General features: G+C 37.5%; 24 protein-coding genes and 3 long non-coding RNA genes across 43 annotated transcripts; 14 read left to right on the forward strand and 13 right to left on the reverse strand.

Moving 5' to 3' along the window:
• Positions 1–20,747: 20,747 nt before the first annotated feature.
• Positions 20,748–23,436, forward strand: LOC137583669 (uncharacterized). The gene is made up of 2 exons (XR_011033429.1): positions 20,748–20,852; positions 23,029–23,436. It is a non-coding gene; the product is annotated as an uncharacterized lncRNA (long non-coding RNA).
• A 248-nt stretch (positions 23,437–23,684) lies between these two features.
• LOC137583709 (uncharacterized) lies at positions 23,685–24,662 on the forward strand. Its single transcript, XR_011033433.1, has 3 exons — positions 23,685–23,824; positions 23,882–23,986; positions 24,444–24,662. It is a non-coding gene; the product is annotated as an uncharacterized lncRNA (long non-coding RNA).
• Positions 24,663–25,399: 737 nt separating this feature from the next.
• LOC137583555 (nuclear transcription factor Y subunit beta) lies at positions 25,400–26,250 on the reverse strand. The gene is made up of 2 exons (XM_068298629.1): positions 26,234–26,250; positions 25,400–26,165 (listed from the first exon to the last, which is right to left on the reverse strand). The coding sequence occupies exon 2, from the start codon at positions 26,001–26,003 to the stop codon at positions 25,509–25,511; it is 495 nt and encodes a 164-aa protein (XP_068154730.1). The 5' UTR covers positions 26,004–26,165; positions 26,234–26,250; the 3' UTR covers positions 25,400–25,508.
• A 2,314-nt stretch (positions 26,251–28,564) lies between these two features.
• LOC137583560 (mucin-17) lies at positions 28,565–46,985 on the reverse strand. Of its 9 annotated transcripts, none has more exons than XM_068298642.1 (7): positions 46,919–46,985; positions 46,552–46,625; positions 31,037–31,342; positions 29,706–30,513; positions 29,491–29,634; positions 29,194–29,403; positions 28,565–29,057 (listed from the first exon to the last, which is right to left on the reverse strand). In XM_068298642.1, the coding sequence occupies exons 3-7, from the start codon at positions 31,037–31,039 to the stop codon at positions 28,885–28,887; spliced, it is 1,338 nt and encodes a 445-aa protein (XP_068154743.1). In that variant the 5' UTR covers positions 31,040–31,342; positions 46,552–46,625; positions 46,919–46,985; the 3' UTR covers positions 28,565–28,884. The 9 variants fall into 9 exon arrangements, with proteins under 9 accessions (XP_068154743.1, XP_068154744.1, XP_068154746.1 ...); XM_068298643.1 differs by lacking the exon at positions 46,919–46,985 and adding an exon at positions 46,837–46,865; XM_068298645.1 differs by lacking the exon at positions 46,919–46,985 and having other exon boundaries at positions 31,037–31,328; positions 46,552–46,611.
• A 2,193-nt stretch (positions 46,986–49,178) lies between these two features.
• Positions 49,179–50,012, forward strand: LOC137583663 (transmembrane protein 242). The gene is made up of 3 exons (XM_068298752.1): positions 49,179–49,333; positions 49,395–49,636; positions 49,693–50,012. Exons 1-3 carry the CDS (start codon positions 49,258–49,260, stop codon positions 49,822–49,824), a joined length of 450 nt encoding a protein of 149 aa, XP_068154853.1. The 5' UTR covers positions 49,179–49,257; the 3' UTR covers positions 49,825–50,012.
• A 1,780-nt stretch (positions 50,013–51,792) lies between these two features.
• On the forward strand, positions 51,793–54,445 carry LOC137583664 (transcription factor grauzone-like). Its single transcript, XM_068298753.1, has 4 exons — positions 51,793–52,011; positions 52,080–53,104; positions 53,174–53,558; positions 53,671–54,445. Exons 1-4 carry the CDS (start codon positions 51,913–51,915, stop codon positions 53,935–53,937), a joined length of 1,776 nt encoding a protein of 591 aa, XP_068154854.1. The 5' UTR covers positions 51,793–51,912; the 3' UTR covers positions 53,938–54,445.
• On the reverse strand, positions 53,968–54,731 carry e(y)2 (enhancer of yellow 2). Its single transcript, XM_068298756.1, is given in 3 exon segments — positions 53,968–54,143; positions 54,146–54,388; positions 54,455–54,731. Coding segments are annotated over 2 exon segments (357 nt in total). The 5' UTR covers positions 54,387–54,388; positions 54,455–54,731; the 3' UTR covers positions 53,968–54,027.
• On the forward strand, positions 54,590–56,923 carry LOC137583667 (transcription factor grauzone). Its single transcript, XM_068298755.1, has 4 exons — positions 54,590–54,806; positions 54,868–55,481; positions 55,557–55,754; positions 55,822–56,923. Exons 1-4 carry the CDS (start codon positions 54,708–54,710, stop codon positions 56,393–56,395), a joined length of 1,485 nt encoding a protein of 494 aa, XP_068154856.1. The 5' UTR covers positions 54,590–54,707; the 3' UTR covers positions 56,396–56,923.
• A 3,777-nt stretch (positions 56,924–60,700) lies between these two features.
• Positions 60,701–64,698, forward strand: ari-1 (E3 ubiquitin-protein ligase ariadne-1). The gene is made up of 8 exons (XM_068298754.1): positions 60,701–60,753; positions 61,182–61,225; positions 61,297–61,583; positions 62,392–62,556; positions 62,631–62,687; positions 62,768–63,541; positions 63,618–63,844; positions 63,915–64,698. The coding sequence occupies exons 3-8, from the start codon at positions 61,365–61,367 to the stop codon at positions 63,994–63,996; spliced, it is 1,524 nt and encodes a 507-aa protein (XP_068154855.1). The 5' UTR covers positions 60,701–60,753; positions 61,182–61,225; positions 61,297–61,364; the 3' UTR covers positions 63,997–64,698.
• Positions 64,699–68,142: 3,444 nt separating this feature from the next.
• LOC137583384 (synaptic vesicle glycoprotein 2B) lies at positions 68,143–78,613 on the reverse strand. Its single transcript, XM_068298364.1, is given in 5 exon segments — positions 68,143–69,940; positions 70,776–71,151; positions 71,154–71,591; positions 71,664–71,877; positions 78,415–78,613. Coding segments are annotated over 4 exon segments (1,998 nt in total). The 5' UTR covers positions 71,701–71,877; positions 78,415–78,613; the 3' UTR covers positions 68,143–68,793.
• Positions 78,614–91,145: 12,532 nt separating this feature from the next.
• Positions 91,146–92,893, forward strand: RpL17 (ribosomal protein L17). Its single transcript, XM_068298332.1, has 3 exons — positions 91,146–91,207; positions 91,450–91,541; positions 92,329–92,893. The coding sequence occupies exons 2-3, from the start codon at positions 91,461–91,463 to the stop codon at positions 92,806–92,808; spliced, it is 561 nt and encodes a 186-aa protein (XP_068154433.1). The 5' UTR covers positions 91,146–91,207; positions 91,450–91,460; the 3' UTR covers positions 92,809–92,893.
• A 2,736-nt stretch (positions 92,894–95,629) lies between these two features.
• Positions 95,630–104,011, forward strand: LOC137583537 (putative metabolite transport protein HI_1104). Its single transcript, XM_068298609.1, is given in 4 exon segments — positions 95,630–95,989; positions 102,155–102,769; positions 102,771–103,500; positions 103,563–104,011. Coding segments are annotated over 3 exon segments (1,629 nt in total). The 5' UTR covers positions 95,630–95,989; positions 102,155–102,160; the 3' UTR covers positions 103,853–104,011.
• On the reverse strand, positions 103,977–106,448 carry LOC137583538 (uncharacterized). Of its 4 annotated transcripts, none has more exons than XR_011033421.1 (4): positions 106,328–106,448; positions 105,777–105,951; positions 105,428–105,673; positions 103,977–105,354 (listed from the first exon to the last, which is right to left on the reverse strand). It is a non-coding gene; the product is annotated as an uncharacterized lncRNA (long non-coding RNA). The 4 variants fall into 4 exon arrangements; XR_011033420.1 differs by having other exon boundaries at positions 103,977–105,059; positions 105,137–105,673; XR_011033419.1 differs by having other exon boundaries at positions 103,977–105,673.
• A 496-nt stretch (positions 106,449–106,944) lies between these two features.
• Positions 106,945–125,167, forward strand: sov (small ovary). Its single transcript, XM_068298726.1, is given in 10 exon segments — positions 106,945–107,095; positions 114,411–114,676; positions 114,745–114,817; positions 114,882–115,262; positions 115,802–119,988; positions 119,991–121,696; positions 121,871–123,022; positions 123,093–123,721; positions 123,807–124,282; positions 124,284–125,167. Coding segments are annotated over 9 exon segments (9,480 nt in total). The 5' UTR covers positions 106,945–107,095; positions 114,411–114,458; the 3' UTR covers positions 124,942–125,167.
• A 41-nt stretch (positions 125,168–125,208) lies between these two features.
• Positions 125,209–125,700, reverse strand: LOC137583638 (uncharacterized). Its single transcript, XM_068298727.1, has one exon. The coding sequence runs from the start codon at positions 125,698–125,700 to the stop codon at positions 125,209–125,211; it is 492 nt and encodes a 163-aa protein (XP_068154828.1).
• Positions 125,701–126,081: 381 nt separating this feature from the next.
• Positions 126,082–128,015, reverse strand: LOC137583429 (uncharacterized). Of its 2 annotated transcripts, XM_068298461.1 has the most exons (4): positions 127,923–128,015; positions 127,722–127,828; positions 127,220–127,617; positions 126,082–127,152 (listed from the first exon to the last, which is right to left on the reverse strand). In XM_068298461.1, the coding sequence occupies exons 3-4, from the start codon at positions 127,605–127,607 to the stop codon at positions 126,173–126,175; spliced, it is 1,368 nt and encodes a 455-aa protein (XP_068154562.1). In that variant the 5' UTR covers positions 127,608–127,617; positions 127,722–127,828; positions 127,923–128,015; the 3' UTR covers positions 126,082–126,172. The 2 variants fall into 2 exon arrangements, with proteins under 2 accessions (XP_068154562.1, XP_068154561.1); XM_068298460.1 differs by lacking the exon at positions 127,923–128,015 and having other exon boundaries at positions 127,722–127,894.
• A 191-nt stretch (positions 128,016–128,206) lies between these two features.
• Positions 128,207–135,044, forward strand: Polr2A (RNA polymerase II subunit RpII215). Of its 2 annotated transcripts, XM_068298770.1 has the most exons (5): positions 128,207–128,301; positions 128,402–128,642; positions 129,026–131,269; positions 131,345–133,589; positions 133,673–135,044. In XM_068298770.1, the coding sequence occupies exons 2-5, from the start codon at positions 128,562–128,564 to the stop codon at positions 134,773–134,775; spliced, it is 5,673 nt and encodes a 1,890-aa protein (XP_068154871.1). In that variant the 5' UTR covers positions 128,207–128,301; positions 128,402–128,561; the 3' UTR covers positions 134,776–135,044. The 2 variants fall into 2 exon arrangements, with proteins under 2 accessions (XP_068154871.1, XP_068154872.1); XM_068298771.1 differs by lacking the exon at positions 128,207–128,301 and having other exon boundaries at positions 128,400–128,642.
• On the reverse strand, positions 134,890–136,017 carry PGRP-SA (Peptidoglycan recognition protein SA). Its single transcript, XM_068298772.1, has 3 exons — positions 135,704–136,017; positions 135,520–135,638; positions 134,890–135,452 (listed from the first exon to the last, which is right to left on the reverse strand). The coding sequence occupies exons 1-3, from the start codon at positions 135,988–135,990 to the stop codon at positions 135,262–135,264; spliced, it is 597 nt and encodes a 198-aa protein (XP_068154873.1). The 5' UTR covers positions 135,991–136,017; the 3' UTR covers positions 134,890–135,261.
• A 2,057-nt stretch (positions 136,018–138,074) lies between these two features.
• Positions 138,075–149,564, forward strand: LOC137583639 (uncharacterized). The gene is made up of 7 exons (XM_068298729.1): positions 138,075–138,193; positions 138,640–139,079; positions 139,134–139,959; positions 140,327–140,422; positions 148,508–148,679; positions 148,747–149,185; positions 149,254–149,564. Exons 1-7 carry the CDS (start codon positions 138,075–138,077, stop codon positions 149,562–149,564), a joined length of 2,403 nt encoding a protein of 800 aa, XP_068154830.1.
• Positions 149,565–151,467: 1,903 nt separating this feature from the next.
• Positions 151,468–171,962, reverse strand: LOC137583355 (myb-like protein K). Of its 4 annotated transcripts, XM_068298313.1 has the most exons (4): positions 171,636–171,962; positions 159,402–159,481; positions 155,651–159,323; positions 154,789–154,929 (listed from the first exon to the last, which is right to left on the reverse strand). In XM_068298313.1, the coding sequence occupies exon 3, from the start codon at positions 159,126–159,128 to the stop codon at positions 155,655–155,657; it is 3,474 nt and encodes a 1,157-aa protein (XP_068154414.1). In that variant the 5' UTR covers positions 159,129–159,323; positions 159,402–159,481; positions 171,636–171,962; the 3' UTR covers positions 154,789–154,929; positions 155,651–155,654. The 4 variants fall into 4 exon arrangements, with proteins under 4 accessions (XP_068154416.1, XP_068154418.1, XP_068154415.1 ...); XM_068298315.1 differs by lacking the exons at positions 159,402–159,481; positions 171,636–171,962 and adding an exon at positions 151,468–153,741 and having other exon boundaries at positions 154,605–154,929; positions 155,651–155,792; XM_068298317.1 differs by lacking the exons at positions 155,651–159,323; positions 159,402–159,481; positions 171,636–171,962 and adding exons at positions 151,468–153,741; positions 155,331–155,350 and having other exon boundaries at positions 154,605–154,929.
• Positions 171,963–172,603: 641 nt separating this feature from the next.
• SMC3 (structural maintenance of chromosomes 3) lies at positions 172,604–177,351 on the reverse strand. Its single transcript, XM_068298536.1, has 5 exons — positions 177,249–177,351; positions 177,069–177,183; positions 176,868–177,007; positions 173,667–176,789; positions 172,604–173,598 (listed from the first exon to the last, which is right to left on the reverse strand). The coding sequence occupies exons 1-5, from the start codon at positions 177,261–177,263 to the stop codon at positions 173,386–173,388; spliced, it is 3,606 nt and encodes a 1,201-aa protein (XP_068154637.1). The 5' UTR covers positions 177,264–177,351; the 3' UTR covers positions 172,604–173,385.
• Positions 177,352–177,500: 149 nt separating this feature from the next.
• On the forward strand, positions 177,501–179,831 carry Hinfp (Histone H4 transcription factor). Its single transcript, XM_068298344.1, has 3 exons — positions 177,501–178,306; positions 178,403–178,716; positions 178,792–179,831. Exons 1-3 carry the CDS (start codon positions 177,652–177,654, stop codon positions 179,203–179,205), a joined length of 1,383 nt encoding a protein of 460 aa, XP_068154445.1. The 5' UTR covers positions 177,501–177,651; the 3' UTR covers positions 179,206–179,831.
• Positions 179,832–180,220: 389 nt separating this feature from the next.
• Positions 180,221–181,002, reverse strand: RpL36 (ribosomal protein L36). Its single transcript, XM_068298432.1, has 3 exons — positions 180,882–181,002; positions 180,661–180,783; positions 180,221–180,594 (listed from the first exon to the last, which is right to left on the reverse strand). Exons 2-3 carry the CDS (start codon positions 180,781–180,783, stop codon positions 180,370–180,372), a joined length of 348 nt encoding a protein of 115 aa, XP_068154533.1. The 5' UTR covers positions 180,882–181,002; the 3' UTR covers positions 180,221–180,369.
• Positions 181,003–181,350: 348 nt separating this feature from the next.
• On the forward strand, positions 181,351–190,162 carry spoon (spoonbill). Its single transcript, XM_068298766.1, has 5 exons — positions 181,351–181,656; positions 184,975–186,201; positions 186,557–186,947; positions 187,015–187,148; positions 187,489–190,162. The coding sequence occupies exons 2-5, from the start codon at positions 184,996–184,998 to the stop codon at positions 187,555–187,557; spliced, it is 1,800 nt and encodes a 599-aa protein (XP_068154867.1). The 5' UTR covers positions 181,351–181,656; positions 184,975–184,995; the 3' UTR covers positions 187,558–190,162.
• An 8,203-nt stretch (positions 190,163–198,365) lies between these two features.
• Positions 198,366–205,543, forward strand: NAAT1 (Nutrient Amino Acid Transporter 1). The gene is made up of 8 exons (XM_068298415.1): positions 198,366–198,858; positions 202,888–203,080; positions 203,153–203,546; positions 203,613–203,987; positions 204,055–204,421; positions 204,489–204,588; positions 204,656–204,832; positions 204,891–205,543. The coding sequence occupies exons 1-8, from the start codon at positions 198,796–198,798 to the stop codon at positions 205,160–205,162; spliced, it is 1,941 nt and encodes a 646-aa protein (XP_068154516.1). The 5' UTR covers positions 198,366–198,795; the 3' UTR covers positions 205,163–205,543.
• Positions 205,544–207,603: 2,060 nt separating this feature from the next.
• LOC137583597 (nose resistant to fluoxetine protein 6-like) lies at positions 207,604–210,102 on the reverse strand. Its single transcript, XM_068298683.1, has 9 exons — positions 209,953–210,102; positions 209,529–209,889; positions 209,394–209,467; positions 209,125–209,327; positions 208,946–209,058; positions 208,667–208,883; positions 208,430–208,602; positions 207,918–208,374; positions 207,604–207,862 (listed from the first exon to the last, which is right to left on the reverse strand). Exons 1-9 carry the CDS (start codon positions 209,957–209,959, stop codon positions 207,686–207,688), a joined length of 1,782 nt encoding a protein of 593 aa, XP_068154784.1. The 5' UTR covers positions 209,960–210,102; the 3' UTR covers positions 207,604–207,685.
• A 3,828-nt stretch (positions 210,103–213,930) lies between these two features.
• Positions 213,931–216,646, reverse strand: LOC137583524 (nose resistant to fluoxetine protein 6-like). The gene is made up of 9 exons (XM_068298588.1): positions 216,349–216,646; positions 215,925–216,288; positions 215,789–215,862; positions 215,516–215,718; positions 215,342–215,454; positions 215,063–215,279; positions 214,821–214,993; positions 214,300–214,756; positions 213,931–214,245 (listed from the first exon to the last, which is right to left on the reverse strand). The coding sequence occupies exons 1-9, from the start codon at positions 216,638–216,640 to the stop codon at positions 213,997–213,999; spliced, it is 2,142 nt and encodes a 713-aa protein (XP_068154689.1). The 5' UTR covers positions 216,641–216,646; the 3' UTR covers positions 213,931–213,996.
• Positions 216,647–219,851: the final 3,205 nt, after the last annotated feature.

Genomic DNA, 219,851 nt, shown 5'->3' on the forward strand with positions numbered 1-219,851 from the left:
GAGAAAGGGATAGTGGGAGAGAGAAGGAGAGAGGCAGCTTAATACCGCCTTGTGTAGTAGTAGTATATGTAGTATATGGCTTGGCTATTAAATTTCCAGTTCAATGATTAACGAAATTTATGTTTCGGCTTATGTGTGTGTGTGTGTGTTTGTGAGTGTGAGTGAAAGTGAGTATGGGTTGGTATGTGTGCGTGTAAGTGCGTGACGGTTTCAAGGTAGTATTAAGCTAAGGATGCCCTGTTGCCGCCTGCTCCCTGCCGCCCATCCGTTTTGCCCCTACATACATATGAGGCAAGGCAACAAATTTTGCCTTGAGGCTGCCGCGCGGCATTATGAGACGACACCATATCGCAATCGCCAAGCGCGCGCGAGACGTGTCGGTGGCTCATTAAATATGTATGTCTTGTACTATAGAACAGCTGCTGCCAGCCTGCCAGTCTGCCATCCAGCCAGCCAGCCAGCCGGCAGGCAAAGCTAACGCCAACGCCTCAGCCATTCAATTAAGGCGCATTTTGTTGCCTTCACTAATCTGTTTGAAATATTGACCATGCGCCAAATGGTGTCAGGCCCAAAAACAAAAAAAGGAGAGAAAAAAAATTAAACAGAAAATGGAACGTCTAAGCAAAACGTCTATGTGGACGGCAAATTGAAAGTGAAAGGCATAAGCCAACGTGTTCAGGGATGCAAAATAATGAAGTTGAAGCGCAATTAATTTGAAGTTGCATACTGCCTAACCTGGTCAAAGTAGTGCTAACGGCAGAAGTTTAGTCCGTATGACGGAACAGTCCCAACACGCACACACACCCAAGGGGAGGGAGAGAGATAGGGGAAAGGAAAACTGCATAGTAAACCAGTTCATTGAAGGTAAAGCAAAGTTAGAGTGAACCTAAAATGAAAAATTCCCTACTCCAGGTGGAAAATGAACTTGCTCTAATAATATAATACGAAGGCGTAACTAAAAAACACGATTTTAAGTTAAGATAATCTAGAAACTAGAAAATAACTATCATGCAAATCCAATTAAAAAGAAAATATGAATCGAAATTCATACAATTTGATAAGCCAGCAGAATTACTTGACTTTTGGTTTTTTATCTTCTTCTTTGTGACTTTTTTTTTTTTTGTTTGCCTTTAATCTGGATATTTTCTATTTTGCCCAGTCAGCACTTGGAAGCAAGCCGAACGCATCAACGGCAATATCAACCTGAACCTGGACAGAGGCTAACCCGCTCAAATCTCGGCCATGGACCGCCTTTGCACCACCTCAACTTGCAGCCTAACGTCACCATCACCATCATCATCATCATCAGCAGCATCATCATCATCATTATCATCATCTCGAATGATGGTGCCTTTGGCCAGTAGTCGACTTACTTTGCTCAATGGCAAAAAGAATTTTCTTGGCAGTAAGTCTGTTGTTTTTGTTGTCGTTTCCTCTGCCTCTGGACTGTGCATTGTGTGTGTATGTGTGTGTGTGCTTTTAGTCCGTGGGGAACTGGGACTTCATATACACGAGTATATAACATCTGTATATATAAATACATATACATATATAGTTATGTAGGTATAGGTATGTGAATTTGTCTAGATGGGTTTTTATATACATACATAGAAAGCCGTTTTTCTATGTCAGTTGCATTTTTGTGATACGCCTCAGTTACATTTTGGTGTGTGTGTGTGTGTGTGTGAGTAAGAGTGTGGGAATGGGAATAACAATGGGGTGGGAGTTGCTCCTCTGACCCTGTCGACAAACCGAATTCGTTGTCGTACTAGCGCGATAGGAAAAGCTTTTTTCAATTGTTTCCGTTTCGAGGTCATGACAAATGCATTCGTTTCTCTTTATTTTCCATCTTTTCCACAATGTTTTTCCCCGCTCTTGCTCTTTCCACCTCTCTATCTGCCTCTCTCTCCCTCTCTTTTTTTCACTCGCTCACTCTTTATGGTTTTTTATGGTTGTGCAGATTTTTCGGAGCAAACAAGCGACAGGCGGCAATGAACTATTCCAACATTCCTTCTCCTCCTCTTATTCGTACCCCCCCCTTCACCACCTCTTCGCCAAAACTCTCGCACATCCCTCCCCCAGCTCATGTAAGCTGTATGTCATTTTTGCGTTTAATGTCGAGACCTCAATAAAAATTGCTTACCTTATGCGGGGGAGCAAGAGATAACAACGCATCAGAGTAGATGAAAGAGGAGGTGTGGAGAATGCGGAATGACAAGCAAAAACCTGCAACAACAACAAGAAATTATTACAAAAACAAAACGTAAAAATAAGAGTTGACACAACTGATGCTCTTTTTTTGTGTCAGAAGACTACGTTATCTGCTGTTCCACAGAAAGCAGCCCCAAAAAGCAGGCAACAGTTCTTTAACCAGTATGGCGGCACTTAATGCGACAATGCCCAAATAAGTAGGCAATTAATTGCGTTTTATTGCATTAATGCGAAACTGGGAATTAGAAAAACCAACTTAACACATAAAGAAGAATGTGTAAAAAAAATGGTAAAACTCATTAAGAGGAAACTCATTTGGCCCGCTGGAAAATCAATTGCAAATAAATTAAAATCCTCTCAATTTAGATCAATAAACTAAGTGTTGTAAATGAGTTTAATTTAGTACTAGATACTCCACAACAAAAGGTAGCTAGAACCATTTGGATACTACTTTAGAGATGCGATTAATGAACGGTTGTTAAATAGCCACGCGTAGAGAAAGAACTCAAGCCCACACCTTAAGAATTGAAAGATCAACAGAGGTCCAAGAGCAACTTAAACAGACAGATTAACTAAGTGGAGCAAAAGCAGAAATCTTATTTTCCACACTTTTGCCCACGCAACATGGTTGGTCAATGAAGATTATACGGTACACACACACACACACACACATACATATATCAAAAGTGGACCAAAATTCGAATGAGATTTGAATGGTTTCAGATTCATTCAGATGTGAGCCATTAATCTTTTCCAACTCAAGTCATTTGCAAGTTCCCACTCAAAGTGCATATGCCCCATAACTTTGCTGATTCGTTGAGGTGCCGCTGGCCCCTTTAACAAAATCAGGCGATGATGGCAACAGTGCTGGGAAAAACAATAACAACAACAACAACAACAACTGCTACGACTACGGCATCGTCGTCATCATTCTTCTTCTTATTGTTGTTGACGTCCTTATCCTCGTCCTGCTGCTTGTCGCCGACGATGACGACTGTTGCAAAGTGCTTTGACTTTGGTGCTTCTTTTGCCGCTGCTGCTGCTGCGTCTGAAAAACGGGTGGTTGCCACTGGTTCCTGGTAGTCATAAAAAATGTAGTTTATATTCAAAATAAATGAGGTTGACTTTATTTACGCGCTTATGCTTTTTATGCGCTTTGCAACAAATAAGAAAACAAACACAAAAACGAACAAGAAACGCGCGTGCAAAAAACACACAACAAAAAAAACAATGCAAAGCCAAGAAGCAAAGGAGACATTGCTACCGGTTTCTACTCTCTTTCTTGATTTTCTGCTTGCTTTCCCTTTTCTCTGTTTTGTTTTGTTTCGTCTCTGTCTGCCGTCGACTGCTGCAACAGAAACCATCGAAATGCCTAAGGTAAGGAAGGGCTCAGGTGTGATATGATGGCTTCGGTGTGGGCTGCTTATTCGGATAGGAGAAGGTGGCGCACATGGAGGGTGCACGTTGTAAATATTTCTGGCCCAAAACGGTTAGCGTAATGTTTGTAAGTGATTTGGCGGCAGCATTGTTACATTTCGTGCACTGCAAAAAAAAAAGATGACCATGGAAATTACTAAAAGGATTGTGCACGCAAGGAATTTCAAACTACACATCTAGTTTGGATAACTTTCTGATTTCCAATTGGTTGCACTTTGCAATACACACTGCAAACAAACATTCGACATTGATTTAGTAGTTTTCTTCTCGTTTTGTTAGACACTTGTTTATCTCGCTTGAATATTTTCAGCTCAATAACTTGGCCATCAACAGATTTACAATTAACCTTTTTAGACAAATTGCTAACTTGTGTTATTGAGGGACCGACGATTTTCCTCGTTATAACCGGAAGACGTACTAACCGGAGGCACTTTCATATAAGTTTGTATTGGCACCAACCAATCACTCATCGCTTTAATCGGACGGACGTTATAGGTAGAGTCATTATAACCGGATCCTATTGTATATGGCTTGAATCGCACTTGCATTGTTATAATTTTATTTTACTGTTAATTTTCCTATAAAAAGATTTAATATTTGTCCTAAATCCTACAGATAACCAAAATATTTTATTAAAATAATACTAATAAAAAACGATTAATCTTAAAACCTATTTTACTGTTCTCAAGAATGTCGTTCTGTGCAGTTAAATAATTGGCAGAAATAAAAATGTTTGAATGGTTTCTGCACATTCCGGTCTTTTGGAAAAACGCAGACTTCTAGTGTTATATTGAAATTGGCTTTGAGTCATAAGAAAAAAGAAACTATTATCAAAACACACAAATGATGGTCCTCACTCTAATTCTGATGGCGCCCTAGGGTATGCACATAAAAAAAAGATGCAAGCTTTCGTTTCATGTGGTTGGAATTCCCAATCAGTTTTGGCGTTAAATATGGATTCTTTAGTTCAGTCTATTGATGATACATAAAAGTTGGTGCTTCTTGAAATAGCTATAAAAATAACCTTCTCATCTTATGTGCTGCCTATGTTTTAAAATCTTATACTTATATTCATAAGATTCATTTACCTCTTACCGGCTTAAAACGAGTCAAAATCTAGAGAACAATTATCAGGCATCTTTTGTTTTTCATCTTGATCATAAGCTTTGACTTTTAAATATTCAAGCTTATATGTTTTGGGAAAAGTTCAAATTGAAGAGTTGGTTATACAATTTGAAAGGCATGTTAACTGAATTCGGCATTTTAAACTCCTTTCTATTATCTATCATCTATTAATATATTAAGAGTAAAATTATGTGATGACTAAGAAAAAGGATGGCATACATTTGGGTATTTGCGTGACTTCCGCCTTATCTGGCAGAAATATTCCAAAGAAACTTACAAACAAAACTGATTAAGGATATAGAGTACAGTGGATAGGTGTTGATCGAATTATTGGTTAGATTTTCTCTCAGTGCATGGGTTTTTAGTGCTTGGGCACGCAAATCAAGGGGCTTTCTATGATAATTATTTTTGTGTGTTCAATGGTAAAGGACGAAATCTACGTATGTATGTATGTACATATATGGATGTAGCAACCTGATTCTAGCCCACCGCAGAGAGCTTAGCCACGCCTACCGTCCCGCCCAAGCATGGACCAGCCTGCACAATAATTTGTATAGTTGGGAAATTCTGTTCACATTGTTTTGAACGCATTGTTGATGTTGTTGTTGTTGTTGTGTGTTCATGTTGCTGTTGCTAAGCGAACGACCGAATGGCGGGAAAACTTTTTGCCTTTGCTTTTCCTCTGCATTTTCTTTTTTTTGTTTTGTTTTTGTTTTGGTTTTAGATTTCGCTTTATTTGCGTTAGGTTTTTATGCTTTTTTGGTTATATTTCGAAAATTAATAGCGGGTAAAATGTGTAACATTTTGTCATTGTCCAGCCAGTGAATAGAGGAAATGCAAAGCCGAGGAGGAGAAGCAGAAGCAGTAGCAGGAGCAGCAGCAGGAACAGGATTCAGTGCTGGAGTAGAGGGAACTGTGGTGAAAGGAGTCCTGGTCCTTCACCGGACGCATTTGTTTATGATTAAACCGAGCTTGTTGTGGAGGCGGTTTGTTTAGTTTTTGCGGTGGGCGTGGCCTGCAGATAATGTTTCTTTCCCCCTCACTCTCCTCTCTTTCTCTCTCTCTCTCGCTATCTTTATCTGTGTATACATTTATATGTATGTATGTTTGTTTTTGTTTTTTTGCTACTTTTTCGGTTTTTGTGTGTTGTTGGCAAAATGTATCAATGGGGTTAACTCGGTTTTCAGCTAGAATGATTCGGATTCAGATTTGGTTTCTGATTTCGTTCCCAATGTGTGGGAGTAATTTCCCCTCCTTCCAACTCACCGCGCTTTAGTACACATAATACAATTAGCAATTTGACTATAGATGATGGCAGGTTCAGTGGAGGACATACATACATACATATGTACATACTGTGTGGATGATATATGTATGGTGGGTAAAGGGGGGGAAGATTTAATGTTGAATGGAATAATGGTTTTGTTCGGCTTGAGGTTGGTCTGATGGCTCGAACAGAGAGGCTGATGATGATGATGATGATGATGATGATGGTGGAAAAGCTTCATCAATCATTTAGTTACAGAGTTTAGTCCTAGTTAAATTGAATTGAACTAATGCATAAATTGAAAGTTGTTTGATCAAATTAAAGAAACAATAATTGATTCAATTAACCGCCACATGAAACCTAATTGCATAATTATTCAAGCAATTAAGTATTAAGAGGATTAAGGTCAAAGGAACTCTTGAAATAACTAATTTAGAATGAACTTAATCGGGATAATCCCTGCCAAGTCTCAATGCGAAATCACAAATTCAAATGACTTTGGTTCTTATCTCTTAACTATGAGTGTTTTTTTTTTTTTAACAATTGCAATTATTAATATTTAATTCACTTGTTTCAATGTTCAATCAACTAAATTGCCACTCAATTATTGCAATAATCAATTATCAATTTGAGGCTTCGATCAATCAACATTAATCGCCATCAATTGTCCATATTTCAACAAAACTCACAATTGAAAATTAGTGCAACAATCAATCAAAAAACTTTGAAAGGAACACAACACAAAAAAAAAAAACAAAAGTACTCCATCCCCTCCCTCTATGGCCTTCACAGACCAACAGTTTGGGCAAGCAAATCAATTAGTCAGTCCGCCCAACCACGCCTCCTGTATCAACATGATTGTCATCTATTTCAATCAAGGGTCCTCCCGAGTCGCATCAGGCCAAGAACCAGCCTAAGCCGCTTGACCTCAAAATGCAGAAAAATCCCCCCACCCGAAAAAAAAAAATAGAAGAAAATAAACTAAAAGAGAACGCAATTCTAAAGTTATGGGAAGAAACCCAATCTGCTCGATTAGACATATAAACCATAAGCCGTAAAACGTAGAGCCATAGCCATGGCCGTAAACCTTTAAGCGTAAGCCATAACCCAGTTTCAATTGAACGCATTTTCACATGCCATTGCACGGAATTTGAACAGCTCCAGCTCCAGCCACCGCCAACACCAACACCCTCAACAGCCCGCACCACCCAATCTGCAGCTCTTTCTAGCATTTAAACATGCATGTGTCCATGTGAGAAGCAAAACAACTCGATTTATGTGATGTGGCCAAGAGATGATGACGACAGGCAGTGAAAGCTGATCTGAAGGTCGTTCGTTTCTATTTTATGCCAACTTGGCTTATTATTTTCTCTCAAAGTCGGTGTGTGTGTGTGTGTGTGGCCAATTTGACTGACTGGCCAAGGCAATAAGCAAACGAAATTGAAATCAAACACAGGCACGCACCATCAAAAACCATCATCATGGACATCATGACAATCATCATCATGCTCGTGTATAGTATATCCATGCGTATGAATCCTAACTGCCCTACACCATCTGATTCCATCCCATCCTAACACTCTCCTTCCGTAGTACGTGTGTATGTTCGTGTCAAATCTTTACGAGGCGACTTTAATTGCCGGGGCCAGCAGCAATCAAAGAGGCCACGAAAAAGCGCCATCAAATCGTGTGGAAAACTCGCGTGTCTCAACTCGCTTAAAATCACCTTAATCGTTGAATGTTCGTGGGAGGATGAGAGAAAGAGAGAGAGAGAGACTGCGAAAGAGAAAGAGCACACTTCTGACGATGATGATGATGGCGACGGATGGCGAATGGCGGATGGCATTGCCAAAGTGTTAAGTGTGTTGCCAATGTGTTAACAAATGTGCAACATATTTTTTGTTGAGTTTATGCGCGAGCAAATATTCCTTATTTGCACATCCTGAAAATTGAATTATAAAATAATCCTTGATGCATTTTCCTTTAATAGAGATTGAACAACAAGAAAGCTTCATCAAACAAATTGTTAGTAAATTATTCATGAAAATAGTTAACCAACTTATTGATTGTCTGTGAGGATTGATTGATTGTTTTGAGGAAGATTCCACATCCTTGTAATTTCACAAAGCCAAAATATTTAATACAGCATTAAATAAAATTCATTAACAAAGATCAATTTAAATTTATTTCCTAAATGACTTAGGTTTTTAGTTTGACTCAAGGGTTATTCAAATAAAGAGTTTGAGGCAACCTACGCATGGCAGGAGTGGAGATGTGGTGAAGGTAGGTGGAACATTTTGCATTGCTGTTGACTGATTATGGGGCCAGCTTATGGTCAGATGATTTGATGATAACAAATTGACGCATAAACATACATATCTCTTCATCACTCAGAGCCCAAAGAAACCCCTTCAAACTCCTCTCGATTTCTCTCAGTGTGTTGTGCATGTATTTGTCTATGTGTGTGTGTGCGTGTGTACAAGCGTGTGTAAGCTGCACTTTGTAAAAGTGTTTTGCCCATTTACGAGCCAGCGAACAGCAGCAACATCGTCGTCGTCGTTGTCGTCGACGTCGACGTCATCAGACTCGGCACTTGCGCTGATTTTTATGCCATGTTGTTTGATGTTGACACGCCCCCTGCCAACTGCCACAGCCCCCGTGCCTTTCCCCAGCATGCCATACCTTAACGCCCTTTTTTGTCGACTGCTGCTAGATGTTGCTTTGTCAATCAGCAAACTTATGTGGATGCATGTGCTATGTATGTGTGTGTGTGTGCGTGTATGGGGGCGTGGCTGTTGCCCATTTTTACAAGTGTTGTTTGTGCCGTTGTTGCAACATTTCAACAGAATATGCAGACACAGCAGCAAATGCAGCTAGCATCTCCTCCCCCCCTTACCAGCTATTCTACCAGCTCAACCTTTGCTCACATTTTCTGCCCTTCTCCCTTGGAAGATATATGTTGACAGCTTGGAAAAATATGAGCAGCATTTTGCTAGTGCCAGCCAAATGTGTTGAAAAATTGAAAAATATTTCGCCATCGATGCGCTAAAATATGGTCTATACGGGTCCATAGTCGCCCCCGCGCTCCCTTTGGTATACTTCTTTGCCCCCATTCCACTTAGCAATTTCTTTAGCGAAAGCAAATCGCGTTGCAAACGATTTTCTATGCCGAAAGTTTGTTTTCCATGTTGGCTAACTGCCAGAAGCTAGAACGGAACGGAATAACAGGAGGAGCTGGTGCAGGGAGCAGGAGCAGGAGCAGGAAATGGGCAGCATGTTTTTAAAGGCCCTTTCCTAGTTCCCTTCTCCCTTCGTCCTCTCCCTCTCCCTCTCCACATCCCTATCCCTTTCCTTCTCATTCTCGAACTGGTTCTGTTTATGTCTTGTTGCTTGCTTTGTTATTTTTACTGGACGACCAGGACGATATGACAGCAGGACGGCAGAACGAAGAAGAACGGGGAGTAACTAGGGGCAAAGCGCGGCTTTTACTTTGATTAACTGACGAGCGGCAGGCAATTGGCACAATTGAAGTAGACGAAACAGGACGCAAAGCCCCAAGTCCTGTTCTACAGTTGTTGCCAGGCATCATTGTTGATTTAGGATAACGCAAGCGAAAAGGTTAACAAATTTATCTCTTTTGCCACAAAAAAAAAAAAAAAAAAAGAAAGGAAAAAATGGCAAAACAACAGAAGCAACAACATGAAAATAAAAGGAAACGCAAAAGATGAGCAGCTGAAAATATTTTTCCATCTTCGTGTTACGCACAAAAGAATCAGAGTGGAAAATCTGGAAAATAAACTTTAAGCATACTCTTTATAGATTTTCATTTTATATATATACACTTACATAGTTAGCAACTAAGTTTAACCATTACTATCAGTTCCTTCTCATTCTCTTCCGATTTGCCCTTTGTCAAGTTCAAGTTGCCATCGTCCCCCATTAACCTCCTGTAAATAATGAAAAATCTCATACTAAACCTTGGCGCACTTCTGGCTCTAAGTACATACTTGTAGTATATGGTACAAGTATAACACAAAACCAAACCAAACCAAAATAAAAATAAAAAAAAAACACACACACAAACGAAACCAAAGAGCCAAGTCAATTTGGTATCTATGACAAAGTCTCTATACCCTTTTTTTCCACTCAGTAGATTTGAGAACAAAAACATTTCATGTTAATCTAGTAATGTCTTTTATGGAAAGCCAATAATATCAAATTACACTGTTATCCACATAAATAGAATACCCCCCATAATGTGTGACAATAAAAATTCTTCTTAAATCATGATAGTCAATCTATTAGAATTGAATTCTTCTGTTCTGAAATTAAAAGACGTTTTCCTTGCTTTTGATTGTGTCCTAAAATGGTTATACCCCTTTCACCGAGAGCATACAAAAAAGCGAAAAAGAAAAAATCCAACAACTTGTTAACTTTGCTTTTTATTTTTGGCAAATGGTTAAGGATGAGGCCGAAACTGGCTGAAACTGAGAATGAGGAAAACAAGAGGTTTAAAAGTAGAGAGGGTATATGAGGTTTACTGGCAGCTAGCAATCTGGGCACCAGCTGTTGCAGCCCATATGAAAATGATGCTAAGGGCCTTGTCCTTACCAACTCGACCCCAACCAATCCCGACACCATTCCCAAGCCAACCTCTTGCTGTTGCTGTTTCTGTTGCTTTTGCTGCTTCTGCTTTTGCCTCTGGTTTATTTATGGCTCAAACCAAAACGGCGCCATGGTCGGTTTGTCTGAAAATGGGAAGCATGGGAGGTGCTGCTCCCGTAGATAGAGCAAGTGTTATGCGGGGGGACGAGAGATGGGAGGTAGATATAAAATTTGGCGTCGCCAAAGCTTGATTAGGATACGTAGACAAGGCTGGCGGCTTTACATTTCAATTGAATGGAATTTAATGCATCCATACATATATATATATATATATATATATTAATGTTTATATGGTATATTGGAATTTTGTACATTATCTATATCAAGGGACATTGGCACACTGGTTTCAGTTAATGCAAATAGCTAAAAAGACTAAAAGACAAGTTTAAATTCAATTTTTAAATTCAGAGACCATTAACAAGTGAAAGTTTATGGAATTGATTAAACAGCGTTCTATGTATTTTAATTCTTAACCATTGAACATATCTAAATGATAGTTGGATAACTGAAAAATTAAATCAAGCAAATTTAAATGAATGCGGCTTAAAATGAGTTTGACCAATGTTTTTGGGTTTGAAATTCATCGTTTGACTGGTTTCCGGGGATTTTGGGGCCACTTTGAGCCAAACCGTAGAATAATCTATTTTAAATTACACATTATTAACATTTTTCACAGTGCCGTGTAAAATTGTTTGGCAACGTTTCTGTTTACTTTTTGTATGTGTTTATATTTTGGGCCAAAAATTAAAATTCATTCGAATTTGCCCTCGACGCTGAAAAGTAGGCAACCAAAAACAGAAAGTGAACTCAGCAGGCACCTACCTACATACCTGCCCACCTATCGGCCCTCATCATGACTTTGTTTATAAATATTTAAGTGCTTAAAGCAAATGTTGAGACCTAAGACACAGCTTAAGCTAACAAAAGCTGCTGACCAAGCCCAAAATGCCAAGGTCCTTCCGCCACTCGCCTCCCTCCCTTCCCCAGCACCAACAGCGATGCTAAGAACTTTTCTGGGTTTTTTGGGGCTTAATACATTTTGGAAAAGGGGAAAATTTAAGTTATAATCTCATGCAGCTTTTGGCTCATTATCAATAGGGATTTAATGACTGGCTGACTTTCTTTGTAATGGGTATAATTTACATGCATAGCTTCCTGCTCATCAAATCCCCACCCCACCCAACCTCCCTCTGCTTAATACAAACACAAAGACACACACAAACACACATTGTATCCTCTATTAGCTATTGTCAATTGGTGGGTCCAGTTAATTAGTAAATAGTGGCCAATACATGAATAAAATGAATGGGCCAACTTAGTAACCAAATCACAAATCATGGCTTCTACACAAAATGAAACTAGTTAACCATTCAAATCACACACACACAGACATTTACAGACATATGCAAGGACTCTCCCTATCTTTCTCTCTCGGGAATGGGGATCATTCTATAACAAATTGGAGTTAAAAACATGTTCATTAAAATACAAATACATAAGTAATAAATACAAATAAACATCGAACAATATTTGAAAAAGTTTGTTTTTTGTTTTTACAGTATAAATTAATTAATTTACAGAATATATTAATCAATTTTATAAATCTAAGATTCCTTTATCGTCTTACAGGTTTATTAAGTTTCTTATATGTATTTTCCTTCTTTCCTTCCCTTCTCGTGTTAAGTAAGACATAGACAAAATTGTGATTTTAATTTACGGTATTTTTCATGCTCAAAAATATATTCAAAGTTAAGTAAATTTCATGTCATTTAGACTTTTTACTTATTGCCCCCCATGGACAGCTTTCAACGAAAACAAGCAATAAAAAGATTTAGCTTTTAAACGTCAACAAAGTTAATTTTGGTAAATTGTCTACTATTCGACTGTAAACACCTTGATTAAAAACAATTTCATCTTGTTTTGTTTGTATTCGAATGCATTTCCAATGTTCAAATGTTCCAAATGTTCTAAACTCGAGTATATTATGATATTTAAGCAATTCTATTTGCTCATTCAAATGCATTTATGTGAGACTCTTGTATTAAGTGAATGGAAGATGACCGCAGTTCAACCCATAGCAGGTATCAATTGAAGGCAGTTCCAAGTTGGCTTTACTCAGCTCTCCCTTTTCCGTGAAATAGCGTTGGGGGATATATCATTCATTCGTAGTTTAGACCACGACTTTGCGATTAAAAATTTGTGGTATGCAGTTTATATTAGGTTTTCCATAAACATATTAAAAATTTTTGAAAAAATGTGCTAAGTTGTGCAAAGAAAGATGAGTGCTTTTTGCCTAAATGCAGCTGTAGAACCTATCCTAACCTAGTGGATACCACTGTATATAGCTAGTTCAGTTGCCTTTGATCGTTTGTATTGTCTCAATGTATTATTGTTAGGATGATTTTTATGGTCATTATCAGGATCATTTTCATCTCTGCATACCATTTTGATAAACGGTTTATTGTGACCTTTGTTGACATTGTATTTAGTCATGGACTCATATCCACAGTTCTAAGTGGTTTTTGATTATTTTCATTGTCTTTCATTTACGGGGCTGGAAACCCTCAAAACTCGTTTTTAAACCAATATATTTTTCTTTTAGAACGAATTTCCATTTCATTCTATACAAAACTTATAAACTCTCTACATTATTATAAGCTATTTTTACATCTAACCATCTAATTGTTCCAATTAAAAAATACCAAATAATGGAAAAATATTAAGTTTTATGCTCAAACAAGTTTTGGCAGATTGTTAAAGTTTTTCGTTTAAACTTAAATGTAATGAGACCATAATGACCATATGCAAACAATAACCGAAATAACCTTAACGATGTTTTGGTGCCGATGGGAAGAAAAACTCGTATTTAAGCATATTTTCCCTTCAATTATCCGTAGGCAAATTGAATTTTTCATTTTGGCCAAATTATGATGGCCATAAGCAAATTCACAGCTTCAAGCTTGGCTAAGGAAATTTCGCCTAAGCTTTGCCAAAAAGTCTATGCTAGTGAGTGAAAGTGACAGACAGAGACAGGAACAAAGAAATTGAAAGAGAGAGAGAGAGAGAGGAAAAGTTGATAAAAGTGAATGATAGAAAGAGAGATAGATGGAAAAGTTGCTTGGTCGTCATCTGTTCACTAATTGCAACATTTTTCGACTGAACTTGTCTGGGGGTGGGATAAAAGTATGTGTGTATGAATGGATATTCTTCTATATCGCATTCCCCCTGCCACCAATAGTCTCCCATGCCTCGTTTCATAGTTTCATTCAGCTTATACAATACTTTTGGGTTCAACTCGTCGTTGGCGTCGTCGTCATCGTCGTCGTCGTTGTGTCATGTGCAGAAATTGCTGCTTATTAATGTCAGAAATTTCTAATTGCAATTGCTGCATACAAATTGCTAGTAAAATCTCCACCAAAACTAACATTTCTCCCTCTCGCCCCATTCCTGACCATGGTCTGCCACAATTCTATAGTCAACAGTGAAATATTTGCACTAATTTCGAACAATAAATTTTGATTATTTGTGTGTGGGTGTATGCATGTATGTGTGGGTGGGAGTGTGGAGGGGAAAATACTGCAAAGCCCGCTCACTTTTTGAGGCTTACCCCAAAAATATGGTACGGTGCTCAAGTGAGGGATGGCAAAGTTGGGACATAAGTAAAGTTTGCATAAAATTTTGAAGCCTGGCATCGCCTTAAAGCCAAACCGAAAATGGGTTTGAGTTTGAATTTTCATTTTCAGTTCTGGACTTTTCTGCCTTGCAGCAACAACAAAAATTTTCCCCATTTTCATACTCTGTAAGCCATGCAGCATGTTAAGGGTGAGCATACTTTCAATAGTCGTTGGTCTCTCAAACATATTTTATGCTCGTTGGAATAGGTTTAATTTCATCTCGTGATCTTCTTAAAACAGTCAAAGAACGCATCGATTACTCCTGCCAGAGTACAATTGAGTATTTATCAATTTGTTCAAGGGTAAAATATATTTTGTATTGCGGCCAGGGTATATCAATATTCTGTACACTCAAATATCCAACACTTTGTCTTTTTTCGCACTCAGCAACCATAATCAAGCTAAGAAAGAATAAAAAGAGAAGTAAAGCCAAACCAAAATTTGCATATTTTTACACAATTCAATGGTATGTAGAGGGGGTAAGGAGTGGAGTGGACAGTCAAGGCAAAGGCATGGCCGGGGAAGGGTAGGACAGGAGGGATAGGCAAAGCAAGGCATAGCCAGAATGAGGTACAGGATAATCAAGCGGAAGAGCCGGCTTTTGGTTTGGCAGGCTTCGAGTTGAGGAGAAGATGATGCTTATGCTTCAGATTTATTACAGTTTCGGCAGTGGAAAGACAATTAAACAGGGTCACCTTCTTCCTTTTTGCTTTTTTTTCCGTTAGCCTTAAACAAGAAGTCCACTTTCTTCTTCCACTCGGCATTCTCTTTACCCAATCTGAACGGATATAATATAAAACCCATAACAACAGAGCCAAACAGAAAAGTTTACTTATACACATGCATGCAGCACACACACACACACACACACACACAGCAGACATAAACACACATGAACACTCAGTCCATTCACTTATACAGAGACGCATTTGCCTGTAACCAGAACCCAATTTTGTGGCTGTTGCCAATGTCCGACAATGGACAATCGGACACCGGACTCAATTCTCTATGGATAGAGAAGGTAGAGGGTGCTGCCTGAAGCCGGGGAACAGTGCGGGGGAGGCGGCCAGTGGGATGTATGAGCGGGCTGTTGGCTGTACGAGCGGATGGGTCATCTGAGATACAAATACAGTATACCAAAATTGGCAATTTTGCATAATATTATAAATATTATATGGATTTTGGCAAAATAGTTTTTTTCACACAACAAGCAAACAAACAGAACAGCACTGAACAGAAAAGGCAAACAATTGCTTGTCATGGACTGCGGAATGGTGGGGACGTCAAAGTATCTACATACATGTATAGATACACATACATACATATATGTAGATGGCTTTTACCATGGGAAAATTGTGGCATAAACAATTGTGGCGAAGAGTGTTAAAAGTGTCTCGCAAAAATTTATGAACACATTTTTTTAATCAATTGAAAAATGAAACAGAAAGAAAACAAAGGATTATGGTTTTGAATTAATTTGAATTAATGTAGTAAATGGAAAATGGAAAGAATCTACTCCAATCAATAGCTTCACCCAACAGTCATAAAAACCTAGCTAACTAAAGAAAATCCAAGAAACTTTTCAAAGCTAACAAAGTCAACATGGCGAATGAGTAATATTTGTTACTTGATTTACATTTACATATATCAGATTTCGAGGAATAACTTCAAACCCAATTTGTCGTATAAGTAATATTATAAAGTGAAGATTTAAGAAGTTTCTGCAAGTCCATAAAATTAAAAAACCAAATTGAAATTAATTTAAAAATTATGTAAAATCAGGTAGTGACTTTTCTGAATTGCTATCGTTCGTTTATTTGGTGAGTGTATTTATATACCCAGCCTGAAATCGTCCGAGCATTTGGAATCTATGAATTAATTACTGTCAGTTTTGTAAGCACTGATGAAACTGTCCTTGCTTTTTGGTTAGTTTTGTAGGCACTGATGGAAATCTATTTTCCCTATTAGTTAGACTTAAGTTGGCTAGAATCTGGCTTGATGGCTTAGTGGGTAGACTTCAATAAGACCATAAACAAATTGTCTATTTTTTATACGGTTCAATCATATTAGTAATCGTATTAAACACAATATTGTAGTAACTTTTTATACAAGTGATTAACTACTTACTTTGAGATTCGAGTAAGTGATAATATTTCTGCCTTCTAGTGCTTACTTTGCAGCTTACTTTTACCCAATAGTAACCTGTTTTGTAATCGATTACTTTATAGCGTAGTTTTTTTTGGGCTAGGAAACAGGCGAACCATACAAAGGTTTTATGGAGAAATGGAAACTGCTTACAAAGTAAGACACATGTAAGCTATTACTCCATTAAAAAATTCCGACTGGGTACATTTATATGGGCATGTTTTCTGTATGTGTTTTAGTCACAGTTTATCACTGAAATGTCATCAGTTGGTGTTCCATTGGAAGGCTTAAAAAGCAATTAAAAAATGTATATACAATATTTACTCATTGACACCCAATCAATTAACAAAATAAAAAAAAAAAACCGCTGAAAAAAGAGAAACAAAATTAATCCCAGACTTAAGGACTTAAGCCACCTAACGATGGCTTCCTCGTGCACAAGCTCGTGACATGTCGTGATGCCCATGGTGCATAACTATTGTGCGACCAGAGCCCAAAAAGGACATGTTCAAGTCCTCTCGCTTTCCCTTTCATGCGCTCCCCTTCATTCTTTTGGTTGTTGGTTGCATTTTTACCTGTTCCCCTCAATACATATTTTTGTGCATTGGCTCCTGGTAAACTTTTTTTTTTATTTTTGCTTTTCGTTTTTTGTTGTTACTATTGTTGCTTACTTATATTTAACAATTCCTCGCATATAGAAAGAGGATATGAGAGTCAGAGCGACAGAGAGAGAGAAAGAGAGAATGAGAGTGAGTGAGAGACGAATGGAAAGGTTGGATGGATTTTGGGTTTTTTGGACGTTTTCATCGACGTTTCATTTCGTTTTGTTTCGTTTCGTTACGTTTGTTCAGTTCAGTTTAAGTTCTGTTCTGTTTTTACTGTTTGCCTGTCAGTAGGTAAAAATTCCAATAAATAATTGAAATGGCTGTGTGTTATAGCAGCAACCCCAACCCCCCATCCAGCCTTCCCTATATCTCAAACTGCCAACCATATTCACTACTTGGCTTGCCCCTCAGCGTATGCTATGCTTTCCTCTGCTTTTGTCTGTCTTTTGTTTGCCTGTTTGTCTGTCTGTTGTTTTTGTATCTTTTGCAACGAAGATCCATGGCAGGCAGAAAGAGATAGAGCTACAAAGAGAGAGAGAGAGAGAGAGATAGAGAGGCAGATAGGAGGATAGCGAGACAAAGGCGGGCACGACATAAGCTTTTGGCATTTTTATTACAACTGCACCAATAACACCCTCAACTGCCTCCCACAATTGCCGCATTCACATTATTTTTTTTACGTTCAATATTTTTGTGCATGCAAATAACCACAAAAGAAATAAATATTCTACAAATAATTTGTGTATGCCAAACAATTTTTGTAACTTTATTAACTGTCTTTTTTTGTACCTAAATCAATATACACGTATTTAAACCACTGCAAAAATTTGGAAAAAGTTCAAACAAATTAAATGAAGCCACAGTTACTGTTGAAGCCAAATTTTCTATTGGTATGCTAGACAAAAAGTTGTTGGCCTGGAAACTCTTCAAAACGGATTTTGTTATCAAAAGAAACTTTCCATAAATTTCCACAATTTCAAAAGTTATGCCAAAAAATAAATATTCTTGGAAATTTTTTCCAATACGCCAAACAGAGCTATGTTATATTTCAATACATTCACAAGAAGGCTAACTATCAAAAGACGGCTATTAAATTAAATTAATAACTTGCCTCTTAAAAGTGCTCAGAGACAGAAAACAACAAGGTTATTGGAATGAGTTAGTCTATAAATCATGTACATATATACCCAGTGAAAAATCGTCTAAGCACATTGTATTAGCTCTTCCGGTCTGGGATGGGGTTGGACGGATGCGCGGACAGACAGACTGACATGGCTACTTGAACTTGTCTCGTCGTACTGATCAACAATATGAATACTTTAAATAGTCGGAGATGCTTCCTTCTATGCGTTGCACACTTCTGACCAAATATATAAAGGTATGACAAACTGCGGTAAGGGCGAAATTCGACCCAACCTTCTGGTTTTTCCAACATATTAGAACAAGTTTTTCAAGTATATTTGTAGTGTAAATTCATCTTCTAAATACGCAATAATAATATGATATAATGAACGATTAACCGATTGCATAGTAAGGATAAACAAAACTTATTGGACAGTCAAGGAGTATTCTAGTCTGGAAGTAACGACATATCTCCGCCGACATATCTTCGCCGTTAGAAAAACGACATATCTCCGCGCAGATCACCTGCGGAGATATGTATGTCGTTGTAAAAAGACATATCTCCGCCGTTAAAAATGCGACATATCTCCGCCACAAAAATGTACTGGGCGGAGATATGTCGTCGGAGATATGTACATATGTCGCTATGCCCCTTGAAAACTGAAACACAAAAACTCTAGTTTCGATTATTTTTTTACTTTCAAACAAATAAATAATAAAACTCCGAAGGCGCTACGTATTTGTGCATAAAAATTGTAGCATCTGGCAACACTATCTCAAAATTTGACAGTTATTTAGCCGGAAACAGCTACTTTTAGGTAAAGTCCCCCTAAAAATAACAATAGGAAATATTTGGTAAATATTTACTTAAGCTACTCGAGATTTCAGTGTTGAAAAGTGGAAAAATCGACTAAAGTGTTGGCAAACGCTATTTTTCATGTGGCGCGTTGTTTGACCGCCCTGGGAGCCAAATATTTTATCCCAATTCATAAATTCGAATATTGTATTCTGAACTATATTTGTTCTATAAAATCAAGAAATATTGTAAACTCAACAATATTTTCGTTTGGTGAAATTCGAGTCTCCAAAATTCGTCATCTGGCAACAATATCTCAAAATTTAACCGCTTTTTTCAGCCGTAAACAGCAACTTTTATTAAATTTTTAAACCTATTGAAAACAAATACAAAATTGTAGTTTCTAAGATTGTTTCAAAATGCCCAGAGTTTTTATTAGTATACTAAGTTTGCTAGCAATATGGAAGTCATGGTCCTAAGTGGTACCGATGCGCTGTTTTTTTAACGTTGTACCAGTGCATCTATATAAGAAGTCCTACTAAAGTACTTTAGTACAAAATGTGTAAAAAAAAAAAACCCGAATACTACTATTTATCAAAAACCAAACACAACTTGGGTTTTAACTCAAACAAAAGCATAAAACATAATTTTGGTTCATTCGCATGCGACATATCAGATTCTAGTGAAGGGTATAGCAAAGTCGTGCTACCATTTTATGTATAAACCATTCCTTACTGCTGTAATCCATGTGCAGAAAACAAAGTAATTCGAGGTAATTTAACTTATTTTTCCCCCCCCCTTCAAATGTTGACTTGATGCTGGGTGATGCTGTGCACCTGCAGGACAAACACTTTGTGCTTTATCTACAAATGCTGCTGCTACTGCGGCTGCTGCTGGTGTTGCTGTGGCGTTTTTGTTTGTATTGGTGCTGCTGCTGCTGTCACAGTGGCATAAACTGCAGAGTTTTTGGGGTTTGCCGCTGCGTGATTTATCAACAAAGAGCAACGAGAAAAAGGCGAATGGTAAAGTGAACGAAAACGAAAAATCCCCAACAAGCATAGAACGTTTCATAACGACAATATTTTTGATAGTCATGACCCCAAAAATTGCATTGAAAAAAATGAAGAGCCATAAAATTGCTTGACTCTTGGGTTGCGTTTGCGTTTTTAGTGCATAAGTTTCAGACTGGCAAATGATAAGTCGAAATGAAGCGCAAAGACAGCGCGAAAGGCAATGGCAAGTCGTTGATTTATGATGTCAGGGGAAAGTTTGTTAAAGTTTTTATTTTCCTTTTGCCTTATTCCCCCATTCTGGTGTCTAAAACTTGCAGTTTAGCGCCTTGCCAAGTGATAAACTGCAATGACTTTGAACTTTGCTTTTGCCTTGCTTCGAATTGCTTATTAGATTGTATTTAATGGTTTAGGTTTTCATCAAAGATCCAAGATGTCTATTTATTATCGAGAGATCGACGCAATGGTCCTATCTAAATAAAAACAATATCATTAGCACTAGTTCTTGGTTCGTATTACCATTCAATGTAAAGATACTGCAAAGGGATACTGTCTTTGCCTTCCTATGCAATGTATCGATAGTAGCACCATCGATAAGCCTATCGATAAGCCTATCGAGAAAATAACTATTTACCACCATCGACAGACCTATCGAGATAATAACTTTATATCAATAATTTGTCACCTTTACGATGAATGACTGGCACAAAATAAAAATTGGCTCAAGTACCAACTACAGGGTCTTTGAGTATAGAATTGTAAAAAAAAAATCTTTTAAGAAATCCGAATTGCCAGGTAAGTAAGAGCTATTGATGATTGACGAGTGCCATTTGGTCCACAACAAGAAGCCCAATAACGATGCAATAAGGGAAACCTACATACATACATACATACATATAGTTTGTATGGGCAGCAGCTCCATAATTTTAGACTTCATTGCTTCACAAGAGAAATAAATTTATGGGGAAACTAAGTCAACCTCACCGCATCGTGTTTGTTCACTAGAAATCTCATTAATTTAGTCATCTCGTTGGCATTTAATTTTTTTCCACGTTTTCTTTGGTTTCCACGTTTTCTTTTTAGCTCCTTGTTGTTGTTGCTTGCCTTCCCCACGATTCGTAGCCAATTCTCAAATGAGGCGGCACAGAGGACAAAGTTAACGATGAGTACTCGCACTAGCACTCGCATTCGCACTCAACGTTGTACTTTGGGGACCTTTTTTTTCTTATGCCACATTCCGGCAAACACATTCCGCTGCCCAAAAGGGGAGCAGAAGGTACTAAAAGACTGGTGGAGTTCAATGCACTCCCACTTGAAGTCCCATTCTCTAGTCATTCGCATCGAATTCTTGGACCTCTTAGACGACACGGAAGCCTCGAGCCGCACCACCCTTTGTGTGTGTGTGTGTGTGTGTGCCGCGTAGTGGCTTAGTGTTCCGCTTGACTGCGCTTTTTGGGTTCGCTACGCTCACACACACACACACACACCTTTCTATGTATGTGTGTGCGTAGTGCCTACATAGATTGCAATGTCGCCTTCTGCCTCGTTTATGGCCAGGCTGTCAAATTAATTGGCTTTTCCGGCTCCGGCATTTGGTATCGTCGTGTCGCTTGACAACTCATTTCCTCCCCGACTAGCTCTCTGTCCCTCTCTATCTCTCTTTCTCTCTCTCTCTGTTCTATTTCTCAGAACATTTCGCACGTAATGCAACGAGGCATGCCATTTGAATTTGCCGGCAAAACTTTCTGTTGAAATTCGGTCAAGCTTGATCAGAATAAATACAACAAAAAAAGAAAAAGGTCGAAAATTAAAACTCCAAGCTCGTGTAAGAAGATTCCCATCCTTGTTCTTGATTTCGATTCCTCACTTCACACTTGCTTTGATCACGCACTGGCAGCAATCTCTACCTCTCTCAGTTTCGGTGCCAAGTACTATGCATATTTTAACCTAAAGTACTTCAGTTCTTCTTTTTATAGAATTCCCACCTTAGGCTACGTTTTGATTGCCCCCTGACCAAGTTAAACGAAAAGGATTTGAGTGAGTTTTTCAAAATAAGGAACAAGTGAGCGCTTGTCCTAAAGTGACCACACTCAAAACGTTCGTCCCAAAATAGCAGCCCCTGATTTCTCCTCTTTTTGGTACACATATTCAGAAGAGGTACAAATACAAATACCTGGAAGGGCGCAGATTTCAGAAATTAACCATAAAATACTATATGTTGAATCAAACGTATCTTACTTTAAAATCAGTTATAAACATCTGATGGATTTCAGTTCACGAATTAGCCTTCTAACAAGTAATATCTAACCGTATATTATTATTTAGTGATACATTTTTGCAATTCAATTTATTGACAGATAAATTCTGAAATTCTCTTCAAATACCGTTACATTAAGCTCAACTTGAAATAAGCTTGCAAATATATCGTAAATCGTGTTTGATCTAAAAACAGACTAAAGCATTAACCGTTTCGATCTAAACCGTAACGATCTAAATTGTTTTGGGATATTTATAACCATAATATAAATTTACAGTTGCAAAGTTGTTTTATCGTAAAAGGATATACTGAAATCCCAAATTTCCTTTGAGGACATTTCTTTTTTCGAGGATATCTTGTACAATCTTTTAGGGAAATTTTTGTGTCCTTAGGTTAAATGTGAAATAACTTTATGGTAAAGCATAGACACAAAGCAAGGGTCGTAGGAAATTAACTAGGACAACAAACGGAATAACTTTCGAAAGCTTACTCACTGCCGCCATCTGTAAGGACTCTTCCACTAGCGATGCCAACATCCCCACGATGCTTACTCTTTTTGTTAAAACCATTAGAAATGCAGAAAGTAGCCTTTCCTCACAAAGTCTTTAATCTAAGTATTATGAAGTAAGCGTTTCAAACTGAGTCATCGTATGTAAAAATTCATTTGATTTTGATAATTTATCAATTTTTTTCTGCTTTTCTAATTTCCTTTAGATAACGAAAAAGAATTTAAAGCAATGGCCGACAAAAAGGAAATTCCCAATGCATATCGATTTAACAATAACTTCGTTCCAGCTTCTGAGACAAATTCATCAACATATCCAACCGATATTCATTTATTCAATATGCTGGCTAGGCAACTTCAGGTTCAACTTAGGAACAAAGAAAATGTAATGGCAAGCAAGACGGATGAAGAGGAGGAGGAGGAGACTCTGGACTATATTGAAGATGATGATGAAGATATGTCCGAAGACATTTAAATATCCTAGGGTGGAGATCTCTAAAGAGCAGGAGCTAATGCAACCAATTGACCTAAAGAAGCTAGCCAAGCGCTAGAAAAACAAACATAGGCTAAAGTAAATTAAGCTCTTGCAAATAAAAAAAACGACTGTTTACCATTTAGTTTGACTGGTTTCCCTTTTTTGTCTTTTCAAAAGGATTCCAAGTGATTTTTGGTTATGTTAAACAGAAGCATTTCTTATTGATTCATTTTCCGCATTGTGCACTCTCCAAGTACTTAAAGATTAACTTGAATTCCATTGACATTCATGTCACTTGTCAAAGTTATAAGGAAAAATAAGTTGCCCAGCTTACGTCTGGACATTCTTTGTTATAAGATAACTAGTTATATTATTTAAGTTTCTCTGTAGTAAGAAAAAACTCACTTAAATTAGTTTGACCTGAACTTACCCGAATTTATCGAAAGATTTCTTTAAAACTTATTTGACTAAATTTGAACATTGCTTATTAAGTACAATGAAATTACTTTAGTCTTAAAGGTCAATACTAGGTAAGATTTGTTTATATTGTTATAAAACATGTATAAACATTAATAATTAATTATTAGATTCACTTCTTTTGAGCGGAATCACAGTCGAAGAAAAAAACAACGAAACCCCAAAGAGTAGGCAACAGTTTTGAATCAAGAACAGACAAACCAAGCAATCATCAGGTAACCTTCAATGCCTGTGTATGTAAATGTATGTATGTGTGTGTGAGTGGGTGGGTGGAAACTTCCGCCGTTTGTGTTGGCCTTGCCCAAAGGCCGAGACAGAATCAGGGCTAAGCGGCTGTTAGATAATATTTTCCGTTTTTAACTCTGACAATTGTCGAGCCGCCTGCTTTTGTCTGCATTTGGCCGGAAACGGAAACGGTACACACATGCGCGCACACACACAAACAGCCGATGACTACATATATGCCATAATATACACATTCATACATACATATGTATATAGACATTGATACCAAAAAAAGTCATTTGAAATACACTTTTTATTGGCAATGGAAAAAATTACATCTACTATTAGTTCTGAGATAGAAGAAGGTTTGTTGTAATTGAATTGATTCATTTCGATTTAGCGTTTCCAATCCTTTAATATCGCTAATTTAATGCTTCTTTATTCAAGCCAACGTCTTAAGGCGTAAAATCCTCGACGAGTGAAATATTTATGAAGTGTGAAGATGCAGAGAAAGGAAGCGGCATGCGGCAAATGGAGACAAAATGAGGCTGTGGCAAAAAAAAAAAAAAAACGAAACTTTTTCAATTATAAACGCTTTGTGAGATAAGCAAAGACAGCAACAGCAACAAGGACAACAAAATTAAATTGTCTCCTGACCACAAAAAAAGAAAGACAAAAGGAAAAAATGGGAAACCCAAAACTTAAGCAGATGACGCCACTCAAGTGGCAACTGGCGGCATTTGCTTGATGATATTTAATTGAATAATATTGTTTACCATTTAAGACAATCTTCATACAGACCCCTTTGCCTGCAAAGTCTTATTAAGTCGGCAAGTGGGATTGCTCGAAAATTCTTAATGCAGAACTTTATGATGAGAGCAAAGCAAGAAAATTGTTAGTTAGTTAGTACCAAGAAGTTTACTATGTAGGTAAATATAGAGCAAAATTCTAGTTGGTTAACCAACCATTTCAACACACACACATAAATATGTATGTACATATATACCATTGTTGCCAAGTTAAATTTATATGTAAGATGGATATCAGAAGGCGATAAAATGGAAAAGTAAATAAAGTTGAGCACTCTCTCTCTATCCCTTATCCAGGAGCTTTTAAAGTGCTCTGTCATTCAGAGGTCACATTAGATGCAGGACACTAACCCCATCAGCTCACCCTCCACATCCCCATACTCACACACACACACGGACACATGCATTGCAATAAATAGCATAATGCCGGGGCAACAAATCAGACAGCTAGAGGATATAGAGACCGATATCAGGATGTAAGGACAACGACATTAAATTGGCATATCACGTAGCATTTGTTACACTGTGAAATGTAAACAAAATGCACACATACATATATGTATCCCTATGTATGTATAATAAAACAAACTCGTATGAAACTTGAAAAGCATAAATTTATTAAACGCCTCTTCAATCCAGCCAGCAGACACTATGATTATAAAAAAAAAAAAAAAAAATTTAACTCGCGTGGGAAAAGGTCCTCTTAGTCTCCAACTTCCATACATTTTTGCTCTTGCTTATTGAGTTTCGTTTTGAGTATGTTTTCCAGTTTTACACAGAATTCAGATTTGGCTATGCCCGTGCTTAAATAGACCTCTGACTTTTTCTGCTGTTGCTGTTGCTTTTGCTGCTGACGGTCCAGCTTGACCTGCTGCTGCTGCTTCCTTTTTTGTGCGGCCTTGGATACCTGGTCAGTGACAATTGTTGTCCCCAATGATCCGCTAGGATTCGCTGACAAATCGGTTTCAGATCTTGGCATTTTGCTGGCACCACGGATATAATTGTAGCCAGGCAACCAGCGACGTAGCCAACGATCCAATCGACAGACAAAGTTCATTTTGGAGCTGCTTGTCGAGCGCAGATCATCATCCTCCTCCTCCTGTTGCTGTTGTTGTTGTTGATCCTGCTGCTTTTGATTGTTGTCCTGGACGTTTTTCTGCTGCTGCTGCTGCTGCTGTCCGACGATTTGGTTAGCCATTCTGTTTTTGTTTTCGGTTGTGTGTTTCTCTTTTCTTTTTCTTTTTTATTTGTTATTTGGCTGCTGCTGCTGTTTGGGTTGAGGGGGCTCTCTAATTTTGTATGCAAATCTACAAATGGCTTAGGAAATGATTTCTTTTTTTCTGATTTTTCATCGAACGCTCTGTGTTGAAATGTTGCAAAATAATAAAACCTCTACATATGAAAAGATTATGAATTTCCGATACTAACTAGGCAAGGCAACTTAGATCGTAAATGAAAACTGTTTCTCAACCTTCAAAACAATTCATGACTATTTGATTTTCGTGAATTGATTTTAATCAAACTTTATTTAATAATAATTCCAACAAAGGAAAGACTGGAATGCTTCTAGTGATTTATGTTTGATTATGCCTTCCACACACATTAATACATATATCAATTTATATCATATACACACACACACACACGCACACATAAATATATCAGCAATATATCAATCAAGCAAGCACACAAAAAGAGAAAGAGAAAGGGAACTAAGATGATATTGATTTTCTATCCTCATTAAAATTAATTAGAAATAATGACCGCAAATAAATGCAGACTTCATATTAACAATCAAATAACAATAACATCAACAAAGAAACAACAAAAATATGAAAAAGAAAAAAAAAAAAACCAAAAAAGGAAAAGCATCAATGAAAAGCTTTTACAAATTGGCAAAAAATTTAAAGTTGAAATTCCCCATTGCCATTTCCATGCTTTTTGGTCTCGATTGTTAATCAGTCAAAATCCAAACAATAATTATAAAACTGAGGGGGCAAAAAAAAAAAAAGAAAACCAAACGAAAACGAAACTCAAACAGCACTCAAAATGCCTCCAGGGGGGAGGTGGCTGGGTGGGCACCAAGAGGCTTTGTTGTGCTTAGAAGCCACTCAGCAGCCGCTTGATTGTGTGACAAATTGACAGTCATGACAACAGCAGAAGTGCCCGGACAACTGAAGGTCTAAAGGATGAAGGATGCAGAGTGAAGAGCTAAAGGAACATAAATGAAAGCAAAGAAGGCGGCGCCACTTGAAACAATCAATGTGATTGCTGGCGGAATTTTTACAGAGATTCGAAAAATTCTCTAAGCAGATTGAAATTGCGAAATAGATTATTTGCCACAACTTCACTTCAGGGAGGACCTCTTAGCCAACTGTCCACACATTGGAATATACATACATATAAAAATGTTATATATTATTTGACATTTTTAAAAAGTCTTATAAAAAAACTCATTTAAAATATATGTATTTTCATTTTGATTTTATTTCAAATTACAACTAAAGCCACATTTAACGAAAGGACAAAAGGACAATGAGACAAATGGCAAAATAAGAGAGGCAGAGTGTGGGTGGAGAGGGAACAGGATTGGGTCGAACCCTTGACAAAGCGCTAAGCACCGCAAAACCAAGTTGCCAACAACATTGCCAGCTCGTTAAGACCCCACTGGACGACAGTAGTAGCAACCGCTCTTCAAGTGTCTAACTGTCTCTCTGCCAGTCTGTCTGTCTGTCTGTTCGTCAGTGTATTACAATCCCTTTTTGTCACTGCCCCTTGCTTGCTTGCTTTTCTATCTGTCACCCTATCTTCTCAACCCATCATAATTTAAGTGCGTGTGTGTGTGTAGTCGGCACACACTTGAGTTGCGTCGTTTACATGACCATTAATGTAACTTTGTGCCTACGCAGCTTTAACCAAGTTGTACATTCTAGTACCCCCATGTTTTGGCTGCTGACCACAGAAGGATGAACAAATGGTAAAATGACTGCAAAAAGGATTCCCCGATGAGTGGGCGGTGTGGGGCGGTTGCTTCCTGTTTGTTGCCTTTGTTTATTTGCTCTGCTCTTCCTTTAAGCATGACTGACCGACAACACACACAAAATGTTGCCTACTTTTTTGGGCCTAATGACTCTTCTCTCGGCCAACAAACACACCGAACGAAGCGAAGAGACACAGACACACAATTATAATGTTAATTTAGAAACAGCAACACGAACATATTCATAAAATTAAATTAATTGCCGACATTTTCACCACACTTTTAAGTCCTTTTTTTTTTTTTTGCTGCATTACGCAACCAAAATATGGTGTTTAGGCACTTAAACACATTTCGGTCCCGCAAATTGTCTTTTAAAATGTTTAATGTGGAAAAGTGGACAGAAAAATACTCTTGGTACTTGAAATTTAAGAAACAAAATACAAACACAGAATTTTTAGTATTTAGAATTTCATATTTAAATTTATTAGCAATTTGTTTCTTTTTGTGGTGTTTTGTATTCAAAAACGAAAACGAAAAAAAAAAACGAAGAACAGAAAAAGAAACAATTTGAGCAAATATTTGTTTAATTAAAATAATTACTTTTTCATTGCGTGAGATTCTAAAATTCTAGGAGAGTCAAACACATTTACAGAGATAGAGACGAGGCGCATTTTAATGATATGTTTGAAAATAGATTTTTAATTTGCTTTGTTTGTTTTATTATTATATTATTATAATTATTAAATTAAATTAATTTGGTGTAATTCTCTCTATATATATATATTTATTTATTTATAAGTATATTTTGTAATTTTAATGCTTGTATTTGTATATAGTCAAAGTCCGTATTATAATTAATTAGTAAAGATTTGATTTTTGATTTCTAGTTTGATTTAAGTTTTTTGTAAATTTTTGCTTTAAGATGAATATTTTAAAAGTTTTTAAGAAATCTAAGTAATATTATGTATTATAATTATGTGGTATGCATTAATACTGATAAAGTACTCGTACGTTATTTGTTAAATTGTTTTTGCTTTCATTAGATTCATTTTTTGATTAATTCAATGCGTTTTTGTTTTGTGCTCAATTGGAATAGCCTTCAATCATAGCTAAGGGAAATCGCTGACTTGGGTGTAGGCAACGGCGATGTGGTGTTTTCCTCCTCATCATCATTCTCCTGGGAGTCTTCCGGCTCGCCCAATGCATGAACAAACTCATAGAAATCAATGCGACCATCACCATCCACATCCACCTCTTTGATCATATCCTCGACTAAAGTCAGAGAGCAGGAAATGACACACCAATGAAAATCATCAGAAAGGAATCAGGGATAAAAACAAACAGGGATTGTCAAAGACACATAGCAACAGAAAAATGGAAGAGGATTAAATTTTTGTTGTCTACTCACTGTCCTCCTCATCCAGATCCTCGCCGAGGCACTGCAGGACAGCTCTCAAATCGGAGGCAGTTATATAGCCACGATTGTGCTTATCAAATACACGAAAGGCATCACGTAGTTCACGCTCTTCCTGGTCGGCCGAGGACAGACCCGATTTATCCTCGTAAGTCATATTCGAAAGTATGTCTACAAATTCCTCGAAACTAACATTTCCGTCCCCTAGAGTTGGACGAGACGAAGAGAGAATGTAAGTGACAGATAAAGACAGAGAGAGTTTTGGAATCAATTATCACCACCCATACCCACCATCCACATCAATCTCCTGAAGCATCTCCTGAAGCTCCTCGACACGAGCAAATTGTCCTAGCGAACGCATAACTGTGCCCAATTCCTCCTTGGTTATGCAGCCGTCGCCATCCTTATCAAATAGGCGAAAGGCCTCACGGAACTCTAAAAAAAGAGCATACACAGAGATATGAGCACACTTACATACATGCAGTCTAATTAGTTTAGAGATTCACCTCTCATCTGCCCCTTTGAAATGCATCGACGTTTATCCATGGCATCTGTGGCTTCCGATTCATTTCCTGTCTCATTATTGCCTCGTTTGGAGAATTGTCGTGTTTTCGTTTTGCGTTTATTACGCAAATTTCCCACACTTAACTTTGACTTGGAACGACCATCCGGGGCATATGGCCTGGCAGATTCGTCATAGACATCAGCCTCCAGCTGCTCATCATTTTCATTTTCATCGTCCTCGTCGTCGTCGTCATCCTCTTCATCGTCCTCGTCGTCATCATAGTCATATGCCTCGCCGTCATCATCTTCTTTATTATCCCGATAGAATACCTGCTCATTGAGCAAATTCCTTTGTGCGTAACTGACCCGTGTAACCCTAGATGCTGGTCCACCGTTTACTTGTTCGCCATCCACATCGACATTCTCATCAGCATCATCATCACCGCAAGAGCTGGAGTCATCTGTTTCCGCATCGGATGTGGCACGACCAGTAGTAGTAGTAGTTCGTTGTTGTTGTTGATGTTGTTGCTTTTGCTTTTGTTTTCGTTGCTGCTGGTGTTGCGGTTGCTGTGTGGTCACTTTTTTGCGTTGTCTTTGACGTCGCTGCAACTGAAGCGACTTTGTTGCCTTCTGCTCAATTGTGTGTTGCTGCTGCTGCTGCTGCTGAGTCTCCGTCTCCTCCATCTCCTTTTCTTCATCTTCTGCTGGCGCTGACCCCAAAGTTTCACCATCCTCCATGGTTCCTGATGTTGTCTGCTGCTGTTGCTGCTCCTCGTCGGGTTCATCGCCACTAACTGCCGCGTTTCTCGTCTGCAACATTGGCAAAAGCAATAGAAAAGTAAGTCCAAACTGTTTATTCAAATGAAATTAATAAAAAGCTACATTTTAGTTTGCTATTTAGTAATTTTATAGCTCATACGCCATGTTGGACAACAAACGAATCAATCACGTGCATGATTTAAAGTGAAACCCTGTATAAAACAAAACAATCGGTTCTTTATGATAAAAGTCACTATGAGAGCTACACTCAAGGCCAGATTAATAGATGTGAGCCTCAGGAGGGCTCCTGAGAACTTAGAAAACCGATTCTGAAAGATTTGTGGTACTATCGTACTTTACGCGGTTAACCCGGAAATTTGCCATAATACTGGGTCTTCTCTAGATATCATTAAGAAATTTGAATGAAATAGATAATTTTTTGCAAAGGGTTTACTTTAATTTTCAAACATGATAATATTAAAAAAGATTGTTTAGTTGAAATTTTTTTGTAGATAAAAGTTAAGATATTTTAGTTCTTTGAAATGGTATGAAAATGTTAAAAAGAAAAACTTACCATTAGCTGCCTTAATTCACGGGCAATTGTTGAACCAGTTAAAAATTTATTAACTGCCGTAAAAAGCCGTTTTCCTTCCAATGTGGCGGCCTTTTGTTTGCTTCAGCAATTCGCGTTTGAGACTTAAAGTATTAAAACCCAACGGCCGACTGAATTGGTTGCCGTTTCTCCGTTCCTCTTTGTGTGTGTTTTATTTTTAATGTTGGTTTAAATTTGCCTTTTTACTTTTTGTTTTTGTTGCTTTTCGCTGCGTCCTGCTGCCTGAATATTCAAATTTTCTAATTGGCCATTGCTGCTGATGCCAACCTAAAACAGAGAGATAAAGACAAACACAGAGAGGAAGGGGGAGAGCGAGTATATATAGAGGGTGGTCCAGAGAATTAGAGAAATGTTAATTAAGCAATTTCACATTGCAATGCAATTGGAATTGGCCGCTTGTGTGCATGCAATTGATGTATGCGTGTATGTATGTATGCATGGAATGGGATTGTTCGAAATGGAAAGGGATAGCAGATGGAAGTCGAATGAATTGGCACGTTTCTAATTTCAGACTAACGACCGACCTATCGACCCACCTACCGACCCCTAACTTGACCATGGATCACTCACACACCACAGGTTAATAATGAGGCGGCACGGCCACTAATGAGCCGTTTCGATTTCATCAAATCTTGCTACAGAAGGATGAGAACAAGAACAAAGGCGGCCGGGGGGCGTCAGATGCACGGAAGTGAATCAATCAAAAGACGCATGTAATTACATATAGTCAGCGCATTCATGTACAATTGGCTGTGCATTTCATAATTAAATGACTAAACAATTTAAAGTGGCTCAAAGCTTACACAAAACTAACTAATAACTGACTATTAATACAAATTTGTTATTTATTCGGTTGATTGTGTTTGTTGTACGATTCGTTTGAACCTAAATATGGTCCCTGTTGAAATTTCTCAAACAGACAGTACCAAGATTGAGTCTTTTCCTTTGTAAAGAGCAATACAGAATTTGGGTTTTAAATTTTATAGCAGATTTTTGACTTTTACGTTTTTGGCCATCACCACAAGCAACTGGGAGTATGTTGCACATAAAAATCCTTGTTGTTGTGGTCTTTAGAGGATTCTCCCTTTTGGGTTTGACAAGTAAGAAGAATTCCATGTATAAATACGTATGTAAATTGAGGCCGCCCAAGCCTCCATTTTGATGTATCTTCTTCTTTAGTTCCGATCGCATGGGAGGGGTCAAGAGGACTTTGAAAAAAACCTTGTCCCCTTTATATTTGCTTTCATTGCTACTGAATGATGGATTCTTGAACTTGAACATCAAACACGGATTGTGGAAGAGCAGACGTTCTATGATCTCGTCCAGCGGAAAGCCCTTCATTAAATTGTCCTCTGTAGAGAAGCTTTTGGAACTTTTACTGCTCTGCAGGCTGGTGTTTCCCTCCAACTTGGCCACTGCCTGGGCCACCTGACCATCTCCGTGTGTGACTTCCTTGCTGGTTTGTTTCTCCAAGTGATTGTCCTTCTCAGGTTTTGCTGGTTTTTGCATTGCTTCGTATTTTTCAATGAGTGCCCTGACCCGGGAATTCAATTCCTTGGAACAAACTGTGTTTTTGGCCATTGTGAATTTTGATAAAAAAAATTTTAAAAATAATCCAAAAAAAAAAAAAAAAAATCCAAAATCTAAATCCAAATTTTTGTGTCTGTGACCTACTCAAATCGAAACGATTGAAATACTAACTGAAGGCAACTGAGTAAAGGCAAAGTACTTCATATCTTGGGTTACTATGATCTAAAATTTCAAAGAAAAGGTATATAAAATAATAAAAAAAAACTTAAAAACGACAAAACCCTATAACATGGCATAAAACGCGGGTTGGTCATGAGGCATTAGGATTTTAGATTGAGAAGAGAAAAGTCAAGATTTTCAATGTAGTAAGTAAATATCAGTTCGATATTTATCGATGGCACCAGTTTTGATCCGTCTTCACAACTGAATCGAGTGTAAGTTTCAATAAATTTCCTTTCACTTGCTCGTGGGCGACTTTAAGAAAATGTGGTCGACGAGCAGGTGAAGAAAATGTTCACTTGTGTTTTTTCGATTGAACATTTTTACCTTACATTTATCCGATTATCACCTTGGGCGGTCAAAGAGAAGTGAAAAGTAAATGGCTAGGACATGGCCTCTCAGGACCGTATATCCTTTTTATCCACTGCCCTTTAAATTGCATTTCAATTGCTTGTGTGTGTGTGTGTGTGTGAATTTTTAGCATATTTCATTTCGCAGCCGCAGGACACTGAACAGAGACTGGGACAGCGACTACAGGAAGGAAGGAAGCCTACATGCTGCTGATGCCTGGGAAAACTGTTGCAAAGCCACCGCAGAATAAATGACCAAAAGGAAGTGCCACCAACACCAAGCAAAAACACCGAGCAAGGACACTGCCAGTGTGAAAGGAGTGAGTGAATAAGAGGGAGAGAGAGAAAGAGAGGAGGAGAAACGGAGCTAAAGTGTGAGGGGATGCAGCATATTTTTAAACTGCAGCCAAGTAATTTCAGTTTTTTAAATTTCTCCACAAAACTCGCCATCATCTTTTTTTCCTCTTTAGACCACATTCTCATTTGCATTCTAAGCACAAAAAAATTCCCACCAAGTGAAAGCGAAAAAGAAAAATGAAATTCTCCTTGAAATTTCCAAACATTTTTATTTTTCACATTCTTTTTTTTTTGTACTCCGGAAAGTTTTGTGACATGAAATAAATGAAGACACAAAAAACTCCAAGTGAGCTTACCTCCCTTACTGCCCTTCCGCCACGCATACCCGGGCCATCAAGCTCCTCCCCCAACCGCCACCAATCCGCCCCTTGTCAATGTATGTGCTTTAACAAATGCGCTTTGCATAACTTTGTCAACGTTAGTTTGCTTCTTTATTAGCCGGAAGTTCCAATTTGTAGACACGAAGCGCGGGGAGATGGAAGCAAAACTTTTCAATGAGTAGGCCATGGGTGGTCTTGGGTATATCACCCACTTTCCACTGCCATCCCCACATACATACTTCCCCCTCACCAAGTAAGTAATCAACATTTGATAAATGAAATGCACAGTATATTCACTACACGCGCTGCTAATAGGCAAAGTTTTTAATAGATTCTGCTGTGCATGTGCATGTGTGTGTGTGTGTGTGTGTGTGTGTGTGTGTGTGTGTGTGTGGGGTATATCCTTTGAGGATTGTGAACGAGAATTGGAAAGAGGAGCGAGCATAAACTACTCCGAAATCAAGTTTGAAAGAACATTTCAAATTTCAGATAGATTTTAATTGTACTTAAGGATAACTCTGATACAATATCAATATGAGAACAAGCATGGGCATTGCTAAAAACTCTTACTATTAGAATTGCAAAAAGAATTACTCCTAATCAACTGGAATCCAGATTAGCTAACTAATCTGATTTAGTACTGAACATGAAATGAAAGAAATCTGTCTAGGCAGACATCGTTTGAAACATTCCTTTGGATGGTCTTAGCCCTTTAGATACCTTTTCCAAAAGGCTTTTCGACTGATGACTGCATATTGCCTACATTTGGGGGCAAACACCCAACACATTCCTAAATTCCCTTATTTGCTATGAAACATTTAGCGAATACACTTTTTACACTATTTTATCTAATGTCCTTTTGACTATTTGAAATAGATCCAACTGCTTACTAAATATGGGGAATTACTAAACAAAACTTTTGTTGATAATAAATTTAGCCCAAGTCAATTTCCAATTCTAAAATGACGAGGCTATAACTTTTTGATTGTAAACAAAATTAAATTTTTAAGTGCCATTCATTTGTGGGAAGTGTTATTCAAAAATTTGTGGTAAATGCACAATTTCCCCCCCAGCTTTTTCGACTTTTCCTCTTCTGTTTTTATTGTTCAGTTGTGACTTTATGTTTTGCGGTTGAGGGAAGATTCAGTGTAGGAAAGGTGCCCCAAGGGGTGGCAATGGGCGTGTTGGACCGCAGACTCAATAAATCAATTTGCAGTTTTTGGTTATCTTTTTTTTTTTATTCCTTTTTTCATTGGTGTCCGTTGTGCTCAGCTGTTGGAGTCGTTTCCATAAAACTCAAACTGAAATACAAATATTAAGCGAATAACAAAAAAAAAAAACATATGCGAGAAGAGAAAAGTTTACGCATTTCAAGCGCATAAATCACACAAACGAATGAGCAAACAAACAAACAAACAAACGAATGGACAGACAGACAGACAGACAGAGAAACCAACAAATTGAGGTGCCTGTCCTCCAATAACACCCACGTCCATCCTCACGAAAGAAAAAAAACTTATGCGGGGCGGAGCTATGTATATATATATGTATGTCCTTTGACACGCCCACATTGACGGGCTTTCTGCAGCATTGCAACACGTAAATGTTTTTGTTTTTGCTGCCGCTGCTGATGATGTTTTCGGTTAGTAATAAAATTTTAACAACTCAAACGAAAAGCAAATAAAATTTACAGATATCGAAAACGGCACACACACACATACTCCCAGAGGGTACAGTCACGCTGCCTCCAAGCTAACAGGATACCACGTGTTTCGGGGGGCGTGAGTCCTGTGTGCATAAACAAGTATGTATAGGTACGTGATACGTATACCATTGAAACTATTCCTATATGAATAATAAATAAAAGTCGAAAGCTTTCATAGAGTTGTGATAACCAAAGGATTCATGTGGTCCAAAGACAAACTGGATTGAAGATCCATTCTCGCCTGAAGAAAAGTCCTCCCACCACCTTATGTGCATACAATTTTAATAATAAGTATCCTAACCCGTTTTTGTTTTCGATTCGAAATCGAAACTGATATCTGCTCTCCCTTTCGTTTTCAAATAAATTTGCCAAATTTATACATTTTTAATAGAAATAACTGAAAGAAATGCCTCATTTACAACTTAATTTATTGAAGATCATTGATTATGTAACAATGTTAAACCGCTAAAGGAAGTATTTCTCAGAAATTACTTGAAAAACCTATCAGGATAAAATTTAGGCACATCAAATTGAAGAAGTATTTGTGAAGAATTAACCAAATTATGAACTTTGATCATATCTAAAAATTATTCATAAATAATATTTTCATTCACGATCCGGAAATATTTAAAGCTATTGTATTTCTGGCCACTTTAAATGGCAAAACTACTGAATTTTTTAAATTTTTTCAATTATTTTAAAGTAAAATTCTCTTAAACTGTTTGGATCTCCCGGTTTTATAAACCTCAATTGGGTTTTAAAGCAGTTTTCAAATTTGTATCCAGCTGATTGGAAGTTGCTTGGCAAGCAGAAAATATCAATCACATGAAACTTTAAGCTTTAAAGGTTTTGTATGTGGTTAAGAAAGAGAAGTTACCAAGAAAAATTTCAATATTGGATTGCAATTTTTGGGTCTTATTCGGTGAAGAAATTAAGTGAACCCTTTAGAAAATGACACTATTAACCCTTTCTGCTTAATATCGAAAAAAAAGAGAATTCTCTTGTTAAAGTTTAGCTTCGACTATCGATTCCATTAATCCAGAGTAGTATATATTCACTTGTAAGTCACCAAAATAGGACAACTCACTTTTCTATCACTCACTTGTTCACTCACCGAATCCCTACTTCTACGACTCACTAAGATCCCTAGAAAACAATTGGATGAGTGCTATGCGGAACTGAACAAGTAAATGAACTTGTGAGCCTATTAAAAAGGATGTCGGTAAACTTGTTTATCTAAATGAGTCGTTTTGCAGAGCCTGACGCAAAAGCAAAATTAAAACTTGCATATTCGTATACATATATTTCCAGAAATAAGTATGCATATTTACATAAAACCGTGCTAAATGAATTTCATATTCATTCAGTTGATGGGAATGTATGTATGTGCATGGCTTGTGGTCGGGATAATGGAAGGAATGCAAAGGGATTTAGTAATTACAAAAGCTGCGGTCAGTTTAGCATACTCATTAAAGGGTAAAATATTTGCAAAATGTGAAATGGGTGTGCAAAATGAATGTGTGTGGTTAATGACGTTCCCTTTGTTGACTACTCATATATAGGATGTCACCTGTTTGCGACACACTCTCAGTTTGTGTGTGTGTGTATCTGACCCTCATTCAATTGCATTAAAATTTCAAATAAAATCTAACAAAAGAAATGTGCATTTTGTTCAACTCAATTGGCAATGCATTGGGGAACAGAACGGAATGCCAACTAACTATTCTGTGGACTTTCAAACAATTAGTTTGGCCCAAAAGGCCAAAGGAGAAAATGAAAAGTTTGAAGTAAACTTTTTTGCCTTCTTAGAGAGGGAGAACATGGCAAAAACTTTGTGATGACTTCGATTGAACATGGCAATCAGTTGAGAAAACATTCTGAAGCTGAGGGGCTTTGGGATATGACCGAGTGACTAAATATCAAGAGTTCCTTACTTTCTTTTTTTTCTTTCTTTTTGTTATTTCTTAAAGCCTCTACTTACATATAAAGGTCTCTAAACAAACTGATACAGAAAATACATGTTCAAAAAGTTTTTAAAGGAAAGTTCAAATTCAAATTTTTCCTTTATTTCATTTTCAAGGCAAGTAACAAAATTATAATAGAGTATTTCATATTTTTGGTACACTCTCTAGATTCGAGAAGTATAAAAGGAACTTGTTGTTTAAACAGTTTGGTATTCAAAAATCTACGACTAAATGACTTAAAATTTAATTAGATGAAAAAGATGAAAAACTGTGCTGGGTAGCTATGCTGTCTGTATCGTTAGAGGAGGTCAGCAATTTGGTCCAAAATCTCCGGACTCTTGTAAAAGAAAAAGAGTAAAAAAATATATATATATAAGATGAAATAAAGAAATGAAACAAAAAGCAATAAATAAACTATCTTTTATGAACTGGAGTCCCAAGACTAGTAATCAATCAACTCACAATGTTCTCCGATGAAATGGCATTGTTGCACATTTGGTTTAAAATATTATGACTGGAAGCAGTTGAAGAGAACATGGCATCAATTACACCGAAGCTTTCATTGGCGTTACCTGTGTTGGTGGGATCTTCATCTTCATTTGGCATCCCATCATTATTGCCATATGGCTCCTGAATTGGAGAAGTTTCCGGCATAGGTGCCATTAATAAAAGAGGTGGCTCTGTCATCATGGGCACGGACATATAAAAGGGATCTGTCGACAGTTCTAGGTCCTGTGCAGTTGACATAGACATTTGCCAGTCTGATGGCTGGAATAGAGTATACTCCTCAGGAATTGGTGCAACTATTGGTTGAGGATTTGCAACGCAAGTTCTTGGGGGCAGAGCCATTGGCAGTTGCCCTATTGGAGCTATTGGCAGTTGCCCTTTTGGAGTCAGTGGCTGTTCCACTTTTGGAGCCACGGGCAAAGTCAACGTCTGTGGGATTGCTTGGACTGTCATCGGAGTTGTAACTAACGGTAGTTCTGCTGGCATATTCGCAGTACAGGGGCACTTCATTAGTTTATATGAAGTAAAAGTGTTTGTTGTTGATGTTACGGACGCAGCCGAAGTCGCAATTGAAACCATTGGCAATTGAGCGTTGGGAATACAAGATGTAGCTGGTAACTTGTTTGCCTTTGCTTTTTTCTTCATTTGTTTTTTCAACTTCCGCTGACTGCGTTTGTCCAAAGAAGCTGTAGATGCTGCCTGATCCTTTTCTAGATTAGTTTTCGGTGGCAAACTGGAGTCTTTTAATGGAACAGCAACTGGCGGCCCAGTTACCGTTGCGGTTGGCACAGAACTCGTCTTCTTTTTTTCCTGAATTTTTGTGCGTTTTTCGGAAGATAATCCAGTAGATAGTTGAGACATCGAACCACTGGATGTTGATGGTGAATATGTTTGCAATGCCATCGATGGAGTGATGGACTCATCGTCTGACTTCAAATCGCCTATATTGGCCCTTGACACTAAAGCCTTTGTGGTTTTGGATTTCTTTTTGAATTTCGATGTATTTGGTAAATGGCGCTTTGCACCACCAAACGAGGCCGTCGGCGGTGTAGGATCAAGTGTCATCAGTTGATTCGGAGATGCTAGAGCCTCTTCTGGGCGCACAAGCAACTTCTGTTTTCTAGATTTCCGCTGAACGGTCCTTTCGGGAGGCTTCTGTGGGAACTGCATCTCATCTTCACTCGAAGATGTAATTGGGGGCTCTACAGAAGCCCTTTTCATTTTCAACTTAGATTGAATGCTTGACTTACGTGCCTTGAGAGGACCTATTGGATCCATAGTAGAAGTTGTAGCTGGAGAGTACCCACCAATTGTTCCAAAATTAGTAAAAGGGTGCTCCTTAGAAGTACATGTAGAAATGGGAAGCTGCTTGCCAACACCGTTAGTTACCGATGGCATTGCCGATTTTTGTGTAATCTTTGGTATAGTCACTGCTTCAATCTTAGGTGTAACTTTAGTTGAATTGGTCATCAAAGTTTTCGAATTTAGATGGCGTTGTTTCACACTGGATGCAGATGGCATCGTTGAACGAGTTTCTTCCGGCTCAGTTACTACTGTAGCAAAGTGCTGCCAAGGTTTAAGTTTATATGGCATGCGGCTCTCGGGAATTGATCCGGATTTTGGCACACTTATTTGGGAACGCACAGTCTTTGACTTTGCTGTCTCCATAACATTACGTTCTTCCGGCTCCGGTTTTATTGGAGCAATATTCTGCGGTAGTATGGGTTTAAATGGAATACGTTTCTCGGAAGCTGATCCCAATACTGGCACTCCAACGGGACGTTCTGTTTTCATTACATTTGGCACAGAAAACTTTGTTGGCCCCTTTTCAACACTGCTTCGCTTCGACGAAGACTTTGGAATTGCTCCTTGGTGCTGCACCTTTGAAGATATCGAGTCAATTTTCTGTGGCTGTAGTTCGCAATACTGTCCTTGGAATGTTTTTAGGTAGAAGGTCTTCTTGGACGCTGAGACCAAGAGTGGTATCAAGGGTGGAGGCGGCCCTGATGCGCCTTCTATCACAATGGGCATCAGCTCACCGTCAACTGGCTCCATCACAATCACTGTTCCCATTTCTACTGCTGTCTCAAAATCTGTCATGGGTCCCTGATCTTCCATAATTATCTCTCTTTGATCCATTGTTGGTCTTGTATGTTCTTTAGATTCGTTTAAATTCTTTTGAACTAAACCACTCCATATATGTATATGTGTGGATAGCTTTGAAATGTCAGAATGACTACTCGGGCGCAATTTGAAAAAACTGAAAAACGAACAAAACAAAAATCATACAAATTAAAAAAAGTTAATAAAAAAAAATGCAATTTGCCACAAATAAAAATAAAACGCACAGGTAGATATATGTACATATAACATTCTTTTTATGTTTAAGCAGACTCATTAGGGGGACTAGGGGACTTAAACACATCTCTTATTTATAAATAAATTACACTCCAAACTAAACAAAACGACAAATTAAGTGCGGCTATGGGAGATGTGGGACAGGACAGTGACAAGACAACCATCGGGCATTAACACACACTCAACCCACCGAAAAGCATCCGACCCAAAACCCACCCACTGACGGGTGGCGAGCTCAAAGCACTTTCTGAAACAAAGGACAAGGGCAAAGGCAAACGAAAATAAAAGGACAAAAACGAAAACTAAACGAAAATCTACCAAAACAGAAACAAAAACAGACACACACACACACACACACAACAGCAACAAATAGATGTAAAAACAGTGAATAAGGAACCCAAAAATGTACGCGACTATATATGTATGTATGTACATATGTTTTGTATGAATGTAATATGTATTTCGTCCTTATGCGGATGATGTGCCTTTACATATGTCAACTGTCTGTATCCTTTTATTGTTACACAAGCCTTTTATTTCACTTGTTTTTCTTGCTTTTTTGACGTCATCGTCAAAGTCGTACGCGTCTTGGTCTTGGTTTTGGTCCTCCTCGTCCTTTACATCGTTGGCGGTGGCGTTTAGCACTTTTAACCCTCCAGAGTTGGTTTTTGGCCAGTGCCTGTGCCTGTGCCTTTGCCTTTCCCCAACTCACACGCAACTCAAAGAAAGGCATCTCAGAATTTACATATTCAAACCAACCAGCAGACGCGTTTTTGGTGTGCTTCATCTATTTTACGTATTCATCGCTTATATTTACATGCGTTTTATTTCCGTCTGCTCGTTATCTCTGTGTGAGTTTTGTTACATATTCAAAGGCCGACACAAAAAATACATACATACATACATTGGCCTTCTCCTGTGACTGCCCTGCCCACCACCCTCTCTAGCTGTTTAGCCGTGCCCACCCCCGTTTCAAGTTTACTACATCCTCCACATCTTCATTCGCAACAGGACCGTATTCCTTTTTTTTTTTTTGTTTGTTTTTGTCTTTTGGTGGGTGGCTGACATTTTCCCCCTCTTATTTCTCTGTTGGCCAACAATTCAACTGTTGCCCTTTATTATTGTAGGTTTTTGGGGAGCAAGTGAGTTCCTGGTTGCATGCCACAACATGGGCGTAGTATTGTCCTTTTGCTTAATTGGTCCTAAGGCCTAAATTAGAATCAATCTGCAATTGAACTCTTTTGTTTTACAATAACTCTCTCTTCAAAGGATTGTGATTATAATATATTTTAAAGTCCTTTTCCCATACATATCTAAGCCACTGTCTGTGCATAAGGCTAATAAGTACACACACAGGACTTTTTACTGTGTCCTAGCCGTAGGTATCTGTGTTAGTGTTAAAAACCAACATATATACATATTTCTGATGTGATTGCTTAGGAAGATGTTGGGATGAGAATGGAGATAAATGTGGACCTCACCAAAAATTCACTCTTCCCAAAGAAATACAAAAAATCTCTTGGTAATACAGAGAAAAAAGGAAAGGAAATGAGGGATACAATGCGGAAATCAATAATTAATGCACAGGCACACACAAATCGAGAGCAAACTCTACGGGAATTCCAATTGCTATGAAATGGGGCGTGACTAAAAAGGATGGGTTTACTTTCACCTTTAATAAATGCAATGAGTGTGACGTGTTACATTTACACAAATTTTTTTTAGGTCAGTTCAATGCGTTCCCCGGTACCTTGTCTCCCTACGCAAACGCTGGCCATAGGCACGTGAGACCAGATTGAAGGACTCCAGATAACGATCCATGCACTGTGCGATACACGACTGCTCTGATCCAACTAGCTCAGAGCCCGGCTTATTGATGCACGTGTGAAAGCATTTATTTGTTATTTTGGCCAACATATCGGAGGCGTTAGCCAAAGCAATCTGTTGACGCATTTGATTCAGTTCCTCCTCACATTGGCCAACATTGTTGTTCATTTTTGGTTCTGGGTCCTAAACTGATTTTACTTTGTAAGTGTAAGTAAACCAAAGCAAATTAACTAAAATAATGTCTAAAAAAAATTTGACAATGAAATCAAGAGTAAAGTAATGAAAGGAAAACAAACACAAATTTCTTATGCATGCAAATCCCAAAGTGCACTTTGTTTCATCTCTTTCTACAGCTGCTTCTGTCTCTCTCTCTCGTTCCCTCTCGCAATCAAGTGACTAGTGGTCTCTTTTTCTTTCAAGTTGGTTGCCAAAAATTACTCCTTAAGTAAAAATATATTTATATTTATATGTTTAATCAATATTAATATAAAATAATTTGATTTCAAATGTTGAAAAAGAAAACTTTTGACAAAAATTGTGAAAGGGTATTAAAATATCGACTAGTTCAGACTTAGTGCTTTTCATTTATTTTTTTTTTTTTATAAAATATATGACAAGAAATTTCCATTTCACTAACAACAACTGACAATTTGACTTGGCTTGACTTTTTGATTTGGCTTTAACCTTGATTTGACTTGAGTTTTTTTTTCTGGAGAGGGGTGGGTTTTGGTGCCGCATTGGCATCGAATTTTCCATCGCCCATCTTGGCGTTAGGATTTCTAGTTTAGAATCAAATTTAGCCAATTTAATCGTTGCCTCCTATCATAGCCTCATATCAGTCTGTCGATAATCTTGATCAATAAATTTTCTACAAGTATGAAGAGGAGAGGGGGGTCAATTAATTTTCCCAAAGATGATGATGAACATTTTTGTTGTCACATCCAAGGAGCCCAGCCCATAATATCCTCTATGCAAAAACGAAAAAACCAAAAAACGAGGATGGCTTGGGAAAGCATAATTGCTGGGATGCTGGGGCATAATGCGAGGGAGGCTATACAAATTTTGGGATTGGCCCAAAGATAATGATTATTTATTACCAAATTTTCTCGGAAAACTGCACATGAGATGGCATTTTCCCCAACAAAAAAGGCAAGGACTTGAGTAAATGTTAAATCTTTCTAACCAAATAGAAATTTCAAGGAATTTCAACAAAAACAATTCAAAGATGAAACATGAGAAACGGCACAGAATGTGTAATATAAAATAAGTGTAAGAAGTGTGTACTTAGTTTGTCCCTTTAACTATTTTCTTCTGCCTAATCTTTGAGTAGATTTTCTTTCTACTTTTTCTTGTCTACAATTTAAACTTGGGTTTTTTTTTTCATTCTGTTAATCAAATCTAATCCAGTTTTATAATAGTATTATTTAAATTTTGTCAACTTGCATATTCAGTGTACACACACACGCACACACACACACACACACACACACACGCTGCATAAGCGTCCTACGGGGGGTTTAAGGAAGCGTTGGAGAAAATGCAAAAATTCCCTTCATTTTGCCTGCTGCCCTTCCTTCCATTCCTTTTGCCCAAATGTTGCCTGTGTGAAAATGCAATTTAAATCATGAGAAATATAATTTTCATTTAATGAATTGGATCATGTAAGGCGACGATGCATTCCATGTGTGTGAAAGTATTTCACATGAATGACTCCCAGGCAGGGAAAAAAGAGAGACAGCGACAGAGATTGAGAGAGAGAGAGACAGAGATATAGAATAAAAGAGTGAGTGAGATAGACTTGAAGATGGAAGTAAAAGAGCAACAAAGTGGAAAAGTTAACACGAAAAAGGGGGAAAAAAAGGCTTCACTACTCCTTGAAAACTTCTTGATGTGTAAATGACATTTAATAGTTTTACGTGCAAAGCAATGGCGAAGGGGGGCCAAAGATGGAGGGAGTGGGGCAGAAATGTAGATTTTCTTCATAATCCCCGGACACATGAAGTCAAGTCAAGGACGTTTGACTGTGAGCGAGAAATGCAATTGCAATCAACATGGGCATGTGCCTAATCCCTAGCCCATGCCCATGCCCAGAGGCAAGCCATTGGCTTGCGGGTTATGCAATAAGCTGTTAGCCATTAACTGCCTCCCCCTGTGTGCCTCGTCAAGACCAGGTGAGATACTTCCGAAATTGCCTGAGCACACAAACTGCACAACAATGACACTGAAAACGGGCAACGACAGCAGGAAAGAAAGAGCCAGAGCCACAGCTAGAGCAATAGAGGCAAAGCGTCGAAGAAAGGATGCGAAGGATGCGCAGGGATAACGCTTGATGGTTGGCCTTGCTTGTCCGTGCTCATGTCCCCAGATACACCCACACCCTCATCTCTTCCACCTTTTTCCGACATTTCGCACAATGTTTCATGTTGTGGGCCAACAATAACCCAACAGTGAAACGACTATGAGAAATATCCAAAAGAAAATAAAAAAAAAAAATACCAACCAGCCAAGAGACGAGAACAGAGACACAAAATATTTTTTGGGCCACCCGCCACCCAAACACACACAGACATACACTAAGTGTAGTCCTAGAGTGACAGTAGGACAGGAAGAAACCTTGGATTTGGGTTAACGGAGCATGTGTCTGGTAGAATAGATATATATATTAATGCATACATATGGAATAAGAGTCTTCAAAAACCCAAAAGAAGCGGCCAATATCTGTCCGGATCCAACTTAAGTTCTATCCCTGATCAAAGCATTTTGACTCATAGATCCATATCCCTATTCGGAATAAATCTTCCTTTAATGGAATATTGAAATGCAAATTTGTGAATCGATTGCATAACTTTTGCATTCTACGTTTTGTGATAAGAGAAACACTAGCAACAAATAGAAACACTTAACAACAAAATGAAAATATTAGAAACATTAATCAAGCGCCAAATGGCCTGTGAAAGTGAGAAAAATATGACAAATGATTGACCACGCCAGCACTGCAGTGAGGCGGAGAGGGTGCTAGGGAAGCTGCCACAACAACTTGTCTAAAAATTATCTAGCTTGCCTTGTCGATTCCCCTTTTTCTATTGCTCTCTTTATCTATTTTCTTTTCTTTTCAGGTAGTTTACCCATTTTCAATCCAGCAACCACACACACACACGCGAGCGCGTCCCACCTCAACAGCAACCTGCAAGCATAACAATCTGAAATTGTTTTTCCTTCCTTCCTTCCGTTCGTCCTTCCGCCCTTTTCCACTCCTTCACCAGCTTTTTGGCAGCTTTTGTTTTTCAACTCCCATGCAAAAGACGCGTTGGGGAAAAAAGCCAAGTCAAACCAAACAAAAACACAATTTCCGCTAAATTTGTGAATGTATTTGATTATGACTTAAAAAGAGGTGGAACCTGAGGGTGAGATAAGACGAGGAAAATGAATGGATGATGCTAACCCAGGAAACGCTTGAAACTTTTCCATTTTGGAAAATTATTTAATTTGTTTGCGCATTTCAGTATGAAAAACTTGAATACGCTTTTTGTTTCACTTTCGGTGAATTCTATGAAATCTTTTTTAGCAAATCAAATAACGTCAGGCAAGTAAAGCCTTACTTTCTGAGAACGCGAAACGGAAGAGTATGGAGAATAGGATAGATAGGTTCCTTATGCTTCCACCATAATGTAATTTTTAAAACTGCATCAAGGTTTTTAACAAAAAAATTACAATAATTTTATTACAACGAACGCTTCCCTCACATCTTTGCACTCTCAAGAGTATGCTATACATTTTTTATAAGTTAATCATTTGCCGCTTTGGTCACTCTTATAAAGAAATCTTTTTGACAGGCAATTAAGATTTTCCTTCTTTGTTCTTTTTATGCCGGTGAGGCTTTTTTTCATTTTTAATTAGCTCTCTCTCTCTCTGTCTTCCCTGGCCTTTTATTACATTTACGGCTTTAGCTTTTCCCCCGAAAAACTTCTTGCTCCCTTTAAGTTTTTGGTTATGGCACGACGAATAGTCGACAACCTCGTGGTATTCATTTTTTTTTTTTTTTTTTTTTTCATTTCATATGAAAAAAAATTTGCAAGAATTGATTTGATTATTCATGAGTGTTAAAAAATCGGACAAAATGTGAAAATTACATTGGCATATTGAAAAATGCACTTTTATTTACTTAGTTTTCTTTAATTAGAATATGGAAATGGTTCCGAGAATTTGCATTTTTTAATTAAATTGCCTCGAAACATAACCTCAAAGCCCAGCACAAAAAAAAAAGAAGAGCGGAAACATAAAAAAGTGCAACACGTGACAAAATGCACGTTTTTTTGGCGAAAAAGTTGGTCTTGCTTACCGTTTTTGACTGCTCGCCACGTGCTCTTCCTGTTCACTAAAATTCCAGATTTTTGCCAAAAAAAAAGATGCCTTCTAAAAAACGAAATGAAACAAATACATAGTTAAATAAAAGTAAAATCAAAGTTAAACAAATAAAAATAGCGGTAAAACAATGCAATTTTGTAGTCTCAGCGGTCTTTTTTTAATTTTTGTTTCCTGAGATTTATAATTTTTTACAGTTTGTCACATTCACCATCACAAAAACATCTACAAAAAAAAAATTTAATAACTACAATATTAATACATTTTTACGAATTTCTTAATTTTTCTCGCTTTATATGTTTTTTTTTTCACGAAACGCGTTGAAAGATCCGCTTGTAACTTACACCATCACATCACGAAAACATCTACGAAATGGACCACGACACGCTTTGCTTGAAAGCCCAAGCAACTGAAAAAGAGACAAAATCCAAAAGTGTTACCAGCTCCTAAAAAACTGGCCACCCAGCAATCATTTACAATTTACAATCAATAAAATGTTACCCAATAAGCTTTTTTTAATTTAAAATTATTGATGATTGCAAATTGCAAATTTGAAATTTTTGAAACTGGCTTGTTAGGCAACTTTCAATGGTAAAATTAATAATTAATTAAGTGTTTCTAAAATCATCGTACTAACAATTAATACTGAGGGCCAAATTCAGTAACTTTTTGCCATTCACTACATTTGAAATAGCAATAGATGAATACAGAAGGGTTTCTTTTTATTACAACCTGTTCGGAAATGTGGAATAGAATACAATGGCGACTTTGTTTTTATTCTTTTTCTAGACATATTTAGGTATTATTTTTGGACTTTGTTTTCACAAAAATGTTGTAGTTTGATTCTAGGTCCCTTTAAATGTTTTTAAAAATTGTGATTGCAAATTTCTATTCAATATATTTAAATACAATTAATATCCAATTTACTACGATTTTTTTGATAGTTTGAATATGTTTCTCGAACTCAAAAAACTATTGAATAGTTTATATATTTGTTAAATATCACTTTATTTAATCAAAAGAAAATGTCAAAACGTTTTGGCTGTGTTGGAAAAATATATAAAAAAAAAGTTTAACTGCGAAATGAATTGCTAAACGACCACCCGGCTAAAAGTATGCTATACAATCTTCAAATTCAAGATTGGCGGCACCGAGCACGACATTCACTTCGACAATGTCGATAACGATAAGTAGTCGGTATTTGCTCCGATAATTTATTTGAATTTTGTGCGCGCCGGGGTATCTAACAGAAAATCTGAACTCGGCCTTCATTTGTGAACCATGTCTCTTTCCACATAGGCAAAGAGACACATGCTCCACTTGCTACCGCCTACACACCAATAACAAATAGACGAACATTAAATTTTTCATTCAAAATATTATTGGAAAAACTATTTTTTAATACCTTGGTCCACTTGGAGAAATCTGTAAGCATACACTTATAGTAATAATTTATATAATTTATCTGAAAATATATAATAAAGAAAAGCTAAAAAAGAGGCAGAGATTTCCTGTATCTTTAAAATGGCACTGACCGATCATGATAGATACCTGCTACGAAAACGTCTCTTTCATGAAATTCGTGGTCATTCATTGGATGATACATCAAATTCTAATGTTGGCGAATCGGATGAGGCACGCCAGGATGCCCAAAGTCATATCTATTCGATTCCCATCTATGATGAGAAGGCCTTGACGGCACTGAAACTCACAGCAGCCACAATGATAGATGACCTCAAAAAGGATACAAGAAAGGAGCCAAAACAGGAGCTTAAATTGATTCATCAGGAGTTTAAGCAGCAACTGCAGGATGCTCAGCAGACAAAAAGTGCAGCAAAAAACAACGATGCCCGCCCGAATTCATTAAATACAAAGAGTTCCTCATCCAAGCAACGTCGCCAACGTCGGGAAAGCAATGAATGTTGCTCGGCCTTTCCCCTGTAAATTGTCCTAGGGCTATTACGATTGCTACGATCGTACGTATTGCTTACGATGCGGCCTTGTCGATGGCCGGCTGTGGCATTTGGACCGGGCTAATAGCCGCTGGTACCGGCTCCCTGGGCGTGGTTAGCATGCGCAAAACTCAGACAGCATTTTTGGCTCTAAGTTTGGTTTGCATAGCCAGCAGCACATTGGCTTTGGCCATTTCGGGAGTGGGATTGTCGCGTGACTTCAATCGTCTGGCCGAGCAGCAACAGCCAGAGCAACAGCAGCAACAGGTGAGCGTTAATTAGCCACATAGCTGTATGGCTTTGTTTTTTAATTAATATTGAACGTTTTCCCCTTCACAGTTGGAACTCATCAGTGGAAATAGTGAGGTTTCTGCTGCCTGTGGTTTAACATTCGCATTATTTCTACATTTTGTGGTCAGCATTGTTTCAGTTTATCGCTGTGCCTTGCAAATAGGTACCAAGTAAGTAGTAATTTTAATTAATTTTCATGAAACAATTAAATTTATTTTTCTGAATGCAAGTTCTTTTTAAAATTTGAAATCGATAGGTTTGCTCCAGAATGTCGATAACGATAGATTTTGCTCCGAAATGTCGATTTTTATCGATAACGATATGTTTGTTGCGGAATGTCGTAATGCAACGTAACGCAACACGTAATACGTAACACAAAATTATGGCAACAAAAATAATAATAAAAAAAAAAGAGAAGAAATAGATTGTTTTGCCAAAAGATGAATGAGCCAGCCGCCAGCGCTGCCAAGCTGGATGCTGTAGCGGCCGAAAAGAAGCGGAAATTTAATATTCAAGGTGTGACTTGCGGATTGTTTTTATTGCGAATGAATTTATGTATATTTTGGTTCTGTTTCAGCTGCTGCCTTCTTGGGTTTAGTTGGCGGTGTTTCGGCACTATTTGGATTTTCTAGGACGTTATCAATAGCCAAGAAATCGGATAGTAAGGTGCTACAACAGCAGGGCACTCGTCAGGGCCTTATACTGATGGATGAGGGCTCGGCCCTAGCTCTCAGAGCCTTAGGCTGGGGTTCCTTATATGCAATTATGGGTACTGGAGCCTTTTGCTATGGCTTTTGGAAACTGAGCGGAGCCAGAGATGTAAGTATGTGAGGAAATATAATGCTATTTTTATGTAACGTTCACTTGTTTCACAGTTTGAAGAATTTCGACAAAAAATGGGTCATGCCTTGCCTCGTCTATCTAAAGATGAGCCGCCACAAAGTCGAACAGAGTTTGATGGCTTGACAGATTTAATGAAATACTTAGCAGCTTGGGCCAAGGAATAAAGTAAACAAACTAACAAATTTGGAGACTGTAGAAAAAAACTGTTACATATTTACAAAGGATTTTTATTTAAATTTAAAACAACAATGTAATCTAAAACTTATTGCTTCTTAACCATGTCGACCGGACAAATTGATGGCTGTGGCCTGCGATTTTCTATTATTCAATACATTTTGACAATGTTGCAGTAGATTATCTCTTATTATTTCGACATTTCCTGTTTTAATAGTGAAAAGGTTTGCTTCATTCATAAATAATAGAGAGGATCTTATGAAATTTTGCAAATTTGGTCCACTGTTTAAATATAATAAATGCTCATTGTTAAGCTGTATAGTGCCTTCTGGGTCTTTCTTAGTGCGTCCATTTCTGGATGTATTCACTACAAAATCAATCCATTTGAGTTGCTCCTTTCTCACCCTGTCCTCGTATATAGCCAATTCATCACTCAGCGATGGTAAATCTGAAGTAACTAAATAAGAGGATGAGTGGAAATGTGTATAGAGATGTATTATAATGACAACTTTACTAACATTCCGCAATATTGATATTAAAGAGGCTCTTGGTGTCACTGTGGCCCGGCTTTAGTGTCTGCTCCAACTGAGCGGTCACATTATGTAGATCAACGTCAGACACATTGTCGCAGGAGCGATCATTTAAGTCCACGCTTGTATTACCATCCTTATCATGGTTCCTTCCAGCTAATGCTTCGCTACCAAGGCTTCTGCGAATTATTAATTTAATGGAGTCAACCGCCTTGGCTTCCGCGTCCATTTCGGTTTGAAAAGAATGGACAAATAAATGTTGCCACTTGAGAGTGCTGCCACTATCGCGCTTCGTTTTAGCTATTTTAATTATTTGGCTGGAAATAGCTAATGTAAATATTTCACTCTTAAATTTATTTATTAATTTTTAATATTCAAACGTTTATGTTATATTCTTGCAGGGTTAGATATTTGTTCATTTGACATTTCTCCTAAAATCTAGAAGGCACTGTTTTAGGACAACTTATAAATTATTTGTTAATAAATCTGAATTTCAATGGATGAACAAAATAAAAGGAGAAAATAGTCTAAATTCAAGTTTGGTTTTGTTTGGTTTACAATTTAGGCTCCCCTCTCTGAAAATATGCTGCTCTATGAAAGTATTATACGTTTGTTCTACCTGGTGGTGGGATGTCTATATCCAGCTTTCGCATCATTTAAAATCTTGAACGGCAATGATAATAACAAAGATACCTCAAGGTCTATTGAAATTCAACGCAAATGGCTTTCTTATTGGATCGTTTATGGGATTTACATAACAATTGACTTCCTCCTCCAAAAGCTTGAAGCAATTATTCCCATTCCTTTCTTAATGGAGCTCAAACTTATATTTCTTTGTTGGCTCTTGCCTTCAATCGGTGGCGGACATAAATTGATCTATGATGAATTTATCTATTCCTTCCTAAAGCAAAATGAGAATTCAATTGATCAAGCCATAGTTCGAGCTTCAAAAACAGGAAGTCAACTGTTGGCCAAATTTCTGAATTCAGTTTTCAACCATTTGTTTACGGTAGGAGAAAGTTTTTTGAGCCTAATTCGACGAAACCAACACACGGAGATAGGTCATCTCCGCTTAACCCCAAGCGTAGAGGTGATTATAAGTGAAATACTAGCTAAACGTCGGGACAACAATAAAAAGGCATCCTCACCCGGTCAGAGTAAATTTGATTTATTTCAAGATGCAGACAATGATAAAATTTCCCAGCATATCAAGGAGCAAGACTATACGGACTCTGACAGTTTATTGGTCTATAAAGCAACGAAACCACCACCAAATCCCCCACCAAAACCAAAAAAGAAGCAGCCGAGCGACACTGTCGTTCCCTTATCTTTGGATGGAATTATACATGAGCGTGGAATTGCTAGTGAAATTGAAGTGACCAAATGATGTACCCCAATGATGTACACATACATACATATCTACATATGACGACAAAAACCGCTAAAAATTTACTACATCTGGCCACCTTACAAGGGTTAGAGTGCAGAACAGCTGCTCCTTGTGTTGATGAAATTGAAATTTGAAATTTTAGATAAAAATAATTCTGAATGAATGAAATGATATGCCGTCTTTGCCTGGAGGAGGGCCAAGATGGACTCTCCATATATGAGCTGGCTAAGTTCATTGAAGAGCATCTCCACCTCAAGGTGAGATTAAAATATTAGCTTCTAAAACTTTTTTTTTGTTACAAAATGTTTAAATTTATTGTATTTAGATGGAAGAGAACGATGAGGATCTTGTAAACCAGATGTTATGCCAGAGATGTTGGCAACAGATTAAAGATTTTCAGGAATTTTGCCTTATGGTAGACGAGAGGCAAAGAAACATTGCAATTAAAGTGGAACAAGATGATGAGCAGATGGGCCCAGAACCTGCTCTGGTTGTGTGGAATATGGAAGATGAAGTTGAGCAGGAGGACTTTAAATATATGTTATGCGAGCCAGAAAATGATGCCCTTAACGATGATCCAGGAGCAGCACCAATTGCAACAACAATTGCAGAAGAGCAACCAGATGAATCTTTGGATGTAAAGCCAAAACGGAGAAAGAGACGTCATGAGGAAGCTAAAGAGCCTTCTTTACCTCAAAGACAAACCAGACAGAGAGGCCGAGAAGCAGCAGCAGAAGCAAAGAAACAAGAACAACCAACTCCTCCGAATGCAGCATCTACTTCAAAAGGTAGATTGGTTAAGCGTTTGAGTATCAAAGAAATCGGCAAAAAGTGTCAGAAGAACCGGGTAGTAGTGGCCAAAAAGGTAGTAACTCCTCCGAACTCAGAGTCACCAGACCCGGCATCTATTTCCGAAGATCGTTTAGCCAAACGATTAAATATCAAGGAAATGGATGAGTATATAGCCGCTAATGTACATCTAGATTGCTGTCTATGTGGGGCATCCTTAACTGATTTCATCGATCTCAAGCGCCATTTTCGATCAGCGCACCAGTGTACGGGTTATGTAAAATGTTGCAATAATCGTTATAAGAAGCGAACTCTTTATGTGGACCATTTGCACTATCACAAGGACCCCCAATATTTTAGCTGCCAACCGTGCCAGAAAAGTTTTCTCAATCGCAATAGCCACGATATGCATATGTTAAGATTTCATTCCAAACAGCAGGAGCTAGTGCATCAATGTGGCATTTGTGAGGCGAAATTTGCAAAGAAATATCTTTTAACCATGCATCTCAAGGGTCACAAGGGACTAGAACGTCCGGAGGAATGCGAAACATGTGGCAAGAGGTGGGTCTACAATCAGCCTCCAATCACACTTATGTACATTGTTAATACTCCTTTTGTCTTAATTTTTAGCTTCCGTACTAAATTTGAACTCGCTGCCCATGTAAAGCGAATGCATGATTCTGATTTCACTCCAGTTATTTGTGACATTTGCGGCACTCACTTTCGTTGCAAGGCAAATTTTCTTATTCACAAAAAATCTCTACATCCCGAGGGACCTGTCGATGAAGTGCAATGCAAATTGTGCGGCCGTTGGTTAAGAGACGAACGAAGTATGCGAAAACATTTAGCCCGTCATGATGATCGAGATGGAGATACCAAATATCGTTGTACCCTGTGCCAGGTGGAGAAATCATCGCGTGTGGCTTTAAGCAGTCATATGAGATATCATCATTCGGAGAAGAAGCACAAATGCAATTTGTGTGGAAAGGAATTCAAGCTACCTAGAGCATTAGCGGTAAGCAGTACGATTGAGTAAATTAACCACATAATTTAGTCTCGATTGTTTAAGGATGCATTAACCTTATCCTTTCATATTGCCATATATCTAACGATGATTTCTTCTTTAGGAGCACATGGCCACCCATACGGGCATTGATTTGTATTCGTGTCCCTTCTGCCCGAGGACCTTCAAATCGCATGCCAATATGCACAATCACAAAAAGAAAATGCATCCAAATGAGTGGGTGAGAAAATATTCACAGCCAAGCAACAAATCCAGCCTAAATGCGAATTTAGACCTAGCAGCTACTGATGCAGGGGAAATAACAACTCCAGATACCATGCAAGAAACAGTCCTTTACGACTCCTGTCCTCCTCCCCCTAACACCGGCTAATTGAAATGCATTTTTTTCTCAATAGTTTCGTTAAGCTATTCATTTTTGTTTTTTTTTTTTTTTTCATATTCTCTTACATTTCAATTATTCTTAATTATCTTCTGCACCATTTTCATCATCATCGTCTTCAACATCATCGTGATCATCAGTACCTTCTGTTTCGTTTTCTGTGAGAATTGTTCGAATTTTCATAAGCAATTCTTTTTCACTGCATCCGGTACCAAAGTGCGGGCCTTAGGTGTCACCTCGGTGATGAGTTGCTCTAGTGTTAAACTACTATTACTTGTAACTGCTCCAGCAACTGCCTTCTCCATCAATATATTCCTACAAAGCAGACGCACTTCATCACGCCAACCGCATTCGGTTAGGCGATTGCACAATAAATCCTTGATTTTGGAACGATCCCCGGTCAATACAGTGTACTGGTCCACTGTATTGGAAACAGTCATGGCTGGCATCGGGGCAAAAATAGATTAATAAAGAAATATTCTCACTTTTATAAACAAAATTTACTAACTTGTTTTCTTTTATTTTAGTGGCGGCGTTTGTCAGTGATGTTCTGCTTTAGCCATAGTGCTATTATGTCGGCTAGATTTCTTTTACTTGAATTTTTAGCTGTTTTCGAGCCAAATTGATTATCACTTGTTTTTTTTTTTTTTTTTTGTAATCCATTGGGCAACGCTGTGAGACTTGAAAAGTATCGAAATCAGCTGTGGTTTTTCTATTGATACTTTTGAATCTTGAAATTCTGAAAATATTTGGATAAATGAATGGCGGAAAAGGTTTGCCGACTTTGTTTGGAGGTAGGCATTATGGAGGACGTCAAAGTTGAACTAGTTAAATTTATAGAAGAGCATTTCAAACTGAAGGTAAACACTAAGTTTTCATTAAAATAATTCTTTTAATCGAATGGCCTGTTTTTGTTTATAGATGGAGAACAGCCAAGTCGATCCCTTACAGCAATTTATATGTCATAGCTGCTGGAAACAGGTTGAAAATTTTCAAAGTTTTTGTCTCATGGTAGAAGAGAAGCAAAAATTGTATCAAAAGCAACTACAACTAAAAGAGGAACGACTGGAAATTAATCCTGAATCGGAATCGGAGTCACTATTCGAACCTCAAATTGATGTGGAACCTTTGGCTAATATTAATGAAGTCAATATAATTGACAATGAAACTAACCCAAAAAAGAAGAAGAACAAGAAGAAGTCCAGCCCAGTAGGGGCGTTACGATTTAACCTTCGATTCCGTCCAACAAAAGTAAAGGATAAGCCGATTGCCAAGCGTAAACCAGCCCCAGATCCAGATGGAAATCCACATTCGAATCACGAAATCGACCTTCTAATATCTACTTATGGACGGCTCGAATGTGTTTTGTGCGTGGAATCGCCGCCTCCATCTCTGACCAGCTTTTCTGATCTAAAGCGGCATTATCGATCACAACATCAGTGCGACGGATATGTGGAATGTTGCCATAAGCGATATAAAAAGAGATCGCTTTATGTAGATCATCTTCGTATGCACAAGGATCCCGATTATTTTAGGTTGGTGCCCAATAAAACTGATGGAACCAGCAAAAGTTTGTTAACTGTGTTTCTTTTCCTTTTATATTTTTTTAGATGCAAAACATGCGGCAAACAATTGGTCAGTCGCATCAGCTATGATGTTCATATGCTGCGATTTCATTCTAAGGAGGAATCTTTAAAATTTGCCTGCAGTCAATGTACAAAACGTTTTAGCAAACGCTTTCTATTGGAAATACATTCTCGTGTTCATCGCAGTGACAAGACGGATCAATGTGTACATTGCCATAGATAGTAAGTTCATTGAGACGAGTTTAAATCTAAGATTGTTTTTCTATATCACATTAATGCCACTTGACAGCTTTGGCTCTTCTGTCGCTTTGCGCTCACATATTCGCCGCTTTCATGATCCAAACTTTGTGCCCTTCATATGTGAATCGTGCGGCTCCGAGTTTAAGACAAAACAAAATTTAGAGGTACACAAACGTACGGTTCATCTAGAGGGACCGCAATTACCCGAGGTTCAATGTGAAGTTTGCCAGAAATGGCTACGAGACGAGAACAGTCTGCGGAAGCATATGTACATGCATGTGGATGCTGCTTCCTCCAAGATCTATAAATGCGAACAATGTGGCCAGGAGAAAGACTCCCGTGTTAAATTAGCTGCCCACATCCGGTATCATCATCCCAAAGAGTATCACAAGTGTTCGGTATGTGACAAACAGTTCAAGAATGTGCGAGGAAGGGATGAGCATATGGCTACCCACACGGGACGGGATCTCTATGAATGTGCGTTCTGCGATCGCACTTTTAAAAATTCGGGCAATATGCATAAGCATCGGAGGCAAATGCATGTCAGCGAATTGGAAGCACTGCAGCAACAGAAGACAATGCGGCCCAGCAAGCGGAATGCTATGACGAAGCAGGAAAATTAGACTTAAAATCCTTTTAGGCGAAATAATTTTCTAATCTTACACAATAATGTTAAAAACAAACTTACATATATTACCTATGTATGTATGTATGTACAGTGGCATATTGAGATAAAGCTGAATTTTCCAAGTCTATTTAATTTTTATCCGATTTTAACTAACAATACCTCATTCGACGGGATTTACTGTCGTTCGTAATTCAAGTGTAGTTAAACTATAGAATGAATTAGGAAGACCAACTGGAGGCAACTTAAATATGACCAACTCAACATTATAAAATAACACATCAAAACTTTTCATTAATACTATTATATAAAAATCGAATGAAATCGAAAGTTAAGGTTAAAAAATATGTATATGTCTCAAACTTTTTGCCGCCACTGTATGTAGCTATTTGAAGGAATATCTTTAGTTCGTTATATGTTTAACCGATTCTATATTTTTCCATTCTCAGTCGAACCAACAAGGCAATAAATCAGATATTTGGTAAAAATTAAATACATCAAACCCACTGTGGGATATTTAAAAGCATTTGCAGACAAGTTTGGCTATGATTGTTTTAAAGCAAAGGGCATAGAATAATATCTGAGAATTTTCGTCGGTTTTGGATTCGGGAACTTCAATGCAGATAACAGTGCTGTAGTTTTTTTCTCTTGAATACCCCTACTGACCAAGTTATCGATTTCGATTTGTCATCAGTAACATTACAAATTTACTACTTGGTAGAGTCTTTCTCGCTCTTTATTCGACTCTTCTGTACGATGGACGTACTCTTTTGTTCGATGTTCGACTCCTTTGCCAGATGTTGGTACTATTTTCCACTATTTTTACTCTTTTCTTCGTAGTGAGTACTCTTTTGGGACTCTTTAGCATGAACTGCTCTCTTTTGTTGCATCTTGGATGCTCCATAGAGCTGGAAAAGCATCGATAGTGCTGGCCAAACATCGATGTTTTTTAAAAATACCAAACCATCGATGTTATTTCCAGCTCTACTTCCTGCAGATTCTTTCACCGCGTTGGCATAGTAAGTACATACGTTCGTCCGCTTCAAAAAGTTTTCCTTTTATTTTATTTCCGACAAAATTTATGAACTTTAATAATAATTGAGTATAAAAAAACAGAATGAAAGAGAAGCAAACAAAGTTAAACACAAAATATTATTTTATTGCAATAGAAAGAATGTGTACAAATTTTTCAATCAAAGCCCGCCATTTTGTTAAGCATGCACACGCACACACTTAAATAGTTTCGATTAGATTTTCGGTTTACAAAAGAGTAAACAATTTTCTTTACTTTCAAACCTTTTTTTTAAATTCCTTCGAAACAAAAGGAACAGTCTCTCCCAGGACCTAAGTACAGTTGCAAAGAATAATGGTAAGTATGAAAAAAAAGGAGGAAAACGCTAAAACACAATTTTACTCCTGCATCTGTATTTATATGTATACACATGCATACATACATGCATATGCTGGTAAAATGGTGGTAGTGTGACCCATGTATTAATAAATTTGTCTGACATTTTGTCTCTTTCTTTTCTGATTTTCAGTGCTAAGTGAACAGTAAAGTGAGTGCGGAGTGGCGATCTGTCTCTTGCTCTCTCTGCTGTATGCGTGTGTTTGCAGAGCCTACTAACACGTCGAATTTTGAAATTAGCTTTAATTTATATACATTTTTTATTTCTTTCTCTTAGGAAACGGCGCCCCAACAACGGTAAAAATGTGGTTAATTAAAAAATAAGCTTTCGAATTCGGTCAATATTGAACCGTTCTCCGAAGCAAAATTAAGAAAAAAAAAAAAAATGACCGATTTAATGTAGAATTTTTATTATGGATCTTCTGACCCTCGGGTCTTAAGACATAGTAAATTTTTCAAAAAGCATACATACAAAAAAAAAAAAAAAAAAAAGAAAGCAAAAATGTAATTTTTAAAGTGCATGAAAGAATCGTGCGTTTAAAAATAAAATTGATGCCGAAAGCTAGTGTAATGTTTTACAAGCCTAAATGAAAAAAAAGAAAAAGACATAAAAAGGCATGTAAAATGTTGCACAAAAAAAAAAAAAAGTGGTTAACGTTTTACGCGCCTTAACAAATCCCTCTACGTTTATAATTTGTCTAAATTTCATATGACTCTTATTGAAATAGTTATACGAATTTTAGAAACACAGAAATAAGTGAGATGACTGTACCAAGAAAGCGTGTGGTCTCTTTCGCTTTGGCGGGAATGTTATTTATGAACTAGAGTGAGACGACACTATACACAACAGAATATGACTCATTTTTTATTAACATACATACATATGTATGTGTGCGTATCTAAGTAAAAATAAAATAAAACAAAATATGTGGAAAAAATTACAAAATATTTGTTTATTTTGATGAAATTGGAGTGACCATCTCAATTTTGGGCTATATGTTTCACAGCTTTTTGAAGTGCCATAATTTAAGCCAAGGGGCTGTGGGCTACACATTAAATAAATCAATCACTAAGGATTTGTTAAATATGTACATCTGCCAAATACATATAATCGTAATGACGTTCACACGAACACAAATCCGTGATTACCAGGGCTAATTTACTAAATTTGGTTTTTGAACTTATTCATGAGGTCTTAATGGAAACACATACATATTCCATATGGCATTGGCTGTGTTATTCTTGCAGTCTCTGCTACCTACAAATCACACCTAATGAAATGTAAAAAATTGTCTTTTTTTTAAGTGCCATTTGTGGTTTGATAAATTTCTGGCATTTCCTTTCTCTAAAAGTTATCGAAATCGGTGTGTCACCACTAGGGAACAAATGGTCACACTGCCGCATTTTCCTGCAGATTATTTCACCGCTTTGACATAGTAAGTACGTTTGCTCGCTCTTTAAAGTTTTTTCCCCCCAAATTTTATTTAATTTGGTCACAAAAGTAATTAATTGATTAAATGCAAAGAAATTATAAGAGTTAAAAATACATCCGTAATAGGTTTAAATTTTTTTACGGCTTCAAAAAGTTGGTGTTTAAAATTTTCACTCGAAGCCCGCCATTTTGTTAAGCATGCACACACACACTAAAAACTTCGTCGATTAGATTTCAGTTTACACAACAATAACAGATATTTTCGTTTATAACTTTTACAATTCCTTCAAAGCAAAGAAAAAGTCTTTCTCAGGACGCTTAAGTACAGTTTTAAAGAGTTTTGGTAAGTAACATCAAATCGCCCAAACAATTTTACACATATATGTATGTACATATGTGTGTACATATATTTGTGAATTGGTGGTGGTGACCTATTAATAAATTTGGCTAACATTTTGTCTCTTTCGTTTTCATTTTAGAGTTTGTGCTAAGTGAACAGTAAAGTGAGTGCAGTGTGGCGATCTGTCTCTTTCTCTCTCTGTTGTGCTTGTGTGTGTTAGCGGAGACTACTAGACTCGTCGAATTTTGATAGCAGCTTCAATTTTCATTAATATTCTATTTCTTTATTTTAGGAAACGGCGCCGTATTAACGGGTAAAATGGTGGTTTAAATAATAAGCTTTAGACTTCGGTCAATATTACTTTTGAACCGTTTTCCGAAGCAGAATAAAAAGAAACCGATCTGGCTTAGAATTTTTTTTTTATGAATCTTCTGACCCTCTGGTCTTAAGATATATAAAAAGAATCTTCGAAAACATGCAAAAAAAAAATGAAAAAAAAAAGGAAATGTATAATTTTTAAAGTGCACGAAAGAATCGTGCGTTTAAAAATAAAATTGATGCCAAAAGTAGTGTACCGTTTTACAAGCCTAAAAAAAGAAAAAAAAAAAAAAATAAATAAAAAGGCATGTAAAATGTTGCACAAAAAAAAAAAAAAATGGTTAACGTTTTACGCGCCTTAACAAATCACGTTTTACGCGCCTTAACAAATCTGTTTAAAGAATAAATTTTTTTTTAAAATTCGTATAACTTATTGAAATAGTTTTACGAATTTTAGGAACATGAAAACAAACGAGAGAGATATATAACCGATGGCGATCTCTTTCCCTTTTGTGTGAAACATATTTACAAATATATAGGTGTATATGTAAAGTAGTATCTATGCTGTTATGTAAAATGGAGAAACATATTAAACGTTTATTTATAAAAGAAAAATTGTCTTTGAAATTATTTATTGCCTGAATTTTTAAAAATGCCGTTAGTTAAAGTTTTGTGTGGTACATTTTCGTCGGCCAGAGTGGCCATTAGCTGTTCGGGTGTGGTGAGAAAGTTGCTTTGTCGTTTCGCGTTACGTTGTAACGTAGGTGGAACCTGAACAAAGTTTCGCAACACTATTGCAAAGTTGCCAAGACCACGATTCTCAACACTTCTGAAAATATTTACGCTGCAATTGTTCGAGTCAGTGTTACTATTTTGTCAAAAATAAAAATATTATAATGTTTAGCATAATCAAATAATAATAGACACAATATTTTTTTATAACTGTTGACTCGCGCGCGTGTGTATGTTAAACCAAAAATGAATCATTTCTATTTGCGTACATAATATTCTCCTACACACACATGAACATGCATACAAAGTAAAAAGCTGTCCCTTCGTTTTACAACACTTCAGCTGTCTCTGAATGTTTGCGAGAATGAGCAAAAGAGAATAATAATTAGTGTGTCACATTTGCAAAATGTTCAACTTTTCTATTTTTGGCCTGAGAAAATGAGTACAAATTCGTTAAAATTAATTAAAAGCTGTTAAGTTTTCTTTTCCTTTATTGATTTCATAAAATTGCTTTTGTTAAACATTGCACTTTATCCACATTTCGTCGCTTGCAGGTTGTTGGTCACACTAAAAATAATAAAAGACATATGTACATATGGTAACAAACAAAAATATGTTAACATAACAAAAAAAACAGAAACAAGGTTTTAGTGGGTTTTTTTTTTGTAGTTGTGCAAAATTCGCAGTATCAAAAAAATTTAACACCATCACAGCATCAAATTAATTATCCCATTGCCATGGACTCGGATAATGATCAAGATTTCTGTGACAATGTCGATTCGGGCAATGTCTCATCAGGCGACGATGGCGACGATGATTTTGCCATGGAAGTGGATATGCCCAGTTCAACTGAACGCCAATTGGAAACGGACGATTACCAATATAAGGTGCTAACAACGGATGAGATAGTTCAACATCAGCGCGAGATAATTGATGAGGTTAATCTGTTGTTAAAGGTACGAGCAAATTTCTCAATTTTTAACTACTGACTATGTGTGTGTGTGTGTGAGTGTTTGTATAAATAAGTGTGTGAGTGTGTATATATACGTTTGCTGTTGTTGGTGAGGGGCTGGGGGGTAGTTGCAGAAGTAGAAAAAACAACAAAAATTGTGAAGGTCATTTGCAGTTGGTAAAACAAAAGATAGAAGACCTAACGGAGTAGAGGAAGGTGGAGGGATGTCCTCTTGTTTACGATAGAAAGGGAAAGGACAAGGAGGTAATGTTTAGCACTTATCCTTATTATACGCAAACATGGAAGTACATATGAAAAAGAGGCACATTGTACTATTTGTTTAATAACAAAGGGAACTAGGGTGCCAAATTTACATTACCTACATTAACGGAAGAAAACTAAAGAATAATTAATGTTGAATTTGTTAATATTTACGCACATTTAGTTGCAAACATCCAAATTTTCAATACTTTTCTATTTAATAAGACTACAATTTTTACATTGAGTAGTCTAATTCTGTTAGAATATACAAAGTTTTTTTTTTTATAAACATTAAGAGTGCCTATACATACATATGTACATATGTATGTACATATATAAATGTAGATGTATGTATGTATGTATGTATATAGAATGCATTGGCAAAACTGATGTCTGTTCATCATCATCATAGAAATCTGGCATTGATCCCGTTAACAATAAAATGCCAAGGCTAATTGGGATTGCCCCATCGACAACGGCAATTTCCTTCATCATTCTCACTAATTCTTCATTATGCGTCTTTTCTTTTTGTTACGCTTTGCATTTTGCAGCTATCCACGCCTATAACCCGAATACTGCTGAATCATTTCAAATGGGATAAAGAAAAGTTACTGGAGAAATATTTCGATGAGAGTGACGATAACACCGAGGAGTTCTTCAAATGCGCACATGTCATAAATCCCTTCAATAAACCAACCGAAGCGGTTAGACAAAGGGTAAGTGCTCGATTAAATACTAAACATTTTAAAAGGTTCGAAATAATTAATTGATTCTTTTCATCTATATATAGACCACAAGAAGCCAGTGTGAAGAATGCGAAATATGCTTCTCATTGCTCCCGCCAGATGTAAGTTGATTTCAATTTTGAATTAGAATAACGTATTAAATTGAAATAATATAATAATCTGTGTTTCTATGACACGACAGTCAATGACCGGATTGGAGTGCGGGCATCGTTTCTGCCTAAGCTGCTGGCGCGAGTATCTAACAACGAAAATCGTTACAGAGGGTCTCGGCCAGACAATTTCGTGCGCCGCGCACGGCTGTGATATCTTGGTGGATGATGTGACCGTTACCAAGCTGGTGCCCGATGCTCGTGTTAAAGTCAAATATCAGCAATTGATCACCAATAGCTTTGTGGAATGCAATCAGTTGTTGCGCTGGTGTCCATCGGTTGACTGCACCTATGCGGTAAAGGTTCCATACGCTGAGCCCCGACGCGTTCATTGCAAATGCGGTCATGTTTTTTGCTTTGCCTGCGGCGAGAATTGGCACGATCCAGTCAAATGCCGTTGGCTAAAGAAATGGATCAAAAAGTGCGATGATGATTCAGAGACATCAAACTGGATTGCGGCAAATACCAAAGAGTGTCCCAAATGTAGTGTGACCATTGAGAAAGATGGTGGCTGCAATCATATGGTGTGCAAGAATCAAAATTGTAAGCACGACTTCTGCTGGGTGTGCTTAGGTTCATGGGAGCCTCATGGCTCGTCATGGTACAATTGCAATCGCTATGATGAGGATGAAGCGAAGGCGGCTCGTGATGCTCAAGAGAAACTTAGATCATCGCTGGCCAGATATTTACATTACTATAATCGCTATATGAACCATATGCTCTCGATGAAATTTGAAAATAAATTATATGCATCGGTTAAGCAAAAAATGGAGGAAATGCAACAGCACAATATGTCCTGGATTGAGGTAACATTAACGTGACACGAATCGATTAATAATAACACAATGTATTGTTATCTAATTTCTAATTCTATATTTATAGGTGCAATTCCTGAAGAAGGCTGTCGATATACTTTGCCAATGTCGCCAGACTTTAATGTATACATACGTCTTTGCGTATTATTTGAAAAAGAACAATCAATCCATGATATTTGAAGATAATCAAAAGGATTTAGAATCGGCAACAGAAACGTTGTCAGAATATTTGGAACGTGATATTACATCGGAAAATTTGGCTGATATTAAGCAGAAAGTGCAAGATAAATACAGGTGAATATCCAAATAAACCGAAATTTTACATTTACTTGAGTACTTCATGTTGTTAATTATTTCTGTGCAGGTATTGTGAAAAACGTTGCACAGTTTTGCTCAAGCATGTGCACGAAGGCTATGATACTGATTGGTGGGACTACACAGAATGACGAGAGTCGTGGTTGGATAATTAAAGAACATTAAGCATAAAATGAAATTTTCGAAAGTAAAGTTGAGAATGAGAAATTCTGAAACAGAAAAAGATGATTAGGCAAACGATACACACACACACACACAACACAACACAACACATATTCACATGGAAGAAAAACAAATCTTAAAAATATACAATAAAATTATATATATATATACATATATGTATATATATAATGTGTATATATATATATATATATATATATGTATATACACATATGTATATATATCTATATAAATAATGCGTATGCAAGAAATTAATTTTTTTTTTTTTCGTCTTCATACACCAAAATACGAGATCGAAAACAAGAGAAGATCACAGCAAAAGTAGAATAGAATGAGATGACGAACAAGTGCAGCAAAGAGCAGTGCAAGCAGTCACAACGGATCAGCAAAAACAAAAACAAAAAAAGCAACAGCAGCAGCAGCAACAACAACAACAACATAGAACATAATATTACAGTTACTTATTTGATGTTAATCTAAATGTTAAAGAAAAAAACAAAAACAAAAGTGTAATTGAAAGCAAATTTTAAATCACAATCCAATCATAAGTGCGAGAAAACTAAAAAGAAGTAAAAGAAAAAAATACAACCTAAAGCCAAGCAAATCAATAGACATTAAGACAGAACTTTCACAAATCAGTTCATAACCCAAAAGGAAGAAAAAAAAAACAAAAAAATCAACCTCACTCCCGCTATGCCATTTTTAAACCATACATTTATATTTGTATTTATGTATTGAAAAAGTTAAAACAAAAAAAAAAAAAAACCGATTAAAATAATTTACACAATGTGCGGTGCATAATTCAAATCTTAAGAACCGAGGCTTTTCCAAATGACATCAAAATAGATACAAAAGGCCAACTCAGAATATTGTTGTAGGCACATAGAATTTATAATTTTGAATTCCATGGAGGATTCCCTCAGAGCAAAAACAAAAAAGAATAATTTGATTCCAGGAGATCTCTATTAAACAGTGTGTTCGATCTGAGTTTTAGCCGGTAAATTTCAAGTGCAATAATTAGTACGACAAAATTAGTGAATAATAAATCTGCAAGTAAAAAGCAAAAAAAAATTGAAATGAATTTGTAAACTTCTGAATTATAATAATTAGCTTGATCAGTTGCTTTATATGCGGAAAAGCTATAGGGCTTAACAAAACTGCAAATGAAAAGCACTCTCTGATATTTGATTGGATCTACAAATCAAAGCCCGACAATTTGTTCAAATTTTTCGACCACTCATTCATAGAAAGAAAAAAATGTTTTTGTTTAATTGCTTTTTGTTTCTTGGGGCTTTTATTTTTGCACATTTAAATATTATAAAAGAAAATAATATCTATAATATTTATTCATTGAAGACCAAAACCGTATAAGAAATTGAATAACACAAATTAGAAATATGTAAGAAAATCAAGATAAAAATGGAACAATTCTCTCCCTCTGTTTCCATCACCCTCTATCTTCCCTCGCTCTAAGCAGCACAAACAAACAAACAAATCAATCAATATATAGTAGAATGTGTCTCCCATTCAAAACGTGGATCCGTGCCAAAACGAATTTCGGTTTCGTTTCAGTTCTGTAAAGGGTGCTTTAAACTTTAAACGGTTTTTACAATGGCTGTCAGCTTGATTCGGTTTCGATACAATATATAGTACATATGTATTTGTACCGGTATGCATCATACCGGTACGTACTGTTGTTTGTTATACTGACATCAAACCAAACACTGTTGAAAAATTCAGTAAATTGAGGGGGTTTTGGGGGTATTAATTGAAAATAGTTAAGCCGTCTGTGTTGGTGTGTGTGTGTTTTTTTTTTTTTTTTTTTGTTTACGAAGCCGAAGTTTGTATCTAAACGGATCCGTGCCTCAAAAGCTTAACGGTAAATCGATGTACATAGAAATATATACATACATACATATGTATGCAATCTTTATGGTGGTTCGGTGACCAGATCCCCAGATCTTATTTTCCGGCAGCATATTCACCACAGTTTGCGGCATTCTCTATACGATAGAAAGAAAAGCTAATACAAGAAATAAACATTATATCCAATTAAAAAGGAAAATAAATTGCTGTAAAAAGTTTAAACAGATTGTTCAAATTGAAACAAAAAATGAGATATATTCACATATACATGCATACATACATATATGTATATACAGGTATATTAAAAATTAAAAAAGATCAAATAAAAATGATAATATATATGTATATACATACATACATACATATGTATGTACATATACATATGTATATAGACAAAACATGTGAAAAAAAGCTGTAAAAAAAATTATAAAGAACTATGTATGTATAATTAAAGATGAAAAATGTTGCAAAAAATTAGTGAAAATAATAAAAAAAAAAAAAAAGAAAAAAAACAAATTAAATAATTACAAAAACACAATTTGTTACTTATTGCATACTTATGGGATCATTTTGAGAGTCAATCAATCAAGCAACCTAATCTATTCCAACTAATTTCAGTTACGAGTTAAAAGTACTACAAACTTTTTATGAACTCAATCAATAGAGAGATCTGAGTTTCTTTCATGGAGCACGCGACTGATCAATTTTTTATTTGCCCATTTAATCTCATAGCGGACAGAAATGAAAATCCAAATATTGCCGAAAAGGCAAACAGTTGAAGAAAGAGACAGAGAAGAGAGAGATGAGTGCTGCTAATTTAATAGATACATTTCAGGAAGATTCAACAATAAATATTTATACCCTTGCATACGGGGTATATTCATTTTGGCCAACATGTCATCAAGTTGGCAAATCTCATCTAACTTGGTCGGAACCATATTTAATATGTGTTTTTATTTTTTACTCTGCTTCTTGAGTCCCCATTCAAGGCGAAAGTGTATTCCGATTTCGGCATGGTTCCAACTTAGGTGCTCTGACTTATAAATACATCAATTAGTTTTGCATTCTGAGGGTGTGTTTACACGTGGGTGCCTCCTTGACTTGGCTGAACTCTATAAAAATAAAAATAACAATGTCAATAAGCAATGCAAACTGAATGCTCCATGTAAGAGTATTTGGGATAGTTAGATCTCACCGTGTGTGTGTCTCACCTTTGGCCAATTAAAGATATAGACGGCAAGATATTATGTTTTCTTAAACTAACCAAAAGGGGCCAAGCTTTGAGTTCCCTACATTGGTTGGGACATGTGTACTTATATCCAAACGAACGACTTTAAGAAACGCAAAGAATTGCAAAAGACACGATTGCGATACTTAAATTTTGGTCGGAATTCCGAAGAGAAAGAAGGTAATTGCAAGAATTTGGAATAAACTTCATCATCGTGCATCCTTTATAAGTCTACATAGCCAATTCGGTGGCTCTCAATCTCATAGTCTCCAACATCTAGGTATTCAAACAGACGGACAGACCGACAAACGGTTAGACAAGGCACATCGACTCAGCTGTCTATGCTTATCAAGGGAATATATACTTACTTTATGGGGTCGGAAAAGGTTTCTTCTGCCTGCTATAGACTTCAACACCAACAAGATCAAATTTTTTGGTAAATATTTCCAAAAGCTTTTCGGTTACACGACAAATAAATGTCTCATACGGTGGGCTTCCATGCAGTCCAAAAACTTTCATCAAGAAAACGAAACTCTCATATATTTCAGATCTTAAACTTGATGTACATAAGTAAGTAGATATTAAAAAAAAGACATTTGTTCGTTTTTCTTTTTGCATCGTTTATTATTATTAATTTTTTGTTTTTCTTTTTTCATACTTTGTATAGCATATAACTTGTTCTGTTCTTGGGTTTTCTTGTTTCATATATAACTAAAATTTACAAAAAAAATTTAATTCTTTAATTGTTATTTGTATGTAATTCTCTTCCTGTGCTTGGGGCCCTACATAAAAAGGAAAGACAAAACAAAAATTTAAGACGAAAAAGAAATAATAATAAAATAGAAAACAAATAATGACACATAACAATTAATAATCATAATAAAAAGAGGAATATAAGTATGTATGTATATATTATATATATACATATATACATATATATATATATATTTATATATATAGAATAGGTATACATAGTAATAAAATAGATGTATGTGTATAACAATTTGTGTGTTGAATTTATAATTATTTATTATGTAGTATATATAACAACTCTAAATCTGGAACAGCAAAAGTATGTTTTCTATGTATACTCGATTTTGATGGGTTGAGTGGGTGGTTGGGTGTTGGGTGTTGGAGGTGACAAGTTAGGGTTAGAGGAAACGGGGTGGGTCATTAGGAAGAATACAGGGATTGGGGGGGCTGTTACAAAGATTTCAGCAGCCGGCGCCGGCGCTTGCCACAAAATGAACTTACAATTACTATCGATCTATATATATATATATTTATATTTGGTTATATATGTAAGTATGTAGCTAAATACATATACATCATGTACGTATGTATGATGTATGTATGTATGTATTAAATTTGAATTGAAGGGTTTCATAAATTCCTTTACAATCGAATCAAGGGCAAACAAAAGGAGAAAGAACAAAAAAATAAACAAAAAAAAAAAAAAAATACAGAAGAAATTATTAAGGCTAAAGTTAAATAATTACTGACAAATCCACACACACACACGCACACAAACACTACACAGAGAATATCGAACTTGATCCGAGATCCGATCACTGTGCAGTTGCATAACATGTGTGGAATGGATAGATATATGCCTTTGCTTTCTGCTAAGTAGTTAATGTTCCCGATCTCCTGCTTAATTCAGCTCCTTTCGCGTGGTATTGGGCAAGAGGAGACACATCAGACCTCCACCAATTAGTAGACCCGACACAATGAATGTTGGCGACGGGCAATAGTTATCCAATAGCTGGGCAATCACAATGTTACCAATGATGCCACCCAAACGTGCTGCCACCATGGAGATGGCCACACCAGTGGCTCTCAGTTTGGTCGGGAATACCTCTGTGATCAGACAATCAAGAGCGGCATTTGCCGCTGAAATTGCTCCGCTGAAGATGGCCGAAACGATCAGATTCTGTAGGGAACTGCGCACAAAGTACATCAATGCTGAACAGATGCCAGCCGTCAGGGTGCCGGCAATTAGGAAGAACTTCCTGCCCAACAGATCCATGCCCAATATGGCCAATAAATTGGCTGGTAGAGCCGAAGCCAATGAAATCAGCGACTCCATAAACACGGATGATGGTATGTCCGATGAGCAGGTGCCATTGCCCACATTCTCCTTGGCAATGCTCACCACATAGTCCGTTACAGTGCATACGCCAGCCGACTCGCCTGGGAAGGCCTTCTCGTATTCCTCGAATCGATTGAAGAGCTCAGGGAACCACATCAACAGACCATAATAGCCAATATGGAATGTAAAGTTAATCGTAATCGAAACAATGGTGAAACGTAATATTGGTGACTTGAATAGCGCGCGACTGTGGTCAACCATGCCGCTGATCATACGCGAATATTTGCCCTGAACACTGCTGTTTGAGGCCTCGTTTTGTAGCTTCTCATCGACCTCCAGATCATAGACCATATACTCATTGGGACTCTTTTTCGTGTTGGTCACAAAGATGCCACGGAATATGGCCAGGGCCTTATCCTTTTTGCCTCGGGTCAATAGGAATTTCGGTGATTCGGGCAAATAGAAGAGCAGGAACCCCACCAAAAATGATGGTGTCGAGCAGACCAACAGAAAGATGCGCCACGAATTGTATGTGAAGTAAGGTGTAATAAAACCAATTGTTGTCGGTATTATAAGCCAGGCTAACCCAGCCACAAATAGATTGCCAAATGTCCAGAAGGCAGCCATAAAACTCAACATTGAGCCACGTTTTGCTTTCGGTTGAAATTCAGCAAAATATGACCAGATGACGGGACCACTTCCGCCCAGACTGTAACGAGAACATAGAGAAATACAGACAAGAAATGAAAATCAAAGTATTTAAAACCGCAAAAAGGACTTAAATATGCCCCCTGAAGTATGCAATGGGTTGCCATACATTTGGTATGGCTCCCAGTTCATATTTTCATTGATCATCGCTCACAGGAAATACGTAAAGATCTTGAATCATTTTAAAAAGCAAACTGCATACTTTAGGGCGTATATTTTTCAAATTTCCCACTGTATGAATATTTATATCCAATAGCAATTAGCCTATTAGGCAAACAGCTCCAACTTGCTAGTAGGGCCAAGGTGATTATCAATTAGCAATCGATTGGCAAAAAAAATAAATAAATATGAGTAATAACAAAATTATGGGCAAATAGTAATTGGAACGAAGGTGAGAAAAAGAGGGAATGAGCCCAGAATGAGTCAATGAGTTTTCCCCCAAAAATATTGATCGAAGTAACAACAACACACACTTTTCCATAGCTCTCCTTCGAGAACGAGAAGAAGGTAAAGAAGGGCTGTGGTTGAGTTATTTTCGTTACATCGAGTCAAGTCGAGTTGGAAGCATTTTTTAATTAGCATAAACAGTCACGACTTTTGTTGTTGTTATATATTGGCATGGGCGAAAAAGAAGAAAAAAAAAAGTTAATTGAATTAACACCTACAAAATACGATCGAAAAAAGAAGCAAAAAAAAAACCGATCCATGTGCGGTACGCGGTGTGTCACTGCATCAACAACAACATTTCGAAATGTCTATTCAGACATGGCAAATCGGCCTAGTCAGGTATTGATGGGGGGGGAGAGGGGGTTCTTAGTTTAGTTTTTGGTACTTACGCTGCGCCATTCAGGAATCGGAAGAACATAAAGAATGCATAGGACTGCGAAAATGACGAGGCCACAATGCAGAATGCATTCATAAATGAGATGACAATCAAGACTTTCTTCCGTCCAAAACTATCGGCAATGCTGCCCCAGAAATAGGCACCCACCATCATTCCGATGAAAATGATGGAATTGAGCCATCCCTTGGTCTCCGTATTCAAATCCAGATCACATTCAGCCGATGGCAAGATGAATGACATTGAGATGACATCCATTTCCTCTGATGTACTGACCAGGCCACAAATGGCCAGCAGTATATAATGGAATTTGCCATAACCGCATAGCTCGATGGCCCTTTCAAAATTGGCCACTATGGGTCGTGTGGGTACGGCCAAGGAGCCAGACTTTTACTTCTGCCCTTGCCCTTGCCTTTACCCTTGCCCACATGGCCGTGTCCGTGGCCGTGCCCATCGTCTTCATCATCACTATCGGAGCCGCCGCCGCCATCGACACCACCAGCAGCAGCACCGCCCAGCGCTCGCTCTACGTCCTGATGCTTGCCATTGGAGTTCGGGGAATTCGTGGAATTCACCGAATTCGGTACAGTTTCCGCCTCGTAGCCTCTATTATCGGCTGCAAAATGATATTCCGGCTGCTTCGATGATTGGCCCAAGGAATACGGCTGAATGATTGCCCGATTGTCAATGTGCTGCTGCTGCTGCTGCTGCTGTTGCTGCTGCTGCGAGTTAACAACGTTGTTGGTCCCTGAAGTTGGGTTGATCTGAGTATTGTAGTTGGTTGGTTGTAGGCCAGCTTCTACATTATAGGCTACAGAAAGAGCATAACGGAACATCAACAACTGCAATCGATACACTGCGATCGATAAGTTTCAATACTTACATTCGCTTTTACCCTTTGCAGAATCACCTTCTACCATTCTATAGTTCAAGGTTTTTTTGGCTCTTTGTGCGCTTAGGCAAACAAAAGAAGAAAACGATCGATGAGGAAATTGAATTGGGGATATTAACACCAGGTGAGTTTCCTAGCTGGAGATGAGCTTAGGACACAAACACAAAAATAGGTGAACAGTTAAGTTGAAAACTTTTTTTGTCAACTGCAAAGAGAAAGAAACACAAATATAAAAATTTTTAATCGATTAACAAAATGGCTTCAAATGGCTTCTGATTGATCAATCTATCTCACAAAAAATCCAATAATATTATATGTTTGTTTGTATGTGTATGTACATAAGAAATTTGCACACAATTATTTTGTTTGTCAATATTTGCATTGAATGAACTATTTGAGAGTACAACTTGAAGAGTCTAAACACGATTGATATATCCATCATCCAGCATCTTCATCAGGAAACGTGTCACGATTTCCATTCCAACTAGTTGGCCGTCGGGATTATTACAGGTAATTACTCTGATCTAATCCAAAAGTGAGTGAATTAAATTTGAAAATTAAAGAAGCTAACATCGGCTATGCCGAAGTTTGTATACCTTTGCAGTCCTTGGTAATAATAATTTTACATGTTCAAAATTTGTTTTCTGCAACTCAATTCATCAATATACAAACAAAACAATTTTACTCTCATATTATCACATACATATGTAAATTTCATAGCATACTCGATTTTTATGAAAATGTTTCTTCTAGTTCTTCTAGAGCTATATTATATAGTGGTCCGATCCTTATGGTTTTCATACTTTATTTTTCCCGGGTAATAAACACCCACGAAAAAAAATTTCAGCCCGATAGCTTTTAAGACGGCTGAGTAAAACGCGTACGCACAGACGGACGGACAGACTGACAGACGGACATGGCTATATCGACTCAGCTTCTCACGCTGATCAAGAATATGTATACTTTATGGGGTCGGAAACGTCTCCTTCTGTGCGTTACAAACATCTAATCAATTTTATAATACCCTCTGCAAGGGTATAAAAATGTAAACAGAAATGTATATGAACACATATTATTCATTAGACTCCCCGAAAAAAAATGCAATCGTTACGCATTGTTAGTGCGTTAATTGATAGTAGATCGTCGAGGTATTGGATAATTCTGTGATTTAACAGTGAGTCAAATTTCAATTACACTGGTCAAAAATCTAGCAAAGTTTGTTTTCTAAAAGCCTTAAAAAAATGTCATGTTGTTTGATGATTTCGTTATATGTAAATATTTCCAGATTTATATGCAGATCCTTTGCCCTCAGTTTGAGTGCAGATTTGCATTGCCTATCGAGTAATCGAATATACCTAATAATCGAATAGAAAATGGAGTCAGCTGTCTAACAAAAGGATTTATCTACAAGTGTAGCCAATATGATTGAGAAGTTTTGTAAAATCGTTTACAACATTTTGTATTATTTGTTAATTTAAGGGATAATTGAAATAATTTTTAACGGCTATATTTAAAAACAAAAACGTTTTATCAAGTGATGCAATGGGAAACTAAAAATACAACGACAATTTCTAATTCTCATCCGATATGGAAATGTCCGATTGAAGGAAAACAGGAACACAACAGCAACAACAAGTACATACATACATACATACATACATATGTACATGTGTAAGTAATGGCAAGTTGAGAGAAACGAGTTGAATAGAAGAGTGAAATGGATGACTTTGGCAATTAATTAATTGATTAATTAATTAAGAATTGAAAGCTCGTTGCAAATGCACATTATTATTGCATTATCCGATCGCTTAATTAATATTTCAAACATCTGAACGGACAGACAGAACAAACGCCTACACTTCCGCCACAATTATACATAGCCCTTCACCTGGCCTTGTCTGATCTGCCGATCAAAAGTGAAATATATGTTGTATGTATGTAGCATCAATTGCAACATATTGCAAGTCTATAACTATCGACAAAACCAATTCCAGTTTCTCCTTCCTTGGAATTTATTTTAATGTAAAACTGCGTGTGAGAATACAAGTAATGTATATGATTTACACATTACACATTGCATAGTTTTAACTGACTGCCTGACTGACTGACTGACTTCAATGTCATATTGCTCGGGATCTGGATACAATATACAGTACATACATACATACATACATAAATCTTTTACATACATATGTCTAAGCTTAGTTCACTTTGTTTTGCGTTTCGCCTTTTTGCATATTTATCACAAATTAATTAACACATTAAAATAAGCAAGCTTGTCTTTACTACGTGTGCATATTATCTTTATATCCACACTCATATCTACACATACATATATACATACATATCTATCTGTTAAAATATGTATAACGAATCAAGTTTTATTATACTAAAATGAGAACAATTATAATGCCATTAGTAAAGAAAAGAATTTCAAAATGTAATTCATTTGACAGTTTACATCATTTTAAGGGAAAAAACTATTAGCAATATAAAGTTAACAAATTACAATCATAAATATAATAGTTGAAATGCTAACTATCATAAATATAACAGTTAGTTAGCATTTCAACTATTATATTTATGATTGGAATTTGTTAATATTTATGAGACTTGTTTCATAAATGCTAACTATCATAAATATAATAGTTAGTTAGCATTTATGAAACAAGTCTCCTCTGGGAGGGTGAGGGAGAATAAACACATTTTCAAACAGTTCCAAAAAAAACAAGGTGAAAAAGCGGAAACAAAAGGAAGTGAAATGCTTATGATTGGAACATCTGGAAATTTGAGCATTTTTATTTATGGTTTGTTGTCTCCAAAAAGTTTTGCGGTGTGTCGATAATAACTCTTGATATTTTATGTATTTTACTGATTATTGGATTTACCTGTTTGCCAAAAGAGTTTGGAAAGTTTTTTCGTTTAATCACTTGTTTGCTTTACTTTTTCTTCAACTTGATTTATGTATATTGTACACCTAATGTATATAGTAATATGTAAGTATAAATGGGTTTTTCTTTCCTTACAATGTAAGACTTTGGTTTTGAATTTGTTTTGGATTGTGGCTTTAATTGTCAGCTGCTGCTATTGTGGGGCGACAATGATAATGGCGACTGTTTCTGTTTATGATGAATTTTCGTATTTATTGTGCAAGTTTTCAATTTGCAATTATTGTTACGAAAAGCTGGCGAAAACATCAAAAAACTTTGAGATTCAATCAACAACACTAACGAAATGCATTTGAGGCACAAAAGACAATTGAACAATGGAGATCTTTGCTCGGGACTCGCGACAAAATGCAGTACGAGCACGCGGGACGCACAAGAAAATCACGGATCCAAATCGATTTCGATTGATCAATTATGGCGCGCGGAAACTCTCGGATTCTCGGGGATGCGCAACGGAGAAAAAGCAGAAAAAACAAATGTACAAGACGAAACAAAACAACTTCGTTGCTGTGCGCGAAACGGTGGAAAGCCAAGTATTTGAGAGGCCGTTAAGCGCCCGCTTAAATATACAAAAATGAAAAGAAACAAAAACCAAAAACAACAACTCAGCGAAACGAAATGGAATATGGAACGTGCAAACATAAACCGGGCTTATCAGAAGCACCAGCAGCCACAGCAGCAGCCGCAGCAGCAGATACAACGGAACAATATGGCATTAAAGTGCGAGCTTCGTGCGAAAAGTGAAATGGAAATTATGGTTGCTTTCCAAGGGGGGAAATGGGGGCCGGTAGGGAGAGATATAGAGTAAGAAGCTAGTTTCTTCACATCCAGTTATGTATGGACTTGAGAATTATTTCATTGAATTTGAACCCATTCATCATTGGGATTGCCCAGCGCGTCTAGATCTACCAGATATGCCAGATACCAGATATACTTAGTCCCTTCCCTTGCCCAATCACTGAGTTTATACTCATTGAAATTGTAATTGAATGCAAGTCAATGGAATTAATTGAAACTAAATTGAATGAATGCAAAACCAACGACTATGGCATACTCTCTATACTTCAATTCGATTAAGTCGATCATTATCACAAAAAAGAGTCAAAAAGATCAAAACGGATAATAAAAGTAAATTTCTTTAGGATTTCAAATCGAATTATTAACTATTGATATGCATTACTGGTTTGTTTGCAAAAGTAATTGCAATTACATAGTCGATAAGAGTATTTTGCAAAAAGTTAAAACCCGAAATCAATTAACGGCAACAGGCAGCGGCTTAAGTGTTCAAAAGAATAATGCTTATTGAAAATACATGGGCATTATTAATATTATTATTGTTCATATACACATGTATATATTTATATATATACACATGTATATATTTATATATATGTATATATGTAGATGCTGTTGTCATTGTGCGATTATTATTATTATTATTGATACATTTTAATCGATCGTGTGTACTGACCATGTGACTCAGACTCGGATTCGAACCCGAACCGAACTTGATTAAACCTCAGACTCAGGAGGAGTGATTGAGCGAAGCAAGAGATTACATGTGAGAGAGAGCGAGCTAGAGAGAAAACAGCTGTTATCCCCAAAAAAAAAAAAATGACATATGGTAATTTTAAAGAACTACTCGACTGTAACTATTACGACTAGTATGTATTGTATAATAATACGAGAGGGAATGACAAAAGTGGGAAGAGATCATTAAGTAGGAGCAACCCACAAGTGTCTTGCCAAATGAATTGATCTTTAGCTAATTGCTTAATTGATGCTTTTGGTGCAAATTTACACCCCCTTTTGCAATACTTTGGGGTGTGAATACAAATTATGAATCATTTGTTTCAATTTTGTGACACATTTTGAACAAATTTTGCGCACTATTGGACGTCAAAGCTATTTTCAATTTGTTAATAGCCAAAGTGTGTGTGTGACTTTTTCATGCCCGATATGAGAATCTATAACTATATGTATATAATATGTATGTATGTATGTACCTATACCAACATAGAGACGTGTGAGATCTTACATAAGACCGCATTTTTCTTCTTCATGAAAATGACTTCAGGAAAAGTTTCGAATGTCTGATTACTTTACTATATATGTATATGGAATACAAATGTATGAGAATTATCGCCAAGTGAAACGTGTTCTTTTTTATATTTTCCCTCAACTTGGTTGTTTAAAGTGAACTAATTGTGCTAAAAAATATGAATTTGACAACTTGTCAACATGTCTAATCAAAAAACCAACAAAAAAACAACAACAAAACAAAAGAATTAAAATGAGAACTTTTCAATTATAAAATTGATTGACAATTTAATTATCCGAATTAAATAACTACAAAGAGGCCCAGGTGGACAGGGAGGATAATGAGGAGAGAGTAAGAGAGGCAGAGAGTTTTATATAAGATACAAAAGTTAATGTCAATACAATGGGAAACTATAATTTTGAAAATAAACAAACAACGAAAGATAATGGTTCATGTGCTTGCTAGAAAACCCTTACAATGGTTAATGTCCTTGCTGTCTTTTGTTTTGAACTTCTTTGTTTCTTCATACATACGTACATACATAAGTATGTGTGTAATTGTTTATACACATTAACGCCAAGGGGCGTATATTAATCTATAAACGATAGCAGCAACATTGAGAGGCATCTTCATCGCATTGCGAATACCCTTTAATCTGGAAATCACAAAAGGGTATATTGGGCATACGAAACAAGTGAAAAGTGTTTGTTGTAATGCCACATATTGCAGGGTATTTTTAAGTCGACACTTCGTTTTAGTGCTGGGAATCTTTTCATTTATTGTTATTGGAAAATTTTCAACAATATTCACCCGAAACTCGTTCTAATTGGTTTTTATTAGTTTCAGTTTCGCCTTTTTTTCCCCCTCTCCCTTTCAATTTGTTTGCTTATTGCTTTTTCCTTCGTCCAATGTCTTGCTATTGTTTTTTTTTTGTTGTTGTTGTTGTTGTTCTTTCAATTTCAATTTCAGTTTCGTTGCACATACATTTCCATTAATTGTGTTCCTCCTTCATTTAATTGAAAACAAAAAAAATAAAGAGAAAAAGAATTTCAACATCTCCAATTGGAGGAGCTCGGACTATGACTAATGGACGGACGGCAACTGGAAGATTCAAGATTAATTCTTTCAGTTTCGGTTTCTAATCGGAATGACTCATCTATAGTCTACATAGAATCAACAAACAAACAAACAAATTTCATGCATTGAAATTGACAATTGTTTAATTGAATTTCTGTCATTTTCTAGGATATTTCCTTTTCATTGATTATAACCATTTATTTATAACTTTTAGTCGATATTTCTTGAAACTTGTTGTTGTTGATCATTTCTTTTTTTATAATTCTTATTTTGAGGTTTCGGAAATTTAATTTTAATATTCTTGAAATATGTTAAACAGCTGAAGAGCACGAAAATCGAAAAGAATTTATTATATTTGTTTTTGATTTTGAGCTCAGTTAGCATAATTAATTTATGCATTATTCAACTCTGATCAAAAAATTGAATTTAGGAGGCCGGCGGCGGGGACGGTGGCGGCAAAAAGTTAACAATGAAATCTGGAATAATGCCCTGATATCCGATTATTTATGTCTTACAGGAAGAGTCAACACATCCCAAACTCATCCATATGTATGGATAATTTTTGTTGTTATTGCTTCCCCATTATTAATTAATCCTTATGCGAGGAAGTCAGTTGGATGGATATGTCGCTTTGCCTTTTTTTGGGAGGCAGGAACAGGGAATGGAAGATACGCACCTATAGAGTTTTTTGTTTTGGTTTTTAGGAATGTTAGTTCGGCTGCCTTCTGGACTTTTGGCTAGGAAATGTTCTTGTTTTATGTTGTTGCACGGCGGAATTTAACGGTCGGTTGGTGTCGAAACTCGAAATGGTATCACTAGTGTTGGAGGAGCTCCACGCAGCTCCAAAAGCGCTTGGACAATGCGTTCAAATTGGCGTGGGGGCAACGTTTTTATAATCGGCCCAGAGAGGCGCTCGCTATAGGCGGTTCGTTTGTGTGCGTCCCCCCATGTCCCCCTTCCACTACTTGTTTGTTATATTTCTCAGTGTCTTTGTTTTTTATTTACTTTTTTTTTTTTGGGATGCTGTTGCTCTCTCTTGCACGATCTTTCTCTCACTCTCTTTATCTCTGATTGGGCTGCGTCTCTCTCCCTGTGGCTCCCTCTCTTACTTACGCCACAATCTGATGTCTTCTCCGGGGCTTCTTCTGGGTTGTTGTTTTTGACGGTATCGTCGGAATAGATCATCTCCGTTGCACATATTCAGTAGCCGACAATGATGCTTATCGGAGTCTCCTGTTCTTATCGCTCGCAAAAGTGTCAAGTGAAGGAAAGTGGGGAAGAAGGCTCTTAAATGCCCTTTCGACCAAGCTAGGACTGTAAAATGGGGGGACATTTGCCCCCTAAAGGGAAAATTTGCAATTGGCAGTCCATGAATTCTTTCAATTTTTGGAAACAAATGAAGAAATTTTGGAATTTACAATGTTTAAAGAGACTTCCGATAAGTTGTTGATTTGTTGATAACAATGAATACTTTTCCAGTATATTGCACACTTTAAGGGGCATTGTTCTCCCCTAGATCCGCCTACTAAACGCTCCAGCATTAAGGGTCTTCAAGGGAAAGGCTCTCTGCGGCAATATTTAAGCATGACAGAAATAGAGCTATCCGCCATGTATGTACATATATATACACACTTTTGTATGTATGTATATACTATATATTAAATAATATTGTTCCATGCCTCGTGGGTATTCTTTGCATGTGGCGAAGCGTATTTGCGTGCTCAGCCACATAGCTTTCCACTGATTCGTTTCTCTAGCCCGCATCCTTCTTGCCCATCACTTTTTGGTGGCGGCAAAAGATCTACGTAATTTTTCGTACGATTTCATAAACTCTATTCATCTTTTTTCATAACGAAATACACTTAGAATTGAATAGAAAGATAAAGATAGACGCGCAACGTGACAGTAAAAAAAAAAAGAGAAAGAAAAAAAGAAGCAGACTTGCCCCAAGTTCAATATGATGAACGATTTGGGGGGATTCATGGAACTGTATGAAAAGTCAATATAGTTGCAGTTGAACGAAGATAAGATGATTTCCTTCCCAAAGAGATGATTTTGATGATCTTTTTGATTACAGTTATTTTTGTACTAATTGTTTATACAATAAACCAAACATGTCATTTTTCAGGGATTAACTTGGCTCATTCTTTCAAGTTCAACACTGTTTGCACACACTCTGCCAGTCTGTCTGCCTGTCTGTCTGTCCGACTGACTGACTGACTGTCTGTCTGTTTGTTGTCTCTGTCTTCTCTTACCACCTGTCACCAAGTGATGATGAGATCAGGTAATAATTAACCCCTCGTGACCATTTGGATGGATGGACAGAAGTTGCATCGCTTTTTGTTAGTGTTAATGTGTCCTTTGCACTGACTCTTGGAAAATTTAAACAAACAACAACTGTTTCTTTTGCTATATGTTTGTATGTATTTATTCAAGATATACCATATAATCGCATATAAGTTATATAGGGCTGACGTCAGTGGTGGAGAATTGTGTTTATGAGTAGGTTTTATGATGCTGCAGGTTTTTATATTTTATAGATATACACACATAGTGTCTGTTGATATATTTTTGTGACTTGTGCCACCTTAAGAATTATGGCCCCAAGTTTTCTGTTTTCTGTTTTTATCACAAAAGCTAAACATTGCCGGTTAATCTTTTTGAAAATAAAACGAGACAAGAGACAAGACTGATCAGGAAGAAGATCTTAGCCAAGGTTATGTGTATGTGTATATGTATGTATGTGTAATTTGGCCAAATACAAGTCAAGCTTAGATTACAAATGGAAATTTTGAATTCCTCATTAAATGAAGCAAGTAAGTCGACTCGTCGACTTGGGTATACCATACACCAGGCGAAACAAATATTTCAAATTTCGAAAACCAAATGTATGTCTATTAAATTGTTTTTACATGTTTCATAGTATGTGCTATCTCGCTCACTCTACGAACATACGAGCACTCTAGCGCCGCCACTAGCCAACGGCCAATTCTGGCCTTGTGGACTGCTTTGTAAAATACGTTCATACGCATATTTTGCATGTTTCTAGTCCGATTTCAATAAAATTCGGTAGTTTTGTAGAAATAGATAAGAATAATTAGTCTGCCGAATTTGAATGCGATAGTCAAAAATCTACAGGAGAAAATCGGTTTTTTCTTAAATATGGAGGCGGAAGTGGGCGTGGCAAAATATGAAAATAGATGTACCCTGCGCGCATATTAAGCCAGTGTACATACTAAATTTGGTGACTTTAGCTTTGTTAGTTTTTGAGAAAATCAGTTTTGTTTAATTTGCGGGGGCGGAAGTGGGCGTGGCAAAATTTTTAAATAGCCAATATCTGCGCGTCTATCAAGCTAATCTGCATACCAAATTTGATGTCTCTAGCTGTTATACTTTTTAAGAAAAACAGTTTTATGTGATTCCTGGGGGCGTAAGGGGGCGTGGCAAAAAGTTTGAACAATCAGTTTTTGCGCGCTAACTAAACGGGTATACAAAATAAATTTGATGTCTCTAGCTGTTATACTTTTTAAGAAAAATAGTTTTATGTGATTCCTGGGGGCGTAAGGGGGCGTGGCCGAAATTCCAATTAACTCTGTACGCGTGCATAATACACGAGTATACATACCAAATTTGGTGGCTCTAGCTCTTATAGTCTCCGAGATCTGCGTGTTCATACGGACGGACGGACGGACGGACGGACGGACGGACGGACGGACGGACGGACGGACGGACGGACGGACGGACGGACGGACGGACAGACGGACATGGCTATATCGACTCGGCTGTTCATCCTGATCAAGAATATATATACTTTATAGGGTCGGAGAAGCTTCCTTCTGCCTGTTACATACATTTTGGCGACTTTAATATACCATTTCACCCTATGGGTGTATGGTATAAAAATGAAGAATACTTTTCTTGGGTTTGGGGTTTTTCATTTTAGAACGTTTAGAACGTAATTCACTTTGAAAAAATCAAAATAAGATAAGAAGAGATTGCAAATTCTATTAATATGAAAACTTTTCCAAGAACTAAAGTCCGAAATGTTTATCATCATCATTATACCATATCTGTCTATATTATTTTATAAGTTGTCTTTTTAATTATGATGAGCACAACAAGAGATTAAAATTATGAACAAATTTGGCTACTTCGGCTGACGCACAGAAGTCGTTACAGCTTAAAGTCACGTGAAGAGATAAACATCATTTTGCATCGAGAGATCGTTCCGATTGTATCTGATGATGAAATTGTCAAGTCATTTTGGTATCTAACCGAACTGCGTTTCTCTCTTTCTATCTGCCTTTTATTATTAATCATTGCCATGCTCAATAACAATTAAAAACAAACAAAAAAAAAGAAACGGGGGAAAAATACAATAAGATCTCTGTCAATGGGTTCGTCATCCACATATGTAAGTACATATGTATATACATATGTAGATACATACATACATTTATGTGGAATTACAAATTACAGACCCTGGACCCATTGGGCAAACAGTAGATCGAACCAAAGAACAAGAGAGCCATCGGGTGAGGGTGACGATGGGGAGCAAGTTCCCAACATATTGTTTTTGTATGACTAACTTGCATCGGTTGACTCGGTTGGGCCTTTTTGCTTGGGCTTAAGCAGAAGAAATCAATTCAATGCCCAATTTCAATTCAGAAGCATCTCCTGCTGCAGGGGCAGAGCAGTGTGAACCGGTTAGAACCGATGCTAATCAACCCAGATGAACCTAAAAAGGCAGCGTCGCGATGTCATCAACTCGTTTCGCCATCAAAAGTCGGAAACTTTTTGATGAAGAAAAACAGTTTTGGTAATGTTTTGTTGGTACATACATACATACATATATAAACAAATCTGAAGAAAAACGAAACTTTTTAAAAGAACTAGTTCATTTGCTTATTTAGTTTTAGGTACACTTTCATGGAACCAGTTCATGGCCTTGCAACAATTACATTATTCCATCAGATAGATTTAACTTTATCAACAAAATGTCTGATGGTTCAGTTGGTTCAGGAGATACTTTTAGTTCTAGTTTCTAGTTTGGGAACCAGTTCACTCTTATTTCTTATTAAGACATTTCATTATACAGATGTATAGGGATTATACAGATATCTTTTCATACATACACTCGCGGACAATCGATTAGAGTAACCTGTGGCACTTTTCGATCAACTTTTATATCTTGTAATCAAAGCAAAGCTTTATTCTTAATTGTTTTTGAATTTTCTCGATTGGTGTATGTTTAAAATAATTTCATAATATCAAAACTGCTTTTCAGCCGCTTTAAGGTAATTTATAAGATTTTTTCTAAAAAAGTTTCATCTAGTTCTACTTTGTTCTCATTTTGGGAAATAGTTCATTCCCTTGAAAACGTAAACATAGCAATTGATAGTTTCCATCAATTAAGCCATTTTATCGAACATACATATATCTCTATCTGTACATAGCATCTAATAGATACATACATATGTATCTATGAATAGGGCGAGACTGATTGGTGACAATGCGAGGGACAATCGAGGGACTGAGGGACATAGCTGTCTGTCTGTTTGTCTGCTTGAGTGGGTTTTGATTCGGAATCAAAATCGGTGTATAACAGGTTTGCGGCGCCCAAAGGCTACACCAACAATAAACAACAACAACAACAGCAACAACAACAACAATAACAATAACAACATTATTAAGCAACAATAACTAAATTGTCACATGTCGCTTTCTGTCTCTCGAAATGGCTGGCTGACTGGCGCTTTGTTTTCGCTTTATGTATGTAAATTTTATTTTCATTTTGTCCACCTTCCCCCGCCTATCTCTCTCTCTCTCTCTCCCTCTCTTTTTATTTTTTGCATTTTCATTTACTTTATTTATTTATTTTTTATTTTTTCCCATCTCTTCGCTTGTCTTCTCTTCCCTTCTACAACTGATTTACAATGTTTACAACTCATTTTTGTAAGGTTTATCTTCTTCATGATCATAATGATGATCCAAATAGATCTAAAAATATGCATATGTAACCCTTTGTATTATCTACTTACAGATATTATCTGATACCTGTAATCTTCGTCTATTACATGTAGGTACTTCTGAAATGGCTACTGACAATAGATAACCAGATCGTAACGAGCGACACGAGCCACTTATTAAAATTATTAACTAAGTATTAACTAAGTAACTATGGGATATATCACATATAAATGGGATATAGATAATATTGTAGACAGGCCCTGTAATGGCAATTGCACTTGACTTGCAATGGATAATGACCCTGAATCTTAGCATCTTGATCTGATTGTCATTGGATGGATAGATAAAAGTGTATGTATGTAGGTACAGTCTCCAGGGCCTTTTAGATATACATATGTAAATAAGTCTTTCCATATAGACATTTAAATCTGTGTTAAGCTTTCTTACATTTTTTAAGTCACAATTTTCTCACCTTGCCATTCACCTCTGGAATAAGCCCTTTTTTACTCCAAGAGAATGAGAAAATGATTCGATTTGAAATGGATTTTGAAATGGATTTTATACATGATATTCTATACAATTAGATCAATTATAAACAGTATGCTGAACGAAGTGCTAGAGATATGAGAATTGGCTTATGTTATTTTGCTTTCGTATTCAATTTTCAAACAATTTAATTATGCAGCTAATTGCACAATTACAATAGCTAAGCAGATATACATAAGTATGGGAAGAAACAGGAGGAGGAGGAGAAGGTTATGAACAGATTTAGATAGAGAAGAGTGGAAACAAACCATTTCCATTTCCCCATTACAGCATTCAATAATCAAGTAAATATATATACATATATATAAAACAAAACGACTACATTGAAAATTTATTACAAAGAAGTTAATGCTTTTTCATAAATAATAAGACTTGGGAAAGATTTTGAAATATCACAATTTTCCATTCACCTTTCGGAGTATTGTGAGAAACCAATTCAATTTGGTTCGAACCGATTTCAAATAAAACGGCATGACGAACATAAATATATAACGATGCGTATTGATGGGATAAAAATAAACTATGTATGGATATATATATATATATATAAATATATTATACGTATACATACATACATATATTTATATATGTACATATATCATAGGCAGTGTCTGAAAGGCAATGAATAAGAAGAGAATCAAAAACAACATTGAACTTGTGAAAATTGTTGAAATTTGTTTGTTGACAGACCGAACTAGATCATAAGTACATATAGTATATAGTATAGTAAATATCTAAATGTTTTCTAACGGGGGCGGATTCAGAAAAATTACATATTTCGACATTAAAAGAGAACTTTAGGACCGATTATTCGGCCTTCCATCAACAGGACACGCCTAATATTCGGGATAAAGGTGAGTTGGTTCGCCTATCTCTTATTCGGGTTCACTAACGAAGCATTCTAGATATTTTAGCCCCAATTAGGAAAATGGTGGGCAAATTCAAACTTGGCTAGGATTTCATTAGGATTTTCTTCCATTTGTAATTTTACAAAAACGAACATATTGCCCGTATGCCAGCTCAGTACCTCGAAGATCATCCAGACCCAAGATATGAAACCGTTTCAATATATTCTTTTAATGCATCCAATACACTGATTAATTTTTTTGAAAACAGATCCAGACAAAGTTCAAATTTATCGAGTTTAAAAGTAACTTTAGTATAATAGAAAATTTGAAAGTTAAACAGAACTTTACATTTTGCTGTTCCATAGCCTGGACATTTATTTCTTTACCTTGAACGTGATTGTAAGTTAAATATATTTGAAATATTTTCCTTGAATGTGTTTCTTTGAACCTCAGATATCCTTGGGTTTTACCTGTCATCAACTCTTTAATGAACAATCAATCAATCTCTATCCCTGACACTTTTCGTTCCTTCTCTGTCTCACAATGCACCTTGGACTTGATTGGATGAGATCGTTAAAACACGTGAAATTATTTCCCCAGTGCTTAATTCATTATTAAGTAAATATAGCTGGCTATAGGATTTAAGTCTTTCATATACATTTGTAGGGTATCTTAAAGTTGGTGTCTTTTGTTTTTGCGTTTCATTACTGGGAAATATTTATGCATATAATGTGGTATAATTGGCAAAATGGGGCGTGGTTATAAACAACAACCGTTGTTTATATATTTTATGCAAAACCAACAACAAAAACAACAACAACAACAGCAATAACAATAACCAAACAACCAATTCAAATTGCAATTATCACTAATAATTATAACGATTGGAAGCTGCCCCTCATAAAAATGAGCAATTAAAGAGACAGGTAGAGGAGGCGCAGACAAAAATGAAAACAACAAAGACGAAATCTGTCTGCTTATCGCAAAACTCAACTGGAATAATACCCTTTATCCATTAAAAAAAAAAAGAGAAAGAAAAATCAATTTTTTAGTCTAAATGTACATATTAATAGTCATAGACAAGGCATAGAAAACAATTAAGATTTAATCTAATAAAAATGTAGTCCACTTTCCGATCAGAAATATAGAATTTCAAAGTATTCAAACCCCTTTGTTTTTCCAAAAAGGCTTCTTATGTTTTGAGAAATTTAAGGATACTCTGGATTACGTTATTCCTTGTCATTCCACAGAGCTTTTAGATTGAAAAATCTATGAAGATTAAGATATACACACATACATACATATGTATATGGACATTCTATCTCAATGGCTATATCAGAGATTCACATTGTATATAAATTTGTTTTTCAAAAAATTGGAAAAACGCAGATTTTTCAAAACTAAAAGTTTGTCAGGTTCAAAGAACTCTTTAAAAAATGTTGTCTGGGTGAAAAATTACGTGACACTTAATCAAAAATATTTGGTTTGGGCCATTTTGTCATTAATCACAGTCTGCGGATTTAAAAAAATGTATAATTTTTACTTCCTGAAGGTTCTTTTAAATTGTTTGGAATCCTGTGTCAGACTGTTTTTTTGATCCTTTTTGTTTAAATTGTTACAATATCGTTTATTGCTTACAAATGATGACCCTAGGCAAACATGTTTACTAATTTGCACAGGTCCAGGTCCTGTCAAACAACGGTTTTAGCCAAGGATTATGCTTGGGGCACAATTAAAAATTCGAATTCCTTCAAAATTTATGGATGTTTCCCCAAAACAAGAAATTATTTCGATGAAGTCTTCCTACGTTATAGATAACTGAATGTAGGCTTGTATATACTGCATAGTTTCTATATCTCGGATTCAACCGGATCGGAACACTATATCATATACCTCTAATTCAAAGAGTCAGTGCCTTCTCAATTAGTTTGTTTTTATTTTTTGAGCTGTTGTATTGAAATTTAATATTGGTGAGTTTATTACACCTATGTACATATAAACGACAGTGCCGAATTTGATAAAGATCGGGTGACTATATCATATAGCTCCCAAAAGAACGATCGGTGAAAAACAGTGACTTTGATTAATATCGTTTTTGCCAAGCTAATGTGGGCCGTTCCTTCGTAAGCATTAGACTTTTTATATAAAGTCTTTTTTCTCGTTAACGGATATAGGTTACGAATAAAAACCAAGCCAAAAAGGACCCCCTGAAATGTTTCTAGGGAAGATCAACTGTTTAATGACCTTAGGATGCTGGGAAAAGCATTATTTTGAATTCAGAGGTAAAGAGGTTCATATTGAATTCCTCCTTCCTAAGTCCAAAGGACAAAATTAATTTAATTAGACAAGCTGTGTACTTACTTGAAAGTATGCAAAAGATTTTGAGTGGAATTATATTTGGATATACTTATTTATTTATGATTAAATTGTATTTTGTTTTGCTATTTGGCAATTCACAATTCTTTAGCACATTTCACCTACTTTTCTTTTGTTTTCTTACGATATACACTGAATATACATAAGTATATATAAACAACTACAAAAAGGCGGAAAAAAAAGAATAATAATAATGAAATAGATATAAAACTTTGGTGGATATAAACAAATGCCGTGCAAGCACGTGAAGCACCGAAACGAAACAAAGACGCACCGTAACCGATAATCGGGTGGCTTGCCACTTCAAGTGATCGGTTGAAAATAAATCGTAACGATATGATTTTTATTTACAAGAATCCAGAGGATACATATTCTGAACTGAACTCGACGGAAAATTACCAAATCGGAGAGAGAGCAAAAGAGACAAAGGGTGAGACACTTTCGAAATGAAAAACATTTTTTTTTGAAACTGATTTAATCTCGTTTTATGCGGCTCGACCGACAAGAAATTTTGTATTTTTTCATTGGGCTGGCTATATACATACATACTTTCGATTGTTTATAAAAATTCAAATGTGCTTTGCTGTGCTTTTTGTTTCGGTTTTAAGAACCTTGAAAAACAAAACAAAGTCGAGAACCGAAGAGCGAAAAGTCAAAAAAAAAAAAAAAAAAACGATTTTAAGGAAAGGAAATTCGAAAACGTTTTTATAAACTTCGGCGTTTGGGATATGTGCGGAACTGAAAAAGTATTATTGAGTGAGATATATGTACATACATTGTACATATGGAAGAACTCTTTTCTTCTCTCATCGAACATTTTGTTTACTCTAATTATTTAATATTTAGGTTTGACAATTTTCTAAATGATTTTCATTTTTTATGGTAACTAAATTTGTCCCGTTTTAACCGGTTGAGTCCGATTAACTGCGTCAGAGATGTGGCAGCCAGCCACCCAGCCAGCTAGCCATCCAGTCAGACAAATCCAAAAATAGATCACATACATACAAGAAAATCCGACGATGACAAGTGGCCCAAAGTCGAAGGTGACGCGGAAATCAATTGGTAATTTTGATCGCAAAGTAAATAAATAAATGTGTTTGTCTAGTCTCTCTGAAGAAGGTCATTTTTAGAAGGATAGAGAGAGAGTAAAAAGATGACGGAAGGCGACAATAAGAGAGTGTGGTCATCCATCGCTATCGATGTATGTACATACATATGTACATACTATAGCAAATGTTCCTGTTCTTGTTCCTGTTTTGACTGGATTTATACGGTTCTCAGCCAGATTAGAGTAGAATAACTTTTCACTTTTTGGCCTAGCAAAGGCTTCGCTTTTCCAACAGTCGATCCCAGACTGTTTTTCAAAATTAGGAATCTTTCATCCTTTATGTCTTGGAAAACATTTGTTTGTAAAAAGGAATCGAAATCGTTTTATATTATTTGAAATTTTGGCACTTAATACATACATATTTGGCCCCCAATTTAATAGTCTTTTTTTCTGTTAATATTTTCTTCTGACATTGATGACGCCTTATGAGAATTCGTTTCTATTTCTGTGTCATCCTCTGACGTATTTGAAAATAAAATAATGTACAATATCTATGGGTATAGAGAGGTAAATACTTATGTATATAGATGGATTTAAACAGGTTCGAAGAACTGTGCGATGGTGTTGCTGATCTGACACGTGTCTTGTCACGCTCTATAGACCTATGTACTTCCCCTTGATTGTTGTTGTTGTTGTTGCTGTTGATGATGTTTTCATGTTGTTGTTGTTATTATTCTTTTGATTTGATTAAATATATATATATATTTAAAAAAAAAAAAACAAATATAATAATAGCAATAGAAAATTAGAAAAATTTTCCCACAATTTATATGTAAATTCTTCCTAGAAATAGAAATTATTTATTTCAATACAAATTCATTTCAATAGCCGTACTAGTAAATTATCGATAACGCAATTTGATTCGTAGTCCAGTTCAGTTTGAGTTCAGGGTTGCCAATCCCAATGACACTTTGTAATATATGTATATACATATATATCTAAAAAACATAGCCTATATGTACCTTTAGAACTATATAATTGGTTTGACTTCAATATGTTCACATTGGTTGGACATTTTATGTGCAAGTCATTTAATATTTCGTGTGTTTTTCTTCTTGTTTTCTTTTTTTCTTGTTTATGTTTTACATTAGCTGTTTTATATGTACATATATTAGATTTATATTTAGATTTACATTTAAAACTTTTGTAAATTCCCTTTTTGGATTTTTTCGTAGTATTATTTTCTTTTTTTTTTAGACGTTTTCAGTTTTGTATTTTTTTTTTTTATGGGTTGATTGGAACTTTTTGTTGTCTTATTGTTGCTGTTGATGTTGTTGCAGTTCGCATAGATAAAGTATCAAATGTGGCTAGCATTTAAAAATTGCAATTTTCACGCTCCAATAACTGACGTAAAATTTTCTCATACGGGCTTTGCTTGATTTTTTCCGTTTTGTTCAATTTTATTTTATTTTTTTTTGGCTATTTTATTTTTTTTTTTGTCGATATGTCGGATAATTTCAAATTTCGTGTGTTAATGTCGCGGCTTGAACTTTAAAACTGCGCGCAAAAATTGAAAACGTGAAGCGAACAACAACAACAAAGCGCAAAGCAAGAGAAAGAACGAAAAAAAAATGAAAAAAATAAAATCAAATTCAAATTCAAATATTTCGCATTGTTGCTCAAATTCTCATTCGTAGCTTTTGTTGTTGTATTATGTTTACTACTAAGCGGCTAGGTGCACTGGGCCCCCATCTCCATAGCCGTATAGCCATAGCATCTCCTCTCCATATGCCCTCTTTCCCATAGACATACAATGGGGAGCTCGCTCAATGAGCTTGAGTGTCATCCACTTAGGAAGCGCCAACCACTGAACTCGCCAGCAGCATCAGCAGTAGCAGTGGCAGTAGCAACAGCCCAGGGCAAAGGGGAGGCATTGGGCGGGGCCAGAGGTCAGCATGATGATGATCAGGATGATCATGACGATGATGATGGTGATGATGACGATGATAATGATGATGATGATTATAATACAATGGACCAGATAATACTAGTGATGGTCATGTAAATTAGATTTGATCCCCACCTCCCTCTCGAATAACAAGATCAGCTTAGATTTTCCCTTTTTTTGTTTATGGCCTGAGCGAGACAGAGATATTTATAGGCAAATATTTACATATCAAAAATAATGAAAAGCAAAGTAGACGCAAAAAAAAAAAATCTAAATTTCTCTACCCAAATTGAATTAATTCAATTAATTTGCATTGTAAGTGTATCAAATCAAATCAGAAATTCTGTAATAAAAAATTGTGGGGAAGCAACTGCTATAACTACTAAACGAAACGAATCAACATTAGCTTAAATGACCAAGTGGACGCCACTCGTAAGCAATTTATAGAGGAAAGAATATAAAATGGAAACCCCTTTATTATTGCGACTAGCCGAACATAATCACCCTCGAACCCTTAGGACTATTACTCTACTACTCTCACCCTTAGGACTATTACTCGCACCCTTAGCACTATTACTCGCACCCTTAGGACTATTACCGATTGTCCGTCCACAGTGGCGCCCTCTGCAATGTCGATATTCACCGCAAGGCAACTCTGCATTTATCTATAATCAAGCCTGAGCACCGTTGAACTGTCAAAGGTTCTTTTCCGGTTTCGCTTACGACCAAGGAGGTAGTGATATTTTTTTTCTGTGAAATAATTTATAAACATCGTATTGAAAGTAAACTGTTTATAACACAAAACAAGTGAAATATAAGAGCAAAGATATTGCTCTGTATGGATAATGAAAGATTTCTAAGCGAACTCCAATACAAAAGACTACCAATGCTAGAGAAATCGCCGTGTTCAAATGTTTTTTTTTTTCTGTTTTCCAAAGTTAAAGTGATTCTAATAGTTGCTATGTATTATTGCAGATATATTAACCATGGGCCGTTACTCACGTGAGCCAGATAACGCCACCAAATCGTGCAAGGCGCGCGGACCAAATCTACGTGTGCATTTCAAGGTGAGGATAATAGAACGCCGCCGGTTGTTGTTGTTGCGGAAGTTATGTATATATATGTACATGGATGCTAAATATAATTAGTGGAGGCAGTTTAAAAATCAGTGTCCTCTCCTCGATAACATGAAGAGTTCACTTTTGCAATGCTGCTAGAGGAAACTATGTTGGTCAATATTATCAGCTGAGTGCAGTTCAATCAAAAGACATGACTGCTCTCTTCCTCAAAATTTGTCTACAATTTCCTATTTGTTTCAACTACGGCACGCAAATTAAACCAAAATGATTTCTGTTCCTAAATCATTTGATGGCCAATTGCGTGCCAAAAGCAAAAATCAAAAAGCCCAGTTAAAACAGCGGCCAGCTGCTCTTTCAATGCGCGAGTCTCTACCTGTAGCTGGGTATACGTTTATTCTATATTGCTGGATTAATGTTACGAAGATATAACCTTAAAAGTTTCTATTATAATAGTTAGTTGTAGGGCACAAACAATTATAAGTGGTTGCGTTCTTGTATGCTTTCATTGTTAAAACTTGTGCCCAAAAAGTAAAACTCAGTCACTGCTAAAACAGCGGCGTATTGAGCTTGTTTAATGCTCGCGTCTCTACCTGAGCTATGGCACAAATATTATTATTAGTCAGATTTAAAACAACTAAATTCAGTGAAGAAAAGTAGAAGAATATGGAGAAAGTATTTCAAAGAGTTTGTATATTTTAAAAGTTTGTAACATACATATTTCAACCACCGATGAGGCATGTTATGCATATACTCAAGTACATTTCGTCTTTTGCAGAATACACACGAGACCGCCCAGGCTATTAAGCGTATGCCCCTGCGTCGTGCCCAGCGTTTCCTCAAGGCTGTTGTCGATCAGAAGGAATGCGTTCCATTCCGCCGTTTTAATGGTGGCGTTGGTCGTTGCGCCCAGGCCAAGCAATGGAAGACCACACAGGGTCGTTGGCCCAAGAAATCGGCCGAATTCCTGTTGCAGTTGCTGCGCAACGCAGAGGCCAATGCTGACTACAAGGGACTCGATGTCGATCGTCTAGTTGTCGACCACATCCAGGTGAATCGAGCTCAGTGCCTGCGTCGTCGTACATACCGTGCCCATGGTCGCATCAATCCCTACATGTCATCGCCATGCCACGTTGAGGTCATCCTCACCGAGAAGGAGGAGGTCGTCTCAAAGACAACTGATGATGAGCCGACAAAGAAGAAGCTCTCCAAGAAGAAGCTGCAGCGCCAGAAGGAGAAGATGTTGCGTTCTGAATAAAATTTTTTAATATATTATGTGTTTTGGCGTGTCCTGTGGGGGCCCCAAAGCGCTGATGTGTCAACAAAAAAAAACTAAAACAAAACCATCATCTCTTTTTTTTTTTTTTTAAATATAATTTCCAAAAAGAAAGTTTTTGAAAATGTATACGTTGGGCGAAGAAGGAGATTAGGAGAATAAGGATTAACACAAATGCGACGAGCGTTTTCTTTAAACGCAATAAATGTTATATTTAAATTTGAAAATATTGGTTCTGGAAAGTATCTTTCCTGAAATAAACGTCTCTGCCTATCCTATATTAGTGGTAGCGTTAAAAATTAAACACGAAATCGATACCAACTTTTTCTGCCAAAGCCAATTAGCTAAAAAATTTAAAACGTGCGATTATTCGCAGAGTTCTACATAAAGTGTAGCTGTCTTTTAGGCTGAGCATGAAAAGTAGATAACATACATGGCATACATTAGGCGGCATCCAACGGATATTTTTAATAATTTAAATTTTTCTATTAAACGATTACATTTAAAAAGGCATATAAACTATTTGGTTGGCAATAGCGTTTGTAAAGCCGATTTTTGTACGCTTCAAAATTTAATAACACTAAATATTTTAATAATAAGTGCCCAAGTGGAGTAGAAATCCGCCTAGAGTAAGTACTTTAAATTATGAGGAATGTTTTTTCGGATGCACTTATTTCTATTAATAGTCAACTTTATTAAAATTGTGAATTTGCAAAGGTGCGAAGTTATTTTTACATTGATAAAGTTAGTCATTATTTAAAAACCGTACCCCAAATCGGTACTAATTGACCAGAAAGAGAAGCGAACCTTTGCCAGATCTTTGAACCGGTTGAGGATGTTGCCATATGTTGTACCCCTCTGCCGACCCGCGCCCCCAGCAATAATGTGCGACTTCTTTAAGAATATTTTCAAATACGCTCATTTGTGTATATTTAAGGCATATTCAAAATTTAACGTCATGATTCATGCCAAATAATTCCAGGTGCATTTCCATTAAATTATTTTTTTTCCGTCTAAACTCTGATGGAGTGTGTGTGTGTGTGGCGGGGGTCAAATGTCAGAGAACTGGCAACTGTCGACACGTGGTCCGAAAATTGTTATATACCTTACTTTTTACCAAGGTTTCCGCTTCCACAAAAGGCACTTAACTGGAGCTGCCAACCGATGGTTGCCTTGAAAATCGCTTGCAACTTTGCAACATGACTGTAAGCGTTCAACCAGAACATCGACACCACCGACCAGCCGACCGCCCACGCCAAATGCTCTTGCGCCGCCCTCCACTTCTAATGCCATTTACTGACGTCACAAAAAAGGTTTGGACCCACAAATTAGCATGGAAAATAAAAATCACCCGAAAACACCTGCAAAACAAAAATCTTGTCTTTCAAAAACAAAAATCACCATCAAAACTGGTTTTTCATTGTCTCTGTTACGGGGGCAGTGGGGGATGCTATCTGCAATATTCCCCTCAACCCACCTCTCTCACTCCCAATGAACTCCAAATGAGTCAGATATTCATGCATATCTATGTATGTAAGTATGTGTTGGCCAATTTAACGCACGCACAGACCGGGCTTTCCTTCTACTCCACAAAAAATCCCCCCAAAATTGCAAGTCACTAGCATCTCCCTCTCTTTCTCTCTCTCTCTCTGTTTTTGTAGGTCCTCTGGTTTTTGGTTTCCGTCCTGAGAAAGAACTGGCTTTTTATTTTAATGAATTCCGCGAAAGAAGGAGCCATCATCAAGCCAAAAAGCAAAAGGGGAAAAAGGGAGTTGCTGTTCCTTTTGGCACTCAAAATGTACATACTTACATATGTAAGATGTATGCACATACAAATGTATAGTATGTACATATGTAAGTAAGAACGATCGTTCCCATATTCTGCATGTGTATCTGCTTTTTGGCTTTAGCAACCAAAGAACTGGCTAAAATTCTTGTTTGTTTTGACCAAATCAAGTCGTCGGAATAGCCCTTGATTTGAGAGGGTATTGAAAACAGCTAATCATAGGCCCGATGGTTTTTGAAGTGAGGAACTACCTGCAAACATATCTACATGTACGTACGTATGTAGGTATTTGTACCTATTATTTTGCGTATCTTTTATATACAGACATATATGTAAGTAGATCCAACTGGTTTTCTACGATGAATCGTTTATTGTTTACAATCCGCCTAGGTCGCATCTCTCTCTCTCTCTCTCTGTGATGTATCTCTAGAGACAAATCTGAAAACAAAATTATTAAGATTTATGTGTGTGCGTGTGTGTAGAATTCCGAACCCTTTTTGAAATGGCAAAACAATAATTTACTTTAAATTGGTATGACAAGATCTTTGCACCTGCATATGGTGGACATACATATTTGTCAACCGATATCAAAAAAAAGCCGCAGCGATCCCAAAAACAAAAAAGGAGGCGCGACTCAGCTTCCAATCTCTTTGTTCTGAGCCATGAAAAATATTTTTAGCCAATGCCAATGCCAAGTACAAGAAAAGTTAATAAAAACCCGGGCAAGATAAGGGAACCAGAGAGAAGGAGAGACAGAGATCACAAGTGCAGCCATATGCCTCATCTTTGAGAGGGTATCACCCATATTGTTTGGGGCGAGCGCCCCCACACAAAAGCCACTCCGAAGACGGCAGCGGTTTTGCTCTCAGAGCCAACCGATCGACCGGACTGGGCTCGGCTCGGCTTTCTTTCGTTTTCCGATCTTTTCTTATTGTTTGTGGCGTTGTTTTGAGCGTTCGGTTTCCTTTTTAAGACCATGTTGGATGGAGCCGTGTTTCAGTTCTGTTTGCAAAACCCAGCCGGTTGGTGGTAATTGTGTTGGCTCAATACACAATAGAAAAGAACTCAAAGAAACCTAAAAAGTTTGATTTCTTATTCTTAGTATATCGTGATTGTTTTTTTTTTTTCGTTTTCGTTTTGTTGTCATCGAAGATCGTTGTGTCGTTATCTGATCTCAATGTGTATATATAATTGACATTGGCTAATTGAAACTTGTGAACGAACTACAATATTGACATCCCAAGAGCGGGAATAGTCAATTAAGGAAGGAGAAAAAAAAAACACCAAAAGATAAAAAATAACAACACAAATATATCCAAATTGATTCAAGGGAATCAATATACAAATTCTTTCAGTGTCAGTGTGTAAATTGTTCGAGTAAGTGAAGTGAAAACGTATGAAATAAAAAACTACTTACATTTTATATTTAGACTTTCTAGATCTTTATTTAAAAAATTGTACAATTTTACTGCAAAAGGATAAAGGATAAATTTTAAAAAGAACTTTGTAGGACAACTTAAGGCTATCGAAATTTGTATAAAAGCAAGTCATAAAAGTTAAATCCCTTTAGAAGATCATTAGAAAATATCATAAGTATATTATTTTTAATTTTTTAGTTAGCTTAACAAACTATAAAAGTAGTGGCCAGCTCTAGATTCTGAAAATATTTAAAAATACATATATCACATTAGTAATTTTGCCATATACATAATTGATAAATACATAAATAGTTATTTGTTTGCACTATTCGTAAATATCAATAGTGAAAAAGTGAAACTTCAATTTACCAAACCTTTCAAAACTGACTATTTTCAATATTTACACAATGTTTAGGGTTTGCAAAACAAATTTTGTCAACAAATTAGTTATAAATCAAGTCAGGACAGGAAGAGGAAAAGGGAGAGAGTGATAGAGATCGACAAAGACAAAAACAGAGCAGATGCTTGAGGTGCACAGTATATCTAATCAGGCAGAAAATGATACATACATACCTACCTATATATAAATATATACATATATATATAGATATATTCATGGCTCATGATAAGAACACATCATTTAAGGGGAAAAGCCCAACCAAATTATGAAGATGTGAAACAACCCATTACTGTTTCATTATGAATACCAAATGAATCACAAAAACGTAAAAAACTAAGCCACTCATCGTGGGAAAAAAACATTCGTAGTCCGGAACTTTTTCCACCCTTGTACTAACTCTGGACAAGTCATATTAAGTGAGAAATAAAGCATTTAATATTTACAGACAAAAAAATCAAAACAAGTTAGAAAACGTAACGAGTCATGAGTTTGAAATTTCAAACATTGGTCCCAAAAAAAGTCCCAAAAACATCTGTTATATAAATTATGCATTATCGTAAACGAATTTGCAAGCAACATTTAATTAAAGATTAATTTTCGTATTTAGACAACAACTTTAACTTGTTCTCACATAAAATAAATAAGAGACACAAAAAAATTCAAAATTGAGATGCCAATATCAAGGGTACCCTGTAAACAAGTTCGATTAAAAGCGATTCGAAGAAAAAAAAAACATTTTTTTTATAGGATTATCTCTATATCCGATATAGGTAGATGTCATTGATATCCATTAGTTACTAAGGATAATCGTAATGTCCATAGGGAAACGATTCAGTTCAATAAACTCAATATACCCGATCATTTCCTTAGGGGTTCAAGGTATATTCGAATCAAATATCTCTGCAGGTGGGCGTTACGTTGGCAACAAAGTTGCCAGCCACCTGTTGTTATAGCTCCCTCCCCACCCCCTTTCCACCAAGCCATCTGCTTGGAATAGTCACGAAGATAGTCTCTGTCTCCCTGGATTGTATTCTAATACATATTATTATGGAAAACTAAAAATTCATTAGCAATTGCAAAAGTCAAACTTGAGAGACATTCAATTTGAAAAATTCCATTCTGATTAATTTCTAGAAAAGGTATAGGTAAATACATACATACATATATAAACATATATGTATGTATGTAATAATATGACTATGTAAGAGAAGTGAATGTCACTTTATTCCTGCAAAAGTACTTATTCATCCTTCCAGCTGATTCTTATTTAAAGATCATTACTAATTAAAATTGATTCGGTAATTTCCTATCTCAGTTGAGACAGCAACCAGCTGCATCGGGTAATTATCCAGCTCGACCACGTTCACTCTAATTATGCGTTGTTAATTAGTGTTTAAGATATGTGGTCATATATATCTTCATATAGACATGGGAGAGAGAGAGAGAGAGAGACAGAGAAATCTTTTGATATTTATGAGTAATTTATAAAGTGATGGCAGTACTTAAACTTGAGTAATTACATGATAATTGAAAGAGAAAGGGTATTACATATTGATATTGTATCACATAATCAAGTGACATGGAATATTTTCCAAGTCATTCTTGGAACGTTGGAACGATTCCACAGCTCTTAAGCCACTGACTGACCAGGCTTATACTATTTTGTTATGATATCTTCAAATTGTTCTATCGATAGCGCATCGAAACGCGCGCAATCAACTTGATTTGCATTCGCTATTGTTGACGTAATTACCTGTAATTCGGGTTATACACCCGGTCAAGTTTTTTTTTTTTTTTTTTTTTTTTTAGAATCTCAACCGCATAGGGGCGAGACGAGACAAAATGAGATGAGACGAGACATTTCAATGATGATAGGCAACTTTTAGTATAGTCGCTTAGATTTTGCGGTCTTGTCTTGTTTTGTTTCGTTTAGTAGGTAAATAGTTATACCTTTTAATTTATGCAAAACGTCTACGTCTACGTCTATGGTATAAGCCATTTGATGTCGGGCAATTGATCGATACCGACACGTGGCCACGACTTTCTGAATTTTGTATTTCAAATTCAAATTGAGTGTTTGCTAGCCCAGATGGCCAGATGCCAGTGTGGCCTATAGATAGATCACCTTATTCACAATTGGCGAAACCATTTTTAATGACAGAACAAAAATTTCCCGCTGGACTTTATTGTATTCCCAACTTGTGGGTAGGAAAGAAGAATAAATGTCTGAACATAAATCATTTCAAGGCTTAGTCAGCGGGCCTTAAATTAGTTTTATGACATTACTAGCCTTGCATTACATCCGTCAATATGTTGATATTTATATATACACACACACACACATACATATGCATATGTCTAAGATCGTGATATAAGATCGCATTTACTAGTTCAATGTCAGTTGATGTAGTCGCGCAATCGCAATGGTTGTCAACCGGACCAGTGCGTGACATGATTTAGGTTTCTCTCTAGCTTAATGTGTCTTGAGCTTTCGCTTTCTTCGGCAAGGTCTCAGGTGTACCTCCTAGATGGAATTATCCATGTACATATATGTATGTATGATGTAGCTATGTGGATACTTAAACTTTGTTTTTAGTATATGCACTTTGTGTTCGTGCTAGTACTTTGCCTCATTGAAATCATTGAGCCGTTAAATAATGTTTTTTTTTTTTCTTTTATTGAAACAATAGACCTTAATATGATTATAATACATTAAGTCAAAAATCAATAAAACTTACACAAATAGTTATAGTTTTGAATTTAATTGTCGATCCAAGTTGAATTCATTGCCATAACATTTTGGTAGCTAGCACATATTTTAATACTCTCTTCAAAAATGGATTTAGAATGCAAATTCGTGACAACTTAGCCCAGCCGTTTTCGTTGTTGTTGTTGTTGTTGCATTCACTTGAGAAACGCTTGGCTGACCGCATTATGATCTTGCCCACAAACTACGAGAATGCTATTAAGTATGGGTGTGCCCTGAGATTGGAGTAAACATTTCTAGTGTTAGATATTTATTTGGTTTGATATCTCAAACGGTCATCTTCATGTTGTTGTCAAGCGCTTTGGTAATAGACTTTTTTGGTATTGATTAATTCAATTGCTGGACTTGTCGCCGCCATCTCAACTTTGCCTCGACTTTAGCCGTTGTAACCGCAGTCAAGGCTAACGTGGCTACTTAGCCATTGCTAAGTCAAAAGCTGCAATTATATCAATTGGCTGGGTGTTGAAAGGGGGTGGGTGGGGCAAACTGGCAATATGACACCGCCATCAAGATGCAAATAGACACACAATGCCAAGTGCTGATTGTGAGACTAACAGAAGCCGACATACATAGTATTAGAGACTCCCAGGTGGCGTTATTTCATTTTCAATTTGTCTCTTTTTTTTTTTTTTTTTTTTGTTTAATAAAAACTATGCATAAATGTTTCATAAATTTAACAAATTAACCAGATGTCTCAGCCATAAAAATTCTTAACAATTAGCAGCCATTTAACTAAATGTCTAGGCCTAATTAAAAGATCGCGTGTTAACTGTTCATCTATGTAGAAAGATAATAATATTGTTAAGACATAGACCAAAGTTATTGGTTTTAATTAGTAATGGATTGCTTATGAGTTAGCAACTCCCTTTGTTGAGTGAGTGAACATATTATTCTTTTTTGACTCACTCGTTTGTTTAGTTACTCATTCAATCTTAAGTTCCTTTACTCATTTGCTCACTGACTCATTGTCGGTTGATCCTTTCCTTTGTTTATATTCCCTACTTTTCAGATTGGTGAGCATTATCACAAAATCTTAGCTATTTCCTGTTGTCAGTCAGTCAACCAGTGAACAACTGAGTCAATGACCAAGTGAATGAGTGATCTACCTCATCGAATTGACCACATTGATCCAACTTTGGTTTTAGTGCAATTCTTTGGCCAGTTGTACCTATGTCTCGATTAGTATTTTTAATTGTGCTAAATAAAAAAGCTTGCAGATATGTCACATGTTTGTTTTTAGATTGCAAAAGTGCGAAGTTTATTTACCGGATACATATGTATGTACATATATGAAGTTCAAACTCATTGATACGCATATCTTACAAAAAACTAATTCCATAGTGAAATTGTTAATTAAGATCTCACGTTGCTCCAGGCTTCATGCCAACTTTGAAATCAAAAGTAATAAAAAGCAATTGTTTCATCTTCACACTATAACAAAATACTTATACTCAATGTCAGGGTTATATTAGACCATTTGATTCCGACATAATCTGACATAATGCCCCGTTAAATGTCACTTCATATCGACGACCAGCGGCAAATCTGCATAAGCTGCTACCGATCTAAACACACATCTGACATTGCGTATACGACACGTGTCACACATCGACACAATAGCAAACCAAATGTTGATGTAGATTTCGATTTGGCTTCATCAAAATCAAGGCCAAGATGCTCATTTTTTCGAGAGAATAATAGTATTAGTGTTCTCCATTATTATGAAAATTGCATTTGTCTATCGAAACAAAACTCGGAAATCAAAAACAAATTCATTGTAAAAATTTCAAAAAAAAAAAAAAAATAAATAAAAACATTTTGTATTATTTAATCCAAAAAAATATATTTATGAACATTTAACTGACGGTATCCGCATTCTTGCAAAGAATGGAATATCTGAATTCTACTTTGGACAAAGGCAAATAACATGTCAGTAAATGTTAAAATCAGAATTAGAAAAAAAGCCTGACCTTGACGAGAGTAAACCCAAAAAGCCAAAGCAACCAAAAAAAAAAAAAAATAATAAAAATCCAGCAAAGTGTAAAGACATAGGCAGAAACAGCAAAAATAAATTAACTTGATTGATTAAGGGAAATTCTCGGAGTGTGTGTGTGTGTGCGAGGCTATAGCTGGTTCGCTGGCCTGTCAGTTAGTCAAGACAATGATTATTATAATGTCTGTACATAGTTGGCTTAATGGCGATTTTTTTCTTTTCTTTTCTTTTTTTGTTTTTTGGCGAAAAAGAGATACATACACCAAACACATGTGGTTAAAATATCAGAACCAAAGCAGTTTAAAGGTGATTTCCGCTCTATGCCTTTGCCATTCTCTTTAAAGTTTAAACCGATCGACAAGCGATTTGCCCATTTATAGAGTAATTTGTCTTTTGAGTCGAGTTTATCTTTACCTCAAACATAGATCGTTAAATATATAAGAAAAGCTTTCATAATAATTCATTGAGACTAAATTAGTACCATGTTCTATATCAATAAGTTTAAATAATTGGACATATAGTATGGAGAAATAGTATGGAAAGAATTCTTTGTTCTTCATTCCTGTGATCAGAGAACAAACGAATGACCATTATGGCTTTATTATTATTTTAGTCACGATAACAGAGGAGAACTTTTTGGTCATTTCATTATGCAGGTGTTCGTGTTTGCTGCGATACAATGCGATACACGGGAGGCAAATACGAGCCATTAATTAAGAAATTCTCGCAGATTATTTGTCATTATGTCTCGCCTCAGAGTTGAATATAATTGTTTGGCTTGTTACCCACGTGGGGGCACATCTTTGATTGATTGCATGCAGTTGAATGTAGAACTGATACTCGTACATAGTTTAATTTTCCAAACCACAATTAGTTCGTTTCATTTGTACTGGTTATCTGAATGTTATTGTTGCAATATTGCTCAAATTGATGGTTGTAATTTCTTTTTGGTCTTATTTTCCAGTCCACTATGATACCCATACTGGAGAAGCTGAGCGGCTTTTATAGCAGCTACGTATTGGCTATACTCACCATTGGCTATGTTCTGGGTGAATTGGGACATTATCTGATTGGCGTTACCTCAAAACAGACAGCTATAGAACTGGACTATGGAGATATTTCGTGCCAACAAAATACAAGTATGTTTACACGGGATCAGCTAACCACTCAGTGTTCGGCGGTGGCGAATGAGACCAGTTGTCAAGCCCTGGAATTTAATGGGACCACGTACTGTGAATGGAACTACAATGGTCTGGGCATCGATTACCAGATATTGGCTGGTCCCACATTTATTTTGATCTTTACCATTGCCGGAGTGTTCATGGGCTTTGCGGCCGATAAATATAATCGCGTGAAAATGCTAACCGTTTGCACGGTGATCTTTGGCATTGCGATTATCTTGCAGGGCACTGTGAAGGAATATTGGCAATTGGTTTTGCTTCGGATGGTAATGGCTGCCGGCGAATCGGGCTGCAACCCACTGGCCACTGGCATTATGTCTGACATATTCCCTGAGGATAAGCGTGCTTTGGTAATGGCTATTTTCAATTGGGGTATTTACGGTGGATATGGAATCGCCCTTTCCCGTCGGGCGTTATATTACCAAATTGAATTTTTGGAATTTGGGCTGGCGTGTTTGCTATTTGGGTGCTGGCATTATTACGGTAATCATAGCCGCATTGACAGGAACCACTTTGAAGGAGCCCGAACGCAAGGCCATTGGTGAGGGTGATCGCCAAACGACGGCAAGTGGAAAGCCCATTAGCCTGTGGCAGGTGATCAAAAACCCAGCCATGGTTATGCTGATGATTGCTGCTTCGATACGCCACTGTGGAGGCATGACATTCGCCTATAATGCCGATCTCTACTATAATATCTATTTCCCCGATGTGGATTTGGGTTGGTGGCTGTTCGCTGTCACCATTGGTATTGGTAGCGTGGGTGTTGTAGTTGGTGGCATTGTCTCTGATAAGATTGTTGCCAAAATGGGCATCAGATCAAGAGCTTTTGTCTTGGCCCTCAGTCAGCTGATATCGACGTTACCCGCCTTCGGTTCGGTATACTTTGACCCCCTGTGGGCAATGATTACATTGGGATTGAGCTACTTCTTTGCCGAAATGTGGTTTGGTATTGTTTTTGCCATTGTTGTCGAAATTGTCCCACTACGTGTTCGATCCTCAACAATCGGAGTTTTCCTATTTGTGATGAACAATATCGGAGGAAACTTGCCCATTTTAGTCGATCCAGTGGCAAAATCATTGGGTTATCGTAGTTCACTCATGATCTTCTATGCCGGCTTCTATGGCATCAGTAAGTACATATAATACTTCTTTTATAGCAATCCTTATATAACTAAACCGACTATCTCTTAGGTTCCATTCTGTTCTTCATCACCATGTTTCTGCTTGATGGCAAACCCGCTGAAGCTCCCGAAGAAAATACACAAAAAAGCCATCCGGATAATGTTCTAAATGCTCGTCACATGCACGGACATGATAACTCCGTGTTCACTGTTGATGAGACTCTGCCGCCCCACTCGAATAACGGTCGTCCCTCGCACCTGCCCCAACATCTTCAAATGTCCAGCAATGGTTACGACAAGTCACAACAACAACAAAGTGCCCCAGTGCGTCATAATGGCGCTGAGAGCAGCAGACTGTAGTCCTTTTAGCGTTCGCAATTATTATACATTATTTTTTTTGTTTAGTCTTAAGCGCACATAACTCTTACGGAAAAAATGTGTAATTTGTTGTATACTCATCACGTAAGGCAATAACTAATATGAATCGATATAAAAACAAAAAATTTATTAATAAAGTTACATATTTTGTTTTGTTATTTCTTGAGCTGCGATAAGTATAGCAAACCGCTAGTCTAGTACAGTAGAATCTGGTTACAACGACACAAAGGAACGACGATTTTACGTCATCATATGTGGAAGACTCTTCAATCGAACGAAGAAAAGAAAAAATGTTTCTTTACTCTTTTATGATTGTCATTTTCGCAATAGACTTTAAAATGACACAAATCATTTTTTAATCAAAGCTAAATATGTATATCATATATGTACCTATATAAATATATCATCAGCATTATTTAAACGAGATATGCTTTTCGTTGAGCTCATAAGAGATTCATTAAAATGTGAATGGATAAATGTGTTCAGAATGTCTGCAGCCTCCAAATCGCCATGCCATTCTTAATAAGAATACATACATATATTCTTCCAGTTCCTTCTTTGATATTGGTTTGGAGCCTTTGCCCAATGATATTTCCATTTCGTTTTAAATATCAGTTGAGAATGAGCTGCTGCTAGCGATAAATACATATGCAAGGTTTGTATATTTTGGATTCAGCCGGATCGGATAAAATTTAATATTGGTGAGTTTAATTTACCATTATGTCACTGTACCACATTTGATCAAGATCTTGTTACATTGCTGCAGCCTAAGATAGACCGATCTATTTAGACTTTTTGGATAAAACGCTTTATCACATTGACGGTCACAGGTAAGAGTAACAAAACATCGGCGCAGTCGAAGTTAGAACTGGCCCTCTGGTTTGGCATTACTTTGCTGTATTTTTTGCGGAACGCCTCTATATCCAGTTAAATTGTGAAAAATATCGTCGCAATAAGCGGCTCTTCCAACCAAGCCATCGTCGGGCAGCTGCTTTTAAGATTGTATACTATCCGAATGATATAGTCCAATGGCTGTTATCTAATACTACTTAAATCATTAAAAATAATTTGCACATTTAGTTGAATTATAGATAAATCTAATGACCACAGCCTTCTTAATTGGGACCAACCGGGAAACTTGGCGGTGGCAGCATCATGGTACGACTACAGAAGGAGAGAACACGGGAGTCTTGTTGACGAAGCCGCGTCGATCGGACGTCTTGGGGATAACGCGTTTTAAGATATAATAAATGTATTCAACCTTACCATTAATTAATCGGTATCTTGATTAAGCCAAATGCATAATCGATCATTTTGGATTTTCATACCATGCATCCATAGGGTGAAAAGGTGTATTAAAGTCGCCAGACAGAAGAAAGCTTTTCCGACCCCATAAAGTGTATATATTCTTGATCAGTATCAACAGCCGAGTCGATCTAGCCATGTCCGTCTGTCCGTTCGTATGAACGGCTAGATCTTGGAGACTATAAGAGACAGCGACACCAAATTTGGTACATACCAAACCTCGTGTAGTATGTGAATTTAAATAGTGTTTACCTTTCGTCCCCGTAATTTAAATAAAACTGATTTTCTCAAAAACTAACAAAGTGAAAGTCGCTAAATTTGATACTTAGATACAGTTTAGTATTCGCGCAGATTTTGATTACTTAAAATGTTTGCCACGCCCATTTCCGCCTCCATAATTTAGAAAAAAAACGATTGTCTCCCGGAGTTGGCCGTAGGCTAGTGGCGGTGCTTGAGTGCGAGTGTGTTTGTAACAGTAAGTGAGATATGTAGTTTATGCTATAATGAGACATGTAAAATGTATACATTTGGTCTTCAAAATTTAAAATATTTGTTTCACTGGGTGCATGTTACACCAAAGTCAGCGAGACGACTTACTTACTTCATTCGAAGTACAATTCTGGCTCATTTGGAATAGTCCTTAGTGATAAACCTTCCGGCCCAATCGTCAGTTGGCAACGTATTGATTTTTGTTTATAGATTGCAACATAAGAAAACGACAAGTTTCAAACAAAGTCGCCTTGAAAACTGCTTTAAGGAATTAGTAAAAATCATTCCTGAAACCACAAAAAAAAATTAAATACAAACAGACGACACACCAACTATTAAGTTTAGAAAAAAGGATTTAATATAATTAAAGTAAATATAATCCTGTTAAATAAGCTGGGTCGAATAAGGTGTGACAATTCTTGTTCCATTTTAGTTTTGATAAAATCGGCGTATTTTGTTAATATCTTGACCCATTTAAAAAGTATTCTTGGGTGGGCTTATCTCAACATGTATGTACATAAGTACATACATATGTAAGTATGTATGCACAGTGTAATGTCATGGTAACAGAAGTGGAAAACAATTCTTTGCGAATAAAACTATTAGTAAAGCACAAAAACACGTTACCCAAATTTAATTAAGGGTAAATTAATAAACATTTACCTCCAGGAGCACTGCGTCTGAAACCTTACGTTAAGCTGTCTGGCCTACGCCAAACTAAGCAAGTTATAGCCTCAAAGAACCACAAAACGCGGCGAAACGTCTTCATATGCACACACGCACACATACAGTGAATAGTGTTGCTGTTGCGGATCAGTGTTGCCAGCTCTTTGAGGGCTAATATGGCCAGATCAACAACAGAAATAAGCTAGAAAAGGTTAAATGAAATTTAAAAAGGCCAATTAAATAGCTATGTTAGATTTGAAGTATTTTTTGTGTTTAATATAAATGAAACCACTGGTATTGCTATTAGTTAATCAAATAAAAATGGATTTATTACTTTGTTTACTTCTAAATAAGGAATCCTGCATTTGACGTTGATATACATACACACATTTATTTTCGCTCTCCTTGTCCCGATTCTTTTCATTCAATGCAATTTCGGAAATTGTACGTGGCGTATTTGATGCATAATACCTCTAAAGTCTTTTTCTATATTATATCTACCACAATTATCGATTTTGTCTCCAACAATTTTACACCAAGCAATCGTAAATAAATTCAGATTTGACAACAATATATGTAGCTAAACTGACAGCACTGTCGGCCATACATTGTACAGTTGTTCGTTTCATCATTAAGGCATCGTCCGTCCTGGTGTGAACATCGGTGCTGAAATTTTTATTTATTTTCTTTTTGTAATTCCGTTTGATTCAGTTTCTGTCAATTAATTTCAATAGCTGCAGGCTTTACATTTGAACGTATATTGTGGTGAGTTATTTAGCATTACTTTAGCTCTAAGTTTTTTCGGCAGTTACGCATTGCGGTAATAAATAATATATTCTGCAAATACATATTTATGTGCATGTGTTCGTTTTTTTTTTTTTTTTTTCTCATATGTCACCCGTTTACTTTGCAAATGCTCGTGTGTGTCTGTGTTCGCCTGTATTTATTTTCGTATATGTATGTGTGTGTTTCTTTATGCCCCTCTTCGTCTTTTGTCTTAAGCGGTGTGCAGTGTTGATCAAATATGTGTAGTTAGTGAGAAATAGTTATCTGTCGTCTTGAGCTAAAGGTTCTACGAATTATTTTGGTGAAAGAGTGTCGGTTATTTAACGTGAAACAATATACTGATGCCATGAACGGTGTTTCTTTTTGTATTTTGTAAACTGTACTTACTGAAAATACAACTTCGGCCTGTTCAAGTACGATTGTTTGGCAATAGGCTCGTATTGCCGACTGTGTGCGCGCCGAAGCTAACACGAAGCCCATTTGAGACTGGGAAAAGAGGTGAATTCTCTTGCAGCGTTTCAACTTAACCGTAAAAATTACGGTTCATTAAAAAGCTTTACAAGAGTGCCCGGCACAAAGAGAGCGCTAGAAAAATGAAGATGTATGTGTGCATTTGCATGTGTGCGTTCATTGCTTTAAAGTTTAAACCAGGGGTAGGCACAAAGAGAGCCAGCGCAAACTGTCAGTGTAGGTGTGTATTTTACACTGCGAAAAATGAAAAGTGAATAAAATATGGCTCAATCGCTCAAACCAGCACAATCGATGATCTGCTGCAAGAAAATAAATGAGAAAACAACCCCCAAATTAATTTTTTCATGTGCATTTATCCAACAACGCGACATAGATGCGCTCGAGTCGAAATGCTGCAGCAGACTAATTCTGTTTTTACGCTCTCAAGGGCACTTCGTGTTGACTTCGGCATGCACACAGATGGTAAAACGATCATATGCCGAAGAAAAGTGCCCGCACGGGCTATGGGTGCCTACCTCTGCTTTAAACTGCGCAAAATGAAAATTGACAAAATTTTGCCCCAAATCAAGAAAACGAGTATAGCAGATAATCTGATACAAAGCAAAGATTGAAAAAACAAAGCAGACTAATTCTGTTTTTACTCTCTCAAGTGCACTTCGTGTTGACTTCGGCATGCACACAGATGGTAAAACGATCATATACCGAAGAAAAGTGCCCGCACGGGCTATGGGTGTTACCCCTGAACTAAATCCACCCTCATGCTCTTGATTTTTTGTATGAGGACTTCGGCAGCCGTTCGGTTACGGTTACACGCATACGGGGTGACGAACGTGTTCGTCCCTCGGGGGATATCGTATGCTTGCAATAAGCGCGAGTGAAAGGAATAGTATTCTGAGTGTCTATTGAGGGTGAGCGAGACGGTGATGTGAGTGAGCAAACGTGCACTGAAGTTAAGTGTATACTTCGGTAAGCTTCGGCTTCCGACGAGACCACCTTATGTTATTTCATCATGGCCGGGCTCTGCTTTACAAGATCATTTTGCAATATCTTTCTCCTGCATATGACTTGAGCGCTTGTTATCGTAATTGAGCAAAAATTTTTCACACCACATCAACCATTTGTATTGGCTCTTTTTGTTCCCAACACTGTTGGGATCGGCACCACTCGTTTTCTTGATTGAGGCACGTTTCATTTTGAGCCGTGTAAAGCTAATATGTGCGCACATGCGATAACTTTAACTCCGTTTGTGCCTGGCCCTGGATTACAGTGTAAAGAAACCAGAAGGCCAGGGTTATCTTCGGCGCACCCTTGCAATTTTTTTTCTTTATCTTTCCTTTCCTAACGATTTTATATAAAATGTCTATTGTTCGCGAAAAGACAGGCTTTAAGCTTAGGCTGTATATTAAACTGACAAATATTAATTTTTATAAAAATCGCGTCAAAAGTAACGAGTAAGGTATTGATAAAAGTCTATATATTTTGATATGGGAGCTATATGATATAGTCATTTGATCTTGATTAAATTGGTACAGTTATTAGTAGGTATACGAAATTAATAAATAATTTCTATCCCCTTGCAAAGAGGTTGTATTAATTTTAGTCAGAAGTGTGTAACGCATAGAAGGAATCATCTCCGACCATATAAAGTATAGGTATATATTCTTAATCAGCACGACGAGAGGAGTTCAAGTAGCCATGTCCGTCTGTCTGCATCAACGCGAACTCCTCCAAGACCCTACAGCTACAGGGTTGAAATGAATGTAGACTTGTATATACTGCACAGTTTGTTGTATATCTCACAATCAGACTCAGCCGGATCGGATCACTATATCATATATGTAGCTTCCATACAAACGGCACAGTCACGAACAGTGACTTTTTTCAAAAACTTCGTTATTTTCTGAGCGATTGTCGTGAAATATTGGTGAGTTTATTACACCTATAAGCGACTGTGCCAAATTTTAAGATCCGGTGACTATATCATTAGCTCCCAAACGAACGATATACATTTCTGGGAATTACTGTGCCAAATTCGATCAAGATCGGGTGACTAATATCACATAGTTCCCATAGGAACGATCGGTGGGAAACAGTGAGTTTGATCCATAACTTCGTTATTTGCTATGTTAAGTTAGTAGTTAGTAGTCCTTTCGCTAACATTAGACTTTTTAGATAAAACGTCTTTTCACTTTGACATCTAAAGGTAAGGAAACAGTAACAAATAACCTGCAAGGTTATACAAACGCCGTTAGTGGTCCGATCCGGCTGAATCCGAGGTACAAGATTTAGGTTCGAGATACAACCTGTGTCTACATGCAAAAATTCAGCTCTTTAGCTCTAACGGCCGAGGAGGAATCTGCGTTGATCCGGACGGATATGGCTATATGAACTCGTCTCGTCGAGATGATCAAGAATTTATACACCAAAACTGTTGTACATTTCTTATACCAGCCATGGACGTGCCATACCTCGTGTAATCCTGCTACGATCGGCTATTTGCAAAGACAGAAACCGAGCGAAAGCCGAAGTCATGCTGCAAGAATAAATATTTTCCTTTCATTTCTCAAGCCTCGTATGTATATACAGTTTGGCAAGAAAGTGTTTACACAAGTAAAAATTTCTTAATTTTTCTACTTCAAGATGAAATAAAACAATAAATAGTAAGTTTTTTCAAATTTTTTTGATAAGGTTAGGTAAAGTAAACAATTATCTTCTAAATTAACAAAAAAAAAAACATAATAATGTTTACAATAAAAAAAAACAAGCAAAAACTAGAGAAGGCACAAAAATCCACTGCCAAGAAAGTGTTTACACATCTCTGTTTTCGGTTTCTATTTTGTAGTTAATTCGTATTTTTACCGTTATAATTGAGTTTCTAAAGCGTAGAATCATGAGAGAGACAAATTTCTGCGTAATTTTGTCGTCAGATGGTAAGAAGAAGCATAAGTGCGTCAGTTTTAGACACAATCAAAATGCCGGGCAAACGCATATCTTTTGATATGGCACAATTGATTTTTTATAATCACACTAACGGTAAAACCGTCTCTGAACTAGCTAAAATGTTTTGCATTACAAGAAAGACGGTGTACAATATTTTAAATCGCGCAAAAACAGAGGGAAGGCTAGATGCAAAGCCTACAACTGGGCGGCCCCGTATCATAACACCTAGGGCAGAGCGCATTATGGTTCGAAAGATCAGAGAGAACCCATTTATTTCGACCAGATCCCTTGCTAGTGAGTTGGAGGAAGAGTGTGGCATTATTGTTTCACGTGAAACCGTTCGTCAGGCCATCAAACAACAGGGGTTTTCATCACGTGTTGCCCGCAAAAAACCTTTGTTGTCAGCAGAGAATGTAGAAAAACGGCTAAGTTTCGCCAGGATCTTTGTAGCAGAACCCGAATCCCATTGGGATGATGTCATCTTTTGCGATGAAACAAAAATAATGCTTTACTACAATGATGGACCCAGCAGAGTATGGCGAAAACCCCTTAAAGCCCTAGAAAAGCAGAACATAATACCCACCGTAAAATTTGGCAAATTATCGGTGATGGTTTGGGGGTGCATCTCTAGCAAAGGAGTTGGCCAATTATGTTTTATTGAAAACACGATGGACGCCCATCAATACTTGGACATTTTACGTGAACATTTGGTAGGCAGTGCTAGCCAATTTGGTTTTTATCTCGAACTTTAAGTTCTACCAAGATAATGACCCTAAGCATAAGGCGAACAGTGTGCGGTGCTGGCTGCTTTACAACTGCAAAAAAGTTTTGGATACCCCTGCCCAGAGCCCAGACTTGAACCCAATTGAAAATCTGTGGTCATATCTCAAGAAACGTACCGCCAAGCGTCAGCCAAAGAACAGAAATGACCTTAAATCGGTAATCATAGAGGAGTGGTCCAAAATACCCATTGAATATGTTCAAAATTTGATTAAATCAATGAATAGACGTCTGAATGCAGTTGTAAAAGCCAATGGAGGCCACACAAAATATTAATTGTAGAAATATGTTAAGTAAATTGAAAGAATTTAATGTGTGTAAACACTTTCTTGGCAGTGGATTTTTGTGCCTTCTCTAGTTTTTGCTTGTTTTTTTTTATTGTAAACATTATTATTATGTTTTTTTTTTTTGTTAATTTAGAAGATAATTGTTTACTTTACCTAACCTTATCAAAAAAATTTGAAAAAACTTACTATTTATTGTTTTATTTCATCTTGAAGTAGAAAAATGAAGAAATTTTTACTTGTGTAAACACTTTCTTGCCAAACTGTATGTACGTTTACTGTGCATGTACGTAGAAGTAAAAAGAACATATTAATCGAGTCTGGATTCTACATTAGAGAACGCAGCGTGTCGTTAAGAAAACCTTGTTATGATTGTTCTGGCTCGTTCGCTTAAAGAAATCGATTTGATGATTCGTAAGAATATTGGATAATGACTTCTACAAACACTCGGTTTTAATCTGTGAATTCCGATCATCACATACCTGTACTGATAATGCCCAAGCATACTTCATACGCTCTCTAAACGATTTTTAATTAATAGACAAGTTTTATGGAAATTTAAAGGAATTTTTGACGGGTTGCAAAGTCTACGCGGATGACTTACGTCAGTCGCTATATGAGTTGACATTGTATATTGATCTGGAAGATGTCGGTATTTTGGACTACCTTATATACTATTTGTGGACTCCAGGCACAATTGAACGATAAAGGTTTTGCGAGACTAGTTTCTCTAACAAACGTAAATTCTACGTAATAAGTTATTTATCAAGATAATAAAGTTCATGTTGGTTTATTCTGCTGTTGAATTGCTGATCAGTTCTTTTATACAGAATCAAATCTTGGAAAAAAGATTTTTGGAATTATTGCGTTACGGAAGAGAGTCAGAGGTTATTACTCTGTTATAAAAGTTTGAAGCTGAGTGAAGTCTAATCAAACACACATTTCAATACTTCACGTCGGGCAAAACGGACGTCAACGTGTAAAAACAATCCGGATCTTCGAAGGAGATTGATATACATATTGGGAAGCTAAAACCGAATGAAAACTTGTGTGGTTTGACAAACTGGTAAAGTTTCGATGTTTAAGATCAATTACTCCGCCAAAATGATCCCTCTTTCTAAAACCAAAAACCCTGAAGACGAAAAAAACAACAAGAAAACCAATTACGTTGCAAAAGGGTGGATGATTTGGAATCTTATAATCTGTACACCCAGCTGAAAATTAATAATGTTATATCGATTTTGTAAAAAATACGGTCAAGGAAGTTAAATGAGGAAATGGAATATTGGAAGAATATCAAATTTGGAATACACAGAGAAAATATGAAATGCCGTTTCGCACATAACCGTACTGTATATGCATATATATGTATGTATTCGTTATCCACAATCGTTTCCATTATCCCCGACGGAACTACCTTTCAGTATTGCTTCACCGGGGGGAAACTCCACCTATGTCGGGGTTCGAACTCGAGCACAACAGAATTGTAGTTTTAGTAGGTCTCCATTGAGCCACCGACTAGGTTATATATATGTATGTATGTATGTATGTATATGTATATATTCCCTAAAGGATGCCCGTTCTCTTTTTGAACCTAGTGAAAAAAATTCACCTTGAACCATACATATGTACATACTTATGTACATGTGTGTACATATTAAAATATAATACAATTGTGAACTATACATATACATATGTATGTACATAGTTTGTATGTGTAAGATTTTTCTTTCGGAAACTTTGGGTCACATGAAAATTGTAAAATCGATTCATGCATGAAAATTTGCACAACTATTCATCTGGGACCAAAAAGAAAAGAATAAATAAAGAAGGCGAAAGAGCAACACAGAGAACAATGCGAACCGTACCTACATTTTGTATACGTGGCGATCTTCGAGTTAAAGCGTAACATGGTGAGACCCTCGTAGTTTGTTGAACTACACGCATACACACATACATACATATATACATGGAAATAAAATATATACATACATATGTATGTATGTATACCAAACAGAGTTTGTGTCTTTACAGCAAAAAGAATACACTGAATGACATACAAACATGCATATGTACATATGTATGTATGTATGTAGTAACTATGTATGTATGTATGTATGTGATCTGGGTCGCTGAAGATTTCATTTATGTATTTATGATAAAATTACATAGATAATTAATAAATTGTAACGAATTTAATAATTATTTTTCCTGAGTAAAGGATATTTTCTCGATTGTTTACTGAATATCTAAAAACTTTTTCCAACAAATTAATGTGAATTTCCGACTATCTGGCAACGCCATGGTTGCGTTTAAACAAAACAAACAAAAATTGCAAGCAGCAGCGGGAAACGTGAATTGTTTAATGCAAAATTAGGTTGAATGTTTGTCCAGTTTATAAGATGTTTTAAATGTACATATAGAACGGCGAGTCGAGAAGCTAATGAAGAGCGGGAACTTCTGTTATAGGGCCGTTAGCTGCTGCTATTGTCCGCTCTACAATTGTTTGCATTGTTTTAAACATTTATGTTGTGGTATGTGGTGAGCACTTTTTATTTGGTCAAATATGTACATATGTACCTATGTATTTACATGCATGTGTACATATTAAACTATAATACAATGAGCTTTAATAAAAGCTTTTAGTTCGTGCTTGTGACAGAATACTCTAAGAGAGCCTGTCCCAGGTTTACTGATGAACCGGAATTTTGTATCCTATAGCAGGCGGCGATGTCAATGACTGGATTTCAATATTTCTGTTTAATCGCAATAGAGCTGAACTGGATGTAGTAATATCGTCTAGTCACATTTATTTTCAGTAAATTGAAATGAATCTTTAAGAAAACCGACAATCGCTGGAAAAAAATATGTCGTCGTCTAACTCCACTACCAATACTACCAGTAACGAAGATGATAAGGAAGACGTGGAGATTGTTAGTGTTGATGTAATGGATGTTAGTCAAAAGATACAAGAAATCCGCTCTGATGTGCCCTTCATTAAGGATGTGATGAAAGCACACAGGCTGGCCCTAAACGAATGCCAGTATAAAAAGTTGGAAAAACTGGTGGAAATACTAGGAAACAAGTAAGTAACGAACTATTTGCATTGCTGAATGGTAATAATCAAATGTCTACGTTTTTTTTTTTTTTCAGCGGAAGTGTATCTATGACAGTCGTTAACAAAATTGAAGTTGTCATTGGAAAACTAAAATCGAGATTCAGTTCGGTAGGCAGATTTATCTTTATAATAAAATTGAGTAATTTTTATCCAATCTTTTATTGATTTATAGCTATTGGCTCCTATAGAGACCATTGATATTAGTAATGACAGTGCTGCAAAATCCAAAGCACCAGCCACTACAAAGAATGGGAATTCACCGGATTCATCTACATCTGCAAAAGGTTCTTCTGTTGCGTCGTCCTCATCACAGCCACTTCCGAATGTACAACAACAGCCAGCAACAACAACAATAGATGGTGTAGAATCCATGCAACCATCGTCATCCTCTGAAAAGTCAGCAACAACAGCAAAAGATGCTTCTCAGCCCAAAACAAGTTTTTCTGCGCAAGCACCTGAAGCCCCAAAAGATATAATACGAACACAAAATCCGCATCCTTTTGTATTACCATTAAAAAGCAAACCACTTGAAGCTACTGTGGAAGATCTTGTATTACCATTAAAAAAGCAAACCACTTGAAGCTACTGTGGAAGATCTATTGACTTCTGAACTACCAACAAAACCAACGAAACAACCAAACGAAAAGCTGTCGCATCAATCGACTAGTACCACGGATGCTGTTAACAATAAAAGTGGCGCCAGTAATGATCGTCGAACGAGATCTAGGTCACCTAGCAATTCCATGCGAAGATTCAATCAAACAGATTCAAAAAACAGTCCACATGGAGCTAGTGTGAATGATAAACAAAGAAATAAAACTTCCGTTGAGGGGGCGAAACCAAGTCAAGCGTCCACCAGAACTCCAAATGGGGTGGCCGCCACGAGTGCCACAAGTTGTGGTTTTGTGCGCCGAACTATAGTTCCAAGCGATTACCTTCGAAAAACCAATTCAAGTACTCCCCATGATTCAGTACAAGACAATCAATTTTCAGCTATAGTGAAAGATACATTGCTGACATCGTCAAAAACCAGTGTGGAAGCATCGTCATCGCGTCAACGCTTAAGCATTCCAAATGAGTTGACCTCTAATAATAGCACTGGCTTTGATTTTGTGCGTCGAGCTAAACCTGCAGGCGATTTCACTCGTAGGTCAAATCCCTGTAATCCTGTGCCACCACAAACTAACACGATTGTACCAGATTATGTACGCCGTTCCTATGCAGGACCCGGAAAAGAAGCGAACCCTGGAAATTCTCTCGAAGAGGCACGGAAAAAAGTTGGCTGCTCTTCGAGGAGAAGTACCGTTAGCATCAAACAGTAATGATCCACGCGGAAGAAAGCCAAATTATACATCCAGCTTAGCTGCAGCAACGCAACTACCACAGACCGATATTTCAATAGCTGTGTGGCCCAGAATAGCGGATATACCGAAGGTAGCTGCTGGTGACATTTCCAGCGTGCCCATTCTATCCGTACCATCTCTACCCGTGCCTACTCTACCCGTTCCCGCTCCCGTTCCACCACTGCCCAATAGATCCGTATCCGGACCCATCACAACTGATCGTGCACCATCATTTCATCTAAATTTAAATCAGCGTCAGATATCCAGGGTAGCAGACTCACAGCGAAGTCCACCGTTAGGAGTCCCAGCGATTGTGCAGGGAAATGCGAACTGTGCGACAACTAGGGTGTCCTCAGCGGCTGATGCGCCACATTTAAATGGTAGTAGTGCAAATGCTCCGTCAGAAATAAGGCGTGATCCACGATGGCCTAACAAATATTTCACTGAACCCCGCAATCAGAATAACAATTACAAAAATGAATACAAAAAAATCACGTGGAGTAGCAACGGCCATGGGAATGGACATCTTTTGATTTATAATCAACCACATAGTAAAGTTGGTGCTAACCGAAATGATCAAGTACATACCACTTATCGTGAACACCGCGAAGCTAAAGCTCGAGCTGAGGCAGCGGAGCAACAGCGTCAATTTATGGTGGATCTGAAACAACAGCAGGAGGCTGAAAAGAAACGACAAAGCATGTCAGTTCAAAAGCAGCGTGGACTGGAAGAGATGAAGGAAAAGTCACCTGAAGCGCCAACATCTGCCCCTGTCATAAATTATCATTTAGACATCTCCTATCGAAATTGCGACCAAGTCGGGGCTCCAACCAAAATTACTGATTTTCGTATTCCTAAAAAACCCACAACAGTTCCAGAGCATTCCAAGGACATGCTGAAATCTTCTCAGGGAATTAAGGATAAAACTCGCCTATTGAAGGGCAATGATGTCGCTGGTACCTCAGATAAAAAATCCCAGGCCAAGAATTGGGGGAGCCCAGATACGCATATAAGTAATCTGGAATCTGAGCCTCCGTTAACCTGTAGCTTAACAGAAGAAGTTACTCATAAAGATGTGAATCAAGACAAGAGAAAGCATAAATCTGATAAAAGTGAGAAGACGAAGTCGTCCGATAAGACCAAGAAACATCGAAAGCATCGCTCTACGTCGGAGTCAGGAAAACATGGAAAGCATAGAAAAAAGTCGGGCAAAAAATTGGACTCCCAGGAAAAAGACACGGGGAAGGAGAGTTGTGAGAGCGAAGATAAAGATATAAACAAGAAATTAACAACAAAATTAAAGATAGTTGGTTTAACCGGACCAAGTCCTCAAACCAAAGTGGTTATAAACCCTGATTCCTCTCAAGAAAGTGAAATGAAAGATGGAGAAGAAGAAACTATAGTCAATGGTAACGAAGTGAAAGACCATAAAGCAATTATTTCACGCATAAAAAGGCGAAATACGATAGCTCAAATAGCTATCGACGATGATAAACTATTGACCCAGACAAATGAGAAAGATACTAGTACTCCTGATATCACAACCGGCGAACCACTCACTCAAGTGTTAGAAGTTAAGGACCAACCAATTAAAACACCACAACGAATTAGGAAACGGCGCAATACGATAGCTCCTATTGCAATTGATCGTTTGGGTGATGATCCCCAAAATGAAGTAACTGATAATTGTAGTGTATCAACTCAAAATATCATAACAGGCACACGACGTACTCAAGAGTCGGAAGTTAACGACCAACCATCACCAGCTAAGCCAGCACGCATACTGAAACGGCGCAATACGATGGCTTCCGTTGCTAGTGAACCTTTAGTAGATAAAAGTGAACTATTTAACAAGTACAGTCCGCTTTATGAGGATATGCAAAAGTGTGAAAGTGTCGCAAGTGTTAAGGGCATACAACTTTCTCGAAGTGTAGCCAATTTGTTTGAAAAAACCAGTGATAATTGTAGTGTATCGACGCAGAATATCATAGCCGGCAAACGACGTAAACGTGGTGATGATGTGTCCTTTAATGAGACTTTATTAAGCAGGAATTGTTTTAAAATGGGTCCAATAGCGAAACCGGGTCCGAAAAGTAAAGTGAACAGTAATGAAAATCTTTCCACTGAAGTAACTTTAGCTGAAGATGCTGCTGCTAACGATATTATAAAGAGTCCAGGTAAACGTAAGCGTGGCAGAACTATTACTAAAAGGCCAACTAAAAAACCGTCCCTGGACAATGAAAAGGATTTACCCAATAATACTTCCAATGTGGCGGATGACCAAAAAGATAAACCGGCGACTGATGATGCACCGACAACATCTCAGTCTGCTAAGGTACAACCTCGTAAGCCTCGTCGTCCAAAACGAAATGAACTTGAACAGCTTAATGAAGATATTGCACAAATGTATTGCGCTGAGGAAGTGATGCGGGCCTCAGGACGGCGAACGTGCACACAGCAACCTCTACATCTATTGAATAACAGTGATCCGGACCGGATAAGAAATGTGGCGCGACGTGGGGTACCATATTCAAGGGGTCCACGCTCTGCACTTGATGGTTGCAATCGGGCAAGTTTTTCAATTAAACAATGTCGTATTCGATTGAGGCGTAACTTTGTACAAGAAAAACTCGATAAAATTGCGAACGAAAAGTCTGAGGCTAATGTAGATGAGGAAATTAAGGAATCGTCTAAAAATAAGAGGATATTAAATACAAATCCCGAATGGCATGCCCTTTCATCAGTGATAAACCAATGTGTAGTATGTAATAAACCAATCAAGAAGTATGATTCCGTGCACCATTATATACAGTATCATGGTGAAAATTTTGGTGCACGATTTGCGCCCGGTATGCTTAATGAGTTGCGCATGAATCGTGGGAATCGTCCCGTTTACTGTCTAAAACAAATATCCAGCTCATCCAAGATACGATATCATTATACTTGTCCATTTTGCAAACGTACTGCAGATCTTACGACATCGGATTGGTATGATCATTTAGCCCAGCATACAGGCGAGTTGCGTTATCAGTGTTCGAAATGCCAGAAACAATTTCATCGTCGATATCCCGGTCAGCAGCATTTGAAATCATGTTTTTTGGATGCAAATTTAGTCCACAATGAGAGTTATACAAATCGAGCTCCGATTATTGTATACGTGTGCCTATTGTGTGAATTTGTCCAAAAAAGTCGACAAAATTTGGTAAAACATTTGAAAAATCAGCATGGCATAAACGAGGAAGAAACGGTTGATAAAGTGAGATCAATACTGGAAACGATTAAAATTTATCATTTGGAAGATGTGGTTAAGGCTCCGTCGAAGAATGTTGACTCGGCCAAAGAAAATCAAGGAATCAAGCCCTTGACCATTAAGTTGCCTGTGATTAAAAAAAAGAGTAAGAAGAAACGCAGAATAATGCCTAAAAAACGTTTCCGTCTGATGGCCAAAAAGGCGATAAGGCTTATTAAAGCTGAAACCTCAATAAATGAAAGTAATGAAAATGTGCAGTCAAATAAATCACTGACGGATAGCGAAGATATCAATAATGATACTGCCGTGCCCATGGATGTGCTACAAACTCATCAGGTAATTAATGAGCCACTCCTGGAGGATACAGAGGATATGCCCAATGATGCCTACATGGGTGCATTAAATGGTCGTGAGGATGGGGAGGAACTAATTTTGCCCGATCCGGAACCAATGATGGTCATTGACGAATGCAAACTTGAAGACAAAGAAGATAGTTTACAAGAACCACAACAAAAGACAGATGATGAAATTATATTTTCGGGTCCACATTGTGAAAAACAAGAGTCGTCAAGTCCTCCAAAAAAAATCAAAATTATAGACATTATTGAAATTAATGATAACGGTGAAAGTAATCTCTCTGAAAATAGCAGCGATTGCGATGATAATAATCAAAATAAAAAAAGAATAATGTTAGCTGTAGTAGCAAATCAAAGGAAAAGGAAGAATGGGTTGATTTGGAAAAACATAACAAGCATTCGAAATCGAAGTCCATTTTTGGTAGGTTCAATCGTTTTTGTACACGCCTCAAGAAGAACGGCGAAGGGAATGTGCGAGCAAAATCGGCTAAATGCATTGGCGACAGTTTTGCCAATAAGAGCAACGATTTACCATTAAACGACCACGGCGAGTTAATGCCCAAAATGACCGCTCTAGATCCACCAGCGATGGATACCGCTTTAGACAGGGAAACTATAACGACGGCGCCTCCACCTCTTCTCATGGCTCCGCCTACTCGAGTCGAAAATGTGGGCTTTCGTCGTGGCTCCTATTTTTGTTTCTTCCCGAAATGTACATTTCTCTATTCAAATGAGGTGGAAGGCCTAGAGAATCATTTCGCTTTAGAGCATCCTTCTGTACGTTGGTCTGGAAAATGTTTGGCATGTGGGCAATATCAAGATCAGGCTCCTGCAAGTAATTCGCCGCATTCAAAATGGACTATAGCGCAGGAACTAAGTCATATGGTAGAAAAGCACATGGAAAAACCATCAACATCGTTTGCCAAAGAAAATGAAAACGGGCAATCAGCGGCTCAACCAGTAGAGAGCCAGACCCAATTGTTGCAGCCTCAATTGATGGAGCCTCAATCGTTGAAGCCTCAATCTTTGGAGCCTCAATCGTCGGCGCATCAATCGCTGGAGCCTCAGGCATTGGAACCTCAGCAACCTGCTCCACAACCTCCTGCTGCGCCCAAGCTGCGTGTACGTCGCTTCAGTGGCGATCGTTTGGTTCCTTTAGTGGAAAGGGAAGCAAATATTTCAAAAGTCAATAACAATACCATGCTCAAGGATTTATTAAATTCAAGTCCACGCCCTCCCAATCAACAAACTATTGATTTTCACGCGACTGGCCTGGGTGAATTCTTAACAACAAAGAATCTCTCACAACCAGATCCTGTATTAGTGAATAATCATGCCAGTGGATTGGGTCTATCAATCAACGAAGTATTCAGTTTGGCTCAAAACATTCCTCCTCCGCAACCTACTGGAGATTTTATTGTTACTCAAAGCTGCTTGGGCGAAAATCTAGACGAACGGACACCGGCGCAAATAAATATTGTAATTAAACCTGCAGTCACATCAGTTTCTGCTCCCGTTTCTGTTCCTGGTCTCGGTCCAGCTAGGGTGCCCAGTGGAGTTGTAGCCGATCGCTTCCGTTGCATGGCCCCAAAATGCGGTTTTTGTGCCCATACTGTAATGTGCATACGTGAGCATATGAAATTCCATAGTTTTAGTTTCAGTAGCAATGATTACTTGAAATGCGCCTACTGTCTCCACATTGGTGTCAATGTGAACGACTATGTGCATCACGGAGTCACTGTGCATGGACTTGCTTCTGTTAGGGAATTGGAGTCTGAAGGAGCAGATTCAATAGCTACCACCAATGGCGCAGCTGCTGCTGTTCCTCCGACAATGGAGACGCCGACAGCCTCCTTATCTGTGACAGATCAAATTCGTGAATTATTTAATCAGCGAAATCGGCAATCGTTTTCGTCAACATCAACGTCATCACCGACATTATCTGCAGTTTCCTCAACGTCAACTGGGTCAATAAATGCAACTGTATCTGCAGCTTCCACAATGATTACCGAACTTCTCCATCCTACAGGATATGGTGGTAAGTCAACTTGAAATAAACAAGCAAGTCATAAGATGTCAATTAGTATGTGTCCTGCCGGACGGGTCTACGGATGTCATCTTATTGCTCTTGTTTATAGCCTTATGGACTATTAACTTACAGTTTCTTTTAGATTGTTAGAATTGTCATTAATTCCTTGAATCTTGCTTACAGCGGACAAACTTTATGCTTGTCCCTTCAAAGGATGCAGTGGGTCACTCAATGCTAAAAGCTTCGTCTCTCACATGCGTTATCATTTGGCCATCGCCCACAACCAGGATGCTGATGTAAAATGCAAATATTGCAATATTTGCATGATACCAGCAGAGCTGCTTAATCACTTGCAAAGATTTCATGGACGGCACACTGTATTTTGTGCCATATGCCTGGCAACCACATTGAATCGCCGAATAATGCATACCCATGTCAAGAGTAAGCATGAAGCCAGCTTTTTGCTAGCTAATCGACAATTGCATTTCCTTCCATTGTCCTGCGAAAACGTGGGGGACACCATCGAATTGGCTGCCATCGAGCATCCGTTTGGTAAGAGCCAACTGGAGAATTTCTACCATCGCTTAAATATTGAATGGCAGAACCGACGTCAGAACACCAAAATTACGTACCGTCACTCCGAAGTACGTTTATTACCCAAAATGTCTGTCTTCCCCAATTACTTTAAATGTGGGGATTGCAATAATTTCGAAAGTCGAGAAAGACGAGCATTGCAAATGCATCTCTATACACACAAAGCCAATGAAGTTTCCGAAGCCTATCAATCGGGAAAGGCATCAGTGCCTGACACTCCAACCACTAACCAACAGAAGCCGTCATCTAATTTCGATTCCAATCCCAATCCCACCCCCAATGTTCCTCCAGTCGACACCGTGACACAGCAGAAAAAACAGCTTAATTTGTTTGAAGAACCGCCCAAGCCTGGCGAACAACTGATTGTAATGCCCAAATTAGTATTTGTGCCACCCGAGAAGCTCTATCATTGTGGATCTTCTAAATGTTCGCAGTCAATGTCAACAGAACTGGCGCTACGCCATCACTTGGCCTCGGATCACAGCTATAAGGATGTATTGTCATGCATCCACTGTAAATACAGAATTTGCCACAGATCCACGACTGACACTCTGATCGAACATTTGGAGATGCACAAACAATACGTTTACCAGTGTGGAGGCTGTCCCCTTTATGGCAGCAAACGTGCCCCAATCGATCGTCATATTCGGGAACGACACCAGAATAGTGATGTGGATGTAATAATCTACAAGCGGGATAAAATTGGAACTGCAATGTCTGGCGCTAAATGGTTCAAAACACGTAAGGGATTATCTTGGGCATTGGCCAAGTTGTCTGTTTAATCCACCTAACTTCACCTTCTTTTCTGTAGCCAAGCCTTCCGTTCCGGACTTCATTTGCAATTTGTGTCAGCATGTCCAGCAGACAGAGGCTCAGATGATGGCCCATGTTTGGGCTGTACATAAGAAGCAGTATCAATATTTCTGCAAGTATTGCTCAGATGACTTTATCGATCCTGTATTATTGATCCGTCATCTTCTTATGAGGCATCCGGACAATCCAGTAGAGCCCGTACAGGTCTATCACCGCCTCTCAGTTAAAAATAACAGCACTCTAGGCTTTTATTGCTTGAAATGCAAAGAGGTGACCAACACCAGGCAAAAGATCAGTAGTCATTGCTATACCATACACCAATCTAAGCATCAATTCAAGTGCCCGCATTGTGATTTCGATAATAGCATTGAGCGGAATATTGCTAATCATATGTTTGAAAAGCATCCCTTTTCGTCCGGCCGGGCAATTATTCAATATGAACGTGTAGCCAATTATATACCAGATGAAATCTGCTGGACACATTTAGCAAGAGATTTTGAGTACGAGCCCTCGACCGCCGCCAAGCAACGATTGCAGCAACAGAAGCAACCACAACCCATTATTGTAGATGAAGTTGAGCTAATCTCATCGGATGAAGAGACGCCCATAGAGAACACTGATCATATGGTATGTGGTTTTTTTTTGGTTTCTTATGTAAACTTTCTATTGTTCTACTTTACTACTGCCAATCAAATGTTGGTTTTACTTACAGAAGTCTATAGAATTTGCCTGTTCGTACTGCAATGAAACGAGCAACGATGTCGTCCAATTGCGTTTAGATCATTGGGCCAATACTCATGCTGAGCAGCCCTTCTATTTTCACGTTCAACCGCAGCTCCTCTGTCCCGAATGCAAGAGCTTTCAAGGCAATGCCAAGACATTGCTTCAGGAGCATATAGTCCAAGTGCATGGAATAAGACAAATAGTTGCATGTGATGTGCGGCGACCCGAGGAGTGTGCATATTGCGAATATCGCTATACTAGCTGTAACGATTTGATCCAGCACATAAGCAATATGGGTCATCGTGCCAATGATTTGAAAAATGTTACTGATGATGAACTCGTGGCACTGAGACGCTTCGGAACGGATGGAACAACAACAACACCAAATGAATACTACCAATGTGTCATCTGCAAGGTTATAATGCCCACTTGCCTAGCAATGGGTCAACATGGCCGTATACAACATTCGGATACAGCAAATTTTTTGCTTCCGCCGCCTTACGGAGGAGGTGATATATCATTGCTTTTGTTGCATGTATGCCTCAACAGATGAGAAGCAAACACTACGCCATATGTTGGATCACTTTCCAAAGTACAAGCAATGCCAGTTTTGTCAAGGTCGAGCAGTGCCAAAGCCTGGACTCGATGGCTACATACAGCATCGTGCTGAACATTCATATGCCGATTTAAAAAAGTATTTGATGGAGATACATTATCAATTCCAAAATGGATTAATCATTACCAAAAGTAGTTTAGTCCACACAAAGTTTAACGATGAAAATTTAATGAAAACTTTGGATATGGAACTGATGCGTACTTCAGGGTCTCCATGTCAACCCTTAGCAAAACGCCGCAAGACTGCCTGTACCAATGACAGACTACAAGGAGGTTCTATAATCGAAATAAATGGACCGCCATTAAAGATTTTACCGGGACCGCAAACGACACCGAGAATCGGAAATAGAGCTTTTATGACCTCATTTACCGGAAGGGACACCACATCAGCTCCTTCCACATCATCAGCAGCAGCGGTTCCAATAAACTTACCACCACGCATTCCGAAGCGACGTTTCACGGTTGTGGGTAATAATCTGAATCTATCATTATTATCCAAGGACAAATGAATCCTAGTAGCCATACACTAATTTAACGAGAGAGTTACAAACTTAATCTTAACTGTTTGTTTCTATATTCTGCATCTATGTTTGTTATACAAGAAAAAACCTAAGATAGAACTGAAAACTTATTATTTTTTGTTTTATATATAGTCAGTAGTTCTAGGACTGATTAAATATTGAATAATGATAATGTGAAAAATAATTAAATTGTTAAAAACATGCGATAAACTAATAGTTGTAAAGTGTATTTTTGGCATCTTTACTATGTTTTATTTAGCAAGCACCATTGTACAGATATTGATAACTGGGCACTGATTTTCCTTGACGTTTATGTACACTAGCACACCTCAATTGATTGTGAAACTCACAAGGAGTAGAGAAAGTAATCAATTCACCATTACGTCGCACACAAATGGGTCGATAATACCGAGGGCAGCTATATTCACAAGTCTCTTCATTCTCCGAATCGGCATCGATATTATTACCATTTTTGGCAACAAATTCCCAGTCATCTTCCTCTTCACTGTCGAGATTGCCGTTTGGTGATGAGGAAGAAAAAGATTCATCATGAATCGCTCTATGGATATTATTATGGTCCTGATAATAATCAACATCATCATTATCATCATCAATATCAACGTCACTATGTTCTAAGGGTTCTTCCCAAGACCATTCCTTCTCAATTATAGTGTACTTAGTTTTGACCGCATTAATTTGACTTAAACTTAGGCTCAAAAATAAGGTCACAACTAGCATGAAACGCATTTTGCTTGGCTCAAAGCTGAACTTTAACTGTTTTGGAAAACAGAATTTTAAAATTATACACTCCTTTATAGACTCTAACGATAGCAGACAATAGGCTTAACAGTTGTGCAAATAATTTAAGCCCCTTTTTTTTTTGGGGGGGTTTATAAATATTGTTGTGATAGCAGCTATTGTCTAAATGTCTGACACACGTATGTATCTACGTCGTTTAAGTGTGTTAGCCATGGTGATACACGGTTTACATACATATATACATCCACATTTGTTTGTTTGTTTGTCAACCTGAATCAAGGGCAGGTTAAAATGAGGAGTTGCACTCTAATTGTAAATGATAGAAACAAAATGATATTCACTCAACCATTACAGTCATTCCAATGTGTATCGTGTGTTGTATTTTGTTTATTTTTTGAATACATAACTATTGTGGCATATATGAAGTAATTTTAATAGGTGTACATATACATACATAGTATTAGATCTCATCCATGTATCCTTGCTCGTAGGCATGTCGCACAATATTGAATATCTCTTGATTTGCTGCGTCTCCAGCAATATCAATTGATAACTGATAAAATTCTGGTCCATGCATATTAGTTTCAAATAGATAAGAAAGTTTATCACATTCCGCTTTCTCAGCGAGTAGCCAGGGCAAAAAATGCATACAGATCATTACACCATAAAAGGCATAACGCTTAAAGTGAGATTGAAAACGTTCAAAACTGTAGTTTGATAAATATTGATCCACCTGGTCCTTGGTTAGAGAATTTTCACCTTGATTGCGTTGAAGGACTAGCTCCAACATTTCATACACATTCTTATGGTAATACTTTAAGAGTTGTGGGAAAAACGTTGAACGTTGATCGAACGGAATATTCATGTACATGAAGAAACTTAGATCAAGGGCTATCGTACTAAAACGGAGCTCCTGGAAATCAAGCATTTTTATATTATCGACCTTGCCATCCGGTCCATAGTGGAATAGAACATTATTCCGGTTATAGTCGCCGTGAAGAATGGTACTGAAATAGCTATCCGGTTGAGACTCATCACAGGATTGGGTTCGTATGCGTTCAAGCAATTCAGCCGGTTTGTCTAAATACTTTTCTTTAAGCCGTTTCAAGGCAGCGTCCAATCCCGAATCTTGCTCTATGGATTTTTGACGTTCATAATACTCAAAGAATCGAGCAAAGGCCACACCATGCAACACATCATAGACACCGGGAGGCTGCCCTTCCGCCGTTGTAAACTGCAGAGGTACCACACCCGATTTTAACCGTTCATGCACCTGCGGTTGCAATATGCGTGTGGCATAGCCAAGAGCATGATATTTTCCAACAAGGGCGCACATTGCTTCTAGCTGATCTCGGCGCAGTGCAAGACTCGGTTCGAGTGTATAGCCATCATTTTTCAGATGTTTTAAGGCCAGCACAGATTCACGATCGGTGCTCAGATCTAAAACGATAGCAATGTAAATTGAGGATTACCAATAATTTAGGGCAAACCAATTACGGATACCCACTGTCGAGTACACCAAATTTGGCCAAAAAGGAACGTGGCACAAATTCGGACACGATATCCGTATTCAAATGACTGCTCCGCAGCAGATGCTCATATGCCGGCAATACTTCAGCGTATGCGTATATTTCATTAGCAAATTGGGTGTATGATTTACTAGTCTCACGGAACTCCGGTGAACCCTTCATAAATTTAACCACAAGGGTTTTATTTTCAATTCGCTCATCAAGCTGCAGCTTCAATTCCACTGTGTACAGAGTCGACATGAATCCGATGCCATTGGTGAAATCGACGGTATGAGAAACTACGGTATAGTCTTTGCCAAAGTATTTTAAAATGTCATAAATGACATATTTTTCAATGTAGGCCACTTGTTGCTCCACCGTCGACATTATGCATTACCTAGAGAGAGAAAGAGGATGAGGGAGAGAGAGAGAGAGAGAGAGGGTATAAGAAAGAAAGTTAGCCGGCGGGTGTGTTAATGCGTTTAAGCTGCAACCTCTTACCTTATTCAATTGGCTTTTTTTGTAACTGAAACGCATCGAGTTGATCAACGCTCTTTTATAATCAAATCCCGTAATCAATTCAAATCAAATCTAAAGTACACGTCAGGCTACTATGCAAAGTCATGCACAAATTAACAAACAAACAAAAAAATACAATCAATTCTGCAAGTAAGAAGGGCACCCGACTGGCAAATACCCTACCTGGGCCGAAAGGCCAACAAACGATGCCGAGGGTCCCAACTCTTTTGCTCTTAAACGTATTGATCGATGCTTCCTTTTGGGCTGTTGCATACATCTTGGCGTTTTACACATACTCCTTTAAAGGGTATGAAAACAAAATCAGATAACCGGTAAACATTGATAAGAAATTATTGTTATCGGAGCTTTCTAAGTAGATAACTATCTACATGTCCGATTGGCAGAGGTAGAATATCGGTAAGTCGACAATTGGTATCGATGAGTTTTCCACCTCTATATTAAAGTGGCCAAATAAAAAAAAGCGTTGCATTGCTTGCGTCTCGTTTTGTAAAAAAACGCGGAAAAAAGAGTGAAAATATTTGTGTAAAATTGTTAACGAAACGTATGTTTGTTTACCGTTTGGCAGTTGATGCTAACAGTTTATTAAAAATATTTATTAATTATAAAATTTGTGTATCTTGTTTTATTTCACCATCAAGCAGTTTGGGAGTGATAGTGTGTGGCGCCGTCTCACTCGCGCACCTTAGGAGGAAGCGCGCGTGCAAAAAAAACCTCATTTGTGGCTGACTAAGTGGCTGGCTGGCTGGCTAGTTCCTGTGTGTCGACGACGTCTTCAACGGATATAACGGATTGCAATTCGCAATGAGTACCACAACAGATTCCAAAGCGCCTTTGCGCCAGGTGAAGCGCGTACAGTTTGGCATTTTATCACCCGATGAAATTGTGAGTGCAAAATTTCACTTTGACGCCATATTGAAAATTATAAAATACAAAGAAAATTTAACAAAATATAAAAAAAAAACTCGACGCTAATAACAGAACCCGAACCTCCTAACACCGTATCTTATAATCCTATCTTTTCGGCCATGTAGCTGATGCGTTATATGTATCTATGTAGAAATATTTATATGATAAATATATTTTGACCCATGCAATAACAATTTCATGAAAGGGCGAAATCTATTATCTATTATAGGTATTATTATTTTTATAGACTATATTGTTTGTATTTATTTTATACATATGTGTGCTTTTTCGATTAGATTAAAAAAAAAGATACTTTATATATGGTACATAATTCGTTGTTTTTTACATTCTTTTGACAGCGCCGGATGTCTGTAACCGAGGGCGGTGTGCAATTTGCAGAGACCATGGAGGGCGGTCGTCCCAAATTGGGTGGCCTTATGGATCCTCGCCAGGGTGTAATTGATCGCACTTCTCGTTGTCAGACCTGTGCCGGCAATATGACAGAATGTCCGGGCCATTTTGGTCACATCGATTTGGCCAAACCTGTTTTCCACATTGGATTCATAACGAAAACCATAAAAATCTTACGCTGCGTCTGTTTTTACTGCTCAAAAATGCTTGTCTCGCCGCACAATCCCAAAATCAAGGAAATTGTGATGAAATCAAAGGGACAGCCACGTAAACGCTTGGCCTATGTCTATGATTTATGCAAGGGCAAGACCATTTGCGAGGGCGGTGAAGACATGGACATGACGAAGGAGAATCAACAACCTGATCCAAACAAGAAACCCGGCCATGGCGGTTGTGGAAATTTTCAGCCATCGATACGACGAACTGGACTTGATCTAACAGCCGAATGGAAACAGGTGGCCGAAGCGTCACAAGAGAAAAAGATCATTGTTTCGGCGGAACGTGTTTGGGAGATATTGAAACATATCACCGATGAGGAGTGCTTCATATTGGGCATGGATCCAAAGTATGCTCGACCTGATTGGATGATTGTTACCGTATTACCTGTACCTCCATTGGCCGTTCGTCCGGCTGTTGTTATGTTTGGAGCAGCTAAGAATCAAGATGATTTAACCCATAAATTAGCCGATATTATAAAGGCAAATAATGAACTCCGCAAGAATGAGGCCAGTGGAGCAGCGGCTCATGTGATTCAGGAGAATATCAAAATGCTGCAATTCCATGTCGCCACTCTGGTCGATAACGATATGCCTGGAATGCCTCGGGCTATGCAAAAGTCCGGTAAACCTCTCAAAGCCATCAAAGCACGTTTAAAGGGTAAAGAGGGACGTATTCGAGGTAATCTGATGGGAAAACGTGTGGATTTCTCTGCACGTACAGTCATCACTCCGGATCCCAATTTGCGTATCGATCAGGTTGGCGTCCCACGTTCCATAGCCCAGAACTTAACGTTCCCGGAATTGGTGACTCCCTTTAATATTGATCGAATGCAGGAGCTGGTGCGTCGTGGTAATTCACAATATCCGGGTGCCAAGTATATAGTAAGAGATAATGGTGAACGTATTGATTTGCGTTTTCATCCCAAATCCTCGGACTTGCATCTGCAATGCGGCTACAAAGTGGAGAGACATCTACGTGATGATGATTTGGTTATATTCAATCGTCAGCCCACATTGCACAAAATGAGTATGATGGGGCATCGTGTTAAAGTCTTACCCTGGTCCACATTCCGTATGAATTTGTCTTGTACTTCGCCCTACAATGCCGATTTTGACGGCGATGAAATGAATCTGCATGTCCCTCAGTCGATGGAAACACGTGCCGAGGTCGAAAATATCCACATAACCCCCAGACAGATTATTACCCCACAGGCCAATAAGCCGGTAATGGGTATTGTACAGGATACACTGACTGCAGTTCGTAAAATGACCAAACGTGATGTCTTCATAACCCGTGAGCAAATGATGAACTTGTTGATGTTCCTGCCGACATGGGATGGTAAAATGCCTCAGCCTTGCATTCTTAAGCCAAGACCCATGTGGACGGGCAAGCAGATATTCTCGCTCATTATACCCGGCAATGTCAATATGATACGCACTCATTCTACGCATCCCGATGAGGAGGATGATGGCCCATATAAATGGATATCACCGGGAGATACCAAAGTAATGGTCGAGCATGGTGAACTCATTATGGGTATCTTGTGTAAAAAGACTTTGGGTACATCAGCTGGATCCTTGTTGCATATCTGTTTCCTGGAATTGGGTCACGATATTGCTGGACGATTTTATGGTAACATTCAGACCGTCATTAATAATTGGTTACTCCTCGAGGGTCACAGTATTGGTATTGGTGATACCATTGCTGATCCTCAGACATATAACGAGATCCAAATGGCCATCAAGAAGGCCAAAGACGATGTCATAAACGTTATCCAAAAGGCCCACAATATGGAACTGGATCCCACGCCCGGTAATACCTTGCGTCAGACATTCGAGAATAAGGTGAATCGTATTTTGAACGATGCTCGTGACAAAACTGGTGGTTCAGCCAAGAAGTCCCTCACAGAATACAACAATCTAAAGGCTATGGTGGTGTCCGGATCCAAAGGTTCTAACATTAATATCTCTCAGGTAGATCAGCATTGAATACATATATATTTAGGTGGGTGGAACCTTTTACAAATCATTTTGCTTTGTTTTCTCCAGGTTATTGCTTGTGTGGGCCAACAGAACGTTGAGGGCAAACGTATACCATACGGATTCCGAAAGCGTACTTTACCACATTTCATTAAGGACGATTACGGTCCCGAGTCTCGCGGCTTTGTGGAGAACTCATATCTGGCCGGTCTGACGCCATCCGAATTCTATTTCCATGCCATGGGTGGACGTGAAGGTCTGATTGATACCGCTGTAAAGACAGCCGAAACTGGTTACATCCAACGTCGTCTGATCAAAGCTATGGAGTCGGTTATGGTCAACTATGATGGAACTGTGCGTAACTCTGTGGGTCAGTTGATTCAGTTGCGTTACGGCGAAGATGGGCTTTGCGGTGAATTGGTCGAGTTCCAAAATATGCCCACGGTCAAGCTTTCAAACAAATCATTCGAGAAACGCTTCAAATTCGATTGGACCAATGAACGTTATATGCGCAAAGTTTTCACCGATGAGGTGATCAAAGAGATGACCGACAGCAGTGATGCCATACAAGAATTGGAATCCGAATGGGATCGCCTGGTAGTGGATCGTGACAGTTTGCGTCAAATATTCCCGAATGGTGATTCTAAGGTTGTCTTGCCTTGCAACCTGCAGCGTATGATATGGAATGTGCAGAAGATTTTTCATATAAATAAGCGTCTGCCCACGGATTTGTCGCCCATGCGTGTGATCAAGGGTGTTAGAGGGCTCCTGGAACGTTGTGTCATTGTGACGGGCAATGATCGTATCTCTAAGCAGGCTAATGAGAATGCCACATTGCTATTCCAGTGCCTGGTTAGATCGACGCTTTGCACAAAATACGTGTCCGAAGAGTTTCGTCTTTCGACGGAGGCCTTCGAGTGGTTGATCGGTGAAATCGAGACACGTTTCCAACAGGCTCAGGCCAATCCAGGTGAAATGGTTGGAGCCTTGGCCGCCCAAAGTTTGGGTGAGCCCGCCACACAGATGACATTGAACACTTTCCATTTTGCTGGTGTGTCATCAAAGAACGTAACACTGGGTGTGCCACGTCTCAAGGAGATTATCAATATATCCAAGAAACCAAAGGCTCCTTCTCTAACTGTGTTTCTCACAGGAGGAGCTGCCCGCGATGCTGAGAAGGCTAAGAATGTTTTGTGCCGCTTGGAGCATACCACATTGCGTAAGGTCACTGCCAACACGGCCATTTATTACGATCCTGATCCTCAGCGTACGGTGATATCGGAAGATCAAGAGTTTGTTAATGTCTACTATGAAATGCCAGATTTCGATCCTACTCGCATATCACCATGGCTGCTGCGTATAGAATTGGACCGAAAACGGATGACAGATAAGAAATTAACTATGGAACAGATTGCTGAGAAGATTAATGTCGGATTCGGCGAGGATCTGAATTGTATTTTCAATGACGACAATGCCGACAAATTGGTCCTACGAATTCGTATTATGAATAACGAGGAGAACAAATTCCAGGACGAAGATGAGGCCGTCGATAAGATGGAAGATGATATGTTCTTGCGTTGCATCGAGGCCAATATGTTATCCGATATGACATTGCAGGGTATCGAAGCTATTGGTAAGGTGTATATGCATTTGCCGCAAACCGATAGCAAGAAACGTATCGTTATAACCGAAACGGGAGAGTTCAAGGCAATTGGTGAATGGCTATTGGAAACTGATGGTACATCCATGATGAAAGTTCTATCCGAACGGGATGTGGATCCCATACGTACCTCATCGAACGACATTTGTGAGATATTCCAAGTGCTGGGCATTGAAGCTGTGCGTAAATCGGTTGAAAAGGAAATGAATGCGGTTCTGCAGTTTTATGGTCTTTACGTGAACTATCGGCATTTGGCTCTGCTGTGCGATGTTATGACAGCCAAGGGTCATTTGATGGCCATCACACGTCACGGCATCAATCGACAGGACACTGGTGCTCTGATGAGATGTTCCTTCGAGGAGACGGTTGATGTGCTAATGGACGCTGCCGCTCATGCTGAAACTGATCCTATGCGCGGTGTTTCTGAAAACATTATAATGGGTCAATTGCCCAAAATGGGTACAGGATGCTTCGATCTGCTGCTCGATGCCGAAAAATGTCGATTTGGCATTGAGATACCGAATACACTGGGCAGCGCAATGTTGGGCGGCGCTGCCATGTTTATTGGAGGCGGTTCAACGCCTAGCATGACACCGCCAATGACACCTTGGGTGAACTGTAATACACCGAGGTACTTCTCTCCGCAAGGACATGGTAAGTGACAGCCACTAGATTTTATTGCCGGTTGTTTTCTTAACTCTAATTATCGTTTAATTTCTTTCTTTTCAACTTTACAGCCAGCGCCATGACTCCGGGAGGACCAAGTTTCTCACCGGCTGCAGCCTCAGATGCCTCTGGCATGTCACCCAGTTGGTCACCGGCACATCCAGGATCCTCGCCAAGTTCACCGGGTCCCTCAATGTCACCATATTTCCCCACATCGCCCAGTGTGTCGCCGTCGTATTCACCTACTTCACCAAACTATACAGCCTCTTCACCAAGTGGTGGAGCTTCACCCAATTACTCACCATCGAGTCCGAACTATTCACCGACTTCACCGCTATATGCGGCTACTAGTCCACGTTACGCGTCGACAACGCCCAACTTTAATCTACAATCCACTGGCTATTCGCCCTCATCGTCGGGCTATTCACCAACATCGCCAGTTTACTCGCCCACGTCAAATTTCCAGTCGAGTCCATCGTTTGCCGGCAGTGGCAGTAACATGTACTCACCGGGAAATGCGTATTCGCCGTCCTCGTCAAATTACACACCGAATTCGCCATCTTATTCGCCCACTTCTCCGTCATATTCACCCTCGTCGCCTTCGTACTCGCCGACTTCTCCTTGTTATTCACCCACGTCGCCGTCATATTCGCCAACCTCCCCGAACTATACCCCGGTCACGCCCTCCTATTCGCCGACCTCTCCAAACTATTCGGCATCTCCGCATTATTCACCCGCTTCGCCAGCGTATTCGCAAACCGGCGTCAAATACTCGCCGACTTCACCGACATATTCGCCTCCATCGCCATCGTACGATGGTTCGCCCGGCTCCCCACAATATACACCTGGCTCGCCGCAATATTCCCCCGCTTCGCCCAAATATTCACCCACTTCACCGCTCTATTCGCCAAGCTCGCCGCAGCATTCGCCCTCCAATCAATACAGTCCGACTGGTTCGACATACTCCGCCACAAGTCCACGGTATTCTCCAAATATGTCGATCTATTCACCAAGTAGCACAAAATATTCCCCCACATCGCCAACCTATACGCCAACGGCACGAAATTATTCACCCACATCGCCCATGTACTCCCCGACAGCCCCCTCTCACTATAGTCCCACAAGCCCCGCGTACTCGCCAAGCAGTCCCACATTTGAGGAGAGTGACGATTAAATTTTTAGTAAATTTCTTTGTTTATTTTTTTTCCATTTATTTTTTTCTATCCCAAATATTTTGATTTTCAAATTTTAAGTCAATTTATTCGCCCAAAAAAACACACTTTGAAGATTTTCACACATATATATATATACATATATATTTGAAATATCTCCTTTTTAAATCCAGCAGATATACCATATACAAATATATATATACTAAATTTAAAATGTTATTATCACACACACACATAGAATGTTTTTAAATATTAGTTATTCTAGATCATATATATACATATATATTTTTATGACCACAAATTGCATAAACAATATGAAAAGCAAAAAGATTTTGTAAATTATTGCAAAACCAAAATATATAAAAAAAGACTAAAAAAAAAATAAAAAAATTATGTAAGTTTAACCAACAAAAACAAAAAAAAAAATATACAAGTTGGATCCATAGATGGAAACAAATCTTTGCATATTCTTATTTGATTATTAACATTTATTTTTGTGGATCGGAAACCCAATTGGGCCACCCCTGTATCTCATTATATAGAATCAGTCCCGGGCTCTGGGTGGTAATGACCTGGGAAGCGGCAATTAGAGCGTAATCATTGCTAAGCTCATCCTGTTTAACCCCACAAATCAAGAGTTTTTGGGCAGCTTTCAGAGCTGCAGGCGAGGGAAGTTTATCTAGGAGAAGGAGACAAGTAAAAACAATAACAAGTAATGGTAATTCCAATTGCAGAGATGGACATACTGCTATAGTTTCCAATGAAGGCAATGCCAGTGCCATTGGCGTTATAGCCATATGTGTGGGCTCCACGGACGCCCCATCCGGTGCCTTCATAGACCACACCATCGTTGCCAATGAGAAAACTAAGGGAGCATCAAAATGAATACATATAAAGCTTATCATTTACCACCCCCTTACTCCACCTTACTTGTAGCTTATGTCATTGTAGTTCAATTCGTTCTGTGCATAACTTTGAATATTCTGTAGTATTTCCGCACATTCCAGAAAGCCAGCACACTCGGAGGTAACAGTATGATGGATAACCACAAATCGTATGGGACGCACTTGGTAGTAGAGATCACCGCGCGGAGGCTTGCCCCCCCATTGACTCTTCAATTTGATCTGGGGACAAGATCTGCCATCAGTCGTCGTCGGCCGATAGCTTTGGACCTGAGCGATGACCAGGATCAGCAGGGGCAAATACACCGAGAGCATCTCTTCTATTCTAAAGCTGATTGCGGACTGTCGGCTTTAGTTTTTGTTTATTTCTGTCTTATCACATATTTATTCCCGAAGTGCTTTAGTATTTCATTCGGTTGTTCCCTCATACGATCTCATTGCGATTGGAGTGGGTTGGGTTGGGTACAAAAACTAGTTTCGCATTTCGCAGGGAATCCCATTGGCATTAGCACGAATACTTTTTCTTTTCATTCTCAGAAATCGTTTGTTGTATGGAACTTAACAAAGGCATTTAAATCACAAAGATTTAATGACGTAAAACGGAAATATTCCCAATTGGAGTCCACTAACTTTGGTTTGCAGACCAGTCCCCTGTTAAACTGGTATAAGGGTATTATGAGTTCGGTCAAGGCCGATTTAAATCAAGCGAGAGCTGATGAATCAATTCAAATTGAATTTAAATGAATGACTCTGTGAATAACTCTGGTATATGAATGACAATGAGTGTCAATGCATCGAAATGTTCTAAGGCACTTGAATCATTTGAATTATTTGAATTGTCTTATTTTGGTTGGCACAAATAAGGCTATCTAATAACAAAAAACATGAGTATGTCCCCACTGAGCAGATGGTTTAGACTGTTTCAACCATATAGTAATTTGTATTTGAAAAATAAAAAGATAAATACTAAATACGAATATCAGAATTAAAAGTCGAATGAAATCGAATAATTGTCTTACATTCTCATCATTCAACTCGTTTTGATTCGTTTCACTCTCATTCACTTGCAATCGACTTTAGAAGTCATTCAATTCATTCACTTCGTTTCAAATATTGTTAACTCAAATACAAGTTTATACAGTTTATATAGAAATATATGATCATAGTCTTGATCTATAACAAATGCAGATTCCATTAGGCCATGTTTGGCTTTAGGCTTGGTAAATTTTATTCTAAGACCTTCATGTGGCCATGTATGTTAAAACGTGTGATTAAAGCCTTAACAAATAATGAAATAATTTAATTAATGGTCAGTATTATTGAATTCATAACTCTTAAGTTTTAAAAGGTTACGAAATTATTTATATACCGGGCATTATATATTTCGTCAGTTATAGGATACAGGATAAAGTAATGCATAAGTCGTTGCACAGGATTTGGATTCTGATATTCTCGATTCCTAAGTAACTTAATGGAATAATTGTATTCAGAAAACGAACCGTAAAAATGAACTTCTTAGGTTATTCCGTTTTTCGGCAGGTTCATTTGAACATAGAAAATCTGAATTTTGTATAGAAACTTTTGGTCCTTTGGGCGAGGCTATTTTACGGCACTAGTTTGTACTAAAGTCCTTTTTTCCTTGAACTACGAAAGAACGTGAATTGAATTTCCCGTCGAATGACATATTTTTCATTAAAATCGGATAAAATTTGGATAGATTTTTCTGCCTATCAATAAGGGACATTTTTGTATTTGTTTAGTATGAGAATTTACATTTTTGTCAGTTTTTGAGCAACTGTAAAAATTCATGTATTATTTTCATACTGTTTCTACAGCTCCAATTAAAACTTACAAAATTTAATATTTTAAAGATTCTTTTCTAGAGACTACAAAGTTTAAGAATCCAAATCCAAAAACATTTGAAATTGCTTGTTTAATCAACGTTTTGAATCCCGACAAATTCGAATCGCATTTTTTTTTGGCAGGATCTGCTCTCAGTATTCGCTAAGATTGATATTTGCCATATTTTCCATAAAAAAGTACATATATTTAGTAGATGGTATTAAGGATTAGATGTTTGTTTTGTTAAATTTTAAAAAGAGATCGCAAGAATACACAGATATATGTATGTGTACATATGTATATGGAGATTAAACTAAGGAATACATTTGTATGTGGAAAGGAGCCTATAACTTATCTCATGTGCGTCTTCTTTGGAACCTGTTTAATAACTATGAACAGAAAGGGTGAAGGGAGGGCCAAGGAGCGAAGGAGCGATTGTGAAAACGTCGATTAGACGCTTGAATGGTCGTTGAGCTGAGTCCTGGACCAGGCTAACGGTCGACGCACATGTTCGATTATATTAGCGCCGCAGAAGAGCGACCAAGCAGAACCAGCACATGGTGCTTGTACTGTTGCACCGCACCGCATCGAGGGATTGGCAAGTGAAGGTGGAGTTGATGGTGACTGTGATGGTGGTGGTGGTGGTGGTGGTGGTGGTGGTGGTGATGGTGGCATGGTATGGAGTAGCCGTGTTGGCAGTGGAAGTGTATGGCTTTTTGATGGGGACATTTGTCGATAGTTTCGTATTTTCGTATATTCGTATGTATTTTGAATGTATTTTTTTTGTTTTTCTGTTTGACTGCGCAAGGGTAATGAGAGAGAGGAACCTGAGCAAGCGCAGCAGTATTTCTGCAAAGCTTTGCTGCCGTTCCACTTTTCCACAGTATTCTGTTCCTCAGAGGCATGACATTCTGTAAACAGTTGCTGCTCGAGACGGAACTAAAAAGCGGAGCTACTACAACATTAGGAACAAATTTAGTTTAACATATATACATATATACGTATATATATATTTATTTTTTTTTGCATATTCTGTGTGTGTGTGTGTGTGTGTGTGTGACACGTGAGCGAAATTTGTCGGTGTCGTTTTTGAGGCATGATTGTCAATATGCCTGTCAATAGCGTTGCAACGGTTAGCGGCATTATAACTCAAAATTCAGGCAGCAATAATCCGCAAGGTCAATGTGATTATAGTTTTTTAAAACGAAAATGTGAAATAGAATTGGAACACCACCAGCAGCAGCAGCAGCAACAACAACAGCAAGTGGTGTCAGCTACAACAACGACGACTGCAACAGCAACGGCAACAGCAACAACGACGACAACAGCATCACCCTATGATAATCAGCAAATCGAAACGAATCCTTGGAAGAAACGTCTGGTGGAATATGATACCGGCTCCGGCAACGATTTGGTTGGCTATCACCTTCACCTCGATGCACCAGTTTCACGTGGCGGCTCATCGTCGTCATTTATCAATGACCTCTTCGCCTATGATAATAGTCTATTAGTGCCCAGTGCTTCGTATCCCAGTGCGTCGACTATTGATGATTCAACTGGCGGTGGTGGTGGTGGTGGTGGTGGTGGTGTTGTTGTCGGTGTTGGTGTTGGGACAGAATCCTGGCAAACGGGCGAGCTACTAGAACTCGATCATCGTTATAATTCTGGCCTACAGACATCATCGACATCGTCGTCATCATCGTTAAATGCTTCCCTGCCCGCGTTACCGGTGGCAGCGACGCCAGTAACACCACCACCAATAGCTAGTCAAACCACATCCACTACATCCACCACAAATCCATCGTCGTCGCAAATCCAGGCTCAGGCTTCAAGCCAGAATCAAAGTTTTCTAGTTCCTCAAAAGCAAATGCCCTCGAGTCGGAGGCGCATTTCACTGAATTCGATGGCCACTACCACTAGCAGCGAATCGGAACCGGATTTCGAGGATAAGAATCTATCATGGCTGCTCAATTTTAAGTTCGATGAGTTTCCACATCTGTCGCCGGATGTTGGTCGAGTCCATGGCCATCATCATCATCATCATCCCAATGCCAATGTTACGGATATAACCAGTAATGCCGGCATTACTGGAACTCAACCCAATAGCACATCGCCGTGTAGCTCTAATTCGCCCACATCCGTATCGGTGTCAGCCTCCAGTTGCGGTTCTATGATCGAACAGCAGCAACATCAACGTTCCCGTTCACCCAAAAACTGTTCGAGCTTAGCCCAAAACACTTCTCTAGGATTAGTTGGCGGAGTTAGTAATACTAATGGGGGAGGCTGCGGCGGAGGCGGTGGTGGTGGTGGTGCGGCAGTTGTGGTAACCAATAAAACGGGACGCAAATTTGAGGAACTTGTGATGGAAGTGACCTCAGAACTAGATGGCAACGATATGATTGTGGCTGAGCATGTTGTAGTTGAGGATACCACATCCAAGGCGTAAGTAAAGATTCCCATTGATCTAAAAACTTGACAAGTGATTTCCGAAAAGGATCCACCTAAGAGCACAAAACTAAAGTGCTTAGGACCATGTTTGGAAGAACTAATACTCTGAAGATGGTCAGTCTGTCCATCTAAAAATAAATCTTGCCAAAAAGAATCATTTTACCTACTTTGAATTAACATAATACTATTTATTTTTCTATTCTCATTTTAATATGCTTGCTCTCTCCCTCTCTTTTCCGCTTTCTCGTTCTCGCCACCAAATCGATGCCAACCATCCCCACATGGCCCATCCAATCTGAATACCCCGAAATCACTCCACCCACCCAACGAATACTACGAACTACCACCGCAAAACAAGCAGGCCAAAGAAACCACCGTTTACATACACGGAACTCATCGAATACGCCCTCGAGGATAAGGGTGAACTGACGGTGTCGGGTATATATCAATGGATCTCGTAAGTACACACCACCCACTAAGCCTATTCATTATTCTGGCACCCCAAACGCCAGTTGGCGCCATTTTGATTGTGGACTGACAGCCGGATGCGAATCCATGTAAAATCTTAGGCATTTCTTTGGGCCATTTCAATTGAAATAAAATACCAACAAACGAGTTACAAATGCGGTGGCAAAATGAACATCACAAGTTAATTTATTGCCAGTTTTAGAGGAGCTGTTGTTCTTGTTGTTGTTGATATCGGAAATAGTTGCTAATCCATTCAACAAGTTGAGCCACACACAACTATCTGCAATACGAATTTCACTATAGAATAATCAAGAAACGATTTAAAAATCAAAATCAAAGTGTTAATGCTTAAAATAAAAAAAAAAAACCTGTTGGTCCCTTTTCAGAATTAATTCAGACCACTTTCTCATAGAGAAATATACCCTTCAATCGTTTTAAACACATTGCATTGGGATTGTAATAGGGAAATTAAAGATATGCAGGAGCCAATGAGTGATGGGTATTTTCGAAACCAATTAAGAATTCTCCTTTGGAGCCTTGTAAAGAATGTAATTGCCTGTGCGAAGCGAAATTCGCAAATTGCTGCCCAGAAGTATGCTACAAAAAGTTTATATCTTTTCTTTAATACACGAAAACTAACTAAAAGGGATAAGAATCCTTTGGGCCTTATCGATGTCCTAAATTTACTTACGACTCCTGAGCTAAGTTAATTCTAGAATTCTCTGAGAAGGAGGTTCGTCAAGGACATGCAAATCGTTCACATTATTGGTGCAAAATTTCAAACGATTTCAAATTGAAATGTTTCTTACCCTAATATTATCAAGTTATCTTCTCAAGCGATACAAAAAATGGCAATGAACAGATTTGGTCAATCATTTCTTTATTTTAAGTTAGACTTTTGCCTTTTTACATGCATTTTAAGAACTAAGTTTTCGCTTTAAAATTTCGTGTGATGCTGTTTCAAAATAATATCGATATTCTGCTAACTTATATTTAGGTTTTTTGGTTTGCCACAGGCTACGCTGCATTAATCCTTCACTGAATATGTAGACGACTTTAAATCTTCCTAAATTTCACGGAATCAAAAATGTGCCAAGTTGAGGTTATTTGTAATGACTTCAATTTGGTTTTCAAGTTTTTTGGGGTATATGTATAGACATATGTAACTCATTCACAAAGAAGTAAATGAAATGAATTGAAATTGAATGATGCACCTTTGATGAGCTCTGCTTTCAACCCATTGGAGATACATTTATTTAAATTAGAAGAACATTTTCCAAGCCCAGAAATATATTTGAATTAAGCAAAGAATTAGAGAATAAAACAGAATTTGAAAAGATATCAATATTTGTTAAATTTTATATTCAAAGTAGAGTTAATTGTCTAACCAAGTTTAAATTTACCTAAAAATTAGATCCTTCATTTTTAATACCCTCTCTCTATGTCTGTCTCTCTCTCTTTCTCTACCCAAAGAAAACTTTTAAAGCTCTTAAACTTTTAAATTTTATTAAAATTTGGATTAATTGAAGTCTCTTTCTTGACTTTTCTTTATTCTTTGTGATTTAAAAATCTCAAATTTGTTTCGCTTTGTCAATTTTGATTTCATAACCAGAAAATCCCATAAAGAAATTTGTTTGGCTAATCCTTTTTCCAGGACTTTATTCCTCTATTCCTCCTACAAAAAGTGTAGTGAAAATTTTAACAATTTCTATAAATTAATTGTACTTTGTAACTGTTTTAAATGGCCAGGCCGATATAATTAATCACCAAAAGTTGTTAAGGAAAAAGAATGTTCTTACACTATTCATTGTTTATTGACTGATTAGTCAGTTCTGCAAATCTACGATATAAATTGTTTAATCGAAACTGCAGCCATTTCTCTGTAAACTTCTTATTAAAATCCATTCTGATTGCTTGCAAAGGATTTGAGATGGGTGTGTATAGACATGTATATTTATAGATTTTCCAAATGTCTGCGATATTTTCACAACACATACACATACATACATATACATATATGTACATATATACAAACTTACAGTCATTACCTAGTTTTCATATCCAAAAAGCTCCTTCTCTGTCTCATCAAAAAGTAAAGGAAGAATATCAATTCAACTACAATAATAAAAAACTTTTAACACATTTTTCAAGGTTCATTAATTTGGCCTGGTCCCCATATTCCTTCACACACACACACACACACATATTCCCTTCACCCTTCGAACTGGCTGCACCTGTAGAGGGGAGAGAGGTCGGTGAATGGATGGGTCTATGTCTTTTATAGTAGAATCGTAGAATCAGTGTAAATATTTGAAGCCACAGCTACAAATGTTGCGTGTAAATATCCTATATAAATTTACATGCACATACAAAAACAAAAACTAAAGACCAAAAACAGCCGAGCAACCCTCAACTCTCGTCCTAAACCAAACGTCCTCCCACCCACCTCATCCCTGCCCCTCTGTTAGCCATCAAACTGTTCATTAAATGTAATGAGCCAGCAGGACCCAATCGAACTTTTTCTGCCGTTTTCCTTCTTCTTGGGGAACTTTTCATTAACCATTCACAAATTTACTTTGTGGGTAAATTGAAGGTGGGGAGGATGGCATGGGGTAGAGGGGTTACGCCCATGGTCACGTCCTCGTCTGTTCAAGGCAAAAAAAAACTAAAAAAAATAGCGCCTGCGCCTTGACTTTACCACCAACTTGGGTCACCCACGCGACTTGTGACCCTCGAACCTTCACTTCCTTCTCTCTGTACACCCTGACGAACTACCTGATATGCCATGGCAATTGCCCATGAAATTTATACGCTTCACAATAATTATTAATTGCAGGAGTTGGGGTTTGGCGGGTTCCGAGGGGGTTGTCTTTCCGGCCTTTCTACACCTTTTACATGCATCAATGCATACATCAGGAGCAATTCAGCTTCGGATCAGGTGTTTGACATGCCCATGTCCATGCCCATGCTCATGCCCATGCCCATGCAATTAGATGGATGTGCCTAGGGTCGGGGGCTATTGCATTTTAGACCTCACTGCTAGGTGAATTCAATGTCCCTTCCGGTCAATTTGAATTGCATATTGAGTGTTTATTGGATGCGGATCATGCTCGATTGCACAGGACACTGCAACAGAAGGCGTGCTGAGAGGTGGAGAGGGTGCAAGGCAATTTCATCAAATTATTGTAAATACGTATTGTAGATTGATCTGACAATGAGTTCAAATATTATATATTTTTTCAAATCACATTTTTGAGATAATTTTCTAAATTATTTTCGAGTATGATATGGATCATGTCCTGTATATCCTAAGACAAGTCTTTGTCGATGCGAGTAGGCCCAAAGCTTTCATATATGTAATAAGGAGGTTGTATCATTAGGTATGGGACATATTTCTGGATTTTATAATAAATCGCATTGGGGAATATGAAATTGATGTATCCTCGTTTCACTTGATCTAGTTGTAATTCCCAACCAGTTTTAGCCTTAAGGCTGTAGAGAGGCTTGAATGTTGGGGAATACATTTGCTTTGATTCAAAGGTTATAGAAATTTATGAATATTTTGCCAATTTAAATTTCTACAATTTTTGGGCTTATCACTTTAATCTCATAATATAGCTGAATATTGCATTGGGTGGTGATGGAGGGGGCGTGGTTTAAAAACCCTTTTTCTCTTTTCTTTTTCCATTTAAAAACTTTTTCATTAAATAAATGAAAATCAGTACACACACACACACACACACACACACACATAAAGAAGAAAACTTCCCTTCTGTGGAATGGCCATAAATCCATAAATTTGATTTACAACGCCAACAAGAACATTTTTTTTAGAACAATTTATGCACTGAGTAAAGTAAGTAGAAGCAGTATATTTACATATATATTAATACTTACATACAAACACTCACACACAGAGAGAGAAATATACAAAAATACATATATAAATGAACTCGAAATAAACCGCCAGAAGTAAAGTAGTTGGCTGTTGCCCAGTCTGGGGCTCCTTGCTCCTAGCCGCCATGTCAAAAATTGAATCGCTCCATGCAAGCAAGAAAAGGACAGATAGACAGGGTGAGTGAAACAGAGAGAGGGAGAGAAGAGAGAGAGCGAATCGCAACGAGAGAATCGGTTTGCGTGCCAGGCACACCCTGATACGACCAGCCAACCAACGAACCAGCCAACTAGTCCATCCAGCGACCATTTAGCCTATCAGACAAAATCAAGAACTTTCAAAACGAAGGAGACAGAAACTCAATCATAGACCTCTTGGGCCTCATCAGAGTGGACAGTATGTGCTGCCGTCCAGACCCCCCATAAACATGATTTGTCAGTCAATTAACAAAATTTCAAACTGTTTACGTATTAAGTATTTGCCATATTATCTAATTTTATAATTAAGCAGCTGAAATTTAGTCATGTACCATGGGGAATATAAAATTGGCTTACTTCTAAGGTGAAGCTGGGCTTTCCGCTTTTCGCGTGATCTGTTGTAATTCCCAAACAGTTTTGGCCGGCAAGTAAGGAAGCTGTAGAACAAGTGACAAGAAAGAGAAAATTGAAAACTACTTTTGATTCTAACAACAACAAGGCGAAAGAGTAAGAAATTACTAGAATAGTCCAGAGTTTTTCTGAGTGATTTAATTTACCATATTTTACTATCTATTCCTGTTATTATTAAGTCCATGTTTCAATAGACGGTTACCCATTTATTGAAATTTGATCAAAATCTAAGGACTAGCAATAATTGCTTTAACTTGAAGCATTTGGGCGAACGGGAAAGTTCTCTTCAATGAGATTGTCATATTACATACCTCCATACATGCCGATGTATGTGTCAATTGTAGCAGGTCCTGGCCCATCTACCCAGTATACACGTATGTATGTATGTCTTCAGGGTACATTAGTTATCCTTTGAGAGTAATAGTACTTACAAAGATATATGTAGGATTAGCGTATAGTTGGTCATGATCGTTTCATCGAGTGTTTGATTAATCTATTCAATATGAAAATGTTTTTAAGATAGATATAGATACAGGGTATCTTGAATTCGGTATCTTCAAATTCAAATTAAACATTTTATTGCCATAAAACTGAAACCGAAACTGAAATTCATATCCGACCCACAACTTTACACATACATACATATATGCATATATTATTATAACCATTACAGAGACCGGGACGTAAATGGTGTGGAGAGGAGGGGGCGAGAGGGTGGACTATCGCAAGAGTGGATTGGGGTTGGTGTCTTTAGGATAATGAAGCACCAAAAAAAAAAAAACTGGGGGCATGCCGTGTATTTCGACAATTCATTCCACACAACGTAGAACGAAGTCAGTCATTCAATTCATTGACAATGATGACGACGTTGATAGCGGATATATATGTATGTATATATGTTCTTCCCCCCCCCCCTCTCTCTCTCTCTTCTCCACTCTTCTTCTTCGCCATCCAACCATTCAGCCAGCCAACCACCAACCTATCCCACCCACCAATAGTCCCAGCAGTCCCATTCCCATTGTAAAACAATGTTGACAATTCGACAAGTGCGACAGGCCAGCACGAGAATCGTGAGGGAGGAGTCTAGGGTTCCAGAGGGTTGGGGGAGGGCTATTACACATTTATATACACACACACAGAGACCAACGACATACATACATATATGTATTTATATGAACCTTTAGGCCCATCGATTTGGGTGCTGCATGTGATTAAACCCTCCTAGACATGCAGTTCTACTATAAACTATCGAAAAATTGTATCCATTCAAAAGGCAATATTTTCTGAAAATGTTCAAGTACTTATTTGAAAAAGAAAAACGCTAAGTGGGTGGGTGCTTGTGGTGGTAGTGGTGGTGGTAAACATAGCTTAAAGTTACTGACAATGCCTTAAAATTAGATAAATCAGATAGCCAACCTTGTACCAACCTTCCTACTCGTCTATAAAGGCATTCGCCTAAGTTTTGCCTTCATAAAGCGTATTTGTTTCCCAAACTCCTTTTAAAAAGGATTTCTTCTTAGCAATCTGATGAAAAGAAAGAGGCGTCAATAAATATCAAGTGTTTAGCTTCGATCGAAAAAGAAAAATTATGTTTTACCGTCTTGAATCGAGAGTCGAGAGTAAGCACATAAAGTTAGTTATTGTGTGTGTAAAGTCACCATATGAAGGACGAGTTATCTTGATAACTTTAATAGGCAAATCGAAACACTATCGCTCTAAATATGTTAATACATATATTAAGAATAAATCAACGCATACTCGGACCATCCAGAGAAAAACGGATTCTACCCAGTTACGGAATGGTTTTGGCGGTAAAAAGCTGATATCTATCGGATCAGTTTTAATAACTAATCGTAATTAATCTAATCTTAGATTGTCCTGTTAATAATTCTATCAAAAATTTCCTATAATAGTCGCGGTACTCTGTTCAGGCGTTTGTATCAGTTTTTGACAGATTCGGATTAAGCGAAACTATGTTAAGTCGAAAGAAGAGGCGACACATTGTAGTTCCTTCTCTCTTGCACCCTCATGGTCAAATGGAACGGGACACTTTTTCCCACATGCTAGACGTGGTTATTGATTCCTGAGATGCTATCACGCCAAATCATTAATAATTTTAAACGTCTTAAGTAAAAACCAAACAGTTGAAGTGAAATCTAAACTAAGACTTTTGATGCCTTTTTACCAGACTAAAATCATGATCATTATTTTTGGTTCCGAAAAGTTCAATTGTAAAGAGCTCTTAACTTAAATCGGTATTAGCTTATACATATTATATCGTTTAGAACTTTAGATATTAGTTTTTACTGCATGGAGTTTTCGTTAGTCTGCAATTTGAAGCACCGAGGCATGCCCCCTTTAGTTTGATTTGATTTGATTTGAGTTGATGAAGACGATGATGATGATGATGATGATGATGATGATGATGATGTTGATGCGTCATGACCAGGTTCTGCGTGTCTGTTTAAGTGCATGGTGCAGCAGGTCCTCCTACAATATGGTGAGGTCATTAAGGTTGTTCCCGGGAACGCGCATTCGTCTCAATAGACAAGCGTCAGTCCGTAGTCCTTTTTTTTGTACGTACATATGTACTCCTTCCTCGTTTCATTACATTACATTTCATTTATGAATCGGACAAAAACGAAATGTAATGAAATGAATGGAGAGGAGACAGGAACAGGAATAGGAATAGGAATTGGAATCAGAATCAGAATCGTTTGGCTCGCGTGCTGAAATATTCAATCTTTGTTGTTGTTGTTGTTTTGGATTGGATTGCTTTTGCCTACGACGTGGACATGGGATTTCTTTCCTTTTTTATTTTTCCATTTTTTTGTTGTATTTTTTAACCAATGACAGAGTGGGGGTGGTTTTTCCCGGCGCGTGTCTCTCTCGCTCTCGCTCTGTAAAATACTTTCCATTTTTCCTCCTACCCCAAAAAGGAAGAAAAAAAAACTCTCGTCGTTCATCGGTGAGTAGAAGTTAGGCACGCGATGTCCTTTCCGGTCTTCGTTGTTTCCCTTTTACATCTCTTTGGGTTGTGTCGGATTCGTGGTGCTTTTCCTAATGGGTGGGGCGGGGGGCTTTACTACTCCATTTTTTTTTTTTTGCTTTCTTTCTTTCGTTTCCATTTCCAAATCGCCTGTTCGTGACTGAAGAATAGAACGAAACGACGCATAATTTGTGCCAGTCCGCTGTCCGTATGGACATACTGGATGGATAGATGGATGTGGTGTGTGTGTGCGTGTGTGTGTGTGTGTGTGTGTGTGTGTGTGGGTATGCCGCAGTGCCGTCGTTCGATGACGTGTTCCATGTCCGTGTCCATGTCCCTGTCCGGGTTGGCTTATGTTGTTCTGTGCGCATGTTGAAACTTTAATTGCAACTGGTCAAAATAAATGAAAAACAAAAAGCAAAAAAGAAAATGGCCTGAAAAGGGAGGTGGAGGGGGGGAAGGAGGGCAAGAAAACTTCAGACCAACCAATTGCAGTTGAGTAAATTGAGTACAACATTTTAGATTAGTTAGTTTAGGACGATTCCAACTGATTACATTCATTCATTCATATTCCACTTTTAGCGACCGTTTTCCGTATTACAAATCGAACGATGATCGCTGGAAGAATTCGGTGCGGCACAATCTATCAATAAATCCGCATTTCCGTAAAGGAGTGAAAGCACCACAAGGTGCAGGACATTTATGGGCCATATCTAGTGGGGATTCAGCGGAAAATGTTTTAGCCTGGGAGCATGTAAGTGAAAATTTCACATAGAAAAAGCACGAAAAGATATTTTCAATATGTTTTTCCAACCTTACAGAAAAAGCAACGTTTGGATTTGTTTTTCAAAATGGAGTCAATTAATAGGGAACGTATGCAACAACAGCAGCAGCAGCAGCAGCAACAACAATTGCAACACCAGCAACAACAACAAATATGCAATTCACCTCAGAATACAACACAATCCACCAGCTCGAATTGCATCTATGATGAAGGTAATGTGGCAGCAGCTGCTCTGACCCAAGAAATGTTGCAGCAACATGGCGAAACATCGCCAACAGCGACAGCAGCCGCAGCAACACATCATCAACAGCAGCAGCAGCAGCAACATCAAAGACTTTTGCCCTTCAACGATCTTTTGAGTGACGAAGAGTTACGCAAAACAGCAGGACAAATATTAAATGGCATACATCGAGAAGTGGAAGTGCAATCAGTAAATAGCATTATAAGTACCTATCAAGATGTATTGCTGGATAATGGTAAGTTCTTAAGGGTTCCCATCTCTCTTGAATCGCTGACTGATTTGAAGTTTGCTCTGTTTCAGAAGACTATCTCAATCCCATACACAAAGATGTCGTGGTGACTGAAAGTGTTTTACGCCAGCAGCAGCATAACCAACAGCAACATCATTCCCACCATCACCAGCAGCAGCAGCAACAACATCATCATCAACAGCAGCAGCAGCACTTGGGTCTGAATCATCATTCACAATATTATATTACCGAAATAGACCCCATGGAATTGGGCATACAAATGTCCCAACATCAAATGGAGCCATCAGAGGAGGAGGTTCTCTTTAGCGATGAGTTCAATTTGAATTATTTTGGATATAATCCGGGAAGCGATATAGTGGCTTGACCGCGAAAACAGCAACAAAAACAACTATCTTAAAGTCTACTATATATATATATATATATATATAGGTATATATACTTACAATTAGATCTTATGTACTTTATATACATATATATAATATTCCTACCTAAATATCTGTATATGGATCTCTAGATAAGTCTTAAGCCAATTCTCTATACCCAAACCAAATACTAGTCACACAAACAAAAACAAAATGAATGCAACCACCTATGGACTGTAGGTATATATCCTCCTCCCCATCCTCCCCCAACCATGCTCCTCCTTCTCAATATGTATAGTCTAGTCTTCAATGTACCAAGAAAAAGTTGCTTGGAATAGTCAATGCAATATTTTTTTTTTTTTTTTTGTGTTTTATTTAGTTTAATTTGTAGTTTAATTTTCTAGACATTTAAGATATTTCAATATGAACAAGAAATACAACATATAGTTAATACATATACATATATATATATATAAATTATAATATTATACATATGTAGTGGATAATGGAGAAAAGCACTTAACTACTTCAAAATGGTTTAATTCACTCATGGCAAAAATAAAAAATTTTTTACTCAAACGATATGAGAATTTCTGAACTCAACAAGTCTCTCATAATGATTATCCGAAATGAATTCGGAACGAGGTTAAGAAATTAAAAATTCAATATTTTTAAATCACCTCCATTTGATATTGACTTATCATCAAATTTCTTTACTCACTCAACTCGAAGGTAGACAAAAGTTTCCAAGGATTATAACATCTCCAACTAGTGCCGTAGTTAAACAGTTGATATTTCGATGGATATTTAAAAAAATTAACTTCGATCAAATTTAAAAGCAGTGTTTCCGCTTTCCTCACTTGAAAATAAAGATATGAATTTTGTCTGAATTCAATCTTCGCGAAATTAAGGTTTTAATGGAATGCTCTAGAATACATTCACATTTTTTGTCTCACTAAGGTGTATTTCAAAATCGAATTTAAAATCATTAAAATGAGATATTACTTTAAAAAATCGGTTAAAATTTGGCAAAAATACAAAATTGCAAAATTCAAAAAGAATTTTCAACAATTTTTAAGGAAAATAAAAAGATTGATTGAGCTTTCAGTGATGAAACATTTTCTTATTGCTAATCCTGCTATAAGGATATTCCGGCATTGTCTCCGCCTTTACTTTAACTCGATTATTTAAAATGTATTTAAGAATAGTTTTGTTTAGCTTTTGTTTCAAGTAACAAAATTAAGTAAGTTTCAAATATCGAATGTACATAGGTATGTATTTCTGACTCACTCTTAGAAGAACAGGAACACTCTCCTCTAGCCAACTTTGCTATTATGGCTTATTTGGTATGTTTGGTTGCTGGTTATTATAGACAGATATTAGAGAGTCAAATTTAGTTACAGTGTGCAAATTTAATTGCAGGAGACAATCCAAACTAGTAACACCCTCTTAAAGAACGTATCTAGATGTTATTTTAAAAAAAATGTGTAATTTAAGTGTAGATAGGTACATATTACAATATATGTATTTTAAAAACCATTCAATCTGCCACGAAATTTCAATTCGCTCTGTTGGAACTTGGTGTAGAACTTTAATTCGCCTCGCTGTTAAGAAACTTGGATTCGCTTCGTTCACTTTAAATGGCGCAATGTTCAAAAAGCTGGCTCTAGTTCCGCTCACTGGTTCCGGTTCTGAGACCGTCAGCATATAAAGCAAAGGTTTCGTGGAATCGCTGAATGTAACACTTGAGATATACTTTTAGAAGTCCATCAAAAGATGTTTAAGCCCATTGAAAGAAGGTGGAAAAAGTTTCTAATTTGAAATTAGTTTCAATGCATGTACAACAAAATCTGACACACCTTTAACAATATAAACATTTACTTTCTCAAAGAAAACAAGAATACATTTTTTGTTGTTTTTTATTGGGATAGTTTTATTTTTGGGGGCCATATATTTATTAATTAATTGGAGGTGGCTTAGGGGTAGGTATATATATATGTATAGGTTACCTCCTATTACATGCATACAAAAATATTTATATGAATTGGCTGCCAAGGAATATCTAATATGATACAATAATTTATTTAACTTGTCTAGTCTACAAACAAAAAAAAAGGTTTTATATATTTATAATTAATATATAAGATGTACAGACATTTGTATACATATATAAAGTTGGTATAATAATTAAAATTTGTAAGTAAGCATACATGTATCACAAATATTAGATTATTTTAAAGAGCAAAAGCCTATATAGTATATCGTATATATGAACATAAAACCAAAAATAAGTAATTATAGTTGTATATATATATATATATATATATAGATATATATATATATATGTGTGTTTATGTACGCATTGTGTTTGTGTTTAGTTTAGTAGTTATATGTATATTTATATATGTATATAGTGCAAAACGAATCGTCTTGTATTGAAAAAGTAGTTTCATTTTATTGACTGGCACCGCCTCACAAGTGCTTCCTGACACTGGGAATTGGTCGCCGGTCTTCTTAGGTTCAGCTGGAGCTTAGGCTTGGTAAACCAACCAATTGCAATTGGTTGGGATAACCGATTTTTATACATAAAACATTTATAATTCGATATAACATTAACTATACACGCACATAAAATATAAATATTGGTTCATAAATGATCGTAGTACCATTTTCGCTCGATTGGGTAAAAACTTAAACTGGTATTTTTAAATGTTTAAAAGTAAAAAGGATAACCACCAGAGACAGAGACAGACAAAGACAGTCAATTGGTCATTTCTTTATCGTTTTGTTTCGCTAGAACGTTTCTGTTCACGGCTATCGCCACGTTCGATGTACCAATTGCTCTTATTATTATGATGATTTCGTTTTCGCGACTGTTCACGGTGTTGCATCATCCGTTCGTGCCACTCACCGCTGCCACTATTATTGTTGTTGTCATCGTCTTCATCATCATCCTCTTTGGACATTTGACGTGGCTTTTTGCCACGTTGTTGCGACCGATGCTCATCGGAGTCATCGTGTTCCTTGTAAAACTTTTTCTTATACCGTTCCTTGGAGTCGTTTTCTTTCGAGTTGGCAGCGTATCGCTGCTTTTTATAGAACTTGGATTGTTGTTCCTCCCGCGAATGCTGATGCTGATGATGACTGCCCGTTTGGCCGGTTTGGGTTGATTCGGATGAATATTTGTTTATATTTTTTTGACGCTGCTGCTGCTTCTTAGAGTATTCACTCCCAACCTTATCTCCATTTCCATTAACATAATTGGCATCACCATCTCCATCACCATTTGTGCTGGCAGCAAGTCGATCTGTGACCTTTTCAAATCTCTGAAAAGTTTGCGATTGCTGTAACACATCGTTAACCACATTGCCAATCTCATCGACAAGAGATTCGGCATGCTCGGCCGTTGTTTTTTTACTCTCCAAACACATGGCTGCGAATTCAACATAGTTACCATCTTGACACTTAAATGGACGCTTTAGATCCTCTTTGGTTATATCCACCGGTTGACCAGCATCGCCATTGCCTGACCAGGCCTTAAATGTCTTTGCCTTACGGCCCTGCTGCTGTTGTTGTGTCGGACCTTGATCTGAGCTTAAATATTGCAATTGTTTCGAGATTAAATCAATTTCGGCTCTCATCAAATTGTTTTGCAATTCCAAATCGTCTAAACGACGCTCCAGATTGCCCATCGATTTACCACTTTCGCCAGTACCATTCTCCCATTCCGGATGCCGCAATTTGCCAATAAAAGCCAAAATGGCTAATGTCACGCCCACATAAAACACAGCAGTTAAGCCACTCTGCACCAGATTTGGCAAACGTTGATATGCACTAAGAGCAGATGATGTTTGCTGTCTCACCATTAGATTTTTGTCATTATTTGACAGCGTTACATCATTATCATCATCATCTTTTGGGGCACTCTCGCGGCGTCTCTCCTTGAGCTGATTCTCCTCCGGCTGTTGATCAGGCGCCTGACTGCTGCTACTAGTCGTCAAGACAATGGGTGTGCTTAGATCATTGAAATGAAGCAACTCGTTCAAATGATCGCGCAAAAAGGGATGCGGCGATATACGTTCAGTACTTTCACAATCGCTAATTATGGATATGCCATCGGATATATCATCAGCGGCTCCAGCTCCCACTGTCTGCACATCATCCAGGGGCCTCATGGATCTAAAATGACCAGGAAACAGACGAAAAACAAGACATTTAAAATATAATACAGTAACTTTGAGCAAACGACAACACAAATAATTATTCATTCTTTACAAATTTATTTTTCCTATTTATTTTGAATAGCCACTTGAGACTTGTGTTTATTGATGACATTTCCAAACTATTTGTTTATATCTGAGAAATTGCATCAAGTCTGTTTACTTTAAACAAATTTAGAAATTCTAAACCTTAATATGAGAAGTCAAATCAACAATTTGAAATTTTTGCAAAGCGGAATATTAAAAGGAATGTCTTGATTACTTTCTAGAGATACACGAGAAGCCATCAATGCAATTATAATTTCTTATAAAGAGAAACTACATATAAAAGACATGCCAAGAGATACTTTCATTCCAAGAAAACAAATAAACAAACACTTTATAAGATGCGAAATTTGAAATGTAAAAATTGCATTACCTACAGACATACTATTATATAGATCAAGACACAGATATGTACATACATACATAGAAATCTAAAGATGTACATATATACTATATAATTTGCTCCTATCATTATGTTGGGTCTACACTTTAAGCGCCTTTGATTAAAGGCACAGGTTATTTGCTATTTTCGGCGTCTCGAGTTAATTATGATGAAATTCTTATGTTCATTTGAGAAATTATTGAACATAGACAACGTAAATTTAGTCCAATTTGACTTGTTTTTTGACAACACTTGCCTCTATATTTAGATGGGGCGGCCTTTCATATTTTGAAGAACAAAATTAAAACAAAATAAAAAAATCATCGAAGTATTTTTTAGGACACATTTCATTCCTGTAGTTTTCTGGGTATGTTTGTGTTTAGGTTTTTCTTTACCTATCGTTTGCATGCTTCTCATCTTGTTGTTCCTGATTCAGCCGCTGCTCCTCCTCCCTTCTGGCTACTGATCCCGACTCATCGTTGCTGCTATCAAGTAGCAGTTCGATTCTTTCGTCTGGTAAAATGGTCCATGAATTGAGGGCCGCAGAAGATGTTGTTAATTTATGTGGCGGTGTCTGTGGGCTGCCGAAAGATATTGATTCCGTTTGGTCCAATGGCAATGATCCATCGCCAATGTCCTTCTGGTCCATGGTGACTTCTCCTCGTTTCTTTTGTTGTTATTTAAGTTGTGTGTGTATGTGTATGGGTTCTTTGTTGTTGACTGCGAAAAAAATGGTGAGAAAGAAAGAAATGGACACAAATTTAAATAAATTTTCGCCGATTCTTTATCCCCGTGCACTTTTCGTTTCCGTCTTCTCACTTGACTGTTGCTGCATTTCACTTTTGCATTGTTTCTGCTTTCTGGGGCTCGCGACTTTTGTCACAGATATTCAAAGATACATTTAAACACATGCATGGGCACTGACATTCATACATACATACGTTGTATGCATTGTGTGTGTGTGTTTGTTTTTGTTTGTATGCACGCTTTGTTCTTAGCAATATTTCACTATCTTTTTTCCTATTTAGTTACGTAGTTAGATAAAAGCAAGAAGGCACAAAATAAAACTAATCAAATGTCGCACTTTGCTGCAGAGAAGAGCAAATACAACTACAACGCACTTCTGACCACCCATACACACGCACGCACGCTCTTGCACACACACACACACGGCCCGCTTTTAAAAGATAATTTATTTTCTGGTATTTTTTTGCCCCTGCAGAGTGACCATATTCATATTCAACTGTGGTGTAAATACTTTTGGTGACTTGAAGCCATTTAGCGACTGTGGTAAGAAGTCAGTTTGAAAATTGATTGCACTTTAAATTGAAAATTGTGCAACATGAGTAAACATCTTTACTAACAGTAAACTTTCGACACTTTACAGATATTAAAACCCAAAATCCTGAATTATAAATAGATGTTTTAGATTTTCTTTTACCCAATTATAATGGCTTCTCCATTATGCGCCGAATTTCACCAGCAGCCTCGGATCCGCATTCCCAATCAGAGGATGTGGCAAATTGTCGCATTGCCAGTGGGTGCTGATGTTGTTGGAGTTGTCTCTGTTGCTGCTGCTGCTGTTGCGGCGTTAGAGGTTTTCTGGGTGCCGGAACAACAACATGGCCATATGGTATATGACCATTAGTGTTCAATCTGGGAGCTGGTATAGGATACCCTCGATCAATATTAGTTGGCGTGGCTGCTGCAGCTGCCGAATAGCGAGGAATAGTCATTAGATTCGATTGCTGTTGATAGTGTTGCTGCAGTCGCTGATGCTGTGGCGTCCAATAGATTTGACTGGCCTGCTGTTGGCTATTGTTGCTGCTGCTGTTACCTCGATCCAATATCAATGGAGTGGTTCGACCATCCGGTCGTATATAACCCCCTGATGTGCGCATAAATTGCTGAAGTTGTTGCTGATGCTGCTGCAAGTTGTAGATGCTGCTATTGTTTGGATAATCCAATAATTTAGCTGCCTGTATGCCGCCGTCTTCAGTTTCGACAAGCACATACTGGGGTAATTGTTGACTGGATAGATATTGCTCCGATTCATTTGATAGTAAGCTATTGCGCTTATTCACGTGTGCATAGATCGGTGTCTGACCCTGTGGTAGACTCTGTACACGCAGCGGGACCAACGGACGCTCCACCGAAGCATACGAGACGGGTGAAATTTCGGCATGCGTATTTTGTTGTTGTTGTTGTTGGTGTTGTTGCTTCTCATAAATTGGTTGCATTTTACTAGGCGTTCGACTGATTGATTTACGACAGAATTCTTTCACCTTTTCGAGGATTTCCTCACGTGTTAGTAGACCACCGATTCGACGATTAGTTGTGGCATTACCGTTAGAGCCAGTCCCGTTGACATTGCCATCCTTTCGTCTCATTACAACTGGTGGCATTTCAGATTCACTCTCATAGCCGCGACGTGTTGGAATCATGTCATCTAACACGCTTTGCGAACGGGCTGGTATGTGTTGCAATTGTGGTTGCTGCTGTTGCAATTGTTTGGCCGAATGGATAATTGGTGTGCCATCAAGTATCATCACTTGTCGATTTCGGTGGCCACCACCAGGAGCGGTAGCTGGAGCAGCAGTATTTGCAATACCGGAGAATGTATTGCGTTGGGCTGAACCACGTATAAAATATCCTGTTGGAGCAGGCAAATGCTCATAAATATTTTCCTCACTTATTTGTTGTTGCTGCTGTTGCTGCTGCTGTTGCTGTTGTTGTTGCTGAAGTACCTTATGATATAACTGACGATCGGTCACCTCTTTAATGGCCCGCAATTTTTCCCATTCATTTTGACTTTGTTGCTCCTTGACAGGCGTTGAAGTGGCCATAGGTTGCGGCTGTGCTTGCTGTTGTTGCTGGCGACTCATTATCTTTATTTGATTTCTATCCATTGACGCTGAACGATTAAAACGATTCATCGAAACATCGGGGGAGATGCCACGCCTTGGTAATGGTATTAAACTTTGACGTTCCAGAGTATTCCGTTGAAATCCTTCGGCTATTGATCGACGGCCCAATTGATTCGGTAGTTGTTGTTGCTGTTGTTGATTTAAAGAACGCTCAAGGAGTATTCGTCCTTCATTATCGCCAGTGCTGTAATTTGTCCGTTGTTGTTGTTGTTGTTGCTGGTGCTGGTGCTGGGGTACACTGGATAACTTGTTCGAACGTTCTGAGAGAAGTCGTCGTATTTCATCATTTTCGGCATTATAAAGCATTCGCTTTTGTGGAATTGTCGGTTTTGGTATGGATCTTCTTATGGAATGCTCTACTGGTTGACGGCGTCTTAGTTCAATTGGTGTCATCTGATTACGCTCTAGTTGTTGTTGCTGTTGTTGCGGTTGCTGTTGCTGTTGCGGTGCAGCTGTCGTTTTTGCCTGTCCTTCCAACAGTAGACGTCGCCGAATTTCTAATGGTGTTCCCTGCTCAATTTTATTGCCATTATAGATCGCTCTTGGTTGGGGTTGAGTTGCCAATTCTTTTGGCATTATAATTGCCTTCCGTCGCGTTGTGGGAAACAAACTATTTGATAGCCGTTGCAGCACTGATAATTTTTTACTATTGTTTTTACGCAAAGCCACAAGCGGCGATTCGTTCGAATAGGGCAATGGTGAGGGTGTCAGTGTCGGCGTTGTTGTTGACGAGGGTGACGATGGACTGGACATTAAGAGTTCACGCTTGGGCATCAAAGCCAATCCCTTACGCTCGAGATACGCCTGAAACTCATCCGAGCTGATGGTATTGGTAAAAGTACCCAATTTCTCATTAGGTTCGCCGTTAGATTTGTTGCTCATCTTGTGGCTTTGGACATTTCGTTCGTTCATTGAGTCGTCGTTGTTGCTGCTGCTGCTGTAGTTACTGTGATTGTTTATATTATTATTGTTTATATTATTATTCTGCGTTAGTTCGTCGCTCGATTCACTTTTGGTTAACGGTCCATCGATCTCGTCGAGATCATCGTCCGAGCTTATTTGCAACTTTTTCACACGTTCATCAAACTTTTTGGCATTCTTTGTTACCTCGGCCGGATTAAAGTAGTCACCATTGATTGGGGTACCAGTTCTTATCTTAATATTGGCCAATTCTGGATAATTTGGCTTCGAGCACTTTTTAAATGGAAGTTTTGTAGCCTCTTGCTGCTGCTGTTGACTCTTGGTTAACCTTTGGGTCTTGCTGGGTTGCGAGTTTTGAGTTTGTTTACGCTTTGGCTTCGGTATCTTCTCTTGAAACTCTTCGTATTTCAATCGCGCCAATACCGTGGGATCGTATACAAAATATGGATCCGGATTCTTAATATATGTTTTAACATATTTCGATTGCTTAAGTACTTCTTCGGTGGTTATAAAATCATCCGGTGTGCCACCATTTACATTTCCATTTCCATTAATTTTCTTCACCTTTCTTGCATTAGTTTCGTTCTTTTGCTGTTCACGCTCCTTTTCCTTCTCCTTTTCCCGCTCCCGTTCCCGTAATTGTTGCGTCACTGTCTTTCGTACACTTAGTGTGGAACGTTTTGTTGGCACAGGAGGTGGCGTCTTCTTGGGCTCTCGTTGGATGATGGCGTTCTTAAATGGATTTCGTTGATCAACGATTGGTTCACCGGTAATAAACTTCTTAATTTTCTCATCATGTGGATTGAAAGTCACTGATTTTTTTGCCTTGGGGCCGACGTTACTGCTGCTGCTAATGTTGCTTTCTTCACTTTCTGCTGTCTTCTCAAAGGATTCGACAATTTTTAATGGCTCGTCGTCGTCCTCGCTGTGTTTGTCTTTGTCGTTATTAACGTCCTCGTTTCTTTTAATCTTATCAATAAAATCATTGATTATTAGTTCAACAGTTTCACTTGTTGGTGTTGTTGCACTTGTTTTGCAATCGTTTGCATCGACAATCGTGTCATCAGACATTTTTTCCCACTATGCGACAGCACCAACGGGTTACAGGAGTAGGAGTAGGAAAAGGAGGAGCCGACTGGGGCTGTGGGGGTTTGGAAATGGAGTGGAAAAGTGGAAGAGTTGGAAATTGGGTACGTTGTCCGACTATATCCGCCCAACATTGATATGGAGTTTATTTTGGAAGGTGTTCAACCGCAACAAATAAATCTAAATACAAATACAATGAAAAAGTAATTATTAATAATTAAAATCTATATTTCAACAAAAATTCTTCAATACTCTTACTTGATTTTGGGGTTGTTTAAATATTTCACGCCCTTGGCGTTAGTGATTCCGCCGAAAATTCGCCATTGAACCGTAGTTAACTGTAATAAAAGTAAACACAAATTAATAAAACTTTTTGCATAATAAATCAGGTATTTTGTATAAATTTATATTCTCTATTTCTCGATAAGATTACCCAAGGCTACAATCTGCGAGAAATATACATAAACAAATGTACCATAAACAATACGAAATCGTATCTATAAAGCCCACAAATTGAATTATCACATTTCAATTTTGAAATTGATTTTTATCGAAATTTCTGAAAATATTAACGGGAATAATTTTTGAGCTATTGAAAGTGAAAATGAAAGAAATCGATCCGATTGGACTAGTTTAAAAACCGAAAAATTGTTTTTTTATAAGTTAATATATTCAATTAATTGCCATTAAATCAATTCACTATATAGTATTTCGTATACTCCGGAAACTCGTTTATTTAACGTGCTGATCAAGAGAACATTTCTGGAAAACAAACAAATATGAGTGATTGTGAGTCAGAGATCAACACCAATCCCGTATACAAAGCCTGGTCCGTAAGGACACAGACAAGACACATGGTAAGATTGAAGAAAATTCCTTTGCCACACTCTTTCCCAAATATCATGGGAAATACTTAAAGGAAGTAGATATGATTGAGGGCGAGAGACATGTTCAAGCTGATGTCTCACAGCTTCGAGCAGGCCAAATGTGTATTGCAGGACGACATCATAAAATTAGCATTTGAGTATCCCCATTGTATTCCATTTACAACTTAAAAGCTTTAATGATGAAGGACCCCAAACTGGCTAACGAGGTATGGTCATGTATATTGCTCTAATTTACTCGTCAGCTCATCTGACAAGCGTAAGATCGGCAAACCATTAGCCCGTACCAGCAAATATTTCCTTAACAGAGACCAAGCAAGCGGTGGCAGCTAAGAAGCAGGATAAGTGGCGCAAAAAGGACTTACTTCCACATACAGAGAAACCACCAACGGGTAGCAAGAGCAGGTCATCAATGGCTAATGATAATGTGAGTTCCCTTAGCAAAAAAGGACATTATATTTGGGATATCCCTATTGGATTTTCCCGGGCAAGACTCATATGCATTATATTTCCACTTTTTCTGTCTATTATTTGGCGTAAATAAAAAGGAAAATTCTGTCACAATAGAGCACTATGTATGTTCTGTACTTTTGCTGGGAATCTTAGTTGGCATTTGAATGTGATTCGATTATTCTAGGGCTTGACATACATGTGTTTGTGAGCCAGTTTATTGGCTGGAACACATGGAGATTTAAGTGAAAAGATACATACAAACATATGTATATTAGACGTTGAGATGAATATTTTAGAAGATCGCTGCTTGACATTCATATGTTGTTAAGTCGGTCAAAGATCAAAACTCAGCCACCAACAACCAATGAGGACAGGCGGGGGATGTAGTCGTTTAAGGAAAGAGGAACGCAATAAAGTCTAGAGTTGTTTTCGGTTCAACCGGTTTCTTACTTTTTATTTTTCGCTATTGCATGCATCCAATTTGCATATCTCAATGAGTTTCGACGAATACCCATGAACATTTGTATGAATGTATGTATGTCGTGCAATTTTCTAGTGCACCTTGGATACGATCAGTTGGTCATTTAGTGTATGCCTAGTGAAATCGTTAAGCAATTGCAAATTAACCAAAAGCCCCCGCCGCCTCTGTGCTAGATCTATGTACATTTAGTGTTAATCTTGCCATTTATGGTATAGATATTGTTCATATACATATATACTACATACATATGTACATACATATTCATAAATCGATATTGAAAACAGGTGCCCCGTGTCGGCTTAAGAAAATTAATTTCAGAGAACTTTTGGGTGAAATCACATTAAAATAAACATATACATTCATTCATTCTACCCTTCTAGCCACGATGCATGACTAAACCAGCGGGGGGGTTAGGTTAGGAGGTCGACCGTGCACCATCACCACCACCACCATAATTATCACAACCGTGCACCACCCTTACAACCATGCACACCATCCACCCTAGGACCCAAGTCAAGGGCAACTAAACTAAACTTCAACTAAATATGGGGGTGGAAAAAACGTTTCTTTGACTGTTGGTGTTTTGTCTGGTCAAAGTATTTACGAAATGAACTAAAGATTCTATTCTACAATCCCGTTATACCCTATCTCATAATAAAGACATTGAGTTTTGAAATGAAGGAAAATATAACTGACTATTTGGATAATACTTAGTGTGAAATGGCTCAAAACGATTAAAGAGGCAAAGATCAAATGCCGAAAACAGAAAGACACAAATATCTATTAGGCAGTTATTTCTGGATTATGTTAAATACATATTAGTTAAGTTGATCGAATATACATACTAAGTGTCTATATATAGTGTATAAAAACTTCCACTTGAAAAAATGTTGCAATTAAATTGAATGTTTGCTTTTTGCTTCTTTTAATTTTCAACTTCCTCGAGCAACAAATTCCCTAGACAACAATATGAGTGAAACAATGACGGTAAATAAAAACGTTGAACAAACGAACAAAGGATGGTAAAAGCCAAACGCGGGATATATAAATTAAACGAATACAATAATTACAAATAGGTAAACAATAATGAGATATCTCTGTATCGGAAGTCCAACCGGGATGTATTCCCGTTTTTGATTTCATCACAATTTTTGTCGTTTTAAAATCAGAAGAGCAGGTGAAATGAAGATGATTTGGGAAACCTTTTCGAAAATACAAAATAATTCTCTTATAAATATTTTACAAATTATTAAATTCTTGAATCGGGTTCTAGTCTTTATCTTTGAACTTACAGTAAACGAAATAAGTTATCTATATAAATTAAAGTGGCCATCAAAGATTTTACAATTATTTTGAAATACATATAAATTACTCAACACAAAAGTCATCCAAGTTCAAATTCGAGATAACTTGTATTGACCTCTTCCTGGTCTTGTTGGTAAGAACAGCATCAACGGACAATCAGTTAGTCATAATTCTCTTTTAATGGTAGCAAGAATACATAAAATGTATTTATTTTGTTTTTTTTTTTTTGGCACATGAACCCAGACTACAGAAGTCAATGGCATGTGTCTGTGTGTCTGTCATCCCATATCCATGGATGGGCCCGGCCCCAATTGAGACAGTGAAAATTTATATACCATCTTGCAGATAAGAAGATGCAGTAAAATACAAAATGATTCATCGATTGGTTTGGATACTACTACTACCACTACTACATACTTGTGAAACTCCTATTGCTGGATGCGGAAAGAAAATGGGCAAAATATCAAATCACCTCCCCCAGCTGGTGGCGCATTGGGAAACTTCATTTAACTCGGCTGGTGGGAGAGTTTTTTGTTTTTCTTTTCTTTTTTGTTTTTGGCTTGAATTAGGTTGATGGTTGCCTCTTGTAAAATTGTAAATTGTAAACGTAATCGTGAACGTAAACATTTGAGGCGAAAAGGCAATTGGTTAGGGAATGTGTAAAAACAACAAAACATACGCGCACGCACGCTGCCAGGCCAACTGATGACTGACATTGACGATAAATGAACATGAGAGAGTCGAATCGAGGCAGAGAGGTAAAGGCAGACTCGACTCAGAGTCAGAGTCTCGACCTCAATAAAGGCAAAAACAACAACACGCAAACAACCATATTGCCTGACGCGTACACGGACGGATAGTAGCTATATATACATATGTACATACCTATATCTATTATAAAAGTACGTGTATCTACGACTTGGAGAAATTTCACTTAAGTTGATCACACAATAAAACTGATTGCAAAAACACAAAAAGTGCAGACTCATTTCTGTTCAAAAGTTGTAACGAAAGTCACAGTCCCAAAATCTCTGAATATTCTTTGATTTTTCAAAATTTTGCTATTCTCATTTTCGAATTCAAATCGTTTGCCTTTTGAATTCTCTCTCCCATCTGTAGTGAGAAAAGGCAAAGAGAGAACATAATATGAACGGATTCAGCAAATCATTTGGAAAATCCGGATTTCCATCGAAATGAAATTATTCAAAATACTGACATTTGGGGGAGGTGCTTCTCCCTGGACCCGTCCATGATCTGAACATCATAGGATTTCGATTTAATTAAGGTAATTTTGAAAAAGGCGGCCAATTAATTGAAAAATCAGTTGATGAAGGAATCAACAACAACAACAATAATAAAACAAAAGCCCTGGAAAAACGTTCATTATTCATTTTTTCCAATTTCAAGCAATTTTAATACGCAATAAGCACAATGCATTCCTAATAAAGGGGCGTAGTAAACGATTCATTGTGACAGGGGGGGGAGAAAAACCAACAAAAAGTCTGTCAGTTTTAATTTGAATCACATGAATAATAAGAGGTTTTTGTTTAGATTCCCTTCAAGTCTACAGTCGTTAGTTCTTGGCCCTTCTAGTTTTCTGCATAAAGAGCTATGGGCCAGCATTAGCTTTACATTAGGATCAGTCGGTGTAAATTAAGATAATGGAAAATGAAACATTTCAAGAGTTTAATCACTTTTTGTAGGAGTCGTAATTATTTGTCTGAAACATATTTGATTTTTTTTAAAGTAATCTAAAGAAAGGTGTGTAAAACATTTGTATTTGTTACTTCTGCCACATGCCTCATCCGGCACTGACTTATATACATACATATGTATATATATACATACATATATCTATTACGTAACAACTAATAAACATTTAACAATTGGCAAATAATTTCCGCTCCAAATGGCATGATGTATGTACATATGTACATATATGTATATAGATTTATTTTTTTTTGGCCAAAAAAAACCACATGATTCTTCAATTGGAAAGAGAATACTTCTGTTGTTTGATTTGTTGTCAACACGGAAGTAATTGTACAGGATTTAACTACATATTCAAAGAGGAATTGATTGAAGTACACTACACTACACTACACTCAACAACATGGCATGTATGTACATATGTACATATGTACATACATATATATAAGATGGGAAGATATATATGTACATATGTACATAGGTAGGCCTTCGAAGTATAAAGTTTTCTTCGTCTTTTTTTTGCTTTTATGCGGTTAACATAAACTCTTATGTTCAACTTATCGTGACTTTGTTTCAACTTTTGCAGAATTGTGGCCAGGGAGTTAGAGTTTCATAAAGACCACACACACACACACACCACATCACACACACACACAAACACACGCGTACTTATAGGCATTAAAAAAGAAGTATAGGCCACTACGTAGTACCGGCACGCATAATTAATTGCGCAACACTTAAAAAGTAAGATGAAGATGGAGACGATGATGGTGAATGGGGTGGGGGGAGGGGAAGGAGAAGAAATGTTAATGGGGGGGTTTGGTAGCGGGAGGAGCTCTCTCGCCTTAGGGGGTTTCTTTTTCACTTTGTTTGCCTTTTCGTTTGTTTGATCTCAATGGTTAATGATCATAGCAATCATAATGATGCTGCTGATAATGATGATGATGATGATGATGATAGAAACGACCAGCCGGCTCAAGTGTTTGTTTTTATTTACGAGCATGTGGGTAATGAAATGCCAAAGATATTTCTACTTACATACATACATATGTGTGTAAATATGTATTTCTACTAGTTCATACGCATTAGATATGTATGTATGTATGTATGTACATAAGTATGGATGTATATCTTTAATGATAAGCATATGTTTTGATTTAGCAAATCTCGCATCTATTAATTTATTCATTCAAAAAATGCCAATTGCCGCCATCGTATACAATTCTGACCTTTTTGCCCATTACTCTAATAGTAATCTAATGGCCCCATCATACAGAGTCAGAAACTGCGCTAAAATTTGTAAATCGATGGTCGATTTTTTCCTATGAAATACCAATTAAACGACTATGAGGATGACGTCGTCAAAACTCTTGGTTGGCCCCCAACCAATTGACCCACAAATAAAATTCCATTGTGGAGAGAGGTCTATCTATTTGGCGGCAATTCCCCATTAACCACCACCGCAACCACCACCACCACCACCACCTATCCCAATATATACATACATATACCCATTATGGTTGAAAGATTATTATATGATAACGTAACTGCTACTAAAAATGATAAAAAGTAGGGAATATGCCAACAGGATGTGGAAGGGTGGGGAATCGTTATAAAGATCTCTCAATATGTCTAGGATTAACATTTTATGACTTTAAGCCGTTTTCGAAGAATCAACGTACCATTCACTCATAGAGTGAAATGGTGTATTAAAGCTGCCCAAATGTACATATGTAACAGGCAGAAGGAAGCTTTTCCGACCCCATAAACATCACCAGCCGATTCGTTTCAGCCACATTCGTCTGTCCGTTTGAACACGTAGATCTCAGAGATAGAATCACCCAATAGCCCGTGCCACCTATGTCGGAGTTCGAATATGTATGTATGTACATATATGTTTAACAGGTGCATGGTATACCCAAGTCGGCGATACAACTTACTTGATTTTCATTTTTTATGCGATTATTATTATTGGTTGCATATTTGTGCTTGATTTTCAATTAGCATTGTCTGATGTGTGTTTACCTATGTCTATAGTAGATAGTTTTAATATCGTAATGCCAAAAGCAGATGTTTGTTGATGATCGCTTGTCGGTTCGTATTGATGATGTTTGATATTGATGTTGATGTTGACGTGGATGATGATATTGATTTATTTAACAAACGGCACCATAAATGGAGCGTCTCTTGTTGTTGTATGATTAGATGAAGATTGCAGTAAGCACACGTCACAGTATGTATACTATGTCTGTATGTATGTATGTATGTGTTTGTGTAATGGTTAAATGACTTCGCTGTTTGTCTCATCTGTATATTTGTATGTACATATGTATCTCTCTTGACTACATGACGTCACTGTCCGCCATAAACCATAACTAACTTGGCTCAAAAGCAAAGTTTAATGGTTGGGAAGATATTTTTTTCTTTCTTTCTTTTTCTCTCTCTTCTTTGTTGTTACGTACTCAACTGAAGATGGAGATACACATACACATGTAAGTATATAGATTGTGCAATAAAATGACTCTGTATGGGCTGGGGTTAGGGGGTCTGGCGGTCCGGGACTAAGACTGGGGCAAGAAGCACCAGAAGTGTACAAACCATTATAACAAAAGTACCGTTAAAATACCATTTGCGGCTAGCAGACAAAAAACAAAACAAAGGGGGTAACAAAAATAAAGATAAAGAAACAAAAAAAAAAAACCCAGAGAGGACCGATAACTCATTTTTCCTCTATATTGATCACTTGTTAGTATACCCTCGGAACTACTAAACTAAATACAAAGTGATGACAAAAACTATTTTAAGTGATAGAAAAAGAGAGACTAATATTAAGGTAAACACCACTCGGGACTAAATAACTTAACCTTTTGCCGCCCTGTGAAAAATCTTCGCTGCCTCCGTTCAGAATTGGATCTTGGAGATTAAAGAAACGAAAAAAACTATCCCCGTGGGCAACTTTTTAGCCACTTCTCCAAAGTGTTATCACCGTGTTATCACAGAAAAAGCGATTACTTCTCAAGGTTTTTAGTGCATTTTGAATTTCCAGCTTTATTGTTAATCGATTTCTGAAATATTTCGTATTAGAGTTAGATATACATATGTACATATGTAGATCTTCCAACAAATCAAATTCATGGTTTCGTTTAACTTGCCTTCGAATCCTTCAGCATTAGACTCGCGAGTTGGGCATTATTAAGCCAAATAGAATGATGATATCATATAATGGATGCATCACTTCCTTCTGATAAGGAGTGGAGGGTGGAGGGGGGTATGCCCTAACGACAATTGGCAATTGGCAAGGGTATGTAATTAGTGCAATTTAATCGTTCATATGCAGTGCATGATATATGTAAGTAGTAGCACACATTAAGTATCGAATTACATGAGTTTTGTGGTCACCTTCAATGAAATGCATAATCAACAGGTGAACTACTAACCTACTACCTAGCATTCGTTCGTTTGGGCTCCAGTTTGGTTGGGCTTTGGGTTGGGATGGGGGATGGGAAAGGGTGTTCGGTTCTTCTCTCTGTTTCCCTCGTGTCAAAATGCGGTTTGCGTATACAGTTGCAATTTTATTTGACAGATTTTGCTTGCTCAAGTCCAATTTGTGTCACATTTTCGAACACAATTACATACATACATATGTACATCCAATGTATATATGTATGTATGTATGTGTCCATCTATCTATATAGACGCATTGCGCAACATTTCGGTTCACAAGTAACCAACTGACAAAATTACCAACGACACAAAGAAGGCACACACAACAAAAATACATAAATGTATGTATATATTTTATGTGCATTAGGGTGTCCCAAAAAGAAAAATGTTGGTTTTTTGGTTCTTTTGTCAGTTTCTAGTCCTTCTTATTTAAATTTAAAATAAACAATTAATCTTCAATTAAGCTTAGAACAAAGGACTTTTTTGATAGTGGGTACTTTAAGGGATTAAAAGACTTGCGGGAAGCTCTATCTGATATCAGTGACTTTTTTCCCTTTATGTCTATATGGATAGCCCTTAATTACTTTTTAATTACCTGAAACATTTAAATACATGTACTTTCAATCGGATAATGTCGTCGAATTGTTGTAAAAGTTTGAATGTTTTGTATCTTTAGTATAAGTATAAGTATAAGTATAAGTATAAGTATAAGGGATTAAGAGATTGTAGAATATATTCTTTATCCAGTTGTCCCCGATTAAACGGGACGCGTAGGGCCATCAAGGAAAACCGAAAATCCTGTTAAGTAGAAATCAAAATTTCAACGTTTTTCCTACTTTTACATTCGTTTTGTTGCTTTTAATTGATTGATAACCAAAATGGGGAAACCCCAAGTTTGTTTTGCTATTTTAGAACAAAAATTTCGTTTGCTATCCCAGATAATTGAGTTAATCATGGGTAACCGAGACAAGGGAACAAACTCAACTTCATCCCGGATAAGGAGGGAAGTCCGATAAACCACAGTAGTCGAACTGTAGTGATATTCACATGAACTATACCATCTTCTTGTAACTTAAAGTAACTTTTACAGCCTTTTGTATGTGGGTTTTAGTAATTTCAGATATCCCAAGTTTTGTACTCAAAAATATTGAGATAATCCCTATCGATATCGACCTTGTTGAAATGTTTAAAAGCGTTCATACTTCATTTATTTATAATTCTCAACTCGTTTCAACTGATAATAGAAATTTGGTAGTTTTGGGACACCCTAATCTACATACATATGTAGATAAAATGCTGTCTGTGTGACTTTTCCGGCAGTTAGCTTTTCAGTCACATTTACATTCACCTTTTGTTCTTATTACTATTGTAAAATGCATGCATAAGTCATTTAATGATTATGTGTGAGTGTTTGTTTGTTTGTGTGTTTGTTTTTGGTTTCAGTTCATAAATTATGATTCTCTTACACACACACACACACCCACAGACACCTACATACAACGGTAGATTCACCTTGACAATGGTGATAACGATCGCACACACACACACACACACATAGAGAGACAGTCTCTAAGTGTGTACAGCTGTGTTCAAATGTTTGACTCCAAACTCAAAAATATTGTGAGAGACTTTCGGGTAAGAACCACACACACACACACACACACTTTTGAGACGACAGTCAACTTTTTTCTCATTATTTTTTTTTTGGCACTCCCTTTGGAGCTCTGACACAATGTGAAATCCTTAAACTTAAACCGGTATCGGGTAACGACACTTCAAAGCAAGAGAAAGAGCAAGAGAGATAGACAACAAAAGAGCTAATAACTTAAGTAAAAGGCCAAAAAGCTCTGAGTAATGCCGTCCACAAACACACTAACACATACATACAGACTTAAACAAAAGTATGTATGTACATATGTATATACATATATTGACTCGTAGGTACATCCGATTTTGTTTTTGTTTCTTCTTACTAATTTTTGGCCAACTTGAAAAAAAAATTTAATGGGTTAGGCAATTTACTCGTATTTCTTTGACGCATTCGAGACGTTTCAACATAAAGAAATTAGTTCATGCTGATCCAAGTAATATGCACACACAAACACACATGTACATACATATGTACATACATACGTATGTACATATATATAATGTTATGTATGTATATCCGGTCATATACCTTTATGCAAACTTCTCCCAACTGATAAATGCAATTTTTGCACAAGGGACAAAGTAAAATTATGACAATAAAAATATTTTTTCTTCTTGTTTACATTTTGATTTGATTAATTTATTTGCTGTACATGATAAACATAAATTTTTTTGTTTGATTTTCGTTTAAATTTGAAAAGTGAACAATTCTTAATACATAATAATATGTGTCATCTTTCTAAAAGGTCCTTAAAGTGTTTAGTATTTTTGCAATTTTTCCTTAGTATTAGGTTTCAATATTGTAAATATTGAAAAATCACTTAAAATTCTCATTCACTATCAGTATTATCAAAATAGTCTTATCAGGGCGACAGCATAAATTCCAAACTGATTGATGAATGATACCCATGCAAGTTCTACGAAGGTTAGATAATAACGAAGGTTAACCCAAAATGACCCAATTTTCAAATGAAAGCAAAAAAAAAAGGAGGAAAACATAAACAAGAGTATTTCTATAAGAGTTGAAGAAATGTAACACAAACAAAACATCACGCAATCTCTCTCTGAAATAAATGGACCTTAAGTAAGGGAAAATTGAAAGCAATTTGATACTCAATTTCACTTGGGAATTCTCTTGTTTAGCGAGCAATTTGGTTTAGTCTAGTGAATTGATAAATGAGGCGAGCTAGAAACCTTTCCAGTTATATTTGCATAAATATCAATTCAGATTGTTTCCTTTTTTTGTTTTTTGTTTTGGGCAAGTGTACTAATTTAGCAGCTGCGTGTTGTGGGTTTTTTTCGCTAGAAAAAAGTAACTAAAATAAATAAGGCAACCGAACGGGCAACAGATTGCAAAAGATTAGAGCTTTGGGGTTGATAAGATAACAATTATGTTTGTGTGTTTGTGTATAGTATCTGTGTGACGTCTGTATTAACTATGCATAGACAAATCTCTTTACGACTTTTGTATACCTTGTTTTAATGACAACAACAATTAGGTATTAGACTAACATCATGTTAAAACATTAGATTCCTGGCAAAACAAACCATTCAGATTGAATTCAATATAATTTTCAATTGGAAAACTGAAAAATCTAACTATAGGAATATACCCAATTTACCTCAATGGGGTTACAGGGTAAAAATTACAAACGGATGAGAATTGTGGAACTAAGATGGAGAAACCTATCAACACAAGCACACACACACACACATACACACTTATAGAAAAGACGCAGCAGCGAGCAGATGCAGATACAGATCCAACAGAGGAACAAAACAACAACAACAAAAAACGTAACCAGAAAACCGAATACTATTTTCGGCATTGACGAAGTTTTTATACCCTTGCTAATAACTTTCACAACTGAAGTTCGATGTTTTTTTTTTTTCATGATTTGCAATAATCATACATCAAAATGGTTTTTTTCCTTCTCCCAATTGGCCTATTGATTGATTGTGCATTTTGCGGTAAAGTTAATCAATCCAATTGGACAGAGGAAGTATTAAAGTTTGAAAGTGCATGGATCTTTATTAATGTAAGGGTATAACAAGAAGGCAACAACTGCAAGCCACAAAAAGAGCTTAGAGCTTGACTTGATTTTGTTACATTTGCTTTGCTTTGGTTAGTCTTTTCTTTTTCCATTTTATTTTTTTGGTTATTGCAGTTGTTGTTGTGGTTTTTTTTATGCCGTTGTTGGGTTAATATTTGTGGAAAAGAAAAATGGTTTACCACCATTTTGTGCGGTGCGTTTTTTTTCGTTCTGGTTTTTGGGCTACGGGTTCGGGGGTGGGGCGGTTGGCGGGTTCATTCACCGGCATATGCCAATAAGAAGAACATTTAACAGTTGGTCTTATGAGAGTAGTGACAGCAGCAGCAACAACAAAAAAAAAGTGAACTTCAACGTTTGCACACACATACTCACAACTATGGGGTGGGAGAGAGAGACAGACACACAGATACAACATAACAACAAAAAAAAGCATTCAAAAGGTGGTTGTTTATTTTGTTTTGTTATAAAATTTGAAAAATATATTATTGCTGTTACAACTATTTGTACTCACACTATGTCGCACATACATACAAAAACGCACACACAGACACACACACTATCGCGTTCGTTTTTGCCGTGAACTTAACAATTAATTATTTGTTTTATAGCTTTTTCCGCATTTGTAGGTAACAATAATAACAATAATAGCGAATGGCAAAAGTTCAATTCACACAAAATTACGAGTATACGCGAAGCACTTAATTAAACACAAGAACAAAAATGTATATAAAAACATTAACTACATTCAGTCCGCTTTCAATCCCGGTTTTAAAATAATTTTCAAATTTTTTAGCGCTTCCAATACGATGCGAACGACATTCTCACAACCTTCCAGTTCGACTTGAAAACAAAAACAAAATTACAAAGAAGTGACCATCTCTTGATAACACGAACATTGTCAAATTAAGTGAGACCAGCTCGTATGCAATCTAGTATAACCGAGAAACATTTTCCAATGTGTTGAAATTAGCTTTTCCAAGGGAAACTTTTTACTTAAGCTACTCGGGCCCAAAACGTGGTAGAAATTCATAAATTTGGTATCAATTTTGGCTGCCAAAGTAGACGAATATTCCTTTATTTTATAATTGAGAGTAAAATATTCGACTGTCAGAGCACTTGAAACATCGCGCCAAAAAATTAAACAACAGACTGGCAGCACCACAATCTATAAAATAGCGTTTGCCAACACTGAAATCCACCTTCAGCCTATTTTTCACTTTTCAACACTGATTTAGTGTTGGCAAACGCTATTTTCATGAATTAAAGCGCTGCCAGCCTGTTGTTTTTATTTTGGCGCGATGTTTGAATTGCTCTGGCAGCCAAATATATTATTCGGTGTTATAAAATCGAGAAATATTTGACTGCTCTGTCAGTCGTTCTTAAAATATGATAGTTATGCACTGCGTTAAAAAATATAAATGATTAAATTAATTGAAATTAAGATTAATCGGATTCAAGTACCCATATCGATTTTACATATTTTAGAAAGAAGTCGAAAATAGTTGAAATTTTATTACAATATTTTTTGATATGGGGGAATATACAATTTTCTTAAACTAACAACTTTTTCCTAATGTTATATTAATAATATTTATATATATTTCTCTATGACATATTAAATTGGTTTTGTGGGAAGGGGAGGGGTACGAGTCAATTGATAAATTACGATACACAAAATTTTAGGAGAGTAGAGGACATATCTATGAGTTAAACAGATAACACCACCATTACGGGATGATCTAATAGTAAAATGTTTTTTTTTTTTACAATTTTTTTTTTTTTTATAATCGAAAGGAAAACAAATATACCCTACTGGGATTAGCATCGATGAAAATAAAACCAGAACGAACTATTTCTCTTAGTTTTAAAGCGTTATTAGAAAACAAAAACTTCGATACGCCCGAATGGCATTCGTTTAAGGAAATAAAGACAATACACACAACATATAAATGTATCTCTATATATATATATATATCTATCTGAATATAGAAATCTTACTGCTATGCAACAAAAAAAAAAAAAAAAAAAAAACCAAGGAAAAAATGCTTAAGGATGGGGGGTAAACCATCTTATGGATGAAATGGACGCTTATAAACGTTAAGTTAGTTTAATTTGAGCTTCTACCTGAAAAATATTAGTCCATCGCTAAAGGCTAAGGTTTTAAGGTGTGTTTACGAAAAGACTGGGTCTGGCGGGAAGTCGAATCTAATGGGCAGGTGCATGTGTAGCCACTAATGATGATGATAATGAGGATTAATAATCTAAGCATGGGTATTATCATCTTCGACGAAGTCCTTGGCCTGATCCCGAGTAACACAATCGATGTGGCTTACTTTGTTACGAAAACGAACGCCATAGAATTTGTGGGCATTTTCCAAGAGTTCCGGCCTGAAAGTGGTAGTGATGAATTGTGCAGTGTCGCTAAGCTCGTGTATCATGTCGGCTACAGCCTTTCGATGCATGGCATCCAAAGCCTATATAGAAAATAAATATAATAATGTTAGCATTTCATTTGCGTTTGGTTTGTATTTTGTCATCTCACCTGATCGATCTCATCGAATAGGTAGAATGGAGCTGGATCACATTTTTGTATAGCAAAAATAAGTGCCAGGGCTACCAGAGATTTTTGACCGCCGGATAGTTGATTCATTTCACGCATTTCCGCATCGATGCCAGTAAACGAGACGCGTATGCCAATCCCAGTGAAGGCATCCGAATTGGCAACCTCCTGTTCCATGGCCTCCTCGCCCTCGTTATCCTTGGTCTTGAGAATAAGCGAACCGGCGCCCATGGGCACCAGTTTCTTAAAGACTTTGGTGAAATTCTGGGCCACCTGACGGAACGTAAACTGTATCGCTTCAACTTTTTGCATTTCTAGCGACTGTATAAGTAATAGAATCTTTTGATTGCCAATATCCAACTCTTCTTTGCGGCGATAAAGTTTTTCTTTTTGCTCGGAAAAACTGAGAAACTGATCCAAAGCCTTCTTGTTGACATGATTGAACTTCTTCAAGTGCTGATTGGCCTGCTCCAGTTCCTTAAAGATGTGCTTAAGAGAAATACGACTATACGCCGGATCTACCTGCGGTAAGGCGCCCAAGCTAGCAATTTTCTCAGTACATTCATCGATTTTCTGATTAAGCATATTCTCCTTGGTGGTCCATTTCTCTAGCTGCTTAGAGTCCTTGTTAATATTCTCCTCGGCTTCCTTCTCCTTGCGCACATGGAGTTCAAGCTCCTGTTGCAGTTCTTTTTGAGATTGCACCGCTTCAGTGACACGCTTCTCGATTTCCTCAAGATCGCTATTGACCTTCTTGATCCGTTTCTCAGTACTCACAAGCTCCGTTTTACAATTATTCAGCTTGCGTTTGCGATCCTCGACAGAAATCTCCTGCAGAGCTTGGATAAGTTCATCTCGTCGCCGAAACAGATTATTGATCAGCAGATTATCAAGTTTATTTTTACGCACTTCCAACTGCATACGCTTGGTGAAGGCCTCCTTGTTCTCCTGATTCAGCCGGCGGATGTCATCATTGAGTTGATCTATCTCACGTTGATCCTGCACTGACAGTGTTGACATCAATTCCTGTTTAAGTTCGGCCTCCAGGCTGGCTTTGGTGCTATTCATGGCCTCCAAAGAGGCTTTGCACTGAGCCAGGGATCGCTCTTTGGGCGCTCGATATTTCTCGATGCGCATTAGTTCCTCTTTCATCAAACGAATCTCGCCTTGAACCTTCTCAAAGACATCCTTCGATTTGCCCTGTTTTGTTTCGGTTTTTTGCATTTCGGAGACAATCGAGTTAATGTTATTCTCTGTGGATTTTAGCTCATTGCGTAATTTGCTCAGTTTCTTTTCGAATTCGGTTATTTGCTGTGTGTATTCGGTGCGCTTCTTTTGCATCTCCAGCCGGGATCGGGATGTATTGAAATAGCCACCAGTTAGAGAGCCCTTTGATGATACTTGATCTCCGTCCAAGGTGACACAATCCAAACCAGTGGATTTGGCCAATTCGGTAGCACGTTCGAGATTACGGCATATCAATGTCTTGCCAAATATATATCTCAGCGCCTTGTCGTGCTGTTCGTCGTACTTAAGTTTGGATATCATGGGTATAGAATCAGGATCATCTGGATAATCATGTATCTTGACCTGCAAACGATTGAGCGGCATAAAGGTCACCTCGCCGGGCAGCTTCAGTTTGTTCATCTCCTTCAGAATTTGGGTTCCCTCATATTCGGACTCGACAATGTGATGGAATAGGCGATTCGCCGCTGTGACTTCGACAGCCGTATAAATGGTCTTATCGCAACTGAAATTCTCAATCACGGGCCCATAATAGGCACGTGCAATCTCCGCCGATTGTCCGCCGCGCTCCACAAAGCTATCCAAGACTTTTCTCACTGAATCGCAGCCATTTAGGATGGGTTTGCCAGCCATGCTGCGCAATGCCTGATCTGCTCTGGAGAGCTCTTCCTTCTGCGTCTGCAATTGCTGGGTCATTTGTGTCTCCTTCCGCCACAGTTCGTTTCGCATGGACTGATGGTGATCCTTGGTTTTCTTCAGCTCATAATATTTCTTGTTATGCTCATCGATTTGTAGACGCTGCTGCTCCAGCTCCGAGGAATGCTCCTCAATTTTTTGACCCAACTCCTCCTCGGAAGTGGCATCCTTTTTTAAATCTTCCACCAGCTTGGAGTGATGGTTAATTTTATCCTTAACTTGTTTACTGATCGACTTCAACTCATTATGAATCCATTTATCACGATCTTCGCGTGAGGAGAATTGCGATCCACGTCCCTGCTTAGCATAAAGCTCCTTTCGCTTTTGCTCCTTAAGCTGCAATTCACGCGAGCAATCATCTTCTTTTCGTTTCATCGCCTCATATTCTGGTTTGACATCATCCAGTTCCTTTTCCCTTTCGGCAATGGTCACTTTCAGATTCTTAAGCTCCTGATCGGCTCGCTCCTTGGATTTATTATCGCCCTGGACCTCATCGTTGAGATCCACAATAGTCAGATCCAATTTGGTTTTCTCTCTTAGCAATTGTTGCTGTTCGGTCATCAGAACGGAACGCTCTTCTTTTGTGCCGACAACTTTCTTTTTGGCCTCTTTGAGGTTCTTTTGCACATCCTTTATTTTCTCCTGGGCCTTTTGGATTTCTATATTATAGATTTTCTTCTTGTCTGATGATGATTTACGTTGCAATAGCAATTCATCCAGAGCCTTGCGTGTGTCTTTTAATTCTGTTTCATAGCGTATATATTCCAAGGTTCGTCGCTTCTTATCCCATTTCTGGTACTCCTTGAGCTCCTCCTTCTCCTCTTCGAGGGTCTGTAGCCGATCTTCAATTGTCTTGAGATATTCACAGATTTTCTCAACCTTACCATCGGTTTCGCGCAGCAAATTTAAAGATTCTTCTTTCCTTTCATCGTATACACGAGTTCCGGCCACTTCTCGTAACAATTTCAAGCGATAGGAATCCGCCGCAGTAGCCATTTGATTGATTTTACCCTGTTTCACAATATAATAGGGATTGGAACTGGAGAAGCCCGCCGATTCCAATAAATTAACAACCTCATTGCGGGGTACAACCTTTTTGTTTAAGAAATACTGATCCTTTTTGGCGCCAATGACACGACGCAGAAAGATCTCCTCTTTATCGATCTGTCGGAGAATATATAACGTGACGGAATATATAGGGTACAAAATCCATACACTTTTACAGAAATACAATTTACTTACCGGCACACGATTATCAGAGTTATCAAATATAATTTCCACATAAGCTGAAATGACCCGAGCTCCCGTGCCCTCATGCAGCAATGCCTGCCGCTGCTCTGGACGTAAATGGGTGAACTCATCGCTTAAAACAAATTGAATAGCTGGAAAAACGAAATAAATGTAACAACATCCGATGCACTACTGTTCCTGCTTCTGGTTTACCATAAAAGAAATTGCTCTTTCCTGAGCCATTGCGTCCCACCACGACATTGTGACGCTTGTCGAATGGTTCCACCACTGTCTGATCCTTGTAGCTCTTGAACCCTTGGATTATAATCTATAGCAAATATAGATTTCTTCGATCAACTAAAGTTTACTTAGTGGCGAAAATATGTTACCCACCTGCTTGATGTGCATTTTAGCACAAATCCGCGCTCTTTTTGTTTACAACAAACAATTTTTTTTTTTTTTGCTAAGGTCGATAATTATCGGAGCAAACCTATCGGTTAATCGACATTATCGGAACAAATCTATCGGTTAATTGACATTCTCGGAGAAACGTTATCGCTATCGACATTATCGGAGCAAAGTTATCGATATCGACATTATCGGAGCAAATCTATCGACATTATCGGAGCAAAGCTATCGTAATCGGAGCAATACGCAGTGTGGCCCTTGCCCGGCAGTGGAATAAATCTATAATTTCTTTTTCTCTCGTACTCTCTTTAAATTTGCTGACCCACTAAATAGTAAACCTAAAGATTATAAATAAAATCAGTTTCAGAATAGTTTGCACGTATTTGCTATGTACAGACAGAACACGATGCCACCGGGAAAACGAAAGAAAACGGTTGAAATTGAGGTGCCCTGCGGCTGGGATGGCTGCCATACGATTTGCCGCGGAGAATGGGATCTTAATGGTCATATAACCAGTCATTTGATCTTGACTGCAAAAGGCGATGGCGGCAACTACATTTGCTTATGGACAGAGTGTGATTTTCGAACAACAAATTTGGAGGAGTTTGAGAGGCATGCGTATTATCATGGCTACTATAGCCATTTGCTTATCCAGGGCAAACTAGAGTGTGATCGTCATCCAGAGATACCCGCATGCTGTGCCCCCGGACGTTTGGGTAACAAATTGCCGGATCTAATGCAAAATTTTCTATGCGGCTGGACAGACTGCCAGAGGCACTTCGTCTCAATTGTAGAGTTCCAGGATCATATTGTGCAGCATGCTTCGTTCGAGTATGAGATACAAAAGTCCCCGGACGATGAGCGGCCCAAAATCCAATGCAATTGGCAGCTCTGTAATAAACAACTGGAGAACAAATATCGGCTCATTGAGCACATAAGTACACATTCAAACAAAAAACAGGTGGCCTGTCATCATTGCGGTGAGCTATTCCGCACCAAGACCACACTATTTGATCATTTGCGTCGCCAGCCGGATAATAATAGTAAGAGTGCCACCCGAAATGAATTCTCAATTGTCTATGATTTACTCTGATGTAACCAATTCAATGACTATATATGTATGTATATATTGCTTGCAGCCCATAAATATCAATGCGCACAGTGTTTTAAGTTCTTTGCAACGGAGAAGTTACTACGCAGTCATGCTGTGCGACATGTGAATTGCTTTAAATGCACCATGTGCGATATGACATGCAGCACGGCTGGTTCGCTTACCACCCACATACGTTACCGCCATCTGAAGGATAAGCCATTCAAATGCAGCGAATGCGATACTCGATGTGTCCGCGAATCGGATCTGGTCAAGCATAAGCAGATTGTTCACTGTAAGAAGCAGCAGTGCGATCAACCGGGATGTCAGTACTCGGTGCGAACTCACACAGGGATGCGTAGAGTAAATATATATCTTGAAAAAAGACACCAACCATCTTGTCATTTGATCATATTTAACGCCAATTTCTGCTCTTAGCATTTTTTAGAAGTTCATGGCAACAATCCAATATTTTATGCCTGTCATTGCTGTGAGCGTTATTTCAAGTCTGGAAAATCGCTATCCGTCCATCTGATCAAAAAGCACGGCTTCCGTTTGCCATCGGGACATAAGCGTTTCACCTATAATGTAGATGAGAATGGCTTCTATCGTTTGGAGACCACACGAATAGAGAGTCTTGAGGTTACACAGCAGATACTTTCAGTGCAATCAGAGTCCAGGGAGGACGAAGATGAAGACGATAAGCCCAAAACGACTGGTAGTTGCTATGAAATTGTTAATCCAATGAATGCCGAATATGAACGAATCATTGTGTCAAGTGACCCAAATGAGGCTGAATTCATTGGTGAGGTTATCATTTCGCTGCCGACTCTCTCAACCGATTTAGAATGAAGGAATAAGAACGCTTGAAGGAGTAGAATAATTTATCACACAAAGAAACAAACTCTCATCACTTGCTAAGATAAAGGCTGTTCTTAATCTTTAGAATTAGGTTTCCATTTGTATCCCACCTCCTACTTTTCCTTTTTTTCCTCTCTCTCTCTCTCTCTCTCTGTTGTTCTGTCCCTGTCATTCTGTTTTGTGTACTCTTTAAAATAGTTACTTAATCTAAAAATTGACATAGACATTAATTTGCAAGTGCCATACGTTCACGCGGCAGGGTCATAATTTTATAATGTACATTTTAAGCACACATGTTTTTTGTCAATTTCAATCATTTAATAATTTACTTAAAGGGCATCAGTTTTATTGGTATCCTAGATTAATCATCCATCTGCCATTCACCCTGGCATCTATGAATGCTATAGCTAGCTTTATTTCAATATAAGAATCTGCATTTGCCTTTATTGGTGATCCTCGTGTCTGTCCTGGCCCGCTCATATAACCGGACAACCACTTTTTATTTGTGTATGTGTTAGTAAGTAGACCTAAGTTACCAGTATTTTTTCTTCCCAAACCCAATCCAAATACATCACGAAATAAATTATCAATATACATATATCTCAACCCTAAAAGAAGCGTATTACTTTTATATGATAATTCCAGGTGATCATCATAGAGCCAAATGCTCACCATAAAAATAAGAAATAAGCCGTAAGAAAGCAACGAAACAACTGATATTTCACAGAACAAAATCGGGCATACTGGGCCTAGCATATTGATTTTTATATATCGCACAGCTAAAGGTAGAGATCTACAATAAGTTTGTGATTTGGAATCAGGTTTTTACGTAAAAACTGTGGCCCTTTTTCAGTTATATAGGGGAAATGGAGCAACATAATTAGGAAACGGCATTATTCTTAGGGAAGGGAAAATAGAAATTCACTGATATTTATACGCTGAATTTACTCCACTATCTCCAAACACCAAACAAACAGAATAACATTAACACACGATTTCATTTTGGTTTTTTTTTTTTTTTTAATGTTTTTGTTTTTAATAATTTTTCATTTTGTTTTCCCTTAAGATTCCTCAGAATGCTTAGATTCGCACGACAAAAAAATACACAATTCACGACAGTTCGCTGCGCGGTTTTGTTGTTGCTGGATGTGTTATTTACTTGGCGTGGGTCTGAGCCTTCCTGAGCTGGGTGAGAATGTTGGACAGTTCCTCACGCTTCCTCTTGGCACGGATGTGTGTGCCCAAGCGACGCTTCAGGAACTTGAGGGCGCGCTTATCCTTGGACACCTTCAACAATTCCATAGTGCGCTTCTCGTATGGGGCATGGCCGACAACCTCACGGACCAAATCGCGCATGAATTTAGTGTGGCGGGTTTGAATCTATAAATTTTCAGATAATAGATTTATGTAGTTAAAAAGTTCCACACACATTGGTTGCACACTTACGTTCTTCAAACGAGATCCACGCAGACCTTTGACTTTCTTGTCTCCGGTGTATTTCACATTCTTGACTTTGGTGGTCTTGTGGCCTCGGTTGAGACCCAATGCAAGCTCGTAGCGGACAGCCATCTGAAAGATTGAACAACAAAATGTATATTAACACCAATTCTGTTTAGTTTGTTTGCCCAAAAAATTGTTATTTTTTCACCACAAAATTATAAGCACACCTTCTGGTCTGTTTGCAGGCAGAAAAAGAAAGAAACGGAAAAGGAAATAGTGGTAGCAGCCACTGAAACCGATGTCAAAAATGAATGCCAGATATTTGGCCACACTAAATCAATGTAGATACTTGTCGCAGTTCGTGTAGATAATCATGGTCATCATGTCACCTGCTGCAAATTTACTTTGCAATTTGGTATCTCTTTTAAAACTTGGGTTAAATGTACCTATAATTTGCTAGGAATATAAAAAGTAGCGGGTTCGCACAAATGTATGCTTTTCGTTAGGCAAGTCGCAAATTGAAGGTTCCCGGCTTTGACATAGTGCTGCCACCTTTTATAAAATTAGGGCTGCATTTCGATTTCGGGAATATTCACATTCGATTTCAGTGATTTTGTGCAAACATTTGAGAAACATTAATAAACAAATGTAGGAAGCAAGCAATTGTGATACACGAAGCACATGCAAGGAGTTACAGCCATTTTACACTCTTCTCAGCTGTAATCGCCACAACAATTATTGCCCAATTTATTTTGGTTTTTCACCACAGTTGGTAACTCTGTCACACGCCGGCCATGTTATGATATCAAAAAGGTGGCGACGACACGTGTTGTGCTGTGGAAATTCGTAAAAATTGTTGAACAAAACAAACTAAAACAAACGTCAAAAAAAGCAAATTAAACAAACTTACGTTGTCAAAAACAAGACGAAGCAATAGAAATAAATATCAAAAATTAAAAGCAGTTCAAATCAATATCAATTCAACGCAGTGGGTTACAAAAGGTAAGAGCAAGTGACCACGCGGAACATAACCTAAGACAAAAGAAACGAAGAAGAATGAAACAAAAATGGTGTCATGTTGCGATTGACTCTCCTATACTTCCACAAAACAAGAAATACGTATTAACTTCTTAAGAAAATGTATAAGTGCCCAGTGTAAGTGTCTCTACATATGTGAGAGAAAACAAGTAAAAGGAGTAGTTTGACGATTTGTTGTTGTTGAGGTTGTTGTTGGCCGGCGAGCTTTTGCGGTCCTTGCCATATGAGAGAGAAAGAGAGATAGTAAAGAATGCTGTGCCACTGACGATTAGAGCGCGGAGGCAAGGCGGGCGGCTGGCTATTTAGTCTTTATTTTGGCCTTTTGCCGATTACACAATTTGCCAGTGTGTGTGTGTGTCTGACTGTGTGAGTCACGCATACATACATACATATAGGAAAAATATGAATATGTACATATACAAATAGTTGTATGCTTATGATTAAATACATATGTACAAATGAATTAAATGTTTTACGCATTTTTTTGTCTGTAGGAGCCGCTTAAAAAGTTGCCACTCCCATTTATTATATATACCTATATATATATACCGTACGTCTCACGATTATACAACCCCTTTCGGATGTCGAGCAACAGTCTTTTCCTCTCTCTCTATCTCTATTTCGCACTCTTGCTTTCTATTTCCCTCTCCACCAACCCTTTGCGCATATTTTGGTCAAACCATATGATCGAGGAAACCACGTTGCCAAGATTATAGCGCGACAACGAATTTGCTTGGCAGTGTTGCACCTGGTTGTTGTTTTGATGCCCTGCTTATGATAATATGTGTTTGCGTATGTATGTGTGTATTAATAGCACCTTCTCTCTTTCTCTAACTTCCGCACTTCGCAGGTCTTACTCTAAAACAAAATGTTGCGTACGAAAAGGGATTCTGTCAATGGATTATTTTTCTGCTGATCATTGCATGGATTTATTTCTCAATTTAAGTGTATTATCATCGTTGTCGTCACAACAATTCTATCAAATTTAGGTTGTATTAATTTTGTTTCTGTTATCTTCGTTATGGAAATACGAAATAACTTATGTACACATAGAGGCTGGCCTCGGTTACAAGAATACCAACAAAAACAATACCAATACTTGGCAAGTTCAAAGTCAAAAAGCGCCAAACATGTTTGGTTCACACACACACATACGTACATACACGCACAGACGGACTTCAGGCATATGTAAACATTTTTTTGTTTTTATTTTTTTTATACGTATCTCTATGTATACATATACATATGTATACATATACATATACACATATATATGTATGTATATATTTATTTTATTACGCTCTCTCTCATTTGCCCTTCTGTCGTTTAGCATTTTTTTTATATGTAACAGTAAACTTTTGCCCTGAGACTACTGATTAGTACTTGATTAAGCAAGAAGTGTGCTCTTTCTTTGTCTCAATTCATCTCACGTTTAGGTGTTCTTTTAGGGCGTTCTCATCCTGACTAGTTGTCACATGGAAGAGAGAGAGATCGCCTATGAAAAGGTGCTTTACCCTTTAATGCACGCATATTCGTGTCTCTCTTTGTGGGTGGCTGAGTGGGTGGGTAGGTGGTTGATTGGTTGGTCGTCAAAAAAAGAAAAGAACTAACGATGTCGTCTCCTCTAACAATGCCATCGTTATCTTTGTCTTCGTCTTCACTCGTCGTGGTTTTGCCATCGTTGTTGTCGTCGTTTTGTATCTGTGGAATGCGAGTGCAGCAGATTGAACTGTTTAGAGAGTAGTTCCTCCTTGTATATCGAACGCGGCAATACATAAAAAAAGACTAAAAAGAAACGATCAATCGATCGATTGATATGCTTCAAGTTTTGCCGGCAACTAATTAATCCACCACACACATTGACATCAAATCGAAATCAACGAATCAATACTTTTTTTTTGCTGGAAATAATTTGGATTTTTTGAATAATTCAAAACGAAATAAGAAATCTCAACGACGATTCGATTAAGCGAAACTTGTTGTCTTCTAACGAATGAGACACACACACAATCACATAGTATATACACACACACAGAGAAAGAAACAAACTTATACGCACTATCGACACGACGATTCGATTGCTGTTGTTGTTGTATCTGCTGCTGGTGGTACTTCTCCACCTTCACCTACATTGATCGAGTTTTGGAAATTTCCCCAATCAACACACAAAGAAATTTTTGGTTTTTATTGTTGTGTATATTCGAAGATTTTGTGAAAGGTGAAATAAAATCAAACGTTGAAATGAATATCAACATATGTATGTACATATACACACATATGGATGCATGGTGAAGAAATGCTAACCCTTCATAACGCCCCCCCACATAATAAACAAGCAGCCAACCCAACTAACTCCCCTTGATATTTATTGCGTGGCAGTCTCTGCGAGAAACGGTAGCTCAATAGAATGGAAGGGGAGATAGTTATTTGCAGAGGAGTAGAGTCTGTGTCTGTAGAAGAATACTTTTATAGGTTGTGGCCTTTTTGGTTTTGTAATGATTTCATAACACATTTCGCCGTTAAAAACGTAACGACACAACGGTATTTGTATTTCGTTCGTTCTTTTTTGGCCGGAAAAGTGCTCGCATTTAAGTTTACGTTCTCTTGATCACGACCGACCGACTCTCTCTTGGCTTTTCTCCTTCTCTCTCTGTCTTTTTCACTTACTCAATGTCTCCCCCACTCTCTCTCTCTCCTTCTGTCTGCTGTGTATGTGTTTGTGATTCTTCCGCGTGGCATTCAAATTGCGCCTAGCGCGCTGCTACTTTGCACCTTATTTGCTCTGCGCGCATGGCGCGTCGCCGTCTATATTTGTATAAATATATTTAATTTTTTTGTTGCTATAAATACGCAAAAGTTCACACACACACGAACGAACACACTTACAAATTGATCTCGTGATGGTCAAAACAAAAACGAAAAGCATTTAGTGCAGAAAAAAACATACAAACAAATATACAAATTCGTAGATTATCTAAATTAATCTCAATCTCTCTTAACCCTTGTCTTGATATATGTATAAATGTATCTTCCTTTAATTGATTTTATTTGATTATTGGAAAATAAAAGAAGACATAATCATAATTTACTCTTAATGCTTTGTATTAACTGTCACATACATGTGTGTGAATATTTGTGCTAGAAAACTAATATCTTGAAATATAGTTTTAATTTGAGCAAAGAATAAAAATAGGTAAACAACACAAGTATAACAAAAAGGATTACTTATATATATAAATTGGCTCTTTCTGACATTGTTTTTTCTCTGTTTTGTCATTGCAGATTCTTCAATATTCAGCGAAAATGGTTTCCGGTCGTCCTCTACTCTATTTATCACTACCCGGTGTAGCATTTATACTCGGAGTCTTTTGGTTTCGGCGTAGAAATAAAAATCGTTTAGATAAACCGGATGATGATCCCACATCATCTAAGACCAAGGATGGATCAGTTATTGAGACATCAGTCACAGTACGCAAAGTAAATGGTGTGGCAAATGGCAAATTACCGCAATCGTCGGCAACATCGAGTAAATCGATGAATATAAATGGCACCTTGGTCAATGGCACCTTGGTCAATGGCACTGATGAGAAGGAAAGTAGTCCTACTGCCATGTTATATGGCAAATCGGCTCCAATTAAAATAATTCAAAGTAATGGACGCAGCTCACCTGGCACAAAGCAACAGCAGTTGCAACAGCAGCAGCAAATTATTGATACGGAAATACTTAAGTCAAAAATTCAAGATGCCGAACATAAGACCCTTTGCTCCATTGATGAAGATTTTGAGAATTTGTCATCGCCACGAGATTTACCCGATTCGGTAACACGCGTTTCGTTCTATAATCGTAAATCAAATATCAATGGTAGCATTAAAACTGTGGAGCCGGTGGTAATCAAGGCAACACGCACACCCAAAATATCGCCAGAGAATTCTTTCCTTGACGCGGGTGAAAAGCAACAGCAACAACAGCAGCAACAGCCAAGTGAGCAAAACAATAACTGCCTTGGCAAAGAAGTGGAGGAGGAGGTGACACAACATCAGCAGCAGGAGCAGCAGAAACAAACTGAAGGCACAGAGGTCCAACAGCAACAGCAGCCCAAGCGTCAAGTGGATGCAGCTAGTCCATCGTTGAGCATTTGTAGCATTCAGTCTGGTGATTCCGGCAAAGGCTCCAGCCTGCCACGTTCGGAGGCCACACGCATCAAGACCAAATATGAATTTCTATTTCCGATTAGTCTGATTGGCCAGCTTTATGGCCGCAAGCGAGCCTTTATTAATCAAATCAAAACCAAAACTCTGGCCAGTGTGTCCCTCGGCAAGAATCCATATTCGGGAAAGGTGCGGATTTGCACTATTGAGGGCACTGAAAGTGAGATCGATGCGGCTCTCTCAATGATACGCCAGCGTTTACCATCGAAACGTTATCCAAATTTCACAATGCAACGCATTCATTTTGCCCTGCCACAAACTATAGTTCCTTTGTCGACAGAAAGCCTCTACAATCTGCAAGTGAGTCCCGTCTGACATAACTAAGCACAATACAGTTTATCCAAAATGTATAGACACATAACATTCGCTCACAAATTGCCTCACAGTGATATATTTAAAAATTGAATGATTAATTAAAAGCGTAAGGTGGATCGGTATTTTAATTAACTAGTGTTGCAACATCATTCAATTATAAGACAAATATATAGAATATGCCAAATCTGTGAATTCCTGCAATTCCCTGATATCTCTATTGTAGAAACTGTGATTTCTATGGCAGGTGTGGATGCGTGTGTGTATATGCTTTATTGATACACTGTATTTTGATTTTGAACTGTTTAAAAATTCATCGCTTCTCTCTCATATTTTGTCACAGCTTAAACTGATCGAGGGTATTAACAATGATGTTGTGATCAGCGCTGTACTATCCGGTTCACATGTGTTTGTCCAACATCCATTGCATCCCTCGCATCCATCGCTACCCATGCTACAGAAGGGGCTTTATGATAGCTACTCCAGCATGGATGCTCCACTTTTGCCTAGCATTGAGATCAGTGCCGTTTGCGTGATGCCCATTAATGAGGTTTGGTATCGTGTGCAAATTGTTGACACCGATCCCGAGGATAGTGAACGTTGCCTGGTGAAATTTTTAGATTTCGGTGGCTATATGAATGTTAGCTTTGGCTTGCTGCGCCAAATACGCACGGACTTTATGGCAGTACCTTTCCAGGCAACGGAATGCATATTGTCCAACATTGAGCCAATAGGTAAGTGTATATAATCAATTCAAAAACTGAAATAAATGCATATCTAAAACAATTCCTGCCATTACAGATAAGACTTGGTCTGTCGAAGCGGCTGAAATTCTCAATAAACTTACCAAAGGCATTGTCTTGCAAGCACAAGTAGCCGGCTACAATAGCCATAATATACCAGAAATTTATCTATTCGCTTCTCTAGGTCCAAATGTAAGTATGTGGATGGGTTTAACGTAATCATGAACTAGAAAGAGATGGCAATTGCGACCGGATTATATTATAAAACAGAGTGAGATAGCAAAAACGGGATGAGGAATAAGTTGTGTATTAAAGAAAATTACTTTATATTTGCCAATTTTGTTGTGAAAGAGTGTATTAGGACAGGAGCTAATAATTTGAAAATGTTATGACTCAGACGTGTTTGAGTAGGAAATGTATAAATTGGTAAATGCATTTCGACAGTTTCTAGTCTTTATATTGGGGTGAAGAGAATAGGCTGTCATCTGTTATATTTTATAATTTGCTTATATTTTTATTGTTTTCTTTATAGAATGTAATTTTTATCAATAAGGAACTTGTCGGTAGAAACCTCGCAAAATGGGTCGAGATGCGTGACTAATCACATCGAAAAACCAGCCTTCATGAACAACAGCAACAAAACTAGTGAAAACAATCAACCAACCAAGAAGAAGTAGCAGCAACAAGTGGCGGCAGCAAAAAGCAGCAGCAACAAGCAGCAGCAACAGTCACTACAAAACGTGCTTTACCAGATGCAACAAATTCGTAAATGCAAAATAATGCGGCAAACTTAAGAAAAGCAAATGTAGAATGAGGACTGAGCCTTCAAACTGAAGAGTAGAGTCTCTTCTCTCATTAACCTAATCATAGTCACAGTCACACACTCACACACACCCACACTTAACAGTCACCCACAACATGCACACAAATTCGCACACTACTCTCACACACAGAAACTCACCACAACAACAGTCACTTTAACCCTTAGATAGAAAGATTGTTTGTCAATTCTTAAACGTTGAAAGATGAGATCTAATGTACATGAGATTTGCAGAATGAAAGGATTAGGCAACTGATGGCAAACAAAGACACAAATTTTCACCAAAATACTATTCGTTGTCAGCAATTGCGAATCGCTTAAGAAAATAAAAAAGATATTACCATACTCAGTTGATAAGTAGAAATACTTAGTGTAAATAGTTTTTATAACAAGTTAACGAAAAACAAAATCAATATAAATAACAAAAAATATCTAAAGCGTTCGCTCATCAAATACATCAAGAAACTAATATATACATATATAAACGATCTGCGCAAGGAATTTGAGAGAGAGCTAGATATTTCATATATTTTTATGTACATACTATTTAGGATCTTCCTTTACCTTACCTTCATCTTTTTGCCGCTTTCATTTGAGATATATATATATATATATATATGGATAAGATCTTTTGCATCGTAGTGTTTTTTTTTTTTTTTTTATGTTTGTCTAATTTTAAAAAGTTTACTACTAATTCATTATAAACTACTACTACTACTACTTCTACTCAAAAACCCATGAAAAGTACAAGCATATATATTGAGAATGTGTATTAATTATAGTTATATTAATAACAATTATGATAATAAAACCCTTAAAGAAAAGACGAACCTGCTACATACAGAAAATACTTCCAAAAAGAAAACAAAGAAATACCAACAACAGAAACAGCTCAAAGTTGATCAAATCTATAGTTACAGCAGATTTTTGAATCGCAATATCGAACGACAAAAGAAATTTTATTAACTTTTTACCATTTTTGATATAGAAATATTTAATATGTGTGTTGTTGACTAGTTTCGACGATGCTACGAAACGAAATGAAGAAGAAATCCGAATATATAAATTGAATATTGAAGTATTCAAATATACAAATATACAAATGCAAGTGTGCCATTCATTGTTATAGCCAGCCACCCTTTTAACCCCGCCCAGAATCCATATCCGTATCCTCAATATGTACATACTCAACACACAAATCAACTGCAATGCTGCAGCCAATAAAACCAACCAACCAAACAACCCACTAACCTAACTAACTAGCTTACTAATTAACTAACTAAATTAAAAAGAAAAAAACAACTGCTGCCTTTCTTTGTAAGAAACAAAAACAAAATGAAGCGAAAAGAGAGACAAGAAACTATTGAAAAGTTAAGAAAAAGCTAAAAGTGTCAATGCATTTTTCATCGTTTTCCCTTTTTTTTATTTTTTTTTTTTTGTAGTTTTCGATTGTGTTTATAAGTTTTCCCTGTGTGGGTGATTAAGTGCGATTTTCATTCATATATGTACACACACATAAATTGTTTTCCTCTGAAGATTCCTTTAAATGATAGTATCTGCTTTATTGCGCTTGATGTTGCAGAAGACAAGTCCTCAAATTGTCAAGGCTAATTATTATTTAATTATTTAGTTAAATCTACTTATAATTTTGACTATCAGATGTATATGATGATGATATAGTAGTAGATGCTGATAATGACTACAACAATGCTGTTGTTGATGTAGACTTATAGAATTTGTGTGAGTGTGTGTGTGTGTGCGTGTATGTGGGTTATTATTTTTTTTTCCTTAAGTCGTAAGAATGTTTCTCTTTAAAGATCTGTTGTAAAATTTAAATACCTTATTCATTTACTAATCATTCATCTAGTAAAAACCACACATGTGTAAAAAAAAAGAGAGTATGAATTGATAGAGCGGCTACTGTCCAGTTTAGTTATGCTGAATATGTATTTTGTTTCATCTGTAAGGAGAAGATATATATTATTACTTCTATTATTATGATTATTATTACTATCTATAATTAGATGTCAGAGTTTTTGTTTTAAGTGTTTTCTTTGAAAAAAAAAGATTCAATGTATAAAATTTGTCACTTGTACAATTTGATGATAACAAAAAGCGGTAAACCAATTCTTTGATTAACCATGAATTGGCATCTATTCTATCATCATAACACATTTACACACACAGACACACCCACACACACGCAAATACATACATATGTAACAGCAACATGAAGTAGAATGAATTAGTTCACATACATACATACCTAATTCATAGTTTGTTTTTTTCCCCCTCCCCCTTTTTCGTTTATCTTATTTTAGAAAATACAATAAGATTTAATTTATAGACGCATTCAATAAAAAATAAAAGCAAAAAGTAAAAATAATTTACAAATTCTAGTTATTAGTTAAGTATAAATGCATATAAATATTTATATATATATATACAAATATATATATATATAATTAATTAAATAAATAAAAACTATTGAAAGAATACATTTTGTTTTAAATTAATAGCTTTGTTTGGGATGTTCCATTTATATTAAAAAAAAAAAAAAGAAATTAAACTTGAAACTCGTTTATTTCAAAGCCGCGTAAATCTGAACCGATTTGGATGACACAAATCAACGTAGAGAGAATCCTGAATCTAACGTCAGCTTAAATTTTAGACAATCCTGAATGGAGATATCCTTGCCGCATGCCTTTTAATACCAGTAATTGTGGTCAAAAGGAACTATCTCCGATATATATTCTTGATCAGCACGACGAGACGAGTTCGTTCATACTAATGTCAGTCAGTCCGTCCGTCTCATATATTGGATTCACCTCCCATACAAACAGCAAACATTTCAAAATAACTCTGTTGTTTTCTGAGATATTTTCATGATATTTGATAGCTAGTATTCCTATTTGATCAAGATCGGTTGACTATATCTATATCATCTAGCTCCCATTGGAGCGATCGGTCAAGCGAATTTTATCAATAGCTTCGTTGCTTTTGACGCGATGGCCATAAAAATGAATATACTTATTTCAGTTTAATATACCTATTAATGACTGTGCTAAATTTGATGAAAATCGGATACCTATATTATAAAGCTCTCATAAAATAAACGATAAAGTGGCTAGCCACAAGCACCGCCTAACATTGCAGGCTTTTCTTTTGCGAACATTAGAAATAACACATTTTTAGGGTATGGGAGGAGTAACAATAAAACTTGCAAGGATATACAAACTTTGGCGTTAAGTGGTCCAAAGAGAAAAATCCTAGAAAAATCGTAATTAGAAGGCTTATATTAGAAAATGAATTTCTGAAGCTTTTTAACTATGTATTTTGTCTCGATTTTTCGATCATAGATTTATCGGTGCACAACTCTTTGGATATTTGATAGTTTGTCCCAATCAATGGGATAATAAAACCATTTATATGCCGTCGATTAACCGGATCCGACTTGATGGTGCTTTTGGATTGGTTGTTAAAACTCCATTGACACAAAAAAAAAACCAACAAATTTTATGGACTTTGGCGAATTCAAACGAAATCTATAAATATTATCGATGGCACTGTGCTCCTTGGTGGCGTCTCGAGCCTAATTATTGTGTGAGTGTGTTTTTTTTTAATCTAATGCCCAATTGTTATGGCCGCTTAAAATGAAAAAAGTGATTATCATCGTTTTTGTGTTTGTGCAAACTTATGTATATATAGAAATCTGGATATGTAGTAGTTGTAGTTATAGTAGTAGAAGTAGAAGTCCAGTAGTAGAAGTCCCTCGTAGCTGTAGTAGTAGTCGCGGTAGTAGCAATCCCTCGTAGTTGTAGTAGTAATCCCTTGTAGCTGTAGTAGTAGTAGTAGTAGTAGAAGTCCCTCGTAGTTGTAGCAGGGAAGTCCGATGTTGTTCCGAAGCAATTAGTAGAACGACTGAGAAGTGCAGCTGTTAACAGACCTTTTAACAGTCCGACGATAACAGCTTCTTAGAGATGGGTCACATACGTAACACCCCTTAACACCCAGATGGGTTAAAGAATTCCGGGGGTTGTCTTTTCCGACTCGATCTGCGAGGAGTCACTGGAGCTGGGGACAATGGTGCCGGTTCAGACAATTCAGGACAGTCGGGTATATCATCAGATATCGAGACTGCATCCTCAGCAGGTAGTTCGATTGATTCCGTGTCTTGAGTACTTTCGACAGGCGGAACCCGATGGCGAAGTTGGTCGAAGTGACGTTTAATAATGCGGCGATCATGTAAACGAACGTTGTATGAAATGGGGCCTGTCTGGTCCACAATTTCGCCTTCTATCCAATTTGGACCGGGGGCGTAGTTACGGACCCAAACCGGAGCACCAATAGAAAACTGCTTATCATTTGTTAGGTCGCAGACCTTTCCGTATGTTATTTCCTTGGGTTGAATTTTGTCGAAATATGACTTAAGCTCTCGATTACATAGTAGTTCTGCAGGGGTACGATTTGTCGTGGAGTGAGGGGTAGTATGTTGGCTAAAAAGATACCGCGCCAGTGCGAGATCTATGTTAAGATTTCTATCAAACTTTTTCAGGTAATTCTTGGTACTTTGTACCATGCGCTCGGCTTGCCCATTTGTGGCAGGATGAAATGGAGCCGACCGAATGTGTCGAATCACGTTGTTTTTCATAAAGATCCTGAATTCTTCAGACGTGAATGCAGTGCCATTATCTGACACTATTTCGTCAGGTAATCCGTGCGTTGCAAAAAGCTGTCTCAAGAATTTAATAGCAGCAGCAGATGATGTAGATTTCACAACAGAGACTTCTAGCCATTTCGAAAATGAATCCACGACTAGTAAAAAGGTATTCCCATTAAAGGGGCCAGCGAAATCTATATGAAGGCGTGACCAAGGTTGTCTGGCAGATTCCCAATGATGTGTAGTTGTATGAGGCTGTTCGTTTCGGTTTTGCTGACAGGGATTGCAACGTTTCACAAGTAGCTCTATTTCAGCATCAATATTAGGCCACCAAAAGTAGCTTCGAGCCATGGCTTTCATTTTTACAATCCCCGGGTGTGAAGCATGCAACGCTTGAAGTAAAGCCGGTCTAGATGGTTCGGGAATCACAGACCGGTTGCCCCATACAAGAATTCCTTTGTTTGCTGAAAGCTCATGTCGGCGAGAAAAATACGAGTAGAGCTGATCTGAACGATCAACTTTTCCATTGGGCCATCCCCTTAACACCCAGGTCAGAACCTTTGATAAATGCGCGTCCTTCTTAGTCTGTAATGCTAGAGATTGAGCGCTGACAAGTGGTGTTCCAGCCCATTCAATCATTAACACTTCTTCTGTAGTGTTGCCTTCGCCTTGTTGTGGTAATGGGCATCGGCTTAAGAAGTCGGCGTTGCCCATTTTTGATCCCGGTCTATGAATTAGTGTAAAGTCATAGGCATTCAAGAATATTGCTCTTCGAAGCATCTGTGTGGAAATTACATTTGGAGTTGCCTTGGCCGTTGTAAATATTCCGAGCAATGGGCGATGATCTGTGACGAGAGTAAAGGAACGGCCATATAGATAATTGTGAAATTTTTTAACGCCTGATATAAGCCCAACGGCTTCTCTGTCGATTTGCGAGTAGTTTCTTTCTGTCTTGGAGAGAGTTCTAGAATAAAAGGCAATAGGCTTCTCTGATCCATCCTGAAGTTTGTGGCTCAGCACCGCTCCGATTCCGTACGGAGATGCATCGCACGTTAACAATACTGGCAATTTGCCATCGAAATGCATTAGCACATTTTGTGAAGTTACAAGATTTTTTAGATTCATGAAGGCATCTTGGTGTTTATGGGCCCACACCCATGGCGCATTTTTATCCAGTAGACGGTGAAGCGGTTCTGCAACGGTTGCCTTATGTGGCAGGAATGCGTGGTAAAAATTGATGAGTCCCAAGAATGCTTGTAATTGTTTCTTATCTTTTGGAGCCGGAGCGCACTTGATAGCTTCGACCTTACTGGCACACGGTCTTATACCCAGTGCATCGATTTTAAATCCCAAAAATTCTACTGACGGAACTCCAAATTGACACTTGTCTCTGCGTAGGCGTAGTCCGGCCTTATCAAATCTTGAAAGCACCTCATTAAGACGCACCGCTAGCTCTTCCTCTGATTTTCCCATAACAATTATGTCATCGAAGTAGGGTAAAACACCAGAAACGTTCTGCAATATACGTTCGATGCAGCTCTGAAATATGCCCGGGGCTGAAGAAATTCCAAATTGTAGTCTGGTTACTTTGAAATAACCTTTGTGTGTACATATGGTTTGCATCAATGCAGACTGCTCATCTACCACTAGTTGTTGGTACGCCTGAGCCAAGTCGATTTTCGCAAATATGGATCCTCCTTCAACTGATGCTAATAATGAATTCATTGGAGGAATTTGATAGCCGTGTTGCTTAATCACTTTATTAATTGTAGACTTGTAGTCGCCACATATGCGAATAGTACCATCCTTTTTAATTACTGGCACTGTAGGAGTCGCCCAGTCGGAGTATTCAATGGGTACTAGGATTCCTTGGGAGCACAGACGGTCTAATTCTTCTTCATATAATTCTTGAATTGCAAATGGAATGCGTCTTGCTGGCAGTCGGACTGGTGTTGCATCAGTATTAATTTGTAATGACACAGGTGGCCCCCGAAAACGGCCTAATTCAGACGAAAACAGATCCTTATACTTCGCCAGAGTTGCCTCGATGCTAAGTTTAGCGTTAATGGCATGTATTCCTTCTATGCTGATGCCTAAGGGCATAAACCAGTTGCGTCCAAGTAAATTCGATCCACCGCTTGATGTAACAACCAGTGGAAGATTCGGAATGTATTTATTATCGTACTGGACAGATGTATCCACGATGCCAATAACTGGAATTCGGTTTTTCTGGTAATCCGTAAACTCTAGAGCACAATCTTGGATATTCGGTCTATCCGTTGGCCAGATGTAACGAAACGTAGCTTCGTCTATCATTGTGATCGCAGACCCCGAATCCACTTCGAATTGGCATTTTCGTTTATTTATAATTATTGTAACGATTTCCTTTGGGCAAATCAACGGTAGTATGCTGTGGACACTGTATTCTTCATTCGGCTTTTGCTTGTGTGGTCCTCGGTAGGAGTCATGGCCACTCGATGTGTTGAATGCTTTACGACCCGGGTCTCTTACAGCCCTGCAGACTCGTTGAAGATGGCCTGCTCGGTGACAGGCATGGCACACAGTGTTCCGATGTGGGCACAGTTTCCGCAAGTGAGCACCCCCGCAACCATCGCATGGCTGGTGGTGCTGATTGGGTCGGCTTGGACGGATCGCGTTAGTCTGCACTTCGTGAATCGACTCAGTGCTCTCAGCTGTATTTCGCATGGCCCAAGCGCTGTGAGCAGCGGCCTCACTAGATGTGGCGCGTTCCATCGCGCGTTGAATCGTTAAATCTGCCTCTGCTAGAAGACTTTTCTGAAGACCCTCATCCTTCATTCCACATACGAAGCGATCGCGCAACATGCGATCCAACGCAGCTCCGAATTTGCAGTCGACAGCGAGAGTCCTAAGTGCAGCCATGTAGTTCGCAACCGATTCATCAATTAGTTGGTCTCGCTTGTGAAATTGGTAGTAGGCCGCAATTTCCGATTGACATGGAGACAAATGTTGGTTGAGTATTTCATATATTTCCGATAAACTCAAATCACTCACCTGAGTAGGGGATGCCAATGACGTTAGAAGCTCGAACAGTGGAGCGCCAGCCAGGGTAAGCAATGCAGCCTTCTTCCGTGCTTCCTCCGTAACGTCATTGGCCAGAAGATACAGCTCAAAACGCTGCTTGTAAGTTGTCCATTTGTTTGGGTGATTTAAATCAAATGGTTCTAACTGACCCACTCCTGACATTATCACTGATTTATTTGTTGTTTTGCGTTCTGTAGCAATATTCACTTTGGTGGGCTTTTCCTCATGTGATTCCAAATCAGACATTAGTAGTTGAATTCGATCGTATGTGTGTGTGTTTGAGCATCAATCCAAATTGCAGTAGTCGTAGCGCGTCTGTCTGCAAATGCGCGCGTTGGAAAAGTATCGTTTCTTTATTCCAATAAACTTGGCGCCAGCACGCATGCGGTTTTTGGCGTCTCTTTGTTCGCTTTCGCTTGGTCGATTGTAACTGTACACGACATATACATATATAAGTTTGACGAATTATCCCATCCTCGTCGCCAATTTTGTGTTTGTGCAAACTTATGTATATATAGAAATCTGGATATGTAGTAGTTGTAGTTATAGTAGTAGAAGTAGAAGTCCAGTAGTAGAAGTCCCTCGTAGCTGTAGTAGTAGTCGCGGTAGTAGCAATCCCTCGTAGTTGTAGTAGTAATCCCTTGTAGCTGTAGTAGTAGTAGTAGTAGTAGAAGTCCCTCGTAGTTGTAGCAGGGAAGTCCGATGTTGTTCCGAAGCAATTAGTAGAACGACTGAGAAGTGCAGCTGTTAACAGACCTTTTAACAGTCCGACGATAACAGCTTCTTAGAGATGGGTCACATACGTAACAATCGTCATAGTCGATGTCTTGGCATTTATACAACTATACCAAGTAGTAAATGCGTTTGCACAATTTTTATCTTTCAATTAACTACCCCAAATGACTGGCCATTGGTCACCTAGCTGTCTACACTAAGAAAAACACCCACAACCCATTGGCTAACTCACTCACTCACTCATTACTATGGAATGCCAGATGTATTCAGTTGAATGAATCAATAATGATTACAATGTCTGGCTCTGATGCATCATTCAAACTGGGTGTTAAAGAAAAGAAAGCAGGAAGAAGTTAATGCAGATGCAATCAAAAAGGCTCTCTGGAGAATTAGGGACTATGTAATTTGAATCTCTGGTTAGAGGCTTAAAGATGGGTGTCCTTCTCTTTCCAATCCAAAAATCATATTAAAAAGCCAAAAAGGATTACATTGTAAAAGTCAAGTAACATATACTCTATAAAGCCGGGTGTGCTTCAGGATATGTTAGGTACCGCTAGCGCCGAAAGCTTAAGCGCTTGTAAGGCTTAAGCTTTTGGCGCTAGCGGTACCTAGTTTATACGCATAATTTGGCTATTTTTAAAAGTATTTTTATGAAATTTGGTAGACCAGTAGAGAATAACAACAAATGTTAGTGTGCTAAGTTTTATAACTATACTTCGACTATTTGCGGAAAAAAATCTGTTGGTGCGGGTTTCAACAATAGTTTCAAATCAAATTTTGATAACTCCTTCTCTTAAAGAGTTCAAGATCTCGAATATGGGAGAATTTAAATGTCTTTCTCTCTTCAAATCACAAAATCTTTCCATAGAGTATCAAGTTACGACCTACCAACAAGTTTTCACTTAAAAAAAGGAATGGAACACCATTAGGAACCGTCCATGAGGAGGGTCTCGAAATTGTCAACAGCCGAGTAGATATATCCTTGTCAGCCCGTTCGTTTGTCCGTATGAACACCTAGATCTCGGAGATTATAAAAGCTATAGCCACCAAATTTGGTATATAGACTAGTATAGTATGTAAAGTGATCAAGTTTGTTTCAAATTTTTGCCAAGCCCCCTTCCGCCCCCGGAATTTGAACAAAAGTATTTTTCTCAAAGACTATTCCAGCTAGAGACATCATATTTGGTACGTAGACTTGCTTAATAAAGACGCTAATTTTGTATGTGTAAATATTTTTCCACGCCCCCTTCCAACCCCGTAAGCTGAAAAAACTCGATTATTCCCGGTAATTTTCTACCTTGTGCAATTATACTTTTGCATACTTAAATTTGATGTTAATATCCAGCGAAATACCAAATTTGATCAAAATCGGACAAACAATAGCCGAGTTATGCATATAAATGTTTTTCCATAAGGCCGGAGTTGGCCGTTGTCTGGTGGGGGCGCTAGGGTGCTCATATGCTTGTAAGAGCCATGTGAACAGAATTTTTTGGTGCATGGTGCACCTGAGTCATCGAGGCGACTTACTTACTTAATTTTCATTTATTTGGATTTTGGTGCAATGTGTGTTTTTTTCAGTGTAATAAAGGATTGCCTAAGGAGTCTCAATCAGTCTGGTCTGGGGCCAGTCTGTGATATCGTATCTTATCAACGAATCATTCTTCTCTATCTTGTACATATTTTACGCAGAATTGCGTCAAAAGGCACTTAAAAAGGCGAAATTAAATTGGATGTTTTAAGTGGTTAAACTACAACAACAACAAACCCAAATTGAAAATCAAAACTTGTCCTCTAACAAACGTTATTAACGCACGATTAACCGATCACAAAGTGGAGCGCCGATGCCCAGAATGTTTCAACTACAAGTTATTTAGCCGAATCCGGCTCCCTCTGATACTGATAGCGAAAGTTTCCCCTTGCATTATTGCCGCTATCCAAAAGCGCCTTAACAAAAAGCAGTTAAAACACTGCACGTGTGTGTGTGAGTGTTGGTGTGTGAATAATTTCACGCTTCTTACCTGCTATGCCCTCTATGCCAGAGTTCTGAGCACTTGTTGCTTGCACTAGGTAAGTATGTAGGTAAGTACAGGTACCTAACTACCTTACCTACTTACTACCCACAGTAAAGTTGGCGTTGGCGGTTCTTAAAGCGCTCAACGATCGCCTCCCCGTCAGTTCCAGCCGTGGCATTCATGGCGCAGCACAACTCAAAACTCAAACGCGAATTCAACATCAGAAACCTAAACAATTTTAATAAAATAAAATAATACAATATAATACTAAATACCAAAGCCAAAGCCAAGGCCGAAAGCTTTAGCCAAAGCCAAAGCCAAGTTTAACACAAAAAAAAAAAAAACAACCAACCAGATTAATAATAATAATAATAATATACACACCAGCAAAAACCAACATCGAATAAAAAAACACAATAGATTAATTATAATTTGTCCCGTTATTTGTTTCGTTTCGTTAAAGTATTGAAATTCGCGATTCTTGTTCTTGTTGTTGTTGTTGCTGTTGTTGATTGTTTTGTTTGAAACAACATTTCAAGTGCATAAATTATGGAACTGAAAAACATTGAGCAGCAGCCACAATTGCAGAATGGCAACGGGACGGCGACGGAAGTAAGTTTATCTATCATTCGGAAAAGTACTTCACTTCTTCAGAGACAAGAAAAAAAACAAAATGCAATCCAATTTGCCAAGTGAAATTTTCAATTTTGGATTACTCAAGTACCAGAGGCTACCAGAAGCCACTTAAGATTTTAGAGTGTCAAACGAAATCAATCATAAAGTCATGATTGGCCAAATAATTGAATATACATATGTAGGTATACAAAATAATAGGTAACTACAGTGAGTAAAAGAATTAAAAGTTCAAAGGAGAAATCAAGGCGAAATAGTCCTTATATTAACCTTAAACTTTTTCCCTCTCACTCTCCCTCTATGCATCGCTCCGTCTCGCTTTAGTGACGTGTCAGGCTATAGAAACTATAACAACATTTTTATTATAACTTTATGATGATCATTAAGATCATTATGGTTTGTTTTTTTATGATGGGCCAATTGGCCGACAAATATGAGGGAGATACCGATATGTAGGTACTATATGGTCATGTCATGAGTTATTATCCAAAAGCATTATTATTAGTTCACCCGAAACTTATCTTATAGCCACATTCAGTCGGTTGCCCTTCAATACACAGCTCAGCTCAGCTGAATCGGTCTGAATTGAGGTAAGGGTGCTAAGCGAGGGGGCGGGCAAAAGCAGGGCAAAATAAACCCGTTCTATTGCTTATAATGTGCAAACACAACTGATATATAAAAATACTATACTATATCTATGTACATACATACATACATACATACATACATACATAAGTACGTTAAGAATGAAATCAAGTCAACAATAGGTGCTAAAAACAAATAGATTACGTTATAATATTGTCCCCAATGTGCACTCAAAATCTGTAAGTTACATCCTCAGTTTTAACTTTAGCTCTCTGCAATCAATAAAAAGTCAAGTCGTAAGTTAAACTCATGAAAAAATAAAAAATATATCAAAATTTCGTTTACTTTTAAGAGCAAGAAAGCCAAAATTTAGATCCAGAAGTAGAGCAGAAAGTGTTCTATATATCCTTATATGAAGGATCGAGTCAAGTCGTCTAATGATCCTCAAACCTAAAGGTTAAATGGTTTTTAAAAATTCCTAGTAATTAGCCGATATCCTTCACTCTTTGTAATTATTGAGCTAAATAAATCATTTGCATTCACTTCAACTCTAACTTTAGATGCCGAAATTCATCGCCAAAATTTCTTCGAAAATATTTTCGGATTTCTTATTTAGTAATTTTGTCAGTTTTGGAAACTATAAGAAGAAAAATGATTAAAAATAACGAAATTTGGATTTTGATATTTGTCATGGAGTTTAGAGAAGAAGTTTAGAGTCCACTTGAAATAACAACAACAACACCGAATGAGTCCCTCTCAGCTTGATAAGCCCTTGATAAGCTTCTATGGAAAGGACCCTACAAATGCTCTCTCTTTGATAGTCTGCTATCATGGTGTTCCTTTTGAGACGAGTGTAGATTTAATTCAATTGGCAGAATGCATAAAAACCAACATTTAATTGAAACAAGTTAGTTAGTATGTAATGATTCCTTGACCTGGATTTCACATTAACTGTAAACAAAACAAATACAAAGTAAGTAAATATCATGATATCGAGGGTTAATGTCATTCTCATGTTATCTTGCCACACTCAGATCCATGGACAATGAGAAATTTTGATAAAAGTTCAACAGCCTTTCTAGTCCCCTTTGGTCATATAGTATATACATACTTGTTCTGTACTATATCGGTGGAAGATATCCACCATCGTTGTTGTTGTTGTTGCACTTGCAATATTGTGTAAACACACGAGCTGACAAATATTTTGGAGTCGTAATACGAGCCTGCTTCCCCCCCCCCCCCACCCTAGTCCCATTGCCAGCCTTCCCCCTCTCTCCGGCAGCCTTTAATGATGCAGTTTTGTTTTCATTTTACCCATAAGACGTTACTTTTCATATACATACATGTATATAAATGTGTGTATATGTGTGTGTGTGTTTTTTTTATTTAAACAGCCTTTTTATTCGTTTGTAGGAAACAAAACACTTTTTACGATCAAATATTAAAAAAAATATGTATATATTTTAAAAAACCCCCCCCCGTCAATCTCCTTCCCCAGGCATAGACAGTAATTGCTAAATGCTTTATATATGTATGTAGATTTAGACAAACGAGACTGTTTTAATAATAATAATAATAATAATAGTGGGAATAACAAAAATAATGATGACGACTGTCTAAAATTACATGAACAATGGCAATTGAGATGGCTTGATGAGATGAAATCCCATGACAACTATTTTGAGTCATAATACGATCAACTTGTCTGTTTAGTTTGGTTATTCCAAGATTGTCTTCAAATGCAAATTTGCATTAGACCGCATTTCCAGGTCTAGGGGATTTTGTTTAAGTTGCTCATTCTGATAATGTTAATAACAATTATTTTGTTAGTGTGTACACTTTTCGTGTTATTGTAATGAATAATTATCTAGCGAGTGGGCATTTTCAGATGTGATACTTAGTCAGTTTTACATACTTGTCATGTTCTATTGAGTGAGAGTGCTTAGCGGCATTTTCAATTCCCATTCAAATGGTAATTACCCATATAAACGAACTGAAACTAAAGCTGAAACCTAAATACATATACATATGACTATATGGAGATTCCCTGTCTCTCTCTCTCTCTCTCTCCTCCCTCCTCAAGCGAATCATGAATGTTGATAAAGTGAATTACCACTAACCGCAAAAAACTTAATTTAATCGAAAAAAGCATTTCTGTTTGAAAAATGATCACTAGCTCATCATCTCTCCCACTCTCTCCCTCTCTCTCCCTATCTATATATCTCTAAAAAAATCCAAGTCAAAGGCTGCTTTTAAGCCGGGCTTAAAGAAATCAATTATATTTTAATTGTAATTTATTGAGATTGTTAACAAATTGTTCAAATCGCATGGGAAATTTTCAACCGAACTCTGACAATCATATGTACCTCATTACAGTGGTGGCCAGAAATTCATATCCCTTTTATGTTTTCATATTCACATTGATGCCAAATTTTGGAAAAAAATTTTATATTGAAATGTTGTAACATTTACCTACATATATATAAACATTTTAATAATTTTTTTAATGATTTCGATTCATCTTTCGATCGTAGTTAAAAGAAAAAAGTACTTTAATTGAAATTCAATTTTTAAATACTGAACAAAAAACATGCCAAACATTTGCCTAGGGATAATGGGGGTTTTTTTTTATACATCATTTTATTAGAATAATGAGCAACCAATCATAAAATCAGCAATAAAGAAGAAGAACACAAAAAGGTCATAAATTTGTGGCCACCACTGTTTATTATTTCATAAATTATTAAAACTGGCAATTATTTGATCATTTGGAAAATCAAAATAAAAAACAAAAAAAAACTGTGATAAGAATTTTCACATGTTTCAAACTTAAATTAAAATAATTTGTTAAAATAATAAAATGTTCAGTTTAAATGATTGAAAGGTGAAGAGGTATATAGAATATTAAAAAAAAAAATGTTTTTAAATCTAATTGATATTTTATCACTTTAAAATGTTTGAAAAATTATTATTTTAGAATGGAATTCCGTAAAAATGTTTATCTTCATAAATTCCATTCGATTGTCACGCGCATATGTACGATATATATATATATATATATATGTTCCATAAAAATTGTTCTAATCTAATCAAGTCACATCAAAAAAAATGGCGGAATGAGTTGCCAAATATTAGCGGAAACTACAATTGAAATGTATGTGGGGATGTGTGTGTGTGTGTGTGTGTAACATTATGTAGATACGTTATGGCCAAAAGGAAAACAAGAAGAATCAAGCATCAACTCTTTGCTTTTGCATGGGAAATATTTGTTCTCAAGTCTTTTTTTTTGTTTTTGTCTGTTTTCTTGTTTTCTTACCAGCTAATCAAATACAAGCACTTAATCATCTTATATGTAGATATTAGCTAAATATTTGAGTAATATGTGATAAGTAAAAATTCCATTCCGCATTTTTTATCTAACAGAACAATGAGAAGGGCGAAGAAAAACCCACGGATGGAGTGGAACGCACAAATTGGGGCAATGGCTTGGAATTTCTGATGTCCTGTATATCCGTTTCGGTGGGCTTGGGCAACGTATGGCGATTTCCCTTTACGGCCTATGAGAATGGTGGCGGAGCATTTCTAATACCCTACATAATTGTTTTGTTTCTCATCGGTAAGAAAGACATACAAACATATACATACATAAATGAATGATTGATATTAAAATAAACTTTATTTATTCAAGGCAAACCTATGTATTATTTGGAAATGATTATCGGACAGTTCACGAGTCAAGGCTCTGTGAAAATCTGGTCCATTTGCCCATCGTTTTTGGGTGTTGGCTATGGTCAGGCATTCGCCACAATCTGCATCATCAGCTACTATTCCTCACTGTTGGCTCTAACCCTGTACTATCTGTTTGTGTCCTTCCAATCGGTTTTGCCGTGGTCCTATTGCCGCGATGAGTGGACAAATTGTGTGAATTCCAGACCGGAGGACTATTCGAGTACAATGCTAGAAGCGGCCAGAAACGCGACATCCTCGTTGTTAATGGGAAATGAAGGAGGATGGAACGGCACCATATCTCGGGCCGACAATGACAGTGTTCAATTGCAGAGTAGCTCCGAGTTGTATTTCCTGTAAGTTGTCCATCCCATACCCATCCCATTTGGAAAGCTATTTCCCAAATATGATGTCTTTCGCAGAAATGTGGTCATTAAGGAGAAGCTGGATATTTCGGATGGCGTGGGTGCTCCTGACTGGAAGCTAACTCTGGCTCTGCTTGTCTCCTGGATTGTGACATTCCTTGTGATAATGCGCGGCGTCAAGAGTTCCGGCAAGGCAGCCTACTTTCTAGCCCTCTTCCCCTACGTGGTGCTCTTTGTTCTCCTAGGCAGAGCCGTAACCCTCGAAGGTGCTGTCGATGGCATTATCTTCTTCCTGCAACCACAATGGGGAGAATTGCTCAATCCCACCGTGTGGAAGGAGGCTGTGGTGCAATGTTTCTTCTCGCTAGCCGTTAGCTGTGGACCCATCATTATGTTTGCCTCATACAATCGTTTCGATCACAGTATCTACAGGTGAGTCTCAATAGAGGAAAGCTTTTCGTTTGTTGATTGTATCTTTGTTTTGGTTTTTGGATTGTAGGGATGCCATGATTGTGACCACTTTGGATACATTGACCAGTTTACTGGGCGGCATCACAATCTTTGCCATTCTTGGCAATCTGGCACACAATTTGCAAGTGGACAACATTCGCGAGGTGGTGCGCAGTGGCACAGGATTGGCCTTCATTTCGTATCCCGATGCTATATCGAAGTTTCAGGCAGTGCCTCAACTATTCTCTGTGCTATTCTTCTTTATGCTTTTCGTATTGGGCATTGGGTCAATTGTCGCCCTACAGAGCACCATAGTGACCATTATCTGTGATCAGTTTAAGAATTGGAAATATTGGAAAGTGGCCTTGGTGACATCCATATGTGGTTTTCTTTTGGGCTTGGTCTATGTGACACCGGTGAGTCCAAGATTCGAGTTAGAAAAACAGAGACAGATTATAATTAATACATATTTTTCCAATCTAGGGTGGACAATGGATCTTAACCCTGGTTGATTTCTACGGTGGCACCTATGTGGTCTTCATATTGGCCATCTTTGAGCTGGCAGGCATTGTATGGATATATGGTTAGCTGGGCTTCAAACACTTTCTTTCCCTTTGGGTTCAACTAATCTGGTTTCTTTGGCTCCATAGGTCTTCAGAACTTTTGCGATGACATCGAATTCATGTGCAACAAACGTGTTTCCCTCTATTGGCGTGTGTGTTGGTCCTTCTTTACGCCCGTAATGATGATTGTTATCTTCATCTATTCCATGGCCACCATTGAGCCGATCAAATATAGTGATATATATTTCCCTCTGGCAGGCGATAGTAAGTTTCTCAAATATCTGAAATATGCTTTTGAATTGAATCGAATGTCTTGTTGCAGTTGCTGGTTGGATAGTATTTGCCATAGGCACAGCCCAGTTCCCATTGTGGGGCATCTGGTACATTTCGCATCATCGAAATGGTAATCTATGGCAATCATTTGTCAGTTGCCTTAAGCCAAATGAAAATTGGGGACCAGCGAATCCCGATACGAAACGAGCTTGGTTGTTATTCAAAAAGGAAAAGGCCCGCCAAAGGGCCAGCAAAACGCAGTCCACTAAAATGGGACAATTTTGGCAGAAGGTTGGCAACTTCTGTGGCAGCAGTACCTAAATTTCTATAACTAAACTAATTTGAGATTAAAACCACCACCACCACCACCAACCACTAACATTATTATGTATGTCCGAATATGTATAAGTTCAAAATTGATCACATATCACAGCAGCAAACCGGGACAAAATCATCCAACGATATGATATGCAGTTCACAAATTCGTCAGGATTTATATATACATATATGTATATATATATATATATATTTTTTTTTTGTTTGTTTCTTATATAAGCTATATTTTATAGTATTATGTATTTATGTAAATATTTATCTATGTATATTTTTGTATAATTTAAACAGAAAGAAAAAAGGAAATAATGAAACGCAAAATAAACGAATTTTCGTTATTGCCATCAATGACAATCGATATCTGTAAAATATGGCATTAGTTTTGAGAGTTATTATATTGAATCAGGGATGGATTAATCGGAACTGCAGAACAGAAAGATGGCATTGTGGATTAAGCTCCACTTTTGATCAGATTTAGTACCTTTAATAATTATATGTATATGATGAATTAAAAATTAATTTGGGTATACATCATCTATATACAGTAGAACCTGGTTATAACGACGCTCAAGAGGCCGACAATTTTCGTCGTTATATCCCGAAGACGTACTAATCGAAGGACCTTTCATATAAGTTTGTATTGGGACCAACCAATCACTCATCGAACTTTAGTCACTATAACCGGACGGACGTTATAAGCGGAGTCGGATTCTATTGTCTTTGAATTGTATTGCCAAATCTAAAATTATGAAAGATAATGGAATATGCTATTCATTTTTTCAATATTTTGTCGCCAAAGTTGCCACATATGTAAACCCACAAAATATTTAAAAAAGATGCCTATATAGAATGGTTCCAAGAGCAAACACTGTGTATTACGAACGTACATACATATATGTAGTTCATTAAGAAATGTTCATCTAATTGTAAATCGAACGACATTATTATTAAATTAATTTGGCATGCAAACTTTAAATTGTTCGTTAGGAATTAAGAAAACATAAAACAAGGTCAACATTTTTAGACTCTTAATAAAATTATATATGATATGTATTTGGGCATTTACGGGAAAAGCTTAATCAACAACAAGAACCCATAAATGCTGTTTTTTCTACTAATCAACTATTAAAAGTTTATATTTTTTGGAAAAAATAGCGTGAAGGAAAGTTCGTATGAAAAAAATAAATGTAATAGACAAAACGACAACAACTAACACCTCTTGAACTGATATATTGAAACTTACCAGAATCAGACTGGGACTCACAAATAAAACCCACAGCCATATCCTTAACAAATCCCCTCCTCCAATACGTACACACTGCAACGCATCAATCAACATTTCTCATATACTTATTGATTGCCCGGTATGCCAACAGGAGAGATCAAAATTTCTTAAATTTTTCTTAATAGACAATTTGAGTTTTAGGCTTATTATATTAAATTATATTTAGTTATTTACATATTGTAGAAAACTCTTTAATGTTTTAGTTTTCATTCTAAACTTAAATACCAATCGAATATCTATAGTTGAATGTGTGAACCGCAGTGGAAAAGATGTCACATGAGTGACCCAGAAGAATCGTTTTAAAAAAAGGACACGGGTATAAATTTAATAAATCATTAATTTTGTTTAAAAAATCGGACATTTCCGTAAAATCTCACACAACTCTCTGAGGTTGCCGATTATTTACAATAATGTCTAATGCCATAACCCGTTCTTAAGTAGCTTTTATTTGAGAATATCTAATTGCTAATTTTAAGATGCTTTGAAAACGATCTAATTTTTGTCGGATTTTTGTAAAATATATATCATTCGACAGGAAATTTAATTTACTTTTATATATATTTCAAGAAAAAATGTCTTCTGCATGAGTTAGTGATGAATAACGTGATTAGACCATCGAACCCCAATAACTACATACGAAAACTCAAAATTTAACTGGGCACCAAAAACCAAAACTGGGGCTTTGATTTTCTAGATTTACAATAGTAAAGAAATAAGAAAGAACGTGTGAAACCAGAACTAACCAGAAACTAACTAACCTAACCTAATGACCACCACTGTTTGCTGTGGTTTGATATGCTGCTCTCTGTTTATCTAACATTCTACTTCATTGTTTTTTGAGTAGTTCATTTATATGATTCTTCATGATTTGATAACCTTTAATCCGGACAGGGAACAGAGAGTTTTGCCTGACAATCAATTATTTATATTTTTAAACCCAAAACCCATAAAACTATGAATGAAAGAACTTTCAATTTTATGGAAATCAAATGTGTGAACTAAAATGTATTATCAATACTAGAGCCTTTATATGAATCAACTATCGAATTAGTACAAAGATTTTCTGAACCTTTAAAATGTTTTTATAAGTAGTCAGGTGTGAGCCAGGTTAAGTAATTATTGGCAATAAATAGAACCTAAATACTTAACAGATGGGATCAGCCATTTGCTATGACCAAGCATTATTTTATTTCTACAAACTAATTAAATAAATAAGTAAATTAAAACTATTCTACAATTCTGGTTGATTTGATGATTTGTGGCTCAGTTAGCTCTTGGGTAGAAGACTTTCTAGGCTTGGGCAACAAGAGTTCCATTAGATTAGCAAATGGCATTTCAATCAGAATGCACATCAAATAGGCAAACAATATTGTAAAGCCGAAATCTCCCCAGAAACGGAGCATCTACAAAGTGAAATGATTATATAAAGATTGAAGGAAGATATCATTGAGAACTTACCACTTGATAGTCACTGAAGTGTGTGCTGGTCCGTGTTATGCTTCCATTGAGAACTACGAAGAACATGTGAAAGATGTAGGCACAATATGAGATCTTGGACAATGGCTGCCACAGAGGTGATGATAGGAAACTGTTTGCCAATCCACCATAACCCTGGATGCAGGCAAAGACTATCCAACAGAGAGCCAAAGGCCAAGCTATGCGTGTCAAGGACAAATAGAAGGCTTCACTCAAATAGGGAACTGAGGAAGCGGTTTTCGTAAAACCATAGAGACCCAGAATACAGGCAAACAGTAGGCCCACACTAGTTAGCCATAAGAGCCAGACCACAATGCCATTTAACTTGAAACTCTTGCCCCTATTCACATGCAGAAAATAGCCAAAGAGTAAACCAATTAAATATGTCGATGCTTGGACATGTGTGGCAAAGGTGACCTTGTGTGCATTGGACGAGTATCTAGAAGAACGGAAATGTTATCCATTATGTGTAACCACAATACGACAATTCTTACAGGGACCAGTGTTTAATGAAAACCTCACAGAAGAGACATGTGGCTAGCAGCAGAATGAGCACCACAATGCCAGCGGCTGCCCTATTGCCCCACCTGTAGAGGGCAACAAGGAGGAAGGATGCCACCAAAAAGAGTTGCATATCGGCGGCCAGATACCACGAATGACTAAGACACTGTCGAATGAATTTTTATGAGAATTTTCATTGAGTATAAAAACTTTATAGAATTCATACATACAATATCTGTGGTGGCATAGTTCTGCATGTAAAATAGAGTCCAGAACCATGTTTGTTTGCATATTGCCTCAAAGTCTTCGAGGGAACCATTCGAAATAGGTCCGACTCTCAATAGTGGGAGTATCTTCATGTAGATAAGTATGCCAAGGGCAAGCACCGGTGTGAGTCGCAGATATCGATGCAAATACATCATGGGCAAATTAATTTTTCCCTTCGATCTGCAAGAACAATATAAATTTATATATAGATTTTGCAACCAATGTGATTTCATGTCTCATACTTCTCCATGATTCGTAGAACAACAAGGACAACCAACAAACCGCTGATAAAGAAGAAAGTATTCACCGCAAAAATGCCCTCTCGAACAAACAGGCTAAAGGCTGACTTGGACCACTGAAGTGAGAATTGATGAAATGAATATAAGTGAGAGAACTTCTGGAGATAAAATATTTTACTCACCGGTTCAATTTTGATCAAATTATGATTGGGCAAGTAAACGGCTATCATATAGACATGACAAAAGATTACCCAAATTAGGGACATGCAACGTATTCCATGAAGACAGTCGATGACATTGGGATTCGATTTGCTGTCCACAATGCGGAATATAGAACGGGAATTCGCCCGCGCCGAAAAGGCCCTCACAATGGGAGGAAGTTTTCCTACAAAGAAATAGCCAAAGGGTTAATTATATAGAAAGGATCAGAAACCTGAAAATACTCTCTTACTCTGATCTTCGCATATGAAATAGTCGTATAGGGTGGCCGAGACCATCGAGCACGCCAATATAGACAAAAGGATTCTTAAGAGAAATCATAATTATTACCTTCAAATTCATTACTATTGAAATTTTTCATACTTACATCGTGAATAAAGTCAAACCATCTAGGGGTTCCCTTTCCGCTATACTGCAGGAGGCTTCGTTAACCAAAGTCAAATTCTCACTGAAGTTTAGGCCGAGTAGTTGCTTGTATAGCCGTTTTATCAATATGTCCATATTGTCCGCCGAGCAGGAGGAGGGAAAGCAAACGGCAGTCTTGGCATTAAATGCACTTGAACCAAGTAATAAATCACCAATTGGAACATCCGAGAAGCAGTACTTGCCCTTCACACTATGCCCGGTAGTAATCACATGGTTAATACTCAAACATTCATCGTAGTTACCCAAATCCTTGCGATTGCCATATAGTATACCAGATGGCAGCGAGCCCCACGAGTCAATCACTTTAGTTAATTGAAAGGAAAGTCTAAAGATTCAGCAGTTTTGAGTTTTTCCAACACACTTACTTCTCATCGCCCATACACCGCCCGAGGTCAAGCCCTGGATTACTAGTGCAAAGTCAACAAAACACTGTGAGTCTCGTGGAGTGGGTATATTCGAACTTGGACCATCTCGCAGTAAGTCCTTTATGGTAAGATTTTGATAATAATCTACAAATTCCACTGACAAGGGACGTAACTTGTTCATAATCCGATAGTCCTTCAGTCTAATATTTTCTTGAAGTTCGGCGGCATTGCCCATAACCGCTGTCCATAATATTATGACCACTATGCAAGTCTCCAATCTCGACATACTGTTTTGTTGTTAAAGGCATTCAATTCAATGATTGAATATTATAATCGAAGTCCAATTTATAGACGGCAAACGGTTTCCCCATCACTCCTATCACCCGCTTGAGTAGGATAAGAATTTCATGGAACAGGTGTTGTACTTTTCAAAGCTAAATGCCCTCGAGTGTGATCGCTGCGGATAGGGGTTAATAGAGTAATGCCGAATTTAGGCCACATTAGCTACTTAGAAAATTAGTTTTCTGTAGGTGCCTGATAATTGTAATTTAATAGCTTTGAAGTATAAAAAGTTTTAGTTAAGTGTCTTGATAATAAAAAGTGTATACAACCTTCGGAGTGAGGCGAATCGGTTCTCTCTTTACTATCAATCAATCTGGGACACTTTAAACGAGGACTATTCGAAATTGATCAGTTAGTTATTATGATTAGAACGTTTCAATCATGTTTGCATACATATTTGTTGGAGAAGATCTTCCATGTACCCTTTGGTTTGTTTTTGAAATATCCTGATTTCTGGGAAATAATATAAGTAGTTCTTCATTCCACTTAAACTAATCTTATCAAATTTGTGTACTTTACCATGGCCACAACGATGAAGTGTACGTTTTTTTTTTTTTTTGTTGTTCGTATCAAATTGATCCTCTAGTGTGTTTGCTGTTCATTCAACGTAATACCATCATTTAGAGCAAGTTCATGGCATAACAATCTTATCATAGTATTTTAATACATCTGTACTTGGAAAAGCATTCTAATAAGGGCAATTTCGAAGAATTAATATCTGCTTAAACCTTATAGCTCAATAGTCAACTTCTCAGGCCAATTGGATGATTAATACATGTTTTGACAACAACAACAACATCGATCTATCGTTTACCAATTGTCATGATTCATTCAGTTTTTACAAGTGAAGTGCACTTATTTTGCAAGTGCTTAGTAGTAGGTAAATAACATTTCAATATGACTATTTATTATTGCAAATTGAAAGAAAGTCCCCAACTGTCTCAGAGTCAATAACAATTATACTCATTATAAAATTTGTTTTTTATGAATCTTTTGCTAAGTTTGCCGAAAAAAATTCAATCAGTTCTAGTCTACAATCATAAATTAATTGAAGTACTTCGACAATATCACAAAATCTATTTTGGTAATTATAAGTGGCATTATATTTATGAGCACTTTAGTTGCCATCGTAAAGTCAACTATTCAGCGTAGCATACTTTTGGGCTCATTGGTAGATGGCAAATTACATTTCTATGTACATCTGTGGATGTACGTATTATTTAATATGCACTTAGTATTTATAACTACAGTGTGAATCCTTTAGCCTTCTCCAATTTGTCACAGAAAAGGAATTCCGTATGACTAGAGCAGGGGTAGGCACAAAGAGAGCCAGCGCAAACTGTCAGTATATGTGTGTATTTTACACTGCGAAAAATGAAAAGTGGATAAAATTTGGCTCAATCGCTAAAACCAGCACAATCGATGATCTGCTGCAAGAAAATAAATGAGAAAACAACCCCCAAATTAATTTTTTCATGTGCAGTTATCCAACAACGCGACATAGATGCGCTCGCGTCGAAATGCTGCAACAGACTAATTCTGTTTTTACGCTCTCAAGTGCACTTCGTGTTGACTTCGGCATGCACACAGATGGTAAAACGATCATATGCCGAAGAAAAGTGCCCGCACGGGCTATGGGTGCCTACCTCTGGACTAGAGAAAAGAAAAAAGTCAGGAAATGTTGTTAAGGGTTTTTTTAGGGAGTTCCAAACTAAATAGCTTTTATAGTTTATTATTTTATTGGTGGAAATCTTTTACACCTTTTCGGTTTTCTTGCAATTCCCTTTTTCTTTAAATCCTCGAAGATTCCCTAACTTCGTCATTTTAGGCCATGCAGATGTAATCTTAAAAAATTACGTATACGCACAGTGTGACAACAAAACTTATAACACATAATAATAATACTGATGTAAGTTATTCAACAATAATATTTATAAATTTCCAAAATAACAATTTAAAAACTGTTGGGGTTTAATATTTCTGAATTTTTCTTACAAGTATAATTCGCCATTACAGATAATTCCAATATCTGGACACTCTACTTTGGCCTTAGACTTAATCCGCCACTGCCCTGACTAATGACCATTAAACGTTGTAAATCATTTAACAGATTTCACGTAGCTTGCTTAAGTAAAATACAGGTAAATTTTTAAGAAGACCTTTGAAATGAAACTTTCCAATGAGTCCATATCCCTTGATATGGCTGCAAATAAGTTTAATCAACAACAACTACCTAATCGATTTTAGGCAAAATTTAATCAAGATTTGTTTTACTTCGAGTCTAGACGATAATTGGCTGTGGTTATAATGTTTATAAGGAGTGTATGGAAAATAACCTGAACGCTTTCAAATTGGAATTTCTCCGAATTACGAAAACTAAGAAAAAACATAATATAAAGAAAACACAAGTCAATTTTTAATCAGTTCATGTGAATTCAAATGAATTCGTCTCTCAACAAACTAAGAAAATTAACTTTTGTCATTTGTACTTCTTAATATTTAATGCTATTAAACCCGTAAAATATCAAAAAACTTAATGTCTAATATGATAAATAGTTTGGAAATATAAATAAGGCTATAAAATTTCCTTTCAGTACATTCCTTAGTTAATTGCTGTGGTTAATCATTATCAATAAACTGCACTTTGTACGACCCAGATTTGATTAAGCGATAATTCGAACACGTCAGAGGGATTGCTTTAGATAAGTTTACGATCGCTTTAACGAAACACTTTGAAAACACGTGTGTGCTGATTAAATGATAAGACTACATGAAGAATTTTTCAAATCCTGCAACCATTGGGCGAAAGAGTGCATCGAAATGGAAGGCAGAGCAGGCAGAATCGGATGAGACATGTTCATCAGGTATAGAGATTAGGGGAACTTGGGTATATGAATATAAAATTCCAACTGAATCTAAACGAAAGTCAATTCAAAGTTGCTTCAAATTTCGACAGGATTATAATAGATTGAGAGGACAAGAGTTTTTTGACTGCATCAATTCAGTTAATAGATACATATATGTATAGGAATGTAGGGTTATTCCGGGGTGACACAACTCCCTTAGGCTGTATACATATATATGTAGGTACATATATTTGAATAACTAGGTTATCGTGTTTAAAACTTTATAAATTTCCTTAAAGTATCATAAAATGCCTTCATTTCTAGCAAATAATAATATTCTCTTTAAATTAGTCAGATATTGGAGAAAATACAAGCTGAGAGAAGGAAGATTGACCAAAAATGTTTGATTAAAAAACTGTGGAAAGTCCTTATTTCTATTCAAATCTTACAAAACACAATGGAAAGTGATCTTCTTAATTTTATGAAAAAGCATGCATTTATGTTTATTTTTGTGTTTTTGAATGGCTAAAGTAATCCGGCACTAGATTGATCAATAATTAAGTGTAATGGGCAATCAATGGGAATTGGTCAACAAAATTTCATAAAAATCGAAATAAGAATGGCTTCAGGAAAGGGTATACCCGCAACGGTGCGACAATCTTCTTAATATTGAAGCAAGATTTGCCTTCATTCCATAAAAGTTATTTCCCGCTTTAACATTAAAAAACAGATAAGTATGCAATAAATAGTTAAATATTTTACTAAGAAATTCCAGTCCATAAATATTAAAACTAATAATAATAATAAAAACAAAAAAAAATCAGTTAAAACTATTTGCCAATAGATCAGATTCAAATTAGCTGCTTGTGGTAAACGTAACCGACGGCTTCTCATCAGTCAGGACTGATTTATTGGGCAAAGGTGGCGCCGATTCGGAAGTCGATGTAATGGGAGCTGGCACCTTGGTCACAGGGGCAACAGCCGGACTTGGCTGTCTCATTGGCAACAGAAGGCTCTCTATATTACCAAATGGAGCTTCTATCAGGATGTACATGAAATATGCCAGGATGACGACAAAGCCAAAGTCTCCCCAGAAACGAAGCATCTAAAGGAATAGAATTAGTAGGCGGTGAGATGTGGGTTATGCTGGTTCACTTACCACTTGGTAGTTACTGAAGTAGGTTTGGGTTCTTGTAATGCCACCATTTAGACTTTCGATAAGCATGTGGAAGATGTAGGCGCAGTAGGAGAGCTTTGACAGCGGCTGCCATAAAGGCGATGAAAGAAAACTATTGGCCAATCCACCATAGCCTTGCATACAGGCGAAGATCACCCAGCAGAGACCCAAGGGCCAGGCTATACGACCCAAGGTCAAAAAGAAAGCTTCATCCACTATGGGCATCGAAGTGCTAACGTCATAGAGGGCAAATATGCAAGTGAAGAACAAGGACAAACTGACAATCCAACCCAACCAGACCGTAGGGCGATTCAATTTGAACGTTTTGCCACGATTCACATGCAGGAAGTAGCCAAATAGTATGCCAATAAGATAGGGAGAAGCACGTGTTTGAGTTCCAAAGTATATTTTCTTCATGGAGGTGCTACCACCAGATACCCTGTAAAACATTTATGATAGATTTCACCTTCCCTGCATGCATGTCATCAAATTTCTGCACTTACATGGAATAATTCTTTATCACCATCATGCTAAACAGACACGAAGCCAGCAACAGCATTAACACAAAGACGCCAGCAGCTCCCTTCTTGCCCCATTTGTAGAGGGCCAATATCAGGAATGGTGCAATAATATACAACTGCATGTCAACGGCCAGATACCAGGAATGACCAATACACTTCAAAGAGAGATAGCAGGTAAAGCTCATTATACGATTCAGTTCATTTCGTTCAACTTGTCTACTTACCAAATCGTTTGTGGCATAGTTCTGCACGTAGAGCAAAGTCCAGAACCAGTTATCCTTGCATAGACTGTAATCTTCCATGGCAACACCGCCATAGAGAGGCCCATCGCCGAGAAGGGGCAGTATCTTCATGTAAATGAGAATGCCAATTGCCAAGACTGGTGTGAGTCGAAGATAACGATGTAAATACATCATTGGCACGTTTAGTTTGCCTTTGGTTCTGTGAAATGAGGAGAATCTTCCATTTAGCCACATCATTAACAATGTAAAATGAAAACTTACTTTTCCACATAGCGAAGTCCCACGAGAACTACCAATAGGCCGCTCAGAAAGAAGAATGTGTCCACAGAAAAGACTCCCTCTCTGACGACCATGAAGAATGCTGAGTTAAACCACTGTACCAATAGAATTTCAGTTATCAGACCTTTTGTAATGATAATCAGCATGATAGCCTACCTTATAGGCATCCACAATATTAATATTTGGCGACACTCCAGCGATTATATAATCATGACCAAAAATAACATAAACAAGTGACATACAACGTATTCCATGAAGACAATCGATGACATTGGGATTCGATTTGTTGTCCACAATGCGGAACAGAGAACGGGAATTCGCCCTTGCCGAAAAGGCTTTTACAATGACAGGAAGTTTCTCTATAGAAAGAATCAAAAGGTTTAATAATAATTAAGGACAAAATAAGAACTGCAAACACGAGGTACTTACTCTGATCTTCGCATAAGAAATAGTCGTATAAGGTGGCCAAGACCATCAAGGTCGCCAATATAGACAAAATGACACTACAGAAGAGAGATCAATTATTACCCAACAAGCCAGGATTGAATGAATTCTTCAAACTTACATGGTGAATATGGTGACCCCGTCATAGGGTTCTTTATCGGCTGTTTTGCATGAGGCATCATTGACCAGCTCCAAGTCTGCACTGACCTCTATATTCAGTAGTTGCTTGAACAGTTGCCGAATCATTGTGTCCATGTGGGTGCCCGAACAAGAGGAGGGAAAACAGACAGCGGTGTTCACATTTAAAAAGTTTGGGACTCCAGAAATTTTGCCAATGTGTATAATCTTAGCAAAACAGTATTTTCCCCTCACACTGTGACTGGAGGTGACCTGGTGGTCAATGGCCAAGCATTCGTCGTAATTACCCAAATCCTTTAAGTTTCCCTTTAAAATTCCCGAGGGAATTGAGCCCCACGAATCAAACACTGAAAGAAAAGCGAACTTTGTACTCTTCGTTCCACTGGAGTTGACATGGAGAAACTTACATCTTATTGCCCACCAGCTGCCTGTTCTCACTCCTTGAGTTAGGAGGGAAAGATCCGATAAGCATTCGAGATCCTGTGGGGTAATTCTAGGACTTTCGCCTGGCAACAGATCCTTTAGCGTTATGTTTTGGTAAAAGTCAAGAAACTCCACCGACAAATGCCTTAGTCGAGTAAGGCTCTGGTACTCCGACAGGTCCATCTCCATATAATCATCATTCTGACTGCTGCTCCACACTGTTGTGCCAACGCTTAGCAATAGCGTGGCTATTAAAAATACTCTGGTACTGACCATGTTTCTCGGCCTTATGGTAAGCAATTGATAAGTTAACCATGGCCAGGGTCTTATTTATATAAATCGTCCATGAGAACAACAATAATGATAAGCACTTGGATTGGTTACGCTTTTCCATGGCATCCACAATTACACTTGCTATCAATAACTGGTCATAGATTACCGAAAGATTGTAGCACCAGTGGCTAGTAGTAGCCGAAGCAGTAGTATTAGTAGTAGCAGTAGTATAACCTTTAAACACTTCACTTGAGTGACGCTGCACATCGATATCGCTTTTAGTATAGCCTGTCTGGGAATTAAAAACTGACTCATTACTGGACTAAATATGCTTAAGTGTTTACTAAGAATAAATTAAACAAATTGAGTGTATAAAATCCAATTAAACCTAAGAAAAAGGACAGAGAGCTCGAATAGAGGGAGCATTCAAAATTCTTAAGTGAAGTTAAGGTTCGGAAAAGAAAGTGGTCCAGATATTTCCCAAAATCAACTATGATCGAATTAAAAAAATTCGACAAAAACATATATGAAATTAGTTATTTATCTAAGACGATGGCTTGTTAATAATTAATAATAAATAATAAATAATTATGTCGTTAGTATCCAATTACAGTTATCCCATACTAAACAATAATAATACGTATACGCTCCATGTACTTATATACATATGTACGATATATATACGTTTGATTGACACAGTTTAAAAATATTGAGCGAGGAAATCGATTCTTTTCTAATTCGTAATGGATTCTCAATGGTATAAAAACTGCTAAGTAATGGAAATTATTTGGCTAACAGCGGCTATATCCTTTAAGAAGGCATGGCTTTTTTTACATGTTTTTCGTTTGTCACGTAAAGAGATTAGTTTTCGGATGGCATAGTCTAGTTTTCAAAGTTCTCACAAATTTTAGTTAATTATCGGTGCTCTTTATTCAAAGCAATGGTCGGCGGCTTATCATTATTATTCGTTATTATTCATTATTATTCCCTTTGCTGATAATAATTAGAAGAATTCTCAAGAAATTATTATTCAACTTGAAAAATTTTTGATTCGTTTTAAGTGATAAATTTTCAGAAAAAAAAAACAAACAATTCCATTTAACCATTTCTATTCTTATCTATTAAGTGGAATATTCGTATGCTTTGTGGTGATGACACGAGATTTTCACTTCAGGACTACTGATTACGAACCGCCTAATAGGGGCTAATAATAAAATTTATTAATTCGCGAGAGACAGACGGTAATCTAATCGGTCTTGTTTTCTGGCTCTTAACTAGGAACATGTGTAAATAGATCCGAAACCTGGTGAAATTTAATGTCTGGCTTTGAAATTTTCAAATTAACTAAGAATGCTAGGATAAGAAGTTTTGTTTTCTGAGAAGTGCTTCAAAATATGATAACAAAGGTCAAAGTCACGACTTGTCACAAAGTTTAGAGTTTGGTAATTCTTTAAAATTTTCTACTTTTTGCAAAAAAATGTGGATTGTGGTAGGTTATCCTCAGCAGAAAAGTCTTCAGTAAGTTACAGGTTTTAGAGCCCAATAAAAACACATTTTCAAATATTTTTTGTGAATATATATATAATCTGGGGTTATTCTTTAACATAATTTTGAAATCTATATACATATATATATAAATATTTGATCTTTTGAAGGTTTGCGGTGAGAACGACGCTGGACAGGATCATCGGAACAGATGTACACCTGTGGGAGCTGTTCGAAATTAGCGCTAGCACTGTAATTAATGAAATTAATTAATTAACTTTCAATTATGTTTTTTAATTATTTATAATTTTGTACTTAAAATTTAATGATTCTTTTTTAAAAATAAAAAAAATTGTTAATATGATTTCTTAATGCTTGTCTTTATAGACTATGAATAAAGTTTTGTTTTTAATTATTTATTTAAACACATTTCCCTCCTAATTCAATTTAAACTTGAAGTCTTTCGATGTGAATTATTTTATTTTCATTTTTTAAAGATTTGGTAAAAGTCAAGGAACTTCACCGACAAATGTCTAAGTCGATTAAGGCTCTGACAGCTACTCCGACAGGTCGATCTGCACATAATCATCTTTTTTACTGGTGCTCCACACTGTTGTTTTAACGCTTAGCAATATTAAATACTCTGAACATGTTGCTTTGTCTTTGGGAATTAAGTAATGGATTCGCCGTCCTCTTTTTACGTAGCAGTTTTCATGATAGATAGGTCGTACAGTGTCTCATAATATCAACAATTAGTGTACCCGTGACTGGTACTTGGCCATTATGACGCTGTAAAATGATAATTCTGGTATAAGTAAACCCAGTACTCATTTTTGTTCGCAGTTGAGTAGCTATTAATAATAATTTATTGTTGACTGTCCACATTAACTGTCAAACACTTATGACTACTTCAAAAACGATGTTAAAGACCAACACAAGGAAGAATATTTGATGTAAAAATTAATGTTTTTAGTTAAGAAATCAGTCCGAAGAGTTCTAAATGAAGCCTCTGTTTATCTATAAACATTTTGTTATTAAAGTTCCAAGAGTAAACAATTTCAATTGCATTTTTAATCATTGGATTAAAAATCTTGTAATACTCTCCTACTTGATTAATAAAGATTTTAATGACTGGAACATTTAGCTATCAGAGATTAAAACCAGAGGGCCGGGGCTAACTTTGACCGCGTCAAAGTTTGTATACCCTTGCAACTTTTTTTGGTAACTCTTTCCTTACCTATTAGCCATCAATGTGGAAGAACGTTTTCTCTAAAAAGGCTTATGTTTGCGAAAGAATGGCCTACAATCGTAGGAAATAACAAAGATATTGATCAAAGTCACTGTTTTCCACCGATCGTTCCTATGGGAGCTATATGATATAGTCACCCGATCTTTATCAAATTCGACACAGTCATTAACAGATATATTCAATTAAGAAATGTTTCATTTGAAAACAATCACGTTATCAGTAACGAAGTTATTTACAAAAGTCACTGTTTTCGCCCGATCGTTCCTATGGGAGCTATATGGTATAGTCGCCCGATCTTGATCAAATTTGGCACAGTCATTAACAGATATACTAAACTAACAAATGTTTAATTTGAAAGCAATCGCGGTAAAAGTAACGAAGTTATTTACAAAATTCACTGTTTTCGACCGATCGTTCCTATGGGAGCTATATCAAATTTGGCACAGTCGTTTATAAGCGTAATAAACTCTCTAATATTAA

This window comes from Drosophila tropicalis, unplaced genomic scaffold (genome assembly GCF_018151085.1).
Source record: "Drosophila tropicalis isolate 14030-0801.00 unplaced genomic scaffold, ASM1815108v1 contig_867, whole genome shotgun sequence".
In the NCBI taxonomy this organism is placed as follows: domain Eukaryota; kingdom Metazoa; phylum Arthropoda; class Insecta; order Diptera; family Drosophilidae; genus Drosophila; species Drosophila tropicalis.

Excerpts from the sequence above, each read along its gene's own strand:
- LOC137583555 (XM_068298629.1), bottom strand. The coding sequence starts at position 26,003 with ATGGCTAACCAAATCGTCGGACAGCAGCAGCAGCAGCAGCAGAAAAAC.
- LOC137583560 (XM_068298637.1), bottom strand. The coding sequence starts at position 42,380 with ATGAACAACAATGTTGGCCAATGTGAGGAGGAACTGAATCAAATGCGT. Across the intron at positions 40,288-42,135 it reads CGTTTGCGTAGGGAGACAAG|TTTTTTCAAATTGCGCCCGA; the intron begins GTACCGGGGAAC and ends TTCGTTTTTCAG. Across the intron at positions 37,858-37,982 it reads CCATTTCATCGGAGAACATT|AGTCCGGAGATTTTGGACCA; the intron begins GTGAGTTGATTG and ends TTCTTTTACAAG.
- LOC137583663 (XM_068298752.1), top strand. The coding sequence starts at position 49,258 with ATGAATGAGCCAGCCGCCAGCGCTGCCAAGCTGGATGCTGTAGCGGCC. Across the intron at positions 49,334-49,394 it reads GCGGAAATTTAATATTCAAG|CTGCTGCCTTCTTGGGTTTA; the intron begins GTGTGACTTGCG and ends GTTCTGTTTCAG. Across the intron at positions 49,637-49,692 it reads AACTGAGCGGAGCCAGAGAT|TTTGAAGAATTTCGACAAAA; the intron begins GTAAGTATGTGA and ends CTTGTTTCACAG.
- LOC137583664 (XM_068298753.1), top strand. The coding sequence starts at position 51,913 with ATGAATGAAATGATATGCCGTCTTTGCCTGGAGGAGGGCCAAGATGGA. Across the intron at positions 52,012-52,079 it reads AAGAGCATCTCCACCTCAAG|ATGGAAGAGAACGATGAGGA; the intron begins GTGAGATTAAAA and ends TATTGTATTTAG. Across the intron at positions 53,559-53,670 it reads AGCTACCTAGAGCATTAGCG|GAGCACATGGCCACCCATAC; the intron begins GTAAGCAGTACG and ends TTTCTTCTTTAG.
- LOC137583667 (XM_068298755.1), top strand. The coding sequence starts at position 54,708 with ATGGCGGAAAAGGTTTGCCGACTTTGTTTGGAGGTAGGCATTATGGAG. Across the intron at positions 55,482-55,556 it reads AAGGATCCCGATTATTTTAG|ATGCAAAACATGCGGCAAAC; the intron begins GTTGGTGCCCAA and ends ATATTTTTTTAG. Across the intron at positions 55,755-55,821 it reads TGTGTACATTGCCATAGATA|CTTTGGCTCTTCTGTCGCTT; the intron begins GTAAGTTCATTG and ends GCCACTTGACAG.
- ari-1 (XM_068298754.1), top strand. The coding sequence starts at position 61,365 with ATGGACTCGGATAATGATCAAGATTTCTGTGACAATGTCGATTCGGGC. Across the intron at positions 62,557-62,630 it reads CCGAAGCGGTTAGACAAAGG|ACCACAAGAAGCCAGTGTGA; the intron begins GTAAGTGCTCGA and ends ATCTATATATAG. Across the intron at positions 62,688-62,767 it reads TCTCATTGCTCCCGCCAGAT|TCAATGACCGGATTGGAGTG; the intron begins GTAAGTTGATTT and ends ATGACACGACAG.
- RpL17 (XM_068298332.1), top strand. The coding sequence starts at position 91,461 with ATGGGCCGTTACTCACGTGAGCCAGATAACGCCACCAAATCGTGCAAG. Across the intron at positions 91,542-92,328 it reads ATCTACGTGTGCATTTCAAG|AATACACACGAGACCGCCCA; the intron begins GTGAGGATAATA and ends CGTCTTTTGCAG.
- LOC137583638 (XM_068298727.1), bottom strand. The coding sequence starts at position 125,700 with ATGCGTTTCATGCTAGTTGTGACCTTATTTTTGAGCCTAAGTTTAAGT.
- LOC137583429 (XM_068298461.1), bottom strand. The coding sequence starts at position 127,607 with ATGTCGACGGTGGAGCAACAAGTGGCCTACATTGAAAAATATGTCATT. Across the intron at positions 127,153-127,219 it reads CAAATTTGGTGTACTCGACA|ATCTGAGCACCGATCGTGAA; the intron begins GTGGGTATCCGT and ends CTATCGTTTTAG.
- Polr2A (XM_068298770.1), top strand. The coding sequence starts at position 128,562 with ATGAGTACCACAACAGATTCCAAAGCGCCTTTGCGCCAGGTGAAGCGC. Across the intron at positions 128,643-129,025 it reads TTTTATCACCCGATGAAATT|CGCCGGATGTCTGTAACCGA; the intron begins GTGAGTGCAAAA and ends TTCTTTTGACAG. Across the intron at positions 131,270-131,344 it reads CTAACATTAATATCTCTCAG|GTTATTGCTTGTGTGGGCCA; the intron begins GTAGATCAGCAT and ends TGTTTTCTCCAG.
- PGRP-SA (XM_068298772.1), bottom strand. The coding sequence starts at position 135,990 with ATGCTCTCGGTGTATTTGCCCCTGCTGATCCTGGTCATCGCTCAGGTC. Across the intron at positions 135,639-135,703 it reads TACAATGACATAAGCTACAA|TTTTCTCATTGGCAACGATG; the intron begins GTAAGGTGGAGT and ends ATGCTCCCTTAG. Across the intron at positions 135,453-135,519 it reads CTTCATTGGAAACTATAGCA|ATAAACTTCCCTCGCCTGCA; the intron begins GTATGTCCATCT and ends TCCTTCTCCTAG.
- LOC137583639 (XM_068298729.1), top strand. The coding sequence starts at position 138,075 with ATGGTGCTTGTACTGTTGCACCGCACCGCATCGAGGGATTGGCAAGTG. Across the intron at positions 148,680-148,746 it reads ATGTTTTAGCCTGGGAGCAT|AAAAAGCAACGTTTGGATTT; the intron begins GTAAGTGAAAAT and ends CCAACCTTACAG. Across the intron at positions 149,186-149,253 it reads AGATGTATTGCTGGATAATG|ACTATCTCAATCCCATACAC; the intron begins GTAAGTTCTTAA and ends CTGTTTCAGAAG.
- LOC137583355 (XM_068298313.1), bottom strand. The coding sequence starts at position 159,128 with ATGTCTGATGACACGATTGTCGATGCAAACGATTGCAAAACAAGTGCA.
- SMC3 (XM_068298536.1), bottom strand. Across the intron at positions 177,008-177,068 it reads AAAGAGCAATTTCTTTTATG|CTATTCAATTTGTTTTAAGC; the intron begins GTAAACCAGAAG and ends TCGTTTTTCCAG. Across the intron at positions 176,790-176,867 it reads ACTCTGATAATCGTGTGCCG|ATCGATAAAGAGGAGATCTT; the intron begins GTAAGTAAATTG and ends ATTCTCCGACAG.
- Hinfp (XM_068298344.1), top strand. The coding sequence starts at position 177,652 with ATGTACAGACAGAACACGATGCCACCGGGAAAACGAAAGAAAACGGTT. Across the intron at positions 178,307-178,402 it reads TCGCCAGCCGGATAATAATA|CCCATAAATATCAATGCGCA; the intron begins GTAAGAGTGCCA and ends TATTGCTTGCAG. Across the intron at positions 178,717-178,791 it reads CTCACACAGGGATGCGTAGA|CATTTTTTAGAAGTTCATGG; the intron begins GTAAATATATAT and ends TTCTGCTCTTAG.
- RpL36 (XM_068298432.1), bottom strand. The coding sequence starts at position 180,783 with ATGGCTGTCCGCTACGAGCTTGCATTGGGTCTCAACCGAGGCCACAAG. Across the intron at positions 180,595-180,660 it reads GTGGATCTCGTTTGAAGAAC|ATTCAAACCCGCCACACTAA; the intron begins GTAAGTGTGCAA and ends GAAAATTTATAG.
- spoon (XM_068298766.1), top strand. The coding sequence starts at position 184,996 with ATGGTTTCCGGTCGTCCTCTACTCTATTTATCACTACCCGGTGTAGCA. Across the intron at positions 186,948-187,014 it reads GTCCAACATTGAGCCAATAG|ATAAGACTTGGTCTGTCGAA; the intron begins GTAAGTGTATAT and ends CTGCCATTACAG. Across the intron at positions 187,149-187,488 it reads TCGCTTCTCTAGGTCCAAAT|AATGTAATTTTTATCAATAA; the intron begins GTAAGTATGTGG and ends TTTTCTTTATAG.
- NAAT1 (XM_068298415.1), top strand. The coding sequence starts at position 198,796 with ATGGAACTGAAAAACATTGAGCAGCAGCCACAATTGCAGAATGGCAAC. Across the intron at positions 198,859-202,887 it reads GCAACGGGACGGCGACGGAA|AACAATGAGAAGGGCGAAGA; the intron begins GTAAGTTTATCT and ends TTTATCTAACAG. Across the intron at positions 203,547-203,612 it reads AGCTCCGAGTTGTATTTCCT|AAATGTGGTCATTAAGGAGA; the intron begins GTAAGTTGTCCA and ends TGTCTTTCGCAG.
- LOC137583597 (XM_068298683.1), bottom strand. Across the intron at positions 209,328-209,393 it reads TTTCATATGCGAAGATCAGA|GAAAACTTCCTCCCATTGTG; the intron begins GTAAGAGAGTAT and ends ATTTCTTTGTAG. Across the intron at positions 208,375-208,429 it reads TTCATTAAACACTGGTCCCT|ATACTCGTCCAATGCACACA; the intron begins GTAAGAATTGTC and ends CCGTTCTTCTAG.
- LOC137583524 (XM_068298588.1), bottom strand. The coding sequence starts at position 216,640 with ATGGTCAGTACCAGAGTATTTTTAATAGCCACGCTATTGCTAAGCGTT. Across the intron at positions 216,289-216,348 it reads CAGCTGGTGGGCAATAAGAT|TGTTTGATTCGTGGGGCTCA; the intron begins GTAAGTTTCTCC and ends CTTTTCTTTCAG. Across the intron at positions 214,246-214,299 it reads ACTTCAGTAACTACCAAGTG|ATGCTTCGTTTCTGGGGAGA; the intron begins GTAAGTGAACCA and ends CTATTCCTTTAG.